The 242,733-nt window shown below is 38.0% G+C and overlaps 4 protein-coding genes and 1 long non-coding RNA gene across 11 annotated transcripts in view; 2 read left to right on the forward strand and 3 right to left on the reverse strand.

Annotated features, from left to right (window-relative positions):
• GCG (glucagon) overlaps nt 1–1,354 on the forward strand; it is a 6,612-nt gene extending 5,258 nt beyond the window's left edge. Inside the window, exons 5-6 of the mRNA XM_014880901.2 lie at nt 86–229; nt 1,210–1,354. Coding sequence (XP_014736387.1) covers nt 86–229; nt 1,210–1,234 — 169 coding nt within the window. The 3' untranslated portion in view covers nt 1,235–1,354. The remainder of the gene's footprint in view (nt 1–85; nt 230–1,209) is intronic.
• Nucleotides 1,355–6,674: 5,320 nt separating this feature from the next.
• On the forward strand, nt 6,675–45,670 carry DPP4 (dipeptidyl peptidase 4). Its single transcript, XM_014880883.2, has 26 exons — nt 6,675–6,754; nt 6,834–6,918; nt 14,968–15,057; nt 15,613–15,707; nt 15,830–15,904; nt 17,844–17,896; nt 17,998–18,070; nt 19,248–19,368; nt 19,793–19,953; nt 21,282–21,385; nt 24,756–24,885; nt 25,031–25,075; nt 28,059–28,163; nt 28,265–28,332; nt 28,518–28,571; nt 29,026–29,150; nt 30,099–30,146; nt 30,622–30,720; nt 32,711–32,780; nt 34,355–34,549; nt 35,441–35,495; nt 37,334–37,433; nt 38,945–39,009; nt 43,276–43,348; nt 43,592–43,665; nt 44,504–45,670. Exons 1-26 carry the CDS (start codon nt 6,749–6,751, stop codon nt 44,600–44,602), a joined length of 2,268 nt encoding a protein of 755 aa, XP_014736369.2. The 5' UTR covers nt 6,675–6,748; the 3' UTR covers nt 44,603–45,670.
• Nucleotides 45,671–49,597: 3,927 nt separating this feature from the next.
• Nucleotides 49,598–195,101, reverse strand: SLC4A10 (solute carrier family 4 member 10). 7 transcript variants are annotated; one of them, XR_015804892.1, is made up of 27 exons: nt 161,617–161,929; nt 139,463–139,544; nt 128,434–128,580; nt 118,796–118,934; nt 112,930–113,090; nt 102,747–102,935; nt 92,502–92,593; nt 88,021–88,178; nt 86,146–86,233; nt 85,511–85,657; nt 84,840–84,940; nt 83,288–83,462; nt 82,969–83,102; nt 81,597–81,842; nt 69,993–70,098; nt 67,196–67,357; nt 66,851–66,964; nt 66,193–66,354; nt 63,212–63,463; nt 61,909–61,977; nt 59,514–59,687; nt 58,775–58,897; nt 55,973–56,040; nt 54,233–54,349; nt 53,532–53,569; nt 50,663–50,688; nt 49,598–49,730 (listed from the first exon to the last, which is right to left on the reverse strand). XR_015804892.1 is itself a non-coding variant. In XM_088168143.1 (26 exons), exons 1-25 carry the CDS (start codon nt 161,695–161,697, stop codon nt 50,685–50,687), a joined length of 3,291 nt encoding a protein of 1,096 aa, XP_088024269.1. In that variant the 5' UTR covers nt 161,698–161,929; the 3' UTR covers nt 49,598–49,730; nt 50,663–50,684. The 7 variants fall into 7 exon arrangements, 6 of the variants coding, with proteins under 6 accessions (XP_088024269.1, XP_088024267.1, XP_088024266.1 ...); XM_088168143.1 differs by lacking the exon at nt 53,532–53,569; XM_088168141.1 differs by lacking the exons at nt 50,663–50,688; nt 53,532–53,569 and adding an exon at nt 142,281–142,470 and having other exon boundaries at nt 161,617–161,757.
• A 1,358-nt stretch (nt 195,102–196,459) lies between these two features.
• Nucleotides 196,460–229,703, reverse strand: LOC148223214 (uncharacterized). The gene is made up of 8 exons (XR_015804893.1): nt 229,589–229,703; nt 218,445–218,606; nt 217,120–217,187; nt 214,752–214,807; nt 214,156–214,258; nt 202,211–202,327; nt 201,476–201,524; nt 196,460–196,659 (listed from the first exon to the last, which is right to left on the reverse strand). It is a non-coding gene; the product is annotated as an uncharacterized LOC148223214 (long non-coding RNA).
• A 2,040-nt stretch (nt 229,704–231,743) lies between these two features.
• TBR1 (T-box brain transcription factor 1) lies at nt 231,744–238,997 on the reverse strand. The gene is made up of 6 exons (XM_014880886.2): nt 238,167–238,997; nt 237,566–237,720; nt 237,117–237,238; nt 236,603–236,761; nt 235,690–235,751; nt 231,744–233,560 (listed from the first exon to the last, which is right to left on the reverse strand). Exons 1-6 carry the CDS (start codon nt 238,856–238,858, stop codon nt 232,717–232,719), a joined length of 2,034 nt encoding a protein of 677 aa, XP_014736372.1. The 5' UTR covers nt 238,859–238,997; the 3' UTR covers nt 231,744–232,716.
• Nucleotides 238,998–242,733: the final 3,736 nt, after the last annotated feature.

The following is a 242,733-nucleotide window of genomic DNA, read 5'->3' on the forward strand; positions in this document are numbered from 1 at the left end:
GTCTATTAGAACCCTGTAATAAGGCCCTTTAAAATGGCTTGTTTGTTTTGATCTGCACATTGTTGATAATTTCTTACCTTTGAAGTTTCCCAGAAAAAGCTCTTGTGGCTGAAGAAATGGGTCGAAGACATGCAGATGGCACTTTCACGAGTGATATCAACAAAGTCCTTGATGACATGGCAGCCAAAGAGTTCCTAAAATGGCTAATTAACACAAAAGTTACCCAAAGGTGCCTGAATTTTATACTAACCTTAATATACTGATGTTTAAAATGTATTTCCCACACCTGGGGAAAATACTACTAATTTTTCTCTTAGCTATTGATATATCTGTAGTATGTAGCATTGTTACAGAGAGATGAAGAAGGATAAGATGCTAAATGGAACTCATTCCAAATCTTATTTGATTTTTTATCAATGGTGAACCTCTCTAATAATTTCCTATTTAACTTGAAAGTAGTTTTGCCACTGAATGTTACAAGAAGTAAAGTCATATTAAATTACTGAAAAATAAAACTTTTCTTTGCATGAACATTATAAAATCAAAAATATTTATTGGTAAAGTGACACCAAATTGATTATTATTTAAAGTCTGTGGTATAAAACACTGCCTTAATATGTGGTTTGTCATTAGGGAACAGTGCTGTAATCTGAGTTCCTGACAGGTGACTGTTTAGGAACCCTGCTTTAGTTTGCCTGTATGTAGGCAAAGCAGCATTTTCTAAATGAGCACTGCAAACAGGTTAATAGTTGGCAATTATTTGTTAAAATTAACAAAGCTTTTAAAAAAAATTAAATGCCAACTCAAGACACATGTGGGTGGCCAGATTTTTTAAAATGTTGGATATCCTCTTTGCTTTATTAAAGCACCCAAAAAGACTAGTTGATTTTGGAAATCTGAAACAAATATTGTCTCAAAAATTTTAGAAGGTGTAGTTAAAATACATTTTTTATCAACTTGTTACTATTTTTATGTTTGTAGTTCAGCATTGCAATAAACAATTTAGGAAAATAATCTATTAGAAACTACTAAAATGCTGTTCCTTTAGGAATATTGTTTTCAATCTGTTATTAGAGAGAGGTCTGTGGAACTAACATCTGCTCACTCTTAAACAGAAAAAATATGTTCCACACATATTTCATAAATCTTGGGAGACTTAGAATATTTCCTAATTGCTGCTGATTTTTTTTTCTTTTTTTCCCCCCCCAGAGACCTTTTGGAAGAATATCAGTAAAAATGCAGAATAAAATGGGATAAATGAAGATCTTCATTTCATAAACTGCCAGTTATTAAGAGATTCTGAAATCTGTATTTTGTCATTTATATTTGGTGTAACAAAGCTATGTCACCTTGCATGCCAGGAAATAATTGTACTATAGTTTAGTGTTGCCAAAGGTTTATATATGGAAAACCTGTTGTCTAAGGGATGGTTTTCTTAACAGCTTTTAAGACAGTGAAAGTTCAATAACATCATCTTTTCCATTTATTAGGACTCAAGTAACTCCATTTATATTTAAGGATAAAATTATTTTTCTAAAAGATTTACTTCTACACACAAATGATTCAATCACCAATTATATGTATTATTCATAAGGGGCTGGCAGTTACAAATGCCTGAGAAGTGAATATCCCTCTTAAAACCTTTGTTATAAAAAGGCTAAGCTTTAAGGATATTAAATGATAGCCTTAAATAAATTTTTTTCAAGCTTCTTTTCTGTTGACTTCTCATGTGTATACGCCGTGTTCCTCTTTGCAGTCCATTTCATTTTATTCTAATATTTTAGTGTCACTGAGATCTTAGAAGTGGTTTGTTTGGAATGATAAAACAAACTCAGCATTGTTTTGTCATTGTTTTGTCACGTTTTCTCCGCAATGATTCCCAGAAAAGAGCTGTGAGAACTTTGAACTATCTTTAGGTGGAAAATAAATCATGTAAGATGAAGCTAGAGAGGGAAACATGACTGAAGAGACAATTATTCTTCATTAGCATAAATTTTGGCTCAGAACAGGAGGGCAGCTTTGAAAAATGTTAATTGCAATATACTCCATAAGTGTGGAAAGTACCCCGGACCTTCTTCAAATTGTATAAGATTGCCAAGTCAAACCAACGCCCTCTAATCTGTGTTATATTCCTTCCTTCCTTCTTCCTCTGAGAATCACTTTAATGTTCTGCTACCTCCTACTTCCAATGACTACTCAAAGCCCCTTGTTTCCCTTTGCTATTTTAGCAATATACCAGGCATGTATATTAAAACATCCTAAAGGGCATTAAGGGTTTAAGAGAAATCCAATGGTCTTAACAAGTATCTAGTGGAAGTTGATATGAAATAGGACTACTGGTGAATCAGAATTAGTACCTATAATCTTTGCTAGGAATAACATTTTTATGGAAATAAGTTTTTTAAAAGCATCTGAAACTTCACTTATAATCTAAAATTCCAGGAAAATATTAGAACATTCTTCCAAGGTGCTATACGAATGAATATTCTGTAATTTCAGATCATAAAAGATACTCAATTTGACATCTTGATCAGCTTCTTGACAGCCACAGAAAGCTGCTCTAACATCCCAACTTTAAACAATTTAAACTCAGTAGAATCTTGCACTAAAAAAAAAAACCAAAAAAAAAATAAAAAACCCAAACCAAACCAAACCAAAAAAACCCCACAAGCCCACAGCATCCAAAATACCACTGGAGATGAGAAAAGAAAAGTGGAGGCTATGTATACTTTTTTTTTTTTTTAATTAAATCCCATTTTTACACAATGGTTTGGGTCCAAATGGAACTGGAAAAGATTCAGTTATAGACAATTGGATCCATATGGTCCAGGATAAAATGGTACAAGGTAACTCTTCTGCTTCCACCGACAATTGCCCTTGAAATGTTTTGTTTAGCTTTGTCCAGGATATTTTAGTGTTCTGAAGGACAGCATTCCTTAGTCACAAATCCATTTTTCTCTGGTATCTGTCACCAGGGATTTTGAGCCCCTCCTGGTCATGGCTTTGTCATCTATGAAAATACTGGGCTTTCCACAGTTTTACAAATGATATGCTTTAGGAACACAGGAATATAAATTATTTTCTCAAGTTTATGCAGCTTGTCTGGAACACAACAAAAACACTTAACCTCTAATTTTCTAAATCCCCATCTAGACCATGAATCAAAAGTAATCCTTTCTTCACAAGTGAGATGAAGCTGAGCTTGCAATCAGAAATATCAAACACATGTTTCAGCTCAACAGGACTAGGTTTTACATATCCTGAAATCACAGAGCAACTCCATATGGCACCAGTAATAAGGTAATAAGGCATGCCCTGGGTATTTCTCACACATGCTACATGAAATTCAGTGAATATCATAAATATAGGGAGAAATAAGTCACAATCTCTTTGTCTTTACTACACAATAGTTGGAGTTCTCTGTGTATTGCACATGTGCTGCCTTGAACTTCCAGGCGGCCTTACATTTAAAAGTGTTCCCCACTCTATTTTATTTGCTGAATGTGCAGCATCTTTCCTCTTTCATAGTATTTATTAAGTATCTGGAAAGAGAAACATATTCCAGTTAAACAAGACAACTACTTCGAATTAATTAAAAAAAAAAAATAGAAACCTGACATACTCTAACCATTGAACTGGGCTCAGAGGACATGTACAAGAATCTGTAGTTCCCAGAAAAATAATTTTCTAAAGAAAAACACAGAAATTTGAAAGAACAAAGTGACAGCTGCTACTAACCGCATTGAAATTGTTGTCCCAGTGACATAATCACATAAAATAGGGATTTTTATTTCTTGATTTACAGTTAACACTCTCTTCACAATCCTCTCAAACAGAACCAATGCAAAGATACATTACAAAACTGTCATGCCATTTCAACTTTAAACGCCAAGAAAAAATGAAACTCCACCATGCAGTGGAGCCACTGAATCCATACAAAACTTTATCCAGCCCATATTTTGTCTCCCACAGCAACACACTGAGAAATCTGGAATACATCATTGCACCTGCAAAGTAAACCATACACATTTTAGGCACAATTTCTTTCTTTTATTGTGAAGAGAGCCTAAGTTTTCCATTTTTGCACTTTGACTCTTCCAAATATTTCTGGAGGAAAGGCTCAAATACATAAACATATGTCTAACAAAGTCGTGAGTTTTTTACTGAGGCTAGCAGTCTAAGGAAGACATTGCATCTGGCAGGTCTCCTGGGAAAGTCAACCTCAGGCCAAAAGCTGTATTTTCATTCTTTTCTAGTAAGTAGCTCTTTGCAATCATGCAACTTCTTTATGAATACAACTGTGTTGAACATAAAATATGAATCTACAGCTTCTCAAATTTCATCATGTAGCAGCCACTGCTGGAGAGTCACTTGTTTCATTTCTTGGCACAATGCTAATGCGTATCTGATTACAAAATAACACCACAGTATATAGAAACTTGAAATATTTAGCTGGAGGAATTTTTTTAAGTCTCAGGCTATCATAAAAGACAATCTGACCAAGAACCAGAAGCCCAACCACTACAGTAATTGTTGGGATTGTGGGTGTTTTGATCAGTCAGGAGGAACTTAGATTTTTTTCAAGTTATAGAGAATCACTGTTAGGAACTATTACAACTAAATGGAAAACATATTCTGCTTTACTGGCTCTTACCAGGTCATTCTGCCTACAGATTTGGGTCTTGTAAGTCTCTCTGACATGACCACAGTCAGAGGCACTGTAGGTTACTAAAAATTTGATTTAGACATAGGAACCCAGATTTCCAAAGGCACTTAAAATTGTGTTCCCACAGAAACCCACAGTAGCCAGCCATATGCATTGACAGTACTGCTCCTTTTTTCTCCTTAGAATTCACCACTGAGAAAGTTTAAAACGTGGCAGAGAATCTCTCAAAATATTACTAAACTGCAACTCGGCTATGAAAAGCTACAAAACATTCAGGTACATTTTTTCACAAGACTTACATAATTTGACTGTGCTGTATTTTGAGACATCGTGATGATCACTACTTAAATGTTTAGGAGGAAAAAAAAAGAAGCAGAGATTGGTTGAATTATATATATGCTGTGATTCCTACTCTCTAGGAAAAGGAAAATTCACCCTGGGGTGAGGAGTGGTGTTGCTTTGTTTTCCTTTTTGATTGTTGATAAGACAAACAGAAGCACAGTATACCAGATTGATATTTAAGTGGAGCTGTTACACATTCTCAAACATTGGTCGTGCATCTTACAGCATATAATGAGATGCTACTTTGAAAAGTAATGTAAAACACCATCATTTCACTGTGATTTTACTTTATAGAAGTGGCCTTATCTGTACTCAGAGATTATCAGGCTGTGAGATTGCAGCTGGTTGGATGCTCCATGGTAAATGTACACTATGCTACCTGGAACCACTGTCAGGACACATTAATGACAGTCCTAAAGTAATCTGATACAGCCAGCACAGCATAAATTCGTGACTAGTACCAACTACTGCTTTTAAGGAGAATGGTATTACAACAATGAGCAAGAACCTGTTTGTATCTAGATGAAGTCTGTTAGCTCCCACATAGACACATCTTTAATGTTTGGAAACATTTTGGTTATCCTAAAGGAGATTTTTTAATCACAAAACCCTATTATCCCACTTTCAGACAGAGTTTGCTTAAGAAACAGTAGTAAAATATTAAATGCTGTGCTCCATCTGCAGAAGTAGAATGGAGGAGCAAGCAGCATAACCTTTCTGAAAGCTTTGACAAGTACTCTGAAGGCAAGACTAAGAACATTTGCTATTTCCCTTGACTTGAAATCTTGCTTCAGCAGATCTTATACTTCTGTTACATTTCTCAACTTGTAAAATACCTGCATCTGTCTCTGGTAACTACTAGTGTTCTGCAATTAGAGGGGGAAAATCTATGGATATGGATATGGATATGGATATGGATAAAACCAAAAGCACTGCTTAAAATTACTATTTGGAGGCGAGAGCTCTTAAAATAATTTAGAAACTCAGACAGTTTTTTAATAACCGGTAACACTCAGCTTTTTAAGCAATCAAAAACTTTGCAGTTTGGATTTACAAGTTATTCTGTCTTTTCCAACAAAGTCCTACTTCCTCAGCACGTACTCGAAACTCTCTTTGGAAAGGGGATTGTTTTAAGTAAAATAATCTAAATATATATTAGATAAATACTAAATAAATGGCATGAAAGAGGAAATATAAACAAGGACCATCTTCAGCACTAAATTTTTAACTTTGTCCTACTCTTCCATTTTCCGGTCGTAATTTAAAAACCCACTTAGCAGCCTTACACATCTATCGCCAGTGCCAAAAAATATAATCCCTTCCTGCGACTTTATCATTTCTTTCTTTCTTTTGACTGTCAAGAAGTTCAAAGAGCAGAAACTTTACAAGAAATGCTGATGTTATCAAAACACGTGGAGCTTTTCCATCAGCGTTTGGAGGCATTTCCCTTCTGGGCCGTTATCTGATTTCCGACAGAAAGCCCCGCGGTGTCCCAAGTCCCTCCTCTGCCGGGTACAGCTGTGTCACCGCGCTCCCGGCTGTGAACGGAGAGAAGCCGGCGCTCAGACCGCACAGCCAGCACAAAGCCGGGATCTTGCACAACTCGCAGCGCCCGCCGCTCGCCAGGCAGCCGCCCCAGCCCCAGCCCCAGCCCCAGCCCCAGCCCCCGCCCAGCGCGGCTGCCGAGCCCGCGGGGCTGCGCAGGCACAGCGCGCCCGGCTCGCTCCGCTCCGCTCCGCCATGCCCGTGCGTGAGGGGACGGGGGGCGGCTGCGCGGGCACGGCCCCGCCGGCCCCGCCGCCCCCTGACCGCGCTTCTCTTGCAGAGCTTCCTCAAGTGGCTGCTGGGGATCCTGGGGGTCGCCGTGCTTGTCGTGGCCATCACCGTGCCCCTGGTGCTGCTCACCCGCAGTAAGTGCGCGAGGGGAGGGCAGGGCGGCGGGGGAAAGTTGTGCGGAAAGTTTGTGCCTCAGGGAGCGGGGAACGCGGGGCTGGGGCTGCTGGGTCCTGGAAACTGGAAGGTACGGCCGGCTCGCCAGAGAGCGTGGGGGGCGCGGGGACGATTGAAAAGTTCCTTCATTTTCTTGTATTCGCTGGTAATAATTAGTAGCATTGTCCTTTTCACTGTTTTCTGTTCTTGTTGAACAGAATAATCTCTGCCGCCAAAGAACCAGCAGTAAAATGCCAATTACTCATTTATCTAGGGTGTATTGAAGAGATTATATTCCCTCTCATTTGCTTGCACAACTTGTCAATACCGTTGAGTGAAATTATATAAACAGCACAGTTACAGAGGTCAGAGAAGTACAGAAAGGTTCGGAATGTGTTTTTGGACTCTGACCAGTTTGCACTTTCCAGGTTGCCCGTGTAGCTCTGGGTGTTAATGTGAAATAGCATTAAATCCTGATGCAGCAGTGTATTGCTTTCAGCTGGTAGGACAGAGCTGCTCTCGTTTTGCGTTGTGATGATTTAACAGCTGAGCAGTCACGATATGTGTAGTCAGCAGGGCAAACTCTAAGGGAGGGTTTTCGAGACCAGACCTAGGTCCGAGAAGTGCGCCCCAAAGTGAGGATGTGTAAGCAGATCTTGATGATGTGTTCAGAAATTGCTTAAGTGCGCACAAAGTTCTGGGGTTTTGTTGTCAGCTAAAGAGGCGGAGCTTGTGTCACTGGTGTTCAGGAGGCAGAATTTACATTAAACTGCTCTGCAGTTCAGCTCTATTAATATTAATATCACAGTCATTCAGAACTGGATTTTCAAAGTCCAGATATCTGAGTTACATGCCTTCTAGGCTAAAACTTCCATCAGTGGATGCTGAGTCTATTTTCTCTTATTTTTTGGGCAGCTTTTTGCCACTTATCTCAAAAAAGCAGATTTTTGAGGTGTCAAAAAATACTCTGAATTTCACAAGTGGGGAAGAGCAAGAGAAAGGGTCTTGATAACTTATCAGATGGATGTGTGCAGGCGTAACACCTAGTGAAAGAATTCAGTATGCAGGCCTGAACTCTGCTGAAGAGTTAGTACTTGTCTATCTTGATGCCAATGCTATGTCTTACTGTAAATAAAGTGGGTTTTCTTGTTTGGTGAATTGTAGCATAGGAGTTCTTTTGCTCTAGAAGTGGCTGCAATTCAAGATCAGTCATTCAGTTACACAGTAAATTCGTTTTACTTCAAAGAGGCATTTCTGTTCTGTGATACACAGAATACCACCATGCTGTCAGCCTTGGCTTCTGTCCTTTGGTTGTAAAAGAGTGTGTCAGACTTTTTACTATTGTTTCAAGGTAAGGCATAGAAAACACGCCCAGGTGTAAGTCCCTCTGGATAAAATAAGGATTGAGATGGAGTGGCCACAGTTCAAAAACTTGAGCTCCTGTCTCTTCACAAATCAGGCCAGCAGTAACATCGGAACATCTGTGACCACTGTCGTTTGGGAACTGCAGAGTTCTTTTGAATTTTTTACTGAAGGTTGCTAAACGGATGTTTTCTATTAGCTGAGAGTGTACAGGTGGTGTACTCATAAAGTAGTAGTTTATAGGTTAGAGCAATTAATCACTAGTTTGATTATCTGGCTTTTATGAACAATCATAGGACACGACAGTCAGCTGGGGACGCCTCTTGTGCCATGCAGGTGATTGAGGATAAAACGCAAAGTGGCAAAATTGCTTTGGGGAGGAGCAGCTCACGTGACTGTGACTATGTGAAATCAAAGTCTGCTCAGATAAAATCCTTGTAATTGCAGTCAGATAGTTTTTATTTCATCCCAATGGTTCAGGCGTTGCACAGGAAGTGAATATGATATTGATATAAACAGATAACTTTGAGTTTGGATTTCTTGCCTTTGGTTTGCAGCTATTTTCTCTGCCATGCTTCTCAATGTATTTTCATTTCATAAGCTTAGTATTCATGCCGCATATAATTAGTTTGATAAATGGTTTCCAGTGCAGTGAAAAGTAGTGACATTTTGCCCCTCCAGCAGAGTTCTGGCTTGTTGGCTGGCCTGTAGGCATTGCAAGGGAAACTTCTGCTTCTTTTCCTGCATACACTTATCATGGACAAATAGTGCAGCCTTAAATTTGCAGAGTGGTTCCCTAATGTGAAGTGCAGCCATTTACTTGCTGCCAGAACTCTGTACAAAATTCTATATTTCATTTAGACCCACTGCCTATTTTGACACTTCATTTTATATTCAATAACCACATGAGGCTACTTGCATCAAACAGTTTAATTTCAAATCAGCCTTGGGGCTTGTATTTGAAGTCTGTTGATCAAAGCATTGTTGTGCTTTGAGGAGCTATCCAACAGGTGACTACAGTAACGAGTTGTTACCCTTAAAGCATGAGTATTTTATTAAAAAAATTTGGTCTGTTTGTTCATGATTCAGCGATTTGCTTACACTTCTCGCAGGTTTTTTTTTTTCTTCTATACCCATCCATGCAAAAGGCAGATTGGAACATCCCATGTCTATATATACCTTTACCACTTCTCTAACTGCAGATCTTGTTACAGCTGGGCAGGAACGCCAGGAGTGGGAGGATGAACAGCCAATGCTGAGAGCAGGAAGGATACAGTGCAGTATTTGCTATTATTCTGCTGCCATGAGCAAGTCATAGACAGCCTTACAGTGAGGCTCCCATACAGCTGTCTGTCCAAAACCAGGTTTCTTCAGCTACAGGTTTAATTCTCCAAGGCCGAGATATTCACTAAATGAGAAAGATCATCACCATCATGATTAGATAATACTGTGCATGTGCTTTTGTGGTCTTTTAATAGAAATGTGCCTAGGAGAGGCTGGAAGAGCACACCAGGTCCTGTGTAAAGTTAATGACCTTAAGGTGCCTGAGTGTTCTGTGTGAGTCTGAAAAGATAGGGAATGGACATGTTTTCCTGCTACACGTCCTTGACTTCTGTAACTGTCATTTAACTCAGTTATCTACCCTAAATCAAATGTTGAGTAGTATAACATAAAACCCCATTATCAGCAGTAGATTGCTATCTGTAGAACATTTCTGCTATTCTTATTTCCTTGCTTTGTGTGAGATGGGGTAAATTTGAGAGGGACTCCAGAACTTTTGCTTACCAAGTTAATGATTAAATCCACCCAGGGTAGTCTCTGCAGCCCCATGGAGTGGCTCTTGGATGAACTGCTCCAGGAAGTGTCACAGCACTCACTTCTTGGCTGTGGTCTTCCTGAAGTCCTGTATCAGCTCCTGGGTATTGGATAGAATTCTGGATGAAGTGAGCCTTTGGCCTGAGCCAGCAAAGTAGTTTTTGCTTACTTTTTTTTGGTGGAAATCTACTTCAGTGCTCTAGCTGTCACATAGTAACTGGAGGCTGGAGTATACAGGAGGGGGGAAGAGTTAAAGTACTCCTTTACACCTGTTGGAAGAGAAATGGGGAATTAGCAGGTTTGGAAAAGCTAGCCTGAAATGTCTCTTACTTTTCTGACTACTGAGTCAGCTGGGATTCCATTGCCTCTCTCCCACTGCTCCTAGATTACATGCTTTGATTGCAGATCATTCTTGTTCTGCTGTCGTTTTAAAATGGCAATAACCATTTACCTTGTATGATTTTTATAACTTCTCTATCCCTTTCCTATTATTACTGAACATCATTATTGAATTCACATTACTGAACAAGCTTGCACTTGTCTTTCCCTTTTTATGGTTTTTCCAGTCTCCCTCAATATTGGTGAACATGCAGTAAAGCTTCCAATATTACTATTTTAGTTTTCCATGGTTTAAAGTCAGTTTATTTCTTGTCCCCATTTTTTTAAATTACATATGTAAATTAGGAAAATGCACCTTGACACTGGGGAATAACAAATACATATACAAAAGGTAATTTCTCAACCTGGTTCCATTTTGGTATGGTGCTACATCGTACCATAAACCTTACACAGTTGTTAACTTCTTGTTTTCTTTACACCTGTCCTGATTTTGACTGGGAATCAGGTATCTGATTCTGGTAAATCTCCTGGTAGCTAGTCTAGTGCTCTGTTTTGGACTCAGTATGAGAATAATGTTGAATACAGAATAACACACTGATGTTTTGGTTGTTGCTGAGTAGTGTTTACTCTTAAGTCATGGACACTGGTTTGCCAGGCTCTGCCAGAAAGTAGGTGCACAAGGAGCTGGGAGGGAGCATGGCCAGGACAGCCGACCTGATCTGGCCAAAGGAATGTTTCATAATACATAATGTCATGCTCATATAAACTCATATATGCTCATATAAACTGGGGGGTTGGCTGCAAGGTGCTGAGTGCTGCCTGGACAGGCTGGACACTGGTCAGTTGGTGGTGAGCAAATGTATTTTGCATCAGTTATCTTTCTTGGGTTTTATTCCTCTCACTCTCCTTTTCATTACAAATATTATTACTGTTATTAGGAATAATATATTTAGTTTTATTTCAATCATTAGCTGTTCCTAGCACAACCTATAGGTTTATCTTTTTCTGATTCTCCTCCCCATCTCCACTGAGGGTGAAGGAGGAGGGAAGTGAGTGGTACGTAGTTGCCAGCTGGGGTTAAACAATGCCAACACCTCACACCTACAGAAACCAACTCAATTTTTCTCTTAAGAGAGGGTGACATGTTAATAGAATATTCCAAAATTCGAACAGAATTTATCAACTTTGTGTGAGTACTACTTATGTAAAAGGTTAAGAGCCTTCTTTGCAGAAGGACTTAGGTTTTACTGTTGTAACAGGGGTATTGTGATGTAACTATTTCTGGTATATCATGACAGTGGAAATATATGTGTACTGCCAGAAGTCAGTCCAGGATATAAATGAATCATATAATCATTAAGACTGGGAAAAACCTCCAAGATAATCAAGTCCAGCCTTTGATTGAGCACCACTTTATCAACTAAACTATGGGACATCCTGTTACCTCTTCAACATTTTCAGGGATGGTGACTCCACTTCTTTCCTGGGCACTCCTTTCCAATGCTTGACCACCCCTTCAGTGAAAAAATTCTTCCTGATGTCCAACCCGAACCTCTTCTGGCACAGCTTGAGGCTATTTCCTCTTGTCCAGTCACTGTCTGCTTGGGAGAAGAGCCTGTCCCCCACCTGGCTACAGCCTCCTCTCAAGTAGTGTTAGAAAGCAATACCATTCCCCTTGAGCCTCCTCTTCTCCAGGCTGAACAACCCCAGCTCCCTCAGCCACTCCTCACAGGACTTGTACTCCAGACCCATCACCAGCTCCATTGCTTTCTCTGGACACATTCTAGCACCTCCGTGTCTGTCTTGAATTGAGGGGTCCAGAACTGGACAGAGCCTCACCTGTGCCAAGTACAAGGGGACAATCACAGCCCTGTTCCTGCTGGCCACATTATTCCAGATACGGGCCAGGATGCCATTGGCCTTCTTGGCCACCTGGAGACACCCTGGCTCATGTTCAGCCTGCTGTTGATCCGCCACCCCCAGGTCCTTTTCCACTGGGCAGCTTTCCAGCCACTGTGCCCCAGCCTGTGACGCTTCCTGGGGTTGTGGCAACCCGAGTGTAGGATCTGGCACTTGCTGAACCTCAGGCAGTTGGCCTCGGGCCATCAATCCAGCCTGTCCAGATCCCTCTGCAGAGCCCTCCTGCTCTCCAGCAGAGCAACATTCCTGCCCAGCTTGGTGTTGTCTGCGAACTTAACGAGGATGAACTCAATCCCCTCATCCAAAGCATCGGTAAAGATTATTAAACAGAACTCGGCCTTATACTGAGCATTGGAAGCTAGTCATTAGGAGTTTAGAAAAATAAGTCTGTATGTGGCTTTGTTAAAAAAGAAAAATAACAAGAAAATGCAGCCTCTCTGAGCAACTTAAGAGCGAAAGAAGCAGTTTTTCTAAAATATAAACATCCATTGACCTGTATACAATCTTCAAAGCCAATAAAATGCTCTTGAATGTCAGCAATTACTTTATTCTATCAAAAGTAACCTGTTTGACCTTTCTTTTCATCAAAACTTGGAATTCAACGTATGCTAAGTATCTTTGGTGGGTGGGACATAGTGGATAAGTAAGAATATACTGGTAATGGCCTACCTTGTAGATTAAGAAAATGTTTCAACTAGAACTTCTATGACTGTACCCTTACAGCTTGGCGTGTGTTTTCATATTCAGATACCATGTGGAAGGTGTTGACAGAAAATGAAATTTTAATTTTATACATAGCCAACAAATCTTAATAGTGGCCTGATTTTTAGTAATGAGACCTTAGCAAAATATGTATGTCACCAGGGAGAAAAACATTCATCAGTTTGGAAAAATCCCTAAACCTGTTCATCAGCCACCTGTCTTAAATTGCTTCTCCTTTTCCAAGAGAGAGTTTTGTTGCTTTCCGAAGCCCCTCTGAATGAAAATGACACTTTCTCGATTAAGAAGAAGTCATATTCCCAACTAGACAACTGTGTATGAATATTAAATACCCACTTGTTCATAATCCATCAAATTAAATATTCAGTTAAATAAATAACCTGAGGAAATTAATATTCTCACAGAAACTTCAAGAGCAATCAATCCAGCCTAGTAATTTTTTTAGAGTCACATTTCAAATGGAATTGAGCAAGCATTTTTTTAACCTTTTCTGAGCATTTTAGACTAAACCCATTGTTTGTTATGTCTCTTGCAGTGGTAGTTGGGCAGTCTGTGCTGTATATATGCAGTTTTCTTACTGTTTGGAAATAAGAGTAAAGCTGTAATAGTTGATATAAATTTCTTCCTGTGATGTTCCAGATGTCATAGGTATCCAACCTGCAGAAAGAGAACCCGCAAAAAACGTTGTGAGGTGTTTTTCTGTGTTTGTCCCTCTAAGGACTTTGCTGTCTTTTTCTGCTTCAGCATAAGGAAAGGGAAGGCAGTCTGTTTAAAAGTATCCAAGAGACTGGGGTCTCAGAATTGATAGGGGCAGGTTAGCATCTTGCATGATCAGTTGTCGCGTCTGTACTTGAGTGTTTTTATTGGTTGCTTTTATTCTAGTCTTTTGATTTTTTTTGAAATTAAAATTCCTTCCTTTCTGGACCCTGTAGGTAAAAGGGTAGATGCAGGTAGATGAAGGTAGATTTTAAGTTTCCATTAAAAAAAAAAAAAAGAGGCAGGGAGAATGCAGGGAGAGAATTGCACTCCTGAATTTAAAATCTGTAGTCTTTGTTTTCGGAGGAAAAGGTTACAAAGACTCACAGACTGAATTGTTATTGCTTGTCTACTTTAGAAAAAGTAGTTTGTGCACTGCAGGCTGTAAGAAAGAAATACTTTACATAGAAGCTGACTGCTGTGCTCTGAAGCTGATGACCAAAGTCATTAGCTTAACTAGATTCAAAGTTTCTCTTGGTCTTTTCAGACTAACTCAGTTACTTGGCTTTAATTTTCCAGTCAAAGTTGTAATGCTAAAGTAAACTTTAAGATACCTTGGTGAAAATCACATTGAAAGAGAGATAAATATTTAATCAGTTATTTCATCATATTCTTATCATGAATTGTTTGTTATTTCATTATTTTTTTTTAATTAGACCTTCCCTGAATATTTTACTCTTTCTCAGATTTTTAGGGCTTCTTTTTATTTGAGGCATTTCTGAAATTTGGGTTTAAAGGTAAGCAAGTGATTCACAATTGCAACTATTAGCAATTGGGGTTCTGCAGGGAACTTCCCAGAGCATGGGGAGAAAGGCACAAAGATCACTTTCTTTTCAGCTCAGTTTGCTGTGGTAAGAGTGACACATTTTTGTCACTGTCAAAAAGGTGTTTTCATTTCCATTAGTTTGAGTGACCTTGCTGACACTCCTTTATTTTATACTGACTGAATTTACCTTGCAATAAAGTTTTATTGCCTTCCCACTGCTACTATTCTAGAGACAGTAAGCAAAAACACTTTAATAACCAGCAACAAAAATCCACTTAGTATCCAGGTTAAGAAGCCGGGGTGGAACAATTTGCAGCAAGATCAAAATCTCTCTTCTGTCTGTTTCTTTCAGAAGAGACCTCTTCAGGAAAAACATACACTCTACAGAATTACTTGAACAATGACTATAAGTACAAAACGTATAATTTGGAGTGGATTTCAGGTAATTAATTTATACATACAACTTGAATGTCAAGAAAATGTACTGCCTTCAGCAATGTACTACCGTTGGCTGCCTCATGCTGAGGTGACTACTGTATTCTGAAAAGAAGTAAAATTAATTAATGGTACCACTATGGAAGGGTGTGTAGCTCAAAAGGCTGATACCTTGTTTGTCTTAGAAACATGCTCAGGTTCATGGCAAGTTATATTCTCCTACTGCTAAAAGAGCCTACTTATTTCTGTGCTTTAGGGTGGAAGCATATTACCCTCTGAGGTGTGTCAGCTTCCTGTGCATCGGGCTGCCAGGGAGCAGGGAGATGCAGGCTGCTTTTCCTTTGAGTATCCTTAGTGCCCCAAGGGAAAGAGATGCCAAAAGCTGGATGCTGTGAGCTCCATAACTACATTTCGGGAACATCCTTGTACTTTCATTATAGAACTGGGGGACACAGCATTGACCAGATTTTTGGATTTTATTTCCTGCTTAAAAACATAAAGGGAAAATAGAAGTAACTGATGAGCATTTTACTTTTTGTTGCCATCTCTCTTGTGCTTTTAGGAAATCAGTATCTTCACAAAACAGATAATGGAGACATCCTACGCATCAGTGCTGACAACGGAACATCCTCAGTAGTCCTGGCAAATACAACATTAGTATGTTAACTTATATGTAATATATGCAGAAATTGGGAAAGGTATTGGATTTCATGTTTTGTTCTGCTTAGTCTTTGGAATCAGTGTTTAATATGTTTCTTTTGCCCTTCCTTTGTTGACAGGATAAGTACAAGGCAAGCACAGTTATGTTGTCTCCTGACCAAAAGTTTGCTCTTCTGCAGTACAGCTATACAAAGGTACAAGTGCAATTTACATCTGAGGATGAAACTGGAAAATAAAGGTTTGGGAAAAACTGAGAGGCTGAGAGAATGTGAGGGAAATGCAGGAGGGTGGATGAATGTGATGGATGTCTGTGAGGGAGCAGTTGAGTTGAGCAGGCAGGAGGAGAAGAGACTGGTATTATCTGTGAGCTTGGCAGAAGAGAGTTGACTGCCCGAGGAAAAAAAAAAAGCATCTGGATAAAAAGTGGATGGAGAGTTATCACAAGGAGAACAAGGCTGGATGGTTTATCTAAGAAGACAATCTAGGAGAGTAGATAGGCGTGATTGTCCCAGGAGTTGTGTGGGTTAGGAGAAGTGATGAGTAGATATGCTGGTATACATCTGCTTGTATATGTATGCTATATATATGTGGTTGTTACATTGTGGTGGTAGGAGGTAAGAGTTTAAAACTGAGGTGAATGAAAATCTGCATGTGCTTCAAAGAAGGCTTGTGCTTGGAGTGGGCTTGTGTGTCCCTGTTGCCTCCTGTCAGAGAGCACATGAAAAGCCTGCAGCAGAATGCCTCATCCTGCCATGGTGCTGAACCGTGCAACAAAGGTCAACACACATTTATGCCAGGTGGCATGAAACCCTGGCTCTGTGCCAGCTGAGAAGCCTAATGGAGGTGATCATTTGCTGTGCAGTTTGTGCACTGAGAAGCAGTGAACTTTGTCGTTCTTTCCTTTTTTTTTCTAGAGAGCTGCCTGTTCTGTTTGTAAAAAGTTCAGTACTAACTTGTGCAGTGTAAAAATAATTGAGCACTGTGTCACTGAGCATTGTCTACGTGTCCTGGCCTTGCAGTCCTAGAGTGATTCTTGCACTGTGCCAGACACAGTCTGTGCACTCAGTCATCAGTTTTTTCCAGTTTTAGCTTCCATGCTGGGTCCTCCTAAGCCAGTACCTTTTGTCTTTCTGAATTGTTCAGAATTATTTGACTCTTCACTGCATCATTAGAGGCCACAAAATGCCTAATATTTGACCAGCCACCCCACACATTGCCTCTACTTGTAATTTATTGCTTTGTAGTATTTTATTTGTTGCTTTCATAAGAGTTAATTTTGTTTTAATGCTGAAGCAAGATATTTTAACCTTTATATAACAGTGTGATTGAAAGTTCTGTTATTATTAATCTTTATTGCAAAGAAAGAGAGTAACAAAATGAATCATGAGGATGTAGACACTTGTTATGCAATAGCCATCTGGCTATGTAGTACTAAGTTGTTGGTTTATATCTTCATACAAATATCTAAGAGCCCTCTTAGAAGGGAGCATTATTGCAACATGTCAATGCTGTGGGCTAAATCAAACCTCTCCAGCCCCACATAGGGAATACGTTTAATTGTGTCTGCATTGTCATCATCATCTTTCTCTCTATCAAGTGCCCACAAAGCAATACAGATTTTAAGAGGCAGATTTCTCAGAGAAGGGTTTTATTTTTGTGACAATATGAATGGGAATAGGTCACCCTAGTACTAGAGGAATTGCTACAGACATATTGCTGGGACTTGTGAAAACTACTATAGAATAAGATGCCAAGTTAAATAATACAACATGAAAATGAGAAAGAAAACAGCAAATGAGCCAGTAAAGCACAAGGAGGAGGATTAACTGCACACTGACAATAGTCTGACATGTAACTACAAGAATTTCTGAAAATCTGCAGCATCTCTGGCATGTGTATCTTTTGTCTTTAATTGGTCAATGGCTTCTGGCATCATTTAAGTGATGACCCCAGAAGGGTGGAAATTCTTAAGTCTTTCCTTAAACCTGGTAGAGATCTGTTACCCTTGTATGTTCATTGTGTTTTCTATATCTTAATAAAATTACAAGGAGGGCTTTAGGGGTAATTCAAACTGCAAGAGATATGAAACCTGGTGACATTTATTTTCTTAATATTAAAATAATTCTTTTGCAGTTGTGGAGGCATTCCTTTACAGCTTCATATCACATCTATGATTTCAGTAACAGGTCAGTAATTTTTGCACATAAGATGTTGTTTTAACATTCCTTTGCACTGAAATGTCATTTCACTGATTTCTCTTGGCTGCATTTTATTTTTGTTTTTCCAGTTCTATTTTAGATGATGGACTACTACCTAATGATACACAGTATATATCCTGGTCACCTGTTGGTCATAAACTGGTTAGTAAACAAAAGTGAAACTTATATAAACAATCATTTTCATACACATGACACAGAAACTCATGTTCTCTGTACCCTTGAGGTTTTGGGACTTTCCTACTGCTAGGTAAAGTAGCTGAACAAGTTTCAAAATTGACTACTGTTGCTGGAAAGACTCCAAAGTCCTTCTGTGTATTTTGTTTTGTTCTTTAATAGAAATGCATTCGTGGCCCCAGTAGAAATGGACAAATGCACAGGAACTTCGTGTTTTTACAGTTGCAGACAATAGCTCATCCTTTTCAAAGACAGCAGCATTACAACCGTCTATTTAATCATCACTATGTGATTTTTATCTCCTAATTACACAATAATCGATGAAGTTTTACTTGATGGATGCATGTAATGGGATTAGAGGATTAAAATCTGGCTTGTACTCTTTCCCACTGTTGTTTTCTTCCTCCCCTCTCCTCCAGTCCATGTCAGTGGTGACAACAACCACATTTACAAGGCTTGTGCCTTCCCTGTGTTGCACGTTAGACTGTCACAGGAGATTATGGTGTTTGTTTATTCTTATTGCTTAGTAAATTAGTATGTGAATTATAAAAACAACAACTAGAAGCAAAGGAAGTTGAAAAGAGTTTTGAATCTTGGAGCAAAGCTCTGGAATAAAACTGTGTTGTTCAGTTATTGGAGATGAAAACCAGGGGTGATTAGAGAGGTAGGCAGGTGCCAAAAACTGGAGTTCTGAGAGCTACTGAAGAAATGCAAACCATCTTTGCAGGTCTTTTGGCAGCACTGAGAACCCTGTGAATGTTTTACCAAAGCTGATAGTTTTCTTTGAAAAACAAATTAGTGGAAAACAACTCCTGATAAATGAAAATAAACTTGTATTTGGAAGAAAATGAATTGCAAGATTTTCATACAGTAGTTATGATACAGTAGTTTGATACAGTAGTTGTGTCACTTTTCACAGTTGATTTGGTTTTTTGCATCTAGGCCTGAAGTTAAGTTGCTAACCCTGATCTGTATTAGTATTTGTATTAGTAATTCCAAGTTTGTTAAGTGTCAATGCTGTTTGGTGAAATGCAGCTTTTAAAGATTGTTTTTGTCATCTGGTTTAAATTGCCCAATAGATAAAATAAAGAAAGGAAGTAGGATTTACTGTAATAGTAATTGTTATCACAATGATCTTCTGCAGGCATACGTTTGGAATAATGATGTTTATGTAAAAGCTTCACCAACAGCAGAAGCTGTGCAAATCACTCAAAATGGAGAAGCAAATAAAATTTTCAATGGAATACCAGACTGGGTTTATGAAGGTAACTACATCCAGCAAGTTTTACTTTCTATTATTGTTTCCATTATTGTTCCATTTGGTTTATTGTAATTATTATCTCATTCCTTACCACTGAAAAATTCAAATTAATCAAAATCTGTATTTTAAAAGAAATGTGCATCCTTATCTGAGCTTAATACCTGGTTAGTGTGAGGATCTAAGAATATATATTAGTTTGCCTAGTTTGCATTGTGTCACTGGAAATCTTAGTGTGAATTAGCTTCATGTGATTTATTATAAATACTGATCTAATGTCACATTTCAGAGTACCAACAAATAGTCTGCATTTTAGTATCTGAACTTCAATTAAATGAAAAAAAATCCTATTAAAAACTAATGAGAACAGCACCTAGGATAGAAGAGCCAACTTACCAATTATAACTTAAGTACATTTGCATCTCTTTCAGAGGAAATGTTTGGCACCAATTCTGCTCTCTGGTGGTCTCCAAATGGCAAGTTTTTGGCATATGCATCCTTTAATGATACAGAAGTTCCTGTTATAGAGTATTCCTTTTATTCTGAGGACACCTTGCAGTATCCAGAGACCATTAAAATCCCATATCCCAAGGTCCGTGTTATTTATTAAACATGTTTGTTCTGTAGTTTCATTAAGAGATAGTCTCATTTAATCAGTTCCTGCTAATGAAAATATTGTCTGTCTCTCCTCAACAGCTTGCTGTGATTACTCTTTCTGAAGTCAACAGCATCTGGCAATGTTAAAGTGTTTTATTATCTCCAGGGGAAGGAAAAAATAGGGAAAAAAAAGTATGATTTAAGGTTTTATTGTTTCACCATAAAATTTGGAGGTAGTGAGTAGATGTTGAGATAAAAAAGCTCTCAGGGAATTAAGTTGGTACAAAGCGTTAGGCAGATGTACATTAAGTTAGGGTTGTACGTGGTATTGATAAAGGAATCTTCAGCTAATCGAGCATTTTCAGTTTCCTGTATTGAGAGGAAGAGGAGGAATGTGCTAAAGGAGTTTCTTTGCCACACCTTAAGCTCTTCCAGTTTTAGCTGTGAGAGTGAAACCTTTAGTGCAAGGAGCTCCTCCTCCTTCCCCTTCTCCTCCAGGTGAGAAGAGCGTTCATGCCTGCTGCTTTGGCACAGTTGGCACTGGGCTGAATGGAATGAGAGTCAAAGTGCAGACTGCTCTAGCAGGTTCCTTCATGTGCTCCATGTAGGGAGGGTTTCATCTTTAATACAAGACTTACCTGTTATTTGATGTTTTACAGGATTTTGATTTATCTGAGCAATGCACTTAAGACATAAAGCAAGTACAAATTACACTGAGAGTACAACAATTGCACTGCCCTGCTGAGTGTCAGTACAAACATGTTCTCACAGCTGGACGCTCACCATCACAGTGCTGGGCATCCCCAATGCTGGGAAGGAATAGATGGGTTGAAATATCTCAAGCCTGTCATTTTAGTTCTTTCTGTTCACCTTGGGTACCATGAGGACTTGGCTGGTTAAGTACAAGAGAAGCAGCCCTTACTGACACAGCTCTTTTGCTGTCAGCAGCATTACATTGGAGATAGTGGAGTACATGCTGCAGTCACAGCTTTGATTGTGATATAGGCAGCTGTGATATGATTAGTTAATGTAAGGTGCTGCTTCCATGGAGAAGCACTTTCCTGTGTGTTAGCAATGGATTTGTTTCTCTGCTAGGTACCGTGTGTGGCATGTAGGATGGGATCTGGTCAGCAAGCCCTGTGAAAAATACAAAGGACAATTTATGCATCTATCATAAAACTGCATTTAGGAACCTGTCTTTTCACATTTTTGCAGTTGGCTGGTTTTACCTTTCTGTCTGTAGTAACTTATTCATCTATAATTTCAAACACTTCACCAAGAATATTCTCTCTTCAAAAATACAATGAAAAATTTTATTTTTAGGCAGGAGCTACAAATCCAACTGTACAATTCTTTATTGTGGATACCACATCACTTCAAAATCCCAGCCCTGTTGAAATTTCTCCACCTGCAGAAATAAAATCAAGGTGAGAAATTTTGATTAGATATTTGATTGTTTCTTTTGTTGGGAGAGGAGGAGCTTTTATATATGACCTCCCTGCTTTCAGTGTATATGGCAGTTTTTCCCTGTAATGTGGCTCTGGTAGCAACAAGATTTACCAGAGAAAATCTGCACAGAGATTACCCTCCTAGTGATTATATATAGATGGCATATTCCATGTATGTTATATTCAGAATGTGACAAGTTCTTGGCTCATCACATTCAGTGGAGTCTAACTATGGTGAAGTCATTTCACAGTACAACTTTAATATGAGCAAGTTTTCGTATAATCAAATTATAATATATGTATTTCAATTCACTGGGGGAAAAAAACCCAACAAAACAAAACCTTAATGGTAAGTGAAGATTTGATTTCATTGGAAGCAGTCTCCTTGCTAAGGCAAGGTATCATGGTTGTCTTAAGATTTATACTTAAAATGTTTGTTTTCTTTGGGAAGATGGTGAAAATCAGCACCTCTCAGAGTAAATGGAAAATTGTATTCCTCAAAATGCCACTGGAAATGCACAACATGATATAAATGTATTTTGTAAGGAGCAGCTACATCAATTTAAAGTGCATGCACACAATTTGGTATCCCAGATCTTGGATTTTGTTTTTTTCCTTTTTAACAGTATCATGGAAATGTTTTAGAGGTTTGCACTTACAAACATGATGGGTATGAAAGCACAGGTTATACTGATAAACCAGAAAAAAACAAAGGTCTGTTAGCTTATGCATAAAACCAGCATTTTATACGTGGGGGCCAAAAAGCTATAACTGGAAAATCAGTACTCTTCCGTTCCAGTCCTCACCACAGTGTAACATCCATGTGTTAGCAGAGATGCAAGCTCTTATGAATATGTTGTTCTTTATCCTTCCCTTACAGTCACACTGCAATAGCTACATGTTAGATAGCTGTCATGCCTTGTTTTCCTCCAGAATTCCAGTGCCTCAGAATTAAAAGCCCTTTACATTTTGCTCAGTACTGATTAAAATCTTTGCTGTCTTAGAGGGTTTTTTTTACCTTTTGTTAATACCTTATGGAAGTTGATGTGAGGAGAACAACCATCAGCTACCTTCCAGCCTCACACCCATCTGACTAAGAGAGGTGTGAGTTACATGGAGTTCATCCATTTTAAAATTAATTTGCCACTCTTTTAGTCAGGATTAGTACAAATATAAATCTTGAATGATGAGTTAAAGGATCAAAATTCACTCCTTCTCGCAGTGACTGATCCAAATAATGGTCAGGTCTCACCATATGTGTCCTGCAAAAGTTGAGGTGACCAGAACGAGTCTTGGAGAGCTTTGCAAGAGCAAAGATACACGAGTAGGAAAAGGTGAGCAACATGCAGTGTTGCTGTTGGGTAGGTTTTTTTTTTGGGAAGCACAAACTATTGAATATTTACGTTGTATTTATGTGCATACCACTGTATGATAGGAAAGGTTAGTTTTTGTGATGGAAAATTCTATTTTTGCTTGCATGGAACTAAATTTTGAGCAAAACTAAGTTTGAGTTGGTGGCATACCTCACTCCACCTGCCTGGGTGAGGATGTCAAGGGGCAGTGCCTCAGCAAATGGTTGCCTGTTACAGCACTATCCAGAGCTTGGATGAGCACCAGTTTTACCCCCACGTATGAAGGGGGCACAGTGCACTTATGTTGCAGAGCAAGAGTTTTATTTGTCAAGAAAAACTGCCAGAATCTGGAATGGCAGTGCTTTGCTATGTGATGGTACTTGAAACCTGACACTCTGCATGAATGACTGGCATGAAATCCATCCAGCATTTAAACACTGGTTTTGGCATCATGGATACAGGGAGCTCCTGTTAGCCAACAGGAGGATGAAGGGGGTGGATCCTTCTTATCTGAAATGATCTGTCCTAAAATAAGCTGACTTCTGAATAGAGTAGTTGCAGAGTTTTCCTTTCCAGCAACAAATGAGGAAGAGAAGTACAAAACTACTGTACTTTATACTTGAGTTAATTGCAGCTTAGTTAACTTTTTTTGGGTTGTTGAATACTGTAGGTGCATTCCTTCTCTCATAGGGGAGAGATATTTATCATAATAGCTTGATAAATAGTATTTTTTGTTTGTTTTGCTTGTAATGTCTATCTTGTCTGATTAATGATTTATAGTCCCCAGAATTGTTAACATCTCTCACTCTGAAGGAATTAAAAGTGTGGGACTAATTCCCCTTATACAAAACAAGGGAAACCACTGGTTATAGGTAGAGGAAAAATGATGGTTTGTTTTTTTTTTTTTTTACAAACAAGCTCCTGCAGACTCAATGGCAGTAGCAATTAAATGACCTACTGACTTCCCAGTCAAATATAAATGCAGAAATAGACCCTTTCCAAACATGATTTTGAAACTGTAATCTAGAAATAAATCTGAAGGTTTGTGGTAACCAGTTGACATATTTTTAATCCATCCACAGTAACTGTAGTGTTTCCCTCCCCAAACTGCAGTGATCAGAAAGATACTCTTATCACAAAACTTCCCACACATTTTTGTTAACTATCTTTGGGGGAAAAGGGAACATGAACTTGGAACTAAGTCAAATGTGCAAATTACAGTTAAAAATGTATACTTGCTTTGGAGGGGAAGTTTGTTTTATTTTAGTTTATAAGGCTTCAAGGAGATAGAAGAGAACTAAAAAAAGAAAAGACAGTACATCTAACAGATCGTTATGGTAAACAAAGCCACTAAATTTTTTGTGGTGCATTTTTAAAATTAATATACAGGAATATTCATGAAAATTGTTTTTTTTCCTGATACTTCGTTCTTCATGTTAGCTGGGTGGTATTCTGAAGATGAAAGTAAAATATTCAAATAGTAATATCTGGTTTTGGTATGATCTCTCCCTCCATTGTAACTAATGGAAATAACTACTAAATTGAACAAAAGTATGTATCACTCAGAAAATAATTAGAAGCAACCAACTTCAGGCATCTAAGGGTAAAATTCCTTAATCTAAGGCATATACAACTTAATATTCAGTAGAATTTCCTCTAGATGCACACAGTACAAGATTTATGAACAGCCTGGAGTAGCTATTATTTTATGCATTAGAGAATAGCTGTTAAAATGTAATTGCAGTCTTTCTGGAAGTGGGTTTGTACAAGCCATCTAATTCTTTATTGTATCTCTGAAAATAACCAAGGCATCTACTAGCAGCAAAAACAATTGATGAAAAAATGGCTCAATTACATTTGCATCATTGTTTATTGTTGAAGAGTAGATTGAAATGAAAATAGCCAGATGAGTCTCATTCAGTGAATTGCTGAATGCAATTGTATGGTATGCTATTATAGAGAGTATTTTAAATATCTTATGTTGTTGCTGTTTTCAGGGATCATTATTTGAGTGTTGTAACATGGGTGACAGATGAAAGGATTTGTCTGCAGTGGCTCAGAAGAATTCAAAATTTTTCAGTCCTCACAGTCTGTGACTTTATAAATGGTAATTGGTCATGTCCAGAGGTAAGAAAAATTAGGTGGGAGAGTTGCAATGGTAAATTAAACTGGAAAGGAGTAGCGTATATCTGTATATTTATATTTGTAGAAACTAAACCTGATGCTAAATAAACATAATTGTTGTGGGATTGTTTGTTTTTCTCGTTCTTAGGAAAAACAATTTACTGAAGAAAGTAGAAATGGCTGGATTGGCAGAGTAAGTGTTCAATTTCTAAAACTGCTACATGCTAAATTCTGATAATTGTGAAGATTTTATATGAGACTGTTTCATTTTGCAGTGCCTCTTGTGTGTAGATCCAATCTTCTCCCTTGCTGCGTTTTACATGTACAGGAAAAAAATATCTCAAATGTCACCCCACACCTGGGGTTAAGCTTTATTTTTTTGTGGGTAATGGGTTCCAAACTCTCAGGCTGGGCTGACAGTGCAATATGGCTGGAGTTCTAACCATGCCCTCTCTGACCTGTGCATCTTGTTGACAGGATAAGAGGCAGTGGCTTTAAATTGAAAGAGTAGGTTCAGATTAGGTGTTAGAAAGAAATTCTTCAATGTGAAGGTGGTCAGGCGCTGGAACAGGTTGCCCAGAAAAGCTGTGGATACCCCATCCTTGGAAGTGTTCTAGACCAAGTTGGATGGGGCTTTGAGCACCCTGGTCTAGTAGGTGTCCCTGCCCATGGTAGAGGGATTGCAATGAGATGAACTTCAAGGTGCCTTCCAACCCACACCATTGTACAATTCTGTGAATTTATATTCATCTTACTAAAAGCATAGCACCCTTTCCAGATTCCTTTCAACCTCTGACCTGCTGCTTTTGTAGCACTAGGTTAGGGAGTAATGCAGGAGCCCAGATTCAGAATTCCCTTTGTTCTGGGGAGTTGCCAGCTGTGCTGGCTTACCTGCTTTCTAGTCGTCCTGCTACTTCCAGATGGAGCTAGGGAATAAAATGTGTTAAGAAGTATATTCTGTAACCTTTGAATTGTATGGGAATAAAGGCATAGAGGAAAAAAGTAAATTTTTGTGTATCAGGTTGCAACAATCCATTCCAGGTTTTAATTGGGGCTATTTATTTATTTATTTTTCCCCCCACATGAAGTATCCACTAAAGAGAAGTGGGGACAACATGCATGTAACTGGCCAGATTAAAATTTTCATGCACTTCTGCCAAGCCAGAGCTACTGTCTGGATGATGCTTTCCAAACTGCCTCTCAGTCCTTTTGTACATGGTAGAGAGTAGGCACCTAATGAACTACACAGAAGATCTGGGGGACGTGAAGCAGAGATGCAAAAGTTCAGATTTGGAGGGAGAAATGAGTTTCAGAGTTCTTGATGAGAACACAGAGTACACTTTCCACTCCCGCATTTTCCACACACTGATTATGCTTTAGTCACTAATTCACTTTTGAAGTCAAAAATGAAAGTTTAAAGAAATGCAAAGAGGGAGGCAACAGCAGGGATGAAATCATCCGCAGTATGAAGATGAGAGATCAACCCACCTGCTGTCAAATTTGATATGGAAAGGAAGGCCTTAACGCTGACACATTTTGCTTCTCTGCAGCAAAGGCTTCACAATTAGACAATGTGATGATCAAGCTGCAGACTTTGTAAACAGTTGTGCAAAATGAGAGGGCAAAATGCAAGTCTGTGCCACTAAACTAGGTTGTTGTTTTTTTGTTTCTTTTAAAGAGACAACCCACTTCTTAGGAGCTGTTGGAAGGAATGATAATCTCACTATTCGATTCTTGTATTTGAGAAAGAAATAGAGAGTAGGGACGATTGAAGAGGGGATAGGATAGGTATATTTATTCCTTTTTTTTAATTTCACCTTGGGGATGATAAAATTATATTTGACTGATAAAGAATATTTTATACATTTGCAAGATGCATACATGCACATATATATGTGTAGACAAATTCAAGTAAATTCAAGTAAATCTATGTGTGTAGAATACAGACATATAGTCACCTCTTTGTATCTATAATGTTTTTTATGGTTTTGGGGGGGAAAGGCTTTTTAGGTTTTTGTTGGTGATTTTGATTTTGTTTTGTTTTGTTTTTTTTAATGGAAATGAAATTATGTTTAAATGAAGAATGCTCAGAAAAGCCTGCATTGTTGTATACGGCTTCCAGGTCATCAGCTCTTAGGGCTTGCCAGTTGAGTTAAAGGAAAATCACACTTTGAAAAATAAGGGAAAAGCTAGCAAAATATTTGCTAGATTACTTTTTGCAAAAATATTGCTTGGAAACATGGAGAGGTTATTTGGAGCACATGGTTAGAAAGACTTCATTTCTGTCATTACTTTCTGAATGACCAGAGGCAAAACGCTTCAGATTTGTTTCACCATTTCAAGATGGGTATAAGGTCTCCAAGGCAGTTACATTGTGTCAGTTACATAATTAGCATTTAGATCCTTTGGGCATTTCTCACAGAAATAACTTGTATTTCATTCGGCTCAATTTCATTCCTCTGTTTTTTCCACCATATGTAGCACATTCAAGTGGCAGTCAATAGAAGAAATTGATTAATTTCTGTCACTCTCATTTATCCATTTGTAAATGGATAATTCCTTCATGAAAATATTATTCCAGTTTTAGTTCTCTATCATTCTGTAGTCACCTACTTACTAGCAAAATTTTCTTTTGGAAAGCAGCTTGTGTTTTTTTGAATTGAGCAGGACATTTTTCACTGTTAAACTAAAATAAAAATTGAGTTCAGAGAATCTGTTCACAAATACATGTTTTAAAGTGAGAAATTCAAGAAAAATATGAATTTGCAAAGTTTACATTTTTACAGGTTACAGCTGCATTGGACAGAATAAAACAATCCCTTTGAAAGTAGATGCACATATTGTTTCCTAAAATTGTGGAAAATTTAAGACCACTGAAAGTACTTCACATTCTATGGGGGGAGCTGGGGGGGAGGGATATTCGTGGATCACTGCCAAGACTAATACTGAGGAAATTCTGCTTAAGGAGAGGGAAGATATTTCAGGTGTGTTTATTTTAAGAGTGATGGCTACAGGTTCTACCTACTAGGTCAGAAGGCAAAAATGTTTGCAGTAAATTCATTCATGCCTTGTTGCAAGCATTGAGACTCCTGGTTAGGGATATTAAAACCTAAATTTATCGCTTTGGATCTGGAGTTTTGTTTTTCGCTTTAATAGACGTCTCTCTTATGTTCAAGTTTCAGCCATCTGTCCCTCACTTTGCACCCGACAATGCTTCCTACTACAAAGTCTTCAGCGACTCAACAGGTTACAAGCACATCCATTACATCAATGGCTCAGAGGTGAGGAGTATTGTCTAGGACAGTCGCTGCTGGCTTGTGTTTCTCCAGGTGATCAAGAGTTTCATGTTCTACTTTTTGCCTTGCCTTTTCCTCTGCTCCAGGCTCCAATAGCTGTTACTTCAGGAAAATGGGAAGTAATCAGCATAGAAGCTGTAACCAATCAATTTTTGTAAGTATCTGTAAATAAAGTGCCTATCATAAGGGCTGGTAACAAGGGTCTAAGCAAGCACAGAGAGAGAACAGGGAGAAGGTGTCACTTAACTTATTAGAAATCTGATTTAAAGATGTCAGATAAAAACTTTAAATATTATATTGTAAATATTTTACTAAAACCAGTATGTTTTGCTTTTATAGATACTACATTAGTAATGAAAATGGTGAAAAGCCAGGAGGAAGAAATCTTTATAAGTAAGAAATTCTTTTTCTTGCAATATGAGTAAAATTGTTTTTAATGAAAAAGAGAAACTTTAAGAAAAATCGTTGAAAACTTAAAGATTTGTATGTTCAGCCTAATGGGGATCTTCTTTAGGATATTTAATGAAAATTGGTGTAAGAATATAAACTGCAAAAATAACTGAAATATTTTTCTGTAAATTCAGTTAACAAAGAGGGTAAATCGTGAGAAGAAACAACTAATCCTCAAGCAAAAATACCCTAAAAATGACTCTCATGCTTTTTTTCCTATTGCTATAATTTCAGTATTAATTGAACTCAAAAGTCTTTTTTCTCTAGTTTTTGAATCAGTTTCTATCACTTCCGAATTTTAACATTTTTCATTCGGCCATGTTATTTAAAGAACGTATACTGGTTTAGCATAGCTTAAAAAAAATTATCTCTGAGATGAAGCTCATTTACTTTGCAGAGTGCTCTTGGAAAGCAGTGCAAAATCTACTAAATGTGTTAGCTGTAATCTGGATGACACAAGATGCCAGTATTATTCTGTGTCCTTCAGCAAAGACACACAGTATTATCAGCTAAATTGTCTCGGTGAGTATATCTCAAATTAATTGATATAAAAATGACTCACTGATTAGTTGGGTGGTGAAGTTCACTTCGTCGGGATCTTGATATGTACTGTGTAACAATGATATGTGTTGATAACATTGGATAAATGTATTGGCAGTGGAAAAACATACTGCCTCCTAGGCTCAAAAGTACCTTGACAAAAATTACTAGGATGAATCTTGTTAGTTCTAACTGTCAGTGGACCTGAAAGAGCTGCAAAACACTCCTGTCCACTGTGCATCTCCTCGAGAGATGCACGGGGAGCTCTGCCTGCAGAAGGAATTTGGAGGCTCTGAAAGTGTGACAAGCAGCAGACTGGGTAAAGAGCAGTGCTTTATGTATGAGAATAAAATTAAGATAGTGCTGCTTAAGAAAAAAATCCAAGTAATGTAATCGTAAGGTAAATAGTGGGACTGCAGGCTGTCTCTGATCTGTAAGTGCTCCTGGTAGCTAGTACAAGGGTTAAATTAATCAAAGGATGAGAAAAATGATACCATCTTCAAAATTACTTTAAATTGAAATGCATGCTGTTTTTTAATATGCCAAGATCTTCCTTAATCCATGGGCTAGAAGGACATACAGCGGACAGGGAATTTTCTGTCAGATTTTAAGAATGGTTGAAGACAACTGCTGTGGTCCCTGTGACTTCCTGATGGCCAACCCATTGTCCACAGCCAAGGCATAGACTTTGCTAGAGTGGAAATTCCTTTCTTCAGTACCTCAGAGTCAGGTGGTTCATCTCTGAGACAGTCTTAACATTTTGTGGGATCCTGTGGCTTGAATTTGGGCCCTGCTAACCTAAAATTTTTCTTGAGCAGACAGGAGGGAAACAAGTTCTGAGCTTTTATGACTCACCCATTTCCAGTTACTTTATGAGGCTTGTGTTTCAAGCCAGCATGCAAACATGAAGGTTTTGTGCCCTTTTAACAGGTCCTGGCCTGCCCATGTCTACTCTGCACAGCAGCACTAATGATGAAGGTATGGGATTGTCTTTAATTTATATTGAGCCAGAAAATTGCACTGTAAATTTATTCTAATTTTGTTCTCATTGCATAGTATAATAATAAAAATGTCAGTTGTCAAGGGTAAATTTAATTTCAAATAATTACCAGAATAATAAATTATATAGCTTGACATATGTTTATTCAGAGTTTATTTAACATTATTTTACACTGGGCTAGAAAACAGTAAGTAGTGTATAACTTATTTACTGAATAATTGTTCCGTTTTTCTGAAGTGGTATTTTGATGAAAAAGCAGGGAAAAAGGAACTGAAGGAAAACTATATTGTAAACATTGAATCTGAGAGGAAAAACAAAAACTGCAGTAAACTAAAACTGCAATTTAACTTGCCATCATCTCGGGTTTAATATTTGAAGTGGTTCATAATTAAAGACCTGTGCATTTGAAAAAAATGTGTTCAGTCTTTGATTCTTACTTACTCTGTTATTTAGTCCTCAGATACTTGGAAAATAACACTGAACTGGAAAATTCATTGAAAGATATTCAGATGCCTTTAAAAAGAAATTACTTACTTAGTATAGCTGGATACAGTAAGTTCAAAAACATCTTTTACCTTTCTTCTCCCACCTCCCCCCCCTTTTCACCAAGTGATTCAAGGTCTGCTGAGGAGCATGACAGGACAGATGGGTGTAATGGGAATTCTTGCAGTTATTCAGAACTTAGAGGCAAGGTGATTTTTTTTTGACATTTCCAAATATTCTCAGTTATTTTCTGAAATCCCAAAATGTTCTTATCTAGAACGTGCTTTTTCCATAGTGTTATAAATTCATGTTTTCATGATGAAGTGGCTTAACTCGTTTTTCTTTTATAATAAACTTGAAACCAGAAGTCTCTAATAGTGCATTAAATAAATAAGAGAAATGAGGTTGGGGCCCAAACTCAAAGCTCTTTAACATTGCTGAATTTAAATTACATTATAAATTCAAGTAGGTCTTTCTGATTTAGAGGTGCAAGTCCCCTTGGTTTGTGTTAGCAGGTTGGGAGAGTAGAGAAGTTCAGTTACTATGAAAAAGCAGACACAGTCTAAGTGAAAAGTCTTGAGAAAACATTTAAGCAACGTTTCAACTCTACCACCTTTGACTTTGTGTGGAGGATTTAGTAGATTGAATTGATTTGGATTGAATAATAATTTTTGAAAGCACATTCACTCTCCAAGACTGCATAAACCTCAGAACAGACCGGACCTAGATGCTAGAAAATGAACTGTTAATGCTTTGTGAGTGGTGCCCCTCAGAATTTAGGTAGAGAAATTTTTTTGGTGTGCTCATAGGCTGAACAACATCAGAGAGCCCAGCAGTGATACCTGTCTAAACTGTTCTTGCTCCAGCCTTTGCTGCTAGCTTTCTCTTCATGGCAAACTTCCTCCTGGTAAAATGAGCAGATATTCTTAGTGGAATCCATTTTACAAACCGTATTGAGTTAGGTCAGTCATTGCTAACTGTTCTTTATGATGCCTTCCTTCTTTCACTGTTGCCTTATTTATATAATAACTCTCTTTATCTTTGTGTTTTCTGTCTTATTTCTGTCACATTTTTACTAGGGCTAAAGATGAAATCTTCCAGGAAAGATGGAGATTTAAAGATGTTCTTCATGCTATCAGTTGTATATTCATAATTTTTTTTTATTCCTCTTTGTTCTTACTACTTCATGTCTTCAGGGTAAAAGCTTTTGGGTAAGGGGAATCTATTTTTAATATCAAAAATAGGAGAAGCAAATCCATTTATGTAGTACTACTTAAAGTTTCAAGTCTGCTCATAAGTCCATGTCGGTTATTGGGGAAGAAATCCACCCCTGTGACTATAGAGTTTGCAAAAGTTAGAATTACTGTTTTAGTGTCTTCAATTTAGATTGTTTATGTTTCAGTGTTCTGATGGCTTGCATATTTATATCTGGGAAAATTCCTATAAGATTTGCATTCTGAGTATTACTGGAGCGCAGTCAATCAGCATTGCAACATCAGTTCTCTTAAAATTCCTGAGTGAACAATTGAGCCATTCAGTTTGCAAAACTTGCAGGATATGCCTTTAAAATGTTCAGCTCACAGCCAACTTGGGTAGGACGAATAACGTGAATGGAGCTGGAATCAATATTGCTTCAAAAATAATAGATACTTGGATATGTTTCTGGGATGCTTTACAAACTGTCAAGCAAAGTCTATCTGTCAGGTTCAAAATAATATAGAATTTCTTTCCTCTGCTGGGAGAGAAATTTTATTTTTGAGCCTGTTTTAGATTTACCACTGTAGAGACATAACAAGTTTCACATGTAAGCTTAGAATAATGTCATGAGACAGCATGTTGAGTCCCCAGTTTTTATTACTTTCTGTTAATTTAATTGCAAAACATTTTTAAAAATGACTAGATTAGCTAGGAACTTCTACGTGTATATATTAGGACAGTTCAGATGAAACTGTTCTTTGATTTATGGGGAGTGGCTCAAATGTGCTCTTGTATGAATTGTAATGCATGTCAAATGATTTCACTGGAGAGCTGACCTAAGTCAAACTGTTTTCACTTTTAGACCTATGGTCTCAAATGATTCTACCTCCTAATTTTGATTCATCAAAGAAGTACCCTCTGCTCCTTGATGTGTAAGTTTTCAATCACATGGTAGTGTTGTGTTAATAATCACTTTCATCTACTTCAAATGTTCTTAATAAGGAAACACAAAACTGGCATGTGTTCTAATTACTTCTTGAAGTAGTTTTAAGATGGAATGAAAAATCGGGGTTTATCCCAGTTCATGGTGGATTCCTGTGCCCTAAGATGATGTAATGCTTAATGAGTGCATACTCTGGCAGTGGCACTGAGGCAGATATGTTCTATGTGATTTACCAGCCAGGATGTTCGTGTTAGTTTACCTCCTTCTCTGCTCGTGATGTTCCTTTGGAGTAAACTTTGATGAAATCACATTTGAGAATGAAACTTTGAATAAGCCTTGTATTCTAAAGCTGAAGTAGTATCTGTGACATTACATTTTTTCTGTGAAATTTGACTATCAGTCAGTGTTGACAAACATCATTCTGCAGTCAGAATTGCATTTGCTGTGGCTTTTTTTCATAAATACAAGCCCATGAGTATGTGCTGATTGGTGTGGTCTTCCTCAGGCACTTTTGTTCATCCTGATATGTTTTCTTCTAACTACTGAATTTTAGCTATGCATTAATATAAAAATGTTAAATTATTCCTTTTTTACAAAAAGGTAACTGTATAAGGAATCTGGCTGTTGGTTGTTAGATACAAATTTATATAATGCAATTTGGTAGCACTTTTTGATGTGCCTGTTGGACATTTTAATGAGCAGCCAGTGCTTTTGGCTTCTTAAGACTTGTTTTGGTTATGATTCTGTTTTTATTGACTTACCTGGACCTTTGTCAGAATCTCTCTGGTTCACAGTGATTTTAATATCAGAAATTATTTTGGAAGTTTAGGGATCCATATCTTGAATTAAATTCCCAGTAGTTTTTTCTGTGCTTTTAAAACTGATAAAAGTGGACTATAGAGCCATAGGAGCCATTCTTCTATTTCTTACTCTGTTGAACAGTGACTAAAGAAATGCACTGCACAGAATTTTACCATCAAGGCACTCAGAGTATAATTTCATAGTGATCAAGTGCTTCTGAAATATTTTAAAGTAAAAAGTTAAAATTATAGTTTTGCTTCCTTTTTCTCAGCCTGCATAAGAAATAGTTCAGACTGATGAGACACTGAAAATGCAGACGATGTTTTTTCATTTTGCCAGTTGAAGCCTATTTATTGATTTCAGACTTAAACCAAATAAATCATGGGTGAATGGAATAGAAATAGTTAGAGAACATCACTTTGAAAATCAGGTGACTAGATGTGCCAAAACAAAAGAAAACCTGGCTTAGACTTCTGCTTAAAGTCAAAATAATGAAGGTATCTTCTTAGAGCAGAAAGGAGTAAAACAAAAATAAAATAATCCAATCTGCTTTCTTGATTAACAGCTGAAGTTTTAAATAAGGATATTCCTTATAGTGGCACGTTGGAGTCAGTCAGTGATGCTTTTCTTGTTTTCACAGTTTAATTTGAAAGTTTATCCTGTTTTAAAGGCCAAAATTGTCAGCAATAATTATATTTCAAATGCTCGATGTGAGAATATGTGGAGAGTAAATGCCTGAATTTTGTGACATTTTCTCCCTAGGTATGCAGGACCGTGTAGTCAGAAAGTAGACGAAGTGTTCCGGATCAGCTGGGCGACTTACCTGGCAAGCACAGAGCAGATCATCGTGGCCAGCTTCGACGGCAGGGGCAGCGGCTACCAAGGGGATGAAATCATGCACGCAATAAACAGAAGGCTGGGAACATATGAAGTGGAAGATCAGATAGAAGCAGCCAGGTGAGCTACAGGGAAAGGTCAACACCTGCTCCTTGTTTTGCGTGCTTACTGTGTAGGGGAAAAAAAGGTGAAGGTTTCAAATCGTCATCTTAAAAATATTCGCAAAAAATAACAACATTCTGCTTAATTTTGTACACTGATGTGTGTCATTTATAGGCCAACCATCATTTTATGGTTAAAAAGAGAGAGTTAATGCTGTAATACCAATTAACCATATCTCTGATTTTATGGAGATGATTTTATAGAGATGATATGTGTCATATTAGTAGAAGAACATGCTACCAAAGAACTTGGACGTTTTACTTCAAGCTTTTTGCAAGTTTCTGTTGTCACAAAAGTATGAGAAATACTCAGCCTTTAAATCATAGTTAATGTTTGTCTCTTGGTTTATGCTTGTAGAACCTCACTAAAACAAACAATCCCACTATGGATCCCTTGGATTTGCATTGAAGTGACCTTACAGGGCTTTTTATGTAAGATTTTAAAAAGTTAAGGAGTTTAAACAAATAGAATTTCACAATCTTCTTGATTTTTTTTTTAATGGTGACACTTTTTAAATGTATTTGTCTGTTCCTTACTGCTACAATTTGATTTTTATGCATCTTAAAAAAAAAGACAAGGCAGGTAGTGAAATCTAACCTAATACAATACAAATGTCAGTGAGTGTGGGTTGAGGAGTTTCAGAGTGTCATATGCACAGATGTTTTTCTAAATTTCCTGACAACACAGGTGCCTGAATTACTGGATGTTTTCATATGCAGTCACTATGATGAAGTGGGAAATGCCTGTTTGTACAATAGAAAGAGACAGACTTGATAGGAAAAAGGCACATCTGTAGACGGGCAGATACTTGCAGTCTGTTAAGTGTTTAATTATTCTGCTTACTTTTAGACAATTTTCTGAAATGAGCTTTGTTGACAAGAACAGAATAGCTATTTGGGGTTGGGTAAGTACTCGAATAATTTTGGCGGGAATACTACTTAATTTTAACAACTATTTGTTGTGCTTCCATGTGTGTGAGATACTGTAGTGCTTCATGTCAGTCACCTCTGGGGTCACAGCACAATCCAGTACTAGAACTGATAAAGTTCATCCTAAAAGCGTGGTTATACATTGCCCTTTTGCAATCATTCAGGAGCCTTTGTAAGAGAAATTAGGACTACTAGAGGGATTAAAAACTAATTTCAACGGATGCTGCCGAGTCCCTGTGTACAGTATGAACCTATACTAAAAAGAAAAAAAAATCCAAGTATGTATTCAGCAGTATTTCTTCAGTTGGATGACTGATTTTAAAAAAGATGTGAAATTACACTCGAGCCAGCTGTGTGGGATGGTTATCGTGGTATTTGCAACTGGAGGCCAGATTTCTCTAACTTGATGGATCTTTAAAACCTGGCACAGTAGATGGAAATATTTAATAGTTTAATAGCATATACATACCCCCTCAGCTACAAAGCTAAGCATGTACATAGGATTAGTGATTCCAGTGCTGAATTGCTAACTGAAATTTGGGCACTGCAGGTGGCAGGCACCAGTGAATAAATTGCTTGATGGCAATATGGTATCTTTAATAGCTTTTCTTCTGGGGGTAAACATCTCTGTTTTATGAAGGCACATGTGTAATGAAAGGAAAGTGAAGGAAAATTCTTTCTGGAGAAATTGATGATTTGGTGCAATGCCATCTTAAGTCCTTATGACCCTCAGGATAAATAGCAAGAGCATTCTTCTTTGGAGCTACATTGGGATTATGCATCCTGGACATTGAACCTGTGGGCAAACAAATTTTATCTCTTGAGTTTTTAGATTGTCAGCCTCTCATAGCCTATCACTATGTACATGGATTTTGTTTGCCATACATTCAGCAGTAATATCTTTCCTGTGGCCAGGTCAGTCATTTATGCAGCATTTAATTACTAAGTGCATGCGTTACCTTGCTAATCTCATTGGAACAACCTAGGAATTGAAGTTGGAGCAAACATTTAAGGACTTTGAAATAAGATGCAATTCTCTTTGCCTCTAATCTGGTTTTAAGGCAGGAATGAGATCCAAAAATACCTCTTGTTTTTGAATGTGGGTGGGCACATTTTCCTAAATAACCCATTCAGACTCTTGTGAGGGCAGTCATTTGGGCGGTTGGTGACAGTGTTTAGGTATCTGGCTGCCTGGATGCTCAAGTGTGTCAGATATTTACTCATCTGTGTATCAGGCTAGACCGTGAGTAAATTTTCTGTGTGTCACAAGGAGTGTGTTGTTGCACAGTTCCTCCCACAGACTCAGCAGATCCTTCACTCCCCAGTCACAGTCTTGCCCCTGACACTTTGGGGGAGAGTTAGGGAGCGAGCTACCATAGGCCTGCTCCAAGGGAGCTATAAATTTTTGGATGGCCTGTTGCAACTACTCATCAGGCACACTGTGGGCCAGAGCTCTGCTTCCACCCACTCCCCCAGCACGGGAAGGGACACAGCGGTTCAGCAGTGTCTTGTTTCCTGTCTTTTGCTGCTGCCTACGGTGCTACCAAGCACAGTCATCCTCAGCTGAGTCACAGTTGGGCAGCGTTTGCGCCCTTTTCCCCCACCAAGTTCTCATTCATCGGAGCCACAGCTGCCATGCGCTGTTTGATGCCTGTTTCCCCGGCTGAGCAGGCTGGCTGAGGTCTGACCCAAATTCAGAATGGAGTTCATTAATATGAAAAATGCTGAGCCTATAAATGCCTGATGAACTGTGTAGCAGATGGGCCCCATCCTTTCCCTTCTGACTAAAATAACAGCAATGTTTTCTTCTCAGTCTTATGGGGGATATGTGACCTCCATGGCGCTTGGCTCCGGGAGTGGCGTCTTCAAGTGTGGAATAGCGGTTGCCCCCGTGTCACGCTGGCAATATTATGGTATGTGAGGGCTTCCTCCTTGCAAGGATTCCCATATGTCTTCAGTGCACACGCTGCAAAGTGTGGATTTGTAGCACAGAGCTTTTGATTTTCTACTAGATGCCATGTAAATGCCACTTGGTCTGTTTTTATGAACTCGTGGTCACTACATTTTGAAATTAAACCAATTTGCTAAATATTATTTCCCATTCTAAAAAGTCAGCTCCATAACTTCAGGTAATCTCTTTGACCATTAATGCAGGTTAAATCACTGTAATATTGGTAGTACTGATGTAATGTGTCTGTGTTTGCTTTGAAACCAATATTGTGTGTCAGAAATCCATGGCAATCAAATTTTTGTGTCTTCAAAATGAAACTTCACTTATAACAATGAACTGTGAGGATTAACCTTGAACTTGTAATTCACTCTCTCAAAGTAACAGAATAAGATTTGAATTGCCTTAGGTTGGTTGGTCAGGGGGTTTTTTAGCATGTAAAGTTTGGATTTTATAAATCTAATTCATCTTGAGAATAGCTTGACGTGAGAAAAATTTGATCAAGTGGACAAGTCTCTACATGCTTCAAGCCTTTAGAGCATAAGGTTTCAAGTAGTTGCATGAGGCTAGAAATGCAGTTATAGAGGCCCTCCTCCCAGATTAAAAAAAATTATGTAAAGTTATAAATAGGTGCTAGGACAATCTGAACACATTTTAACATTTTCCTCATTTTTATTTTTCCAAAAACATCCAAGGGAAAGCTTTCCCTGGCAAACCTCTGCTAAATAAGGCATAATTTATCATTCTGCAAGTAGCACAGAGGCTGTATAATAGCTAATTCAGCAGATCAGATCATACTGCCAGGCAGTAGCAGTAAGCTGTTGGGGACATAGCAAGGTACATCTTCATAACATTTTGGACATGAATATTACAGTATGACAACGAAATATTATTTTAATGATCAAGATCTCCAAAATCCCACTTTTAGCTTGTTAAATGAAGGATTATGGAGGCATACGTATTCAGCATAAAAAACCTCTAGTGCAACAACTCTGATGAGAAGTCAAATGGATATTAGAATATGGCAGCAGAGCATTAATTTGTATGGCTTAAAACAAAGCAGCAAATCTGCAAATGGTAAAATGACAAAAAACATGTGGAAAATATTTTTTTTTCAGGCAAACTGAATCCTAATATACTACTATATGTTTTGGTAGTAAACATTTAGATAAATAAGATTTTTTTTTCAGATGCTAGTTATTTACTGCAACATTTTCAGTAATAATTTTAGGATTACTGAAAGAATAACAATAAGGAAACACTGACACAAAGTACTATATTAATATTCAGCATTCAGGTGTCCATGGCAACAAGAAGATTAACTATTCTGAATAATGATGGTTACCTACTCCCCTCATTGTGGAAAACCTGATTTCCAGTATGCATTGTTACTGCTTGTATCGATCGGTAGAACTGATGGTAGACAGACTGAAAATTAAGTAGCAGATTCTAATTTTGGGATTTTTTAAATTTCAGATTCAATATACACAGAGCGATACATGGGCCTTCCTACAGAAAATGATAATCTGAAGAACTATAATGTAAGAAAGAAATCACTTTATTTCATTTTTTTTGTATGTTGTTTCATTTCTAAACTGCTGTATTGTTCTTTAAACAGTTTAGTTCTTTCCCTGTGGGGAGACATAAGTTTGTTTCTTCTTTCCTGCTAGAACTGTTGCACTGCGCTGTTAGAGGCTGCAGTTTCACATGTTTGGATTTGCACAAGGCACCTTCTTCTTGGTGAATGATGTGGGGTTTCTGTTGTTTGGTGTGTTGGGTGTTTTGGGTTTGGTTTTTTTATAAATTCAGTTCCATTTGACTACTTTGCAGACTGTCAACAAGCTGTAAAAACTTTTGTTTTAACCACCAAGAAAGAAATTTGTTTTAAAATCTGTATGTATGTGAGCAAAGTATGCTTTATCTTAAACATTTCTCACAAAAACAAATGTACTCCCATTCTTTCTGAAATGAACTTTTTTTTAAAAATGGGTATTGTGTGAATTTCCCTGCTTGAGGAATCTGCAAGTTTTTTCCAGGGAAATCACAATCTCCTCAATACTAGAACACTTTGACAGGTAGGCAAATTTGTCTGTAGTACGATCGTATCAAATTGCAGACCAACTGAGAGCCAGCAGTGTCAGGACTGAAATGTTAGCCTGATCTCCATAAACACAGGGTGTTCAAAAATTTGTTCTAATATGACCAGTGTTTGCATAGAAGTGAAGGAATTTCCATGTGTCCTACTGAAAGCAAATTGCATGTAGATTGTTCATCCTTGTTACAGCACGATTAATCAATTGCTTGACTTGCTCTTCCATGTGCCAGATGATTTTTCTTGTCTCAAGGGCTTTTTGAAGTCACAGGTAGCTGGGCATAGGGCAGAGGAGCCAAACATTGTGTTAGGTTTTGTTAAACTTCAGGCCTAGGTGAAAATACAGTGGCTATGGGAGAACTGTGAGGAATCTGAGGGGTACTTTGTGGCCTGGTTATTGGAATGTTTCACAGAAGAGTCCAGCCATGGTGATGCTGGAGGCAAACACTGATGTTAGAGGAGGAGATAGAGCAATCTCTGTGTTTGGGTTGGTAAGCAGGGTAGAAGACAGTTTAGCTCTGATTGTGTGCATTTAAAAAGTGTCGGGTATTAAAAAGGGTGGGAGTTATTGCATTGATTTAGAAGTATGACAAAACATATAAAAACACATATATGTACTGAAACATGTGGTTTGACGTTAATTTACAGTACTCTAGTGTTGTCAACTGCTATATGAGACATTTTGGTCAAGAGTGGGGACAATTGTAGTGACTGCTGGACAACTCGGTGCTGTGTCTGTGTCTCCCTCCTCTAACCACTGAGCTACTGGGCCCAGCAGGCACTGACCAGCAGCCTGCAGCCGCCTGCCTGCCTTTTTCCAAATGTGTTTCTTTAAGGCAGTGGAACAGTAGGAGGTCTGCGAGGTAGCAATGTAAATACAAGTTACTGTCGCTGTGCAGAACGAACGTTAACGCTCTGGGTGCACAAAGTCACTCACCAGCTTCACGGCACAGATGGCAACAGAGGACTGTTTAATCCTTTCAAGCCAGGAGTCGGATTTTCTTGGCATGGTATCCATTGCTGGCAATGGCCACGTTGAAACTGCCAGTACCAAAGAGCTAAAGGTTTCAAATGTGTTACTCAGAGGACTAATTGGGGAGAATGGTGGCTAGATGGAAGAGGAGTAATTGCCTAGATCAGATTGTCACACTTTGCTGCTGCTCCTAGAGAAAGGAAAATGCAACTTAAATCCTCATCTGTTGTTAAAATCTCCAAATAATATAGTGCTTGGACTTGACTTTTAACCTAGAGGGTGGCGTAGCTTGAGAAGTGAGTTTGTTGTTTTTCACGTAGCCTCAGTGAAAGCGTTGTGGGATTTTGTTATTGCTGAAGACCCTTACTGACTTCAGCCCGGTTCCTGGCTTACAGCCCCTTTGTTCCATGTCCCAGTCCCAATAGCCAGCGTCCTGGCTCCTTGACACTGACAAGAGCTGTTTGCTGAAATGAATGTTTTTTGAGGTGAATGCAGAATCTGTACTGAAAGCTAGTACATACAGCTGAAGCTGTTAAAGCTTGCACTGCTAACTCTGTGCTGTCAGGTTTGTGTGCTGCATCATATATTCTCTATCCTGCTGCATTGCTGTAAAGCTGGCATGAAAAGTGAAAAGTTGCATAAACTGTAGTATGCACCTGATTTAAAAGAAATGAGATGGTGTACACACCTGCTTAGAGAAGATGAGCACTGCTAGGCACATTCCAAACATGTAGAATATCATTAGTAACTGAATATATAGACTCAAGAAACTACTTGTGGTAAGAGGGATACATCCTACCTTTGTATTACTGTGACATTAGGTTTTAGATTTATTGGAGGCAGAGAATCTGAAATGTTAAGTATTGTTTGTCAGGAGTCAAGTCTGAGGGACAACTCACACTTCTAAGTGGGCTAATTGGGGATATTCAGTGTCTTTTAAGGTAGTTGTAAACTATTAAAAATTAGAGCTTTGTAAAAGAGGGGAGCAAGCATGGGTGGTGCTCCTAATAGGATCCTAGGCTGAATGGCAGAGAATCTGGCAGCCTGGAAAAAACATCCCTGATGCAAAAGACTTGAGACTGAATCAGGGCAGAGCTCTGGAGGTCAGACGCAGTAGCCATGTAAAGCATACCGAAGAGACTGTTCAACTTGTGAGAACATTATTTTGCAGTTCACTCTGAATTTGATATGCTTTTGGCAAGTGTTTGAAACAGTCATAGATTTGGCAATCTTCTTCTAGCAGATTTGAAATGTTCAGTCCTTAAGAACTGCTGCATCATTAGGTTATGCAAAACAGGGTACAATTTTGTAAATATGCCATCTTGTACTGATTTGACATTTGTTCTATTATCTGAGAATATGCTAAAGGGAGAGAGACCTTCAGTTTCAGCCAAACCTTAACTTGTTTGTGGAGTGCTGATAAAATGTTGACTGCTGTGTGATCTTTAGAACAGCCAGTTACACTCAGCAGGGCCTAATTCTCAGTACTTGTGCACATTACCTTTTCAAAGCCTTTGTCCCAGCAGTGTAACTATAAAACAGAAGTGGTAAATAAAGTTGGGGTTTTTTTGCTGCCCACTTAAGGTTTGTTGAGCTGCTGTTGCTTTGTTGTCTAACTGCGCCTAACTTGAGAGTGTTCCCTATCTTGAAACCTTATTTAAGGACACAAAGGTACTATGTCCTTAAAGCATGTTTTAGGGGACTCTTCATGTTGAGTGTGAGTACAGCAAGTGAAGTATCACCAGTAAGGAAAAGCAGTTTTGCAAAAAAAGCAGTTTTAAACAAACAGAGACAGTATCTCATATGCTTCTTCTTTCTGAAGTATTTTTACAAATAACTTCTTTATTTTACTTAATGCCTGAAGAGGAAAAATAGTGACATCCTCTTTCTAAAACTGCTCCTGCCAAGTGAAGTTCTCAGAAGCGCAGCTTAAATCAGGCTTCTACTCACATTAGATTTACTTAAAACAGCATTGGTTTTCTGGAAGAAAGCATAGTAAGGTGATCTATCCATTTTCCCTTGGCACTTGTGGAAAATTATTTACTCAAAGGATACTGGTTGGTTTGGGGGTTTTTTTGTTGTTGTTGGGGGTTTTTTGTCTTATCTCATCTTTTCATCACTGTATCGTATTTCCATTCCCAAAATTTAGCTCAGCTTCTATTTAGAGATTTGGCCTAGTGCTTGTAATTCACGCATTTCTCTTTCATATTTGGAGAGCACATTTTTCTAAACTTTTGTTACCCATTTTTACTGGAGACTGAGGCAGTATTAGCTCTGGTGCCTTACCTGCAGGTGAACCTTGCAGTGGGGAAGATAACGTGTGTAGCCTCTGCAAGATCTACTCCTTGCTTTCACAGGGTGCACTGTTGCCATGGCAACATTTTTTTTAACTTGTCTGCAGTCACACAGGAAACCTATGACACACGGTGTGCTGCAGGCTACCAGCCTGCTGGCCAGGCACTGAGTGTGTACCTCACTCCAGAGCTCTTCCCTGCAGCCGCCTGTTCCCTTGCAGCCATAACCTTGGTAACAGCTGCAGGTGGGTGTGGATTGCTTTGAGGGTGAGCACCCAGCCCCTGGATGTGTGACCCTGTCCCATGGCAGTTCAGAGGAGGGTGAGCAGGGCTATGCTTGATTTTAGCTGGAGGACCCCAGACAGTGTCAACACAAATCATAGTCAATTGGTAGCAAGTCATATCCAAGTAAATAGCACCTTTTTTCTTTTTTTTCCTTTAATTTCAGAGTTCAACAGTAATGGCCAGAGCTGAAAAATTCAAGGAAGTTGAATATCTCCTTATTCATGGAACAGCAGATGGTGAGTTGCAGTTAATTAGACATTTTAGTATTACAGACAGGTTCGCAATTCTACTACTGACAAAACAAAAGCATGAAGGGGCAAGGCTGTTACATTTGCATCAATAAAATAATACTGCTTTTTGCAACTAATCTATGGTTCAGTCAGCAGTGCTGGGGAGTCTAGTGTGTTCATTGCTTTGATTTTCCCCCAGAGTATTACAGAAGCAGTTTTTGTTTACCTTTTTCCTCTTCCACTTTTCAGATAATGTTCACTTTCAGCAAGCAGCACAGATTTCCAAAGCTCTTGTTGATGCTGAAGTGGATTTTCAGGCAATGGTACGGTTCTGTTTTGTTTATCATTATACAAATGAGAATAATAACATAAGCTCCCTGTGGTAAGGTATAAATTCACTGCCTTCTTTTAAATGAAAGTTCATATAGTTGCATTTCATGTTCAATAACTGAAATATGAATATAAAGCACCTATTTTATTTCTGCACAAGAAAAACTGTAACGCAACGCCATCTCATATTTGACCCTTTTTACCTAATCTTTCATTTTCTTAAATTTTTTGTGTTCTCAGACAAACAGCCAGTCCCAACCTTTGCATATACCCAAGTGCAATGAGTAGTGTCTTACAGATAGGAAAAAAGGAAAGGCTGGCTTCAGCAAAATCCCAGATACCCTGTCCATCACATCTGGTGTTCATTGAACTTGTAAGACAAGCAGTTGTTTGCCCCTTCTTACGTTGTGCATGGAAGTTCTCAGACTAAGGTGCAAGCTCTTCCTTTCCTACATTCTCTCAGTCCTTGGGGAGCAGTGCTAAAAAAGATGATGTATAGAAGGAGGCCAAGTGCATGGTTTTCCTTCAGCCAAACTCGAAGGACATACAAACAGAGAAAGGTCAGGCACTAACAGCCGAATCTACCCTCCATGTGGACAAGCCAAATGTTGTTTTTACACCTTCAGCATAAAAACGGAGCATGTCCCACATGCAAAGAAGGGGTAAAGTGTCATAGCAGCTTCCTGGCCCATCATGTCTTTGCCTCCATGCTGAAAGCCTCATGCTAGGATCATTTTAAATGGCTGCACAGGTTTTTGTGTCTCTCATGTTTGATCTACATCATTTAGATGTAGCTGCAACTAACATTCTCTGTATTTCTTTTTCACACAGTGGTACACTGACAAAGACCATTCCATCTCCGGTCAAGCACATAAGCACATTTATACCCATATGAGCCACTTCTTAAAGCAGTGCTTCTCACTGCACTAGCACCAGCATTTTGCTTGTTAGATGGTACTTCTCCAGAAAACTCTCCAGATAATGTACTCTGAGCCAGTATAAATCAAGATGAGATAAGAGCCAGCTCTTGGGATACCGGTGTACACTATGAAATGCTAATCTTTATAATGATTCCTGTTGCCAAGCAACTATTGCATTTTTATTGATTGTGTTTAATCAGGTCTTAACATCACCAGAATAATGTTGCAGACTTCTAGGAAGCATGATACTTGCTTGAGTAGTTACCTTTTGGTATTTAAGTCTAAAAGAGAAGCAATCCAGTTTGTATATCAGGGTAATGAATGATAAAAATGTCACCTGTGATAATTTGCAGAATAAAAATATAATAATGTTTCCAGCAAAAATGAAATGAACCCTGGAGTAATTTCTGTGAAAATAATGAAGAAACATTTTTATAGAAATTCATAAGGCTTGACAATTATTATTTTAGAATTGATATCAGGACTACTGCAATGTTAATATGTGCAGAATGAAACACTTTATACTGCAATTCCTGAAGTGTGTGTGTATTCTCTGCAATCTCTTGTATTACTTTTGTAAAACTCTTGCAAGGCAAGCATGTAACCAGCTTTCACCAAAGATTTTGAATGATACCTAATCAAACCAGTGGCACTGAATTTCTTTGTGTGCTATCATATAGTACTGTCATTTTTGCTTATTTTGTAGTAAATAAGGCTGCTACTCTGGGAATCTGCACTGCAAAATCTCTGGGACCTCGACAAGACTCACATTTTTTAATGTAGAAGTTGCTCATGTACTGATGAATAGGAAGTGGTTCTTAAACATAAAACATTTCAATGAGAACTAGCAGTCACTTAAAGCAAGGCCTGGACTGTCACTCTCCTGTGAACATGCTCTTTGGCAAAACTGCTTTTCCTTACAGCCTACAAATAAATGTCTGCTTTCTTTACAGCACTCCAGGTAGGCTTTTCCATCTAATCTGAGGATTAATTTTCTCAATTTCTCATAGAAAAAATGCAATCCACTTGTACTAAAAATTGTGCTGCTTTAAAATAATAAATACATTAATTTATGAAAGGAGGTGTAATCCATATCATTAAAAATGTTGCTTCAGAAAAAGAACACTAGAAATTTTTTTTAAATCCCCACTAATTTTGAGGATGACTTACAGTGAAGCTTCTGATTTTGTGTAATGGTATCATGTAATGGAGTGTGACATGATTATCTAACACTTAGCTTCTTGATATTACATGCCAGCATCTGATTATGTCTGTATTGTGGGCTATTAGTGACATTAGGTGTGAATGAAAAGTACTCATGCAGACAGATAAAGCATGGGGAAGAATGTTAAGACACATTTTGTAGCTTGTCCTTAAATGAGAAAGCCTCAAATAGAAAATTAGATTTTGTTTTCACAAACAAATAATTCTTTGACTCACAAAATATGATTGATGTGTGGTTTTGTTCTGTTGGTTGGGATTTTTTTGAAACACACTGGAGCTGGGTTTTACAAATGCCATCTTGGGTTCAAGGCAGTAGTGGCTCTAACGTGACACCACTGTTAAAGTTCTACAGAGGCTATATCATCACATCTCTCATTCTTTTGACTCAAGGCAAAGAAACCTAAATCAGTATAAGGTAGATCCCAGCAATACAGACAAGTTTAAAAAAAGATTATCATTATGATATGGCTTGTGTATGCAAGAGTAAATAGATTTATTTTAATGTTATCACTCACACTGGCATAAAGACAAAAAAAAAGTGTTTCTATAATCCAAAAAACTACCTTCACCAGGCTCTCATTAGATAAGTGCAAGAATTAGTATAATCAAAGTAACATTTTTAAAAATAAGTTAAACTAGAAATTATATGGTCTAAGTCTTTCATTAAGATGCAATTCTTTGCATCTGACCTACCTTAATAATTCTAGCATCTCACTGGGGAACTCTTCTGTACTCTTAATACATCATCCCCTGCGAGGCATAACACAATGCAATGCTAATTATCTTTGTCTGGAAAGCAACTTCTAAGATATGCTGCTAATAGACAGTGATACAAATCTTAAAACAAAAGGAAGTTTTATTGCATGAGCAGAGGTAAATAACTAAAACTGAGGCCACAGAACATATCTAGCTCGTTTCATTAATGTCCAAAGCTAGAAATCAGTTGTGCCCGAATTACTGCAACATGCTAGTTAGTTACACATCTACCAATTACTTTTTTTTCTACTTTTTTCCTGTGTGAAATGGATGTTTAAGTTTGTTGTACAATACACTTTGTGTAAAATTCTAATGGAGCAGCTGAAGCTTGAGGTGTCACTGTTACCATTCTTAGGCTGGGAGACTTCTAGTCTTTGGTTTAATAATTGGCAAAGAAGCTCAAAGGGGATTTAGTAAGATGGAATTAGTACTGTACATACTGACTTAATGGCCTTAAAGATTTTCAGTACCAGAAATTTAGGGTTCTGAGAAGAGCAGAAGCATTTTAAATTGTATGACTTTACCTATTGATCCCTTAGAAGATCCATCTACTACTGCTTGATCCATGTCATCTCCAACTCAGGAGTAATAAATTGGAGCTTCATTGCCATTCTCTTCCTGGAACAGCGAGCTCTGATCTGTCCCCAGTGTCACACTTACTGTTAAGGTCAGACCAGGTACATCACTGCCAGCTGCACCCAGGGAGCCAACACCCACAGCTTTGCATATTTCAGGGAGACCCCACTTGAAAGGGGAGCCATGCTGGGCTCTGCCACTCACTAATTTGTGAAGCACGTTCAGGTCAGGTAGACATTTCAAATACCACATGATATTGCAAACCTCTTCTGGGTTTTGCAGTATAAAAATAAAATTGAAAATTAGTTAGGATAAATATTTATTTTCACGTAACATATCTTAATTGTGAAAAACACAATAGTCTATTCACATGTACACATAAACTTCTGTAATAAATTACATCCAAGAAATTGAGTAATTTTGACCAGGAATATGAAATTAGAAGTAAATACAGCACTACATATGCTTTATATTATGTATGATTTCAGAATGTTAAGATTAACATTGGAAAAGCACTTAAATTCACGCAAAACCAGAGTGTTTTAAAATAAAACCACTCTGAAATACTGAACAGAAATACAGAATGCCATTGAATACACTGATTTCTTAATATTCTAAGAGTTGGTCAAATGAAGCTAATACATTTTGATTGTATACATTATCTGGAACAAAGTCAGCAACATGTTAAAACACCATCAGGCTGCTTTCAGGACAAACCAGTATTGAGCTTCTATACTAACCTTAAAACAATTGGAATCTTACAATTTATCATCAAGTACACAAAACAAAGCATTTAACCTTAATGCATCAGTATTTTTTTCCTAAATTTACATATACAAACATTGAATTAGATGTAAATCCTTCTTCATGTCCATTCGATTTTTTTTCTCCATAAAAATGGCTTTTAACGGGCTTTCATAATGCTAAGGTAAATTTAGAACAGTGACCCTCTTAAGTTTGCAGCAAAATGCAATTATATATGGCTAAAGTATTAAAACATACACACTCGCATACACAAAAACATTGGAATACTTTAAATGTGCTGAATGGGAAAACTTGTTCACAAGGTGTATAGAAAATTAGAGTATTTGGGAAAGCTGGGAATGTTAGAGTCCTATGGATGAGTTCTTATGGAGATTGCAAGACTACAATTCTTGTTTTTAGGATTCAAAGTTACAGCATAATACTGAGAGTTAGCTTTCATTTTAATAATTTAAAAATTTATCTTAAAAAATTTAAAAATCGGTGAATTCCAAATAACACAATAAAACTTTAGCTCCACATCCCTATTCATTCAATACCTAAGCTCGCAGCCTTTTACACAAAAGAGCAGCTTGAAGGATCAGGCAGTAACAAAATCCAATCCTAAAAATGTAATAGCCCTAAAGCCACATTTTACTTTGCAATGTTATTTTTATCTTTTAATCAATATGTACTTGATGGAATAATAAAGAGCTGTAACAAAACAACAGGATACTCATTTAAGTATTATACACAATCTCTGAAACAAAAAGGTTTACAGTTGTTAGTGGAGAGAAGACAATATAAATATGCCCTTTATGTGGCTGAATTTTAGGCAATAAAGAGGAAGATCATTGGGTAGGTGATAAAATTGCATGTGGGGTATTGTTTGTATCTACAAAATTTTCCCTATTATAAAATAATGGATTGATTAATGACCAAATGCTTTTTTTTGGCCTACCATGGCAACATTCATACAATACAAGATAAGATACCGTAACCACAAACCGCGTTGTAAGAAATACTGTACCCATGTTTCACATCAAAGGATGTGGTGGTGTTCGTTAGCTAAGGTGAGAAAATGTTTTAATATATAATTTTATATATATATATATATATTTATATATATATAGGACTATGTTCCAGTTACATAGAAATTTTAATATTAAATACACTGTATTAAATCAAGGAAAACTTCACAAATACAGAATCTGACCCTGCAATTCACATTGCAAAAGTAATCCATGACTTCAAAAGGACAGATTAAGGAGGAAAGGATTATCCTTGTTAGTTTATTCACAGGGTCAGATCAGTTGTTATTTTATAAACTTCTTAATGTTTGCTTGTCAGTTTGGGTCTCCTGAAATAATTTACTAGACAGGTGATTTAAAAAAAAAAAAAATGGAACAAGGGTTTTCAAGTTCATCTTGAATCAAGATTATTAAGTATTCTCACACAGAAAAAGTAGCAAAATACAGTACAAACCTATTAACAGGAAAATTGAATTTGAAAGAAAATTTGCTTCTTACATTTCTGATGCAAGTACTGGTAAATGGCCAAGATCAGCAACGAACACAAAGATTTTTTGCATTGGCTACTGCAGACATTTACATTGATACTAGACAAGGTAGACAAGGTGGAATGAGACAAGTATTGCACTACATTACCTGTGCTAGTTTGAGATGAAAGACAAAAGTTACAAGGTAAATCATTTATATTTAGTGCTTGTGGCACTCCTTTAATTCGTTTGTAAAAAAATTACTTGAAGAGCAAGTCATAGACAAGTCTCCCGGTCAACACCTTTCCCTGAGTCAGCTTTCTTCTCTTTTCTTATTTCAGCACTAGGAAATGAAAGGGGAAACAAAAAAAAATAGTTATAGTAGCATTATCTCACACATACACACACATATATATTATCTACCTGAAAACCAGCATTGCACAGATACTTTATTTTTCATGCTTCATGGCACAAACTGGGAAAGCAAATGAAAATTTCTGTGCTGAATGGTATAGAAGACATCAGCCAGCATTTTAGTGACAAGGTTGGTAAAGAACTTAAGATGTATACAGACAGCCAGCATGCAAGCAAAGATAGCCACATCTTTTTTTACTTTTTGGCAAATACAACTTAATTTGCTAAATAATGGCAGTGCTACAGTTCTCAGACAATACTAGCACATTCTTAAATGGAACAAACAAGAGGTCATAGTAAGTATTTCTTGTCTTTAAAATGTATTCTCTTGTTCAACTCTACATTTAGAAGGAATGTTTCTGAACTAGAGTAGTGCGAGCCAATATCCAACAAATAGATTTGGCTTTCATTCTTAACTGGGGAGAGCAGAAATCTGGGGAGGATGGGGAGAGACAACACTCCCGTGTGGAGTGTAGTATTTACTTCCTTGTGTTTACATTATAAGGAAATAAATTAAAAAAAAACAAAAAAGTGAAAGATCAGACAAAAGCTATATCATTCAGAACACTAAACCAGAGTTGAAATTTGGATTCAGCTTTTTTTTCGCAGTTAAAACAATGTTGATTTGCCTGCAGAAAGCAATATACGTGCAAAGCAGATGATTTGTGTGTGTGAGTGTCCTAATTTACAACAGCGTAAATAAATAAAAAGTCGTGTTCTTCCAATGAGTCTCAATCACAGTATGAAAATGCAAAGAGGCTTCCACAACACAGGCAAACCAAGCCTTCAACAAAGAGTGGCAGGGTATCTAAAAAAAACCAGATGGTTCTGAGAACAAACCTGCAGCAAGCACAAACCTACCAGGTTTCATGGGAATAATTCCTTAACTAGAATGAATGAGAAATAGGCTGAGTTACACAAGGCTTAAAGAAAGCAAGATCAATTCTCAAATTCTTTAGGCGATTCATGCACAATTCTACAATCATTTGACATTTTTCTTCACATAAAAATTGCTTTAAGGATACAATTCAGTTCAGCCAAAGCTTACTTCTATGCCTATGGCAGCTTCCAGAGGTGTTAATGGAAATAGCTAAAGAATACCAACTTCTGCCACTTCAACTGCCAAATCTGTCACCTTCTGTAGAACAGTGATAGAATTGGGTATGTTACATTTTCTGCACACAAAGGGTATGCAAACAAATTCCAGAGGGGGATGAATTGAAAGTGCAGCAGTACAGCAGGCAGGGAGTTACCTGTGCTTAGTAAAAGCAAACACTGAGGTGTTTTGTGCCTTACAGTCTATAATATTTCCACGTTTTAGGTGCCTCTGTGATACCAGGAAAGTCTTCCTTCTATTTAGGATTCACATCTCTGAGCAGCTCCTGCAGATGTGGGCTTTAATGCCTTGAGAAATTTGAAAAAAAAAGGACAAGTCCAGTCTTTTTCCAGTAAAACACGTCACTGGTGGATCTGTAAAGGAGTTGGAGCTCTCTTCCTACCAGGGAGTAGTCTAACAAGCCTGAGCAGGAAGGTCTGGGATGTGGGATTTTCGTATCTTCATGTAGAAAAGGGAGCTCACTCATACCATCCACAAAGCGACAGATGCCTCTTTCTCCAGTACTTTAAAAGACCTGCTAAGTCTATCTCCTGTCCATGGTCAGATCTGCACATGCTTTGAAATTGCTCTCTGAGGGGCTTAATATTATAAGCAAAGACACAGGAATATTTATTTACATGTACCAAAGAGGGTTGGCTTTGAGATAGTTGCCTTGGTGTTCAGTTCTACCAAGAAAGGCTCAAAGGCACACCTTTAGGTCCCTGGGAATTTTAACAGTAATTTTAAAATAATTATAAATTATTATTAAATATTATTAAATTATTAACAATAATTATAAAAATAATTTTAAAAGAAATTTGGAAAATTGCAAAGTTCAGGTGCCTCTATGGCTAGGCAACTTGACTGAATCCCATGCAAGTCCTCTCTTTAGACAGGTAAAAACATTCAGGAGACTGGAATGTAGGAGCTCTCTCACACTATGCTGCTTCACAGAATCAGGGCCAGGGCACATCTTGTGATAGAAATTATCCATGCATCAGGCTGGGAAGTCATTTGTATAAACTCTTCCTGCCTAAAATCTCTTTTTGTAGAATTTCTTAGCTTATAATTGGGTCAAGTCAACTCAGCAATTAATTACTATGAGTAGCTTACTGTTAATTGCTAAATGCCTTGCATAAAAGGCATTACATAAAATCATAGTACACGATCATAAATTAATTATCCCCATTTAATAATATTTTGAGATATAAGGAAACAGAACTGACAGCAGAAAGGGAATACTAAATATCATGTAGTTGAACTTCACAAGGCATCAGTAAAATTTATTTCAAAATGAGATTTTTTTTCCCCCCCTCGATAAGGTACCCTTCACTGTGGAAATTGTGTAATCTAATACTGCCGATCTTGATCATTTGCAAAAATTACCCTTACAACTGCTACCATTCCAAGGGGTTTTTTCCTCAGTAATTACCTAGGATTGAATTATATCTTCGTGTAATGATACATGCACTATGGTTTGTAATATTTTTGTAGTTCTGTCCCTAATATGAATTAAGAGTAAAGTTGCTTATGCCTTTGCTTATCAGAAAGAAAGTCTTTCAGGGTTAAAGTTCTTTGAATCTACTCCTCTCTCAGAGTCTGAGACAAGCTAGAGTGCGTAAAAGTGCAGGATTTCAGAGTCGTCAAGGCTGTTCCTTTACAACAGGACACTCATATCTAAAACCAGAAAAATATTTTCTCCTGAGTCTTTGTTTTCAAGATCAAAGATACAAGAACAAATTTAATATGAGACCTTTAGAAAATCAGTTTCTATTTCACTGCAGTTTAAAGGCCAAAACTCTTATGTGAGCCACAATCTGTGTGAATGCTCTTTGTTCAGAGGGTCATGTTTACATCATCTATCATTACCACCAAAGAAAGCAACATCCACCAGGAAAATCACAACTCCTGTGGAGCCAGGGGCTGTGAATGTACCACATCAGGTTCTTCTCTTTCTCCAGGCTTTCACAGCCTGGACAGCAGAGACACTTGACATAAGTAAACCCTCCAGTACATCCTCCTCCTGTGCACCACACTGATTTCAGTGACAGGATCCTTTTCAGTCCATGTGCAGGGTGGAAGGCAAACAAGAGCTACACTGTTTTGACTGTCAGTGAAATATCAAAATGACCACATTAGTGGGCTGCTCCATAGGTGTCTGATTCTCTGGTCATCAACTGCTCTGTCTTGTTTATGCAGAGCAGGGAAAGGAACACTGGAAGGCAGCATGCCATTTTGGGGTGACAAAATTAAAAAGCACATATCACTACAAGTGTTCTCTTACTGCATCTCTTCACCTTGAAACAATGACTAGCTGTTTCAAACATGGGCTTTTGAAAAGTATATTTAGAAATGGGCAGAATATAATTCAATATTTTAAAAAAGATTACTAGTAATAAATTCAGTTTGACATTTGAATACACTACACTATTTTAATACACTATTTTAAATACAGAGTCAATTTCAAATTCTAATAATTGGGACTTGAATGAAGACATTCTATGTTCTTATTTGAAATTTCTTCTCATTCTGTCTCCCCAAAAACTACACAAAGTCAACTCATTTGGGTTCGAAAGTGACACCATTTTGAACTGGAAGACACAATCAAGGAAAAGGTTAGGGACAGGGTCTTACCTTTGGGAACCAGCTTCTAGAGTGATTAGGAAGGGGAGTTTATGACAGAAGTGTGATGCAAAACAATTAAATAGAAAATTGTTAAATTTTAAATTTATGGAAGCAGAGGAAAGAATTCTCTTAGAAAATCACGCTGTGCTTGAATTTAATATTTTCTTATTCCTGTAGTAACTCTGTAGCACAGATAAAATATTGTGGCTTCATTTTACTGGAATAAAATTTTAAATTATTTAACTGTTTTGAGTACAAGTGAAGTAGGCAGAAAAATGTAAAGAAATGATGCAATCATAAAATTATTTTCACTCCAAATATTATTAGATTGCATTCAGAATAGTGGGTTCTTCATACAGCTATTTCCAGGGCAGTGGTGATCACTTCTTTTTCAAGAGGAAAGAACAAAAGCAAGCAGAACAAACATAACAGCTGTTGTGCAATATCCAGGTGGAGGCTGGTGGTTCATCACACAAGCATCAGGCATGCTCAACTTCATTTTCCACTGGAGCATAACTAAGTCCCATGCAAATATTTGTGAGTTTTGTTTTCAAATAAATAGTGAATTTGTGTTTTGAGCTCCAAATATTACAACTGAACATAAGAAATGAAACTGCAAAATGCTAATAATCTTTCTAATCCCTAGCAAAATATTCTAATATTGGTCTGATACCAATATATAAAGCATAATGAAGTAAAAAAATTAAGACCTTTTAGAAGGAAAGCTTGACTCCTTATCTTTTGCATTCTCTGAGGATATCAACAGTGTCTTCCACACAGCAGTTTTTGCCATTTCGTCAGAAATGTTTATCACAGATGGGTCATCTCTAGACAAGAATGAAAGTAAATACACAGTAAAACAATCAGCAGTCTTATTAATTATTAACTCAGTAAAAATCCTTGAAAACTGATAGTGGTGACAATAATGAAGTGCAATGTAAGTTAAGAAATTGTTTAACTTCAGAAGTCCTGGAAAATTACTTAAGTAGTCTCTCAGAACATCTTAGCACTTTTTAGTATTTTCTTCTTTCGACAGTAATTAATCATAGTAACATCAATAAATTTTTTTGTGTAACTCCCAACTAATAAACAATATAAAAATTAAGAACTGTGAAATTTAATATTGCCCAAGATCTCACAGCATGAGAGTGGCATCATTGGATTAAACACGAATCCCAAAAGGTCCTACTTATGTTCTGAAACTCCACCTACTATTAAAACAATTTTAAAAGCAGTCAAAAGCCTTAACAGAATAAAATATTTAAGAGAGTTAATAAAAATGCCCCAATTAAACAAAATAATCAGTAGCCTTAAGTAGCACTTTGTAGCCATTATGTTCTTTTCTTTACCTGGACTGCTCCAAACATGTATTTATACACTTAGGAATAAAAAAATCTTCAATGTATTAAGGGGTTGCCTGTACATTATTCCTGACTTCATGGTTACATATACTTGGTGTTCAGTAGGTCCTCAGTAACTTTGCTGTCGTACGTTTTGGGGAACCACTTTAACCACCAGTATCTTGACTCTAGTTTTTAGCTACAGGACTGCAACCCTTACAGTACAGAGAACCAGGTATTATCCAGGCAACTCTACCAACATCAACACACAATGGGGATCAATAGAGATCACACTGCAAGGTAAATTAAGCTACATGTTGCCAATATAAATTACAACAAAAAGGTATGGACAAAACAAGGGAAAAAAACAGAGCATGAGTAGTGTGATGAGTCAAAAGGAATAGGCCAAGATTGTTCAGAGACACAGTTACAAATCTCCTGATTTGCATTAGGAGACATTAGGGTAACTGTGTTAAAATGTTAAAGAGAAGCCAGTCTACGATGGTGTTCCTATGAACTCACATTAATGCAGAGGTTACTGTCACCTGGTATTTCAAATCTTTTACAAAGAATTTCTTTCTGAAAACTTTAAATTACATTAATTCCTTATAAGCTGGCAACGTGTATTATTACTATCTATAACACAGATGCTTTTTTAGTTGTGTCAACCCTGCATTATGCCTCACCTACCTGGGACAGCTCTTGATTCACTCATCTTACATAATAGGATTTAATCAGAATGGTTTAGAATGTAATAAATACTGTAAGAACCTAGTTTTTCTGCAGCGTGTTCAAAACCTTTCCTGGATACCTGCTTGCATCAGGGTGAAGGGTTTGACCTGCTCTACATCTTGCTTTTGCACTGTGAACAGTCTGATCCTGCAATCCTGCCCAATGGAAAACTTCCAACTAGTGTGTCTTCTTCCTAGGGATCATGTAGAAAGACTAGAAAAGGGCTGACCTTGTTAAATGCTGCAGTGTATGGTTCAGTTCACCCATCTGCACCAGAAAAACATCCTCCCGATATTCAGTAAGCATTAAGAATAAATACTGTGACATGTTTACTTTATTTAATTGCAACTCACCTAAAAGAGGAAAGGTATATTTTACCTGTAATGTCCTTCTAGTGGTAACTGAACAGTCCCTTCCTCTTCCATTGCTAACATACTTTGCTCTTCCTAGAACAAAGGAATTCAGGCATGAGACAGGATACGAAACTGAAAAGTGAAATTTTTTTTACTGTAATCATCTTTCCATTTTCTTAATGCTAAGTATTTATTTGAAGTTCTTAAAGTAAGATACTTTTTAACTTTTACTTTAAATAGTTGACATTTAAAACCTTCCATTGAAAAAGATGTATCTTCACTTAATGCTATTTTCCAATGTCAAACACAGCATTGTTTTGTAACAATAAAGAGGAAAATTAGTAACAGTGAGTGAACAACTGTCTGATGAATTTTAAATAATATTGATTACAGGATATAGGCATTGATGTTTACATGCAAAAATTAGGTAAGATGATTTAAGTTTGCACACACTGTTTTAATACTAATAAAACTGATTTTATTACTGATTTGTCAGTGAAAGGTAGTGAAACAAGAGACCCAAAACTAGTTTTCACTTGAAGAAAATTCGGAGATGAATCTACCAAAAACCTTATGTAAAGTAATTGCAAATTTAGCAGATCTGTCTTAGCGGGACAGGAGAAGAATAGAACACCTCTCAAGCACCATGTCCTGCCTGCAAGAGCAAAGGAAAACAAGTCCTCCAGAAGAGGATTCTCCATGTCCACACCCCTTAGGTCAGGATAACCACAGCTAGGAGTTAACAAGTCTTGGCATAACCATCAAACCCTGCTCTAAATTGCTGCAGTGTGTGTGTGAGCCCAACAGACACCTGGAGAACTCCACAGCTTTCTTCCCTTTATTAGATGGCTTTGTAACAGTTTTCACTAGTGCCTGTCTGAAAGCATGGGTTGGCTAAAAAGAGAATTTATCATTTTCTGGCAGATCACCAAAGTCTCACATGCATCAAAAACACTGATTGTTGGTATTAGCTGCAAGAGCCAGTACAGTTTTCCAAAACAGTAGAATTTAATTTCTCTCTGCTCAGAAACTTGTTTCTTCAATGCTTTATTATTACAACTATTTCAACATTCACAATATTTTTTTTCTTCAAATGTTAAAGTCCTTTGTTCATTCTTGTCTCAGAAAGACTTCATTGATTAACATCAAAGTGGCTTCCAAAGGAGGTCTGTGAGGAGAAGGCACGTATCATATCCACTAAAAATGTACAAAGCCCTGGAAAAAACATGGCCTAAAAATATAAAAACAACTTAAGTGATGAAATTAGGATCCAATCAAGTAAGTTTCAGATCCTGTCAACTATATTTCTGAATATTCTTGTGGGTAGAATACTTCTATTTTTAAAAGCTGTGTGATCGCAACTCTCCAATTAATTCCTTAGGCTACATGTCAGAAGTTTTTTATTACTAGTTAATTTTGTCATTTCCAGGCTTCACAGCTTCATAAGTTTTTGACAGTTGAACAGTTTTAATAATAGCTCTAAATATTTAGAAATGCCAAAATATGTAAAAATAACCTCTCAAAATAGACAGTGAATGAAATAAAATCACACCAGTAGATTTTCCCAGTTTTGTTTTCTGATGCCATCCTATCAAGCAAGGGAAGGAAAAAAGTGACATATAACCAAAACATAAGGATAGCAAGGAATTCTTTCCAATAACGAGACCCAAAGAAGAGAGCTACCTTGGTTACTTCTGGTTACTCTGAATTGTGATGACAACACACACCGTGATGAAACAACTCTCTGGTCTGCTTTGATTCAAGGGAGAAAAACAATGACTCACATATTTTCATTTCAGCCTGGTAATTTTACAGGCACATACTAGTAATAGTAAATAATCATCTTGATGTTTCTTACAGGTAAAATCTTTAAATGACAGTATGTTGAATGTGTCAAGGAAATCAAAAGTTCTCCAGGTTACAGATGAGGCAGGGAGTTTTCAAAGGTCACAGAAGAATCAATCCTGAAGGCAGAGTAATCTAGTTTGTATAGCTGCATATTCAAATTATTAGCTCGTGTCCTATTTCTGCAAATAAAGCTACTAATGGGAATCCTTAACAAACACATTTCACTGGTCTTGGATCACGTCTCAGGGCATCCCTAAGGATAATTTTCAGGTTGGTAAGAAATTATCTAAAATGCATATTCTTTGAAATAAGATGAGGAGTCCAGATCTGTAACAGCCAACAGGGTGTTAATGCCACAGGATGCAAGTCAGAACATCTGGTTAACTGGGTTAGCAGTGTCTCTGACCTTTTCATTGCAGAGTCATAGTAAATTGTTTCTGCAGAAACAATTTACTGCAAACAGAAGGATAGCTCTGGCCCAGAGTGTAACTGGGACACTGCACAGGGTTATGACATTGCTGAGCAGAAAGGGCACAGAGTGATGCCCTGTTCCCTGAGTAAGGCTCAGAGGTAGCTGGGACATTCAGGGCCTTAAATTCTGCACTTCTTAGCATCTCCTGCAGGGATGAGACCCAGCCCAGTGCAGCATCCAAGTGTCCCAGGGCTGGCACCTGAGGGCTTTCCTACAGGCATAGGTTCATCTGTGCACACCCTCTGAGTGGTCTCAGAAGCAATCCCCAGCAGGACTGTGGATAATATTTTATATGACAATATGGCAGCCTGAGAATCTACATCCCCACCTAGGCCAATCAGATTTGTAACCTTAAAAGCACTTATGCAAAATATGACAATATTACACTTAGATACTGTTAACAAGTCTGCCTGGTGCATGGAATGTGCCTTACAAAATTTTCTCTACATGTCCAAAGGAGAAATTGATAAATTGCTACACAGAAAGAAACCTGAAATCATGACCCACCTCTTTCTCAGCATCTTCCAGTTTCTTCTTCTTGCTCTCAGGCATCAAATCATCCAACCAACTGAGCTCCCGCTTGGTAAAAAAGAAATCCATGAGTTTTCGGACAAATACCAAAGCTAGGACCTGCAAAGATATTAATTCAAAGAATTAGGAAATTAGGCAAGTAAAACAGACAAATACACTTGTAGAAGAATACTTCCACAAGTGACCAGTATGTAGCTAAAATTTTATCCTTTAGTATTAATAAGCTAACAGCTGCTATTCCTTTGTAAAATGCTTCAAGCCATGCTTCCTTTGAGCAATCACGGAGGTCAGTAAATATCTCCTATTTTCTGCCAGTGAAACTAGTGATTTCAGAGAAATCACTTAAGCAGAAGACCGTCTTTATTTCTCCCAAGACACAGAACTGTTAGGCTCCATAGTTCAATAAGCAGTCTTCCTCAATACGTGTATGTTCTTTCTGTAACAGGATTTAGTAATATTCCTTAAATAAAAAATATCAAATAAATTTTAGTATTTTTCTTTAAGAGAATTTTCCCTAAGAGAATATAAGTTGGGATATCTACACATAGGACTCAAAACAGAAGTTAAACGTCAAATTTTTCATTACTTAATACATTGTCCTTGAACACAGAATCAAATCATTATTATAATTAACTGCCCAGAATTATTTTTTCTTTTGTTATAATTATCCACAAGTGAAAAGGGATTTTTAAATGAAATTTTAAAAATGTCATACCATCATAGGAAAGACAATGGCAGCTCTTGAAACTTTTATAATCCAGAGAAGCACGAGACAACTCAGCTGAATTATAGTGAAGAGATGGACCTTTCTAAGAGGAACATGCCTTAGATAAATAAAATCTGGCTGGTGCTTTGCAGGCATCCAGAATAACTTTATCCTGTCAAAAAGCTGAAAGAGAAAATTTTAAAAGTTTGGATCAAAATGAGGTGTAGGATCATCTATGCTGGCATTCACACACTGCCTAACAGATCTTGTTATTAGGCAGGATAGGCTTGTTATTCTAAAGTCAAAAACTACATTATTTCAGCAGCACAGAAGAGACTTCTTCAGTTACAACCATAAACCTTTAATCTGGACTAGTCCAGCAGTGGCAAAGGACTTGTCTTCTCACCACTGAGCCACCAGAGTATGAATGCAAAACGTGCTATTTAAGCAAAGTTTAATTACTTAGTTAGTCATATTTCATTTCCATTTTAATACACATGTGTCTCCCTGGGTTGTATTGCAGATGTGCTGAGACATTGAATTCTGCTGAATTACATTCCGTGTAGCCATACTGCAGGGAATACCCTGTTCATTGGATGTTACACACAAAGAAAGTGGTTACTTTGAAATAGCACTGCTAATTGTTAACTCTTAACATTAGGCAGAGCCAGACTTCAGAGTGGTCATGAATGAGTTGTGAATCCAACTGAAGGGAAAGCTGGTTGATCCTGTTGGGCATATGCACTGGCACACTGCTTGCCTAATACATCCTAGACTCGTTCTGCAACAACTGAGCTCTGCCTCCTTTAGCACATAAAAAGCTGCTCACGGAGGGACCTCTGCAGTCTTTTATTTCCTGTGAATCAACAACGTTTCTTTTACTTCACCAGACACTTTATCTCAGGCTGTTTTCTTCTCCATATTTCACTTTATTCACAGAAACAGAAAAAGAAAAAAAAAGAAAATGGAACGAATGCCAGAAAGCTGACTGCCATGCTGCTAGCAATGTATGTGAGGGCTTCCTATTTTTCAGGCCTATTTGGCTCCATACTGACCTGAGACATTTGTGTCATGGCACAGTCATGATGGTGATACACCAATTCTCCCTGCATGGATGAGCCATGCTATATTCACACAGCCTTCAGCAATGTCAAGTTTTGAAAATTTTTATTGAGCATGTGCAAACTGCATTTTTTTTAAAGGCTTACAATTTGACCAGATTTGAGCAGATTTCTTTCTCACAGAAACAGCAAAAAGCACATCCTCCCACAAAACCCATCTTATCAAATCTCCATTCCTTGTCCCAGCATGGGGGAGGGAGATAAGGAGGGGGATGCTATCACTTTTCCAAGTAAAGATAGCCAGATTTCAGCATGCCTTAAAAACACTCCTCAATAGTGTAGTGTGCTTTCTTATACCCCTGTTCTGAGAAACAGCCGAACCATATTAAATTGAAATTATTTAAACCTCAGTAAAAGCAAAGCTACACTTCTGAGAATATCAACCCAAAGCATAAGAGATAGGCAGAGTTATAAAAAAAGAGTATCTGAATAGAGACCACCAGTCAAAAAAAAAGAAGTTCCCAGCTTTGCTTACAAATGGAAGTCACTTGTAATCAAATATAATGAAAAAACAATCAGAAATTTTCTTTGCTTTTTGTATTTGACCTTTTGCACAGTGTAACTTGTGTTTTCACTATGTGATTTTTCTTTCTCAATTGTCCCAGAAAGTGTGTCGATGCCTCGTGGGCTGGAGGATTTGACACTGTGCCATTTAATGCTGCAATGAGCCAGGAGAAACACAACACAGCACAGCCCCAACCTGAATGCTGGAATGCCAGGCTTCTGCCAGCTACTCCTACTTAAGGCCACTGCAGGAATGCTGCCCTTCCACTTGACTTGGCCCTTCATCCCTGAAGTACTGTGGCTTGCAACAGTTTCCCCTCCTTGCCTGGAGTGTTTATTTGCACAGGGAAGACCTTGAAAATTTCACTTATGTTAGTTTTAGGGCAAGTTAGCCCTAAAGGCAAAGTTCAAGATACAGGTAGCCCTGCAAAGGAACTTGGAAAAGGCAGCATGCAAGCAAGTGAATGGGGAGGCAGCAGAGAGGGAAGAGCCCCTGATAGGTATTATTCAGTTTTTAGGCTCAGCAAAATTCCCTTGTAACAAGACAGAAGAGAAAAATCACCACCCAAAAAATAGGGGGGAAAATGGAGCATATTACCTAGAGGGAATACTGTATTTAGAGAGAATCAATTTTCCTAAGTGAGTCACTTTCAAAAATTAAAGGTTGGCAACATTCCTTTAAGATTATACATAAAAGTGAGTACAATGTTATAAAAAGTACAGCTATATTTCTTATAGAAAGCATTGTCAATAACACAGTCATCATAAATCCATTTTACCTGAATTCCCTTTAGAGATGAAGCACCCATGTAAAGAAACACTCCATAAAGTACTGGCATAGGAATAAACTGCACAAACAAGCAGAGAAAGGGAAGAGCATATTAAATACTACTTAACAATTTTAAATGCTTCTAGAAAGACATTCAAAACAGTTGAAATACAAAGTGCCATATGCCTGCATTAATCAGACAAGTTGTAAATTCAGAGTCACTCAATTATAAATTAATAATGTTTCTCAGAGTATAAAGCAAAAGAAGAATCTGGCTTTGTATATTTATTTTCCTCTCATGGCTAGTTATTACCATACACCTAATTCTCTATTAATAAAATTAACAGAACTACACAAAAACCTGAAAGCCTTAATTTACACTTAATTCTTTTGATTTAAATACCGCTCAGAAAAATGTTCAAGATCCACAAAATACTTCTTACTGCTAAAAGTAATATTTTGTGCTATAAGCATTTAAAAATGGATGAGTGATTCTGAGGAATGATTTTTAAGAGATTTTTTTATGTTCAAGTTCTCAGCATATACCATGTAGGTAAATGAGCACGTCCATAGAGAAGAATCTGTTAGAAATACTAAATGCACAAAATGCACATTCTGTGTTTTTCAAAGTGAGGGCTTTGTGATATACTTAATAAAATACTGCGGGGAAGTACAGGTTCTAAGAGCTTATTGACCTCACTGCAACAATATGCAAGACTAAATTCTGCTTTTACTAAAGCCAGTGCCAAAACTCTCACTGATTTCACAGAGGCCAGATAATACTTTAAAAAGTATTAAGTGTATACATGGTATTACATATAACTAGACACCCTTTTTAAGGACACTGGTGAGCTGTCTTGAGTATTCAGGAAGCATGAGATAATTTTCATGTTCATTTCCAAGAAACGAACCATAGACCTTCTCTTGCAACTGTGGAAATATTTGTAAATTACTCGGAACCACAAAGTGTTTTTAAATTATCTAAATAAATTTTAAATCGGTATAACAAGACTGTTTCATGATAATTTGCCATGGGCCCAAAGTATTGACAAAGTGTTAATCTTCATCTACTGCAGCTCAATGGCAGAATTCCCTTTGACTTCAGTGAGGCCAGATTTTCATTACAAGGTTTTTATTTTTTAAAATGCTAGAAGTCCCTAGGCACTTTATTAAGTAAAATTAGAATTCCACTTTAGACTCCCATTATGCTAGTTAGTAATGTGCCTGGAAAGATCATTCATTAAATAATACAGTAACAACAGTGAAATGTTCAATGTAGTATTCTTTAACTTTCCCTTACTTCCCCAAATTACCTTTAGAATACTTGTCAAAAAGACAGATGAGCCCATAAGGATGAAAATCATGAGCCCTGTGACTCTCTGCTCCCGGATTCCAAGAAATTTTGGCTGCTCCCCTGGAGCGGAGCACTCTGATTCCAGTTTTAAGCTGTTCACATGGGAAATAGAGAGGACAGTGGCTGCAACAAACCACGGCAATCCCATAATAGAGCACACACCAAGCATCACTGCCACCATGAGTAGGTCGAGGTGGTATCCACATCCTTTCTGTTAAAAAAGTAAGGATGGAAAGAAGATGTAAAATGACATCTGAATTAAGGAGAACACTCCTGGCAGGCATTCCTAATGAACAGCTAGAGACAATTAAAACTTTGAGACTTGTAGGAAAAAAATAACTTCCTTCTATGTGTTATGCAGGTTGAGTCAGTGGGGATGGCAGACTGCTTATCTAAGGGGAATTCATACTACTTCACACTCAGTTCTCTGGACTCCTTCTAGTTATGAGTCCAGTGTACCACAAACCCACCCTAGAGTGGGCACCAAGCAGCTCTCCTGCTTGTAAAATTGGTACTGGTAAGGCACTGGAAAATACATACATTTTCTGTTTTAACTAAGTCTCTTCTTAACAATAAGCAGAATATCCAGCTGGCTGCCAACTGCCCACTGCATTAATCTTAGTAGACTCTCCATCCATTCTTACAAAGAGGTGGAGAAGTATGTATTTTTATTGGTCCCTACACAACAATCCATAACATTTGGAAAGTCAGTTTATGCTAGAAAGGGCCATAAAACCACACTGATCCTTCTAAAGTTTTTTTAAGATGGTAAGCACATGATACACATTTTCACTAACGTAGTTTCATTTCAAACTTAGATGAGTGCAGGTAGATAGAACATAAGATATATTAAATTAAAATATAAAATCAGGTACTGGTTTATTGGTTTTCTTATTCAAACATAGCATCATAATATTCATATGAAAAGTCAGCACAAAACCTTTGGGTTTGGATCACTTCTGTAGTGGTCAAATGCTACATAAATTCACCAACAGGTGGATAATGGTTTGCTTTTGTGCATAAAACCCTTTGGCCGAATCTTAGATAAATTTAAAAACCTGCAATTACAACCTTCACTTGAAAAAGAAAAATGCATCAAGCTTGGTTCTATAGATATCTGCTACCATAGCTGAGTGGGATATTTCACTTCAATTTTAGCAAGTATCCAGGACCTCCTCACAGCTGCAAGCAGCAACTCAAGCTATTTTCCTTTAAAAAGTCAGGTAGTTAGCCATCTCCACAAAACTTTGCAATATGGCAACAAATCCAGTGTCATGGTCTGGTGAAACTGCGATGTTCATGCAAACAATGTGAATATGTTGAACCATAATTTTGCCTGTAAACCCATGCAAATGCCTTTTGACATAAAAAAAGTAACTAAACTAAACTTGGAAGGGTTTGCTACAGAGACTGCCAAAAGCTGAAATGTGCACTATCCAGAATTTGCTATGGGAAGTATAAAAAAAGAGGGGAAAATGAGTTGGAAGCAAACAAATCATTTCTTTATGAAGACAACTTTTACTTCTAAAATGGGAAGCGTCTGGGTTTATGAAAATGTAAGCCACATATCAAAATGAAAATGCCATCTTATTTGCTTACATTATTTAAAAAGGGGGAAAAGTAAAGAAAATGAAGAGAATCAACTCCAGCAACCTTCCCTCACTCCCCAAAAGTGCTTATGAATCTTATCTCCAAGACACATCTTGACAAACTCAGAGATGTGTCAAACACAGATATTAGTTGCAGGCACAATGCACTCAAAGAAAGAGTTTAATTCTAAATCCTAACAGAGACACCTTTTTTTACCTTCTGACACATTTATGAGGAATGTATCTGCTAATGCATACAGAATCCGAGAGCATTTCCTCACATTCATACATGATCTGAGGAACCTGACATATGGGAAGAAAAGGAAGCATAGCAACAGGTGATGCTACACCAGACCCCAGCAAAACTAAAACGCAGCAAGACAAGGGGGCAGCCAGGAGGACCATCTGACTCCCAGATGCCAGTGCTGAAAAAACACATTCCAAAGCTTGGCAGCAAATTCCTGCATCTGTCAAGTTAACCACATGCAATGCTATGGATTGACATGAAGAGCCAGGCTGACAAAGAGGGCAAAAAAAGAACATATCAAATGTCACAATCATCCAAGAAGAGGCAATGCAAAGTGAAGGTTGCAAATGCATTTGCTAAAGCAACTTGGGATTGGATTGCTGCTTATTAAAAGTATGTCAAAAAAAAGCCTAAGCTTGCTGCATATACATGTACAGAAACCTGCTGCTAGATTTTGCCCAACAGTTTTTCAGAGGGGTGATGTCCCTTTTTCTCTCTCCATCTGTAGGCAACTAAAGTGTTAGAGAACAGAGCAGGAAGTTGTCCTATGTTGTTTTAAGAACCCATTGTGCCTCTAAGGCTCAGTTTTATTCTTTCCCCTTCTTTAATATAGGAAGGGCATTTTTAAAAAGGATGGGTAGAACCACAGAGAAGGATGGAGAGAGGGGAAAAAAGATCTTATATTACAAAATAACCCACAAGTCGCTTTTAAAAATCCAATCCAGTAGAACACTATCAATACCTGAAGAGGCAATTAATATTGTAGTATTTAAGGAGATTATTAACTTGAAGGCTTTTTTTTTTATTTAAGTGAATGAATCATGCTTCTACTGAAGCACTGAAGGTAGCACTTTCTTAGTTCAGAATTTGTATTCCAAATGACATTCATAAAGTTTTCTGTATGGCAGTGGATCACTGACACGGGGCACAGGTACTACACAGACCAACAAAGAAAAAAGCATAAAAATTACATTTTTAAAGCATTAAAATTTAAAAATTTAATATATATAATATATAACAAACTAACACACTCAAGTAGATGGATGCACATTACATAATCTGAAGCAGAAAACAACAGTGAAAGTATAAATTTTGACTGAATACCTTTAGTTTGTGTTCTTTTCTATTGATAATGACAGCTGTGATCTGCTGGTCCATAAAGATAAGGATAGTACAAAGCAGGGCTGGAATTACAGCAGCTATCACTGTCCACCAAGGATTAGGCCCCAAAGGAGTAATAAACCAGCCACGATCATCTCTGGTGGGCTACAAAAACAGTCATGCATGGCCTGTCAGAACTGTAAGGGTTATTTACATTTCAATCTCACAAGAATACATACAAAACATTATTATGATATGTCTTCCTTTAAAACCAATCTATATAGAGCACTAAACTTCCTCAGATGCCAAAACAAGAAATTATATATAATAAAATTATCTGGATTATTACGGACTTGGTTGCACTTGATACAGTAAACCCAAAATTTGGAGGAAGCCCCAGAACATTACAGTAGTCTAGGATTTGGGCGATTTGAGTCTTGTTAATCTCGCAGTGATAACATTAGGAAGCAAGAAGGGGCCTGATGGGAGAGGTTCACTTACATGATTCATGAATCAGAGAGGTTGCATAATACATTGTGAACACAAAAATTTTAAAACAGCATCACTACTCCTTGATGAGGATGATAATAAAAAATTATAAACCCATCGTAGTTTACTATTACTTTTCAAAATTACAAAGCAGTGAAATTTATCAACTTACCTTAAAAGCATTTGGAACCTGAAGTTTTGGTGATGGAATTCCAATGGCATAGTCAATTAAAACCATGGACAAAATCGTGAGAAAGACAGCAAAATCGCTGACAACAGACCGTACCTACGATTGTTGAGAGAAATTACAATTTTAACTAAAACATTCTCCTCGCTGTTTTAGTACAGCTTACAGCTTTAGCTTACAGCTAAAACCATGCTTATTCTGATACAAGTTTCTAACAGAGGAAAGATGCACTGTCTACTTCGCCAGCAGTTTACTGCATTTGCAATGCATACAAAATTCATACTTAGACATGACTAATGCCAACTTTTGAATTGAAATAACAGCACATACCTTTGTTGGGAAGTAGCGGCTGGTTTTGAACTGCTTCAGTGTGGATGAGAGCGTTACTGTAGAGAAGAACAGGATGACAGACCAGAAGAGGACATCTGGAACGTAAGGGCCATGATGACCACAGGCTCGTCCAACAAACTCACCATGAAACTTTTTACATTCCTATCAGGAAGAGAAAAAGAGCATTGTTCTAAAAATTATCCATGCTTACACTAACATTTTCTTTCCAATTTATTTCCTAAATTGCAACCAAATTGTATTATTAGAAATAGTAAAACAATTACTAGATATTTATTCTTTTAAACCTCAAACCCCCCTATGTGTGTATCTAGTCTGCATGGAAAATTCTCAAAGCAATCTCTTTTTTAGCCATATTAAATGATGAAGTCACTAAGATATACCACAAATTAAGGCATTCATATAAAAACAGCGGTTTTTTTCCAAACTCAGCAAGTACACTGATTTATTTTCTGTGTAGAAATACAGATTTACGCTTACTAACACTCTCCAAGTGTGGAAAGAAAAGTTCAAAAGGCACAAAGAAAAAGGCTGCTCCTGGTGCATTCCCAAGAACTGCTTTTTTGTTTTCACTTCACAGGCCCAGCAATTGAAGAAAAAGCTATTTAGGATGTGTGGCATTGGCCTAAAAGGCGCCAAATACATTTAATACCACACGGGGGCAGCACATCCTGCAAATTGTATTTTTCTTTAAAAATATCTGATAAAATGCCGGAAAACTCAAAATCTTTAACATCAATTATATTTAACATCATTTATTATCAATATGCAGATATAGTAGAAAGCATTTCCAGTACTTCTCCACTACTATCCTCAGTTATCTAAAATCATAAAGAGTAGCTCTAGAAATGTGAGCTATCAGCTCTGGACTCACAATCCTTTCCTTCTCCTTCTCAGTCCCTCCACACTTATTAAGAAAAATGAAATGAGCACCCAGAATCAGGGATTCCAGGCAGAAATAACCTGCCAGATCAGGATCTTTTCTTATTAAATCAAGTGTGTCATTGGCTCATCAGACTCGCTGAACAATATCATGTTCTGGGAAACTTCAGCTTTGAACAAAGAGTGTCTTGGAAAAATTAATAATTGCCATTTGATGACTGTGAGACAAAGGAGTGCAAAGCTTTTTATACTGGTAGAGCAGTAAGCTTGGGATGAAGTTCATTATGTGCCTCCTGAAGAGGATTGTGTCACCACCAAAATCCATTTCATACTTGGTCCAAAATCCTTTGCTCACACTTGGTTTGTCTTGATAGCAAAAAATAATCATTGGGTTTTAAGAAACAATGAGAATCCAGTTCTTCAGAAACTTGAAACATTTCAAGCAGACACAAGAAATATATGAAGATATGATCAGTAAAAGAGACATAATGGGGTGAGTCTGACCAAATATTTACAGACAGCCATGTCTAATCTCTTACTGCAGTTCTCTAGAACAGAAGTTTCTTGATGATGCTTGCAAGAAATAAAGATACAAAAGTACAAAATAATTCAGTTATTTCTTTGACAACTATAAGGACTGATGGGAAAATTTGGACAGTTATACTGCTACCTATGTAAACTCAAGTTTTTATAATAAGCTTTCACAGAAGTTTTTAAAGGTTTTATATAATGCAGCCAGTCTTTTACATTTATAGTTAAAACAAAATCTGTTATTTTAAATCTCCTCAGCTGCAAATGTACTCTGAAAAACACTGTCAGAGATCTGAGAAAGTGAGAGGAGGAGTCTGCCCCTGCACAGATGCTCTTAGAGTGTGCTGCAATTTTGAGAATATTCATTCTGGACTGCTGGAATCCCTCAGGCCAGCAGTTCTCAACTTTCTTTCTGCTGTTGCCACACCAACAGAGTTGAGGAGCAGTCCCTGCTCAGAGCAAGGCATGGAAGCAAGACAGAGCAGCCATGAAGACAGCTCTTACTTAACATGAGCTCTTCTGCATTCCTGCCTTTTTAAAAAAAACAGAACAGTATCTTCTGGACACAGTCCACTGAATTGGCTTTTAAGTGTTCAATTTGATTATGCCTATGATTAGGTAAATTCAGGATTCTCCTCAGTCTGGTGTCTTTTGCACTCAAATCCTCTTTGACTGTGTAATGAAATGATCCCTTTGTGAGAAAAAGTGGTGGCTCAATCTGAACACAACACTTTAATCAAGTTGTAAATGTCACTTTGAAGAAGGCAAACTTTAATTATATAAATCCTTCAAACAAAGTGTACTGTTAAACTTGTTACACATTCACACAAGCCCCACTAAACTGTAGCTTAAGCCTCTTCCTCCCCTGGGAAAAAAAAATTACAGAACTTACGTAAGAAAAAGTGGTCACCAAAGAGAAAATGTTACAAAATTTCTCCCCGTTCTCTTTTTTATAGCCTGAACTATTGCAAGAGTGGTTTAGAGGAAATAAATGCTTCTGATTCTTTCTACACAAGGAAACTTTGGTTTTGCCATCTGGCAGAATTTAGGACAAATTCATTGTCATTTGACATGTTTGACTTAATCTCAGCCAAGCTCTTGTGCTAGTGTGTCAAGAAGGTTCCAAAGCAGGACATAAAATGCACACACTTGCTTTAATGTGTACTATCAGAGTCTGCTTACAAAAAGCTTACAAAAGGAGATAATGCTACAAAGTCCATGTTACTTTTTGTTAAGTATATTTTATTATTTATTTGAACAAATATGAGCAGAAAAACTTGTATTTTTAATATATATTTGTTGCAGTAAGATGGACAAATTTATTTATACCTATGCCTTTATTTATTAAGTCCTAAAATTTACTTACTGACACAGTTAGGTTCCCCCATGGTACGTCAGGTGCAGATATATTGTAGTCCTGCCAGTATTGTAAGGTTTTATTGCTAGGATGTTCTGGTTCCACACAATTGCATCTGAAAAGAAAATATTTTTTTCCTTAATAAAATATATATCAGACATTAATCCAAATTATCAATTTTATGATACACTGAAATTATGCTCTCCATTGACAGATAACTGTAGTTGCAATGAATTCAGTAAATGCATGCTTTGAAGCAGTCTGTGGCTCAGTAGCTAGTGCCATTACTGGAGCATCATTTGCTGTGAGGTGCATATGCATATATAGTACATAACGTGACATATTCAAACCACTGATCACAGGAAGCTTCACCACCTGTTTTCTTCCTTGTCTAGTGATACTTCTGAGCTCAGTTTGTAACACTGAGAATATTCTTGTCCTGTTACACCCTCTTACACCTAACCCTTCTCTACATGGACATTAGATGTTGTGTACAGTTCCAGGCTGATCCATTTCTCAAATAACAAACTCTCTGCATCATCTTTCTTTCCCAGATAGAAAGGTGCCTTTGCATGCAAAACTGCCCAGCTACCCAATCAACTGTCAGGACTCTGAGTGTCAGGATCACCAGCACCAAAGCCTCTCTGAACCCTGTGTCCCTTGTTTTTCCTTTCCCCACAGATGCTGTAAAAGCACACTCTTCATTTTAAATTGTGTATTTTAACACACAAAGTGTGACGAGGCAGTGTAGGAGGACAATATTGCAAATAGGTATTTTAAAATCAAAATTAAGTCTTTAAAGCCTCTGAAGCTACTGTGGGAGGCGTTTTCTTTGACAAAGCCTTCAAAACATCCAGGATACTCTGAAGGATCCAAGATGTCAAGTGCGCTTTGCAATACACTTTAAATTAATCCTACTTTAATAATCCATAGCACCATCTAGCCTGCTAGTATTTTACTGTGCTTATGATGACTTTCAATAAATTGTGTACTCTCTGATAAAGTTTTCAGGAGTAGCTGGGGACAGGATAACATCTGACTATTGCGTGCAGAGCCACTGAGCATCAATTGCATTACAGCTGTAGCAGAATATCAGTTTATTCACTTACTTACACCATCTATTTTCTATGTGACTGTTTATCTTTCCACAAAATGACGGTACTCATACAGATTTGTATGATTTTCTATATATGAAATTCTACCATCTACATCGTGAGGACACTGACATTCTATTTAAATTACAATACTATACATGTGACAACAGCTGCATTCAATACATAGATAGGGAAAGATGCAGGTTGTCTTTGCAATTCCTTACTTTTATTTTAAATGCAGCTATTTACAAAAGAAAGAGAAAACCCTTACAGCCCATGAACAAAAAGCAAAGAAAAGAAAAAGCAACTGCATTCAGAGAAGAATAGGGCCTGAGCCAAAAGTCCTTGACTGGATCTTTCAAACATATTTGATATGCTTTGGATCAGGCCCTAAGTGCAGAATGAATGTGTGTTCAATGTGTAGCTCAAAGTATTACAAAATGGGTTAAATGAAGCACATCACTACTAGTGAGCTACAGGAGCAGAATAAAGCCAAGGCAGGCTATGGCCACGCCAGGTACTGCAAGGGGGAATTCGATGCTCATGCAGCAATAGAGGCGGCTGTGCCAGGTTACTGCTGGCTCCTGGAGCACAGGAGCCCCTTGGCCCCTCCCCGGTGTCCATCGCCGAGCGGCAGAGCCGCGCCATGGCCCGTGGCCACTGATTCCGGCAGGCTGGGTGCCCTGGGTGCTCACTCAGCCACTTCCTCACTAGAAGGGAAGGCTCTGCCTGTCGCCAGCACTACATGGTACAGCCACGCTTGCTGCAAACTGCAAAATTACATTTAAAGGTTAGAGGAGCCAAAATTTCTGTTTCCTCAGAAACAAGGCAGTTGAAGCTATAGTTTAATACAGCTCAGGTAAATCACCTTCAGATGAGATCACCTGTTTATTTCTATAGCAATATCACTTTCCTCCTGCACAGCATTCCAGTCTGGTCTTTATCAAGTTTCACAGGCATTTAGCGACGGCAGACTGATCATCAGCAAATAAGTGACTTGTGCAAACTCCACCCACGCAGACCGAAATCACCCTGCACAGTGCTTTTGTCACTGAATGGGAGCAGAACTAGGCCCTAGCTGTAGAGATCAGATCCTGTTTCTACTCAGAAGGCCATTCAAAGAGTGATCTCAGTGTTTTGATATATACAGCATTACATTGCTTTCAATATTGTATGTGTTTTGGCAACACTGACATTTTGATGTGAGATTGTATCATGGTATTACTGTCTTCCAGCATCCCACTAATTGCTTAACAGTATAGAACTGTGAGATAGTAAAACACTCCCTGTCCATCCCAGAAATCACAAATGAAGGTACCATTCAATGCCAAAACATAAAAACATTATCTACCAAAATGTGTCATTTTGTAAGAGATGTAATGGCTTCAATGATAACTATTTCCCAACATAACTGACCTGCAAGGAGTATCTCACATTAATGAAATAATGCTTCCGATTTTAATCCTTTTAATATTTTAGTCTCTTTCATTGTCATTTTTACTTTGAGTAATTTTTCCAGAAAAAGTAAAATATGCTGAATAGTTAACACCAACACATCCTTCTATTTTCCTGATAAAATATTACTCAGAAGGCTGGAACAAGCAAAAAATGATTTCTTCTTGGGGGTTCAAATGCTCTTAAATTCTTGTAAAGTTTTTTGAAGCTCTGAGCACTTGCCCATGACAAGAGATCTGTGTGGAGTTTATGCTATTACCAAATGAGTAACAGACTATACAAACACCTGCATTTTATAAGCAACATATTCAGCTTTAGATACAGTACCAAGTTAGCAATGTACTCTGTGTCTTTGAGTGATAAGTCAGCAATCATCTTCCTGATGCTAAAAGATTCAGAAGGATTCTTTTGATTCTCTTTCATCATAGCTAGAATACAGGCAGGGAAGAATCTGACACTGGTTGTGGTAGCAAAAGCATTGGTGTCACTATGGGGGGGCAATCTTTTCTGCCAATCTCAACACATCTATTTCATTACACTGATAACAGAAATAATTCATTTTTCATCTTTACATTTCTGGATACTGCAAGATATTCTGATCTCCTGGTAGCAATTCAGATGTTTAAGCATGGGTGACTGTACACTCCATGGTGTCTGTGACATCCGTCATGAGTTGGCACATATGACAGGATCTTCATTGACTCATACCTTTGTTTTCAAAGCAGCTGGAGGCTGAGAGATCTAAAATGGTACTAGATACCCAGTCACAGATCCCTACCTGTATTTAAAATGTCCATATTTTGCAGCTAGACACATATCAGCGGAACTTGTTTTCTTTTAGGGTGTTTAAAAATCTAATACAGCCTAATAAAAAGTGGATTATACATCTGAGGTAGATAAATAAACCATTTCAGACTAGATGGTCTTCAGACAACTCAGAACTGTTGTAAGATTAGAGCTGACAAAATGAGAACATAACAAAAAATAACAATCTGAACCTGCTAGCTAGAAACAATAACCAGAGCAAGTCTTTATTGCCTATACACCTTCCAAGAAATCTCTTGCAAATCAGAATGGAGAACAAAGGAATTTCAGCAAAATCTTCAGCACCAATTCAACTGTAACAGTAAAGGAAGTATAAGATCACTCCCCACTCCCCAACTTTGACCTGCAAAACTCCCCACAGTTTCTTAGCTGTTTTAGGTTTTGGTTCATAAGTCTCAATTTTGTTGACTTCATTAATTAGAGGCAGCCATCCTAACTTCACTGCATGCAACATCTACAACTTGTCCTGTTTTCAGAGAACAGACCTTGGATCTGACAACAGCAACTTCAGGAAATCTCAGACAACTAGCAGTGTTCTTTGTTATGGAACAAATGGAACAGTTATTACTATCCTTAACAGCACCAGAAAGACTGTCTGTATCATCCCTCTTTCTTTGGACTATGAGAAAGGGAATATTAGTTAGCAAATTAAAAACCTGTCACTTTATATGTCAAGTTGGGGAATATTTTTCCTCTCCTTTTTAGATTAGCAATAAAACAAATATAATGGTTGCTCAACAACTAGTCAGGTCAAAGGTTATGTTCTAAAACCACTTTCATCCTGACTGTAATTTTCTCTTAACTGCAAAACAAGAAACTTATTACCTATTATTTGTTCAATTCAAATTAACCTCAGTCTAGTCCTTCCAATCCTTACAATATCCACCTCTTACCCCTGATTCTTCAGGTTGCTTCTTCTCTTTACTCTGTCATGCATGCTCTGCTCCCCAGTCCAGCTTCAAAAAAGAGCCTCAGACAGTATTTTTGCACTTAAACAGAGCAGCTCCCATGGCCATTCATCCCTCAGCAGTTGCCATTTTTCAGTAGGCTGTTTTCAAGACTAGGAGACACTTACTATTGAAAATTTTATACAATTCAAAAGGCACTGGTTTGGATCTCTTATTTTTTCGGCATTTACATATTGCAAGCTACACCTATTTATACAAGATAAGGATATGATCTATAAAAGATGCAACTGCAGCTTCTTCCTAATTAGTCAATACACCATTTCCCCTTCCTAGAAGGGAAAAATGCCTTTCTGGCTCACTTAAGATAGCCTGAGAATGAGATGTGCTCAATATGAATATTTATAATACTTAAAAAACTTCAAGCAAGTATGACAAATAAGTTGCAAAATGTGCTTGTTTAAACAATATGTCTCACTGAATATCAGAGCACATATTTGGTAGTATGAGTAGGAAGGTTTTCCCCTAGCACAGAGGACACTGAGTGTGCTGTGCACTGATCACATAACAGAGAGAGAGGAAGATGACAGTATGAAATGGAAGATAGCATCGCTTGGTTTGCTTTTAAAGTAAGGTATATGTGTAGGTATTCTTTACGTTGCATTTACAAGGCTGAAGTATATTAATAGCAGACTGCTATGCATGTTTAGGTTTTCTCCAAATACACCATTTTCCTGTGAATTATGGGCATTCACAGAATCCTTCTGTTTGTCTAAAAACTTCTAAGGGAAGAGAAATTTATGCCATCATAAAGTGATGTCTTCTCTGCTGTCTCATACCTACAATACCTGTATCTCTGGCATTATATTCACCATATTCCTTCTCGTGCCAACCTTCTTACCAACTAAATCAAAGTCTCAGTGGAGAAAAGACTGGAAACAAAATAATTAATAGTGATGGAAAATGGACTTGTCAGTTAAGTTCTATTCTCAGTATCATGAAACCCTTTCACAGCACAGCTGTCATGGCAAGACAAGATTTTTTTCTTCATTTATTTATGAGATCTGCCATCCTGAATTACGACCATTAAGTTATGCAGCCCATCTCTGACAGTCACGAACATCAGTAGGCATCCACATATATTCTCTAAGGTTACAAGTCTGCATAATTTAGTTGTTTAAGTTCAGGAGGAAAATAGAAAAGCCTATTAAAGCACCTAAACAATGCATTCAGCAGCACAATAATTTCACAGAGAGAGAAAAAAAGATAAATCTGAGAATAGGAACTGATGTTACACTGAAGAAATCTCAAAGGTTCCTTTAGATAGCTCATCGGGAGGAAAATGGTATTTTGTCAAGGAGAAAGTCTAGAAAAGAGATTTATAATCATATTGTAGCTTTGTTAACCTGGAAGGTTGGGTTTTGTTAGCTGTGTGGTGCAGTATGCAGTCCATGCATTTGCAGCAGCACTATGGTGTGTAACTGCCATACACAGAAATTCCTGTGCAGAAAAGCAGTGCAGCTCTGGTGGATATTGAGAATTCATCTGAAAGCTTTCACTGTGAAATATTTCTAGGATGTCACTTCACCCTGCTTCCAAAGTTAAGAGTGCATACATTTGAGGGGAAGAGGTTCAGAATAATGCTGGTACAGAAATAATTACTGCAATACACTACAGTGCTGTATGGTCAGCTGGAGTTTCAATTGTTCAGGTGCAATGCATCAATACACATAAAGGTACTGTAACAAAACTACCCACAGATGTTATGTAAGCCTTCCTAGATTTTGAAGGCATTGTGTAGACCAGTTCTCAAATACAAACTGAATGCTATGGAGATATGTTTAACAAGGATATCTGTTTCCAAAGTGGAAGAGATGAGCAGTAGGTAAGAATAAAACAAGGTGGGCATTCTCTGGGTTCAAATGAAGGAGAAAGAGACAAACGTGTCAGTTGGGTTGGGCAGGCACAGAGAAATCCTGGAAAAAAAGAATAAAGAAAAAAAAAAAGCCTAGATTCCTAGGTTTGTCAAGAAGCAAAAGGGAACCAGCAGCTAAACTCAGTGATGGCACTTGTGTGGCTCTGGGAAGAAGAGGGATATTCTTAGGGAAGGACACACAGGATATGGCACAGTTACTTAATTGTAGGAAAAAAACTATAAGGAAGGGGAACAGAAAATATATATTCATCTCTAACTTCAAAGAACTAACTACAGGAATTGGAATTCAATTGCATGCCTGGGACAATAATAAGAAATACTGTGCTCATCATCACTGACTCTTCTTATTCCACCTGCAGCTTAAGGGATACAGGGTCTGAACCAACCTAATTTGCATGCAATAATGATGTATTTAGATTAATTTATATAGATAATGGAAGATTTAAAACTTGCTTGTGTGAAGAGTGGTATGCACAAAAGTAATCTTCACAATGCCTTCTAGAAGCAATGGTTTCTATAGCCTGAAATGATACTGAGATTGACATGATCTTGGCTCCCTAATTACATCAGAGTGGGATTTTCTACTCCTAATGCTTAAGTGCATGTCAATACCAAGACAGATTGCAATATGCATATTACTATGCCAAGAAATCACTTTAAAATTATTCAATGTAATCTGTTAATAATTGAGTAACTTCTGGTAAAGAATTATTAAAACAACATGAATTCGTCACTTTGAAAAAATAATTAATAAAAACCAAAAAGGTATATAAAATTCCTTTATATACCAAAAAGGTATGTAAAGATCTAAGCAACTTCACCCTGAGAAATAACTGAACTTATTCTAAGATAACTATCATATAATGCTTGTATTCTGAAGAATACTGGATTGCTTTCTAAATCACATTCCTTTCATCCACAATGCTTATTCTGTTTTCCTTTTAAAAACAGTGGGTTTTATCTGATCAAATTTAGGGTTCTCTTTTCCTAGCAAAAATAACATTCTAATATTTAATGTACACATTAAAACTGATGGGCATCAGTCTTCCAGACAGGTTTCACTAGCTGGAGATATATTTGCTACCCAGGGTAGGGAAAAAACAGGAGGAGGAGAGTGCAGAAATAAGAGTTGCTATGCCAACCTACAAATGCTAATGGCATAACAAATACAAAAAGGTCACATTAAAAAAAATCTGATCAAGAAGTATTTGTATTTAATTTAATAAACAATGTAGCTACTCTATTCAAATTCCTTCAAAACAATGCAGTTTAAAAATAAAAAAATACAGCACAGTACCAAACTGAAAATCAGGTTGTCTTTGTCCTTCCTTTGATTCATCATTTTAACGCCTTATTCTTCATCATCCATATCAAAAATATGGTGTTTTAGGGAAAAGTTACATATAAATGCTGAATGAATTTACATGCAAGTAGATGATGTAAAGATCAGGGGTAATATTTAAATACAGAGTAAAAACTAAAATTTAAAAATTAGTAAAAAGTGCATCATGTCTAGTTTTACATTAATTAGATCATGCAACAAGATTTTTTTTGGCTTTTTGAGGTACAATTCGGTAACAGACTCAAAACCCATATTCTACTTAAAATGGTAAAATTCTAAATGGAATTTTTAAAGAAATCTTTTAGGAGGATTTTCAGACAATTTTCAAATTAAAAACTAAAAAGAAAAATCCCAACTGGTCTGAATATTCTTCCTCCAGTCTTCTAAGGTGTATTAGGGTAGGTATCAGTAATGACTCCAGTACTCTCAAATATAAGGAGATGCATGCAGTGCAGTCTTTTACATCAAATTCCTGCAACTGAGACTCTCAGCTCACCAAAAACACAGAATGGGTTTTCTTTCTTACTTGAATTATGGTTTCAATCTGGTTGAAGTACCAACCATCTAAAATTACTATTTTCTTTGTCTCTCTAGTACTCCAAAGAGAGCACTAACAGAATGCCAATGACTTTTCCTGGGTCAAACTCATGTCTTCACCAGGGCAAAGGTGCAGTATTGGCACGCAGACAGACTACCTGTGGACATCAGAGCATCCTCAAAAAGCTCATGGGAGAAAAGGGAACGGGTGGGCCACAGCAAACAATGAAAATTTCAAACATATTCAGTGCTCTGAACAATTTATCATCAACTTTTTGAGTGGGCAACAGAAAACACAGAAATTTTACAGTATAACTTGAGATTTCTAGCATAGAATTGCAGATCCAAGATGAAGTTTTACATAAGCTTTGGTTGAGCATTTCAAAGAGAAATGAGTTGCTCAACCTTTTGAAGATCACCCATGGCTAATTAAAGACCTGCCAAGGCTTTACTAACAATTAAAAACTTGTCTTTAAAATCCCCAAAGAGGAAAATGCAAACAGCTGTTTTAATTAGCAAAACAGCAGATACTAATTAGCTTCTGTAACAGAGTATGCTGATCCTTTAAGGACAGGACCAGTTTCAGCCCAAGTCTGTTACCCATATAAACTACAAGTAGAAGGTCTGGAATCAGATGCTGCAGGAAAAGCTTCTAATTCCTTGTGAAATTAATATTTCCCAACTTCAAGTAAATAAAAGAGAGATTTTTGAGTAAACTTTTATGCTTATCCATCTTTTAGTTTCTTATCTTTCCAGAACTGAGTCGTGTACAGACATTTGAGCGGGGAGTGAGAGTACTTGAAATATCTTGTGATGATCCCATGGGGATAATTGTGACATCTCATCTTCTGGACAAAAAGCCACTGTATCTGGACAGAGTAAGGCTAATATGTACACATTTGCACAGCTAGCCACGGAGTTCAAGTTACATCAAGTCTGCTGTGAAAGCACTGGGCAGCTGATTTGGGCAGCTGATGTAGAGCTGTTGCAACTGAGCACATCTTTCAGTTCTCCCAACATTCGAGACTGGTTCTGAATAACTAAGAAATCTCAGATGAAAGAGAAAGGAATGGAGAGAACAGGAGAGGGTGGAATTACCCTTTTGCTGTGTTCAGAGCACAGACCCTTGGATAGCAGCAGATATGCTCTTACAGGATCATGCACTGCTTGTCAGTACACTGCCATTTCTAAAAATCAGTTTCAAAGTTAAAAAATGTAAGTCCCATCCCATAAGAGCTATATGTCTACAGCTAGGCATTTTGCTGTTAGTGGAGTCAGTTACTATGGACATGATTGACAATAAACAGGAAAAAGCTACAAGTAAAAGATACAGTATAAGTGCCACATGTGAGATGCAATACAGTTCAAAAGGCAATCTATTTGTACTATCTACACAGAGTGAAAGAATCACTGAAAATATAGGTATGAAATAATGAACTCAAATAACTACAAAATACTGTATCAAGTAAGTTTGATATCAGCAATACCAAATAATTTTGATATATGTGTTTGAGAACACCGGGCAGTGGTGAAATCTTCCTTCCAAACATGTGGAAGACACTTCTCTTTCAGGAGCTGTGTTTTGAAAAATCTAAAACTGTTGTGCTGGTATTCCAATGCTGTAGGCCAGGACAGGTCAATAGGTGTAACTGGAGGATGAGAAATGCTGTTCTTTTACCATTCTGTGTGCTCTGCACATTTTATATCCATGCCTCAGTTACCAAGAGCAGGCAGTAATAAAACACCACCCTTCAAAACCAGTCTGGGATTCTGATTATTGAATGACATTCTAACTAAAACCAACTGCATTCATTTGTTGACACAAGGATTATAATGAGAAAACATTTTCACAAAATACACACATTACTATGACTGTACCCCTACAAGCAGGACTGTTAAACTAATTTCTCTGAAATCTCTAGCAATATTATGGGATTCAGCTAACCATGAATACAGCTACCCAGGAACCCATGTTTCTACTTGTGTTTATGCTTTCCATGACATATTAATATCTCAGCTCCACCTGATAAATTTTTTCTAAATATTTTTTTTCTTTGTATAGCATTTCAACATCTGATTTTCAAAATGATAGGAAGACATGTTCTCTTTTCCTTTGAGACAACTACTTTGAAGTGGTAAAGGAAAAGAAAAAAATCCACACACTGTGCTATATGAAGGTCATCAGAGTAAAATACCTACTTCATAGAAGGTCAGTAAAATTAAATAAGAGGATATAACCTCAACTGCATGCATGGTCTATTCTTGATGTCTGTTGCTTTCTCTTCAAATTAATATTCCTTTGTCTACTGATTAAACTATTAGAGAGGAATAATATTTTCAAATATTACAATGAGAGTACATCATGGCAGAACTATAGTTTCTCTAATTGTTCTGTGTACTAAGGTATATAATGTACATTCAAATTCAGGATTTGCTAACTATTTTTCTAGTGATAATATACACAAAGCTCAAATGTTTTCTCTGTTGCTGTGTTCTGTTTTTCCCAGCTTAAAATGCAAATGAGACATTTGGTTGAGACACTCCTGTTTTTCCAGTGAACAGAAGATGTGGCACTGTTCAAGCACTGTTGCTTTAGGGCCCCACCCAGCTCATGCAGAGGGTTCAACTGGGTTCAGTGAAATAATGAAGACATTCCTGGAGAGGGATTTTCATTGAAAATGCTTTTTAATGACATTTTATTTACTGATGTGACCAAGCTTAACTGGCCTCATATCAGACTAGGATCTTGTCCTTTACTAGAACAACACTTTTGTTCTCATATACAGAAACAGGTCTATGAGGGTTTACTTCTCAATGAAACAATACTGATAAAAGCAATTCACTTTTTTATTCCCCAAGTAGATTAGTACCTGTCTAGACTTCACAAAGTAAAGCTGTTTAAATGGAGTTAGATTAAAAATCTTTGCATTAAGAACAAATTGATTATGAGCTACTGAGATGTATCAAATCCATTTCAGCTCTTGTGGATTAAGGTCAGACCTTAAATGGCAGAGAGTTAAAATAAAGAAGGTACATCAACTTTAACCTTTTAAAAAGGTGAATATTTCAATTTGGAAAAAAAAACAAAAAAAACCCAAACAAACCCAAAACAAGACAAGTATGATATACAAACATTACCTGAACATCCTGTTACCATTGAAAGATTATAAATCATAACTACAAATTTATAGGAAGATACCATGAGTTAAGTCTCATTAAATAAAAATGAATAGAGATCTAAAACCGAGTCCTATTTTTAAGTCCTATTTTAAATTCTAGGATTTTCAAGTTAATTATGCTGAAGCTTTTCCAAAGCTCAAGTCTGGAAATATATTTTTTACTTATCTTAAGTAAATGTGTCCTGCTTGTACACATCCCCCCAGTTCCATAAGACAGCATAATGACTGAATAGCTTCCACATGCTGCAACTACTGCAAATTTTTCCTGCTGTGCTCCTTGCAGAGAAAAAACCTATGGAAAAAAAACCCCTAACAGTTTAACAGAAGAAATCTTACTTACGAGTACTTTGTCAGCAGCTCCAAATTATTATGCATGTTGATTGGATATGTCTCACTGAGATGAAACAGCTTCTCTAAGGCCTCATAAATGAAAATGATGCAGATAAGAGAAGCAAAGGCTTCTTCAGTAAACCGGGTAATGTAGCAGACTAGGGAGCTTGCATCAGTTGCAACAAGGATGATGCACAGGATTGCAGTCCACAGCCCAATGCTGGCTCTCAGAGAAAGGTATGACAACCCATACTCTCTAAAAGGAAGAAAAAAATAAAAAAACTCCTAACCTTTTGTCCAGCCACAGTAAAGGGAGGCAAGACAGCTCCAAAATTTCCTTTTTGGGGACAGTCTGAATCAGAAATTATATACTTACTGTGAACAGAAGATCCTATCAAGTCACCTCCTGACCAGAGCTCTTCCCCCAATTAACAGGACACAAAGAGCTCTATCTCTATTAAACTGATCACATGAACAGCTTTGAGAGTAGTCACACACGTGAAGTGTATAAGGTCCACTCACTCTTTATCCCATACCCTGCTTTGTGAACAACCAACACCTGTCAATTTCTTTTTAAGCTGTGAAAGAGTAGCTATAACAACTTTCATCAAAATTCTGTAAGCTTATTGCATATGATAATAGAGCTCCAAACACACCGTGTGACATTATCACAGCAAACTGAAAGGTCTGTCTGAAGGTGTGAGAAAATTTGAGTGCTAAGCAGGGTTTCCTACTCTGTGTTGTGCAGAAGATGCTGGTACAGAAGTCCCTGTCACAGCAATGAGGCAGAAAAGCAGACTGGATAGCAGAGAAGCACGATGGGTTCCAAAAGGAGACAATTTTAACCCACACTGTGGCAGAGATATGTCAAGTACAGCACATTAGCCTAAACGTGGCTCTTCTGGCATGACACTTCACCCTCTCTCTGTCCAGATGAGGGAATGGCATGGTCTGTATCAGTGACTATTGAAAGAGGGCACCACTTCTACTGCACTTACTTGCTTGGTGAGAGGCAACAACTTTCGAGTTAGAGATGAGATAAATCACTGATTGAAACATATTGTCACAGAGTAGAGAATGAGAACATTTAAAAAACAAACAAACAAAAACCCCACAAACATCCTGAAGCTGTCATTCCCTTCAAAACGATTGAAGGAAGGGGGAAGGGAGGAAAGAAAGTTTAAAAGCAACAAAATCCCAAAATTTAAGAAAATTCACCTTTCTGAAATACCAATTCACTGCACAATTTCTGGACTCTGCAACATGATAAAGGCAACAATTTATCTTGCAGTGCACTGCTTAGGATTTCAACTTTGGGACAGGTGGCTCTACTTTCACCTAACAACAAATGAAGGATGATGTATATAATCATCTTCACTTACTTGCAAAATTTGAATAGGATCTTCTCAAACACTAAAACTGGTCCTGTGCTGCCAAGTATAGTGAGAGGCTGTCCACCAAAAAGAGAGTAGGCAATTCCAGTCATGGATGCTCCAAACAGCGATTCTATTGCACTCTGAATACGATACAGAGAGAAGTGTCCATAAATTTTCAAACAGGTTCTTTTTGCCATGTCTTAGTCTGTAGCCTTCTAAACATTGAAACACCAATATACAAAGGTGATTCATGCAACAGGAAGGAAATACTAACCACAAAACTAGGAATGTAAGTTTGTTTTAAAAGTTCAGATTTAACACATACTATACGACCTTCAGTTGCTTCTCCCAGCAGACCACCAAACGTGATGACAGGAGACATGCAAGCACAGTAGAGAAACAAAAATGATGCCAGACACTGCAGACTGAGAGCATCCCTGAAGTCACTCCAGAAGAAGGGAGCTTTTCTTTTGATATCTAAAATTAATCCTCCAAAAAATCTAAAGAAAACAGAAGATCTCAAATTAATTAAGGTGGCACACAAAACTTTCTTCTACAATATTGCTTCAACCACACTACAGAGAAGCAACTGTTCCTTGATCAAATGATCCATATGACTATGTTTCACCCTTCATAAAAAAATAAGTTTATAGGAAGCCTGTCTTTGTAACTCCAACCAGGAAATTATTGCGGTTTTAAAACAAACTGATTTCCATGTCTCTTTATAAAGTCTTCAACTAATCATCTCCAAACCCCAAAGTTCCAAATAGTTGCTTGTTCCCATGCACTAAATCAAACTGTTTATTACATGAAATAATTCTTTACATTTGTTTAATTAGGGAGGTATCACAGTGCCTATTTGCCCATACATTTATACATAGAGCTTAGCATTCTTTATTTGAGAACTTGTTCCTAAAGACAGAAATGAATATACGTTACCATTTTTCAAGGACAAGAACTGTCATCTTTTGTCATTTACACTGTGTCAAGTATAATCAAATATTTAGGAACAGAGGTTCCCTTGCAAAATACCATACAGTTAAAGTAAATAACCCCACAATGCTCTTTTCCTCACAGGCACACAATGTATCAGATGCTGCTGAGGTAAAGAAGGTGTAGTGCTACAACTTCCTAAATATTAAAACAATCCTTCAAGCTGTCAATTAGCAGGTTCTCTGGTGAGAGAACAACTTCCAGCCAGACAGGCCATCATCTCCCCTGCCCCAGTGTACATCAGCACTGCAGCTCAATCTTTAGCTTCATGCTAAAGGTAGGAACAGTATTTAAATATCAGGAGGCAGCAAAGAAACATCTATTGCTCAACTACACTGCACTAAGGCAGCCACTGATAACTGATGCACTTACACCATATTAGATGAGAGAAAATAAGTATTCCTTGGGGCAAATTCTTCATTCTGATTTATATTGCAGCCACCAGGGTAACCACAGCCTCATGTACCAAGACATATCATGGCTTACTGAAGTAAAAAAGAAATGCTAGAGCTGCACAACCCAGAAACTTCAACTACAAAACAGCAGTAAGCATTCATAATATATGGTCCAATACTATAGCAAGTTTTCCTTCATCCTGTACAAAACCAAGAAACATTAATCCAGTTAAAGAGAGGTCTGGCCTTGGTAAATATTAGAGAAAGGAGATGCAATAAATACAATGAGAAAATTCAGACCCTCTTTCCCTCTCCTGCTCTCTGCAAACAAGCATGTATTTTCCTCTTCAGCTACATGGCACATGCAAATCAGGACAAATGCCTGAAAGAAATCATGAGCCAAGACACTTCTGAGAGAGAACCAGACCCTTGTGATTCCTTCTGAACATCACTTTGAACACTTATGATTTTGAATATGTTTTCACTAACTTTCCAGTGCGTTGAAGTTCTGGTCCAGAGTGTCCCCCAGGATGTTCTGCTTCCCCATGGGCTGCAGTTCCATTTGGCACTCCTGGGATCTTACGCTTCTCCTACCAGAAGGAAAAGATATTTCTCATGGGGTTTAGCACTGAAACAGGCTCCAAAAGTTAAAAACTTAAACATAAAAATTTTATTTTAAGATTCATCAATGTAACTTCTTCATAAGCCATAGAGGAGTTCTATCACCAGACAGTTAATAGTAAAAGGAATTGTGATTCTGTGAAATTTAAAGAATTGGTCACAAAAAATTCTTGTCTCAGAAGACATTTTAAAGAGTAACAAGCTTTGATCAATTCTTGCAATAAGCTTAGAAAAAAAAACAAACCATGGCTATTTGGAATAATCAAGAATGATTTAAGACCACTTATCCCTGAATTTACTATCTTTAGATAAAACTGCCTGTATTTACTCAGGAGAGAACTAGTACTGGACTAAACCAAATATCATCACTATACTGTGTGCTTGCAAGTCAAGGGTTCTTCTAAAGACAATTAACCTAAAATAAAAAGAGCATACAAAACACAGTGTCTCTGCTAAATGCTAAATTAATGAGACTTAAACCTATATAATAAAAATCCATCACAACTTTAAAAAGTGTTTGAATTTTACACTGTACAAACCTGAGAGGGAACATTCTTAGGTGGTTCTATTCGAATTGTTGGGTCCCACTCTCCAGGAGGGAGAACAGTAACCTGATCAAGAAACTCATCAATTCCAGACACCAAATCATTGCGGTCTTTTGCTTTGTAAGCAACATCATGGAATACCTGTGAAAAATTGAGAAGTATGTGTTGGAGAAAAAAAGAGATGGAAAAAGGAATTCTCTCTAAAATAATGGCTCCTCTTCTCTGAAATAGAACACACTTTGTAAAGTTCCCACTGAACAAACAATCTCAGCTTCAACTGAAAATAGCTTCTGGTACATAGCTCTCATAGAAATTCCAACTGCTACAGAAAAACATCCTTATGGCTGCTAAATATTCTAGAGATTTTGCATCTTAAACAAAATTAAGTCCACTGAGAAGCAACTGTGTAAAACAGAACCTTATTGGTGAAGATATCTTTGCTTGTGAATATTGTTTCTCATTCTGTTATCCCCTTGCAGCAGCATAATCTGGGCTGTCACAGGATCATGAAAGGAACTAGAATGCTCGTTGTCATCACCAGAATGATTAGCCACATTTCATCTGAAGGATTGGAGATTCCCTATTACACCTCTTCAGTTAGTACAAAACTGAACCATGAATAAAAATACCTCATCTGTCATTAGTGTTGCAATTGATCTTCCAATCTCATGGTATTGTTGGCCTTTACCCAATGGTCCGAGAAGAATAAACAAAAATCTGTAAATTAAAGGTAAATTTGAGAAATTGTAAAGGATGGATGGTTGAAATTAATATAAATATTACAGAAATATTTATCTAAAATGTGGACTAGAAGAATCTCTCAGATAAACACTATATATAACCTCCTTCAAGATCCTCACACATGCATTTAAACATGAAGCTCTGCTTAGAAAAAAAATGTGCAAATAACTTCCAAAAATATATAAGCTTAACAGCCAGTCTTGATTGAGACTACCAAAACCTCCTTACATAACAAACCTTAACTTACATAATAAATGTATGGAATTGGAATCTATGTACAGAACATATTATTTCTGTTAATTCAACAGAATTGTCATGCTTACAGAAATTACTGCAATATTGGTGAAGTTAAATTAACCCAAATAAAAATAATTTTAAAATAATTTTTACTTCCATTAAGTATCTGGACAGTCTCTACTTGAGGCTGTAGGCAAGTAAAGTTCTTTAAAAGGCAGAGGATTTGTTCCTGAAATAACTAATGAAAATAACTAAAATTCTCAGTTTTGCTAAAATGTAAAAGACAATATTTTGATGTGTACTACTGATTTTCTTTTACATACACACTTTTGCACAATACTTAATTGTCCTAATTTGTAGCTCTTTTTATTTTGACCAAAAATCCAGAAATCTGTTCTTTTCCTTTTGGTGTTTTTTTTTCCTTGTGGGAATCTGGGGGAGATTACAAGAGAAAGCTTTTTCCTAAGCCAGTTCAGTCCCTCAATGTTTCTTATGCACACACAAAAACTAGTAAACATTAAAAAAAAGTAATATCCAAAGTAACTACAAAGTACAGTTCAAATAAAATGTTACTGTTTATCTGGCTAGAAGCAAGGATCTGAGTCTCAGCGATGTATTTCATAACATGAGTGTCATGTGTGAGTGTCCTGAATGTCACAAACAACTGGAATACATTACTGCCTACTGGTGGAATTCTACTTTTATAGAAAGTAAAAGAGGGAAGGAAAAAGAGAGATAGAATATGTGTACAAACAAATGCACAATTGGTTTTTTTTACAGAGGGATACTGAAATAATATTTATGTCAGTGAACACAGATATGAGAGAATCACTTCGGAGTTTTGATCTGAATTAACCCTAGCAGGACATAATGTAATCACAGATCTATCCCAATGCTTCTATTTGAATACAAGGTCGTTTTTACACTTCCCCTTTTTAATTCCTCATAATTTGTTTTCAGAATCTAAGTACTCCATCAGAAAAAGTTTCAACTTGGGAAAAATTAATTTAATAAAAATTTATGGTTAAAAGTCACACTCCCTACCATGCAAAGCAAATTTTTGAAGAAGTACAAATTTTTGAAGGACATATTTACAACATTTTCTCCATCTATTCACTCACTATCCCTAGTCAATCAAATTAGTTTGCTTTTTGCCTTTCCTCAATTCCTTCTTAAATTTTTTTGCCCTGTACATAAGTATGCAATATCACACAAGCAGCTTCAGTTCCAGATGAAATATTCTACGAAGCTGAATATTTCACCTTAGATTTCATCTGGAGAAATACCAGTTTGTATAGTATAAACTGTGTGTTATAGCCTACATTTCTACATCTGTGAATCTCACAAACCAGCATGTGTCTGAATATACCCACACATCATTCACAGGATGTGCAGAAGGCTGAGAGATGTCTTTGTTAAAGAGCAAACCAAATTCCTCACTCAGTAAATGGCAAAGCTGAGGGTCACATCACCCTGGCTCCACAAGGTACTCAGGAAAACACAAAACAAAATCAGGCCAGCTGTACCTGGTTGGAATTGGAACTTCAGCCAGTCCTGTGAGCAGCACTGCAGGAGACAACCTAACAAAAGCCACAACAGCACGGTCCAGGAACTCGAGTTCGCCAACTAAGATATTTGATGCTTCAGCTCCAGGTGGTATCTTTTTCATGAAGTGCAGGTCAACCTGGGAAAAATATATTAAATTACAACCTAAAAGTTACTCACTGGAATGCAATTCTACTGTTCTTGTCTGTTGAATATGTTTTTAAACAGAAATGTTTCTCTAAACCAAACTAGACATTAATTTGACTGATCTTTCAAGAAGCAAAGCACTGCAGAATAAATTTACCAAAAAAGTATCAAATTCAAAAATATTCTTATAGGAATATAGGATTAATTTCCTACTAATGCTTTTTATCTATACTCATAACAACATGAATACTTGATAACAATCATAACAGTAGAAGAAATTAAGACACTTTATTTTTCCATAATTAACAATTCTGGAAATCATTAATTCGGAGCTCATAGTTGTTGTGTTATTATCTCACTGAGAAGAACACTAGATTCCACTACATACAATTTTCCTTTTTCTACTCTGAGATGCACTTTTGTTTTCAGACTTAACAGAAGACAGTTGCCCTTCTGCTGAAAGTAACAGAAAATAAGCTATCATAAGCATTGAGTGTCTCAAGAGCTAACTGAGAGAATAAAGCAGAAGAAAACTTTGGAATTTCAGGCAGCAATGTTGACTTTTGCAGGATGATAGAAAAACAGAGACACAGTTTCATCATGACAATGGTATAATAAGCTCAAGGTATTTGCATAGGAATGTGACTCTAGACTTTACTCTGTAACAAAGACTGACACGGAGTAATAAAGTATATAATGTATGTCTGATTTAATTATGCACCAGTATTGTCTACATTTCAAAATGCATGAATTTTGTCATTTGCTTTCCTTTTATTAATCTAAACACAACAACAGCAACCAAATCCAATATAAACTGTTAAAGTGGACCATTTTAATGTCTATCTTACAGCCATCTGTCAGTACTAGTTTGCATAGTTTTTGGTAATATTTAGAAAATTGTTTTCTTGCAAATGGCTCTGGCACTAAATCAGAATTCAGATATAACACAGTTGCCTGTGTAATGAAATCTTGGTTTGCTGAGATCACAAAGAGATATCTAATGCTTCCCTAAGCCATGAAAATGACTAAACACCTCAAAGTTAAACAAGAACAAGATCAACCTGGAAGGTTGGAGACCAAGTACTTTTTCAACGTAAATTGAAAAAGTGAGGTAAATTCTCTTCTCCACTGAAATAATGAAATAACTCTTCAGGATTAAATACGTAACTAAGGATCACTCTGCACCTAATTTTGGTGTCACAGGTTATTGTAATTGAGAGGAAGAAAGCAGCCTTTCAGGCATGTAGAAATCTGCATTCCATGCTGAGTTTACCTTGTGAATGGATGGATTTAGCATTTAAATGCATTTAACATGTAATAATTAATGTCATATATACAGTATGCTACAGTTGTCACATTGAGGTCCTCTAACATACAGATCACAAGATTCAAATTTAAAATAAACATTCGGTGTCCTGTCTACCAGAAAGTATTCCCAGATATTTCCTGTACTATTTATCAGCTTGAGATTCTAATACTAATATTGTTTGGGTAGTGAAGAGAGCCCCATTAAAAGGGAAATAGCTGGCAGAGGAGCAAACAGAGCAAGAACACCCAAACCCAAAGGTGTTGCTTTTACTGCATAATGAGTGGAGGCGGTCCTAGAGTGAATTTATGGCACTGGTAGAACCTACATATTTTGAATGCTTCATCTAACTTATCCATAGTACATCTCTTATCCCAGGTCTTTAGCTGGAGAGACCTGATGTGCATCTTAATCTGCACCTTAACCTGAGTCACATTTCTGACCTCACCCTAAATAGTCCCGGCAAGGTCCAGTTAAATATAAAATAAATAACTAATGCAGAGGCCATGGCCCTCCAGGGCAGCTCAAAGACTGAAGAGTGGTGGACATCTACCCTGAAACCAAACAAAAATGAAGACAAAATACCCAACATCCCTTCTTAGTAAAACATATTAATCAAATTTATTTATAAGCTGGGTCAACCACATCCAAAACAAGTCAGTTGCTTCACATGATATTTGAAAGACCAAACTGTGTCAGTGTGGGACAGAGTTTGTATCAGAAATAGTGTTTCCACACAGAGCACAGGAATGTTGCCCTGAGAAGGGATGTGGGTACAGTCTCTCTATACATTTTGCCTTTCAGGACAATTGATGTTCCTTTCAGTCTTTGGCATAAAAAGTAGAAATGAGCCAGATGAAGTTCTTAAACCATCACCTCCAATTCTGCTCAGACAGGGGGTAAAGTGGTGCTGTGACAGATCACCTCCACATCACCCTGAGAACACAAAGTCCTGGTGGTGGCAGCAGAGGAAGAGGAGTGACACATTTACAAACAGCACAAACCATCTCTCTCTCCATGCTACTGAAGTAACTCACTGCTCAAGACAGCTTTCAGTGCCTGCCTCACATTTTTCATACATAGATACCAATACAATCAACACAGTCTCAATGCTGTATCCAGATTAAGTCAGCTTTTTGAACCAACTCCAAATTTGGAATATTAGATGTAGCCCAAGGGAGACAGATTACCAAGGGGAGAAAATGTGAGGTAGTCAAAGGTGCTTTTTCTGTAGAAGATAAATGAAATTAATATCTGGAACAAAATTAGAGCAAGAAATCACAATACTCAAGGGAAAATTAGTGTACTGCTCTACTTTCCTCTCAATCTGTGCATATAATTCCAATTATAACCGTTGGGAGTTACTGCAATAGCACATTTCAAGGGGAAACTGCACTTATGCATCTTCAAAAGGATAAATGGATCTATTTAAAGTCAGTTGAAAAGAAAGGTATTAGATTACAATCCTTTACTGTTATTTCATTCCTCCTAACAAAAGTTGTTCCTTTCATATTCCTGACATCCTTATTGGTATCCATCACTGCTGAGGTTAGAAAAAGATGAAATGTTGATTTCTTCCAGCTAGTTTAAATCTGAAGAGCTCTTTTGATCAGCAAAGCAGCAGCACTACAAAAATAATGAGTGAAGGATCAAATGATGCAGTTCCCATTCTTGTTTAATGCAAACAGAATTGAAGTTAGACGACTGACTGGGATTTGGATCCTACAGAACACAAAGCAACTGGAGAAATGTTCAAGAAAAGCACTACTAAAACTTATTCCCTTCACTTCTGCATAGCTCAGTTTTGAATAGACAATTTTATTTGTATTTTATATCCTTTACAAATTTTACATCTTGATATTAAAACACTTGCAAAAACAATTAGCTTTACTTGAGACTTAATATAAATATCATGAAACCAATATTGTACTTTAAAGCATTATAGTTTAGTTTGAAGTATGTTTAAAGGATTAACATTCAATTTTTAACAACCTGCCACTGTTTATAGATGTTCCTGTAGCCTCTATAGAAATGTATTCATAATACATTCCCAGCCAGCCTCCTTTTTTCTCATTGTCATTGACAGAAAGATCTGTTTTCCCCTCTTATTTCAGCCATATACGATTCATAGTCTGGAATGTTCAGTCCAAAATTCAAATGATGCAAATAGCTACTGCTGCTAGGAAATAAGTCTGGCACCAGATGGAGCAATCACATAACTCTACTTTTAGCTCAGCTGCACTAACATTAAAATTCAGCAGACTCAAAGTGATGTTCTTCAGAATTTTGGTTTGAATCACCTTTCTTCACTTACTCAACCTTTGTTGCATTAATGTGTCAGCTGAAGTCATCTGTCCCTGCCAGGCCTGTCATTTGTATCCATTGTGACTGCCTTAGGTGCATACAGACTTCTTACACAAATTAGGATTCTCCTTCACATTAAAGCTGAGAAGCTGTTTGCTTTTCTTTGCTATCTAACATTGAACTGTCATTGCAATCTCCACTGCTGAACAGTTAACATCTTTTGTAAAGTGTACTGAAATATCTCGGCTTGCCAGAAGAATTAAGTTATAGGTTTACAGAAACACATTCTGTTTGAGACATCTGGAATCCACGAGTTCAGGTTATAAAAAGCATAGTTTGCATTCATGCAACACTTCTACAGAAAGTAAAAATCTAAGGTAAATGTGAATTATAGGAATTCTGAATTACTTTCCTACTTAGATAATTTTCTGTTAATTTGTAAAATTTCCCCTACATATATATATACCTATGATATTAAATTTATCTGTGTTCCTAAGCTGTGATTTCCTGTTGCATAGAATTTAGAAAGAAAACGTAAGATTCTGTTTTGTCATGCAGAAACTGCACTGCAGTGCACACAAAAATTCAATGCCAAAGTAAAATCTGCACTTTACAGGTTTCATGACTTGCATGGATTCATTTTATTTCATTTTAAATATCTGTTTGGTAGTCAGGAAGCTCTCTTCACCATCAGCAAACACTTACCTTGCTAAAGTCAACAGTGCTGTTTTCTCTGCTCACATCATTTTTGTTTTCAATACAGGCTGGAGTAGCCTGTGGGGAAACAACCTGACCTGCTAAAAGAAGTATCATTATTACAGAATACTAACAGTTCTATATATAAAGAAACATTTAACAACAGTTATTAGAGTTCTGCATACATTTCATATCATAGATACATGATGCACCTAAATATGGCATTTTAATTAAAAACTTATTTAGAACAGCACATTCTCAAAAGACAGAACATTCATCATGCACAGTTAGGAACGTGAGAAAGTAATTTAGAAAATATAAAAGATAGTGTTGGATATTAGAAGACAAAATTTCTATACCTATTAAACCATACAATTTCAAAGATATACATTTGGGGAAAGTCTTGCCTTCACATAGCTTTTGAAAAGAATTTGAGGAGCTGCCAATTTTGGGCAATATCTGTCTACAAAAGTAATCCTCATTGACTTAAACAGGATTACGAATTTTTACGAAGTTACTCATGAGTATAAGAATTATACACATATAACAACTGATTATAACAACTACAAAAAAACAACATAAAAGTGGACTGGTATATAACAAATATATTGTAAATTAACTGATTTATAGGGCCAGTATTGAAAAATGTGATTATGGATATGTATAAAACAAATGCTTCAGCAAACATTTTCCAAAAAATTCCAGTGAGGATTTAGTAATGTATTTTAAAAAAGTTTTTAAAATCTCAAGATGAGAAATGTTTAAATACACCTCAGTTTTGTGGAAACAAAGAGCAAGTCTTTTGACCAAAAAAAGCTCAAAAAGAGAAAAACAGAGTCAAGTAACAAGTCTATGTCATAGAAAGTGTATTTTCACTTAATGCCAGCATTGTCCCTGCCCGTGGCCAGAGCCCACTGTGCACACACTGAAGTGTGGGGCTGGCAGTAGGGCAGCACACAAATCCCACAGGGGCACAGCCCATGCACTACTTGCCTTCACTCTTTCTCCCTCTCTGGCATGTCAGAAGCCACACACAGCTCTGAACACCACAATGAAGTACAAGAGAAAGTACCAAATATATGAGCCAACTATCTCTTACTGCCCTAACACATACCCAGGAATAACTACAGAGTCCAACTGGCCCAGAGTCAGCATCTCGTGCCCAGCATATATTTGTTTCCATAGCGAATAAAGTCTCTCATATGACTGAGAAATGATGATGTGAAAACATTGGTTCTGGTGAAAATCAACCTAAACTTGCACAGTAACAAAGACCATATGTTCATGATATTTGAAGATGAAGACAGTCAGAAAAGTCCTAAGCTAGGCAAATTGTCTGGGCAATTCCAAAAGCCACAGCCTGGCCTCTCACACTGCAGGGACCCAGCCCTGCAGCCCAGGCACATCCTCAGACACAGCCAGGACACCGAGCAGGACCCAGCCTGGACAGGACCAGAGACTTGAAACAGCACCTCAGCCACTGCCAAAATGCTGAAGTATCCACTTTCTGTCACAGCTGAGAAATACAGGAACCCTGACTAAGTCTGGTCATGAATTCCCAGTTGAAACACTTGCTCAAGGAAAATGCTGGTTTTCATGAAAATCAACATGTCATTTTCCACTAGACATATCTCCCATGACACAAAACAGGTTTTAGACTCGTGTGTGCATCCTGGCAGCACAGACAGAGATACTGCACTTTGATTAGGTAGTACATTAACAAAAGGTTTAAAAATGTATTTCTAGGAATCTTATTATTAAATGTATGTATCTTTAAACTGCAAGTATTTCCATTTTTCTCTCTGATTCAGGACAAGGACAGATCAAAATAAGAATAGAAATCAGGGCTTTTGTTCATCTCTACAGTAAAATAAACAGAATGGCAAACAGATATGACAAGAATGTTGATCTAAGCAAACAGAATAAAAATAAATTTAGGATTAGAATTTACATATGACAAAAATAAAGGATTAATTTTAGAAATCCACATATTAATGTAAGTTAAAGGAATTCATATAAAAAGAGGCTATTAATTCCTAAATGTCACAGGAGGCAACTTTTGCAAAACAGAAGCCAGAAATTATTACATATGCAAGGTATTTATAAACAGTCATTCAATTTGTCTGTTTTAATTAGAACTGAAAGAAAAACAGAGTTCCATCATTGTTAAACCATCACCTTTACAATATGTATTCCAGTGCACTACTTCACACTGCAATTCTTTTTCTGCATTGTTTATTTAGCAGTCCTTAAATTATTTTCACAGGAATCATCCTGTAGCATTATAGCTATTAAAAGGCATTAATATAAAAACTATATAAATTTTATTCCTGTTCTATTTTGGAGATTTTATAATTGTGACAAAAAAACCCTTCCACTTATTTAAATAGAGAAGGCATCAAGTGCTCAGGGAAAATTTCTGTCTTAACTTACTCCCAGAAAACCCAAAATCTAGTAATGTAAAACCTGCTGACTCTTCATTTTTTTCCTTTTAAACACTCCTCTGTACCCTAGGCTATATGAAAAGGGAAATAGATGTAATAATTACTCATACTAATATACATATTACATTATAAAGAAGTTACAGGAAAGTAACAGAAATAGTAGCTCATTATCTTTCTGTTGCTAATTAGGAATTTACACTTTTTTCTGGACTCAAAAATTCAAGAAAATGAGAGTAGAGCTATCTGCCAGAGAAAAAACCATTGACCAACAAAGGAGTCAAAGCATGGACCACTTGTTTAAATACTGAAGTTTTAACACCGTAATTGGAGGTGTCAAAAGCAATCAGCATAACAATCCAGAGGACTTTTAAATATTGTACCCACTTTTCTTTCAGGAGAAAAATATGTAAAGATATACATATAAGGAATAAAAAGCCACTACCAGAAAGTATGTGAAGTTTTTAAGAATAGCATATGTTCTTTTTCTGTGCCAACAGAAGACCTCAAACTTTGATTTACCCATATGCTGGAGTAATCTGAAAGAACACAAGTTTTACCTTGAGGAAGAAAGACTTTTTTAAATGGCTCTACAGCTTCGGACAGCTTTCTGCTTCATGGAACAACAAGTTTGGGTTTTTACTATATTCAGTAACAATCAAAGATACAAGGTGGAAACAACAGGTAATCTCTTTTCACAACAAAACCCCCACCAAAGTAACCCCAAACTATAATCAGACTTTAAATATTTGTCATGGTTTATTACTTCTTTTGTTTGAGCTGAAGATATGGGGTTCAGGCTGCTAAGAACGATGAAGGCATAAACCATCAACTCCCTGTAAGAGGAAATTAGAGCAGCAAAAGCCCCATCATTCCATTCTTTCCTGCCCTCTCCTCACCAGGTCCATTTCAGCACTCCATGCAAAATGATTATTTACATGTTGTATGGGGTAAATACAGAATTTTATTCCTCAAGAGTACAATGTCATACTTTGAGTCATTATAAAGCTGAAAGCTCAATTTATCCTGCAGTCCACCTACATAAAGCACGTGAAGAGCTGCATTTTTCAAGAATTCATCAGAGCCATTCACAGTTTTAAGTATCAAATGCACAATGTGGTATAATTGAATTATCCAGGGTACATACAAAGGAACTTAACACATGATAAAACTATGCTATAATTGGTGTAACACCTTTTCTATATAATAAAAAGCCAGTATCAGCTTTTGAAATTATGTTTTAAAAAACTGGCATATATAAAAAATAAGTGTCTTTTTCAGATAATGTGAAATTGCCAGAGCTTTGACTAGAGCAAGAATTCACACAAAAAACCCAGTCTTTCATGCAAAGTCAAGCCACTTAAAAATCAAAATAAGGTCCACACTTGCTACAGTAATAGAAGTTTGGCATTTTTGCCAGTTAGTCCTGGCAAATCTTAAAAAAAATTAATCCCAATAAATTAATGTCACATATAACATATTCTTGCTCCCTCAAATGTAGAAATTAAGACATTTAACTACGTGCATTACAGTTATTATTCAAAATTCAAGATGTCTCTAGAACAATAATGACAAAAACGCAGAACAATGTAGTCAGACAAATCACAGTTAATGGAAACAAACTGGATGCCACCAATACATCAAAGGAAACAAAACCAGAAAATAGTTGCTTATTTTTCTAAACCATACATATTTCTTCCCACTCAAAAAAAAAAAAATCCTAATTTTCAAACTTCTTGAATCTTCAGACTTTTCACTGCAATTAGTCATCAATTTTCCAAATCTAAATGAGCAACACTGTCGAGATTGAAAGTCAAAGATTGAAAAACAGTACATTGTCTCAAGTGTATGATGAAATTCTAATACAACAGAGTAGTGAGAGCATCTCTCCCGGCTGAATTGTGTGAGTCCTTTAGGCCTCTTGATGAATATTTTTAATCAGTGGGGAATCATGTCACTGCCATTGTACCATCGTAACTACAAGGAGATTTAGCGTTCACTAATGATATACAGTTTAAGAGGATGAAGAAGTCACTTTAGCTGTTTTTCTAATGCTAGGCCTGAATATCTCAAGCATAATTCACATGAAGTCATGCAGTATAAACGAAATGCTGTGATTTGCAGTTTTATAAACTGATGTAAGAAAATGAACCTATAAAGAAATGGCACTGTCCCCCCACCAAAACAAAAATTACACACAAACTTCTTTTCAGTGTGCCACAGCTGCAGACAAAGACCTGAAGTGTTTCTTAAAATCACTATAGCAAGAAGTTGCATGCTGACAAGAAATTGAGATGAAGACATGTTTACATTTGAAATGATCTGAAGCCCAAGCAAGAATAGGTATTTATTTATACTACCTCTGAACCTTCAGGGAGTTTACAGAACCCAAAGGATAGGAGATGAGGAAGATACAGAGATGAGATGAGCCTGTTAGAGACAGACACAACAAAGACAGAGCAAAATAAAGAAATACAAAGATGAATGATACAGTTTTATACATACAGATTACACATTTTATCATGGGTACAAGGAAATGCAGAGAAAGAAAGAATAAGTATCAGATGAAAATGCTCATAAATACAAGTTATATTTTAGTAGTATAAAAACCTGTGGAAAATACAACCTGATTTAAATATATATACATTTGAGAATCTAAAGCAAGAAATAGAACATTAGCTACTTTAAGGCAGAATTATTTATCTTTGCGTTTGCCTTCTCTTCAAGATAAGCTGAAGCACTTCCCCTGATCCAGATCCAATATTTCAGAAAACCTGTGAGTCTATTAATGGCATTGGTTGCAATTTACTACCAAAATGGAAGTGCATGGTCATGTACTTGGGAATGTCTCCCCATCCTTGTCATGGGGCTCCAGGTCATGTCCACCTTTCTCCATGTGACAGTATTGACATGGGAGATTCACCTGCTCTAAGCTCACTCTGAGTTATGGCATAAATCCTTGAACTGATCTTTAGAAAGGATTGGGAAACTGAAGAAGGTAACTTACACCATAACATAACTGGGAATTTTGACTTTCCAGGATACTGAAAGATGCTATCCTAAATTAGGACAATCTTAGACTCCAATACCTCTGCTTGTGCTCACACTGCTACAAAACAACGAAGTCCAAACCAGCCCATGATACTAATTGAAATAACTGGGAAAAGGTTTGGAAAAGACCACGTCAAAATGAACAATTTCAGCAGTTCATGCTAGTAACTCTGAAGATCCCAAATTTAATATGTCATTGCTTTCTTCAAGCTCTTTGGAACACCAATAAACCTCTGCTTGGAATTCAAGAACTTCTCAGAATCAGACATGACATGTGGTGAAACCCAATTTTTACACTAATAATGTGCCTGCTCTGATGTCAAGGGAGAAGAATGGCATAAGTACAGAACAGAAAACAGGCATAAGATCATGCTACTGTGCATAAAGAACACTTCAGCAAGGTGCATGAAAATACAAGTTACTTAGCTTGCCATACTCCTCTCCCAAGTTCCTTCCTCTTGGACTTTAACCAGTATAAGATTTGTTAGATTTCATTTTATATACACATACACATATACATATATATATATATATATATATATATATATATATATATATTTATAATATACGCACCCCATAGACTAAAATTAAATAGCCAGGAAAAATTCTTAAATGCTTATATGATGAAAACTTCTTTCCTAACTACATTTTCACAGTATCAGTTATTTTTTCATGCCACACATGCTTAAACTCTGAATTTCAGAACCCCTTTTATAAAAGGGGCAAGGCTTATGGAATTATTTTAGCATTCCTCTGAAATAGAGAGGTGTCATATATTTGCAGTTGTCTTCAGCTTTTTAGGCCATGTCATAGGAACAAACACAGCTCTGAGGTATCAGTGTGAAATCGATTCACCTCAATAAAAACTCCTTAAGTTGCTTTATAAAGCAAACTTTCTAAAGATGATTTACCAATGAAAAAAATTCATATTTTTACCTGTCTTTTACAGTATCTGTGCTAAAGTCACTTGCCACCCTCTATTTTGGGTATTTGGTGTCAAATTAGCCTATTAAAAAAAAGTCATTTTTCCTGCTCTTTTGCCAAATTTGACTGTCGTTTTTTATTGGAACATCAAAAGCAGGCTTTTAATTCTCACAGTTTTGATGCCTAATGAAAAGTGAAAGTTAAACACAGCATGGCAGCATTAAAAATGCATGGTAAATCCATAGCACCCTGACATCTTAGCCCTGCAGAGGATGTGAAGAAAAGCCATTGTAAACAAAAGATAATACTACTAAATACAAAGCAAATTAATTAGATGGTCTGACAGCTTCATAAACAAAGAAAAATGGAGGGAGAACATATGTACAACTATCTTCCAGCAAAGATATCACAATGGCCTGTCAGTGGTGCTGCCATATATTGAATTAATTTATGTATTCATTTTCAGACTTTGCTCCCGAACATCTGAAAATTGACACATTGATAAGATACTATTGTCAAGAACTTGGACAAAGAAGGGAGTTTGAATCCTCAGCTGTACCACATAACCCACAGATCAGGGACTTAGGGCTCTGAATCATCTTTTTTACAATCAACAGACTGCTAAGGATTGTTTCCAGCTCAACTGTCTAACACTAACCCCAAATTTAACCAAAGAGAGAACTTCCTTCAGTGCAGAAGAAATGTCCCAGTTCCCCTGTCTCATTTCAGCAGGAACAAATCTCCTAAAGCTCCTGGCACGTGCTCTTTATGGAAAGCCCTGTCTCTGACAGGGGTGAACTGGGCTCTGAGGTCACCAGCAGTACCTGAGAGCATCGGTTTCTCTTCCTGGAGCCTTCTAGGAATTAAGCTTACCATGCAGAAAGTGAAAGCAGCAATATTTTGATTCTTTCTTTTTATTAAATGGAGAGTACATCAGTGTACTGATGGCAATTTAGAAACATTTTACCTTCATAAATTCTTTCTTTTACACATATTCAGCTGTTGCTTTTATATGATTCAAACTTATATTTTAACAACTCATTTTTATGTTACTATGAGTAGCTTGTACAGACATTCCACGGCAATCTAAAAGAAACATACAGCTGAGTGAGCATAACACTGTAGCTGAACTCCAGCCTTTGGGAGGCACTGGCAGAGAAAATTATCAGAAACCTCACTGCTACCCCTGGTCAAGCTTCTAAGAACAGCAGAGTTCCTGACAGCCGAGCATTTCAGTGCAGATTTCTGCATAATTTACACACCACTTATACTTGCAAGTTACACAGGATGAGGATATAACTCAGAGAATGCCAGAAGAGGTACAGTTAGTGTACCTGAAACTAGGCAGCTCTCCAGAAAATTCTCTCTTTTCCCACTTTTTAAATCCTGGAGTACTGAGGCAATAGTTGCCACTCAGACCCCTGAGCTGCTTATTTGTAGTTGTCTTGAAAAGGGAAAAAATTCTAGTTCCTTTTAAAACAAAAAACTTAAGACTAGATTTTCCTTTTCTAAAGCTAATACTAATTTCAATGCAATTAATAAATAAAATAAGATGTAGACTTTTTAATGTAATAGGGCAATGGATGAGAAGAGAAAAACCTCTAATAAACAAATCCTCTTTGTTTAATCACAGGGCCATCATCGATTTTGAAGAGGTCAATGCAGGAGGCTGCCAAACATGCATTAGCACTTAAAGGATGCAAGTAGAAGAACAATGCTTCAAATTGATTAAAAAACATCTCTGTCCAAAAAGTAAATGCTTAGAACTTTTCACTGTGACTTAGATAGAAATCCGATATACTTTCACATAAGCATCCCTAAAATTTTTGAATCTTTTTACATACATATATAATTTCTATTATGCCTATTGGTACATGTAATTTAAATTAACACAGTAAAAGTGACTAAGATTGTTTTTAACAGAGGCCAGAGTACTCTGAGATATATCTACACAAGCACATGAACTATGCATTTGGCATATTTTCATCTTGCAGAATAGGGACAAAGTAAAAACTATAAGAATGTCTCCCTGCTTAAGAGAATCACTTAACTACTGAGTATATAAAATTAGTGTGTTTAATATGGACTTAGATGCTAACCTGATGAGAATTAATTTTGGGGGGAATTTAGGAAGAGCTAGGAAGTTTGCCAGAAGAAACTTGGGCAAAACTAAGATGTTTCTGGAGTGAATTACTGCATCCGTTCCACTAACGGACACAGAAAGTTACCAAAATTGAGCTCATGATAATTTCATATCTTTCATAACCTTGCCCTGAAGGTTCTTCTTAAGGCAACTAGTGCCTATTTATTACATAAGATCTAGTGCAAAAAGCTTAATGGAATGCAAGCTGCCATCTTATATCCTGTGGAAATTAAGTACAGGATCATTATATCATTAACTTTCTCTAATGTCTCCTGAATATTTTTTTAAATCATCAGCAAAAGTATATCTGTATGAATCAACAAGAAAGTTGCCTTAAAAAGGATGGCCCCTACTTACATTTACTCCTGTGCATCCATATGTATAATCAGACACATCTTAGTAAATATTATTTTTTCCTTACTCTTAAAGTTATACTTTGACACAATTAAGGTTTCTATTTAATATCCTCATCAGATGAAATTACATGTTGCCTTTTAGGTCTGAGAATCTTCCCCGGGGAAGCAACTAGATTTAGAGCTCTTAAAACGTTATATGGCAATGATTGAAATAAAGGCTTCTTCCTTGAAATCAAGTTAACCTTTATATTGACAGCCCCATCTTTCCAGATCAGCCACACAACTGCTCTTTGCCCTTCTGTCCCATGCCTCAGAGCACACAGATTCCTCTTGCAATCCTGACCTTCCCTGTGCTATGGCTGTTTCCTCACTCCCCACTACCCAACGTGATGGGGGAGCTCAGTAAGGCTCTGAAACAGAGTAACAGCAGAAGGGACTGAGATTTCACTACAGTAAAATCCAAATTTCTGGAAAAAGAGTTAACTGAAAAATATTTGCAAAATTTGGATGCAAATTTCATAACATAGACCTTTGTTCATGCAAATAAGGAAGGGGCAATAAGAAATGATCTTTCATTACGATGACCTGCAACAAAAATATACCTTGTAAGGACTTCTATAAAGGCAAGAAAAACAAAAAAAAGTTATGCCAATATTTTACTCAAGAACCAATCTGCAAGCATTTCTCATTTGCATTACCCTGATTTTCCCAAAAAGGATTTTCTGAAAGAACAAGGTACAGCTTTTGTGATATCTCTCCAACACTGTCATCTTGAAATGTTTGCCTCATTTTTCAACCCCTCAAACTCACCTATAAAATCTGAAGCAGCAGCTGAACTTCAGCTAATGCATACACTGTTGTAGACTTAGAAACTATTTCAATAATCCACTACATTTTAAATAAATATGTCCTGGACAGTCAACAGAAGTCAAAAATAGTCCTACCACATTCCTGGCACTGATGGAGCCCATCCACAGTTCAGAACAATCCTGTGCAAAGACACTCAAGCTCAGTCTGAGGAAGCACAGAGCACCTAAAGTGTACCTAAGCTGCACTGGCAATCATGTGCCATGCCAGTGGCACACCAGCACAGCTTCCAACACCTCAGCCAGTTCCCTTGAACAGCTCTGCCCAGCCCTGAGTTGTGCAAGATAGCCAGATTTCTTTAAGCAGGTATACATCTGAATGTATAAGAGGAGCCACTCTCATGCAAAAAGGACCATTTTTACAGGGTAGCTTTTCAGAGCAGAATCACGCTGTTAAGCCATGGGTAAAAAGCACATGCAGTACCAAACAGGCAGATGCTGCTGAAGGCTCAAAATGCAAAATAAAGCATTACCATTTTTATCCATGGAATGGGGCTCAGACTGCTTCTTTCCAATATCAGCAAAGGATCTTACAATTGGGATCCTGTTGCTCAGCTTCTTCTGGTTCTGATGGTGATGCTGTTTCAGTAATGCCTCATGCACTCTATGACGAACATCCTCACTGAGCTGCCCAGAACCCACCTGCTGGTCCAGAATCATATCTGAAAATATATACATAAACATAATAAAGCAGGGGGAAAAGGAAACATTTTATCTTTTAAATTGCAGTAAAAATGATTAGAACCCTATAGGATTACAAATGAAATGCACTAGCTCCTTTAATGCAACAAAATTAAATGTAAGCTTTATCTAGAAGTGTTTCACTCTTGGGGGGAGAGAGTCAGGGGAAGAGCAGGGAGAAAAGGATTCTATTAATACAAAAAAAATCATCAAAAAAATTATGCAGTTCACAAATTAAGGTCATCTATGCAACGACTTTGAAATCAGTCCTTAAGCACTCCCACATATAACATATATAAATCCAGGGTTATGATGTGTATAAGATGTCTTTTTTTTTTCCAAATAAACCATATTCTATATCCTACAAAGGACTGGTATGCTGTGAGGAAACTATTTTTTTATTTCCTTTGCACTTATCACAGGAGATCAGTCTTTCTTGGAACTATAATTACAATACCTTCAGTGCAGTACAAAGAAACTTCAGGTAAGACAATACAGAAAAATTGCTGTATTATTTGTCAATATCAGATAGAACCTATTTCTACTGCTGGATGTACATGTTCCTGCAAGAGGATAGTTTTGAGGTGGTGAGAGTGAAACTGATCCCCCTGCTAAGGAATTACAACCATTTTTGCAGTGCACTAGCATAAAATAGTTTTATGTATTCATATTCAACACTATTTGTACATACACAGCCATCCTTCTAGTTAAGGTGGCACAGCCCAGTGAGGTGCTTTTACACCAAAGCACACAGAATGGACAAAAAACAGGAGGAGTTGGAAGCCACTGTGCTGCTAGAAAGTTATGACCTTGGTGCCATTACTGACACTTCGTGTGGAAAATTCCACAACTGGAGTGTGGCTATCGATGGCTACAGGCTGTTCATAAGAGACAGGAAAGGAAGGAGAGGCTGAGGAGCCACCTTCTACATCCAGACAGGGATTAAGCATGAGTAGCTGTCTCTGAAAAACAGCCACAGCAGAGGTAAAAATCAGAGACAGAGGCAACAAAAGGAACTTCACAGTTGTGGCTCACACCACAGGTCAGCCGATCAAGAGGAGCTTGCAGATGAAGCCATCCTACTCCAGCATCACAACACAAACTTTCCAGGCTGAGAAAACTGGGATTGTTAAGCCTGTGAAACAGAAGGCTTTGGGGTCACCTAATTGCAGCCTTCCAGTACCTAAAAGGAACTCAGAGGAAAGACAGGGCAAGACTGTTTACAAGGGCACATAGTGACAGGACAAGGGGATGGATGGATTTAAATTGAGAGTAGTTTTAGATTAGCAGGAAAAAATTCTTTACTATGAGGGTGGTGAGGCACTGGAACAGGTTGCCCAGAGAAACTGTGGATGTCACATCGCTGGAGATGTTCCAGGCAAGGCTGGATGGGGCTCTGAGCAACCTGGTCTACTTAAAAGTGTCCCTGCCTACAGTGGGGGGATTTGAACTACATGATCTTTATGGCTCCCTTCCAATCCACACTGCTCTGATTCCATTATTCTATGGCATTAATTATGTGTTTCAAATGGGAAAGAATTGTTGAGAATTTTGTGGGATTTTTTTTTTATTATTATTATTATTATTATTTGGGGAAATACTGCTACCAACAGTAATGATGCTTAACAGAAAAATAAAGGAAAGACATTCTGTATCAAAGCATGTATCACAGTATTTAAGTACGCACTGCCCTTGTATCAACTGGAAGAAACTGTACTGAACAAAAATAATGATATAATAAGCTGAGTCCAAACGCCTTGTACTGAAAATCCAGACAGCTCATGATTCTGTGCTGGAGTCAGATTCATGTCTGCCAGTAAACTCGATGGAAAAGCAAGCAGAGCAGGAAAAATAAAAAGCAGATGCATAATCAGTAGAGATATTATTTGTCATATCTTTGATTATGGCCAAGAGCAACAGAAGAGAGAAAATAAAAGGCAATAAATAACTATGCTAGTTAAAAGCAGATTTAATTGCTATGCATTATATATACATTTAAAATACACAAGTCTTTCTGTTGTTCTCAATATCAACATAACAAACCAATGTATCACACACCTGCTTGAGAGCAGAACAAGAAGAAATCTGCCTGTTTCACTTGCGATGGAGAGGCTACCAAAGAGTCTACACATCTACAGTGACACACACACAGAAAGACAAGGATGGGATCCAGGTAAATGCAGCTGCCAACAGATATGACCATGAGCAATGTACCCAGAGCTTTCAATGAAGAATCCGGCAGATGTTTTCAATGTTGTACTGGATCTCCCCAGCAACTACATCCTGTGCAGTACCAACAGCAGGGCTGACCAAACAGCTCATACCAAGGAGCAGTGTTGCCCCATACTGTACCCAAACAACACTAGTATTGAGCCTGAAGGGAACTTTTATCTCCAGGGTTAACTCAAACACCATCAGCACAGTTATCTCTGCACTCCCAGTCTAGAGAGAGGCTTTTTTTAAAATCACTCTATACCCTAATGAAAGAGAGAGAGAGAGAGAGAGAGAGGGGCATAGCAGCAAAATACATGACAGAAAGTCAAAGGAGAGGGTAACACAAGTTCGAGAAAAGTCTTCAGTAGAATATTTTAAGGATACAAGAATTTACAATACATGAAAAATGGAAACCAGTCTCCTCCTAGAAAAATATTTATTTTCCTCCTCTATTGCCTTTTGAGACATGCCTGTACTCTAAGGATATGACTATCTTGCCTTTAGACACCCTTAGTACATGAATCCAAAGGAAAAGCTGAATAAAAGGATTCCTCTAGGACAGGTAAATTTAGGGTTGTGGTCATCCCCTTGTTTACAAATAGGTAGAACTCTACTTGTATGGTGTCATTAGTGGAATAACAGTGTATTCCACATTAGATATTAAAATATATTAACTGCTGAGGACAAGGTCAATATTTAAGATTATCCACTTAGGAGAGAAAATTACAGGAAAAAGAAAATCAAATCCCTATCCTTTTCCTTTCCCTAGGATGCTCTGCTAGACTTGTTAGCAGCCACAGAAGCCACAGAGTTTCTGCCAGTGTGATGACTAACAATTTTTATTTCCTGCCAGAAAGAAGAAAGTGGCTTACCTTGAGTTTTTTGTGGTTTTTAAACAACTTCCCTTTTACTGTAACACTGCTACCAGTTGTAAAAAAAAGATGCATTCTTAGTTTTGGAAAGATGAAGATGTGCTTTCTTGCCTTGGTATTTCCCTCCAGCTGTTATTCTTTTAACTTAGATCCAGTTGAAGTAGTAACTGCAGGAGCTTAAATACAGTCAAATTTTTGGCAGATTGCTGTATTTTGACCCTTTTTTCAAGTCCTGCATAGATGTGAGATGGAATAAGACAGACTGTGTCCATCCACCCCTATCATTATGGGATTCCTTTTCAGTTTCTTCCCAAGCTTCTCAAAATAATTTTTTTTTAAAGCCTAGATCCCTGCAATATCGGTAACACCCTTAATTGCAAAGGTAGTCTTGGAAACCAGAGTAGCATGGTTAAAGCCCAAGAGAAGCATTTTAAACATTTAATTTTCAAAATTGACTGTAATTCCTTAATCCTGTGAGTAGAAGAGTATACACGCTCACATCAGTTGAAGCTGTTCATATTTTCAAAGCCCTGGTCTTCATTTTTGTATCTAGAGCAGGCAGACATTTCTTCACACTCCGTACGAAATAAAGGAGTAAAGAATCTTTGTTTTGAAGAATTTTCCTCCTGAATGCCCTTTTAAATTTTGCACAGCCCCTTTCTAGCCAGAGATACAGCTTACTATTCCATTTTTCAAGGATGCTTCACTATCATATGAAGCTTTCAGAAGGATGTGGAACCTGTGGAATATCCAGCAGCACAGTGTTACCCATTCTAGTAAATGCTCACACTGTAACATTTCTGCTGACATCAAGTACACTAAAGTAGGATGTTTCTTCAGTAAAGAATCTTGGTTGATACAGGAACCACGAAATCATTTTTTCAAGCTGTTAAAGACAGATATTCTCCCTGACCTGGTCATTTAAAATAATTGAAAGAAACTTGGAGTTTTATATAATTTCAAGAATGTTTTCTCCATTCAGACTCAGTTACAATACATCATCTGTATAAAATTAATTTTGTGAGTAAATGTGAGCAATGTGAGTACTTTAACAAGCTATTACAGTAACTGAGCTATAACTCATCACCACCTGTGAACAATTTACCCAGGCTGTGAATTACAGCACTGGGGTGCAGACAATTTGTATCAGTTCAAATGCAGCATGGCTCATGTGTGGCCCAGCAAAGAAAATTCCATCTGTCCCAGCTCTAGAGTCGGCAAGGATGCAAAAGCAGGCTGGCTGCTTCTACTGCAGCTTTGCACAGACACACTTGGACAGACCCATGTGGAGCCTCCACAGGTCCAGGTAAATGGACAATAAGGATGCTCTCCCAGCTCACTCCCCACTGCACCAAGTTCACAATGTGCTCATCACCTCATGTGCAATAATACACAGAATGTTTAGATGAAACATAGAATAAATTTACAGAAAACATACTGCATTTGTACCAAAATACCTGTGAAGTCCAAAAAGAAATTGCTGGGCTCATATTCTCTTGATGTAGGTTGGCACTGACAGTTTATAGCAGAAACTGAATTCAGTATATACCAGAAATACAAAACACATAGGCTTTTGTGTGCATCACAATTGCAATGATAGCTGACTACAAAACCTAATTTAAAAGCCAAAGCTTTTCTGGTTTGAGATCGTTGCCCTTAAAGACAGGGAAGAAAAAACCAAGCAACCCTAATGCATTGCTTTATGGAAGACAATCAGCTGGAACACTGTCCTTTATCTTAACACATCTCTAAAGACATGCACAGTAAGTCAGGGAGGAGGAGCAATACAAACCCAAAAATTAGGATTCCTGGGCTGCACTTGTGAACCAAGACCCATTTACATTATTTACAATACTGGTTATAAACTAGCTAAGCCAGCAGATTTGCAGCTCATCCAAGAGGGCAGAGCATTCCAGTGTTCTAAGACACAGATTCTATTCCCAGCTTTACCTGAAATTATTTGGTTCAATTATTCAGTTAACATATTTGAAAAGGAAAGAAAGAATGACAAATGTCTGCTTTTAAAAATAACAGTATGTAATTTTACTGAGAAACAAGAGTAAGTATTTCACAAAACTGTAAACTGCAAAGACAAGGCCAAAATTCCCAGCTTGCAGTTCAGAATTGTGGATGCCTCATAAAAATTAAATTTTGCAAGCTGAGATTGACTTGTGCAATCTAAAAAGATCCCTACACTTGTGGTTAACATGGGAAAACACAAAACAACCACAAAAAAAGACAGTGCTACTTAGAAGTTGGTACAGATCTACAATTTACTCACAGACAAAAGGAACAAAATCTGACAGTTTCTCCATAGAGGTTATTACCACATGCTAAGCTGAAAATAAAGCAAACAAACATAGAAACCTGGGTGAGAAGGTGAAAGCTGAACAAAAGACAGGTGTAGGGTCAAACAGAGAAGCAGATTACTCACAGGCAATCCCATGCTTTATTACAGTGCATGTAATAAAAGTTAAATGTACCATAAAAGCACTGTCAGAAACATAACACAATGTGAGTGCTGCAGATGAAACAAAAGGCTCCAGTGAAATAAAATCTCAACTTGAGCCAGTTAAAATATGTCATTATTATGGAGTAAAACAGCTTAGAGCAAACAAAGGTAAAAGAAGACTTGTTCAGATTGAAAGCTTAACATGATATTAATGAAATCAATAAAATTGCACACTTGGGATGTAATGCCCTGAGTTGCTGAGCACAGAGTCCGGTGACCTCAATCACAAGATTAAGCTGTTACACAGATTGAAAATTCAATCGTGAGGAACATACAAAAACTGCTTGGGAAAAAACAGTCAGATCTTGGGATTGGAAAGGAAGGGTGGATTTAAAATTTAATTTTAAAAAGAAACCATTATTACAATTAAACTATTTAAAATAAATGGGAATAGTTCAAATATGTGCAAGTCACCAAAGCTCCACTGTGCAGCAGAGGCCACAGTTTGTATTTGACAAGGTTTGACATTTGTTCACAGAACACTCTGCACAACTACAAGAATATGCAAGTTCTGTGGCTCATGCTGCAAAGAAAGTATTGCCATTAAAGGCTGGACTGAATAGTTTTTGAACCAAACAACAGAAAATGGCATCATATGTTAAATAGAGGAACCTTTTGGGTTCATTCAATGGTTTTAATCAAAAAACCAGATGGTAATCTGAGAATCTACATGGTTTCAAAGGAACTAAATGAAAATATCAAAAGAGAACATTTTCATCTGCCAACTTGAACAACACAGTGAAGCTGCTCTCTAATGGTACAGCCAGATTCTGGCAAATACATCCTCAAGAGACAAGTTCCAAAATAAACTGTTTTGATTACATAGATTTTTCAGACTTCCTTTTAGCATATGTTCTATACAGAAGTGATCGATAAAATATTACTACATAATGTTCAAAGGAATTCCTTATGCATGGAGTGCTAACTTACTGATACAAGAGTCACTGCAAAGACATATGAAAAAATAACGTCATGTATTAGAAATAGTAATAACTCCCCTAAAATGTGTGTAATAAAAATTGCATTTTTAAGCAGGATAAAGTTCAGCAGAGGAACTGAGTTCTTTTCAGGAGAAGCAAAATCTATCTTACAAAAATTAAGAACAATTTGAGAAAATTCAGGAACAAACATGCTGTTCTCATGTATGATGACAGTGTTGGAAATTCATCTCAGAAGTAGTCTGTATTATAATAAGATGCTGTCTGTTAATTCAGCATCATAGGTATGAATAAGCTCTTTTGCAACAAGGAAAATTGTGTGCCTGTCCAAACAAATATACAATCTTGTAGATGAAGTAATTTTCTAATAAGACAGTTGGAATAAAAAAGACCTAATAGCGAATGGACAGTTGGAATAGAGGATGATTTTAAAATTCTCACCACATAAACAGTACCAAAATATTTTTATGCAGAACTGTCAGTGTTTCCAGGGATAAAATACAAAATGTTCTGGAAATCATGCAAGCATTACAAAAGGTGGCTTTCATCTGTAGATTTTACCACATGCCCATTAATGTTTTAAAATACAGACTTTAATAATAGAAATTCTCAAGGGCTAAGTGCTAAGAGTTTAATGCCTTAGCGAGTAAGTGTTTATAGATTAAAAGCCTTGACTAAAACAAATAGGAATTCTTAGTCTCATTTTAGTAATAAATTTTAAGTATACCTCTTTCAATGATATGAAGACTGGCACTGCATTAATAGCAATGTAATTTGATATTGGAATATAGCCCAGATAGAAAGACATTACCAATAAATACACAACACACATTTCTCACTAACAAAGCATTAAGGCAAGTAGGAAGAAAGTACATGTGCACAAACAATGTATTTGCTCTCAAAAGATGATGCATTACAGCAATGCAGTAAAACTATCAAAAGATTACATAAAAAACCCAAAACCTTAAACTATAAAACAGAAGCACAATAATCGAATTTCTTTCAGGAGTACCCCTTAAAACTATAGGGCATAACCTGTTTCCACAAACTCTCCTAAAGAACAGTGACATGGAAACAAAAACAAAAGTGATCACCAGGCCTGCTGGACAAGCCTGGCATGAGGATGGTTAGCATGCCAAGTAAAAAGAGCTCAATGTTGAAAAAATTTGAAGCCAACAGGTGAGAGCAACCATTTCCTTAAATTCTAGTGTCAGGACTGCCACATACAACTGGAATACATAACAGTTCCTCTTGAAAACAACATTTGCATTATATACCACAAGATAAGTAGGATTATAATTACTAACAGGGAATAACAACTGACTGGAACAGACAATAAAGGATTTCCTGAGAGGTACCAGTTCTGCCTAATCTTCAGGTCCAGCAGTCACTTTTCGTTTCAAATGATATGACAGACAGTTCTTTTTACTCATCATATTTCTAAGATTCCCAGCACATAGGCCTGGGTGGTGTGCTTGTTATCCCTACTGTCAGCTTCCTTTCTCACAGTGCTGCCTACTGTAATATTTGTAATATTCTCTAATCACTGGAGACCAGGAATTACACACATATCAGTAAAGTAACAAATTACAAAGAAACCTGATTGAAGAAAGTTAAACAGCATTGCTATAGCACAAATAATATCAGCAGAGAAATGCAACTAGAGTAGCAACTTTATTTCTTGAGAAAATAGGAAAAAAGTAAATCTCTTCAAAAAAACCTGACAGAATGTGAGTAATTTACAGAATGATTCACTTACCTGAAGCACCTGCTGCAAAGCTTTTTAAAAATAGAATAGTTCATTGCTTATTGGATCCATAGAGGAATAAAAATATAATCTTCTCTCAAATACCAAGTGCAACCCATGCAAACCTTATCATGTGTCAGGTCACCTTATCAGAAAGGGATACCTACCACTTCAAGCAAATAATAAAACAAATAAAAGGCATCCAAATCTGCCACAACAACAGGTACTTTTTAAAGTAAAATGGGGCATGCCAATTAATGAAAGTCATCCTAAAGCCTCTTCTCAGAAGAAATAGGTTTTCCTAATCAACAAACCAGGATAAGCCACAACGAGGGCTGACTTAAAATAGCATGAGGGTAACTCCCCATATTCTCTGCTGAAGAACAACTTACATCTGTGCTGAGTTTCAACATTAGTGTTATGAATGCTCAAATGCTTGGCCACATTAACTAAAAATCACTACAACTAAGGATTAAGAGATTATAAACCTTAATTAATTGGGGCCTCACTATATTGGAAAATACACAATTTCTTCCAAAAACAGAAAAATCCCACAATGTTCTCTGAGGTTGGGAGTTTTTTGCATTAATCTGACTTTTTATTCTTCATGTTTATGTTTTATCATTATCAAGACAAATTCTGAAGCTCTGATTCAGACTATGAGTCATGGGAGAATCAGATCTCAGGACAGAGTAGAAACCCACACAAGTTTCTGCAAATTTGTATTAATAATATCTTGCGTCACTTTGACATAAACAATTTGGGAAAAGTAAATACAAAAAAGCAGCTACCAGTATCTGAGCCAATTTTAATTCCACTGTTAAATATAGCCCACCAAGCAATATCTCCTCTATAATTTAAATAAGTAAAATAAATCTTATATGGGACTTACATAGATTTATATATCATCCATAAAGCAGCTTTCTTGATAATCTTGAGTGTCAGAAAATTTTATTGCTTTGTCTTTTGTATCTTTCCTAAACTAGTTACAGTCTTTAAGGAAAACACCAGGAAAGCAGGAAATGGCATTTAGTCTCAATCTCACTTGTACTTTTGGGAGGGAAGACTCATCCATTATGTTCTGTCTTGCTCAGAAGCTCACACAAGCTCTAGAATTGCAACTGCCAAAAGAAATTTTACTGGAAAAAAATGCACTCAACTTCATCTTAAGAAGTTAATGTACCTAAAATTTCTTTTAAAAACCTTACATTGTATCGTTACTCCTGATTTCATCCTCAAGTCAGAGACATATCTGTTTTCATGTAACTTAATTGCAATAAATACTTCCCTGTATTTGGGGGGTTTGGGGGGGGGGGGGTTAAGATAGATTGCCTGCAATTAGTATAGCAATAGATTAAGTTTGTGAAAATTAGCACCCGCCTCATTCATGTGAGGCAGCGTGGCAGGAGCAGAGAACATGCCAGCTCTAATTAAATCTAACCAAACTGTCCTCTTTCCTCCATTTTAATTTTCTTCTTTATTCAAAAATTGATTCTTAAAGCAGCAGATTCCACATAAAAAATATAAATAGAATATCTACTAACTGTGCTAGACATGAGTGTCTTTTCCACATTGAGAAAAATATTTAGGAGTTTCTAAACTGAACTGATTACTATGCAATAACTTTCTTGTTAAGCATTTAATTTTTATTAAATGATTTTCATAACCAGTAAATGAAACATCAATACATACCTGCAATTTCTTCTATGGAATTAGCTCTCATGTCCAAAAGAACTGTGCCATTCAGGATGCAGCTCCTCAGCTCAAACAAGCTATGAAGTGACAGTGTGGCAACATAGGGTTTGCTCCACCTCTCTCCACCATCCTCTACATCTTCTTCAAACTTCAACCACCTATATAAACAATCAATTTAATGACTGCACTGTGCATAAGAAATGAAAAATTAATTACTTCTATGGATGCTGAAACACGCAAAGATGTTAAACATGTCTTTAGATTTCACTTTATTCTTCCTCTTTAGGAAATATGAGAGAAACTTCCATTGCCTACTTCTGCATTCTGTAATTCTGCATTATACCAATTTGAGCCTAAGTTCTGACCACAGAGATGAAGAAGAGATAAATATATTAAGCAATTATCTTTGTACGCTACAAGAACTTTGACTAATTCATTGGCATACAATGATATTTCTGTGATTGAATAACATGTTATATGAAAAGGAGTTTGGAGAAACTTCAGTAAAGTAAAAGGATGTGTGAAACTGGCATGAAAGGATCAAGTATTTTGTTACCATCCAGCCAGACAAACTTACTTGAGACTGAACTCTCTACTAATAAATACTGCACTTAAAAGAATATTAAATGAGCAAACAAAAATCTGAGAAGTCACACAGGAACGTTGCTGTGTGAATGGAGCCCTGCACCCTGCCAGCTTGGCAAGGTTTGAGCAGCTGCAGCCACAACACAAACCTGTGTCACTTGACTCAACTGAGTGCTCAAAAAAAGAGATTAAAAATCATGCTCCATATATTCTAAAAACAATGATCCAAGCACAGTCTTACAAAATATCATCAGAAACCTCATACTGGCATTACCTTCTGTTCATGTAAGTCAGTCTTCAACACTGCTTATCTGATTATGCTGCTGCAGTCTGCCCTTGATACTTCCTAATTTAAATCTACTGACCAGTTGCAAACAGATTTTAAAAGACCAATGAAAGACAAGCATGTTCCTAAAAGTCTAAGACAGGTGACTGCACAGAGGCAGGCTTATTATCAGAGCTTGTAACATACTAGGGACACAGAAATCTAAATCATGAAAAGAGCTTTAATTAGAGTTTATAGTGTCAGGCATTAAAGCTTATGCATTGTGCATAAAAATCCATAGGAAACTATTGCTACTGCTCAAATAATTTTATTTGCCATTGTGATCATCTGGGTTTCCATGAACTGGAATAGTATAATTGTATGGGTTGCACCCCATTCCCTACTGTTGCTGTAACTTAGGAGTTTAAACACATTATCATGCATTGTTACTCAATGAGCCAACAGGCCAGGACATGGAATTAAATCATATCCAGCTGAGAGCATTCGACGTTTGGAATAAATTTCTATTTTGATTTTAATAAGCATATTGTAAGTTTGCTAATTTCATCAAGGGAACATTGTGTTACTGTTTATCACCTTTTATCTTTTCAGAAATATTTCTGTTATGTCAGATAATCCTTATTTAACATATCAAATGAAAAACAGTAGCAGAAAACATTAAACAACTCTAATCTTATGCAGTCTTTGAATTCTAAGTGTTCAGTGGTTTTAAAATTTGTAATACCATTTGATCAATCCTCTGAATTCATGTGCAAGACACCATGACAGAAATGGCTTTGAAATCCAAATTCAAATTGCCAATTTTGTACTCCTTTTAGTTTCTCAAAGACAAATTTAAATATATTTACTTTTGCAGTTTAACCCCTTACGGTTAACTGATATGATTGGCCGATAAAAGCCTTTCATAATTTCATGGGAAACATCATTGACCCCTACTGAGCTCATGTCACAAGCATCCCATGTGATGGAACATATCTGGGGCTGTCTTAGTTATGTCTGATTGCACAGAAGAGCACTTTCATCCTTATGGCTTTCTTTTACTGGTACAGCCTGGTAGGTCTCTTGATCACACAGTTTAGTTCCTCTGACAGAATGCTTGCTAGAACAAAAAGTATGCCAACAAGAGTTTCATGTTACTATGTGAAAAACATTACTCAGGCTAGTGTGTGTAAATACACCTTATGTGTACGTCCTAGCTCCTAAAGCCATCTTCGTCACTTTCTCAGGCATTATTATAAGAGTGCACATGCTCTTCATTTTAGACACAGTTACTGCATTTTCTGCACAATATGAAATGGGTGACTTGTCCTTTATCTGTTTTGTAGTGTGGTATGTTTGCAGCAGAGAGATGGAGCATGTACTCACAACCTGCTCAACATAGATTTGATGGATTTAATGTAATCTTTCCATTTGTATCAATTTCCGCATGAGCCTGTGCCTGCCCACACTGATTTGAAAACCAGCCAAAGAACACCAGCACATCAGGAACAAAGCAGGAGTGAGAAACCTCATTCTTGCGGCCCAGTTTCTTTGGAAGAAAGTTTTGATCCATGAAAAATCCATTACAATTCCTAACTTTCCCTAACCCATCCATTTTCTAGTCACTATTACCAATGTACTTTCTAAACTATGGACACCAGTTTATTTTCCTAACTGTGCAATAAAATTTAAGCTAAAGCACTTTCCTCCTGATTCCAAGGTTCTTTCTATTTTCCTCCATACTACTTTTTTTTTTTTTTTTTTTGCTACACAAAGATAATTATATTCTCCAGATATTTTGGATTGATACTAGTAGATAAATGAGTTGTAAAAGTCTGGGTAAAACTTGCTACGAATTAGGCACTACTTTCCAGCCATGACACATAAATTGCTTTCCCAACACCTGCAACTTGCAGCTACACTATCTGGCTGTATAAAACTAATCCAACTGTTACACTTCAGCATATTTCTCCACAAACTTACCAGAAATTTTTTTTCAAAACAGAAACTATACATTGTCTCCAGAGAGAATGCATGACTGTTCAGCTGGGCCACATATAAAAACTATTGTAAGAATGGCTATTGATTTTAAAACATACGTGATTCTTCTGCCTTGAAATCAAGTGATGGAGAAAAACAATTAATTTTATCCCTATATCAACATAACCAAGCTATTAATTCCATTCTGCTCTCTAACTAATTCCATGGATGGGACAGTCTAAATCAGATCCTGGAACAGAAAAGTCCAGTGCACTTTCAATCAAACTGAAAATACCAAGATACAGAGGTACTTCACTAGAGTCAACCCAACACTTCAGTCCAGGTGCACCAAGTGCAGAGCTTGGTGAAATGAATACATGACCACTTGGTGCTATCACCCTCATTGAACATAACTAATCTCTACCTGGAACTACATCCAAATACAAACAGTAAGATTTACAAATATTTCCAAGTGATATTTCACACACAGATGAAAAACATATATTAAGCCTGGAACAGCAACAAATTCAGGTTGTATCTTCTCCATACCATGTTTGGTCAAAATCAATAATTTTGAAGTCCTGAATCAACCACAGTTATTTAAAGTGATCCACTGTATTCATTTCTAAGCACATAATCTTGCATATTAAACACCACCCCATTTCTATTATTCTACTCAAAGCCACCTGATTCTTTGTGTATGATATCTTTATCTATTTCTAGAGAGTAAAATACCTCCTAATTTCTTATTATCAGCAAGTTTCCTTATGATAATCTTATTTTTTAATTCAATAATAAATCTATTTACTAAGCCTAATTCTTCAGAAGTTAGCTGTCACTACCTTTCACACTAATAGTATATAATCTCTCAGCATGACCTGCTGCACCTCTTCAAAGTTCCTGACCTGCTAATAGAATTTTTACACTAGAATGCAGTTTAAGTAATACATTCCCACTGCTGTACCATATAAAATGCTTCACTTAAAAAAATTTACATCCACTGTTTTTTCCTTTGACAGAAAAACAAAAATCAATTATCTGATTAAAGAGCATTATTAACTTAGTCTGACATGATATACCACTGTATTGCATTTGATCCAATTTTCCACTTATCTCCAAGTCTCTAATTTTTCTTTCCTTCAAGCATTTTATGGCTCTGAAATTGGACTACAAGGGCTCTGTTTGCCCCAACCATTTTTATCCTTTCTTTAATAGTATTGCTGTTTGGATTAGTAGAACACACATGACAGACTCACAGAAAGACAGGAATTGCCCTGCCCATTAAATACATGTTCTTTCACCTTTCTGGGATGGAAATTATTGCACCCTCTTATTTCCACAGAAAAGCACTATGAGTCTCATCTTCATTTTGAATTTGGTATTTCCCTTGCCATCTCCTCCTTTTCTAACCAGTCACCTCATGTAAAATGCAGTCTGAAATTTTGAGATCCAAACTGAAAAAGACCATTTATCTTGATCAGTTCTTTCCACACAACAGTCCCACTCTTCCTTTATTCCCATCTTACTGCTAAAGCTAAAGAAAATTTTACTATTAGCTATCATGTCACTCTTGTATTTTCTGAGCTCCAAAAATGTAGTTTTCTTGGCTGTTTTTCTCCTGCCCTTTTTCAACAATCTTATCTTGTTTCTGTTAAACATTTTTAATTCTTCATTTCACAAATAACAATTGGTAAGGCTGTACATATAGACAGTTCAACCGAAACAGAAATTTATTTCACCTACTCCTTTTGAAAATCCTATCTTCATTAGAACCACTTGCTAACAGAAATTGTTATAATTTTAAGAAACACAATTCTTTGATAATTTGAAAAGGGATTTTTTTTAAGTTGAACTAAAAAAGTTGCTATTTCCCTGCTTAAAAATAACATAACACACAGTGACTTTTACTTTTTAATTTCAACAGAAGTTGATACCCCCGCTAGAGGGGTTCTGTGTGGCCCTAATCAGTACGAGAACATTGCAGATGATTACCTTGATTAGCTTTTCTCTCTCTGAATATTAATAATATTATTTAGGAACACTACTGCATTCATGTTGTAGCATAATCCCCATAAGAGAATTTTCAACACATAAAAATCTGTATTTAGCATCTGTCTATGCTGCCTATGAACAGATACTAGAAGGGAAGGTCATAAAATTTTTTGGCCCTCAAGGAAAGCAGAAATTTGCAGTAAAATTAGAAAGAAAACTACCAGTCATATTCATGTCAGATAACCCACATACACAGTTGCCCACAAAATCCTTACAGAAATTTTGCAATTTATATTCTACCAGATATATATTACACAGACTTTTGGGCAACATTGAGGAACACTGTCAACAACTAGCAGGGAGAGGAAGAACTAAGGTTTTGAGATGAAAAATAAAGCAAAGATTGCTGTAAAATGTAAATTCTTAATAAAACTAAGCAAATCATCTCCCATTTAAATGTCAAGGAAAAAAATATACAATTAAAAGAAAAGTTCTGTACCAGTATTATTTTTCTTTTCACAGCAGAAGTGCAATCTAAAAGTCTTTCCACTAATTTTGCAGAAATAAAATAATCCAGGACTGAATATCCATTCTCAAAATAAACTGTTCATGGAGACTTAGAATCTGTCAAAGTTTTATTGCTGCAAAAGTAATCTCATTCCTCACTTTAATCTTTTTTAATGGTACCCTTATCAGTTTCTTGAGGATTCAAATAAAATATGAAGTTTGAAAGATTCTTTAAATTAGAAGATAAAATATTAATTGACCCAATGATTTTTAATTCACATATATGGTATATTTACAATAATTTTTTCCATTGGTATTCATTCTGACCTATATTCATTAATCCAAACGAAAAGGTTTGGCTCTGGGCAATGACAAATGCTGTTATAACTCTAGCAGACTAAGGATTAAAATTACGGTTTTGTTTAAGCTTTATATCCAAAATCCGTCCCTGAGCTTGCTACAGCTTTGAAATCATTCCTCAATACACCAGCAACCAATATCTACAGATAATTCATAAGTTAAGAAAACACTCACCTTGCTGTCTCTCTCCACTCTGCATCCTCTCCTTCACGCCAACAGATTTCATCAAGTTCAGTAAAGAGATCATGAGGAATGTGTTCCTCATCATCATCTTCTGTTCCAAGAATAAACTGCACCCTTTGTGATGGGGTATCTGGAGAAAAATAAAAATATCAAGTCCAAAACACCAATTTTTTTTGCCCTGAGAAAACAAATTTTATGAGATTATCCAGATGTTTTCATGCATATCACTTACTGCCACACAAAAAAAATTATAGTTCTGCCATAAGAACATTCATTTTCACACAAACACATTCATCACATTCAGATTGAGATCTCTTCATTTACTGATGTAACGTTCACTTTTTAAAAAACTCCAAAGATATAACCTGATGTATAGAAACAGGGACTATTGGAAACTGGAATGGTATCTACCAGATTAAAAAAAAAAAAAATTTAAAAAAAGGCACACAGAAAGCAATACAGATAAAGCTGAATAAAGCTGATAAAAGTCTTTTGCTCCAATGTTAGGAAAAACTACTTTGCCATTTCATAAGTCTTCATCTGCAGATCTATCTCAGGCCAGAAAGCTAGAATACTAAATGTGAAATCTTTGCTGTAAGAGAAAGAAAACAAATGAAACCTGCCTAATGTGAATATACAATCGCAGACCTGACCCTTGCTCCTTTGTTAACTCTTTCTACTTGGTTAGGTTGATTGAGACACACAACTACTTAATCTGTCCCAGCTTCTTCATTTTATTCTTCCTGCCTCTGTCTTCCCTTTCAATACTGTTACTGATTAATTTTCTTCATAACCTTACAGTGCAGATGGCTAAATATATTTTTGAAGCCTTACTATAATTTTTTTCACTCAAAAAATTCACAGAATTCACAGAGCATCTTAAATCTATATTCAATGTTCATAGCTCAAGTGCTGTATTTAAAAAAACCTATATCCTATTTGCTTATTTAAATGCAAATCTCAAATAAACAAACTCTTATGAAACACAGTCTCTCTAGCAATACATGGCTGCTTTTTCTGCTAATGTATTTTAGATTTCTGAAAGGAACCAAAAGTCCTTTGTGAGAGCGGAGAGAGGCCAAGCTGCCAGTCAACTGAAAAACTGATTATCCAGCAGAACAGCTCAGTGATTCCTTGAACATTGTCTAAATGAAGTTCAATTCTATGATATATTTGTAAGATAAGCTACAGTATTCCATCTAACAGCAAAGAGCATCACTCTTTGAATTTTGGAAAATATTACATTATAGCAGACATTGAATTCTAATTAAAGAGAAAACAACACTACAGCTCTGATCCAAACAAATGAAATGGGCCACTGACACAGAAAATTAAATTCAGCAAAAGAGACAGCTATTAGATAGCAATACTAAACTTGTTATAGCAATGAAACACAAACAATACATCACAGTTTTCACCTGAAATCTATTTGCTTACACAAAGTCTAAGATATAGTACAGTAAAGCCTATTTACTCCTTCATAAAGCAAGGAAATTAAACCCAAGGAGCAATACAGGAGAGATGGAAGAGAGAGATGGGCTCGGGCACTACAAAGCACCAGAGGATGGAACTGCAGGGGGTACAGCGACAGGAATTACTTTTAGTGAATCACTGAAGAACAGCAAGGAACTCCTTCACTTTATCCTCTCTTTGCTTTCTCTTCTCTCTCACTGTTCTCTCCTCTTTTTTCTTTAAAAATGATCTACTTTTTTTTTAAATCTGAGACTAGAAGTACACTCTAGTTAAGAAGTCTGCAACTTCTTAAAGACTAATTTGCAGAAGTACAAAATTCATTGAGCTATGAACCTACAAAGGCTTAGTGCATATGACTACTAATAGAACATGGAAAACAAGCTACTTTGGTAGAGAGCTAGACTGCAGCTAGAATCTGAGAATAAGCATTGCCAGGAACATCCTGTACTCTTGATAAAATCAGCACTAGAACTGATTTATGGCAACTGCTACTGTTAAGTAATAAATGAGCAGTGTCGTACAGCAGAGCTGCAGCTTTGTGACAGCTATGATCCTCATGCAAATACATGCTTTCAGCGTGGGAAGAAAAGCAGAGGATCAGAAATCTCTTGAAGTCAGGTGAGCAGTAACAAGGAATCACCTCACTGCAGTAATTTGCTCTTGCTGGGTCTTCTGTGTAACAAGCTATTTGACTGACAACAGTGAATCAGAATCTCTTAGGTTGAAAAGACATCTAACATCATCAGGGTGCAACCACAAACCAAGCACTGCCAAATCCACCACCAAACCACACCCCTGAGCACCACATCTATAGAAATGATGAAATATGCACTAAATTATCTTCTTCCTTGTTAACAAAGCAGCAAAAAAAGCTGCTAGATTCTGTCTTTCCTTACTGCTGTGATTTCTATTGGTATTCGAAACCTGGAAGTCACAGCTTCATTTTCAGACAACAAGCTGGAAACTGAAAAATAAAAAGTTACCATTTGCTTTATGGTAGAATAATTTTATTTCAAGGACAAATCCTGAAAAGATGTAAACAATAGCAAAATTATAATAAAAACAAAGATCTGTCGGTTCCACTTATAAAATTGAATTAACAGTACTATTCATGAGCAATGCCAGATAGATTTGGCTCATATTCATAGGAGTAATAAATACCAAACATGTCATTAATATGTTATATAGAAAATTAGTAATATGTGATTCAAAATCAGTATGGAAGAATACTTCAATTGCTGACTGTCAAACTGTGATATCTTAATCCTCAGTGCAGAAGCATATTTGCAAACTAGGACACAATGTTTTCTGCAGTCTAGGCAAACATAAATTGGCTTGAATATTATTTTTGTCTATCCCTACTTCAAGTAGCACAGCCAGCATTAAAAAAAAATCCTTCATACTATTATTGCTATTTCTAAAAAGTAATGAAAACCATCTAGATTACTCTTTTAAAAAATTAATGACTGAGACTAATATGTTACAATAGTATTTCTATCACTGTAGTTGTTTTATATCAGGGTTATCAGAAGCAACATGAATTTAAAGTTTCACAATAAGCAGCTGATGAGTCTCCGAAGTAACCAGTTGATCACCGGTTCAGGAAATTCCCCAGGACCAGCTAGAACTGGGTGAAAAGCCTGGTACACAACAGGAGCTGGGGTACCATCAACAAGCACCTCTACTTGGCTAATGAGCAGTCAGACAGGAAAACTGAAGCAGCTTTGTGATTGCTGTGGCTCCACCAACACCTCCATTTTATCCCTGGGTTTCTCTGGGCTTGTGCTCATTTCACACGTGCAGCACTTGCATCCAAATTACCTCTGATACCTCAAATTCATTGCATCCATGCAAATTCTGAGTATTCCACATTTTAAAATTTGGCTAATTCCACTGGTCTAATAAAGGGGTAAAAATTAATATCTGGTGGCTAAGCTATTGTTGAACACAAACATTTAAAGTGGGACTCAGTGCTGCAGAAACCTGACACAATGATCTATACTATACTTTGTACAGGCATCAATATCCTTAAAACAAAGGCAAGAAGTGGCCATAGACATACCAAAACAGCAGATTTGAATGCCAGAATTTCTAATCACCCAATTCCCAGAGGGAAACATAAAGAGCTGCTCCCTGGAACAGCACTGAGTGCAGATAGTGGCAAACAGTGTCCCACAACACCATCCCACCTTGCAAAACACAAGTAGAAATGAAACATAAGTGCCATTTCCCCCATTTAAAACATCCCCAAGTGCAATCACAACTCTGGGTCAGGGCTGCTCCCTCTTGCCTAAGGGAAAAGGTGAAATCAAGGCTTGGTCTGGGGTAACAAAGGAAGATCACTCTCAGTCCCTTCACATAAATTCAGCCCAGCAAGCATTCTGTTCCATACACCAGTCAGAGTAATCCACATCTCCTCAGTGAGTGCCAGGGTTTCATCTGGGACAAACCTCCCTGCCATGAGGCAGAATTGCACACAATCCACCAGGTGATATCACAAGCACAAATATAGCTTTCAGGACATATAAAATGTATCCAAATTCTGTCCTCTGCTCTTGATAAACTCTAGAAAGAGTGCAAAAATGTATTTCTAGTAACACTCCCTTAGCTCACTCGTCAGAACAGGTTTCTGTATTTCTCAGCCTGTCAAGCCTGCATTTAAGGGTAGAATTAGTAGGCAAATACTTCTCACTGGGGTCAGCAGATGAACAAGTAAGGGATTAATTTTTCCACATTAGAAAACATGCTAACTATTAAAACAAAACTTTCATTACAGAAATTCACATAAGATAGTAAGCAACATACACAAGATTCAATCCACGCTTTTTGCTCTTGTAGATTCACATAAAAATAATATTAAATATGCAAACTATTTTTTTTATTGCTCACTGTACTACTGCAGGCAGGCAGTTAACAGGTGTAATACAGTTGACATTAATAACAATCCCTTACAAGCCTATAGGAAATGGTATGGAAAATTCACAGGAGCAGAGAAAAGAAAAGATCATTTCAGACACAGACATTCATCATCCTCCTGCTTGCACTCACCACAGAAGTGGTGGATGGGGACTCTCCCCCAAGCTCCTTCCTTTGCAGATTGGATCTGCCCTTAGCTCAGCAATCAGTACAGGTAAGGACCATAAATTCATTTTTGTTAATTAGAAAAATTAGTAAAAGTTAAAACTAAATTTGCATTACTAAAGCTCACATAAAACAGCCATACAGTACACTTCTGAAAATCTCTTCTTAGAAATCACATGTTGGGTTGAGAGACAGTATTCCCTTGGTTATTCTCTGGCACTTTATCCCTACAGGTACAATCTGCTTCAGAAAACGATCCCAGCATTTTCTTGACATGAATTATTTCCATAAACCTGGGGCTATGGCAAATAATCATATTTTTTTGTTATGATGATATGGACAATTCCCAAGCTTTAATTCTCTTCTTTTAGCTAGATTCTTAAAGCTGCACTTATGATACATTATTTTAACCTATATTTGCAGCAATCTGCTTCGCAGCTGCCCCAAGATTCAAATTTCTGGGTTCATCATTCATCATACAAGCCTATAGTTCAGAATTGGTGAATTCTCTTAACAGCCACAACAGCCATAGTTTACAAATAATTAAATTTACCCTACTAATAACCCTTCAGCACTTGAGATTAGCTATTAAATATATCCAGCTGAGTTTTTTCAATTTACTTTCTTCGGGTGGCCTGCTCCTAAGCAAGAGAAGCCCCGCTTTGCAATTCATTTTTGCTGCCTGCATTACCTTCAGAGAGCCTTTCCTGAGCTGTGTGTGCAGTCCTGTGTCAGGCTCACCTCCAGGGCTGCTCTGCTTGCCTTGCCACATCCAATATCATGAATTACAAATTTAAGCCTCTTTAAAACTAGGGATTACTAAATCCAGATTTCTTAAAAGAACAAACCAAACCTTCCACAAGCTTCAACAGTATCTGGTCATACAGGACACACATGAGGCTGCAGTCAAACCCCAGCTCTCACTGCTGTGTTCACCTCAACCCTCAACAAAACCTGTCCTTAAAGACACCCCACTCAGAGCCAAAGTCTTCCTATCCCACCATTTTAAAACAGCTACTTAAACATCTTTAATTCGTGAGTACCACAGAGCTGTTTCACTGGTTACAGGCAAACAACAGACATCAAAAAAGCCACGGAACACTGCCACTAAAATCCACATGCACACAAGCAAGTGCAGCCCCAGCAGCCAAAGGGAAATGTGCTCCAGGCTTTCAGTGCCACCACAACCCCCGGCACTGATGGAGCCTCGTGGCCCTGCAGCTCACAGGGGCTGGCACCCACTGCCCTCACAAGCAGCACCAAGGAGATGCCCCAGGCTAGAAACAGCTTTTTTTTTTATCAAATTAGTGTTAATTTGCATCAATTCCCTAATTTAATTCACAAAGCAGTCACAATACTTTACCCCACAAGGAAAGCTGTGGAGAAGGGAAGCTTAAGGCTGAAATGAAACTGGGCCCTTAATTACAACAGCAGCACTTGAGTTGAGAACAGCAAACCTCTCCAGTAAAACAGCACTACTGCATTTTTAACTAGAGTGGATAAAATCACTGAATTTCTCCTCCTCTTCAAAAAGAAGAAATTTAAGAGACAAGATGGTGAAAACCTAGACTGAAATCACTTAGCATATAATTTTCACTACCCAGAAAAGCCTCCCAATGTGCAAACCAGGTAATCTGCAAATTATGCAATTTAGAGGCACATCATTATTGCAAAATGGAAACACCTTTTACAACCTGATCTCATTAAGAGGCAACAGATAGACAACGAGAATCAGGGGTAGGGAAAACAAAACCCAGACCCGAGTGACTGATCTGTGCCCCTAAATGACAGGACTCTCATTCCTCTAAGTACATATTCTGCATATTATTTGTCTAATCTGCAGTTATCTCTGAATCTATACACTGAGAACACGTGGGTTATTTTTGAATACTGACAGTAGCAGATTAAAAAAAAGCTTATGAGCCAATGTCAGAATGTTTTAAAAAAATCTATTCTTTACAGAAACCTTCCCAGAAAGTAGCTGGTACAGCTTTCCTAACCAGGATTCAAAGGGACCACCAGGAAGCTTCCCCGTATTGTCATTACACTGACTGGAGGTCTTTTCTACCCATGCTGATACACAGAAAACACTTTAACAAATTGTTTTTTCCTGGACAGGAACCAGGTGGCACCTGTCCACTCTGCATGGGGCACACACAGCCCCACAGAACAAGGTGCACTGCACAGCTCCCTGGAGCAGTGACAGCAGAGCAAGATCTGCACGTGATAGAACTGCACAGATGAAGTTATACATTTTAATCTTACAGATTATGACAAAAAATAATGCTTTATCCCATGCTGGGTTAACTGAGAAGTGTGGAACACTTCATGTATGAATATTTCAGGTCCTTACTTGTTCCAGAATCTCTATTATTCAGCTGTTGGATCTTTTGCTTTTATTATATCTCCTTTCATACTTCACTGCTTCAAAACACTGCTAATTTATTCTCTTGTATCATAGAAATCCTTATGTATTTTTCTGACTTACTTCAAAGCACTGTTTTCTATCAGTTGGTCTCACAGTGCTTATTTTCTCCATCTTTTCTTCTTGCACCTGCTCATCAAAATGTTTTTTTCTTTCCCCTCCTCCTTCACAGTTCCCAAGCACACAGCCTTCTACTATTTGGCAGAAATGCATTAAAAGGTGTCGATAGAAAGATGGAGCTAAGCATTTCTGCTTGATCAATTAAATCAGAATGATTCATAAATTAAGGGACTAGTTTGGATCTACTCTCTGAGGTAATACAGTCCCTCATATTGAATTACACATCAAAAAAAGGAAGTACATTTGTCTTCCTTAGAGCTTCCTTCAGTTCTGGTCACTCTTAGAAACTTGTAGTCATGGGGAAGAAGAGCTAAAAAGCTTATTGAGGTTTAGTAGGTTCAGATTTAGTGTGGGAAGTATCTGTTGCTCCCTCTGTGCAAATAAAACATAGAAAACTATGCTTATATTTTCTGTAAAGGCAATGTTTCTCCCCAGGCAGCACAACAAGCTCTCTGAAACTCCTGTAAGGAAAAACCATAGTAAAAGAAGGAAGTGGATATAGACTGCTATTAATCTCTGTATTATTTTGTCTGCCTGCTCTGTATGTGCTTAACCTCACCATTGCTGTAGCATTTTAAGATTTGACTTCATTATGCAAGTCCCTTTCCCTCTTGTCTGTAGAATGCCACATTTCTGCCTGGATGGAGAAGATGTCAAAGCTCAAAAAAATCTGGTTCACTGGCCAAACTTCCAGGAGTCAGACAGACAAAGGGTAAAACCCTCAAAATTTACTATACAGATAATTATTCAGGGTGAAAAGACTGGATATTTCCAGATTTGTGGTTCTATCTTTGGATTCTTCGAATTGTTGTCAACCAAGCACTTTGAAGAATATCTTCAGCAGTCTGAATCGAGAAAATATTTCCATGTTTCTGGCCTGTAACTTGCCTGTCAAGTGACACCACTTACACACACCCTTTAATTGGTAGTTATAATACCTTTAAAAGTGAAAATGTAACTTATAAAACTGCAGATCTGTACTCATTTCTTGAGGTACATCAGAGGATGAACGTAGTGAACATCAAGTTACAAATACGCTTCAAAACTATCTTTTCTCATATTACTGCTTTTCACCCTCAGAGATCCTTTGAACACAGGCTGATTTACCTAACACAGAATTATGTTGAACATTGCATGTTATTGTATGCACAAATGTCAAAGACTATTAAGAACAGATTCAGCCAGTTAATTTCTTTTTTTTTCACTTTTGACATTAAGAAGGACACAAGCCTAGGTCTCCAGAAGTTGAAAGAACAGAGCTAAGTTCTCAGCCAAAATGTGTCACATACTGGCACTTAAATAAAACCAGATGACTCAACAGAAGACACTGTTTCATAGTTCAAGATATCTCACTTCTTGGCTAATGTAACTTTCAATTGTTTCTTTTTAATCTGACTTTATATGTATATATGCGTATTCTTTTTGAAAACTGTTTTAATAATTTATGAACTTTGGTTTTTTCCAAGAAACTGGTTTCAATATAGTATTGGGTCTTTGTACGTTTGAAATCCATTCCAGACAGAACCACCACAGCCAATTTTTTCTTCACTGTTCAGTCTTCAAAACACAACTTGTATCTGCTAAGTTTGAAAAAGTCTTGACTTTGTTTTACTCTCAGTATAATAAACCATTGTGCAAGATTTGAGAATTTCAAGCTCTAACCATCACCACTTACAATATACTGCTCAAAAGCTTTCCACATATATAATACAAACTTCTGATTAAAAGAAAGTCTTATAATTACTATTCTGCAACCTGAAATTACACTGGCACATTTCCCTAATGATTTAAAAACGCACCAGCAAATTGTTTTCTACACATACTTCCATTATATTTTAAACACTTTTCATTAGACATTTCATTACATGCACTTTTTATTTTTGAACAGCACGTAATATTCTCATGTTTTGAAACAAAATGTGACTAATTTATTAATGACTACCTTCTTCTCTTCTCTTGTTTTCTAACTTAAAACTTTGAGAACTTTAGGAGTTTCATATCAGGTTTTTTTACTGAAAGGCATTTTTCCCAGCTTTTTCTTCAAGTTCACAGTTAGCAGATTTATGTTACAATGGCACATTTACAGTACCATGTTAGGAAAAAGGTAAACACAACCTAGACCATGGTTTGAATCTGATAAAGCATTGCAGCTTCAGTAACATCAACGTTATTACAGAACTAATTGTAAAGGACCACAACTTTTCTACGTTTTAGGGGGAAATACTCCAGAGCCTTCCCTGAGGGCAGCTGGTCCCCCCTCAGTGGTGGCTGCAGTCTGTGAGAACACTTTGGAACAGTCTCCCACAGCACTCCTTCACTGCTAGAAACTACTGAGCTTTCTCATGTGTTGACTGCCACTGGCTGCTGCCCTTCAGGGGGTTTGTTCAAAGGAACAAATCACCAGCAGAGCTCTGGTGGATTCTCCAAAACCCTGCTGCTAATCATGTCCAAGTGATAACAGCACAGAGTAGGCATAATCATGCTGATGTTTATTATTTAAAGAACTATCCAAAAATAGAATTTGTCTTACCAAAAGGAGGAGATTCTCTCCCATCTTCTAGCCCCGAGTCTCGCTCTCTGTCTCTCTTTCTGTGTTTGTGCCCGCGGTGCCGATGGCGTCGGTGACTTTTTCTTCCACCCAGTGGCACGTGAACCCCAATGAACAACGTTCGGTGGCCTACAGGTAAAAAATGACACCTCTGAGAAAGCAGTATGGCAACAAGACAACAATATAAATATCCCTAATAGCATTCTAATGATAAGTTTGAAGTTATATAATATTGATTATTCTAATGTTAATAGTCATAACAGTATTGATTTGAATAATGATGATTAAGCATCACAGATACACAACCCCTTGATACAGGAAGAAATCCCAGTACTGAAGTCCTTATGATGCAGTGCCAGATTTATTTTTTTCCCTTCAAATTTGCATCCTTGTTTGTGAACTTTCATTAAAGTCAGACAGGTGTTCTGTTAAATGTCTTCCAAAACAGTAACATAAAGAGACACATGGATCTCTTTGGATTGAACATTTGGTAAAGTTGCTGTTTGCTTTGTGTGTACAAGAACTTTACCAAACTCATTCCTATTTATGAGCCAAACCTTGACAGAATTCTTGTGGGAAATTCACTGAATAAAAAACGAAGAAAAATAAAAAGAAAGAAATAGAAAAAAACAATAAAACATCATGTAAGCAAGAGCACAAAATCCCTATACAACTTTGCATGCTCACACCATAAATACATTGCTGGTATCTTAGGGTGCTTTCATTTCTTCTGTTTTATTTTTTAAAAATATATAAAAGGTACATATTGCATGCCTGCTGCCTTCAAGCCTGATTAATTTTATGTTGCTGATCAAGCCCAAAATATTTAGGTCTCTTAGGCTATGTGGGCTAACAGGATCAGAGCATTTAGAAGGGAGAGAGCACAGCAGAAATGTGCAGAAAGAGCCACTAACCAGAACAAATGGTAAAGGAATCATGACTCACTGCAGGCAGGTCTCCTACATTTACTCAGCAGAAAGACATAGCCCAGATTACTCATCTCAAATAACATTATTTTCTCCTTGAAATGAACATAACCCAACTTATGGATAATTGCTGCTTTGCTGTAATCATTCAGCAGTGTCAATCATCTGGAAAAGGTCAAGAACACTAAGCTAAGGTAGCACGTGATCTCTAATCCCATGGAGACTCCAGAGGAGACAGAAAACACAGCAAGACAGCATATGTCACAAAAAATCAAAGATATTCAACAAGAATTCTCTGCAGAGGCAGAGCTAAAAAGCTGGAGAAAAGACTCTGGACACCACACTAGTTACTTTCTTAACTTTGATCCATGTAGAGGAGACCAGAAAGCAGAGGCATCCATTTTTGAGAGACTATTCTTGTAGAGTCAGGAGATTTTCCTAAAACTACACCCACGAGTTGAAAAATATTTATTTATTCATTTCTTTCTTTCTTTCTTGAATACCTCTTTCTTCTTGCTTATCACATTTAACCTGAGAAATGGTTTAAAGAAAACTGCTGCCTTTTATGTATTTCAAGTCAGTAGTGAATGACACATGGAACAACTCATTAGAAATGTACTGAAGGACGTGAGTAATGTAGTACTTTACATTTCCTTATCCTCCTCCTTGGATAGAAGAAAAAGAAAAAGAACATTTTGAAAGGAAGGGTTTACCCTTCCTAAAACTCTAGTAATTTCCAGAGGTGCAAATAGATTGCTTTTTTAATTTTGTAACTAAGTACATTCCTGCTGCTTTGTGATAGAAGTGGCCATGCTTATCCTAGTTTTCTCCCATGTCAATAATCAGATTGTACCTGCATCAGGAAATGCTGATTGAGACTCACATTTCTATTAATTTCCAGGGCTGAAATCAGTTCTTGAGTCCAGACTGTTCTTTATTCATTACACTGGGATACAGTGCCAGAACATTCATGGGTGTGTGTCTGAATGCTACAGCAATTTTCCTTATATAGACACAATCAGTTCACACTGAAAAAAACACCCAGGAACCTGGAAACTGTAATAGACATCAAGAAAAAGGCAAAGTGGATTTTACTCTTTCTGTGTAAACCTACTGAGACCAGCAGAGTGCTACCTAGTCATAATTTCAATAAACACAAGGAGGAGGGTAGGTGCTTGTAACAAGGTTCAGACAAATAAAAGGAAAAGAAACTGACAGGGGAAAAGCAACCGTTTTCTACCAAAAAATCACAGAGTGAAATGCAAAAAAATCTGAGAGTTAAGTGGTTCTGGTTTATTAAAAGATCACAACTGTGGAGCAAAAAAGAGACCATCTGGGAACAAAAGAGTAATGAATTCAAAATTGCTGACAAAATGACAATGAATGATAGAAGCAGCAAAAAAAAAAAGAAACCCAAATACTGTATTACCTTACTTCAAGTAACCTTTTCATGGTAGGTATAATGATCTAGAGCCCAGAATGTAATGTACGTTCTTCTGTACAAATTATCCATGGCATTATTAAACAAGAGTTTCCTGAGAGCTCTCTAAATTTGCCAAGACTAGAAGGTCAAACATGGACAAGGCAGGGCAGACCTCAGAAAAAACTGACTAAAATTTCTTAAAAGAAACTGTACAGGATATCCTTAGAGATAATAACTGATTGTATATGGGCATTTCTTTCATTTATCTTTAAGAACTTTTTTGTGTCTTTTTATTATTTACTCCATCAGGATGCCAACTAAAAATGACTGAATATTGCTCGAATATTGCTCAAATATTGTAAAATAATTCTGCTCTGCCATACATTTTCACAGCACCTAGCTCAATTAGATCAAAATTTCTCATTCTTTTGGCAAGGTTACAAAGACACTAATGTATGGGAAATAGTAATAACTGTAAGTTACATCAGGGTACAAACCATTGACATTAGGTACAACCTAACAACCATTCTCACACAGAAGTGACACATGGTTTAAGAGGTGAACAAAACAGGTTGTTCTCCCTACCAAATGAGTGTGTTTTCTGCATTATAATTGGTTTTGGAAGAATGGGAGGCACTAGGTAAAAAAAACTGTACTCTTAGCATTCCATTAAAAAGATCTTAATTCCACTAAATTAAGTGAAACATTTACAAATCCGTTCTCTCCATCTCCATTTTCCCTTGAAATGTCACATCACTCAAATAATTGTAATGGGATTTCCAGAAGTACCTAAGTTAAGTCATCAAGCACCATCAATTACAATGGGTTATGTGTTTTCAGAGATTTAGAAATCCCACTACATTTCTTTTTCTTTCCATTTATTTAATGCATAAGATAGGCAGCTAGGATAAGCTTCTGCTTTTAAAGACCCAGAATGCCAGGTTCCAAAAACCATTTCTACATGTTACTTCTGTCATTCTCAAGGGATATGCAGAAAAGACTTGCTATTTTGAGCCCGGTTTTTTGGATTATTAATTTGCTATTGGGTTCTTAAAATAAATTTAAGTGTAAGGAATAATTTCTCCTTTGAAACACAGCAACCCCAAACAACACTTCTACTTAGATTTTATTCTGAGAAATGTCTCTTCAAGACGTATTCATATTAATAATGTATGTTTCATATCTGTCTTTTCTAGGACAATGAATTCATACCTCCACAAACTGAAGCACTTACAGCACAATACTTTTTTTTCTTCAAAAGTTTAGGGGAGATCCTGATTTTTCCACATCCCTATAAGTACTTTCATGTGTCTCAAAATTAATTATAATTTACAGGACCCTTTAAAAATATTTTATAATATAATTTGGATTTAATGCAATCCTGTAAAAATTAAAAGAAATGCTTTAGTCCAAGGGTTATTATTTCTTCAATCCTTAGATACTTTAATTCAAGGAGTGTTTTAATGCTTTGAAGGTAAACCACAAGCTTCTTATGCTATAAATACATACATTTGAACTAACTTTATATTCTGGGTTTTGTTCCCCTGATATGTGCAATTTGATTCAGAATAGCAGAGCAGATCAATTCAGTGCATTGCATTCCTTTAATAAGCTTTCATATTGTAGATAATCTTTGTGTATTACCGTATTTTCTCAGTAGGTCTGTTTTTAAAAATTATTGCTCCTAAATCTTAATACTGAAAATACTAATGCATGTGTTCATTTTTTACTGTCCTAGCAGCACATCTGGAATAAATCAACATTTGAGTTCAGAGTGTGTTTTTGGAAGAACAAAATCATAGTGTTTCTACTGATGCTAATGTAAGATTAATAGAAAAACTAAGGAAGACCAGATAAATCCTTTGGCTTACTGATTCTGACTTTTAAATTTGTAACATAAATTAAACACATCATAAATCATGGAGAAGAGCCTCTCTAAGCACAGAAATTCTTTCAGGTCTCCATGTTACACTAGGAATGTGGAACTCAAGTAGGTACTTTAGAGCTTCTTAGTGAAGCAGCCAGGTTGGTGGCAATTGTGTAAAAAAATAACTGTTCTGGATCTAAACACCCATGAGCACCAGATGCTCAGGGTACATGTGCTTGTGCTGCCTTCCACCTGGAATTATCTGAATCTGCCTGAGGCACCTGCTGACACCAAGGCGTTCAGATCCCTGCTCACAGGCATGGAGGGAAGGGGCAGAGAAGGGAACAGATGGGTCTTGAAACACCTCCAGAAGGAGCAAAGGCAAGCTTCTGTGACCTACTGAGGAAACACATTGCAAAGGCAAGATGCCTTGGGAGAGAATACTTTGCCAGTAGCTCAAGCCAAGTCTCAGCTGACTGCTGACCTCAGCAGGACCAGAGGGGCTTTTCCCTCCTCTGGAAAACACTCAGTGCCTTGAAGCCTCTCTATGCATCAACAGCTAGAGCTGAACCAAATGCAGTTTTTCGTCCTCTCAAAAACAAACAGTGAGGTAGAGACAGAAAACCATCAGTCCATGTAGGGTTAAAAAAATTGCCTTTTTCCTTACAGGAAAGAAAGTGATTATGGTGAATTGTGTAGGAGTAGAGAGTACATGACTCATGATTCGTTATTGTAGTGCAGCAGGGAGGCAGAGCTGGAGAAAAAGCAGAAAGGACAAAAGCAATCCTTCCTAAATCAACAGCTTACATTGCTGTTTGGGGTTGTGTTTTATCCAAAACCGATTTTTCACCTTTATTGCTGTGCCATAATTTGGAGGAACCAACAAGAAAACCTTCAACATGTTTTTTAGATTATACTTGTAATTTATATTCTCAGGTAGATTACAACAGAACTTATACAGAAAAAAACACAATAACCCTGACCCCAGATAACATTAAAGATACATTGAATATGGAGGATAAGAGCATCTCACTGAAGTCATTAAAGTTAAGAACCTTTTAAAGAGCCTCAATCATTCACTGCCCACCCAAAAAAAATATCTTGCATTTTAACAAAAGATTTTTCCAAATTTTAGGTGGGCAAAAAAGAATTTTTTACCAGCACTTATGTTTCAGATTTCCTAGATTCCTCCAGAGGAATCCAGAGGTGTTGTATGTACGATTCTAACACAAGATCAGGACCTTGCCAGACAAAAGAAAAAAAGCCAGCAGACACAGAATACAAAAGGACCTGCTCAGATACACGACTCTTTCCACTGATAGAGAGTGAAGCTGTGGTTATTGAAAGGAAGAATTTGACCTATATTTCTAGATTAGCAACAAACCAAAAGACAACAAAAAAGCAACCTCAGTAGTAGTACAATTGTGTATTAAAAAAATGAATGTTTCTGTCTTCTGATGCTTCAATTCAGCAGCTTTCACTAATAATGGCAAATTGGTTTATGTCAGTTTCACCTGGGATTTCACAAAGTGAAGTATTTGAAAATATTAGTCCCTATAAATACTGAAAAGGTTTCTTGTCCGTGAAGCTCAGAACAAATTCAAACCAAATTCACAACCAAACCTTACAATCAGCTAAAGACTCTGGTGTTCAACCAACACTGTGGTACTTGTTTGCTTCCATTATTTCATTATTCATCGTTTGAAAAATATTCTGTGAACATATCCTTCAGTGCTATTCACGAATCTTCAAGGTGAACCACCTTCCCAGTGACACAGAAACTGCTGAGGAGGGACAAGGGGAGCAAAGGGATCAAACCAGGTGACTGCCAAGACAAAAGGAGAAAAGTGAGATCTAAAGGAATATTGAATTACATAGGAAAAAGAAAACAAAACTAGATGAGAGGCACTACAGAAACACGTGCCTTAGGAATCACAAATGGAACAAGCCTGAGTATGTGATACCTGGTAGACAACAAAAGGAAAGAGGAACCTTTCAGGCACAGACAAATCATTCTCCCACTCTGCTTCCACAGCTTCCACTGCTCCCATCAAAGAGCAGCGAGCACGGGGCACGAGCGAGGTCAGAGGGAACACCAGGATGAGCAGGGCACCCAAGGGAAACACAGGCAAGGAGCTTGGAGCAGGGGATCTGTCCTGACATGGTAACAAATTATTTGCAGTAGGCTGTAGCATCCTGGGAGACAAAGGGAAAGGAAATCTTGGTTGATGCTCCTGTCTGACGAACAGAGCCAGTATCTGACTTGCTTCTACATTGAGGTGAATCAAGGCCAGGTTATTAAAATTTATATTCTTTCAGTCCTATGAGCTGCTAGGTCCTATTAATTTTCATGTAAATAATGTCAGTGGCAGGCAGGTGTGCTATGATGTTATTTCTACAGAAAAGCTCCAGTCTCTGAGAATAAAAGGCTATTTAAAAAACTTTAGCCACTTAAATTTCTACTAAGTAATAACACATGGAGATTAGCATTTAATCACTTAATTTAATCATTTAATTTAAATGAGGTTTTTAATATATTAACCCTAACAGTATATAATCAAAATTTCATTAGAATAATTTTTAAATTATTGTCACAAGCTAGAACAAATCTAAAAAGAAAAAAAAATAACTAAAATAATGTTTTTTAGATGAGAATAGTTAAATACTCTGGAATTTCACCTTTTTTTGTTCAGCATCTACTATCAAAATTATCCTTCACGCGGGTTGTTAATTACAAAATATTTCTACAAAATCTAAAATTAGTTTTTGGTTTATTAAGTTTAAAGTCTCGGCTTCTGCATCATTCTGTGTTGTGCTAGTCATATTTATATTCTAATTAATCTTGAAAGTTTTTTGTGACTTTCAGTAAGCAGTGCACATAATCTGAATTTTGCCAGAAGTGTCAGGAGGCATCTTCTGCTGTACAGTGATGTGCACTATCCAGTGAATATACTGGATACAGCATTTTACGTGTCCTCAGAGATATGAAACATGGCAAACTTGATTTCCCCTGAGGCAAATTTTCCCATGCCACTTAGGCAGATTAAATGAATGAAACATAAAAAGCTTGAGCAAAATCTTGACTTCTCTGAATCAAGGATCATTTTGCAATTTTCTCCAACAGAGCCAGAATTCATCCCGGATTCATGCTGGGACCTTCACCTAACAATCTGATCTCTACCCATCCCCCTCTTGAAGCCTCTTCCCAAACCAGGCCACAGTAATACCCACAGCAGTTCTGAAATACTACCACAAAAATCCTCAATGTGCAGCTGAGCATCTACAGCAAGGATGGCCATGGAAAGGTCACCTTTCCCCTCTGCTGACATAATGGGATAAGGAAAAGACCTTGGCCAGAGTGTGTTTCATATCCATCCCCTTGCATATGTACACAATCCCAAAGTCTCAGCATGTGACCTGAGAGAATCTGAGATCTCACCCAGAGCAATCCAAGTATTTTTGACCCATGGGATAAACAGTAGGGATATCATTTGATCAGAAAGCTGCTCTTACATTGAAGCAATGGCAGCTAGCCAGAGACAACCCCATGGAACAAACTGAGAGCAACTCTTGATGTGCACGTGTCCATGAAAACTTGCCTAGCTGCCCTCAGTGCAGGTACATGTACAACCTGTCCTTCTGCAATTAAATACTTGAGCATCCAGAATCAGTGCCCAATTCTCATTTAGGAATTCCACCACTGATTAAAATGAGATCATATTTATCTCAGTAGGATTTTTTTGTCTGTAACACACATAGAAATATAACATGCAAAACAGGTGATTCTAACCAGGGAGGAAAATCTTTTTTTTTTGCTCTTAGAAATGTTTTCTCAGTCCTCTATTAATGCAATAGTCAGACAAATGACCTATTCAATATTAGTGACTGATCCTGACCTTACAACTCACAAAAATTAACTAAGTGGAAAAATAATTCATGCTGAAAATCTGAATGCCAAAGCTCTGCAAACAATTCACCTCTGAAGCACTACAAAACTTAAGTAAAAAATACAATTTCAGGTACTTACTGCAAGTATCATTACTGGCACTAAGATGAGCATCACATCTCCTCTGTTCCCATAAGCACTGCAGCTCCTGTCATATGTTCCCAAAGTTTTACTATACTGCTCAGGGAAAGAAAATACTGATCTAGAGAGACTGAGGCAAAAATCTATTCTGGTGTCTGTTCTTTGAGGCAGGATTAATCACCATATCTTCATGCTTTCAACAAGAAATGTACTTGCAAGATGCTTGCACAAGGACTGCCTAAAATATGCAAGTCCACATATTTGCTAGGTTCTGAAATTTCAGATGGAAATTTTAGTACACATTTAAATCAGCATTTCCGAAGTTCAAATGTTGATAGTATAAAATTAAAAAAAAAAGATAAGATTTAATAAGAAGAAATTGAATACTGATTTTCAGATTTGAACCTGTAGTTCTTCATATGAATTGCAAATTTTGAAATGTTGCTGACATGGTGCCGTTGAAACTTACCTAGCAAAGCCAGTCTTCCAAAGAATATTCAGTAACTAGCTATTTACATTTTTAAAACATAAACCCAATTAAATGTCTGTCAAAAAGCTAATTACATAATACATATTAATAGTCTGGTTATACTATTTTTCTAAGGTATGCAATTAGCACCTGATTATTTAATTTCATACTTCTCAGTTGTTATGTCATTAAGAAAAAGGTACATTTTTCAGCAGAATCCAACACAATGTACAGTGAATAAGTCAGATATTTGTGAGTCACATTCTCTCTTTCCAGGGGAGAAATGCCTAGATATTCTGCAAAATAAATGGACATGCTATTAACAGCAACTGGATATTAAAATCTGCAATCTCTTCAAAATTTATTATGTCACTTGGTATTTTTGAAGGTGGTGATTATGTATTTAAAGACAAACTCATCTGCACTTTGAGCATGAAATTTTTCTGAGAAAGCTAGCTGCATTATGAAGGATGGATTCTACACTGAAAAATTGCTTTCTTAGAACATTATGAAACAATAGGATTTTATTTTTAATAAAAGCAGACTTGCTAACTGCAGAATTGTTCATTATTCTAAATTTAATTCCATTTAAATTGATGGAAAGATTGTGGGAGTGTCACTGCCATGTTACAATTTATATTGATAACATCCTAAGAGCAGATCTTTGAAATAATATTTTCACTGATATTTCACAGGAGCAACTCTACATATATAGGATGGCAGGAAAAAAATAATTAAATACAGTTCTTAAATGATGTTCCATATAGTCACATGTGGAACACCACAGAAATTCTGACAACCTTAGTGCTTGAGTCTACTCATGTGACTGAGCTTAAAGATGCCATTCCCCAGAAAGCTGTCTATTTTTAAAATGCCACCTCACCATCATCAGTAAAATTACCCAGCAAAAGGATATTTTTGTGGGTAGATTCATCCCACAAAAGCTCCATGGAGAAAGGAGACAGGGAGCTCCCACCTTTTATTGGGTGTTACTCTAAGGACACCAGATACAATGGTTTCTCTTTGATTAAGGATGCAGTCATGGGACTGAAGACCACAGATTAAATGTGAAATTCAGAACAGGAGGTTCTGTGCCTAAACCCAAAACTGGCATTGCCAGTCTGACCCACTGGTACTTACCCCTGGAGACACCAAAACTCTAAATGCTGCCCTGAAACATCTTACCTGATATCCATCCTTGCACACACAGCCACCTACCTCATGCCTGCCTCACTGCACAACATCTAACATCCTTCTGTGAGAGACAGCCTGACACAGACACAGCCAGGCCCCTCTCAAATGCAGCTACATCTGCTTTTGGAGGGAGGCACTGCTGAAGGAAGCAGTCCCAGAGAGCTGCTATGTAACACTGGTATTTCAAAGAAATCATCAATATGGCCAACATGTATCACAGAACACAAAGTTCATACAGACAGAGAAAAAAAAGAAAAAAAATATTAAGTAATCAATGGTAGGCATTTAGAAAGCTCAAGTTCCTGCACAGATGGAGATATCTAGCTCTAGACCTGAGCAGGGAACCTTTCAGATGTAGTATGCTGATCTCTTCTGGGCTAGTTCTTGTGGATCTCTGTGACAAAGACAGGAAGCTCCATGTCCCACTACAAGAAGGTAACAAAATCAGCCAGTTCCAGTCTCAGGAAAGAGACATCATACATACAACAGAAACTCATTTTCATCGTAACTATGACTTGGGGGCTCACACAACTCAGTACAAGAGTTCAAGTACAGTAGTAACCAAAGTCTGGGATACACTAAACAAACAAAAATGCAACTGACTCATTAGACCAATATCTAAACAGTTCTCACAATTTCTCACTTTCTTCTACATGGTCAAGTTAGGTGGTTTCTGCAGTGGACATCAGCAAATATGTATCCAATCTCTGACACTCTAGAATGCTTTTGTTCAGCTGAAGATGTGGCTAGGCAACTACATGAGGATTGTTATGCAAATGTAGAAGCCTTTGTAGGTACTAAATCAGCAATCCTGCTTGCATTTGCATATTCAAAAGTTTAAAAGACTTATCTAAAGTCACACATGCATATTGATCATAGATCACCAAAAACTAGCAAACTCCTTCCACCATCATTTGTTTCTGTGGGACAGACTGAAATCAGGGGAAATCAATTTTATTTCTGTGAGAAAAAAAACAGTATTTCTCTTTTTAAAATTTTGTCTCTTTGCATCCCTACTCAAATCAGTAAGTTTACACATTGCAATTACATTTCAGTACTTTCAGAAGAAAGTGACAACCTAAAGCATAAAAAAATCACTCCTCACCTTCTAGATCTTCCTTTTCAAAATGTGTCTTGAGAATGGAGCGAGTTCCACCTCTATCCACAACAGCCTCTTCATCATTTCTCTATAAACAGAAAAAAGGACAGATAAGCTACTTTTCATTTGAAAACTATTGGCAAGATTATACAGTACTATAGAACAAAGATGCTTTTAAGATTTCATTATTAACTTTTCCAACTCAAGAACAAAAAGGGTTTAAGAATTTAATTTTGCTTATTGAATTTCTCAAGCATCCGTTTTTACTGAGGTATGATTACAGCTAACTTTGATGCGCAAAACTTCTCCTGGTAAAAACTGCAAGATGATGAGTAAACAATAATTACCAGAAACAAAGAAAAGCATGAGCCAATAGGATAGTGGAAGAGATGAGAGGAGAAATGTCTGATCAATTCAGCTTTATTCTCATACACCTTGAGAAAGGGGTTGTACATGTATTTTTGTCTTTAGACTAGGACCTTGAGCTACACACAGAATTCCCTAATTATTATTATTAATACTCCTTATACTTTGACAAAGCTAGACAATAATGCTCAGTGACAATATAGTAAGAAATAAAACTAACACCGTGGAAACAACTGGCTTCACTTACTGGTGAATTGCAAAGCCTTTGCTTTTCTTTACAAACACCAAGCTGAATTTAGTACAAAGGCAGGCAGCACACACTAATAGCAGAAAACAGAAAAGCTATTCTTCCTCAGGAACATATATTTCATGTTTCATTTTATCCTGTAGTCATACATGCATTTTAACTACTCTCTACTGCACTGTAAATGTAGTACATGATCAATTAGTGTATTGTACTCAGGCTCGGTAAGGTACAGAAATTAGTGATTTTGTCATTTCTGACATGAAGAAAAAAAAAACAACTCATTTCCCTGAACAGAAAAATATTTTGGGAGTTCAGCAACAAGACACTAGATGCTGTGTTAAAATGAGTATTTAGTTCACTAGGAGTTTGAAATCACTAGTGAAAAAAATCCAGCTGCTAAATACAGTCTATATTTCACAACATGAAAGAGTGGTTTCCATTAAATTATTATGAAAAATGATGCATTATACAAAAGTATCAATTAATATATTTACTTGCCATTACTAGAGGGGTTTTAGTAAGTGGTATTAGAACTAGAACTACTTTATTTCAATATGTAAAAATGGTATCTTAATGCAAGTCTGAAGCAAGGGGATTTAAATACCAGTATTACATGATAAATATATATCTATATGTGGAACGCAATGGAATATAATAAGAATTTAAAGTCTTTGAGCACCTCTCCTTAAAGATCAGATGCCCCTGGCAAAAAGACTCATTTATATAGCTGGATGTGGTGCATTCTGGATGTGAGCTTTTGTTTCAGGGTCTTTTCTTTTTAAAAAATAGCTGTCATGATGTAGCTATCTTACATAGAAAAATCCTACGAATGTGTCAGCACCAAGCATCTGGGCTGTTAAAGAAAGAAAGACCAAGTGTTAAAATGTCTTTATTAGAGCTTTCCCACAGATAATAGTACATAACTAAAATATGACAATAAGAAATGGGCTTCTATTGAAACTGTTTTGTCTTTTAATAATTTAGAATTAGCTAATAACCCGTTAAGATGTAGGGAAGTATAACTTTGCATAAACCATTTGATCATTTTACTAAAATGAATCCATTCTTTTAAAGCAGTTAAACATAACAATGCCATGCCCCTGGGTGAGTAATTAGGCAGGATGTCAAAGGCCAAGTATTAGAGCCATATCATAAATAACACTATTCTAGCATAAGATATTTGCATCAGAAAGGAAGCAATGTTAAGGAAAATTTACAGTGGGGAAAATACTAGATTGCTGGACAGTTTAAAGCCTTTGCAGATTATCTAAGTAAATTAAATACAAATTAATTCATTAATATTTATCAAAATATGCTCATACACTTTGACTTCTCCTTTCCCATGTGTTCAATTTTCAGCTTCTGGCAGTCTTTTACTTCTCTGCCTCCTCTTCCTGTAATGTCACAGCAAGTCTCAGCCTTGCCTCATTTTCAGAAGTGGGTTTATTCCATTAATATTACGGGGAAAAACAGCTTAATTGGGAGTACTGTGTTGTTAGCAGTTCACTTGTCAAACTCTGAGCAAAGTCCAATTAAACAGGCCTCGCACTGAACATACTGACTTCCCAGGGAGCAGCATCAAAGCCACCTCACATTTACCAGTACAAGAGTTACACTGCATTTACTCTAGAAGTAATTTCTGTGATTCCTGTACTGCCCCCTTGGAGGAGGGTGAACAAAGGTTCACTTGTAGTTTAGTGCTTAAATTCATCGGGTGGTGAAGACTACTGCAGTACAAGTAAAAACAGATCCCACTCCACTTTCCCCTGGATGAATAGAGACTGGAAACCTAATTTCAATTAGGAATGCTCTGCTTTTTATTAGAAGTTCAGGAAAACTATGAACGTATTATTTTTTAGTGCAGCAATAAATGAGAGTTTGAAACTGAAAGTATAGGCAAGACTAACCATAGTACAGTCATGGAAGACAGAATTCATGCCAACCAAACTCCCCACTAATATCCTCAAAGCCATGAATCCACTGCAGTTTGGCCCATCAGTTTCAGCAGGTTCAGAATAACGCATGGAAACTAAATGCTCTTCATTGCCATGCCACATTTATGTCAGAATTCTAACACTTCTTTGTTTAACCCCATTTGAAGATGATGAAGGTATAAAATTTTACATAGGGCACAAATCTGCAAGGACTGAAGTAGTGAAACTATACAGACACACTGCAGCAGCCTGCAAACAAATGTGTGGACACACTGACCATGTGCAAATCCTTGGAACTGTCCATTATTGCAATGAGTTGCTTGCTGAGTCCAGTGAACACTGTGGTCTAGAGCTTAAAGCATGGAAGAGGGATCCAGGAAGTCCCCGAGCGCTAATCCTGGATCTGCCACTGACTTGCTGTGTGGCCTTGGAAAAGTCACTTAATCTCTGTGCCTCAGCTTCCCCATCTGTAAAATAGGGATAATAATACTTACTCATCTACCTTCCTCACTGGGTTGCTCTGTGCCAAAATAAATCTTCACACAGCATTTCAGAGCTGTAAGGCACTACAGAAGTGCTAAGTCATTCAATTTAAGAAATTTTACCCATGTGAATAGATAATGTCAGGAAATAACAAATTAATAAAAAACATTAAGGCATTTTTTTTTTTTTTTAACATCAAACCAATGTATATTAATACCTTGCAATAATTTTACATTGCACATCTTCGACAAAGATATATAAGAATAAATGTATTTGGTTTATTTTCTGCCAGCCTAATTTAAGAGTGATGCTGGAGAAGTCAGTGGAATTCTATTTCAGCGAAGTTATAACCAGAGTGCAATAAACTTGTCATAAACAATCTAACATTGCACTCTCCTTTTCATAATATTTGTTAATATCTTATGGTTTTACATAGTCATCACACAATAGTTGATCTAAAATTTATTTCTCTACAGTAACAAAATACCAGCAAATACACAGAAGAAGAAATAATGTACCTGAGATAAAATAGCAGGAAAAAGCAAAAGCTTTTTACAAGGAAACCACAAGCTACTTAGAGACTAGGGCCCAGCAACTCTACTCAGTCCATGATTTTTTTGTATCTCACATTTTCCAAATGAATGCTGGAATACCTTCACCATGCAGCAGCAGCAGCTGCATGTATTTCACAGAAAAAAAATATATTAAATAAAATCTTACAAATACAGTTGTTGTTACTGTATTTGTCTCTTCATACTAGAAGTTCAAATGCAGTGGCAAGTACAGAAAAACAGACAGTAGAGTCATCTTCTGCATGCTTTACATTGCAACTACATTGCACTGAAAATATGTATTTGAAGAAATGAAAGGAAATAAACCACCATCAAAGACATTACTTTTTGATAAGTAGTCACAAAGGAATAAGGTCACCATAAGTCCTGGAGTGTAGATTTTCAACCCTTAGAAAAACAACCTGCTTATCAGAGTAAAAAGTGAGACTACAGTTGTTGCCAGATTTTTAAGTGTATTGGTTAGAAGGAATAAAAAGCCCCATGACTTAGAAACCAAAACCAAATGCTTTAAGTGTCCTTTCCACCTAGGTATTCATAAAGCTCACCACCCAAGATATTCCAGTAAACATCAGGATATTCCAATATAAAAAAGCTCCAGAAAGCTTCCCAAAGTGGCCCACTTCAGCTATGATACAGCCCTAACTACAATTCATAACAGGTGGCAAGGAGGTAAATCCTTAACCTGCCACTTCTCAGAACTGTGCATTGCCCTTCCACATCTCAGAACAACTTAATTGATGAAAAAACACACTTTCAGAAAAGCTGAGAAGCATCATTTTATGACAGATGTTTTTGTCTCTTTTTAGTTACAGCTCTTATAAACTGTCTGTGCTTTCATCACACTGTAGATGACGGGGTGGAGAGAAAAAGGAAATTAACTGCTTTCAAAGGTGGATCTGTACAAAGGCACATGACACACCTCTTTAAATATGTATTTGCTAACGTAGACACATACTCTTATAGAACTTCAGTACATTTCTAGATGATGGAATTAGGGCATATTCCACATCTTCTGGATGACAACAAGATACACTGAAAACCAAGCGACAATATTTGATATTGTATGCATTTACTACAAGAACATCAATATATTCTCTTAAAAGGCACTGTTGCATGTATCATAAAAACTGCTTGGATACTGGGCAAACATTTACTAAAGATCATCTGTGTTGATCACTACCATAAATGAAATATAACAATAAATATACATTAGGAAACTGGAGATTAGGACAACAGGGATGTATTAAATACTTGCAAAGAGTATGTCTCACTGTCTTTTCCCTTGGTAGGTTCATTGATCCATTAGTGTGATATCTGTACCTAATATATTTTGAGTAGACAAGTCAAAATGGATAACATAGAAATTTTTATTTTACATGGAAAACTGTTTCGTTAATCCATCTTTTTATCAAATTTTCTTCATACCTGGCTACTTTTATTTTCTGTCCTCATATTTGTTCACCATTTTAAATAAGCTGGATGATTGTTTCCCTTTGAAATACAATGCAAAAACCAGCTACAAAGAGTATTAATATTCCACTCTTTTTTTTCACAGTTTTTAAGCCTCTCGGTCAAATCCTCTCCCTCTTTAATTACATTCTTAATATACTCACATCATAAATCATATCAACATAAGCATAAAGAATCTTTTTTCAACACCTTTCTTTCTGTAAAATATATAACAGAGCAGAAGCCATTTTGATTTTTCACACACTACGAATTATGCATATGACACACCTGCTGACTCACAAGGAAAATAATCATGGTATTAATTGCTTCTCCATATAAGCCCCTTATTGATGATTAGACAACCTACATAATTCTGAAATACCATCTGGAACTCGGGAACACCTGTCAGCATAAAACATGAAATACTGCCTTCCTACAAACAATAGAAAGCTGTAATGTTGTGCTGGTTTTGGCTGGGGCAGAGTTAATTTTCTGCACAGTGGCTGGTAGGGGGCTGTGTTTGGATTTGTGCTGAGCACAGGGTTGATAATGCAGAGATGTTTTGTTATTGCTGAGCAGGGCTTACCCTGAGCCAAGGCCCTTTCTGCTCCTTGTACAGCCACACTGGAGAGGGGCTGGGGGTGCCTGGGAGACACAGCTGGGACAGGGGACCCCAGCTGACCAAAGGGACATTCCAGACCACATGGCATCATGCCCAGCATAGAGAGGGGAAAGAAGGAGGAGAGGGGGAGGACATCTGGAGTGCCAGCGTTTGTCTTCCCAGGTCACGGTGACCTGTGATGGGGCCCTGCTCTCCTGGAGATGGCTGAACACCTGCCTGCCCATGGGAAGCAGGGAATTAATTCCTTGATTTGTTTTGCTTGTGTGGGTGGCATTTGCTTTCACTATTAAACTGTCTGTATCTCAATCCATGAGTTCTCTCCCTTTTACCCTTCTGGTTTTCTCCCCCATCCCACTGGTGGAGTGAGCAAGCAGCTGCTGAAGCTTGGCTGCTGGCTGGAGTTAAACCATGACAAACATACAATTATTTCATTTACTTTATATTATCAATAATCACATATGCTTAAAAGATGGAACTCTAACGTGTTCATTTTGGTTCATAAATATTATCATAAAGTTAGTGGTATAAAACTTGTATATTCACCTTTCCAATGGCTGGTAATGAAATACCAAACATTTTTGCAGGCACCCACACACGCAATTACCTTCTCAATTCCAACATTACTGTTTTGTGTTGCATTCATTTTACAGATCCATTACACAGTATTTGTATTTTTAAGGTCATTTTGATTGAGTTCAGCTTAAAATATCATAAAGACAGCATTACTAAAGATATGGAAAACTAAGTTATTTGAACTCAATAGCTACCAAGTGCATATTAAAAATATTTTGCAAAGACAATCTAAATGGCTAAAAAGCTGTTACAAGTAGATGCCTGCCTCCCTGTTGTAGGAGGAAAATCACTGGTGACTGCCATGTTCAGTCTTGTCCTTCAAACTGTCCTTGAGCAGACAGGCTCACACAAAACTGATTTAATGCACAATGTGAATGCCCACAATTAAGATGCTTCAATTCTTTTCTCTCTCTGAAGACAAGCACACACGGTTAAAAAAAGCCAACCTTTTTTAATGCTATCATGTTTAATTGCTTATATTACATATAACCATATTTAGCAATCTTCTGAGGTGGAAAGTACAGTGAATTTCATTTTTCAGATGAAATATAACTGCTTTTCCATTTCACTAGCTACATTAAATCATCGTTTTCCCCTCTATCTACCTATTAAAGAAGACCCATCAAAACACATTTATAATGCAATAAGGTCTGTTCAGGAAGGTCTAAAGGATCATTTTTTTAAGTGTCTCTTTAATGGTCCTGCTTTTATGGCAGCTTTCTGGAGTAATCACTACTGGTTAACATAAAGCACAGCTTTGCTTTTGGTCAGCTCTGCTCCACATCCACGCAACAAAGTAAGAAGCAATTAGTTTTCATCCCAGATTTGCATCTTCCCCAGGGCTGCATGTCATATGCATAAAAGCATCCCTCTCTGTCTTCTTTTTTTCCCCTCTTTTCTATTTTTATAGCAAAAGCCAAGATAATGTTTAGCATGACTCAATAATGAAATGTCATGTTCTGCAATGCTGCTAAAAATTGCACTAATCAGCATTGGCTTCAAAGAACTGATTTGCTACTGGCCTGAGACTGAACACATATTCAATGTTATAATGCAATTTCTGTAACATAAAAACAGAGAATCATTTCAGACACTAGCTCTAAGCACAAAGTATTGTTATAAATAAAACAAAATGCAAGCAGAAAAAAAATGCAGTTTTACACAGAACTAAATCTCATTAATACTTGCAATTCCTGTATTTATCTGCATTGAAACATCTTGTGCTTGTTATATATCATTATGCACAATATAGCAGCTATAAACTGACACATACATGGATGCTCACAAAAATATTTCCTTCATATTTGATACAGAATCTTCTTTCTTAGAAAAGCCATTTTAGGTAGAAACAATACATTCCTTCAATTGGCAAACATGATATACTCTTTATCTATTCTCCATACACTTATCTAACTGAAGACAACATTTCTATTTGAAAAGATTAAAAAATAAAGGCAAAATAGTAGCTTAACTTGTTGCAATGGTCAGGTGCCCCACTTTGTCTGTCTAACAGGGCAGGAATGTGGGGGGCGGGGACAACTACAATAGAACATGGACCAAAAAACCTTCCCACTTAAAACGCTTGATAAAGCTGTTAGAGCACTGGATATCATAATCAAATAATGAACTGTTACATTCCTTCTGGATTCTGGTACCTGTTTTAAAGCACCTACAATTAATTGCAGCTGAGCTTACCATATTTTGTATGCCTTGGAGTAAAATTATCAGGACTGCCTAAGTGATGCAAAATCCTTACAAAACCTGAACAAGGCACTTAGGTTACTGTATTTCTTTGAATATTTTCAGTCATGTTCACAGTCTCAAAACTTCTGCCTTTCCTTCTACCCTATCACTTCTGTCAGATTTGCAAGCTAATCTTTATTCAATTGCTAGCTTCAGCCAGATGTCTGAATAAATTAAAGACAGTACTCCTTGCTGCTATGTACATGTAGAAGTAGGGTAACCTCTGTATGACTGAGATTTTATTCCTTTTACTTCATATTTTTTTACTACATTGTCAAATACTTTGAAGTTCTAGAGGGGAGAACAGCATAGATAGTTATTTTCTCCTCTGTGGTTATTATTTCAATGTCTTCTGTCATTCCAGTGCAGTCCCATTAGCTGAAATCCTCTTTTCTCACTTCATAGCAATGGCTAGGTCAACTACTACAGAGAAGTCTAACAGCAAGAAGATGGATGTGAAGACTTTTTTCAAAGCCCAAATGAGATTTAATTTTAGCTTGTCTGGCCTGTCTCTTGTCCCAGTGCCAGGCAAAGACAGATCCAGGATAACAACCCTATTTAGGTGCAGTTAGAAGCTGAACATACAGACTTTAGCCCACTGTGCAATAGGATTTTAGCTGCTGGGCAGCAAAGGGAAAAAAAGTATGTAATTGCTAGTTTCTTAATCAGCAGTAAGATGTATTTGGTTTTAAGTTGGATACATTTCTCATATCAAGGGGTCTTCTTTCAGCCTCAGAAATTATGACAGGTTTTCAGATTTCTTTACCTCAAAATAGGGTCAGGGAGAAGAATCATAGAAGACAGTCTTCCTGAAGTGGCTACTCATGTGGAAAGAGCAAGTGCAAAGAAGAAAAAGGGTCATGACCAACTTACCAGACCCATTTTGACAACAACTACAACACAGAAGAGAGGAATTTTTCTCTTCCTTTACAGCCAGCCACAAAAATTATGTTGTTTGGCAACTGCATATTTAGATGCAAATATATGCCAACCACATTTTAAAACCACTTTTTTTTTATATCATAAGCCAGCAAGATCAATAATAAACTAAATCACTCTCTCTCAAACACCAATATAATGTTCTGGCAATTCTGCTTCTCAAACCACTTACAATTGTATTTGACAAACACTTTCTTCAAACATAATACAAGGATTAATGAAGGCAGCAGGAAGGTTTCTCATGCTGACCTTCCACAGAAGTTTGCCAACACTAGTGATATTATTGCCCTTCTAGCAGAGGAGGTAGCCTAGCTGAATCAAATCTAACTGAAGTGTTAAAAAATAATAAGACCATTTTGTTCATTCATTTTCATTAACATCCAATACCATAAAATTTTCTGTTACAAGCGCAAAGATTAAATTGGATTCTTTGTGATCCTTCAGAGTTGACTTCTATATGACCTATAGATCTTCTCTTGTCCCTTCTATATGGGACAAGAGAAAAGAAGATCGTGTTTGGGTTTTTTTGCTTTTTTTAAACTGAAACTGGTAAATAGCTCCTTGAATAAAACTGACAGGTCTTCCTGATCAAAACCTATAAATTCAAAAGTAGGGTTTAGTCTAAAGAGTTCCCAAATCATCTATATTTTCAGGGAGTAACTTCAGCAGAAAATCTAGAACTGATGACCCAGTATTTCTTCTCTCTAAAGATTTAGATTGATCTATGTGATTTTGTTGTCATGAGTGAATTTTTTATCAAGGCAACTGTAATTGATCTGACTGAAAAACACAGATCTGTATCACTGAGAAATGTTCTGCTGCATGCAAATGAACAGCTGCCACCATGGAAATGAAGAGACCTTTTGCACTCTCTATGCAGTCAGAGCATAAGAAAGGAGAAACTTTTCATCTCATAGTTAGACAAGGATATTCTGATTATCTTTGTTCTCCCTCTTCATCTGTCTCAGACCATCAGTAAGCCATGGTGACCAGGAAGGGTAATCCTAGAGAAAAGAGTTTGGAGCCCCCCCCGTTCACAAGAAGATAAAAAACTAATTAAATCCTCCAAGGTGCTTACAATACTATCAGCTATCTGAAAGCTCAGGTGGTCTACTTAATTCACACAGGTATAAAGAAAACCAGGAAACAGTACAGAAGCAGTAAGGACAGGGAAGGGAAAAGCAGAAAAGAAAGAAGTGTGATAATGAAATTGATAATGTATTCTGAGAAACAACAGGACAAATAAACAGGTTTCAAATGCCAAATCACTTGTGCATAATTTCTGCCCAGGCAATGAAACACTGCCCTGTAAGAAAAATTTTCATATTGAAGCTCATTAAAAATATATTGGGAAAATGACAGTGGATTAGATAAGAAGGGACTTGTATAGCTTACAACTTTAGACAGCACAAGATATATAGCCAGGAATTTGAAATGTGCTGTCAAAGAATCAAAAGTAAATATGAATTAAATAGTAGTTCTACTGGTCTTCCCACCTCTCAAGGATAAAAGAATTAAACTTGTACACATTGCTCATATGCTGTAATCTGGAAGCTTTAAAATCATCACTTCCATGTGATGGACAGCAACATCTGGTTGTCCTAGACAAGTCAAGACACTTGAAAATAAAAACAAGCTAGAAGTTAAAAACAAGTGATTTGACTTTAATCGTGTGCTTCATTATTGAAATTACATAATGTAACTTTTAGAAAGGAAAAAAGGACAACTATTACTATAAAGTGGAAAGTAGGTACGAACACAACATTATATCTTTCATCAGTGCTTCTACATGAAAAACGTTTTTAGAAAAGACTGCTATTATTTTCATTGTCAATTTTCTCATAATGCCACTAAATTGACAGACCCCTATGCAAATGTAGAGAACAGCAAGGAAAGGCACAATGATGTCCATCAGACAGAGCTTTGAAGGATATTTGTCTAAATGACCCCAGTGGTCAGTACTTTAGGAAAACAGCAGAAATTACTAAATATCCAGTTTCACTGATACATCACAGATAATGAAATTTTTGAGTTACATATCATTACTCCTACTTCACTGTACTGCTCTAAAGAGAAAACAGTTACGAGGATGATGATAAAAAAAATCAACAGATGCCCTTCATACCCTTCTTTGTCAAGATAACACCATCTCCTTTTGCTAAAGAATGGATTCTTTTGTGGTGAACACAAAAAGAAAAGTCTTATAATTTAAACATGCCATAAAGTATTTGGATCAATCTTTGATTTATTACAAGTTGTACCATGCTTATCATATAATCATTAAGGTTGTAAAAGACCTCCAAGATCATCTAGTCCAACTCTGACCATACCCACTTAATTATATACAAAGTTTTTGAACACTCACTCATTTTTTGAACACTTACAAGAACAGTGACTGCCACTACTTCCCTATGGAGTCTCTTTCAGTGTTAAACACTCTTTCAGACTTAGTGCAACAGGCTCTTCCTCTTCATGCACAATCTTAATGTAGGTATTAATAATACCTACATTAGTAATACTGCTGATCTGTGTTCACTCATACAAGCATTCTTCCTCAGACCTGCAAGCTCTGCCTACATTTTCTTTAACTAGCATTGTTATTAAATACATGTGTATGCATATGTGGAGAAAGAAAAATAATGTCTATGGGCTCCATTGACATACATGCTGCAAATATATGCATCATGTGCTTGTCAAAAAAATTACTTAATTTATAAATATTTCAATAATCACATCACTTAAAGGAGGTGTAACAGCTTACAGGAATACAAACAGTAAATAGCCATGGGTTAAGGATACTTAGCAACCTAAGTGTAATAAGATGAACACAACTAGCACATCTGCCAAGTCAGTAACAGGTTATGATTCACTTTATAGACTACAGAAAGAGTTTTGATGAGGATCTTCAAAGACTGGGCGCTGTAAAAGAAAGCTCACTAATGACTGCAAGATGAATAGCAATTGGAAAATCAAAATTGATACTATACTGCCAGTGGAGCAAACATAAGATTCAACCTTGTGGTAAAATCTCTCTTGGAAGGGAAAGGACAAGGCAAGTTGCAAAGCCGTTAAAAGAAAGACAAGAAGTTTGAATTTGAGAAGATGAGTAAATAGACCTTAAATAGCAAGTGATGTAGGCAGAGTGATGAGCAGAGATGATATTAACAGCAGTAATCAAGTGAAGGAAAGCTGTAAGTATTAAAGTCAGCCAGACAGATGAGATCACAACAGTCATGGTGTTGAGGTGACCAGACCTCGATCTGATTTATGGCTACATGACCAAACAGGAACTGTCAGCTTCAGAGCCACACAGAGCAAAGACAGTACATCAGGAAAGAAAAGAAAAGAAAATTCAAGAATTATTTCTGACATGATTACATTCAGGTGACCACTGAAGACCAAGCAAATTTTCTGAGCTAAGCAGGGTTTGTCTGGACTGGGGGAAAACCACTAAAAAATAAAGTAATTGTGCCTTCATAAAGGTCATGCTCATGGCTAAATTATCTGAAATAAGGTGTGGAGGAGGATGCAAAGCTGAGGACGGATTCCTGAGAGATCTAAACACACACCTACATACAGAAAGAGAAGGGGAAGAGGAAGACCCACTCAATAAAAAATTGAGTCTGTAAAGAGAAACAATCAACAAGGACAAAATGACAAATGTCTAAGAACAACAAAATTTATTGAAGACTATAGCATAGCATCACAGAGAGATGACAGATGGAGTGGAGGAGAATAAAGGATTAGACTGGAATTCCTCCAGGAAGAAGTCAAGTGGAACATTAGTGACATAAATTTCAGTGCAAAAGACAGAAACCAGAAGTGAGCAGTTCTAGAAAGGCATTAGAAGACAAGAAGTTAAGACAAGTGTACAAAGCATACAAATGAGGGAGTGGGGAGTGGGAGAAGATGAAGGAGGTCAAGGGTTAGGACATTAATCTGGTGAATAGAAACTTCAGAAATAGAGGGTTGGCTTTGCTAAGATTTTTTTTAATATGAAGAGACTCAGACATATTTCTTCTCACAGACATGCTTCTCACAAGGAAAGAAGCAAAAATTTTTAAAAAAGGTCAGAATGTGGACAGGAACAAGAAAAAGTTAATTGGAACAGGTTCAAAGACTACAAAACAAAAAGTCTGTTTCAGTAAACAAAAACGAAGCCTGAATTTTGACCTTTGTTAGTTTTAAGAAATTCACATGGAGAGATGGGGTAATAGATAAACTGAATGGAAGGCTGTATGACTAATAAAAAATACAGAACAGGCAAACTGCAAGCAAAAATATTCATAACAGATGACAGAAATCCCAGAGATTAAGAAATACAGAAAGTCAGCAGAATCAAAAGATTTTCACCAGAGATAGTCAGCAGTTTCTCCAAGGCATTGCAGATGGCATTAGGAACTCAAAAATGGATACTGGGAGCTAGCCAGGACCATGAATGTCAGAAGGGTTTGGAATTGTATGAGAAGAACAAAAAATAGTCCCTGAGGGGAATTGATGAGGTGATAGAAGAAAGTAAAGAGGAGTAAGAAATCAAGATCATCCAGATCAACAAAAGAGAAGTTTTACAAAGTTCCATGCCGAGAGAGAGAATAAAAATATTTTATAAGTTCCAATAGTTACCACAGAAAAGGAACCTGGATAACATAATGCAGAGAGATGACCAACTCAAGCATGTAGCTGATTTGGCACATGGTGTATAGTTCAGAGAACTGAACTATACTAATACACTGAATTATACTAATGAGAAACAGCACCAGGGCAGCTACAGAGGTGGATGGTTATCCATATGGAGACTGAAGGGTGAGAAATTATGAATGGAAGAAAGTTGGAAGTCAAAGTCAGACAGAGATGGCAATACATACAGTTGTATGCAACTATAAAAACATTAGGAAGACAGGAAGAAGGAAATTCTATTGCTAAATAAATAAATAATAAATAAGAGCAGGAAGAACTCAAAACGCACAGAAGTACCTAATTCTTTGACCCAAATTCCGAGCAGATAATGTTTTAGGATAAACAGCCTCCACAGAAAGGACCAGAGATGAGGCAGTGTTAATAAACAAGGGAAAAAAATCTCTGTGGGCTGGAGGGAACAGCAGGAACAGCAGGAGGTAGAATGAAAACATCTAGGTTCTTTGAGATCAGTAACATTCTAGAAACGTCAAGAGAATAAAAAGAAGAGCAAATAATGGAGAAGATAAAGAGTTTTGCACTTGAAGAGAAAAAGGGAGTTACAGGAATTTCACAAGATGAACCAGAGGCAGATCTATTTTAAGGGAAGAAGGAAAGGACATAACACCAAAGTGCAATCAACACATAGGTTGATATAAGAGCATGAAAAGCATCAGAAAACACAGAGATAAATTGGCACCAATAAAGTAATCAAAAATCACAAGAGAAAAGAAACAGCACCATACTAACTGTTTCTCTTTCATATATCCTGAAACTTCTGTTATCTGAAGCTGTTACACATATACTCTGACATACATTACTTGTTTTAACAAACAACATGGTGATTTCAAATGCTAGTTGATAAGGATGATTTGCTCTGACATAGTTATACAAGGGAAGATTTAATCCCCTGAAGCTTATCCTGCATGCCGAGTCCATATAAGCAGCACTGGTCAAAGCATTTTATTTCTGTACACTCTGTAACAACACTAAAAGTTCATGCCAATGTACACTAATAAATCTTTTGAAATGTGGAACTGGACTAACCTCAGTCCTATTCTCACCAGAATTTTAATCACATTTATGGATCATTTGCCAGAATTGCATAGTGACTGCTTAATTCTTCTCAAGATATAGTGCACAAGGGAGTAAATACCATCACTGGTTCTTATGCATCCTTGGACATACAGATGCCTGGGTTCTTACAGAGAAATGTTAAAGGTTTTTTAAAAGAGCTTGTTTTGTTATTTTAACCTTATTTATTCTTTTATTTATTATTTACTCACAGTTATTTGCTCAGTTTTCTTCTTACTCTTATGTTGGTTTATATTTCTAGCCAGCCTAGAAGCAGTATCAAATTTGCATATCCTTTCAACAGAATATATTTCAGTCAACAAAAGGCTGTTTACAATCCCAAATTCTACAGGTGAAACACTGTATATAGTGTGTAACACCCTTATTTGAAATCTCCCTTCATACCTTTGAACTGGAAACCTGCTGTTCTCTGAGAAGTGTGGTGTTGTTCCTCTGTGGTCTGCTCTAGATCAGTGTACGTGCCTGTCCCAAATGGTAGACTGCAAACCAAGAGAGGAAGAAGATATTTGGTGATGAACATGCTAGGAAGGCAGGAACATCCATTATGGGAACAGCATCAGCTCCAAGGCTTAACCAATTTACTTTACAGGATCCCTGCTGCCCAGCTCTGTACTGAAGAAGCTGCCAAAAGTGTCCAAAGTAAAAGAGCCTGAATCTTGTTTGCTATGACTTGAATAAACAGAATAAGAAATTCTTCAGTTCTGGAAGAGAAACGTGCCATTCTTTACATTCCTACATTAAATTAGAGAACTATAGGTGTGTACAGTGTAGCCAAGCAAAGACAGGAAAATTAAATGGAAATTAAAGTAGAAATTGATAATGACACTTCTATGGACATGAAAGGAGGTCCATGAGGGAAGTAAAGTCTAAGCAATTACCAGCAAAATTTGTTTATAGCTGATGATACAGACATTACTTAAAACATATATTTAATTCTTGTCTCTGCAATTGCAAATGATACTAAAAGGGAAACAATTTAACAGTTCTTATCTGTTGAAGGAGGCAAGAAAAAGACTCAGAGGATGTCTCACTTCTGTGCTGAGGTTTCTGTTGCTGTAGATGTTCAGGACACAAGGCAGTGCTAGTAACTACTTTTGACAGCACAAATTACATCTTTCACTGACATCCATGGCAAATATGCGTGCTTGCATTAGAAGTTAAATGGCTGAGAAATTTCTGCACATCTGCACCCTTTAAACTAGAAAATCACTCAGGAAAGAGGAGGAGGGGAGCAGAAGGCAGACTGGGCAATAACAAAACCCAGTGAGTCACTGTGAGACATTCACTAAGCAGCAATGAGAAATTCACTCATGACTACGTGCAGAGCACTGGTGACAGAACACTGAGATCCGGCAGAGGATCCAGTCTGCAGAAGGCAACAAGGCAACCAAGCTCCCAAAGAGGTCTCAAGTTCCTTCTGCAAGACAAGAACGCCAACACAGCTTTTCAATTCCATGTGTTTCACACTTCATCTATCAGGTAAACTTCACTTAATAGCAGTATCCAGCCACTGCCATTAAATCCTGTGCCCGGGTAATCTGTCATGTTTTTGACATGTATTAGCACAATTACCTTAATTGATATTCTGAAGATAAGATCAAGCCACAGTTATCAGACACTGAGCTTCACAGAGCTAGGCCTACACTTGTCATGTGGAATCTAAGCACCCAGCAATAATCTTCAGCAGCATATAAAACACAATAAAAAATCACTGTATTGCTATCACTGTTACAAAATTATTATTATGTATTTTTCGTACGTATTAGATTTTTCTAATGATCATTCAGTAAACTCCATTACAAATGTTACATGGCAGACAACACTGAGGTAACACCAACCAATCCCCACTTTCTTATATACTAAAAGTTGTCTGACCTTAAATTACAAGTTCTGATGTGCACAATCACTGCTTAAGATACACATACTTGTATGAAGTCTAAAATTCTTTATTCACCAAAATGGACTAGAAAAGTAAGAAAACAATGGAAAAGAAAAAAGAGAAAGAGAAGGATTTTTATTTTTCAAGTTTAAAGCATTTCAGATAACCTTAGCAGGAAAAAAAGAACTTAAATACTTAAATATCCTTTAAAAATTAACTAAAATGTGACATCAGCTGGTATAACTGACCTGCATGGTTACCTCTCAAACAGATACACACCTAAAGCATAATTTATCCCCTCACATCATAAAATTGCTATCAGGTCTCCACCACAGCAATTCCTGTCTCCAGAACAGAACTCCACACCTGAATGGTCTTGCATAACTGGAGCTCCCCTAATCAATATAAGGACAATGTATTTCTCTCCTTTTCCACTTGCAGGATTCAGACATCAACATGACAGTGCCTTTTCCAGGAAGTTCTAATCACAGGATTGGGACATAAAACTGATATTGCTTTGGCTAGAATACTTTTAATTGAGTTAAATGTGGATACAAACCATATGGGTATGATTCCTTGCATGTGTTTTAACGACTCTGCATTCCTGCATAAAATCTTTAATAAAGGGAATTTAAACAAGTGAGCTCATTATGCTAGCAGGAGAGAAATGGATGGATCTTAAATCACTGAAGGCTCCTATATACATTTTTGTTTCATTTGAGCAGCCTGGAGGAACAGAGGGAAGCTATTATAAAAATGAGAAAAATTTTACTATACCTCAACACTCCCTCATGTCATTTAATTCCTGTTTTACATCATTCTATATATCAAGCTGAGTATTTTTTATCAGTAGATGGTTGCTCCAACACTTGACAACATTTGAGAACTCTTGAGTTCACGCTGAATTTCAAGCAAAACTAGAAATTAACAAATTATTTTTGTCAAGCTGACTAAAAACACAACTCTTGAATCCCTCCAGGTCATGTTCCATTTAGTTTACCATTTGGGGTTTTTTTGATTAGTGATATCATACTAGATAATATCCTTCTATTCAGTTACTTTGAAGTCTGCTTAGCTCAAAATACTAGTCTAGCCTTTCCCTTTAGGATTTATTCCCTGCTTATATCAATTAATATTGGGGGATGTAGATTCCATACAAGACATTTCAAAATAACAGGAGGCTTCATCACTAAAATGACTGCTATAAATTAAGTAAATCTATTTTCAAAGCTTTCCTTCTCCACAAGATTACCAATTATAATTTTCTGTGCATTATATCCTAATTTTTCAAGGATTTCTGTGCAAATTTTTCCGTAATTAATTGACAAGTTAACAGACAATCTAAGTTTCGTTACCAGATCATGTGATTCTGCCCCTCTACTGAGCCCTGTTGAGATACAACTGGAGAGCTCTGAGCAGGTCTGGATTCCCTTCTCACATGAGTGAAATGGATATAATGAAGTAAGCCCAGTAAAGGGACACAAAGGCCATCCAAGGAGGGGCTGAGAGTGCTGGAATTGTTTCAGCCTGAAAAGAGAAGGCTCAGAGGGGTTTATCAGAACATTCAACTCCCTCACTGGTGGCAATGTAGAGAAGACCTTGCCAGACTCTAGGTGCTGCCCAGTGACAGGTAAGAGCAAATGGATACAAATTAAGTATGAGAAGTATCACTTCAACTTAAGAAAAAACTTGGTCCCCTTAATAATAAGGGAATAGTAGTATTTCCCCACCTTATCAGTCACATCTTGTAGTCTCCTTATTGGTATATACATTGTTTAAATTATTCAGGAAAGCAATTTTAGGGTCACACTGAGAACAGTATGGCGAGCAGTATGGAGTTTTCTCTGTGTAATCTGTGGTTAATATTGATTTTACTAATAAAGCAACCTATTGGAATACACCTGAATTATAGATCAGCTTCTACTTAAAAGAAATTATAATGACAGCAAAGCCACTGACCACAATAGTGTAACAGCGCTCATGTTAATGGGGTTCTTTTATTAACATTTATTGAAAATTTAAGTAAGGCAAAATAAATATGGTCTTGCAAGGAAACAAGAAACAACATGAATAAGTCATATTATTCATGAGGCTCATAATGGGATGGGAGGGTGAAAAAAGAGTGAAGAAAGAGAGAGAGACCGAGAATGAACTGAGATTATTTCTTCTCCCAAAAATGTCACTCTAAGTAATGCACAAGCACTCAGTTTTACTGCATGTATATGCTCAGCCTCCCTATTACTTCATCTTATGTAGTTCCACCTCTGCATGAATTTTTGGGGACTAAATATGGCTCTATTCTAATTTTTTTTAACAGACTACCATGGTATAATTGTGATTTATTCACATTTTCAGAATGCATCTTAGCAAAACTCCTTCAAATACTCTTTATCCAGAATGACCAAGTGATGATAGTTTTGGAACACTAAATAGAGTGGAACATTCTTGGAACACTCATCATGTAGCTATGTATTTTGTGACCATGCAGTTAGCTATTACATAATTATGCTACATTAATTATGTTTTAAACCCTTTTGATATGCTTATAGTAAGCCTTCCCTAATTCTGGTCATAGGCCTAATGACTTGATACATGAATTAAAATACTTACTGAGAAGAATTTGACCAGAGAAGAAGGTCATGTCTTAGGAAGGAGACTTATGTACATTAAAAACACTTGAATTCTTTCAGTAAACTCTACAAGTACTTTTTCCTTCTAGTATTTTTCAAATATTTGACCATGCTCTCCCACTTGCCCCAGTGTTCTCATCTTCCTAAAACCTGGCACTACAACCTACCAAAAAAAGTCAGTACTGTGGAATCAGGACAGCAACCAGTAACAAGTAAAACACCACAACTATGTATGTGCATGAGTGAGAGCATTCTTGTTTAAAATTGGTGACACAAATACTTGGCTCCTTGCCCAACTGTTCTTAAAATAGTGTTTCTCTATGAGATCTTTATCAGAGAGTCCTGTAAGTTGCAATGTTTTAAAGCTAAGGAAACACATACTTATGGATGTGTATTTGTTATGCTCAGTCAAGGGAAAAGAATTCTTTATTTGGAGAGATCCTTCTTTCCACAGCATGCTTTAAATACTGACAGTACCAATCATCTTGAAGAGAGATGATACAGTTTTAAAGAAGGCACAAAAATGCCTTCCTGTTAAGTTGCTACTAACACAGTGCCCTGGATTCAGTGACTCTACTCTTGTGCCGTATGTCCAAATATCAACAAGGCTCTTTTTGGGGGGCCTAGAGGTGGGAGTTAAAAAAATAAAACAAGCAAAATAGTTTGTCGTTTTGTTTGCAGATCACTTCTGTCCAATTCCCTGCTTTCCTGTGTCTAACTCTATCTTGCTGCAATTTCTTCTCTTACAAAAGAACTTTAATACATTCTTCTGGGGTGTCACTCTCTAGCCCCTCCAAATGGACAAGGTCCTATAATGGGACCATGTCCTTTGAGTGAAAAAACATTCAAACTCACTTGCAATTGTCAGTAATATTGTTGCTTCAAAACGGAATGACCTAAGCACAAAGTTGCTCAATCAAGCATTTTTCACCAATTCATTTTTCTCTGTAGATAGTTTCCATTGTCAACAGGCTGCAATGGAGGTCACTGCACTACTGGAGATTATATCAAAGATACATTCCAAAGCCATCCACAGAATGCAGTTTCCAGAACTAGTGTAAGTGATGAAAGAGAGTCCAGGACAAGCACAGCCTACTGCTATAGCTTCCAGATGCAAAATTCCATGGAGATCTAATTATTTCAAATGAACAAAGAAGGAACAACTTCAAAATGAAGCTAAGTCAAGACTGAAAATTGAATAAGGAAAACAAAAAAGCTGGGGGAGGGTTGGTCCTATTAAAAGGTCTATAAATACTCTGCAAAGCACCAAAATACCATGAAACCAATACTTTCAGGAATTTCATTCCATGCCAAGAAACAGAATGTACCCATTGTGACTAATACATCAAAATACTGAAAATAAATTCTAACAGATTAAAAGGATCTTGTAGCAACCGAAAGGTATAGTTAAATCATGCCAATCAATCAAGTTTAAGAGCAGGGTGGTCTTTGCCCATTATTAATAAGAATGTAAGATGGATAAAGTAGACTGGGAAACGGGAATTTATGGGCAGTTCAAGTAATACAACAGTCTCTCCAAATATGTTTTTAATTAAAAATTGAAAGACAGACATTTTTACCATTGCTGCAAAAACTTAAGTCTGATCTTCTGTTGTCTCCCACACACATACAGCTCCAGCAAAATGTTATTAAATGGGGTGAAATCAGAATATAGGTCTAAATACAAAATCAAATCCATTACTTATATGTTTACATTTCTAGGTGGATACATGAAAATATTTTTAAATCTTGATCACTTAATCCTGTGCTTTGGGGTCATAAAATACCGCTCACCCCTGCCAATCTGCTGTCCAGTTACACGTAAAAATTGTTGTTCCACAAGGGTAAAGCAAGAGAAAAATTGCCACTACTTTCAGGCTTCAGCTGAGCTTTTAAAACACATGGTCAAACATGTTGCCATGGAAATGTTCTGCAAATACATGTAGAATTTCTTAAGATGGAGCCGAATATCCCTTCTTAAAATAAATTTCTCCTACAGTTTAAAATATAATTGCTCTATGATGTATTCAAGGGAATACATCAGCCATTATCTAGTGTTTATAATACCTAAAGTGATAACAGTATCTCCAAATCCATTTTGAGTTCCATGTATGAAATTAGGCCACTATCTTGCTATGTAAAATACCCATATACTTGTTTTCTTTTATGTACTGACTGTCCTATACGTCATCACAACACATTAGCAGATCTACAAGTATTAGTCTGGCAATAAACCTGACAGCAGTTGCAAAAAAAAAAAATATGCTTCAACAAAATTAATCTGGTTTTTAATAACATTCTAAATTTTAAGATATTAATCTTCTCTTTTATAACCCAATAGTATGCATCACTGAGTGTAATAATTAAAAAGAGGAGAGTTATCTTGCCAAACTTTCACTGTTATGTTCCATGAGCTATTTTTAAAACTGATTTGAAATGAAGCAAAAAGAAAAAGAATCTACTGCTGCAAAATGAAGCAAGATCTGTGCCTGCAGAATAGCTCCGTCCTGTTACACAATGTGATACGTTGTTTTAAATAACCTGGCACTGTAGGTAAACAGTTGCCTTATACTGCATTACATATGACAAACAAACACAATCACAATTGCTTTTGTGTTTCACGTAAAGATAAAGCAAAATAAAAATGCAATACAATCTTGTCATTTTACTTTACAGCAAAGGGATAACCTTTCATCATTAATGAGTTAAAAGAAAACATATTCACAATAAAATAGGTTTAAAATATAGAGAGAATAACCTTACATTTTTCAAATAAAAATTAACATATTAGAATTGAAAGATATACGTTGCTCTGCTTATGTAAACAGTCTACCCTACAAATCCTGTGGCAAATCCAACATGAAGCAATTACACAGACAAAGAGATTGCAAATGACCTAAAACTGTAAAACAAGCCCTGTGTTAGAAATATTAGTATAAACCATGAGGTCGTACCTGATGACTTAGGGACTGTAATGTCTCACCGGTTCCAAGCTGCATGACCTTTCTATTTCCAGAGACCCCCAAAAATTGCATTTCCTGCCTTATCAAAGTACATCACACACCTATCTATCTTTCAAAATCTTCTGGGCTAGTGAAGAAAGCATTAACAGCCATTCTGTCCATCAGTAAGTGCTGGAGTCATTACCCTCAAGATATCAGATCTTAAATACAGTTTCCCCCGTGCGAGCACAGACATCCAGCAGTCGAGGAGGCTGACACAGCTATATCACTGATGCTGCTAATGCCATCTGAAAACAGTAAGCTTACTGCTTAAAGCAATCCTGCATCGTCCAAACAGAACAAGCCACATCCTTCAACTCCTCACTCCCGTTTTTTATAAAACCTAGCACTGCCATTATGGATTTTGTTTTCATCTCTGGTCAGCTAAAGGAGAAATTAGATATTATGCAACCAGCTTTGCATTAACGAAAGGAAAACGGCAGATGAAGTGACATATCGAGGTTATCAGATTTTGCTTGCATGACCACTCCTCAGCAAGCACAGTCACCACTCACAAGAAGCATCACAATCTGATCTAAAGGAAAATCATCAGAAATAAATTATAAACAATTCACAGGCAGCAAGGTATTTTAATTCCTCTGGGATACTAAAACAGCTATTTTTATGCAGCCTTATGAATCCTAGTCCCTATCCAATTAAAAACATCGTTTGCCTAGTATTTTAATAAATTGCATGATCACTGCATTGTTTCCATTACTCCCTGCTAGCAGCCAGAAAACAGCATGACTTGAAAATGTGCCAGTGTTATGACAGCAAAAATGTGGTTTGACATCAAACAAAACAATCATGCATGAATTTTTTCTGATATGAGAGACCTTTCAAGCTAACAATGTACAGTAACCTCCTTAATAATGTTTAAATTATTAAGACTTCAAAGTAATAACTGAACTTTTTATTAAAATATATGTTTTATAAAAAGTAAAATTTCCAAGTGAAATTTATTATTATAAATCTTTATTTATATTTACTGTTGCTAGTATTATGGCAGTAAACATGCAAACAAAAAAATACTTCAGAGAACTAAGATGAAATAGTGCCACCAAACTGGTAAAAGTATCATTTAGTAATTTCTCTGAATTCCAGACCTACAGAACAACTATTTGTGTTCACACAATGAGATACTAATTTTGAGGCTTTCAGGCCATCTCCTTAAACACATGGGAATGTTCTCTCAAGACATTTTGAAACATTTTGCTACCAATTGAATGTTACTGACAAATAAAACTTGGAAGAAAAGCTCTTCCCTAATTTAACTTCAGCTTGCTGCAAGTGTTATTCAAATTAATTTCTGTGTCCTTCTTTACTTCAAAATATAAGCAGAAGCTGAAAGTAGAAGTAAATGGTTCTAAATTAATTCACCCAGATCCTATCCTGTTAGTTTAACATTATTATTATTATAATCACTCCTTTGTGTAACTGAAGAGTTAATCAAATTTAGCTTCCAGTCATTCACATTATGGCACTGACAAAAGCAAACTGGTCTCATCTATGGATACCACATATTTCCCTTTAGCTGGAGAAGGTACCTGCCATCAGTTTTAACTGGTTTCACTTTGTTTCACCGTGTGCAACTGCCTCAACATAAGGATGCTTCATGTCCAGGGAAAGGGAGCTGTCAGCCCCACACTGGTCCAGGGTCTCCAGTGAAGTGTCCAGCAGCCTGGCAGAGCCAGTCAGTGAAGCTTTGAGGTGCAGCACAGAGCCAGATAAGGCCTGACTTGATGCTGCTTTTTATATTCTCTGAGACTTAATCCTGATGTCCAACAACCTGACACTGTCTTTTTACTGCTGCTGGCACTGGCAGGCAGGGAGCCACTTCTGAACATTGTAAATGTTCTCAAAAGCTGCCACTTTTCAACTTGCTCCAGATTAACTCATTAATTCACTTTCAACCCAAAAATATTACTAAATCTACACAAACTAAAATATTTGCATATGCACAGAGAGACAAAAACAAACAAGAACAATTTAACAATAAAAGGAGAAAACAACTTTCCCTGCATCAGTATGGAATAGAAATACCTCCAAAGGTAATATTTTTATTTCCAAAGGTAATTTACAAAAATAATAATAAACCAGCACTAAACGTTACTTTCTCCTGTACAAACTCTGAATTCTGCAATTCATTCTGACCAGTATCTACCTACAACTGTGTGAGGGAGTACAACCCCACATCTCTAAGTTGCTGGCAACCACTTCCAAGTCCCCAAAAGCCACTTGCTAGGATACAAAGGCCAGTAAGATGGCAAGAAGTGATATAAAAAATGTAGGTTGCCAAGCCACCTTTCATAAATATTATGTAGGCTCTCCCTGTGCAAATCTTGTCCTGCATGATGATCTCCATTCAAACAGTGAAAATCACCCAGTAGGGGTTATCCTCACAGCTGTCAAACACATCACTTAAGAGTTTCTGCTCACAAAGAGAACATGGTCTCTCCTCCAGCTGGACACTTGAAGAATTCAAAAACCAGCAAAACACAAGGTAGAAGACTATTTTCCTGAGTTTGGTTAAGATCTCAGTACAAATTATAAATGCACTCGGAAATATTATATTATTTCTTTGTGCACCTTATCCCAGATAATGAAATATTTTCATTGAACTTATTCCATGTTTTTTCCTCATGTCAATACCATTTCTTTTTTTGCAAAAGTGAAAATTTTAACATTTCATCAGCAATGTTAAAGCAGAGAGAAGGTATAAATACAGTAACATTTTTTAAAGTATAGATATTTATTCTGAGATGGTAAAGCAAAAATTGTGTAACCCATTCCCTTTAGATTATCAACAAGTACCACTTTATGTCATACAAAAAATTACTCACAAATATAGTTTGCTTTTATTTAATTTTTCTTCATAGGACAAAAAGAAAGCAAATTAATTTCCTGCGAATTATGCAAGGTGAAATAATGGTTGCTTTGAATCCATCACAAATCAGTTTCATATCAAATAGAGCTGACCTAAGCAGTGAGGGAGCAAGCAACAAAAGCTCTGTCACTCAGCTTTTTAAATTAACTTTAAGTCATGTTTGCTAGTACTAATAATCATGATAAAGAACATTTGAAATTAGTGCAAGATATTGGAGACTGGAAAATGTGAAATTATGTAGTGCTGCACCAAAAGAGCTGGAAGAAAAATACAAATGCATATATTTCAGCAGCAATTTGAGGCATCAATTTTACTACATGTTTTTATAAATTACCAGAGTATAGTATGAATTATAGCCAAAAAATTACAGTTTGGATTTGTTCAGAAATTTCTGGTGTGGGAAAGCATTGCTAATATATGAAGACTACTTTGGGTACAAAGCAGATCACAAGTAATTATGAGCTATCAAAAAGATGTCCCTATGGAAATGAAATTAAATTTTTAATTTATCAGGTGATATATTTCTAGTACATAGATATCAACATTAATGCAATAATAAATGCTATTAAAATTCCATTGTTCTTTATTTTTATCATGTATTGTCTAAAAGAGGAATTGAATCTGGAAGACAAAGACTTCTACAATGGTCAGGGAAATTTTGAGAAGAAACTGAAAACATTTGCTTTGTTTCGCAAGTACAAATTTATAACAAGCACAAACCCCAAACTATGTGGGAGTAATAATTTATCATAGGCTGGAGGCCTGAAAGAAGAGGAAATCAAAATTCGAAAAAACAACCAAAAAAAAGTGTATCTTGCACACCTCTATTTCTAAAAGATATGAAAACACTGACAAATGAAGAAAAATGCAGAAAATTAAGTTACAGCAGAATTTGTATCAAGTACAGGACCTAAAGGAGAATCCATAGATTGCAAGAGACTCAACACTGATTGGAAACTGGTTTAGAAACCTGAATTTTTAAAAAAAAAGAAAAAAAAGGAGACATGATAACAGTTGGTTTCTCATGTACTAAAGACACCAAACTTTCATCTCAATACATAGAATGGTACTAACAATATAAAAAGCTCAGCAAAATCTCTAACAAAAAAAAATTTAAATTCTAATTTTTAAAAATTTTTTAGAATTCCAAATTCCAAGATTGCTCAGATCAGGTTAAAATTGTATCTTTGTAGTTGAGTGGAGTAAGCTGAAAAGTAATTAATGATAGCCATTCTCCTTTAATCCTGATGAGAGGACTATTTCTATTACCTTTCTTTATATATGTATCTCTTATTCAATTCTCCCATCATATTACTGGAGTTTGGATAAAGTATTAATATCCTTCTTTAGGCAAAAAGGAAAATCATTATGAAATTGAAGTTTATTTTTATTAACTCGGTTAAACTTGTTCCATTTTATGGACATTTTGAATGACATACTATCCAAAGACTCTCCTGGGATTATGTCAGCAGGCATTATATAAATCTAATCAGCTCATCTGTGGACAACCATGACTGTGGTTAAAGGAAGCTCAAAACATTTATAAAATAAAATAAGAAACAAATAGAGGCAGACCTGAACCATGGAAGCATAGTCAAAATTGTAAAAATTTGTAAATTAACTGCCTGGTTCCAAGTCTGCCTAGCAGATAATGCAGCTGTATTAAAACCTGCCTTCCCAAATATCCCACTGGTAGTGTGGCTGAATCCTAAATTTAAAACCCAAGCCTGTATCTCAGGCCAGTCCTGATGATCCAGATCACTATACTACATATTATTGACAAATTAGAATAAATTTATAAAAAACCGTTTCAAAACAAGATTTCTTTCCAATATTTTACCTTCAAAAACTATTTTAAAATGTCTGGCATCCCATTTTCCAGAAGATAATGTAGGAGAAGGTTGACATCTCCTTTCTCTCAGACTGCTGAGGAGCAATCTTATAATGTATATAACAGATGGTTGCTTACACTTGTTCTTGGAAAAATACAGAAAATAAAGAATACAAATCTCCTCAAAGCTTGCAATCATACATTTATTTTCTAAGCAAAATTACCTGTAAAATCAGACTGAAATGGCAAATTTTAAGTATGAGAACAGAAGGTGAATAAGTTCTATCTAAAATAACCATGCCTTCCTTTTCTGATTAAAAAGAAAGCAAAGCTTTCCACATTTTTAAGCATCTCACCAGTATGGTAACTTGTGCCAGAGCGTGGGAACACCTTTCTACTTTTATTAACTGACTAAGGACATGGCAGACCAAGGGCTTAACTTGCAACGACTGAGAATGCTAGAACTGATTACAGGAAAACACTTTCCCCTCCTCAAAAAGGTGATGATGACATTTGGACTCAATTTTGTATAGCACAAGATGAATTTACTTTCCTGATAACAAAGAAATACCAATTTAATTAAAAAGGCTGGAAGTCATTAGCAAAGCAAGCTCTAACAGCCTTCCCACAGGAGGAGCAGCAGGACAGGCAGTGTTGCTTTGAGTGTCTCCCAAATATTACACAATACTGAAGTTGCAGCCTAGTTACATTACACACCTCATATGTTTGTTTCTTTTGATCCTTTTTCATCTCCCCCTTGTCCCTGAAGAGGAAGAAAAACTCCTTTTGCCTAAGAAAATTTTGTCAGCTCACTAATCCTAGCTCCTTATCTGCCTCAGAATAGATCTGACTTTTCTAAATATTTTGCATTAAAAAGTTCTCTTTCAAAGAAGAGAAATGTTAAATTTTGACATATAATTACCATTATCCTCTCTGCTAGCAGAAAATGATGGCAAAATGCCAACTTGCTTGTCTGCTACAGATAAGACATTTCCAAGCTTCCATCCTTCCCTTCAAAGAAAACAGAAGGGGAAGACCAGCCAGAAGAAAGCCTATCCTGTCAGCTGATCCTCTAAGAAATAAAATTAATATTCTCCTAGCAGAAATCATTTTCCTCTGAGCCTGAGGTAAATGATATGCCTTACCATATGTTATGATGGTCCTTTCAAGAATGACAAATTTGATGAATTTTTCCTGGATGGTCTTTCTCTCATCCAATCTCTTCTCATCACCTCCAGCTTCTGCTGCAGGCAAACTCTCAAGAGGCATAAATCAGCATAGCATCACCAAATTATATAACTTCTATCCCCTGGGGATTTAGCCCCTTCTATTTCATACTTAGCAAAAAGAAAAGTGCCTGTGCATTCTTCAGTAATCTTTTTGATCTGTGTAGAGCTTTAGAGAAATACCCTGACACACTTCTGAGCTGTGGCAGCTGTACACCCATCATGAGCAGAGAACTCAGAATTTTTTTTAAAGGAAGAGCTCTATAGATGTTATATCCAACTACAACATATTCAGAACTAGCTCAAAATCAGAAAAAAAGCTCTGCTTCAGTTCAAATAAGAGGGGAAAAGCCACAGAACAGGTTCAGTCACGTTTCTTCACTGTTTATGAAAATATTGGCATAATTTGAATACAAACTCAGAGTTGCACTCCTCATTAGTTCGCCCATACTTCTAGGAAATCAGAATGTCTGAATATCTTTGACAAACTCCAAATACCAGATTATTTACACATTATTTGCACATCATGGTCCTTTGAAAGTTTTACATTAATCAATAAAATACAGATGCAAATGCAGATGTTTTAAAAATCCATCAACACTCAGATTTCAAAATGTTCTCATTTGCTGTAAAGTATACAGATTCTAAAGAGAATGACAATAAATAAAGATCAATTTTAGACAAAATTCCTCAGTCAAAGCTCATCCAAAAATAAAACTGCTGGATATATCACTTAGCCCCAAAATTTCCAGGCTGTTTTAACTGTTTATTTCAGCCATGTAAAACAAGTGGGTTTGTACACTTAAATATTCTAGCACATACTTAATAGTGTTCCTATGTAAAATACGCTTTAGAATCTTAAAAGACTGCAATGTGGGATAAGAATTGCAAGGATTTGGAGGCAAGGTCACTGCTTTGAAAGAAGGCAATGGGAGAAAGGAGCTATTACTAGAGTATAATTTAGGGTTAGGTTACTTTTGACAAAAAACATACAACAAGAAAAATACAAGCCAGTAAAAAATGCTTTATAAATGCAATTGGTCACAAATATGTAGCTTATCAGAAAGATTAGGACCTAATTTTGTCACACACACCTAAAAAACAAAAAAATACCAAACAAACACACAAAAACAAACAAATAAAATTAATGAGTTTATTCCAAAATCAATTCCAAAATATGATCTCTGAAAAAAACATTTGCTTTCTCACAAAGTTAACAAAGGATTTCACATGGAGATTAAACAAGCTAAGGTTACCAGATCTATTTTGCCATCTTTTCTCTGCAAGGGGACACAGACAAGCTTTTCAAGCAGCACACACTTCACTAACAGCTGAACTTCTTCTTTATGATGGTGCAAGGTGAGACACCCACAGCTGAAATAGGCACTGGGCTGCGGGCAGCCCTCCTCCAGCTTATGTAAGAATAAAGAAAGGAGAAGATATAACAGCCCCCCGAAACTAGCAGCAGGCCATAAAGCTGATGTTGGGATATTCTGGAATAAATTATGAAATAAGAGATAAAAACTATCTAAACAAGACAAATTCATAGATATTTTTGGATAAAAATGGGAGAAAAGGTATCATTTCCTGGGACAATTCAAAATGTTTTAAAGATTTAATTGCCTATATGTTTTTTTTTTAATATTTAAAACAGAACTTTACACTCAATAATGCAAGGACATAGATAAAAATGTTAAAATCTCAAAAAAAAAACCATCGCCAATGATTGCTTCAAAGACAGAAAACTGGGACAAAATGCTCATTGGAACATATAGACTCTCCCATAGGAGTTTAATAAGTCAGACATTGCCTTCTTTTATATTTAACCTGCCTTTCAGCTACCCACTTCAGTAGAAGACACTTCCAAAAGTATAAAGGTGTAAAGAACAATGAAAGATAAATGAATACTAAAATGAAGAATATGTAAAACTTAGATGCATTTCCACCAGATGCATTCCTGGTTTTGAAGGGCAGTTGGTGCTTTCATAGCCACTTGTCTTAGGATGATAAGCAAAAGTTAAAGCAAAAATGTCCATTCCTAGGAGTGGTCATTTGCAGATATATATATATATATATATGCACTATACATATAGACATGAAGAAAGGAAATCACTTGTCATCCTAAATTATCACATGAACCTGGACAGCATAAAATATTTTTTGTGAATTACACATAAAAATAGAGCTATTATTTGAGAGTCCAAAACCTAAATGATCAGATCTATCATGACTAAACATACCCAGGCTAATAAACCTTTTCCTTTGCCCTGAAAGAGAAAGCCAGCAGCAGCCAATTTCACCTTTTCTCTTTCCTCTCCCTCCATCAGGAAGAGAAAAAGTGTTGGGACCAGTTCCCCAGAGACTGAGGATGGCAGACACAAAGTTCCTGACTGAGACAATTCTTTCCTGCTCTCACCTGCACCCCATGAACATCAGTGGAACCACCACATCCACCACCAGCACAGCCCTATTTCAGGCCTTCCTGCTCTCCTAAAGTCTTACCATTTTCAAAGTTGATGAGAAAAAAAGCCAGATGAGCCTGAAAGCAAATCCAAGGCTAGGGGAGAAAGAAAATCTCCCCTACTCAACACCCTTTCTTAAGATTCTTCCTTCATTACAGCTGTGAGCCATTTCCACAGAAATTTCAGAGAAAAGAGTAACTATAATGTAAGGGCATTCTCCACACAAAACAGTTGTCCAGCAGTCTCCTCCTCAAAAGTTACATGGCTTCAGCCTGTGCTGTCTCCAGTGTTTTGAAAGGCATCACATTATGGTCTTGAAGTAAAACCTGATCACTGGGTTCTCAGACCAGACTCAGGAACAAAATGAAGGCCTGGGGAAACACTGAAGTATTGATAAAAAGATTCAGAAAAAAGGTGTTTCCAAATCTGGTACAAAAATGTTGTGCTACTTTCTCTTTGTAGAAGAAATATGACATTTAATACCTGAAATTAACGAAAGTATATGGTTAAAAACTAACTTTGAAATATATCACCTGTAGAACAGTCTCACACAGGAAACAGTACCACCTTTCCTATGGTGCTTTCAAAACTCAGCTGTATAAAATGCTGTAAACCTGCACAAATTCACTTTCTGTTATCAGTGCACTAAAAAATTCTACTTAGTGTCAGACTTGTTTAGCTTGTTTAGCTGTACCATGCCATACACTGGAGTCACAAATACCAGGTAACTTAAATACCCCATATGAATATGAGACCACATCCTTCCAATTCAGCATATTCTGTGATTCTGTGATCATTGTTAATGACACCAATTCGGACAACTTTTTATGTTATTTAGGTTCATGGATTGGCTTAAGATGAAAACTCTTCTAGGTAAAAAGAATAAATAATGTTTACTATGAAAAAGCTTGTAGGAAACTATTGCAAGTTTTAACTCCCAGCTGCTTGCGATTTTGTAACGAGGTAACACCACAGAGACATCACTTGCAGTAGCACTGAAATTGTCATTATCAAGCTTGATTTTGTTATTTACATTCTAATGGATGACCTCCAAGTTCTGGATTCCCTTCTACTTTTATTATTTAAAAACAAAAGGTAATGAAATGGTACAGAACATATTCATTAATTTGAAGAATTTTCAGATAAATTACTAAAAGTTAGGATTTTCAGAAGTAAAGCAGAAGATATTTTTTTAAAACAAATGAAGATTTCAGTTAGTTTTAAATAACCAGAATTCTAACTTCATTAAGAACATGTAAGGAATAATATTTTTGTTACTTCTTCCAAAATCTATTCTTCAGTTAGTTCTTCACTGCCTTTCAAGATAATACATTACACCTAAAAATCTACCTCAAATATAATCCAAGAACATCTGTGTCATTTCAATAGTCTGGCTGTTCTCAAATTCCTATATAGTACTTACTTTTTGTAGTACTATCATTATACATAATTATTCTTCTTGGAGTCACCAACCCAATCTTTGTCCTCAAGGATGGAATCTATAGCTTAACATGTTGTGTTGTCTGCAAGCTTAAAGGAGAAGAAATATGCAAAAAGAGAATCGTGAAAAGAATAATTCAAATGTGGCACCTGGCACAGGCTACTAGTAAAAGTTTTGAATATTTCAGCTATCTACAGTGTTTTGCTATTGCTGGCCAGAGACAATGTAAATGTCAAATGCAGCCGTCTTCCTACCCAACAAAGAAAACAAACTTTCTTTGAAAATAGACATGTGGCAGTCAGCACCCACTTAGCAGCAAGGTGAACGGAGACTTCTATCTATTATTTCATAAATTCTTCCCATCATTAAAGTTCTTATCCTCATAATTTATACAAAAACCAAGTTTATCATAAATCACTTTAAATATTACAGTTGTAACATGAATCACTATAAATAACTCATCCAAGAAATTAATTAGCAACAAAAATTGCTAAACTGGATTTGAAAATTCACTCAATGATAGCAGGAGAAGTATTTAAAATAAATGCAATAGAAATAATTCATAGTAATGTAAAAGGCAGTATTGAGCATTATAAGCCAAGAAAAGCAGTTCAGACCATGTCATAAAAAGAAAATTCTCATAAATGTTTCATTTTTAAAAAATTACTTTCTTACCTCACTTAGCCTCCAGCAGTTGATAGACCATAGGCTTATCTATAGCCTATTCTAACTTCAGAAACCACTCAATCACTTGCTAAGGAAAAGAAAACTAGGAAAACCAAATCAGAGCTTGAATTTAAAGCAGTATTGTATCTGGGCCTGTTGCCTCTTTCTCACCTTGAAAACCAAAACATGTCTTCCACTATCAGGAAAAACAGAATTAGTCTAACTACAATAAATGAGTTCTCTACTCAAACAGATGCTCCATATACTCACTTTATTACCTCTCCCAAGAATACAATGATTAAAAACACACTGTAAGTAAAAGTCTGAATCTCTAATTCCTAGCACCTTCCTAATCCGTTCCAAGAAAAATGCGTTTTGCTTTCCCTCACTCACACTCTCAAGCCTCTCTACCAAGCTGACATTCCTACATCTAAGCCTATTTTCCAGGTCATCAGTATGACCCTGTGCAAAGCCTTACAGCCAGTGAGATTTATAGCTGGATGGCATTATGCCCACATGGAAACTTATACTGTCTATCATTTTTGTACTCATCAGGTAAGCCAAGACTTTGGGTCTTCTAAAAAGAAGCTTTGACAATTTCAATCTTTGTAAAAAAATCTTCATGTGTGTCAGTCACAGAGGAAGCTTTGGAGCACTGGGCACTCCGCCCAGATGGTGGCACAGGGTGATGCCAAGGGCTGACCACCAGCCTCTCCCATGTTCAGGAAGCCAAAAATTCTCATATGCTACCAAAGCACAACAGCCCATGCCAGTCACAGGAAACACTTTGAAAACACTTGATTGCAAGAGAAAGGCTGATTTCCACTCAACTCGACCTCTTTTGCAATTCCATAATTTTTCTTATAGATAATTGCATTTCTCATAACCCAAGACATGATGAAGTTAGGGCAGCTATCACAAGTACTAAAACAGCAGGTTCTTGGTAAAACTGATTTTTCGAGCAGCTTAAGAAATTAGAATTCAACAGTTGTATTCCTGATTTTAATAGCCCTAGTGCAAGTTTTTTCTTAAGAAAGACATCTATTTTATTTTATACTAATTATGATCATCAACATTAGCAGGAGTAGTAGTATTTAGCACTTCTGATTTCAAGCAGTGCTACCAGCAAAGCAGTGAAAGGAGCTGAAAGGTGCAAAAAGCACATGTCAGAGCAAAGGATCTCTTTTTCTTTGTTCCAGCTGGGAACCCAGGTTCAAGGATACCTGGCATCAGCAAGGTTTTGATATCTGTTCAGGTTCTTCCCTTCTTTTCTCCCCAAGCAGAGCTCTCTCCTCCTGCTCCTGTCCCAGCAGGGCCCCCATATTCAGCACCATGGCTGTACCCAGTCTGTCAAGGTAGTCCATACACTAAAATATTAAATATTGAGTGTATTAATTATTCATATAGTCCAGTCTGACACATTAGATTGAATGTCACGGTTATCCTAAAGGTAAAAAATGTTGAGTTTTACGTAACATTCATTAAATGTAGTGAACTAATTAAAGTATGTTAATTAGGTAATAGACAAAAAGAACTTAGTATGTGGTAGAGACTGGTCACTTTTAATACAGCATGTATTGTACTGCATTAATACCTTGGCTGTAATTTTATGCTTAATGAGCAAAAGGAAAAGCTGATTATTCAGAAAGCAAAAAAAAAAAAATCACATGTGTTATGTGTTGGAAAAATAGCCTCAGGTGACAGAGGAAATACGTACCAAAGGAATTGGCACTCTAACAAAGAAAGTATCATTTCAAAACTCATAAACAACATGCTGTCACTGGGAATTTTATATAATCAGATTCTAAGAAGCAATACTTAATTGCTGATGTTAATAAAAAGACAAAAATCTGATTTTATTTGCACAGGTTATCTGTTCTCCCAGATTTTCTTAGATTCACATTTGCTTTATGGTAGTTCAGAATAATGCTTTCATATCAAATGCTCTAGTTAGGAAGAAAAAAATGAGAAGCATGAATTTATTGATTAAACTCCTACTCACATCAGGCAAATGTTGGTGGGAAATATAAATGCATATGTCTGGCACCGAAAAAAAAGCCTATGTAATTCTCTACATGAAATTAAAAAATACTCCAGGCTTATGTTACAACATTTTTTCTCATTCCGCATCTTATTTCCCTGGTTTCTACTTGATTTGAAAAGGCTTGATCAAACCTAGAAAGCATCTTGAAGTATGTTACTAGAAAGCAAAAAAAAAATCCAGTTAGTGTTCTCAGTAAAACAAAGGCCTATACTTTCTTCAGAAGGCAAATGGAACAATGACAGTAACAAAGAGGACAGCTGTTGGTGATGTCGAACTACTCAGGATAAAAGCAAACTACTTTTCTTTCTTAAGCTCAGCAGCATATATTTTGGATATCATTAGGCAGTCATTAAAAAGTGAATCCTAGTATAAAAGACTAAGAAAGAGAGATTGAGAAAAAGAACCTCATACTCACAATTGAATTTGGAGAGAACTTAGAGAAATTCAAAGCAAATCTTAAGCTTAAACGAAAAACACACCACATACAAGTTTATGCACTGAAAAAAAAATTCAGATATATCAGCAGCCACCTGGCCTAGAGGTCACTCTGTTTGAGTTTTTTAATATTAAAGTTTCATTTATTGATAAAGTTCTGCTGTGAGACACATCAGTCTTCACAGGGCCAAGAAACCTGAGGTCTCACCAGAGCCTAACAGCAGCCAGAGCCTGAGCTCAGGTGTTGTCCTCTCATCTGTCTACTCACCTTCTCTATTCTCTGAAAAAATATGTCCAAAGCCAGAAAGACAGAGATGGCCACTGCTTTGTTTTCTTGAGATACCATAATGCCATACACTCTTGTTTGTTCCCCTAGAGGTCTGCTTATCATCTCCACCTGGAAGAACTGGAGGACTTTGTTTCCACACCTCTAGAAAATGTCCCCATTGGGAAGGGAGATGAGAGTGGCTTCATAGCTGCAACACTCTCCAGGGACAACGGGAACAGTGGGTTATCCTTCTAAAAAAGCAAAAGGAGTTGAAGTCATGTCTCATGTCCTGCATAATTACATTAATCACTGGGCCACCGACACACAGAGAAGGTCAGGGAGCTGTGGGAGCAGACCAACACCCAACACCCTGCTGAGGCACCTGACCCAGATCCTCACACTGAGCACCAAGGTCAGGAGACTGCACTGAAAATAAGGCTAAAACCTTCATAAATGGCCAGGACACTTAGGAGCTGTAGTCCTGTCCAATGTCAGACACATGGGTAATTTCAGGTGAGCAGGTGCAAAAGCCCAGCCCTGAAGCAGCGCAGCCATGCGTGTGTCCTGGGGCACTGGGGTGCTCCCCTGGACAGATGCAGCCAGCAGAGGCACAGTGCCATGCTGCTGTGGCAAAAATGCCTCCACTTCTGCATTTATTTTATCCACACAAGGTCAAAAATATGTGAACCAGATTCTCAAATTTTGCCGCAGTGCGAGAAGTTTCTCCACATCAGGATGGCAGCCGTGCTTCATGCCAGGCCTGAAGAGAACTGCTGGAACCGGCTCAAACTCACCATGGGCCACAAGGTTCACAAACATTATTATCCCTAATGCTCACTGCTTAACTCTAAGCTCATTAACAACAACTTCTGAGCACTCAGTTGCAAGGTCTTTCACCTCTACCTAGTTATGACCTCTGTTAGAAAATGTGGTTGCAAGTAAAGTTCCTTGAAGAACAAACCATGCCACTGCCCAGCACTAGCAAATGCCTACTTAGAGAGGATAACACACTAAGTATGAGGGCAGGCCATATTAACACAAGTTGCACTCAAATTCACACGAACCAGAACTGTTGTGTAAAGTTTCTTACTCCAAAAATCAACCGAGGTGTCTAAAGAAACAGTTGAGGGTTTTTTTTTTGTTGTGATTTGTCCTCCAGAATAATTTGCAGGGTTGGAACCACAGAGCTTTTGTCAGGAGAAAGTTGCAACATTTCCTGTAACACATGAATGGCATCAATTGCAATTAACTGCTCTAACCAGAGTTCACATATCTCTACTGGCTGAGTATTTCCCTGGGCACATGCACCCTTTCCACTCCTTTTTCTCCATGCTTCACACAGTTATCTGCAAGGCATTTATTATAAGTGCGATTATGCATATACTTGCTTTAAACAAGGGCATTAATTTAATGAAGCCCTGTAGATTCACAAACGGCAGAACTTGAACCAATTTCAGAGGATGTGTTTCCCCAGTGCATTTTCCATGATATATAAACTAAAAGACAATGAGTGACTATTTGACTGCTCAGCAGTGCAAAATAACTGAAAAAGATTTTTAATTTTCAAAATCACCTTAAGAATCCAGGAAATTCAAGAGTCTCTCATCAACCTCACATAGCATCCTTTCTGGAATAAGTTAAATAGATGAAAGAACAATGTTGCTCACTCCTGCTTTTGACAATGATGTAACACCACCATTTTTAGGGTGTGAGGAACAGAGGTACTAAGATAATAAGCATTAAAATATTCCTTAAAAATTTTAAAAAGTGGTAAATAATCTTTCCAGTAAAGGATGGTTCATTTCCATTCTGATCATATTTTATCACTACCTATGTTTTGACAGCTAATTGTTTCTGACTGTAATAAGTGCATTTTGCAAATCTGAATCATTTAGGCTCTACACCAGGATTTAATTTCTTAAAATTCTTCTTTTGGGTTTGACTTGAGACAACCTAACCAGGTAGAGAGAGGCATATTTCCCAAAAGCCTCATGAAATCCAGACACTAAAGTTGTCAACAAATCTGTTCACTTTAAAAAAAAAAAAGAGAGAGATTAAGAACATAAATCTTAAATGGTTTCAGAAGATATGATAACAAGGTATGTCTTAAACTAGGGTTGAGGTGAATTATTTAGGATCGTTTAGGGAGGCATAATTCAAATGAACAGGAGTACATTTTCCACTGTAAAATTCAAGTTAAACTTGCAGATCCTTTAAAAAATGGGATTATTAAAGCCCATAGAAGGCAAAAAATTGAATTTAAAATTGAAATTTAAAACCCAACTTTCCAGACATCCAGAAGTGCTAGTCTGAAAAAACACAAGGCAAAAGGCTTTTACTTAGTACAATTGTTAGAAACAATAATGCAATTATTTGCATTGTCAGGAGGTTAAATACCCTTGCTGATCTTAGCCATTTCCCAGATAATGGCTCACAGATAAATTAGTTTTTAACTGTAAAGGGTAAGAACATTTCTGGCCTAAAGGAATCAGGTACAGAGACCTAATCAAATAATAATCAAGTTCTTTGTTCATTCCTTAGTAACAAGAGACAACCACATGAGGAGAGAAAAATCTTCTCGGTAGGTGACGTGACTTAGAAAAACAACCTAATCTTGTCAGCAAGACAAGAAAATGACAATTATAAAACATTGCTGCAGGGATTTATATGAGGCTTTACAACTTCACAACAAAATTAAATTCGGAAGTATTTTTTAATGGACATAACATTTAAAGACAAGGGGACAAAGATACATATTCAGGGGATTATCAGATGTCAATAAAACTCAATGAGCATCAAAATTACTTCAGCAACATTACAGAAATGTCCACCTTCATATTTAGTCACCTAAATTTTATAACGAGTTTCTGGGAAATATGCCCAAACCTCTGTTATTAGTGTATCAGAACTATTATTGCTGTGATTTTTCTACCAAAAAAATTATTACAACTGTGATATTCATAACACAGAGACTAAATATAAGTAAGCCTGCAAGCAAAAATACATTATTCAGATGATAAATGTCTTCCACTACTTTTTTTGTCATTTATTCTAATAACAGTTGCCCTATTTTCAGAAACTTTATATCATTCAACCTTAACAGTCTTTTCCAGAGGGAGAAAAAGACTATTAAATCAATTTTCTCATCATAACTAGTTGGAGAAAATTCTGATTCCTTAAGTGAACGTGCTCCTCCAGTATGCAAAGATTTTTTTCCTTTAAAGTCTTGGTATTTCTGCCACCAAAATGACCACATTTTCTCTATGTAAATAATAAGCAAACTAACATTTCATTCCTATTTTGAAACAACAGCCAATAAACTGGTGTCAAATTATGAACAGCAAAAAACCATATCAGTTAAAAAATAAGCTTAAGAACATGTTAAGCATGTAAAAAGTGCATATTGGTAACTTGGAAATGCTGCCCCTTCCTTCAGTTCAAAGTGTGCCTAGAGTGAAAGAATTTCCACCATGTAGAAATAGGCTACTATAATTTACTGCAATTGATAATGCATGGTTGCAATCCCCCTTTTTTGCCAGCAATCTCTCATTATCCCCATAAGGCCACCCTGAGCATCCCCAGCTCATGATCGAGCTCTTAAAAATATTTTCCATCAGCTCTAACTGAAGGCTGTGATCCCTGTCAAATCAAGTATGCATAGATCAAGGTGGAAGTCTATGAACATCATGAAGGCTTCATTTTGCTCTCCTAATGCAGATCATAAAGTATTTGAGGAAAGAATGTAAAAATAATTGTGGCTGGAGAGAAATCTGTGCTAGAATGTGCCCCTACAGTAGATTGGCTAAATCATGCAGTGTTACAAAATTCTGTAGAGTGGTCTTGTTTAACTAGTCTAAAAAGTATAGTTCCAACACGACAATCCATCATGTAACAAAAACCTGCAAAAAAGAAAATATTAAAAACTATTAAAAAAATAACAACACACAAGAAACTCCACAATACCAAAAAACCTTACAGACTGATATATATATATAAAGCACTTGATTATGCTGTAAGACTTCAGTGAGAGATTCCACCAATTACTAGAGGAACTAGATGAAGTCCGATATGTTAAAAAGGAACTAATTAAGCAAATTAAGAAAAAAATAACTTTTTCAATACATTATGCAACAACATGAAACTCCAGCAAATGCATCATGAAGCCTCATGAAACCTCTGCAATGCACCAGCAATCCCCATCTTCTGCACAATACTGTCAAAGGTCCACTAAGGGGTCCAGCTGCAATTCACTGGGCTGGATCAGTTATTCACCTCGGGATTGGGAGGTGTGTTGAAGAGCTTTCACAGGTGCAGGAGAGAAACTGCAGCTACATCACCAATGCCTTATGGGAAAACTGAGAGGCAAAGAAAGAGTCCCTCTACTTTTTTCCTGCTTGTTTTAGAAGTCCCAAATTAAGACATTTTGGAAGCCAGAACAAATCATAGCAGTGATTCAGATATTACATTTCAGCAATATGACCTGAAAACTCCCTACGCTCTGTAAAGAATCTGAATTATGAAATACAGATACTAATTACCTAGAATCTTAAGTATATCATATTAGTCTATTCATGCTATAGTGATCCAGAAGATGTTCTCAAGCCATAAATAGACTGTTAAGAGTGCACTCCTATTTTAGTCTATGCTCATCTGTAACATAGAAAGAAGTAAATGACAGAACAGGTTGGAGGTTTTTTGTCTCCTCCAAAAGAAAACCAGTAGCAGAAAGTATCCCATTAGAGGGATCACAAAGGAAATACAGTTTGAGAACAGATTCAGCATTGCTGAAGGGGATGAAAGTTAAAGGCATCTAGAGAAATAAACAACTTTAAGCATTTGACTAACCAAATGTACAGCAGACTTTGCCACCGGCATCTCGCCTGCATAGCTTTCTCTTTCCAGGTTCTGCCCCTTTGTACCATGCCCTAAGCAAAGCAGATAAATTTTTTAAAAAATCATACAAACATTATTTAAATAATCTTTGGGGACATTTTAGTTAAATAGTCAATTTGAATCTTTGTTTACAACTAAATTTTTAGATATTTTCAAAAAAAAAAAGAGAGATCTGTTCTCATTCATTGGTACAACAATTCAGGTATACTGAAGAGGAAAACAATGTATTAGATCTGGTGGCTGTATATGCACTAACATATTGATCAGTGTCAATTTTGCATCATTCTGTCAGAAAATTACAGCATTTAAATGATAGTTGGCTTTCTGTTTGTTTTGTTTCTGTGGGGCTTTTAATCAGGTAAGTTTCCCAAGAGTCTAATTCAGTGAAAATATTACACCAAACCTAGTTACATATCTTTTTTTGAAATCTCAGTAGGATTTTCCATGTTTTAATTTCTCTGAAATTTTGTGTACATATCCTTTAAATTTCAAGTTAGATCTCATCTTCCTTAGTACATCCATGTACTATGTGGAAGAAAGGCTTTCTTGCTTTTTCTACTCCCAGCTGGGTTCTCAACTTTGAATGAATCCTGAATTGACCCACCCATCTGCTCTATCACACATCTGCAAGTAACAGAGACTTGGTTTAGCTGGCTGAAAATGCAGACAGCTGAAGCAGCACAAAACCCAGTGATTAGGATCCTGAGTCTCTAAGTTAATTTCAGGTTGCTGCCACTGTAGCTCTCAGCTGGCAGGATTCAAAAACCAGTTTTGTACAGAACCATATACACAATCCCACCGAGTTGTAATCTGCTCCTGATGGTGGGACACAATGCACAAAGAGAGAACCAAAGAAAAGGAAAAAAAAAAAGAAAACAAAAGAAAAAGGATGAAGATATTTACATATGAAAACAAGATGCTAACATATGTTTGTGTAGACTGCAAAACTACCACAGAAATACTTGAGAGAGAGAAAAATCCTATTTTTAGCTTCTAATATTAATCTTGGGCAACTTCATTGGTTTCAATCAAGTTACAATGCATTGCACCTTCCTAAATAAAATTTGTCAAGTCTTACAGTCTCATTAAACAAAAAATGTGTATGGAAAACCTTCTGTACCTGGTCATTTCTTTATTAGAGGTCAGATCCAAACCTAGAGGCTGAGATCAAAATATTGGTAAAATATTTGAGATTTTTTTAAGCCCAAACTTCCCAAGCTGAAAATTAACCTTTAAAATAAGAGTTCAACTTTATATCTCAGCAAGACATAATCCAAAACTGAGAATATACTTCCTTAATCCTGACACAGAAAATATTTTATTAGATTTCCTTATGAATGTTTCAACACAGCATCTAGTTTTACCCTATCCTGCAAGGAAAGCATTTCACGAACATCACTTTACTACAGATGTGAGCACTGTATTTTTATTCTAGCATCTCTGAACACTGTTTTAAATATTTTAAGTATTTTTGAATAATTTTTTTTTAATATTTGCTGTGGTGTAAATTAGAGACCTGGTTTTGTGTCTATTCTGATCCATCTGAAGAGACAGGATTTTTGCATGGAGTGCTACTGTCAAAATGATACATAAAAACCACTGCCGATTTTCCAACATATTAAGTATTTATGCATCTGAAAAACAGATCTTTCTAAGAGCATGCATGACTGTATTGCTTGATATTACAGACCAGGATGATCTTATGTGAAACTGCAGAGTAACAGGAGACCAAAAACTTATCTGTTTCAGTATCCAAATACTGAAGCACCAAAATTGGTGAGGATCTTTGAAACGAACACATTTCCGAACTCCTAGAAACTCTTCAGCGTTGGTTTGACATCACAAGAGCCATGTGCTGTCACCACGGATGCAATGCGCTCTCCTCTCCTCTCCTCTCCTCTCCTCTCCTCTCCTCTCCTCTCCTCTCCTCTCCTCTCCTCTCCTCTCCTCTCCTCTCCTCTCCTCTCCTCTCCTCTCCTCTCCTCTCCTCTCCTCTCCTCTCCTCTCCTCTCAAGCAAAGCTCGCAGTGAAGACCCGAGGGGATGCAGAGACAAGCCAGACACCATCTAGGGCCCAGCAGCTGAATTGCACACAGCTGGTCCCAGCAAAATCCAGGGGCATATCTGACATTAATACAATTAAAATGACAACTCTTGGCATCCATCACCAGCTGCTTCAAGGACTCTTCCTGGCTCGGTGTCAGCCTTGTGCCCTCCTCAGCAGCTCACAACTGAACCTGTAAAACAACATACAACTACTTGCCCACTGTAAAAAGCCAGTATTCTATTTATTATACAAAGCAAGTCTTATCACAGCTGAAGCTATAAATTGCTGGACAGCACATTCACAATGATCACAGAACCTTCTTGCAAGCAACATGGATTTTTCAAAAATAAGATCTGTGATAGCAACCAGAGCTATGGCTTCAACGAAACTCCCAAAATTCAGCAAAGGGAGGTGCTTTGTGGAAGGACCACAGTTCACAAGGCCAGGAAGACATCGGCACGTGTAGATGTGCTTGTGTGAAAATGAGAATGCACAAGTAGAGCAGATCAGCGTTCTCCTTCCTTTGCTACTGAACTGAGCAACAATACAGTCTGACTGACCTCTCCCAGGTCACTGCTGCTCATTACTGAAATATTTGAGGTTCTGCATTTTCCTATGTTCAGGACCTCTCAGCCAGGAACAAGTCTCACCTGAAATATCCAATCCACCAAAAAAAAGTAACTGATCAGAAAGAAAATTAACTCTTTAGCGCAAGAAAGACTCATTTTGGATAATCAGCTATTTTTAAATTATCTCATCTACAGGTGAATGAGTCATTGGTAAGACCAAAGAGAATTATTTCTTTTTACACAGAACCATCTGAGATAACCCATCCTTGCAAAGCTAACAAAGACAAAGCCTATTTGGTAAGGAAATCAAAAGCAGAACCACAGAAATCTCTGAAACTCAGTATCTTGCCTCAGGTTATCCCTCTATTTGGTTCTTATTGTAGAAAGGAAAAAAGCAAACCAGTAAATAATCTTTCCTCTGGTATTCAGTCCCTCATTCTGGTGATCAGCAGTTTAAAGTTTTCCTAAGCTGGTGATTGCATCTGTTGAATTAGGATCATTGTGCTCAATTACCTAATTCCTTTTTAACCTATTTACATGCATGGCCTCCACAATACCCTTCATGACTGTAATTTCTGCACTTGAACTCTATACTTTCTCAAAAGTGTTCCTCTCCTTTTTAACTTAGTATTTGATAAATGTTACTGAAATTTACTATTTCTCCTATAATGAAATAGTTTGGATTTATTCTGTATTCACTTTTTATTCTTTATTTTTCATAGTATCACATCCTCTGTCTCCTGAATTGCCTCATTTCCAGAACAACTCCTACCTTGCTTCAATTTGAACAGAATTTATTTCCCCACTAGCCAAGAAATCCTGATTCATGTAACACCAAAATATGATCCAGACTTAACAGTCCTGAAATTGAAAGCCCAGGGAAAGGCCAGCCTCAGGCTGCCAGCCCTCAGGGCTACCATCAATGACATTACCTGAGCCCATGCCACATGGCCACTGTCACTACCTTGTGAAAGCTACAGCCAGGTCAGATAACATCTAGTTTCTCCCTTTTTTTTCCCTTGAAGAAATTAAAAAATTATGTGCAGAAGGCTCTCTGAAACATCTTTTTATATTGAGCCCACATCAGCAGCTACTTAACTCTCAGCACACTCTTGGGTGCAGCACAAGAAAAAGAAGAGTAGGAAGAAATGAGTAGAGCACAGCACTGGAAAGAGGCATATCCTGGATAATGAGCATGCTGGACATGGAGAGAAAACCAGTCCAGGGGAAAAGCAAGTTTGCTCCAGACAAAGGATATTGACAGCAAGCAGTAGCACCTAAAAATCAAGATACTGCCTCAAAAATGAGATACAGAAAGAAGTATGCATAGGATGATTTTTGCCTTCTGGATTATCAAGACTGATGTTTCCACATTTTCAATCTCTACCATGAGAGCCAAAATCTTGCCTTTTTCTTTTTTTAACTTTAAGATAAATAACTAGAACATTGGTGTTTTCTTCGTGTCAATGTTACGAGATTGCAAGATTATAGCAGAAATTTAAAAAGTTAACAGTAATGATTTGATACTAGATTTTCTTCATAATTTCTTGCTCTAAGCATTATATTCACACTTGCACCCCTTATGGCACATCTGGAGTTTAACAATGCCAAATACTAGAAACTTCTTTATCGTTATATTCCTATCCCCACCAATAAAGACAACTAAAAGGAAAAAATGAAATGAAATTAAAATTGAGATTTTGCAAAGGAATCATGCTGCTGACTGTGGATTGAGACATTTTCCCATTCCACACGAGTAAAGGAAAAATACACATTTTTTTCTTTTTCTTCCTTTTCCTTTTTTTTTCAATTCTACAACCATTTCTAATACTTGTTGGAAGCTACTTTAAGGCTTAAAATATTGTAATAAACCTCCCTGTGTCTTCAGTGCCTTGAGAAAGTTTGGTGGATAGGAAATCTCGAGCACTTGCCAACTCAGAAAAATGTCTGGGTCATGATTTTGTGTGAGGTACTGGAGCAGGTTGCCCAGAGAAGCTGTGTATTTTCAGTTTTGCATCAACAGACACAGAAAACACACTCTTTCTAAATACACAAGAAAAGCCTACTGGAGAAATATCAAATATTAGCAGGAAAACAATCAATTCATTACGGACTCTTAAAAAAAGGCAAACTAAAAAAATAAGTCATAACAACTATAAATTGATATTATTTTCCCATATAAATATATCAGTAGCAGAACTAGACACAGTCCTAGGAATGAGTTATTAAAAACTGTACTATAACTGCAAAGCATTAAAATATATTACAGGTTGCACATACCATCTATCAATTCTTTTTTTTATGCTCAAGTCAAGACTTATTTTAATGATTTTTTATTACTTTTTAATAAATATGCATGATGGAAGCACTATATAAACAGTTATTTCTGCAATCACTGTGAAATGAAAAATTTAAAACTCAAAGGTGAAAGTAAAGCAGATAATAGGATAAAAGTCTCTGGGTTACAGTATTTGAACAAGATAAATCATAATCCTCTAGAAATTTTTTTATTTCATATCCATAAAAATGCATTTGCCCTATTCCATAGATTTTCTATTTGTTGAGCATGAAAGTTGGAAATTTTCTTATTCTAAAAAAAAATACAAACTGAGAGATTTTTAATTCTGTCTGTTCACAATTTATAACCATTATTACCTGAACTCTTAGAGCAAGCACTTTATGTGATTACAGTCAGAGTGATTATGCTACAGTAGCCCAGTAATTTCCATGGGCAGTCTGGAGAATAACAAACTTAGAGAAAATAAGTGGATTTTTGTATTGCCAGAGATGTATTTGTTTGCAATCATGCTACTAAGCAGGCTTGTTGTTCATGTGAGTACTGTCCTAGCCCTGAACAGGGCAGTCATGGACCAGGACCAGGGAGTGACAGAGCCAGGAGGAAACCACAGTCTTCATCCCAAAAAGTTCACACAATTTTTTTCCTGAACAAATAAAATATAACCACCTAAAGTTTTTACAGCATCTTATCCATGTTTTAATCTTTATTCTTGCTGTGTTTATTCCTGTGGGATGCCAAGCACAAAGCAGATTAGCCCAATTTTCTCAAGAATAAACCTACATTGCATTTATGCGAGGTCACAGCACACAACTAAGGGACTTGTAGAGAAGGCTCTGATTCTGTCTGCCTTGCAGTGGTTTTTTTGTACAGCCATCCTTTGTATGCAATCCAAAAGAGAAGAGACAGACACAAACAAATAAACATAAAATAGTTAATAACTTTTGATGAGTGTCATAGTTATCAATTTTAGTAGTCTAAGGGTCACCAAGAATTGGTTTTGCAGAGATACCTATTTCTAATATTGCCACTGAAACACTACTCAGAAGTTTTATATGATAAGCTTATCTTATTACCAGACCACTCTTGGAATCATAATTTCTACAGTTTTAGATTTTTTTAAAAATCATTTTAGAGCAAGAAGGTCACTTTCCCAGCAGAGTTTCTCAGATCCTGCATTGGATGCATCATCAAAACCTACATTCTTTGTGTTGAACTACCCGAGATATATAGGTCATACAAATGTGTAACAGACTGGATTGTGTAAGTCTGACACACTCACAGAAGAATAAACAAAAAAATGTAGTCAGATTTTACATATCTGCACCTTCACATGTTTTGGTAATAATTTCCATTAGATATCTCAATATTTCCATATTTTACTTCAAAAGATTCTTTTATGAAGTTCTATTTGTACTCTCTAGCTTAACATTTTTCATAGGCGTACGTATATTAACAAGTTGCACATTTATGGAGAAACTTGAGGGAGGGAGGCAGGGTAAAGTAGCTTTGGGATTTGGTGTTGTTTGGCTGCAAGGTACTGGCGTTTGCAAGCTCTAATCCTGTTACCATGTACAGTCCCATCATATCTGCTAATGGGAACACAGTTCCTGCAGCAGAAGCTAGCCCAAGGCAAATCCCTCACCATGGGTTCAGTGCAGACACCCAGATCTCAAAAACATCTCCTGTCCTCTTATCAGCACCAATCCTTAGTGAAGCAAGCACATTCTTCAGAAGCTTGATATTTTTCAAGGCTAAAAGGGCTTTGCTGCCTCTGTTATTTTTGCCCAAATTTGGCCAGCACTGGACAGAGAATTGGGGGAAAAAAAGTCATGGTTCACAAATATTCTGTAGAGAGTGACTGGTTTCTTTTCAATTGGTCTTCACTCCAGAGGTAACCACAGTTGTGTTGCTCTGGGCAATACTGGTTAACATTTAGAAACCTCTCATCTATCTGAGGTTATGGGTGGGCAAATAGAAATAAATGTTCATGTATTTGCTGGCCAAAGTGAATCAGTTCAGATACAGCAGACATGAAGCCCTGAACTTTTAGGTAAGACAAAGTGAAATGAAAACAATCAAACTATGCAAACTACAGATCACCTAAAAAACATTTCATCCTCTCTAAAGCTAATTGTGGCTTTTTCTTTAAAAGATCCTTCTAAAGTCTCTTTCTGCCTATGTCGTTTTAGACAAAACCATGTGAGTTACATGAGTTTTCAGTGTATACTCCACAGCAGGGTTTTTCTCAAACCATTTCCCTACAAGATGAGGATTGGAGGTGAAGCATTATTCAAAAAGCAAGAGGCACATTTGATGTTGATGGGGAAATCCAGACAGATCACTACAGAAAAAACTCATTTTTCTGAAATTTGTGAGGATAAGCATGAAGGCTTCTGCACTGCTGTTTTTGAGAGCATATTCACTTAATCCAAAATCATTTAAATGCTTCTCCCAAAATATCGAATTCACCTATTATTAGAATTTTCATGAGAAGATTCTCAGATAAGTATGAAACACAGCTTTATGAGTGCTTTTACAGCTCATTGCTACATTTAATTTCAAATGCTATTATAAGGTTGCAATAAAAGCATGTGGACATAGTTAAGTATTTCACTAGCACAGTCATGAAGAGGAAAACATAATAAAGTGGAAGCTTTCTAAAAGACAATTATATAGTCAGGCAAGTCTTCTATCTTCTATTTCTATCTTCTCTTCAAATAAAGGGAAAGGATAACATCAGTTGAAGGAGATGGATAATACGGGTTACAATCCAAGTTATTAAATTTACTGAAAAAAACCTAAAATATGTTAAAATCTCAGCACTTGCAGAGCAGACTTACAGACACTGCATGAAGATTTGCCATGGTAATGACACCTTGGAAACATGTACAAGTCTCAAATGAAGTAGCAATAGTCTCAAAAGAACTGGAAACTAAGTTGTTCCTGAGGAACGGCATTAAGATGGCTGGCAGCAGCTGCTGCACAGACTTGGGGATGAGGGGGCAGAAGGGAACCAATTTTATTCTATAAATTCTTTTAAAATACCAATACATATAATACCCCTTCTGCTGACACAATAATGTACTGTTCTGGGACACTCTGGTTCTATTTTGGTAGCTACTTAAATAGGTCACAAAAATGATTAAAAGAAATGCTTAATGCATTTTTAGGAAAATAGATACAGGTTATCACATTTTCACAAATTCAAAGATAGACAAATGTCCATCATTCCACAGGCAACAGGAAATTCTGATTTTTGTTACATTCTTCATACTATAGAATATAGCAGGAGAATAATTTTATTCCCCTGTGTATGCTATTCTTTGACTTTATAAATAAAAAATATCAAGACAAGTAGTCAGTACCAATGAAAAAAAAATCTAAAGCACTTAAAATTTATGCATAATCTCCTTCATTGTGCCTTTATTTCCTAATCATATTTGCAACACTATGAACATCCTTAATACCATACAACTACCACAAAGTTTTCAGTGGTATTCAGAACTCAAAAGTTTTCAGATTTGACAGGAAATCACATTCTTACTTTTGTATGCTTATTTCTAAAGTAAAACCCCTGTGCACACTCATAAGTTGAAAGGGAAGTTTACATGTACCTACCATCTTCTCTCTGGTAAAGACATGGCATTTTGCTCTTGACTTTAATGATATTGTTTGCCAGACTAATTACAGTTTAAGTACCTATTTTCTATTGCCAGGATCTAATAGCAGGGTTGGGTCTTTTTTCCATCCTTATACAGTTTCAGTGACTATGAATAGCTCTAGAGACTATCTAGCAAAATTGCTAGTGACTGGTATCTGGAGCTGTTCTTCAGAGTACAGGCTTCAGATCAAGAGTGTGTTGAATTTATAGCATTTTAACTACTATTAATAAAAGTTTCCAGAAAAAGGTACAAAAATTTTTAAACCTCTCTCCAGAAAACTACACACATGTGCAATATTTTCTGGCATTTTTGAGTGCGACAGCTAATTCCTGTGACAGTAATTTTTCCCAGGGAAATTTGTCCTGGAACTTCTTGCAGTCCCCAGAGTCCTACATTCTTTTAAAAGTCAAGAGAATTCCACAAAGGCTTAAAAAAATCTATATTTCAGATTGGCATTTTGCAGACAAAAATTAATAAATAATGTTGCATTTTATAATTTTTTTGTAAAATGCAACAAAATGGATCAACTGCAACCATTTATCATTGCAAGATACTCTTTGAATATGTTTACAGTAAATTTAAATATTTCTAGTAAATTCCCTATTTAGGTGGACTTAACTGAGGATATCAACGTTTATAACCCAGATAAACTACTTCTTTCTTCTTAGTTTGCACTTAATCTACCATCCATGTATAACACACCTGTGCCAAAAAGACAGAAGTGAGCTCTTTGCAAAGTATGATAGGACTGGAAGAGATCTCATGAGGTCTTCTAGTCCATTACTCAGTTCTTAAGCAGCAATAATTTTCTTACCTATTCCTACAGACATATGGATAATAGATTCCCCAAACATACCAGACAATTTGCTCCAACACTACATCACTCTAAGTATTAGACAGCTTTCCTTAACCTGCTTTTAAAATGATCCCATAACCTCTCCCTTGGTTCCTATTCAGTACAGACACAAGAAAGAAACTGATCCTTTTTGCAGCAGTATTACACACCAAACGTGTCTTCAGGCTAAGGAATCCAAATTTCTTCAAATGCTCCTTCATATTTTAGGCTCATGCAAATTTTTGTTGTTCTTGAATTGTTCCACAATTGCTACTCTTTTTGCAAAACACACATATAGTACTGCACTAATCAACAAATACCTTAAAATGTCAAATATTAGCTCATGTAACTTGCCGACTTCATTTCTCCTAAATACGTTACTGCAACAGATTTTTTGCAGCAAGTTTCTGGTCTGTTTGATTAAAATTGAGATCTTGCAAATATTGACCTTATCTTTCACATCTCCACTAAATTTCAATACGTATTTATTTATAAACCTTGTGATGTCTCATAAATACCTAATTAAACAAAGTGGACAGGGTGTAAGCAGGAAAACAGGGAAATTGGCAAAGACAGAGAAAACTCAGGATTCAAAATGCTATTTTGTGCCTGCTGTACAAGGAAGCAAAAGCCCTGTTTTTCCTGTTTCTATTCCTACACTTCTTTGCCCATGAAATGTATCAGCTCCCTTTTGCCTTTCATACCAGCCAGCCATAATGCCCTTGATTCTCCAAGTTGACACAAAACTCCACACCTCATTTACCCTCATTTCACCCTGCAACTTCTTTTCTCCCCAAGACATTTCTTCTATTTTTAGCAATAGCCTTTATTATCTATTCCAACTTTCACCTTGCCTATCCTAATAAACAACCTTGTAGAACAAGGGTGGATTTTAACTATCTTTAAATATGCTACACTTTTTTTCATTTCATGAGAATAACTTTTAAACTGCACCAACACTGAAAATTGTGTGAACACATTCAGTGCTCCATCAGTTTGTATGACATCAAAATGGCATTATTATTGCAAAAGGAGCCACATGGATGTTATTCTTCAATATTTGGGCTTTTTACAAGGCAGACATGAACCTATGAAAGGAACATGCAATGGCTATGGCTTTCCATTCTCATCTCAGACACACAACTAATTGTCTAAGACACTTCACAGTGGATTAAGATTTCCTCACCTACTTAAACACTCATCCATTGAAACTGTAAGCATTACTTATTTAAGAAGTATTAAAAGATGTCAAAGGAAGTATTTTGTTTTAGAATTCATTCTGTATTTTTTGCAAAGGAAAAAGTAGAGAGAAGATACAATTATTAACAGAGGAAATTGAAGGCATATATTTAACAAGTAGAATTTGTGGGAAGAAATCAAACAAGTTATAGATGCATTAAGGAGGTAAGATTTACACATACTACTTGGTGGGTTTTTTTAATTTTTGTGCAAATATGTCTCAGGCTGCCAATAATTCTTAAACAGAAACACCAGAGAACAGCATATGATCCAGCTGTATTTTTTTTAACTATGACACTGGCAAATATAAGGGGGAAGTTGGGAGGGCTTAAATAAATACGTGATTGTGACTGTTACTTCATTTCTTTCTAGCATTTTCTGGGGAAGTTTTCTTTTTTTCTTTTCATTTAGAACTTGGAATCAGGCAGTAATAAAGAAAATACCAAGAGCAGAAATTCAGTCCTAAATTTATACTTACAATTAAGTTTTAGGGTTTTATTTTCAATGGTGCTATTATCTCAGCACACTTGTCTTGAAAATGTAATACTGCCTCTGTTTTTTTCCAAAAGAATCACAACATTCCTGTAGTCTCTATAAACTTGCCTTTAGTGCTGCTATAATGCTGTACTCTGGAGAAGTGAGCTGGGAATGAGTACTGCTGTACAAACCACGGGGTCAGGCTCTGACACCCCTTCTCACAATGAGCAATACATTTCATCTGCAAGTCTCATCCAAGGTCCCACTCAGCATTAACAAAAGCAAAAGAATTTGGCCTGTTAGTGTGAGCAGCTTCCCACACTCACCTGCTACAGCAAAAATAGTTACTTCCCAAGATCTTGCTATACCACTCTCCCACATACAGAGTCCTAAGCAGCAATAGCTGTGTGCCATTTGCAGCAGCAAGAGCACTCTTGATACAAACCCTCTCTTACCTACAGCATACACATCATACACTACAGCACATGCATATGCAGAATACACATATAGCTCAGCAGTGTCATGCTTCAAGGCCTTGTATCTACCAGATTCGAACAGTAAATTTAAAAATAAATAACCAAATAAATACAGCAAAATACTTTAAGAGTGAATGAGGAGGGCGAGAACAGGAAAGGAGAAGTCAATTTCACTTTCAGTACTTGGGTCTTACTGCTACCTTCAGAAAACACAGGAAAACAACATGCCAAACATAAACATAGTTAGCAAAAATATCTGCACATTGTGTATACATCCTCCTTATATCCAAAATATCAAACCCCTACCAAATAACAACCCTATTTTAAAAGTCAATTCTGATTTGCATATGAGAGATCCAGAATCTACAGGAACAAATATGAACAACTTCTGCTGCGAATAAATTGCCAATAAAGTCACACTAAAGCAACAATTTTCAAAATAATTTCCATGCAATCAGGTATACATATACACAACAAACTCGCAATATTTAGTTCTTTGTTAGGAAATCAACAGAAGATCTCTGTAGAGGTCTGCAGATTGTTTTCCCTGTTCTGTAAACAAATGATGACTCCTCAGAAATCTTTCAATTACTCACAACTATTTAAAGCACTCTGAATAATCACTGAAAAAACATACTTGATGACTGATAAATAAATCACTAGATGATTCTGAAAGCATACAACTACATTTTGTTACCATATTAGTATATGTACTGAACAATACAAATTAAGACTATGTTTGCATTTCCAAGAGCAGCTTCATCAATTTGCTTCCAGGTGAACAATTTCCTTTTTAATTTATTTATACAATATTGCACTTACAGTAAATTAGCACTAGATTTCTAATAATTTTCACCAGAATTTGTCCACACTGTAAAAAAAAACCATTAGCACAATGGCTGACAAGGCTCTCGTCTCTATATAAGACCTGATTTCAAAAAGTGTGATGGGGAAACTGCCAAGAAAATTATCTAATTCCTCAGAACCACAGGCAACAATGCATTTTATTAGTTTCCAAATAGCTAGGAATTGGGGTTTTCAATTAAAAGCTTGCATAATAAATCAATAACACATGACTAGAATAAAAGTAGATTCCACTTTGTACAGACTGTGGGATTTTGGTGGGAAATTTCATTGAGGCTTCACAATCTCTAGCACCATTAGGAGATAAAATTAATTAAGGACTATATTTGCAATCTTCTTACAGAAATACCAATTAAAACATATAGTGTGATACAAAAAAAAGCTCTGCTAGAAGCCTTTTCTCTTCATACCCAGAGCCCACTAAACTGGGACAACACTTGGGAACAGACCTGTATTCATTTTACAGTCTGCATTCCCATTCTGTTTGTTTCCAGTCCAGATGAAGATTGATCCCCAAAACAGAAGTCCTCTAAAGGTATGTCACAACATTACCTCCCACACTACCAGACCTTAGTGCCAATTAGTTAGCACTATTCCTGTTCCCCGGATTCTGCCATGACTTCAGGTACGAGACTCCCAGCATGCAAAAGGCATTATAGGGCCCTAGAGAGCAGCCAGGCTGAGACTGCCACTGCACAAACACACACTTGATTGCCTGACACACAGAGAAAACATCACCAGAACCCAGAAATCTTGAAGGAGTTGTGCCTTTGCCATCATTGTGGCAGGAAAGTAATGTTGTGTTGTTGAGCTGCACAGGCCCTCTCAGAAACCACAAGAGAGGACTGGGTACATGCTGCAATATATATATATTACATGCAGAAGAGAAGTCTCCCATCTCCACTTGAAGCAAACACAACTTAATTAATTTAGCTGTAGCAAATGGAGCTGGGAACAAGGACACAAACGTAGCAAGCAACAGCACTATCAGCAGCTCTATGGACCTGCAGCTCTGCAGAGAGGTACTGCACCAGGGCAGGGCTCCTGAGGGAACAAGGGACAATTGTCCCTTCACCAGCACACAAGAAATACTATCTCCTTTGGTGCTCTCAATCACAGCAATAGCCTTTTTTTCTGGCACAGCCCTGAAGAAACAAAATTTAAAGCCAGACAGCCTAGGCAATCCTGCACGTTGTACCTTCTGAAATCTGACTCCTCCGGCTCCCTGTGCAGTGGCTGTCGCACAGAGACAACACACGCTGACAAAGTGAGGCTGGCACATAGGCCAGCAAGGTATGAGCAAGAGCGAGACTGCCACTGACTGCAGACTACTGCACTGGTGTGAAATACTAAGGACTAAGCCTTCCACAGAATCACTGTCATGAACTACAGATGGAAACTTGGTTTACACTTAATTGTCTCTCTACAGAAAGGAACTCGACAGCCAGTCTGTCAGTGAAAGCAACAGGACCTTCTACTGCACTGTCAGAAACTCAGAGCAGCAAGTAATAGGAAGTAGAATTCATAAAAGGGATCCAGAAAGCAACAGGGAAAACTGTCCCTGCCACAAGGAGAAAGAAGATGCCAGAGATAACCTCACACTGTGTAGCAACCTGCCACCTGATTGCAAAATGGACCACGTCAACAGATGATGGGAACAGACCCTATGAAAAACGGGCTTGCCACGAGCGCATCTCATCAACCTGCAGCAGCTGAGACTTGTCTCTTTCAAGCTTTGTCAATGTTGTGCAGCTCGCCGTGCTAACACACAGCCATTTCAGGAGCAGCAAAGTCTCTACAGACCTATGCAGTGTGTTGACAGGGATGTGTATGCACAGTCAGACACTTGTGTATGTACATGAGAGACTTTTCCCTGCCCCAGACAGATTTCCTGTGCAAGGCAGGAACCACCATTCACAAACAGAATCTCAGTATGAGATGGAGATCGACACCCACCGTTAAACCTTCTGCGTGTCTGCAACCCTGTGTTTAGGGGAGGCCTGGCAGGAAAAAAGGGTCCCTACTGAGCTAATGATGTTAAAAGTCGCCCATCACCTGATCTCTTTCCTACTTGCTGCCCGGCAAGAGGCTGCCCGGCCGGAGCTGCGGAGCCCCACGGTGCTCCGGGGAGAGGGGGCGCCGCATGCCCCGCAGACAACAAAAATCCCCAGACCACCACGGCTGAGCACAGAGACTGCGACACGGCGGCACCAAGCACAGCCCGGGATCGTCAGTGCCAGCCCTCGGCAGATTCCTCTGCGGTCTGCAAGCGAGGAGGGACAGGGACCCCCGGACACTGCCCCGGCCGCGGAGCGGGATCCCCGCGGGGCTGCCCACAGGTGCTCGCTGCCCTGCGCTGCCCCACCGCCGGGGAGCAGGGGGGCAGGAGAGCCTGAGAAAGGAAATGTCGGAGGCAGGGGGACACGAAGAGAGAGGGTACCGAGAGGCAGGGGATGTCTGAGGCGGGGGGCCGGAGGGCAGGGTGCTTGCCCCGGAGGGACACACGTACACACACGCACAAACACACACCGCTCCATCCCCGAGCGTCCTGGCGCCCAGACACTCCCGCCGCCGCAGCATCGCCCGGCGCCGGAGCGAGCCAACCTGTTTCCCCAAGCACCGAGAAATCGGCTGCGGTGCCCAGCACGGGCAGGCGGGCGGGCAGGCGGCCCCCGCGCCCCCTCCCCGGCTGCCTCCCCGCGGGGCGCGTCGCAACCCCCCGGCCGGGGCCGCGCTGCGGCAGCCGTACCGTGGGCAGCAGCGGCTCCATCTGCGCCCCTTGGTCCTGAGTCTCCATGCGGCGGCGGCGGGGCTGCGGCTGCGCCCCCTCCCCGCCGCCCGCGGGCCGGGGCGCTCCCCGGGCGCTGCGGGAGCCGCTGGGCTGCGCCGGGCTCGGGGCTCGCTCCGCGCTCCCGGCTGCGCGCTCCCGGCCGCGCGCTCCCGGCGCGGATCAGGCGGCGCGGAGGCAGGAAGCGCGCGCCAGTCACATGGCCGCGCGCACCGCCGGCCCCGCGCGGGGGGGCGGGGGGGGCAGGAGCCGGAGCCACCTGCGGGATGCGGGATCCGGGATGAAGGATGAGGGATGAGGGATGCGGGATGCGGCCGCTCCCGCCGGGCACGCCTCGCCCCCGCACACCGGCACTCCGTGGGCGCTGGGGCCCCGCTCAGCGCCGGGTGAGACTATGGAAAACATCACACACGGCTCGGAAGTTTAGCGCTTTGCATCAAGCTTCAGCCGCAGGCTCCCTAGCACTGCTGCTTCAGGGCAGTCTTGGGCCAAGGTTTGATTCAGCCAGCACCAGAAAAGTACCAGGAAACAGGGACTTTTCACTCGGTCCTGCCCGACTTTGACCCTTAGTTAGACAGCACCTTCAAAAGTGAGTTCTACCCCTTTCCCCACTGCGATAACCACACTATCCCCTTCTACCTGCAAATCACAAACTTATCAGAATACCATATTTTTCGGTATAGGATTAATAGGAGTCTCGCCCTTTTTTCACCCCGTTTTATCATTCAAGCCTGCTGCACATTTGGCTTTTCCTAGTCTATCTGGCTCTGCATCTCAGTGGTTACATTCAGCTGTACCAAAACCCCAAGAAGCTGCACAAATGATTGGCAAAGCCTAAATTTGCTGTACAAATGGGAATAAGAAGTTGAGTCCCCGCAGCACTTGTACTGCTAAGAACAAATGTGGCATTGCCTACAGAAACAACTGAGCTAGAGAAATTTATATTTTCATCATTTCCCAGTATATCTTCAAAAAAATATGTCCATCCGAAGCTATGTGGCATAAAAATCAAAATGGACAGAGATCTGACTATGAAAAATAAACTAGCAGGTAAACTTCTATCTTCCTGTTAGCATTAATTTCCTTGCCAAAGCAGCAGGCCATGCCCTACATTTTGGATATCCTTTGTAGTCTAAAAGTAGATCAATAAACAGCTTCACTAAATCTGATTAATTTCCTTTGCCATGGGACATGTTCTCCAAGTCAATCTTCCAGGTTGAATTATTTGTACATCAGCCAAGCAAGACAGAGAGCTGGGGGAGCAGTATAAAGGAAAGGGGAGTCCAAGCTGATTCTAACAAAGAAGGAGGCTATTTTCCTGAGAAATTTGAAATTGACACGTACATTTAACACTGTACAGAAAGACAGACAACAGATATGGCCCAGGTTCTGGACAAAGGCCAGATGTGTATTTTCATAACATGATTACAGATCTACAGTAATTAACATAGAAGGCCATTCAGGCCACTAGAGGTAAGGCTGTGACAGCATTTGCACAGTAAAACTCTGTTTGTAGAAGCTTATAATTAAGCTATGAAAGTCATGATAAAGCTGGGGAAAAGTGTGTATAAAAGTGGTTTTCCTCCCCTAAAGAAAAGAGATTTAAAGTAAGAATACCACCTGTGAAATTGGGAAGACCAAAAGCTTTCACTCTACAGGCAGTTATTTCAATGACTATAAGCACCTTAGTCTTCTCTGCCTAAATATCTCAAGCTTGTCCATCCAAGTGCATTTTTTCAGTAGGTACTGCAATTCTTCAAGCTCAATGGCATTTACACATCTTTCACTCCCCAAAATATTCCCTCAAAACACACTCATCCACATAGACACATCTAATAAATGTAAAGCCCAAAACTAAGTCAGACACTGTGTACATGACACTGCTCCCCAACATTTCACAGTGAAAACCAGGATCAAGATCACAAGCACCACGCTCAAGAGTTACAAGTGAGTTACTGAATTGACCATCAAAAGAGAGTTAGGATCAGCCATGTAATTGTTTTTGCAAAGGTTTTTTTGTCAGAGTGTTTTACAGTCAGGAGTTTGCCATTATGGAATAGTAGATGAACTATGGAAAAAGTCAGCTAAATAACAAACCTCTCCAAATCATTCTACATTGTCCTGCTCCACACGTATAAAAACACCACAGACTTCCATAGCTACAAACACACATTGATAGCCAGAGTCAAAGTGCGAGTCATTCTTTCAGCATCTGTGACAAACATGCTTCAGTAAGAAGGTCCAAAATACTGAATCCAAAACTCCAAAAGCCAAGGGCTTTGAGCATACAAAAGTGGAAGAACATAAAGGACCTTGCTGAAAATTCTATTTTAATCAAACATAACTAAGCTATTTTTTGTAACATTCTAGCAGTATATCACACCAGAAGATAATTAAGAGAAATTAATATTCTCTAGTTAATTTATAATTGAATTTAAATTCTGTTTTCCCTTACTTCAAGTTGGCTTCTTTCACTATTGAATCTAATTGTAAGTTATATTTCCATGTATGAAAATTTTATTAGTATTACTCTATTACAGTAGTAATTTCATTTCTTATCCCAAAAGAATAAGCTTTAAATTTGTGAAATTTTAAAATAGGGAAGACTTAATTTCCAGTTTCAACATTTAGTACACAACTAGGTGTTATTTTCAAGCTTTTGTACATGAAGAGTAAATAAAAGAGAGAGTTCTCAAATCACCCATAATTAGAGAAACTTCATCACAAAAGCAGGTGTGAAATCACGACATGTTGATACACTTAAGTTGCACGATTAAGAATACTTAGGATATGGTAGAAAAATAAATAATTTTGTGGCATATTTATGTCAGACTAATTTTTTTCTTCATATATATTTCTAGTGCATTGGATAAATGAAATAGTGAGTGTTTCTACTTTTACAGTGATAAAGCTCCTAAAGCAAACGTCAATGGAAAAATGAGGGAATATTGCTCTTGTTCAATAACATTCTGAATTTATGTCAGAAACTGACCTGATCCCTGCCTGGTGTCATCTTTCATAAGAAATTAAAGACAGCAAAAGTTGAATTTTATTCTTTTCTTTTGAGAGAAGAACATTCTTCTCCTTCCTCAAACTGCCTTTTTCCCTTTGGCCTGCAGCAAGCCAATAACTCAGATGTTCTCTCAAGTCACGGTCAATGTGTTGAACCCCACTGAACTGAGATTTTCTTCCTCAGAAGCTGTTCACAAGGGCTGTGTTTCATATATAAGCTGAATTACATTCAAAAGGCTCAGAACATTCTCAAAGTACTTTGTAGGCATATAGCATAGATTTTGAAGGCATATACCCATCTATCTGGGCTTGACATAAAAATGGTCAGGGGTGTAAATAATTCCCACTGGCATAGCCCTGTTTATATTAAAACAGATGTGTGATAAGAAGCAGCAGCAATAATGAAGACCAAGAAACCACAGAGTCCAAGCTCATGAGAAGTCCTCCAATACTTCTCTTAGTCTTTGTAATAAAAGTTGTTTTCTTGTCTAAAGATCACTTCCTAATTATCAGGAGTGACAGGTACTTCCTCCACCTAAGTCCCAAGAAGGTATTCTAATATAATCAGTGATGCTATATATATGGGTGCATTTTTATATGTGCATAAAAGCTGTCACAGAGTCCTAGCATCACTTACGGGCCCAGTACCACTCACATTTTTACTGTCATACCTTTCTGTCAGTTTTCATTTTGTGATCAATATATAGCTAAAATTTAAAAGAAATGCTTTATTTAAACCATTTCTCTGAATACAATTCCTGCTCTAGGAAGACATCCTGAGAGTATTGGCTTATCTCCCAGTTTAGCCATAAAATATGTCACTCTACCAGGATGGAGGGGGGTGGGAATTGCTACTAAGCAAGAGTGAACTCCACAGAGCTGTTAGTTACAACCCTGAACATGAGAACTATTTACTTTAAAATGTCCCCATAGCAGAAATATGCTTGAAGCCTAATTCATTCATTTACATCTATGTCCAATAGTCTCAGCATGTTCTTAATTCCAAAAAGAACCTGCACTCTGTCAGACCTAACGTGGTTGCCAGTAGATTTTAGCAACATGGTGAACAATTTCACACAATATTCAAAATCAGAAAGGACTGGGGTTAGATCAGTTTGCCCTCCCTTGATTCCTGCCTGAGCTCAAGCCTCAAATACACTGGTAAATAAAATGCATGCACAATACACATTAATTTGAATGCTCATACTGTGCATATTTATCATAAACATATTTCTTTAATGAAGGGAAACCTTTTTAAAAACTGCAAATTATTTTCAACTTGTTACAGGTTATTTCTATTTCAAGTAAAACAGCAAATTAATTTCTAAGCTTCTTGGGGAAACGAAATAACTATCAAGCAGTCAAAATCATTTTCATTCTATTTTTGTCCTATTGACCACAGAAGATGAAATAGTAATGGGTGGACCTCTCAAACTGCATTTCATACTACTAAAAAAAAAGATGTGAACTACCTTTATATATGAAGAGGAACATCCCATTGATATAACCTATTCCTAAGACTTTTTTTTCTCTGTAATTAGAGAAACTATTCTGACAGAAAGGTAAAAACAGGGAGGGGAAAAACACAAATCCTGGCAGCAGTGTTTCCTCTCTCCATTCTTCCTCCCTAAGTGAAGATAAATAACCATCTGGATCACTGTACTGCCTTTGTGACAGGTGGTACTCAGTTATGTTTCTCATTTGATTGGAAAGTGGTAATGGCTCTTTAGCAGCTCTTTCTTTTGCTAATATACTCTGCCTGAAATAATTTACTCTAAGTTAATTCATTTGAAATATGATCCAAAAAGATTTAATACTTATTGGGATGCATTCTTCAATTACAACATAATCTCTTTTTTCCTATTGGCATCCAAACTGGAAAAAAAGTACTCTAATAATTGTTTCACTAATATAACTTCTCACATTATTCAGCCAAAAGAAGGAATGCCAATGAAATATGTCTGTGTCCACAGCACAATCCTACAACTCCTATGACACAGGGAGACAATCTGTTTTGGTAAAGAGCAACAGATATTTGTTACTTTTTAAATTTTCCCCAAAATGGATCCTCTACCAAAGGTCATTAATTTTATGGTATTCTAACTCTAAGCTAGGCCTTTGACTTTTGCTATAAGGTTAATATCAGAGAATATTATTTTAAATCTAAACTAAAATTAAGATGTGTTAGAGACTCTGAATACATGCAAATAATCATTATATTAATTTGCTAATTATTAAGATAGCCACTCTTTCTAGGCTTACTTTTCAAGAGAAAGAAATTCCTCAGACATATCATCCATTTAAACCTGCTTTGTAAATAAAATATGTTGAATCAGGCCCTGATTAGTCACTGACCTAAATAATCCTTCAGGAAGATTAAGCTATCTTAATTTAAAACCTGCAAGGGGGGATAATATGTTGTTTCTTGCTCAGTTAGTCTAACAGCAAACTCTAACTAGTTAAACATCTATCTTACAGAGGTAAGACAACATTTATCTAGACTGAGCTTCAAGTGGTTGGATTTTGCTACGTCTCACTTGAAGGCCAAGAAGTCCTCTTGCATCTGGAATGGTTTTCTTACACAGGGAGGAACTGTGTTAATATTTCTCTTCTTTTGTGGTGCTTCTAATTCTGTGCACCGTTGTCATGGCTCCTCTGAAGTTTCCAATATGCACGGGAACACCACAAAATTACAAAACTTGGCCTGACAGTGTAGCATTAGGAAGCCAGACTGTCTGCCTTTGACCTCTGGATCATCCCCTGTTTTCCACATCACGAAACACAATTGTTCCCTGGAGCATTGCACCGCAAGGAGAGCTCCTAACTGGGGCATCTACAGGGTCAGGTGATGGTTATTGGGAGAGATGGATGAAGCTGGCTGCAGTTTTGTTTGTTTGCAATATTTGAAATGTGCAAGTATTCTACAGTAAATGTTACAAAGTGCATATATCTACTTTCAGCTTTTAAATCCTAGGAATATTCTTTGTCTGGCACTTGCTTCGGACTGTAACCACTTCAGCAGGGAGTTTATCAGCCTCCACAACAGAGCAGACTGATCATGTGGCCTTACTGTGACTGAGCCAAAGGCACAAAACTTCCGACAGAACCTTTTCTGTAGGTATTTATGAAACTGTAGAAATAGCTATGTAAAATTCATGAACAGTAGTATTTTGCATGTGTACCTGAGATACCAAAGCTATCTGTGTTAGTCCCAGAAACAGAAGCACTAAGCTGTGTCATCCTGTACCCATTTTTCTCATTACATCTTGGGTAAGATGCATTATCTCAACTGTGGGATTTTCAACTTTGTCTTGAATTGCAGGCAACTGAGTGGATTGTTTCCAGTACTACTTTGGCTAAATCAATTATTCTTGGCAGAAAAAGCACCCACCTTCTCCTCAGGTTTTCCAAATACGAAGCTCCTTCAAATAACATCAAACCTAAATAGAGAAAAAGAGAGGAAAAAAACTGCATGGAAATTTATCTTTTAATTACAATTTTGAAAACAAAGCTGCAAAATTGAAAATTTCAATAAAAATCCCAGTCTAGACTGCATGTAACCCTTTCTCAGTAAATCAAAGCAGCACTACAGGTAATTTAAGGAACTGACAATCTAGCTCCCTCTCTATCACCTTTGATAGGCACCTAACCCTGGTATCATGGAGTTTGCTTAGCAGGTAAGATTATTTTCTCCCCTTTTGGGAGCATCTCTGAGATACCAAATAAAAGTGAATGAACACTAATACTTACTATACTTTCTAATGACACATTCCTTACACCATAAGCAGCTCTTTTGCCATAAACAAGATTTTTAAAACAAATGCTTTAGAAATTACATCACATGACAATTGTTCATTGTAAGCATGTTTTACCATTTTCATAATTTGCAGTGTTGTACTAGATTTTCACAAAAACTGGATCCACGTGTAATACATTAATAAAGATGACAGTGCTGGCTTTCAAAATGCTTCTTTTGTTTCAAAATACCACCTTTGTCAATTTTGCTGCTCTAACCACTATATAGAGGGAAAACCTTTGCTGTGTTTATGTTGACCTACTAATTAAATAGAAATACACGTCCTTCTTAATTTTCCACATGCTATGTTTCCAGACAAAAAAATCTTACCTGAAATCCAGAATCCAGGATCATTTAACAAGAGCAGCAGCTGACAAACTGGCAGAACTCCAATACAGTCAAACAGAGTTTATGACATGAAAGTGCATTCCTTACTGAAGTGGCCAACTAAAATCAAAGGCAGGAATTTAAAAAAGAGCTATTTGAAAAGAATAGCTACAAAGAAGTAACTATTCTCTTTAAAGATAAATACTTTAAAGCTGAGCTTTTCAAATTGTTCAAAGAGAACAAATTCATCCATGTTTCCCAATAGGCAGGTGGATGGGACACAGAATGTGAAATCTGCATTGAATTACTACCCTCACAGAGGCCAGTGATACCAGTTCTTTGGTTTTGTAAAAATTTTGCCTCATTAGGAAGACATTTTTGGCCTGAAGAGTAGTGATCAGTGATTCAAAACCTAACTGCAGACAGTTATTGTGTAAGTGATGCTCATTCCCAGTCAGTCAGTTTTGGGATGGATCCTGTGTCTAATGAGCATTAAGTGTTTAACATCAGTGACCTCCACGATGGGACTGAACAAGCCCTCCTGAGGCCCATGGAGTTCATGGCAAACTGGAGGAGTGGGCTGACAGAAACCTCACGAAGTTTGCAAGAAGTGCAGAGTCCTGTACCTGGGATGGGTCAGCTCTATGGGGTGAATTTGCAAAATCACAGCCAGCAAGTGCAGGAATGGGATTACTCCCCTTGGCACTCACAAAGCCACATCTGAAATAACAATGCTCTGGTTTTGGGCCCCCAGTACACAGAGGAAGATCAACAAACAGGAGTCTGTTCAAATTATATACTTACAGCATTGTCAGCCTAAATTTCCAAGAGCAATATATATTTTATAAACAGAAAAAGGCATTTCTCAGCTATAATAACTCACATCTCCCTAAGGTAAACATTCAAGATGATTCATGATCTAGGAGTACTTGCTCCTCTCCAAAGACTTCAAAAGGATTTCACACAAATTTCTCAGATACCTTGAGCCACATTTGAGATATCTAACACTGTCAGAATAACCCCCTACAAGTTGTCTTGCATTACATGGAAAAAGAGAGATTATTTACAAAGTAAATAGCAGCATAATGTCTGAACTCCAATTTTTTATCCAATTTTGACCAAAGGTAAATGTACCAACCACAGAACTGAGCTCAAAACTTATGCTCATGATAAGAAGCTTTAAACTCAAATACCCCTGTACTTTCCTCCTTGAGATGAAAAAATATAATATTAATATTCCATTTATAAAGAGAAAACTGAGGAGTCCTAACATGGGAATAGTCAGAAATTATTTTTGTAACATTAGACACAGAGATAAAATGGTTTATATGAACTCTTACCAGAGCAGTAGAGAACTCTTATCTGTTCTGAGAAATCTTACCTGGATGTCTATGGAATTCTATGACAGTGAGTGTAGGGTTTCTGTATCTCATTATCTCATTTATTTATAGGGTCTTTAAAACCATTAATAGATTTTTTTAAAAAGACAGAAGCCATTTAGTACCTGCAATGTCTTTACATTTCTGCAAATACCACATTATTAGTGGATTTGTAACTGTCAGGACCCAGCTGCAGATCCAGTCCATAGCCATTGCATTATCCCCAGAAATGCCAGCCCTGGTGCTCTAATCTGAGGAATCATTGTCTGTTCCCAAAAATCATGGCCAACACTTTGACACAGGTGGAATATTTTACCACCTGCCAGCAGGACCAGAAGCCACCAAAGCTTCCAGAATTCCTCTAATACTCCCACTGCACACATTAAAGTGAAAGTGTGAGGTTATCAGGACCACCTGAAGCATCAAACATAAATATCACACTGAGACAACTGCATGTTGCAAACATGCCTTGAGGCACTGCCACATAATTCAGCCTTGGCCTCAGGCTGTGTGCTCAGAAAACAGGGATGGACTGATTAAAGCCTTGACCAAAATTATGACATAAACTGTGCTTAACATCTCAAACATAGACTGTGGAACACTAATATCTAAACTGGATAAAGGAACAAAGATAGTTTCTCATCTCCTGTGGCTCCCACTCTGACATGTCCATATCAAAACAAGACCATGGGATAATTTCCCCACTGTGTCCTCATTCCCAAAATGAGGAAACTCATGGGGAAGCTGTAGTGTATCACAGGTGAGAGAAGAGGGATCCCAAGAGCACAGGTCTTGATCCCAGTTACCTCAGGAAGCACTTGTGACAGAGAGACTGGAAAGTGCATAGAAGTCAGAGTCTCCTCAGGAGAACTAGTTGTTTTGCCCTATCCTAAGAATTAGTGGTCATCAGGATAATCCTGCAGGTCTCAGCTGTAAGATTGTCACATCTCTAAGGTCTGGCATCACACCTGGACCACTTTTGTAAAACCTGTATTTTGCTTGAAGTCTGCTGCCTTTTGCTAGACCTCGTGAAAAGACCACATGTCCAGCAGTGGACATTTTTGCCTACTGCACTGAGAGGTGTCCTCTGTCCATGCAGACTTATGTTTCTCAGACCAAGCTACAACTACACAACTTGAATCATAATCAGGGTTTGCAGGAGGTTAACATGTTTAGGGGAAGAGCACTTTTTTTGCATGCCAGTGCTGCTAGCATTGGAGATAGATAGCCTAACTGATGAGCAACTCCCTGTAAGATATTCCATGATGATTTATATTTTGAGATCATTCAAAATGAGCAAACCTTTTGAAACAAAAAAATGAAGATCACACCCATGCATGTCCACGTGATTCTGTAGGCCATCTTCAAAACTTAAAAAATTACTGAAAGGGGTTTTAGCAAATTCAACATGGAAGCTTTGACATTTCTCCATGATGAGAAAAAATTATAAGGGTGTGACAATATGTGGTTAATATTTTATTCAATATTGAATTTTGATAACAAAATTTAAATAGATTTTCTAATAGACAAAAAGAAAAACAGCTTGTATTAAAAGGTAAATCTAGCCCAAGATACCCTTGTGAGTAATTGTCACAAGTTCTGCCATTTCTTTTAGTTCATGCACAAACCCTCGGGTGAGTACATTTTCACCTTAGCCAATTGCTGCTGTTTGTCCAAATCACAAGGCTACCATCAATCAGAAAAGAATATAACTTAATGCCTAGAGGTAGTAAAAAACAATTTAATGGAAGGCATTTTTCTCTCCCCTGCAAAGCGTCTGTAATAAATTGCCCATTTTCCAGGCAGGACAATTCAGGAACATATCACCAGGCTGGCTCAAATATATGAAAACCTTTCCCACTGTAGTAAACAACTACTGGGAATATTAAAAAGAAGGAAGATAAGGAAGATTTTGCAACTACTAACGAATTTGCTTTCAAAATATAAAGAATCCAGTATCCAAATTGTATCTGTAGAAAAAGCATTAAGAACTCCAAGACACAGGATACTGCCACCATCTATGGTCATTTAATGCAATCATGATTACATCACAAGAGCATCTTGTCTCAATTCACAAAATGTACTTTGCACAGCTTTTAGTAACTGTGCAAAGCCACAAACCCTAGAGCAAAGAGCTTTAGAGTCATGTCAAAAGGCAATCCCACATTTGTTTGAAACTCCATATAGTGGTGAATTTTCTGAAACACGACATTCAGAGCTGCAAAAATAAGTTGGTTGTGTAACCACAGATGGAGGCCTGACAAGTTCAGAACATTTGACAAGAGGGTCCTTGCAGTAAATCTCATCTGCCATTGCATACAGTCAAGATTATTTTAATAGGTATTTATTTTTATAGATATATGTGTCTATATATACAGCTTTTTCTTTCATCACTGCAAATTGCTGTAAAAACGTACAGTCTTTGCAGTGTATGAATTTAAGATATCAGATTAACTGTTGTTCTTCCATGGTATTATTATGGGTGGTTTCCAACAGAAAACATATTTGTCACTGGTTGTGCTTGTGATATTTGCTAGCTAGTGGCCAGACACAGCAAAGGAGGTGTCAATGTGCAGCAGGCTCATTCCATACTGCTGAACAAGGTGCAGAATTCTGAAGTCTCACCTTCTCATTTCTCTAACACAGAGCCAGTGAAAAAGTTAACACAAAACACAGAGTTGAAAGACCCTGCAGTGAATTGAAGTTGGTTTACCCTTCCCTGAAGAAGTAACATTTTTTAATTACAAGTCCACTTCAAACTTAGACATAAATGTAAGGGTTTTCCCCTCAAAATGTATGTAGATAATTATGGAAACTGTTAACTTTTCCAGATGATGCCATACCTTGTCCAGCTGATCCAGCTTCGCTTCAAATGGAAATTCTTACCTGCCTCAAAGTGGTGTGAAGGAGCAAGGCAGTGCAGCAGTGCTCAGATGAAAGGTGGCAAACAGTAATGCATGCCACTAACCATCCCTCCCTGCCCATTTAAAATCCTTCTGTAGCTAACAACCATCTACCAGTTGTGAAAAGAAAAGAGGTACCACTCCAATTAGTAATACATGATCTGATTAACTAAATAAATAGGGCATGGCACTTGTATATACAAATCAATAACTGAAGTTTGATCAAGTAAGAAAAATAGTAAGATACTGATATTACCATGTGTCCTGTCACCCTTCAGAAAGAATTAAAAGACAAAGCCAATTCTATGTGACACTTAGAAACTGATTTAGTGCACTAAGATTAAATAAGTTTGAATGGCTGCAGTGTCATAGGCAAAGATGGAAAATAAGAAGAGGGGAAGAAGCAAGTTCTATAGAGTTAGCTTCATTTGCCTCGTGTTTGCTGCATCTAAGTCACACCTTGAAACAAGACCATCACACCATGCCTAGAACTGATGGTTTTCCCCAGAGTTTCACTTTTAAGTACATACTACAACTACACCTCCAGAATTTCGGGTCAGAGCTGGGAATTCAGTCTTGCCCTCAGCACAGTGATTGAGGACCAGTTGCCAAATCCAGCCCTGACTTGAGCACCAGTAAAAATTGTCAAACACAAAATGCAGCTGTCTAATGTCAAGTCCCAGGTGTTTTGTTCAAGTAAAGCACAGATGATCTTGACCTCTTAAGAAAACTGAATGTAACATTCATGTCATGGCCTAGTCAAAAAAACAGGGTTTCTACCAAAAAAAGCAGGAACTATTTATTTTTGAAAGAAGATGAAAAGCCTTTGATCAAACTGTACCTTTTAAGCAGATAAAAGCTGGGTCTCAGATAACTTTAAATTGTACAAAATTTCCCCAGAACCATGGATTATTGCAAAATATTAATTGTTGATCACAAATAATTTTTAAAAACAACATCATGGTTGATCAACAGTACTTACAGCATTAGGCTTTTCTCCATATTTTCTCTGAGCTAAACAAACTGAGAAATTTTATTTGAATTTCACAGCAGTATAGGAATTCCAGAAGAATAGCTTGTTTTCAAGATACTGCTCCTGCTTGAAGCTAAGAATTAAGGTCAATAAATCTAAAAAAAAGTCAGAAGAATTCTTTGGCAGTTCCAGAATGATCCCTTAGCAAAGCTTAAGATAAATTCTTCCTCAAAAGTAGCTTGAGAGGCAACATGTCTAAGATATGTAGGATGTGCCTGTTACAGGTTTGCATCTATAAAACCTCCCTTCCCTGTCATACAAAATTCCATCTCAGCAGTTACCTAGCCGTATGCATCCTCCTGAGTTAGAGACCTACTCTGGAATACCTATTTTGGAGCTGCCGGTGCCGTGGGCTTTAGTGCCACTCAGTGTTCAAATGGCACAACTGCAGAGAGCTGCTCTACCCTGGCACCCTGGAAAGGAGGGGAATGATACTTCACTCATTTGTGGAGAATAGCGGATTTTGGAAAAGAGGCTGATGTTGATCCTTCATTCGATCTCGTCTTTAGCCTCAATGCTTCCGTTTTGGAAAAGCATAAAAAGCCACAGTGGGATTTTCAGAGGAAATGGAGATTCAGCCTGAAATGACACATGAATAGTTAAAGTGTCACCTCCATGAAAAGCAAAGAAATCACCAGCAGAGAGGAGGAGAGAGAAAAAGAAGTCTGCAGGACATAGGAGACAAGACACGGTCAGAGGAAGCAAGAAGAGACATTCAGCAAACTCATGCAAGCAGGAGAAGGATCAAGTGAACACAAAAAGAATAGGACAATGAAAAAACTATTAGAAGTCAGGTAAGCTATTACTGCTTTGTGGCTCACCTGGGCAAAAACTCATCTTCACCAAAATACATGTCTTGAATTTAACTTAAGAGATGGAAGCAATCCCATATAGTATATTTCTTTATTCTGCCTCTTTCCTGATTCACATTAATTTTTTTTTGTTATTTTAGGATGGGTATTTTTTAACCTAAAAAAGTTCCTCAGATAATACACCTTTGAAACACCTTGCCGAAACAAGGGCTCTGCTATTAATATCCTTTCTAAATTAAAGGTAAACCAACAACTAGCAGAGGAAAAAAATAGAATATATTATCAGTTCTATCAACAGTAGTTCCACAAAAAGAAATGTCTTACAAGAAGTTTCCATAACATAAATAGAAATTACAATCAGACAAAAAAATATTTTCTCCCAGGCCAATAAATACCTGAAAACTAAAATCATAAACAGAAACTAAAACTGAGTAGGTGTTCCTGCTTATTGCAAAACAAAAACATTATTTGTCCAAACAAAATAAGATGAGCCTAAGAAATGTCCTGAGAATCAAGCAAGCCAAGGTGACCATAAAATACCAGAAACATTTTGCACAGGGATGCTCAGAGTGCCTGCAGTGGGACACTGTCACACCTGCCCTGCCAGCCTCACCTGGCCTACACAAACATTAATGCTGGCATGTGGCAACACACCAAAGGACTGCATTGTGAAAACTTATTTATAATACATGGAGACACCATCATCACACACAACAGCTAGTATGCAGCATCACAATAAAGACAGCTCCTTTAGCAGATTAAGCGCTCAAAAAATTACCAATCTCAGAAACACAGAAGAGCACAGAGTCCCCCTCGGCTGGCCTGAGGACATCACATGTCTGCCAGAGGAGATGGGCTGCTGCAGTATGGCATCACAAAAGGGTGCTGAAGGAACACGAACTGTTTGAGGCTTGTATTCTCTTTTCTGCTTGAATTTATGTAAAATCTCTAATGAATAGAAGTTAATTAGCTACACTTACAACTGATACACAACTACAGCCATAGGGAATAAACAGGTTCACCAGCTGCCGTATTACTTCAACTACACTGTAAATTGCTGCATGCTATTAACATGCTCTCCTGGCTTCAATAAAGAAAATCTTATTGAAATCAGTAGCACACATTTCCTATTTCAGTGAGACATTGCAAAATTAAAATGATATGTAGTAAAAACAATATGTGTGAGCCACCTGCTTACTGTATGATAGAATAGATTGGCATAGAATGACAGCTGCTGCACAGCCAACATTTCAGATACTGTACTACCTTGCCAACTGGACTTAAATTCACACACGATTTCCTTGACTAGCACTGAATGAATTTTTGCTGCTATAAATATGCATTGGCAATTGTGATGAATCATCCTGGATACTAAGGGTCATTGTTAATTCAAATACATCAAGAACCATATCCAGTGCAAAAAGCCTCCAGAACAAATATTGATGAGTCTGGACTGTTTTCATGACCTACACGTTAAGAACATGTCTTGACCCACAACAAAGAGTCATGAAGCCTGCAGGGCTTGCTGGATGCTCATAGCACAAAATGCTCAATGTTAAAACCAGAGTACTAATCAATCATCACATGGCTCCTCACACTAACTTGGAGTCCATGAGAATTACCATAATCAAGACCTTACAGCCTTATTTAGGTACCTAGAGCCAGATTCAGAGAGCTTAAACGCCCTAATTTCTTACATTTATCCTAGCCTGTTCTACACCTGCATTTTGTTTTTGGCAGACTCAAGGTAGGTCTCAGCTCTGCCCCAGAGCTGGGCTGTCTGAATCCCTTTTCAGGCTCAGTCACAGAAGCTTACTGAAAGGCAAGCTCCTCAATGTTCCTCTAATTCCCGTTGATTTCAATTAGAGCCATGTGTCTAATTATATTTGCAGATCTTTGTTTGCTGGTTTTATATTAAGGGGATGCCTAGAAACAATAAATGTTTTTTTTAATCTAACTTTCTATGCTGGCAGCTTATGTCTCAAATCAGTGCTGACAGGAGTTCTAACAAGGAACCTTGCTTTAGATTCCCCTGATAATAAAATCTTGTTTGCATATATAATAATAAATACTCTGGGTTAGAACAGGAAATAATTTTATAAGGATGAATATGATTTACAGTTCTACAACAAGCAACAATACTGTAGTGTTCATAAAAGGGCAGGTTTGGGGTAAAATCAGTAATCTATTTCAACCAATTCAAATGCCAATATCCCATCTGCTAAGTCTCTTTATTTTATATCAGTCTGCCATTTTCTCTTAGTGGTAGCATCAATAAACATTGTTGGTAATCATCTGCTTGTGCTCTAATGTGGCATATTCAGTTTCATTGAGCAAAGCCAGGCTGAAGATCCCCGAAGGAAAACAAAAGTGAGTTGTTTAGTTGTGATTCAGACCCATGTCTCTGATTTAAGAATGACTCAAGTTGTGTAATCACCAAACCTGAACAGAAATAGGTTTTATGATATACAAAGCTAAATGCTAATAACAGTTGTTTCATTTATTCCAAATAATTTTTCAATTACATGGGGTTCTTTTCTTCATTTTGCCAAGTGCAGTGGAGCATCTCAAAAAGAGCCACTAATTTGAGGAGTTCACTAAAAACAGTATTTGTATCTGATGATGCACAACAGGATTCCAGCTGGAGAATACCACTTTGATTTATGAAAGGATTTGTTTCTCTTTCTCTGCTTTCAGACAGATTTTTAATCCACAGAGACAAAATGCTGAATACCTAAGCCTAGCTTTAGTTCCCCTTAGCTGGCATTTGCCATAGAATCACCAGATACATCTAGCATACTCAGAGTCTGCAGCCAGAGATAACCTAAAACATGATTACAAAGATGGGGTTTGCTTCTTTGGCACTGTAAAATTGCAGTTACAATAATGTAATTAATCATGGCCATTCATAGTTAAAATAGGCCGAATAATCAGTGGTGAAGGGAATTATAATAGGCCACTTACTCTGAGACACTTGGAGATGATAAGCCCTGGCTTGTACAGTAACTTCAAAGCCTCACAGGTTTGAGTTTCCATCAAGACGTTTCGGTTTCTAACAGGAACAAATCAACAACAAACTTGTGTCCTTCAGCCTTAAAAGGCTTATCAGTAAGGCAGAGAGGATCTAAAACTGTCCAGTTATGAGAGCAGCCTGCCACATATCTTAACATAAAGCTGGAATAACCAGCCTGGAAAGGAACCGTCAGGAATTCAGGAATTAGCTAAATTTCTTGACACTGCTTGCTTCTTCAAACACACTTCCTCCATTTAAAAAGCCGTTCCCAAAAAATCTGCATTCTCTGGTATGAAAATGTTCCTGTACAGATCCCTGTCAGGACAGGCAGCTTTTCTCGTGGCCCACCAGGTCCTCATGCTCCTGGAGGTCCACTACAGAGGTGGAGGACACAGAGCTCAGCACCACTGAAGAGCAGGGCTCCGGGAGGCTGGAGCAGGCTGTAACCTGTCAGTTCTGACATGAGGACAGACCTTGTAAAAGATTCTCATGCCTGTCAGCTAATACTGTACCCTGCCCTGGCATTGTAATGGAAACGGCTGTGCTTTCTGAAGGCATCATCTTTGACATGAGACATGAAACCACACATGTTTGTCATTTCTATATTTAACACACCGATGTTGAGCTTGGGGAGGAAAGAATAGCTTCTGCTAACATAGATCAGAAATGTCTTTTGAGAGGTAGCATGTAAAACCATATCCCCAGAAAAGATGTTTAGTTATTACTAAAAACTCTGATGTTAGCACTGCTCTCCCAAATGACCAGAAACCACTTTTCAAAGGACAGACTGCGAAAGTACAAATATACTAAATTTACAAATTATATTCTTGTACATTTGTATGGTCACTGGTGACAAAAAAATCTATGACCTCAGCAGAGAACCACTGTTAAGGTATCAAAATCACCTAAATTATCAATTACATTTATTATTCAAATCATATTATTTATTGTAGTATATATAGTGTGAATGACACATATGTTAAATAAGCATGTTGTTGTCTAAGATGCTTAGAAATTTATGCACACATAATAATAAAAAAAAATACCTACCATTAGAAAAAAACAATTTACTAGTAACACTCAAATATTGTTCATAGATATTGTTCATATTATGTAATTAATTCTGTAGGTGTGGCTTGATCACATTCAACCTAATAGATTATTTGGAGCACAGGCACTGGCAAGCCCACTGCAGTCCCAGCTGGCCTGCTGCCTGGGCTATACATTTTTTGTGCAAGAAGCAAATCCTGCTTTAAAACGTTACTTGAGCCTGAGATTTGCTATTCAGCAGCATCACCTACAGTGATGTCCACACACAATGGAACAGCTGTAGGAAACGTGGCAGCAGAGAGAGTCAGCTCTGGCAGCAATCCCTGCTGGAGGGACCGCTGCTGCCCTGGGAGATTCCAGGAGCCACCAAAGGGAATGGCAGTTCATGCCAGAAAAACAGCAGTAGCACATTCTCCTCATCCTCTCCCTGGTGAAATGAATAGACCATTAGAGGCCAAAAAAGAAATCTATATTGAGATACTGATAATGTTCTAACAGAGTGACACAAACAAGCTACACCTCTAAAAACTCACCTTCTTCCTACTCTAGGTATTTATAGCAATCTTGAATTTGAATGATATACCAGAGTCTATTAATTGTGCTGATCCCCCCACCCTTTGCCTTCCCAAAAAAAAAGCAGGATAAACAAGGGGCAAAGTGAAAATTTTAAAATAGAATTTCCTCGCCTCAGTTTATTTAAGTTAGATATTTAGGACTGAGCTTATCAAGCCAACTGGTGGGCATCCTGCACATGGCATAGCACCTAGCACCAGCTTCCTGCGTGTGCTGAATCACGGCAACTGATTTTACAGGAGCTGGTGGTACATTCACATACCACAGAACAGAAACAAGCTTTTTATTATGACAGCCTCTTAATTAGAAAGTTGTTAATAAACCAAGAAAAAAAACCCCACAATTGACTGATTATTAAATGACCTTAGAATAAAATGTGCCGTTACTATACTTGAGCTAGAGCAGTGCAAGTAAATATCTCCAAAAGAAAAAGCAAAGTCTTCTATAACAGAAACCAATTTGATATGGAAATGGGTCAACAGTTGCTTAAGATGTAGCACAGTTTTGATTTGATCTGCTATATTTGGACTCTGTAAGAGGCGCTTCCAGTAACATCGGTATTGCTTATACATGAGACTTTTGCATAATCACTGTATGAAGCATTAGAATCCTTCAAACTGAGAACGATTTTCAAAACTATTATATATATATATGTTAATAATGTGGATATGACAGTATTTGCTGAAGAAAAAGAACAACTGTTTTCTAAAACAATTAGGATTCATGATACATTGCTTGGCAGACTATTGTTCAAAAGCCCACACAGTCCTTATCCAAAAGAAGCCCAGATTCAGCCATGGGCACCAAGCTATGCTTAGCACTTAGCTCAGAATACACGCTGGTCAAACAAGTAGAAATATAGAAATAATTGGACATACATTTGTTTTACAAATGAAACCCTGCATTTGTAGCAAGCTGTTTAGTGTATTGCTGCTGTTCAGACATGATTACAATTTGAGTTGTTCTTAAGGAAACAATCAGATTTCATTTTAAGATTTTTCTTTCAAGGATACTGTATAATATTTTTTACTTCTACATATCTCAGCTGTTCACTTTTTAGTCCACCTTGTTATTTCTATGGAGTCCCTGGTAAACTTTGTGTCACCAGAAAAATTAATCTGATTCCACTCCTGTAAACTGTGAAAGATCACTTAACCATGCTTACCACTGTGTTAGGGAACTTACCCCAGCCAGCAGGGAATGTTTCTTCTTTTTTTCAAGCTTGGCCTCCACTCACACTTGCTACCAATACAATTGTGTTGGGTCTTCTTTGCCCTTACATTATGACCTTGGGAAGAAGAGCACACATATGTAATATCTTCCTTTAAGTACACAGTAACCGTGAATATAAGCATGCACTTTCTGAAAGTAAAGTGTGGGCATTAAATCAGCTACTGACTCCTGCAGAGTGATCAAAGGAATTTGACTTTGGCCATAGATGAGGTCCTAGCAGCCCTTACAGCACAGAGCCACGATCAGCTGCTGGGCAAGGCAACCTTAAAACTATAGTGACCATTTTCATTTACCTGTGTGTTTGACATTGAAAAAGAACACGTTCAGAAAATAATATCATAGGTCATAACATTAGCATATTATCTCTGCAGAGACATAAATGAGTTATTGTAGCCTTAGTAAGCCAGAGGTTTGCTGAAATCAAAGGAAATTGGAATGCTAGATCTTCACACAAGAAACAAAATGAAACAAAAAATGCACTAGGCTATTTGTGATTAATAATAGTGCCTCTAAAATTAACATTGATTATAATTACACGGGTTACTAACCTTTACAGAGTCCACATGAATATCCATTCGATTCCTCTGTCCGTTCTGCACCTTATCTGCCAATAAAGATGATATTCTGAGAACAAAAGTCTCTACAATACATGCCTCCACCAGGGTACAGCCCACTCTGTTGAAGCATATTTTAACCTAATAATTCCTATAGCATATTGCAATTTTTAGACTAACTGCTATTAGTGAAAACCCAACTATTCAATCCTGTGTCTGGCTCTGTAACAGATGTCATACATATTGTTTAACAAGTAGTTCGTGTCTCTTGACACCATTTTACCACTTGTAAAATAAGAATGCTATGAGATCATTGAATGGTAGACATTATAGAAGTAGAAAGCATTGACTATTATTTGTTGTTTTATTATTATTTAATGTAACATATGGATGCAAAATTCTGGCTTGTTTGACCAGGAAGACAGCCCTATATGTTTAAAATTAAATTAGCATAGAAAAAAATTAAGCAAACAGACTATCTCAAACAGGAAATGAAATAAACAGTATGGAGCTCTTTAAATACATAACAAGTAATCAGCAAAAGGGCTGTGAACGGAACCTGAGTGGGAAGCTTGTGACCAGTGAGGCTGATACTGCTGGAAGCCTGAATGAAAGTTAAAAGGCTCCATGACTAGGCCAGACTATACAGGCAATTAGAAGTGCTGAATGTTGCCAAGGCATCAGGCCAACAAGAATTACAACTCAACAAACTGAATGAAGGAGAGTGGGGGGAGGAAAAAAAAGAAAAAGGAAAAAAAAGGAAAGGCTTTAATTAAATATTTGAGATCTCACAAGGGATGGGGAAAGTGCCAGGTAACTGGAAGATGGTTAACTAAACAGAGGGGGTCTGTTCACTCATTAATGCGTGGGGGAATTTACAAGTGTAACTTCTACTACCATTAATTAGAGCTACAGTAAATGAGTGATGCCAGTGTATACTGGTGGGGAAAGACTCTTGTTACCTAGTCTGGTCTTACCTGGTAAGGGCTCCTTGAAGAGCTATGGGATAATTTATGGATCTGAATGAAAAAAGTCACCAAGATGGAACGTCTAGAAATAAAAATTTCTACTACTTTGAGTGCAGGGTGATCCCAGAATAATGAGATATTTTCTTTAGAACTTTTCCTAGCAGTGTTCTTTCAGAATTGTGCAAACATTTACCCTGCCCTGCACCTCATAAAACCCAAAATAACCATATGGGACATGTGTCAGGTTTAGACTAGATTAAAAATCTTCATTTCTGCAGTTGCTTGTCAGAAAGGTGAGTTGGGATGATTTGATTGTGCCTGTGCTGAATGAAACAGGGAAATGAAGCCAGCAGGCCACACCTGCAGAGAAAAAGCAAGAAAGAGGAGAACAGAGGTACTTGTGAATGGACCCAGCACTGGTGAGGGTGGGGTAAGAACTCCAAGTGTACTCTGTCACCAATTCAGCCATTTTAGAAACTCTGTAGATGCAATTACTTCAGGTAAGCTTATAGGTAATTTTATGCAGCTCCAAAATCCATGGCTTTGACAAGACCTATCACATGTAAAATCTTAAATGCATGTTAGTTATAATACATCATTTTGCTTCCACTGTTCCTCCATTAAATCTGAAATTTGTTCAAAACAGAAATTTAAGCTTCATTGTTCCTGTAGCACTACAATGAAGGCAGAAGTTACTTGCCAGTTAAGCAGAGATTTGTATTTTTTTCAGCCTCAGTCAAAGAAACTTTGGAATGTGTAAAATATGCTATATTTTCAGAGCCCATGAATGAAAACTAGAAATAAAATTTTAGTAACACTTTCAGGTACATAAAATGGAGAAGTAAGGGCCAGGAATCTCATGTCATGGTCCTGTGTTGGTTGTTCTGTCACTATCTCTAAGTGAAAAGGAGAACCCATCAGAGTTTCAGAGCATGGCATTTAAAAAAGGGCAGAATTCAGCATCTGTTCTCCACGGGACCTATATATCATGGGATGGTTTAGAATAAGGAATCTATTAAAAAAACAAAAACACACATAAGACTATAAGCCTTCAATCTTAAGGCCATGTAAAATCTAGTTAAAACTCAGACTGCCCTGAGATGTTCAAGAACTTGATGTCTCAAGTGAAATGTGTCCTTACAAACACATCTAAAAAGATTTAATATTCTTAACATTTACTAATGCTTTACCAGAAGAGCAGTCAGGTAGCCACTTCAATAAGCCCAGTCTTACTTAAACTTGGACTCCTATTTCATTATAGGAATAAGAGTACAGGAGAGCATTAGAACAATAAATTAAAATTATTACTACAACCAGTAAGGGATGAGAGAGATAGCCATTGAAGTGTTTACAGTGCTTGAAGACAAATTTACAGTCACCTTCAAAGTATTTACCTTACAAAAAGTAGCTGCCAAGAACTATTCACTCTTTTTCTTGCCTACCTTCATGGAAATACAAACATCTGTAAAGGACAAAACAGATCCACATTTACAATTGCTATGAAAGAGAGTTTATTTCAAAAGTACATCCTTTATGGCCATAACAGAATTAAATACTAGACAAGAATCAATTCAACTATTATTTTCATATAGAACTTAAATGCTGACACAAGAGCCAGTCAATGTTACTAGCCAAATCTGCTAAATTTCTTAAGATTAAGATGGGAAAAAATGGAAAATTTTCACATTAAGGTGGTGGGCTATATTGTAGCTTAATTTATAATTTCCAGGCGTATAAGGCAAGCATAGACAGACCATATGTCTTTTCTTGGCCTTTAAATGCTCCTATTTTCCACTAGACTTGCCTTTTTCTCCATCTATTGGCAACCATACCATTTGCTATTCAGGTGATTGGCTGTAATGAGCCAACTCCTGTTTCCATATGAATAACCACTTTTTTCCCCAATTACTTAAGCTGCCAGCAAGTCACTGGTGTCATGTTCTTTGATGCAAATCTGACTGTCAATAGAGAACAGGACCACATAAAGGAAGAATTTATGATGATACCCTCAGCTTAATATTTTTTGTAAATGCTATTCAGTTTAGCTTCCAAGGAACATGGGGAAGGCAGCAATGGTCCACAGTAAGAAGTAAGAATATCTTTAATTGGCTTTGTGCTCCACATGCCCTCGTAATCAGCCTTCCCATATGGTAGTCTGAAATAAATTTATCAATCTCAATTTATGTCACTTTAAAAGGTCCATTTTAGTCAATATCAAAATCTATAAAATGTCACATTTAATTTTAAAATTGTAATTAAAAGAGTTAGAACACTGAATATGTAGTTTGATATTTACAATTTTTTAAATAAGCAGACACACAGAAAAGCATGGGAGAGGGGATTTTCTGAGGTAAACGAACACCCGTTATTAACAATACAAGAACTAAATATTAATTTTAACTTACTTTTTTTAAAAGGTCATTTTTTATTAAATCATTCTTAAGTAGGCTTGGATATTTTTTCACTTAAAGGAAAACAGCTTACATTTTGCAAGCCTGGAGACCTTATTCTTGAAATGCACCATGGTAAGTGTGATCATGGGGTAAGGAGCAGATTCCTTGCTAATGTTGGCACTCCTGACTGCAAGCACCATGTTGGACAGTAAATAGCTACAGACTAAACTATATTCCATTTTACAAATTGCAATATTAAAATTTGAATTCAGAAGAATAAAAGCAATGTTATCTACTATTCAAAGCTTTGTCCATTTACTACCTACCTTCAAACCCTGTATCATTTCAGGATGCCTCTCCAGATTTCTATCAAGTAGATTTTCCAAGTGTTGTTCATTTTTTCCAGGTGGTTCCAGTTATACACCATTTTAAGCATCTCAGTAGTTTCATGAACACCTGCTTCTGCAATATAGACACCGGCAGCCAATCTAAAGAGAAAGACAAATTCACTACATATTTAAAACTTCTATTGGTCCTACAAACCTCGGATTCAGTTCTGTATGTTTCCAGGTACTCTCAGCTCAGACTTTACCTTTCAAATAATTTGCTCCTGTAGGAAGTTCTTTTGTAACAGCAGGTGCTCTTTACAACCACTGCTCTTTTGTTGAAGGGGTTTCTGGATCCATTTTTTTATCATTGGAAACACAATAATAAATTATTGTTTACATAAGGTTGACAGCACTAATCACAGAGCTGAGACAAAACAAGAAGCCAGCAAAGGGAAGAGAGGTAAAAAGTAAAAATACTTCTTTAACAGTCTGCTTAGAAGTAGATTATCTTTGATTGTGCTTATTTACAAAGAGGAAAGGTCCTGTCTAATATCTGTAAGCAAAAAGAGAAAATATGTGCTAAACCTGAAATTCATTAGTGAAATATATTTAATACCAAATGAAAAAAAACAGTAATGTTAAGCTCAGTGGGCTTAATTAACCTCAAAAATAGAAATATCTTTTTAAGTTTAAAGTTGTTGTTTAATGACAACCTGGTACTATTATTATTATTACTATTATTATCATTATTATTATTATTATGCTCAAACGTGATTTTAGGAGCACACATAAAATGAAAGCAGCCCACAGGTTTCTCTGAGTACTCAAGTACTCAAGACCAGGACTGGATTAGACTGCACTAATCACGGTTTTGAATAACACATAAATAAAAAGACATGACAGTTGTAATTCATTAATTTGGGTACAGAAGTTAATTAGAATTTGTACAAATAATTTTTAATGGGTTTTTTCACCCATGCTTTTAAGGTATTTTAAGACTATTGCCCTTTAGAACATGTATATACTCAAGCGAAGTGCCACAAACTCTAGAGGAGCATTGCTGATCAGGTACCAGAACAAGGGCATTGAGGCCCTGGAAGGAACAAAGAAATGCCTGATTGGACTTCCCCGAACCAAGGTACCTGCCTGCTCTCTAGCTGCCTGAATGCTTTCAAATCTTTTAAATTCTAATGGACTAATGCAAGGCACAGACTAGCTAGTGCCTACATTTGAAATCTGCTCTCAAACCTCATTTGCAGATTGGCCAGATGGTCATTAGTGTGGAGGTGTTCTCCAGGCAGACTTGCTTTCAGGGCAGGGTTTTTTTAAATTTTGGAGGGGGTTGGGGAAGCAGAAAAGAAAATCTTTTTTGGGGGTTGTTTTTTTTTTTTTTTTAATTTAGGGGGGAGGGTTGTTGGGTTTTTGTTTTTCAGTTAAGATTAGTAACAGCTAGGAAAGGGTGAATAAAAGCTGAACTACAACAGAATATTCTCTAGTTTGGTGTATTTAAGAAAGTGCTTGCAATTTAATCCAGAGAGACCAATAAACAGAAGACTAAAATAAAAAGGCAGAAGGCTGCAGTGTCAAAGTGCTGTTAAAGTACATGAGAAAAGCAATTCACTTGGGGTTCACTGTAACACTTCTAATAATGAGCTTCCCATATTTAGACACAAGAGATAGCAAATTCAAACCCCCTGGAAAGGATACAATACAGTTATACAACAACATAGCAAACTGTATTTGTTTTGTTATTACTACCTATGCACCCTATGGTTTCTTTAGGGAAGATGATATGATATCTTTATACTGTAGTGTGTAAAACAATCTGAAATCTCTCTTTGACACCAGTAATGCACCAAAATCCTTCCTAAATATTGAAAGACCTCCAACTTGATGCTAAGCTTGATCTTACTCATCACTAAAAAAATAAATGTTTTGTTACTGCATTTCTCTCTGAGAGGTTTTCAAAATCCTTCCAGTCAGTACATGAGATAGGATACATATTGTCGGGGATAAGTTGTTAAAGTGAATTTGAAATGTGCTTCTCAAAATATCGTTTACACATTTACCAGATGGTAAAATAAACATGTAAATTGTTATCGAGTATACACCAACTTTATACTACAATTTTACCCACTGTAGAAATGGTGTAAAAATGTTGAATATAGTGTTACTTGTTCATTTAATAGTTTATTAACATTTTAAATACATTTGGAGAATAGGTTTACTTTCAAAGAAAAAAAATACTTACAAAAGCAGTATTTTAAGCCATTAATCAGGCCAAATTAATGTACTGACTCCTACATTTATCATTTACCTTATCAACAATATAATTAACATAATTATAGTTGGTTTCTAAGTGTTTGCATATGCGTAGAAGTTGCACATGTTTAATGGTATGGGTTTTAAAGGATAAATTTAAGCTGAAAAAAGGGCTAAAAAAGGAGTTTTAAGAAGTATACTTACCAACAACTTAGTTAAATGATCTGTGTTATGGGGTTGTCTTGTGGAGACCCAGAATTTGGGCTCAATGGTCGTTGTGGGTCCCCTCCAACTGAGGATATTCTATGATTCTGTGATTCCTAAGTAGCTGCTATTAGACCAACAGGTCACTTTGTCACTGGAATTTCCTCTTTCAAGACCCACCATACACATCCAGAAATAGGAAGATATGAATACTTTTATGTATGACAAAGTAGAAGGTGTGTGCTAACAAACCCACTCTCAAAGAAGAGAGAAATACAAGTGTTTAGCAGTATGCAGGAGTTTAATTCTCAAGGAGTAACCCTTGTCTTTCTCTAAAATACAAGTTCCCATGCATATAATCATTAATTAATGACCTTGGTAGAAGACAACAGACAAAGGATTTTGATGGAAGACTGTGGCTTGTATTAGACATGATTGATCTCTCCTTTTGTAATTCTATTCCTACCAACCCAGCTCATCAATTACCCTGTGCTATAGCATTTTCCTTCTCATGTTTCAGACTATACCAGCTCCTCTTTATAGAAAAATAATTTTATTACTTTGCTGTGTTAGATTTAGGAGCTTTCCTTGCCTATGAGGTGAGGAATGTATTGACTCAGTATATTTTCAGTCTTGTGCCCTCAGCAGACTCTGAATTATTTACTCCTTAGATATAAGCATACCAGCTAGTCTCCAAAATGTCTAATGACTTCTTTGGTCAATTCACAATAAGAGCTTGGCTTCTCACACATCTGGTTGGAATTACTTTTTTCAGAGGCTTTTCACAGCACCTAAATTCAGTCTGACACCGGCCATGAAGCTCCTGTTTACAATTGCATTGTGGCATTACTATCATATGCCTTCACCAGTAAGGTGTTACCACATAAATATAAAAGATATATAATTCTCAAAATTACTAGCACAGAGCTAACTTAAGAGATAAGTTGACCTTATTAATGAATTCTGGAGGAATGTGCATATCTAACAAATATTCTCTATTAGTGGGTGCTACAACATAAATTCTTAACCAAAATTATCTTTAAATAATATCACCTCTATACAAGGAGCTAGCAGAAAAGTGATAGACAATAGACTTTAACAAACCTGTCTGGTTTTCTGACTCATACTAAAGGTCTGTAATTTACGATTTAGAGGTCAAAACCTGCCCCACACCAGGTGTTTTATCAGTGCTCCAGAAGAATCTTCCAGGGAAAGCCAATTGCATGTGAGCAGGTTTAAAACATCACTTGGAACGTTCTGGTTTACAGAATCACGGAATCATCAAGGTTGTAAGAAATCTTCAAGATCATCTGTTGCAATCACCAACCCAGCACCACCATAATCACCCCTAAACCATATCCCCAAGTGCCACATCCAGACTCCCCTTGAACATTTCCAAAAAGAACTCTACCACCTCCCTGGAAAACTTATTCCAATGTCTAACCATTCTTTCAGAGATTTTTTTCCCTAATATCTGATCTGAACTTTCCCTGGTGCAAAGTAAGGCCATTTGAGCAAAAAGGTTCATCATTTTGCTTTAGACCAAACCCCACCTCACTACCACCTCCTTTCAGGCAGTTGTAGAGAGAGCCTACTTTTTGGATTATACCCTGCAGAGGAAGTATTTTGCAAAAAATATACAAAAAATGTGTGATGATATTGAAAAGACAGCAGTAAGGTTTTCATATGGCAATAAATTCTAATTTAACTTCATTAAATATCCCAGAATCTGTGGAAAGGTCTGGTTTAGAAATCATTAAGCAGAAACATAAGTTCAAACTTGAAGAAATAGTCTAATGGAAGAAGATGGTTGTCACTAACAGGAGATGTTCAATGGCACACAATTACCAGCATACCTCTATTAAGAATCAAGAAAAACAGGGGGAGGTTTAAAACTCTGACTACCAAAATCCCTCATGCATTCAAGGCATGCACTGGCTTTGGTGTACACACAGGTACTATAGAGTGAAACACTAAATGTGAGAGGGAGCTGCTGAAGAAAGTAATGTCTTCAAAGCCTGAGCCATGGAGAACCAAACACCTCTGCCAACTAACTTCGAAGCAGAGCCTGAGCCAACACTTCTGTAAAGACAGGGTGAGCACTGAAAACTTGTAGCATATGCTGCTATTTACATAACTAATTGTAGCATGCACAGTCAAAAAACAGCCTCTAGCTTTAGCATATACATGCAAAATAATTGATTTTATTATGTACAGAAAATTAGAAGCTGTCAGAAACAAAGCCACTAGTAACAGCCGCAAGGAAGAATTTCGAAGTTTCATCGCCTAGATTGCAGAGGCTAGTCTTCACACAGTTGTGAGGTTTACAGCTAGAATATAAATCTAGACAAGATTCAGTGACAGCTGATACCCTATCCAAGCTTTCGGTAAAACTGACATACACACACCATAGACTGATGGTGGAGACACTCAAGAAAAATATTCCCAGTCTCAGACTAGCTGTGGTTTGTCATTGCAGGCATTGTGATACAAGATTACACTTTTCAAAGGATGTTGTAAATATAATAATAACAACCTAATCTTGCACAAAATAAAAAGGAAGAAAAATATGATGGTGTGGAATAAAAGCACTAGCTGAGTTGCTCCCAAATCTCTGATGAATAATAAGAGGGTACCAAGATGGGGAAAAACACGGAAGAAAAAGCTGCATTACACTGACAATTTTTCTATGGGAAAAAAAAAAACAAAAAAAAACCCATAAACCTCAGTATTTCTCAGGCAAAACAGCACATATGTATAACCCAAAAATGTGCATAATAGTTATAGAATGTTCTTCTATCATTCAAAAATAATATTATTTGAAACAATATTTAATCCTATAGATTAGTTCTGTATTGGCTTAACATGACACGCTTTTTTTGCAATTACAGACTGAATGACAATTTTTTACGTGCTTAAACGTTTTTATGAAATAACAAATTTTAAGTACGTTATTTTAAGATATCCTCTTGCCAGTAACCTTTTTGAAAATGGTATTAAAATTCTAATTTTTTTGTCAAAAAGCTATTACAAATCAGCAGAGGCCCCATAAATTTTAATGCAACACCCATAAAAATAGGACTTCACCTGTTATATGCTGCTGAAGAAAAAACTCAGAAACGGACACTGATTATACAACTACAAATGCTAAAAATGTTTTACATTGTAGATTTTTATGAAATGTGTCATGTTAAATGTTTCATATGAGGTAAACTCTTTACAATCACAAGAAAATGTATGTAAATGTAAATTTAGAAGTTTGGGTACATAAGAAAGCAGCCTGGTATGGATCTCCCTCCTCTTCACTAATTCTGAGCAAGGCTTTCCTGGTTCAAGCATTCTCCAGAGAAGGAGTTGCAGGAGAAAGCACCCGTCTGCATGCTCTGGTTCTAAATACAAGAAGCTTGGAAGAACCAGTGAAGTGCCCCTCAGTCAGGAAAAGGATGGTGGAGGGAAAGGCAGGGTCTGGAGCTCCTGGGAGGCTTTGGAGATCTATCAGGGGAAGAGACCTGGGGACTGCTGGTGTATGTGCATCAGCTTGGAGCTCTGCTGCTTCACCAGCCAGGAATTCAGCGATCGCATGCATTATCCCGAGCAGCTCCGAGAGAGCAGGTTTTGGGCTGGAGATAAGCCCATCTCCTACCTGCCTGTGAAAGGGATCACCAGCTTCCTGCTGTCCTGCCCTTGCACCCACCAGCCTGGCAGCCTTTCCCATGCAATAGCACCATCACCATCCAAGTGACTTCAGAGAGCTGAGCTGACAGCAAAACAACCCTCGTGAAAAGGGTTGAGTACACAGAACTACACTTCAAATCTCCTAGATCCTTATCCTGAGGCAACTGTAGATATTAAAACAAATTCAAAATTAAATATAGCTACTGTTTAGCACATTGTGTATTTAGCACAGGCATTGCCCTTGTCCCTCTATAACTGGGAAATGTGACCGCAGTGACAGAACTGCATTTTAATTACCAGGAGGAAAAAACCACCCCAAAACCCACAACAGGGAGTACTGCCAAAGCAGAAGAGACTTGGGCCCTGATCCTACAAAGACTTATGTGCACATATACACTAAGCTTTACGCTGTTACAGGACAATCATTTGTGTTGTTTCTCCAGTTACAGTGTATTTGAAAAATAAACATACACCGGTAGTGGACTGCTTCAGGGTTTGACCTTTTAGGTTACATCTGACTAAATGGCCTATAGGGCAGTATGGTCCTGAAGAAATCTTACCTTCACATGCCATTAAAATAAATTACGCTCATTTTTATAGGCCCGTATTTTATTTCTGCCATTACATTTCACATTACTATAGTTTACATCTGTGCTTGTACAAATGAATCCGTTTGTGACTTTAAAAAAAAAAATTTAAAAATAATTTTTATTTATATAGTGATGAGAAAGAAGTTATGAGTGAACAGTATATAGAAATGCAGCAACTAAAACACTGAAATATTTTAAAATACAATGCTAAGTGTTAACATCAGAGAGTTCTTTAGAATTTAACACAAAGGAAAAAATGAGCTACACTAGATAGCACTTCAAAGAAGGTGTAAAGGATTTGGGCATTACAAAAGCCATTACAAAAGCCTAAACACTTATAAGAAGAATTGAAATATCTGGTTAACTCTTTTCCATTCAATTTCTGAACAATACTTTTATATTAAAAGAATATAGCTGGCCTAAACTTTACCCTCAGAAGAGGGCAAGTTCTTGTATTACACACACCAAACAAATTGCTTTTGATTCAATTATTAAGACAAATCATCAGAGTCGACCTTGACAATAAACAGAAAGGAAGTTTCAATTATTCTTACAATCTAAACAGTGAAAAACAAAAATGTAAGATATCTATTGATGTTTTTATTATTATTTTTCCACAGGAGAAACAAATTTGTATATCAGTTTGTGTATCAATTAGTACTTGGTCCCATCCTTTCCATCAAGCAGCACCTGCTTTGGATATTATCTAAACCTAGAGGAGACAATCAGATTGTTTCAATACAAAGCAGCATTGAACCATTGAAGCCTTGAAATGACATAACTGTACACCAGCTGAGGATTTAATCCATGCTATTCTGACCCTAACTCTGCAAAAAATGCCATCCTCAATGCATGACTGAAATAACTGCTCGATGATGTGCCCAAGAATAAAACTGTAAAAAGTGTGAAAGTCATTTAGAACCACAAGCACTGGAGAGTTTTCGGTGAGATTTTCATAATTTCTAAACACAGGTGACTAAACCCCTTGGAGATTTTTGAAAAATGTCCCTACCCTCATCGCTGATGCACAATAGGTTCCATAGGAAAATCAGGAACTGACGATAGAAAGCAAAGCCCTTTAACTCTTCCTCAATACCCTGCATCTAATTCAAGAGAAAGGTTTCTCCCCCTAATATAAGAGTAAACTGAGCTTCCAGGAGAGAGCTTTCACAAAGCTTGAAGTAACACCTATGTACAAACCCGTCATGCTTTAGAAGTACAGTGGGAAAGCAGTGGGAATGTGGGGAGAGGGGAGATGGATGCAGTGTGAGGAGCAGCTCTTGCTCTGTGTCACTGTGGCACCGCAGATCTCAGTTAATGACGTGCAGGCACCGATCGATGGCAGAGCGAGAGGCAAGGCAGGAGATGCTCCTGCCAGCGACTCGAGTGGACTTCCCAGACAACGCAGGATGGGCCACAGCTTTCCCCAGGGCCAGAGAGCAGCCACCATATTCCTGCAGTGTCTCCAGCAGGAGGTCTGGGACTGAAGGATGAGAGAGCAACACCGATATTTTAATTTGGAAGCCAAAAACGTGACAGCAAACGTTTCCACATAGGGAAATAAGCTTTAATCAGGGTGTTGATCAATCATAAAATACCTTTTTTAACTTACATTTATGATTTCAGTTTTATTCTTCGTGGGTGGGTGGGTGTCTTCATCTAAACTAGGACACCTTTCGGGAGCATAAAATTTCTTTCAACTCAAAATATCCGTGTTGCTCTTTCACCCTTCAGTCCCAGACCATTATCTGCTTTCTGGATAAACAAAAGCAGTCAATGTGTAACTAAATATGGAAAAAGAAAGAAGCTTACTTAAAAAACTGGATTCCATAGCATGGCCCACAGAAATTGACATGCCTTTAGAAAGTTTAATTTATGTGCCAGTGGCCTCAGTCAAAAAAAATTACCCAAACAAGCAAAAAAATTATATTTCGAATGACTGAAGTGGGAGCTTGGATGATGTGCTTTGGTAACTCATCAATGTTTCTGCTATATTAAAAAAAAATCAAATTATTAAATGTATCCTAAATCAGTCAGTCACTTCAAGGTACATGACTATCACAATTATTGAAAAAGGCCTTGATCCTGAAAACATTTATGTCTGTGAATTTTTAGACAAGTGAATAGTCTTTGTAGGACTGACCTCTTACTTTACGTTGTTCACACATATGAACTTGTATGCACGATCAGAGACTGAGGCAGAAATACACATTTACAAGCTATCAACATTTTACCTAAAATGTCTCTTAAAACAGATTCAAAGTCATTACCAGCTGTTTCTTATTTAAAGCTTAATATCCGTGTAATAATATAGACAGTTTTACACAGAAGTATCTGAAGTTTTTTAATCCTTTTCACCTTCAGTTAAAAAAAAAAATGGACTAAAAAGTCATCTTAAGACCAAGAAGATCATTCATACCCATATCAGCCCCTTAGAATTAGAAACACTCCAACTATGACAAATCACAGTGATAGCATGAATAAAACATCACAGGTTTTATTGTGTAATATATTTTATAAGATTAAAAGTTACATCTAATCAGCAATGGCAGCCTTGGATTGCAATGGATTCATATTTATTCTACATGCAAAAAGTAAAATATTACATATGCCCAAAAATTTAAGAGTTAAATATATAAATTTCAAACAATATCTGTTTTTTTTCAGACATAAATATTTGAACAAATGGGCTTCAAGAGACCATGCTCTGAAATAAGAGATGCTTTTGTTTGCATTTCCAGATTAATACACATTCTGATAAAAGCATGAAATGTTACCAGTAAGCTGTGCGGCTCTCTAGACCTACCACAAATATATTATCTGGAAAAAGCTGGGTACTGAATGCAAACAGTCTGCTGCCTTCCCTCTACTTATCACTCTGCTGTTTCAATCTCTTTTTCGTTGACTTTGCCCCCGTATCTTAGCAAGTGACACATTCCCTACTGAAAACCACATTTATGACAAGTTTTAATACTTGGAATGTAAACTTGTGTCCATTCTGCACAGAAAGTACCTGGAAAGTGTACTTTCAGCAAAATCCTTTCTTTCTGCTTTTCCCAATACACACACAGTCTTTTTTTGTATCACAGAGATTTTAAAATTGTCCTATGCAATTTAAATAAGATTTCCAAAAACAGTACACCCTTTTTACAGAGAAAAATCAGAGCATTTCCAGTTGACAAAGTAATTTGCGAGGGACATGCAAAGCACCTGAAAAAACAGACTGCAATGAAAACCATTTTAACTATAGCAACAGCACTCACTGCATAATGTTAAAAGGAAAATTATGCAATTAGGTCTCTTATCAGACTTATGAAAATTCAGATTATGCCATTTGGGGAAATAAAAAAAGAAAAATCATTGTTCACCACATCTCCCTTGAGCACTACCTAGGGGAGGGGAGTGATGACCAGACAGTGAAAATTAAGAAGAACGTGTCCCACCTTACGCCTATTCTGCCAATCTGTCGCAGTTGTTCTTCTAGCTCCATAGGTTTACATGATTTTTTTCCCTAATTTTTTTCTTTTTTTTCCCTTTTTTTTTTTTTTATGCTGACAAGTAATACAAGACAGATTCTTGCCTTCTTAGGATCTTGCAATCTAGTTTAGACATAGCACGTCAAGTGGTGATGAAAGAAGGTTAGGGTGGGTTTGAAAAGATGAGGATCCCAACAGTAAACGATGCAGAGACATCAGTTTGGTAATGTACACATGTTTTGCATGATTCATTGGACCAAAATGGCCAAAGGAACTTAAAAACCTGTCAAAGGCATCTTTACCTCTGACCTACCTAGTCATCCATCTGCTTCCTCATACTGTCAATCAAAACCCTCCCATCCTTCTATTACACACATTTTCCACAACCATTTCTCCTCCAGCTCTTAAAAAATATCTTAGCAAACATTTCAATCAGTCATTAAAAACCTTGTTAAAATATGCAATGTGTCATCAAATATGCATAGCGTACTCGTGCAAAATCTGTAGAGCTTAAATCACTGTATTACATTTGATATAGTATTAATGTGAAACATCATAGAAAGTATTACCAATAGGAACTTTGAATTATGCTCTACAGATTGAAACTTGATTTTGTGTTATATTAAATAGAGGAAGGGCAATTTAATAGATTATTTTACATAATAATTAAATTAAAACCCATTCAGCATGCCTAGAACAAACTACATATCAAATTCATGCAATTAATTGCTGTTCTAACAAATTCATACACGGGAGTTTGCTTCAACTAAACTGCACAGGCTTCAATTTAAACACACCGGGTCAAAACCCTCACATTCGCTCCTCGGTGAACGCAAACAATTTAACGGGTTAGTAAACATACGTTTAGCAGATATACAAGTGCACCTCTAAAAATAATATTCTAAAAAATGATAATAGTAATAAAGTGACCTACCGACAGGAAATAGCCTGTTTAACTTCTGCAGCCCTTATCTCTTCCAGTCTCTTGCACAAATAGTTACGGAATTATCCTGTCGAAATAGTTATGGAATAACATCAGCCACTCACGCACAGGAAAGAATTTTGTTCAGACCTGTCACACGTTACGCATTTATTCCAGACCCGCTGGCTAAGCCCCGCTCAATAAAACTTGCGGAAGCTCCTGAGGAGCGGTCTGCCCGGGGTGCCTGCCCGGCGGGCAGAGCCCCGGCCCCGCGGGCAGAGGGGAGGCGGGCGGGGAGCGCCGCGGTGCCTCGGGCCGCTCCCTTTCCCCTCTCGGGGGGCAGCGCAGCGGGACTGGCAGCGCCCGGGGCAGAAGGGGGCGGCTTCTGCTGGCCGAGAGCGGGGAAGGAGGGCCGGGAACATGCCATGGGTTATTTAGGGTGCGGGCAGCCCCGGGCAGGGCGCCGGGACAGCCCCTGACGGCGCCGCAGAGGGGGCAGCGGGGCCCGCCGGAGGCGGAGAGGTGCGGGCGCTGCGCGGGGGGATGCGTGCGGCGCCCCGGCCCCCGTGGCTCGGGGAGAGGCGGCCGGGCAAAGGCGAGCGCCACCCGCGCTTCTCCGAGGGGCGGTCCCGGGGGCACTGCCCCCACGGCCCCTCTCCGAGTGGCCTCTCGGGGCAGGGCCCCGAGCCCGACGGCACCGCGGGGCTGGCACCGCTCCCCGCAGCCGGCACAGGTCGGCGGCCGCGCTGCCCCACGAGGGCGGCGGAGGCGCTGACCGAGCAGGGCCCCCCTCGGGCCCCGCACCTTAGCGGGGGTGGAGGGGATGGAACGCAATTGGGGTGCTCAGGTGCCCGCCGTCGGTACCGTGACAGGACAGAACACCTCTGACGGCTCCACACCGCGCGTACCCGCGGCACCGCGGAATCCAGAGCAAACCCGGCCTGCTATCCGCAGCCCCTGCAGGCTCGCTCCACGCCAGGTGCCTGCGCTAAAACCCACAGGTGGTTGTCTCTAAAGGGGGCAGAGTCCCGGGAAGGTGGCAGAGGGAGAGGTAGCGCTGCAGGAGCGGAGGCTCCGCTCCCCCGAAAGGGAGCCCGGCCTGGGGGCACTGCGGGACCCCGCCAGGGCAGCGCCCGCCCTGGGAAGGCGAGGGGAGGCTGCGGGCGGGCAGCGCTGCGTCCCCCTCGCCTCTGCTCCGCCAGCGATGGCACCCCCGCCCCGCGCCAGGCACCTCTCCCGCCTGCAAAGTGCTGTCAGGGTTTTTAAGCGTCAAACACAGGGATAATTATAAACCTCTCAAAACCGACGGGGTTTTCATCTCCCTCTTTCACCGACTGCAAACCTCCACGCTTGGCCACGCGGTGTAAGCACTGTCCCCTACGCTCTTCCACCCCCCCCCCCAAAAAAGGACAAACGCGGGGCAAGCGGACCAGCTCCGTCAGGGAGAGCAGCGGCGGGACTCCCGCTCCAGAGCCTCGCAGCGGGCCAGCAGCGGGCCAGTCCGCCAGACTTTTCCCCCTGGTCCCACCCCATCCCTTACTTGCAATTCGGCAAAGTTCTTTTCCCAACACGACCTTAACATTTTGCCAGGTTTATTTTACTTGTTATACACAGACGATACAAACGGGCAAAAACCGAAACATTTCTCAATGGAGCATGTACTGGTATAAATTATTCAGTTCCACAGACGTAACAGAACAAATATAAAAATCACAACATTCGATTTACAGAAGAGTCAAAAATATACACACGTTTATGACCCTGAATTTCTATTAGGAAATTTCCCCGTCGAGTGTAATCTAGACTGAATATTTAGCCCGATGCATATTTCAGTTCGTAATCGGTTTTTTTTCTTCCATATAAAAATGCGTTAATTGTATAGATTTGCTACTCAAAATTCGAAGACTTATTATTCTGCTTCGCCGGGGGGGCAGTCCTGGAGGGATATTACTTCTCCTTCAATAGTATAATAAGAGGTTTACAAGAATGTTCACTCTTACTTTCGATGTGCATTTGATTCCCCAGGAAGTCAGATCTCGGTTAGCTACTTTATGAAAAAGTCAATTCCAAAACTAAATGCAGTAAAATATACAACTCACAACTCATCTTCACTGGACTACACTATTGTTACCAACAATTCAGTCGTCTATATCTTTTTTTCTTTTTTTTTTCTTTTTTTTTTTTCTTTTTTTTTTAAGATTATTCATTACAAAGATTTACAGCAATATAAAGAAAGAGGGGGGAACTGCAAAGAAATTTGAAAATAGTTTGTTAGCATATTTGGCACCTGCGGGGACCAGTAATGGATTTGGCACTTGGGGGCAAGGGAAGGGGGATTCCACAAAAATAATAATATTGCTGATCTCAAGCTATTCCTTTCAAAGAAAAATAAGAGGCAGTTAATTTTGGTTCCAGAAGGCGTTATGCTCCTTTAATCGACTTTCCTATGAGACGTATTTCTGTTCTTTTGAAGGGAAAGATGAGCTATTCCTTAGCTGTGTTAGCCCAGGGCACCACGTAATTATTTCATGCGTGGAACTGGAGAGAAAGTGAGAAACCCATTACTCGCCGCTACAGCTATGGACCACTGACATTTCCAGAGGCATTTAGGAAGAGTGTTTACCTGGGGAGGGGCACGAGGAAGAGGGAGCAAAGAGCCGGGAATGGGGGTAAAGAAATTTAAACAGGATCTAAGTTTTGTGACTTAACAATGAAAACAAAACAAAAAAAATCCAAACAAATAATAAATAAACTGAACCGGAGAAAAGTAATTTGTTACAATAAAATAAATACTATGTACAGGCATTTCACAGGCTGTTTTCCCCACTATTACTGTTTCCCCTAGGATCCATCCGTGGTAAAAGGAAGGAAGCGCTGTACGGTTTGAGAGTCTAAGCATCCTACTGATCAGTGGGTTTCGGTGCGGCAGTGCCCCCCGCGCCCCCGAGGCGCCGCCGGACCGGGCCGGGCGGGGAGCGGGGCGGGGAGGCGGCGGAGGCCGCGGCTCAGCCTGCCTGCCTGCCTCCCTGCCGGGCCGGGCCGGGCCGGGCCGGGGCACGGATGGGGCAGCTAGGGGCGGGGGTCAGTGCGCTAACGCGGAGGAGTTATTGTGCAAAAGGACGGCGGGCCGGGGGCCGCGCCTAGCTGTGCGAGTAGAAGCCGTAATAGCCGATGTCCTTGGCGCAGGTCTTTTCGCAGTCCCGCTGGGTAAGCACCTCGCTCTTGAGGGGCGAGGAGCTCTCGGACACCGGGGTGTCCGAGGGGGAGATCCGCCTCCTTTTGGCCTGCTCGTAAATCCCAGAATCGGAGGAGTCGATGGATTTAATAGACGACGGGGTCTCGATCCAGCTGGAGTCGGACAAATCTTTGGGCTTGGAGTCCTCGGCGCCCGGCAAGGGGGACCGCTCGGGGGCCAGGCTCTCCGCCTCCTCCCCCAGGTAGGGGTTGCCGGCGGCCATGCGCGCCGCCGCCGCGCTGTTGGGCCAGCAGGAGAGCACGGAGCCCGACTTGCTGCAGTACTGCGGGGGGCTGCGGGCCCCCCAGCCCGAGGGGTCGGCATAGTAGCCCAGCGGCCGCCCGGCGCAGCCGGCCGCCTGCAGCGGCAGCGCCTTGACGCCCGCGGCCGCGTAGGACAGCAGCGTGGCCGCGTTGCCGGCGAAGTCGGTGGCCGTGTCGTAGGCGGAGGCGGCGAAGTCGAGGCGGTTGTTGGCGGGGGCGACGAACCAGCGCTGCGGCGAGGGGGCCCCCGGGTCCTCGGCTTGCTGTGGGGAGAGCAGCCCGTTGGTGTGGGGCACGCTGCGGTCGGCGCCGGGCCCCGGGCCGGCTCCTGCCCCGGGGTGGAAGCGGGACTTGGCGTAGTTACTCACGAACTGGTCCTGGAGGAAGGAGCCGGCCATGGCGTAGCGGGCCCCGGGCACGATCTGAGAACGGGGCGAGTCGTTGGGGGAAGGCGTCAGCCGGTCCATGTCGCAGCCCGTGTAGATCCTGCCCAAGAGAAGGGGAGAGAGCTGGGTGTCCGCCGCAGCCCGGCGCCCTCCTCGGCGCGGCACCCGGCCGAACGCGGCCCTCGGGGGATGAACGGGACGGCGCCGTCCCAGCGCGCTCCGGCCCGGCCCGGGAGCCTGCGCTCCTCTCCGGGCTTGGCCTCCGGCATCAGCAGCGCCGAGGGCCTTTAACAGGGAAGAGGAAAGAAGGGGGCAAGCATGGAGAACGGGGGCAAGCATGGAGAACAAATCTTTCTGAACCGGTTGGCCACTCTGACGGAGAGATCCCTCTCTCTGATCCGAACCCACAACCCAAAGGCGCGGAATCCCGCGCTAAGACACGTTGACCGGTCCCACCACAAGCGCAACAGGCAGCCCGGTCATTTGCCGTGAACAGCATGAGTGGCAGACTACGGAATTCTATCGGCTGTTTAACACTTATTATTGGGAGTCACAGACGAACCATCAACATTTTACTGAGTTTAAATTAAGCTAATCTTTAAACACCTACTGTAGGAAATGTAAAGCCAGACACTTCCAGTGTTCCCTGCTTGGCCTATATATAATTCTCTCATGCTGGGCTGCAATTTGCGATTATAAAAACTTTAATGGATGAATAACTACTATCTGTATTTAATTCAGGCTAAAACTGTGCTTTAATTAACCCTCCACGCCTCCTGGATTTTCTTATCCAAAATAAACTTGGCCCTTAAACAAATTCAACGTGCTAGACAACATTGAAACTCCCCCCTCCCCCCCGTCTCCTTTCAAGTGACGCCCTATAAAGTTTTTTCCCTATCAAAAAGAGAAAAGCACTTTTGTCTGGGGCCGAAGGCCACGCAGCCTTTCCCCAGGCCGCACATACTCTCGTAGAGCTCCCGGAGAGCGGGCAGGCTCTGCTGCCACCCTCCGTGGCACCAAGGACCGCCGCTGCCCTCCCGGCGGCGGACCTGCTCCCTGCCACAGCCTCGGCGACCTCCGCCCCTGGGAGAGAGCGATCGCATCACTAGCTGCTCCCTGGGGAGAGCTGGAGCTCGGCCCCGAGCCCCTCTCGCACCAGTTCAGCTCTCGGCATCGTTTCCACTCTTGCCCTGAAAGCCTGCTGCTAGTGGCTGCTGGACCGCGGTCCAGCGGAGAGGCTGAAGCAGGCGCTTAAAAAACGCACAGGATGAAACTCTCGAGGCCAAGTGAGGCCGCTCCCCGCACAGTTTAGAGAGGAAAAAGTCTTTCCTCCTCAAAGCCGGGGGCCCGTCCCACAGACCAGAGCTTGCAAGCGCGACAGGCAACATCCCTGTCGTCTGCTCCTCCGGGTGTATGGGCAGCCCTGCGGCCGCCACCTCCCGCTACCCCAAGATGGGCAGGGGGATGCCGGGCGGGTCGTACCCCGGGCTAGGGGAAGCGTGCCTGCAGGGCCTGCAGGCCGGGATCCCCCCGTGTTTGCCCCGAGGGCCGCGAAAGGCGGCGGCGGGGACCGGGTGTGGATGCCGCCCCGGAGCCGCAGTCGGAGGGGCACCAGCCGCCTGTGGCGCGGGGGTCAAGGCCGGGGGTCAGACCGCAGAGAACGCCTCGGAGGAGGATGGGCAGTGACACAACGGGGACAAACCGCGATGAAAAACTTCAGAGGCTTTCAGAGACTCCAGGAGGGAGAAGAAAAAAAAAAATTCAACCCCAGCGAAGAATAAAATGAGACGAAGACATTTCTCTCCAGACCCCAGCTCTGCGGACCTCGGAATGATGCAGACCTGGCGGGTTGCCGGGGACTGAGCCCCTGCTGTTCGGGTGCTTCTTTCGGGGCCCTTACACGCCAGTGAAACGGAAGCTTGGAAAGAGGCGCCAAGATACGTGCCAGGAAAAACCAACAACAAAACCGCCGCAAGTGCCAAAGCGAGATGCGGACTCAGGTGCGGGCAGCGCGGCCCCAGGCGCGGGAGCGGCCTCAGGACTGCGCAGGGCCTTGCCGCAGGGACAGCCCCTGAGCGGGAGCGGGCGTGTGCTTCCCTCCCGGAGGGCTCTGGAAAAGCCTGACATTACACATCTCGGTGTGAAATGAGCCAGCCCTCATCCTAAATCTCCCCCCTTTGACATGTGTGTTCAGCCAGCAGAAGGGTAGTAAAAATCCGGTTTACTTACGTGTCATAATTGTCCCGGAATCCTTTTGCGAAAGGGTTGTGATCTATTTTCAGCTGTGTGATCTAGGGAAAGAGAGAAGCAGAGCACACGTTGTGAAAGCCTGAAAAATATACCCCACTGCAGCCAACACGTTTTTAAAGGACCAAGCTTTACTCAATCATACTGCCTTTAAACCGTGAAAAATAAGCTCTGGCATGCTTATAGACATCACACTCTAATTTTAAGATTTACGTTATTGCAAAAAGTACGAAAAAAATCAATATTTAACCCCATATTTTGAGACGTGTTCAGCATTCCTAGTGCATGGGTATGAATATACTGAAATCCAGAAATTAGGCAAAACGTACCGCAGAACGGTAACTAGGAGTTTGCATTTGCATCGAGCAAAATAATTAAAGCGAGAATGTGGACTGAACATATGTCATTTGAAAAGGGGGCACCAGTCTGTAGCAAAGCCAGACCACTCCGAAACGCATCCAGGCATTAACGAGCTTTTAATTTGAGGAAGTTGCTCCGTCACCCCCGGCGCGATCAATGAGGATGTTAATTGATCTTTGCAGACTTAAAGCTTAAGCTAACAGCTTAACAGCTAACTAAGCTGTTTCCGACTGGGAGATAAACGCCGCGGGCCAGCGCCCAGCCCCGGGCGGAGGGGCAGGATCTCGCCCGTCCTGGCGGGGAGGGCGATGATGCTGCGGGCGCCCGGAGGGGGCTCCTGAGGCAAAGGCGACCCGAGCGGCTGCGGCCGCCCGCGGGATGGCCAGGGAGGGATGGCACCAAGTGGGGAACAGGGAGCCCCAGCTCCCGGCGCCCGAGACCCTGGGGAGGGTGGGCAGCAGCCGGGCCGGCCCCGGTGGGCTGCCTTGAGGTGAGCGGGGGCACCGCGAGGGGAATAAACTAGGGAGCTCTTTACATCGGTGTTTTGGTAGGCGGTGACGGCAATGAACTGTGTCTCGGGGAACGTGAACGTCTGCACTCTGCCCGGCTGGTTGGTATCCTCCGTCCCGTCTTCGTTCACCTCCACCACATGCAAGCGAGGTTGGTACTTGTGAAGGGACTGCAAAACCACCATCTGTCAGGCATGGCAAAAGGAGGGAGGGGGACGCGGGGAGAAAAGAAAAATTAGAGCGAGAAGGACGAGGAGAGCGATGCCCGCTGGCCGCCGCCTCCCCGGGACAGTTGCGGACTTCCCCGGCCGCACAGGACAGCGGTGTCAGCCTGGGCAACACGCTCAGGGCCGATGAGGCCCGTGGCAAAATAAAATGAGAGGACTTTCTTACCACCGCCCCCCTTTTATTTTTACTTAACGACAGGATCTAAAAAAATAAAAAATAATAATAAAAAAAATCCACGTCCTTTCGGAAACGATAGAATTTTAATTGAAGAAATAAAAATAATTTTAGTGGCGTCTGCATTCCCCCACTGACCTGCCCGTTGTTGTTTGATGCTCCTTTATTGTTTGTAAGTTTTAGTTTCCCAAAGGAGATTTCCTGACGCATCCAGTGGGCTCCCGTGTTGGGGGAGTCGGGATGCATATACACCCGATTTCCTAAGCAAAACAACAAAAAACACAACCACATCACAATTCTCGCCTGTACCCCGGTTCAGCCGCTGCATCCGCACACGAGGATGAAGGACTCTGTTAAATGGCCAATATTTTACTTCGTTTTATTTCATTTTAAACGAAAAGGATTAAAGCAGCTTTTTCCGAACACCTTTTACTTTCTCCTCCACCCTCCTCTTTTTTCTTATTTTCTTAAAAAACATCATTGGCCCATTTGCGTTTAAGAAGTCGCCAGAGCCAGTCCGCAAAGGCATTAATTAATCATTCTCACCTACATATGTGTCGGGAAAAGTGTTAATTGGAGGAACTTGCCTTGTACATTGGTGTCCGCCTTGCCGCAAGGAACCCATTTGCCTCCCTGAAATCTCCAGTGATTGGGATCCGCCAAAATTACATCCACAAAAATATTGTAGTGAGCCGTAGGGTCGAGACCAGAAATATTAAAGCTTAGGAAAGGGAACATGCGCCTATAAAAAAAAAAAAAAAAAGAAAGAAAAAAAAAAAAAGAAAAAAAAAAGAAAAGGGAAAAAAAAAGAAAAAGAAAGGGAAGAAGGAAAGCACGCCACCGGCAGCGACAGGCACACGCGGAGCAAACAGCCGTTGTGCTTTATCTTCACTGCTCCCGATAGCGACCGGGAAATAAAAATTAAAAGAAACCCCCTACCCGGAACGCCGAGCTTTCCGCGGGGAAGGGATGAGGGCAGCGGGCGCGGGAACTTGCGGGGAAGCAGAGAGGGCTGCCCCGGTGGGGACCGACTCTGGCGGGAACCCGCACCGGATCTCCCGGCGACCAGGGCAGGGGCCCCGGTGACGGGGGGACGGCTCCGCCGGGGCGGCGGAGGCTCCGGGCGGCTCCCCCGGCGAAGTCTGCGGCTCAGCCCCGACACCCAGAAAGGTCCGCGCAGTGGCTTACCTTCCCTGCTTCGTGATGATCATCTCCGTCTGGTGCCGGTGAAATTTCAGCCAGAGTGGCCTGTTGCACAGGTAGACCTGAGCTTTGCCGGGAACCAGCCCCGGCTGGGTGGAGGAGAACTGGTAGAAAGGAGCCCCTTGGTAGGAATGGCCATACTGCTGGGGGTACGGGTAGCCCGCCGTGGGGTAGCCTTGCGGAGAAGAGTTGGACAGGAGGCTGTTATAAGCTCCGTTGGTGATCACAGGATGATGAGCCATGTAGCGGCTGGGGCTGGCGATGGAGAAGGCTGGGTGAGCAGGTCCATGCTGGCTGGGATAAGGGAACATGGTACTAGGAGCAGAGGCAGCAGACTGGGGCTGGCTGGACTGAGAGAGCAGATAGCGATCTGCAGCAGATCCATCGAAACTGTGACGAAGCTCAGAGACCCCGTCCAAGACGGGAGAGAGTTTATTTCTCTGGACGTCCCCTGGTGTGTCCTTGGAGTCAGGAAAATTGTCTGTATCTGACTGATTCGTCATCCCCCTGGTAATTTTTTTCAAAGGTGAACTTCTCTCCAGGTTGTCAGTGGTCGAGATAATGGGATGATCATGCAAGGCAAGCTCAGATCCGCCTGCATGTGGGTAACTGCTGCTCACATTGAGAAATTTCTTGGAGAGCATGATAGAGGGAGAAAGACAATGCTCCAGCTGCATAGCTCTAGCACCACAGCAATAACCCTTCAGTCCCTGGATCTGAAAGGGCTTCCTAGTATCAGAAGCTAGACATCCTGGGACCCACACTAGGCAGAAAGCACTTCATCTACCAAATGCTTCCCAAACGTTTGATTTACTTTTTTTTTTTTTTTTTTTTTTTTTTTTTTTTTTTTTTTTTTTTTTTTTTTTTCCTCCCTTCCCAGGGAGAAGAGATTGGCCAATTGACACTATGCAGCAATCAGGAAAGACTCACTTTTGATCTTGCTGCTTGTGGAGAGGATGAAACGGCTTCTGCCATTGGTTAACCGCTGACAGTAATTTAATTAGATAGACATTAATTAGGATAATCACCTGGCTCCTGGTCGCGACGATCATGGCAAATTGAAGGAGATGATTTTATTGTGAGATAGAAGGAAGGGAAAGGGGGAAGGGAAGAGTGTGTTTGCTGTGAGAGCTCATTATTATGTGACCTTTCTGCATTTTTTTTTTTTTTTTTGACTACGGCTGGAAAATAAATCCGAACCCTGCGATTCCCCAAATATTGCGCGCGTGTACCCCACCTTTTGTGCGTCAGGGAGGAGAGGGGGTCCCGGGCGCTTCGGGGAGCGATTGCGAGGGGAGCGCGGGGCTGGGCGGCCGCTGCCCTCAGCTCACCCCCGCGGTTTGTCCCCAGCGGGGCGCAGTCCCCCAGCTCTTCTGAGCGATCCCCGGCGCATCGCCCCCACCCTTCCCACCCGTGCCTGCTTCGCGGGGGAAAATCCACCCTCCGTCCCCGCTGACAACGGCCGCGTATCATCTCTTTTAACTTCTGAAATAATCATAAGCCCGGCAGCCGAAGTGCCCTAATGTATTTGCTGCGATGTTTACGGGTTCTTTAGTAAATAAATATTTTATCTGGGAACCGTAATGCCGAAGATTATCAGCAAAACAGCGTGGAAGGCGTCCACTGCCCCATCCGTCTCCGGATTTCTTTCCTCTCGGTGCCTGCTTTCCCTCAGTGATTCAGTCCCGGGGACAGCTCTCGGGAGGGGCAGATTTTTGGCAGCACCCGTGCCAGGGGCCGCGGCCCGCCCCGGCCGCGGGGTCGACCGGAGCTGAGAAACCCAAAGCATGCTGGTGCTGCGGCAGGAGCCGCCGGCAGCCTGTGCCGGGGGGGTCTCCGCGGGAGCCGCGGCCCGGGCTGCGCTCCCGGGCGGGCGGGGGCTGCCAGCGAGCGGAGGGAGCGGCCGGCGGGCCCCGCGCTGGCCGCACGAGCCTCGGGCTATTGAAAGCGGGACCCTCCACGGCGCGAAGATGAGCCCGAAGAGTTTACGGGGCCCGCTCGCCACCCTGCCTTTGCCAAGCACCAGTCTCAATTTCTCTTCCTAGGGAAACCTGCCTGAGAGTTTAAAAGCACGGGGTCTGTTTTTCGTTTTTGGTGGTTTTTTTGTAGGTTTCGGGTATGATGGGTTTGGGTTTTTTCGACCGAGCAGGAGCTCTCCTGCTCCATTTTTCTTACTGTTGTCCCTTTAGTGGTTTGGACTTCAGGTATTTCACAGACCACATCTCTTCCCAGGTGACATCAGCAGCCCACTTCAAATTCCACTGACAGATAATGCAGCCTGAACCACCACATAATAAAACCAAACCACTGCGTAACTGCTTGAAGCCAGATTGAAACTTTGCAAACTCAAATCCAGAGAAGACTAGGACCAGGATCACTTGTCAGAATGTGTATTTCAATGCTCTCAAATCCCGTGGTCATTTATTTCTTTGTTGCTTAACTGTGAGCTACTTCGGTTATTTGGCATTTCATAGATGCCCGCATACACACGCTCTCTGCAAGGAAATTATTCTAATAAGACAATTTATGAAGCAAAAAGCAAGCAGTTCACTGTTCTACTCAAAAGGTTCAGTGCATGCAACTTTCCATACACCACCTTCTTTCAGTGTTAAGAAAACAGTTTCATTATTATCAGTTCTAACTAATGTTTCCGACACTTGTTTCACCAGTGCTCACCCTTCCCTTTCCCTGTGTGCAACAACAGAACGGTAACGGAGTTATGTAGGCAGGAAACGGACTGAAATGCAGATAAATCCTCAGAAACGCTGTCCTGAATTACAGAGCTACAGCCATATAGATGCAGAGCTGCAATGAATTCAGTGGTATACTGCCAATCACATGGAAGTGCTAATATATGCCAAAAATCTTCAGTGCATAACTCCTAAACTGGTATAATAGGGGGGATATGCAATGGCAGGTGGTGTTACAGAATCGTCATAGAATGGAGTGAGGTTTGCTAATACAATATGCCCGTCCTTCACGCTGACAGGTGACAAGGGGTCATGCTGCTAATGAAGGTCTGCTCCACTGTGGCTGGAGGCTCAGAAGGTGGCTGCTTGAAAATCTCTTTCTTCCTCCAACATTGTATATGGGCTGCTGCTTTTCAGGTTATGGCATACACATAATTCTTCCAAATCCTCTGTGTAGCTCCTAAAAGCACTGGACAAAAATAAGGAACAACGCCCCAAAAACCTGCCTTTTTATTATTCATGTAACATCTTAGTAAATGGAAAATCGTGCCTCCAAGTTAAACTGAGGAGTGAATAGAAAGCAGGGTACCACAGCACCAGCTTATACTACGGGAGATCTGCGTCTCCAACAGACTCCCTTCAGCTACCCTCTGCAAGATGTACATTTGTCAAAATTAATTTAGAATATGTAAGACTCACTGGTTTGTCTCCCTGCTTACACCAGCCTCTCACGCATGTATACACTGCAGCACTGCGCTAGCTCCTCTCCTGTTCTGCAGTGCCATGTTACCCACGACCTGCCAAACTCTGTCTCCCTCGTGGTGTTACACGTGTGTGTGGGAGTAGAGAGCGGCAGGGATGCAGATCCCCCCTGGCAGACGAGCCCCAGGGCAGGTCCCTCAATCAGCTCCTGCCCCACCTCACCCCAGGCGTGCGCATCCGGCAACGGCGAGGCCCGAGTGCAGCCCTCCTCAACCACCCGCAGGTTTGCAGTGGGAACCTCCAGAAAGAACTTCCATTTAACTACACACAGGCAAATGTGGTTTGGTATGTCTCCATTTTCCCAGTCTGATATTCCACTGCCTACTGTGGGGGCAGAGGGAAGGCCATAAGGAGGGCAGCTGCAAAAATCTGCATGTTTCCCTCTGAAGTAAGTGCACGCTAAATATACTTTGAGAGAGAGTTAGTCTAAAATAGTAAATTAAAAGGCCTCAATAAGAAATTTCAAACAAAAGAAAAATCTTTGAATGGTAAAGTGTAAGTAAATATAGGCGTAAGCCAGAAAATATGGGTTTTATGGGTTATTTCCTTAGTATGCAAATAAGAAGTCAATTTAAAAAAAATTATCTTCAACAAGAGATGCACATAGTTTCGAAATATTTGCCTGCCACAACTGTCGCTGTTTATTAAAAAAAAACCCAAACCAACAGTAAAGAGAAAAAGAAAACTTCTGCCCAGACAAAAGAATCAAATCTGTCTAAGCAACATCCAACACTTGAAAAAAAGAGCCCTAATGAAAAATGCCAATCAGCCCCTGCCCAAAACCCAGAGTCACTCCCCAAACCCAGATATTTGGCTAAGTCTGCTTCAAACCAAGCAGTCAAACCACCTGCCTTCCTGCAAACGTTTCCCTCTTCAGTCAGTAGAAATGGTTTTAAATGTCATATTCTAGTTGGGACTCTTTCCATGTATTTATATATATGGACATCTCATGTACGTTCTCTCACAGGAGGGTGGGTTCATGTAACCTAGAACAGCCTCTGCCACTTCAATGTTTATTCTCAGAATACTGCTATTTATGACACCACTTGTGAGAGTTCTGTGATTCAGTTATCAACAGCTAAATTAATTTCCTTAAGTTC

Source organism: Sturnus vulgaris, chromosome 7 (genome assembly GCF_052056855.1).
Source record: "Sturnus vulgaris isolate bStuVul1 chromosome 7, bStuVul1.hap1, whole genome shotgun sequence".
NCBI lineage: Eukaryota > Metazoa > Chordata > Aves > Passeriformes > Sturnidae > Sturnus > Sturnus vulgaris.

What these genes read in the sequence shown, in the direction of transcription:
- DPP4 (XM_014880883.2), top strand. An exon ending in CCTGCAGAAATAAAATCAAG is followed by an intron (nt 21,386 to 24,755) that starts GTGAGAAATTTT and finishes TGCTGTTTTCAG; the next exon opens with GGATCATTATTTGAGTGTTG. An exon ending in GATCAGATAGAAGCAGCCAG is followed by an intron (nt 34,550 to 35,440) that starts GTGAGCTACAGG and finishes GCTTACTTTTAG; the next exon opens with ACAATTTTCTGAAATGAGCT.
- SLC4A10 (XM_014880884.2), bottom strand. Translation starts at nt 161,697, where the DNA reads ATGCAATTTTTGGGGGTCTCTGGAAATAGAAAGGTCATGCAGCTTGGA. An exon ending in TTCCATAGAAGAAATTGCAG is followed by an intron (nt 102,936 to 112,929) that starts GTATGTATTGAT and finishes ATATATTTTCAG; the next exon opens with ATATGATTCTGGACCAGCAG. An exon ending in GCACTGTTGACTTTAGCAAG is followed by an intron (nt 88,179 to 92,501) that starts GTAAGTGTTTGC and finishes TATTTTTCCCAG; the next exon opens with GTTGACCTGCACTTCATGAA.
- TBR1 (XM_014880886.2), bottom strand. Translation starts at nt 238,858, where the DNA reads ATGCAGCTGGAGCATTGTCTTTCTCCCTCTATCATGCTCTCCAAGAAA. An exon ending in GGCGGACACCAATGTACAAG is followed by an intron (nt 237,239 to 237,565) that starts GCAAGTTCCTCC and finishes TGTTTTGCTTAG; the next exon opens with GAAATCGGGTGTATATGCAT. An exon ending in CATCAAACAACAACGGGCAG is followed by an intron (nt 236,762 to 237,116) that starts GTCAGTGGGGGA and finishes CATGCCTGACAG; the next exon opens with ATGGTGGTTTTGCAGTCCCT.